The sequence below is a fragment of the Culex quinquefasciatus genome, chromosome 2 (assembly GCF_015732765.1).
Source record: "Culex quinquefasciatus strain JHB chromosome 2, VPISU_Cqui_1.0_pri_paternal, whole genome shotgun sequence".
Classification (NCBI taxonomy): Eukaryota; Metazoa; Arthropoda; class Insecta; order Diptera; family Culicidae; genus Culex; species Culex quinquefasciatus.
The window spans coordinates 3,538,749-3,823,856 of record NC_051862.1 but is presented as its reverse complement, the minus strand read 5'-3'; the positions used below and the strand labels follow the sequence as shown (position 1 = coordinate 3,823,856).

General features: G+C 34.5%; 6 protein-coding genes and 1 pseudogene across 11 annotated transcripts in view; 3 read left to right on the top strand and 4 right to left on the bottom strand.

Annotated features, from left to right (window-relative positions):
• The window catches only part of LOC6043293 (ras association domain-containing protein 10), a 39,930-nt gene extending 36,688 nt beyond the window's left edge, over positions 1-3,242 (top strand). For all 6 annotated transcript variants that reach the window (XM_038256737.1, XM_038256736.1, XM_038256734.1 and 3 more), the window contains 3 exons: positions 192-797; positions 860-1,182; positions 1,836-3,242. In XM_038256737.1, coding sequence (XP_038112665.1) covers positions 270-797; positions 860-1,182; positions 1,836-2,766 — 1,782 coding nt within the window. In that variant the 5' untranslated portion in view covers positions 192-269 and the 3' untranslated portion in view covers positions 2,767-3,242. The remainder of the gene's footprint in view (positions 1-191; positions 798-859; positions 1,183-1,835) is intronic.
• A 41,033-nt stretch (positions 3,243-44,275) lies between these two features.
• LOC119766558 (epidermal growth factor receptor substrate 15 homolog) lies at positions 44,276-208,475 on the top strand. The gene is made up of 4 exons (XM_038251314.1): positions 44,276-45,764; positions 86,111-86,389; positions 166,910-167,257; positions 208,357-208,475. The coding sequence occupies exons 2-4, from the start codon at positions 86,374-86,376 to the stop codon at positions 208,458-208,460; spliced, it is 468 nt and encodes a 155-aa protein (XP_038107242.1). The 5' UTR covers positions 44,276-45,764; positions 86,111-86,373; the 3' UTR covers positions 208,461-208,475.
• Positions 80,626-81,455, bottom strand: LOC6053782. The gene is made up of 2 exons (XM_001869775.2): positions 81,386-81,455; positions 80,626-81,332 (listed from the first exon to the last, which is right to left on the bottom strand). The coding sequence occupies exons 1-2, from the start codon at positions 81,453-81,455 to the stop codon at positions 80,626-80,628; spliced, it is 777 nt and encodes a 258-aa protein (XP_001869810.2).
• LOC119766557 lies at positions 135,414-136,630 on the bottom strand (annotated as a pseudogene).
• A 34,605-nt stretch (positions 208,476-243,080) lies between the features above and the next one.
• Positions 243,081-243,851, bottom strand: LOC6051225 (ras suppressor protein 1). Its single transcript, XM_001867665.2, has one exon. It carries the CDS (start codon positions 243,849-243,851, stop codon positions 243,081-243,083), a length of 771 nt encoding a protein of 256 aa, XP_001867700.2.
• Positions 243,852-254,574: 10,723 nt separating this feature from the next.
• Positions 254,575-258,114, bottom strand: LOC6053577 (probable chitinase 10). The gene is made up of 6 exons (XM_038256056.1): positions 257,942-258,114; positions 257,583-257,756; positions 257,034-257,524; positions 256,268-256,971; positions 256,116-256,210; positions 254,575-255,959 (listed from the first exon to the last, which is right to left on the bottom strand). The coding sequence occupies exons 1-6, from the start codon at positions 258,003-258,005 to the stop codon at positions 254,575-254,577; spliced, it is 2,913 nt and encodes a 970-aa protein (XP_038111984.1). The 5' UTR covers positions 258,006-258,114.
• A 24,115-nt stretch (positions 258,115-282,229) lies between these two features.
• The window catches only part of LOC119766553, a 4,166-nt gene continuing 1,287 nt past the window's right edge, over positions 282,230-285,108 (top strand). Inside the window, exons 1-3 of the mRNA XM_038251309.1 lie at positions 282,230-283,972; positions 284,037-284,197; positions 284,255-285,108. The exon at positions 284,255-285,108 is cut by the window's right edge and continues 1,287 nt beyond it. Coding sequence (XP_038107237.1) covers positions 282,750-283,972; positions 284,037-284,197; positions 284,255-284,655 — 1,785 coding nt within the window. The 5' untranslated portion in view covers positions 282,230-282,749 and the 3' untranslated portion in view covers positions 284,656-285,108. The remainder of the gene's footprint in view (positions 283,973-284,036; positions 284,198-284,254) is intronic.

The following is a 285,108-nucleotide window of genomic DNA, read 5'->3' as shown; positions in this document are numbered from 1 at the left end:
TTTGCTCCGTTGAACCCTGCACCTGTTGCATAATCATCGGTGGCCGGTTTCCGTGGCAATTATCGTCACGTTATGCGTTTAGTTTTGCTGTGTTTCCCCATCCATTCTTCCCATGTTTATGCCTTAATCTGCGCCCGTAATCTTCCTTACAAACGGATCTTCAAATTATGTTTTTTCTTTCCTTCTTTCAGATCGCCACCACGCTCACTCGCTCGGCTCCTTGCAATGTCCGGCGGGAAGCACCGCCGTGAGGAGCAGCCGCAATTACGATGAATAACGCCGCAACCGCCACCATCGGTCGACTGGCCCAACCGTCGTTGGCGCAGTTGGCCACGAGCACGCCAAATGTCGGCACGTCGGAACTCCCGGTAGGCGCCGCCGTCTTTTCCGGTCCCAAAGAGTGCTGGGTGTTGCCTAGCAACCACCCGTTGATGACGCCTAGGTTGGGAACTCGGGAGATTCCTAGCGAGGACGATGAGGATGAGGAGGACGAGGGGGAAGAGGAGATCAGCGATGGGGAGTCCTGTGGGACGGTCAGCGATTACTCCACGGACGAGATTCCGGTGTGGATCAAGGGCGAGCAAAGGTTCATTTCGGGGGTGACGGAGGAGACCACGTGCGCGGATCTGATCGAGGCGTTGATACAGCAGGAGAATTTGGCCGTAGAGGTGGCGGGTACGAGCGTGGAACCTAAGGAGTACTGCATCACGGAACGATGGCGACAGGTCGAGCAGATTCTGGACGGCAAAACGAAAATCTGGCAGATTTGGTCGGCGTGGGGCAAGGCACAGCCGGAGGTAACACATTGATATCTCTAACCTTGATGCATTTTTTTCAACGCCTACTCTGTTGCACGCAGGTCAAGTTCATCCTTCGCCGGTTGGACGGTTCTCACGGGTTGGCGCTGGCGTCGACGTCCGGGTCGGCCCCGAGCGGGTTGAAGGCAACTGCGGCGGCGGCGGGAACCGAGCGTGACAAAGACAGTGGTCGTGGGAGCCCCACGGGAAGCATCAATAGTGCAATAGTGCGCCGGAAGCGACACCGCGCGCACAAATCTTCCTTCGCGTGGATGACTCACGGAACGACGATCCACCCCAAGTCGAGCAAGAACTCGATCGAACGGCTAATGAAGCTGATTCTCGAGCAGGGCGACATCATCCAGCAGCAGCTGACCAAACTGAGGTGAGTTGTGTGTCATTTGGAGAGGAACAATGGGGGTTGATAATGAATGACCCGCGGAGGTGACATTGCGTCGCGGCATGAGATTCTTCTTCTGTTTTTTATTGTTCGGAAGAAGACAGATGAATACAATCGTTGGCACCTTGGTTGATGAATATCTTGTTTAATTGGGTCCATCCAAGACGGCGCGTGGCGTTGAGGGGTGGTGATGACGAGGCGCGCTCAGTAGGCGGTCTGCGTGCGATGACACGACGACGGCGTGCGACGCACCTCAAGGCAAACTAGATCACCACGCTGACACGCGGGGCTGGATTGAAAGATAATAGAATGACCGCTATAAAAATGTGGACTGTTGATTTATTTTAACTGATTAATGCAGTTGGAGGATAAATCGAACTTCGGTGTGGGGGGTTTTCGTGCGCTGCGGGATCGATTTCGATTTGAGGTAAATAGCTTCATCAACGAGGTTAATACCGGAGAAGATTGACAGTTTATAGCTTCGTCACGCTGCGCGTGGGGTTACAAATTGGGTTATTTGAATGCTAAAGGGATTGGATTGCAGGTGACAATAGACCAGTAAAAAATACTGACTTAATCCCACTTTTGACCATTTTAAAGCCATGTCAAGAAAACACTAATTCGATTTTTACTTTTAGGGACCGCGAGTTGCAAATCAGCAAAATCGAAGACGATCGTCACCGGCTTCGAGAGCGCGAGCACGGCAAGAACTACCTCCTGGAAACGTACCTCAAAGGGTTGTCGGAAGCGACCCAAGAGGATGATCCGACCGCGGGTGGCGACAGCGGGATCATTTCGGAAGCCACCACCGCTGCTTCACCGGAGGTTGAATCCTGCCGGGACGCGGAATCTCCGGGGACTTCATCGACCGAGAAGGATGGTGGGTTGAAGGAGCAGATCAGGATGCTCGAGAAAATTGTTCAAATCAACAAGCAGATCGTCAAGGAGGAGGAGAGTGCGGTTAAGCTGTACGATCGGATTAGGCGCTATCAGTTGGACATTCCGAACCAATCGCCGGAGCAGGTTAAGGAGAACCTCACCAAGGTGAACGCTAGCTTGGAAAAGAGTCAAAGTGAGCTGATGGAGGTAGATGAATCTCTGAAGCACTCGGAAATCACTTTAAGAGAGAAGAACCTCCTGCTGAAGCGTTTGGAGGAGGAGCTGGAAGAAGAAGAACATCAAGCTAACGTGATCATGGACTTTTCCCAACCAAACCCGGTCCTCAGCATCAGTCGGATGGGTCCTCCAGCGGAAGCAGCCGGTCCCCTGCACGACCCCCTCCCAACTCACCATCCGAGTTACCCTCTGTACACGATCAACGAACAGCAGCACAGCACCCTCCCCCGGAATCAACGATTCCCAATAACTCCCCAAAGTGCTCCGGCACCGATCACGGTCCACCAGATCAACAAGTTCATCCAGAGCAACAGCAAGCTGGGCAACAACTGCAGCGCCATGCTCGACGACAAAATCTGCCCCAAGAAGCTGTTCAACTCGGCACTGTTCGAGGGACGGGACGGTCCTCCTCCTCTGGGCGATGATCTGGCCTGCATGGGGACGTTAGTTTAAAAGGGGGTTGCTGGTGATTTAGATTTAGGCTAGTTCGAAACGAAACACAAATCAAAGAAATCATTTTGTTTGCTTACCGAAATAAAGGGCTTATCATCATGTTTAGGGTTTAAGGTAAGGACATCACACGCACACACAACACACACACATTCTTATAACCAAACATATCACCTAAGAGTAGACGTTAGGAACGTTGCTAGTTTAACTTGTAAGCTCAATAATTTTGTTTCGTACTCGTAGTTGGTTTGAAGACAAGTTAGAGTAAATATAAAGTGAGTGTTTTTTTTTGTTTTCTTTTTTGTTTGTTTGCTAAGCTAGTCACCGTAAGATTTCAGTGCATTTGTGAAAGATTGTGTTAAATAAATTACGAAAAATTGGTGCTTGAATTAGAGTTCTGCGAAATGGGCTTGTTTCAAAAGAGTTTAATATCATTTTATTATAAATTCTGATGTCGTAAAATTTCTTTTTGTTTCAGCCACTTGTAAATCTGCACTCTGACATGGTGGGCACCACTTATGACCAGGTTTATCTATCGTCTTTCGACTATCGTAGTTTTTTTGATGGAATAATATTTTGCCAAACAAACAATATATAAAAAATATAATCCATAATTATTTCAAACGGCTAGTTAATTTCTCTATTTATTAAATAAATGATTTTTTTTATTTGATTAATTTGTAGAGAGTGCAGAATGATACTTTGATCTCCTCTTTTAATGTTTTGAATATCAGATACACAGTAAAAAATGTGTAAATTTGGAAGGTTGAATATTCTCTCGTTTTAGATGTAATTTTACCTAAATTTTGACTGAAAAAGTGATATTACACCAAAATAGTGGTAAAATTACACATTTTCAGTGGTAAAATTACATATTTTTGTGACATAAAAGATGTACCCCTTCCCAGATGTAATATTATCCTGATTTGTTTTTACTGTGTAGCTAGAAAAGAGTGATTTTAACCTATAATATATTTTCAACGCATGTTTATTATTTTCTATAATGTTGGAATAAATTTCGAAATCTATTCAGATAAGTCAGAAGAGTTCAGTTGCCAGAAAAGTTAAAATTATGATTAGGGCTAGTGATTTTTTGCGATTTCGCGAAAACCGCGTAATCCGTGAAGTTTGCCCTTGGCCGTTTAATTTGTTAAATCCTTGAAATGCCACAAAATTCGAAATAATCAATTTTTAAATTGCTTCCTAGTGTATTTAAACTTTGATTTTTAAATTCAAACAACTCACAAGGTTTTTACCTGGCATTTTGGAAACAGCTTTATACAAAATAGCTTCATGGCAAATTTAGAATTAAATTTATTAATTTATACACAATTTTGAAAAAAAGTGTTAAAAAACGTTAATCAAAACGTCAAAGAATGTACGCAAAGCAAATCGTGTTATTTTATTATAAAATGTCTGCAAAATCTATGAACAAATTGCATTTAACATGGTAAAACATTAAAAAATATAGATTTAAGAAGTTTTTTATTCAATTTAGTTTCATGTTGAATGAATTTGTAGGAATTCGTTTAGAAGCTTAAAAATAAATGTATTTTTTCTCAATTTTTTTGAAGACATTTTCGATAATTGATTTTATTAAATCGTTAATTCCGCTGATGAAAATTGTACACAATTTCATTCATTTAATTTGCCAAAACTGAATCCGTGATTTTTTTGCAATGTTTATGATGTGTCAAATGGTTATATTTTGTACTTGAGTTAGCAGTAGCTTTTCAGTGACTTTTCTGAACACAATTATTCTAAAATACAATTTTTGGCGGTCAATTCAAGCCGATTTAAGGGTACCGCGAAATTGCCGTGAAATGTCAAGGTTTTGTAATTGGCATGCCGCGAAATTTCCAATTTTTTGTCTTGAAAAATCACTAGCCCTATTTTTTTCTTTAAAACATAGAATTTCTGAAAACTAATGATTGCAAACTGACTTTACTGCTGTATAGTGCATTTTCTATGCTTTTTGGCATTGGAATGTTGAAATTCTGGTCTGTTTTTTGAATTTTATATTTGTTTTATTTATACATCATTTGACTAAAATTAATTCAAAAAATATTCAACAGCGATAACATTCCTCTTTGTCTAATTTAGGTTTATTTGGAATAAATATTATCAAACAAATGATGTTCAGTACAGCATAAAGTTTTTATTTGCAAAGTAAATCGTTTAAACCTGGATTTTTTAAGTACCACTAGCCAACCTTTTGTAAAAGGTATGCAATCCCATTTGAAACCGAGGTTTGTTTTTAATTGAAATTTTTGTCGAGGGACACAAATTTCAGAATTGATTGGTAACCTCCAAAATCTTAAAAACTAAAAAAAAAAAACAATTTTAAATACTAGCTACAAATTATTTCTTTTTCCATCTTTTAAAAACTGTCCATTTTGCTTTACTCAAAAAACGAATACAATTTTGTTAAAAAAATAAGCACGTAAACTTAATTGGTTCAAATGACGAAAAAATAATCTTAAAATAAATAAATGACAAACAAGAACATCAAATCAACGATAAATATATATAAACTGCTTCAATGAAATACTTTGTATGACATTGTTTGTTTCCGTCTCTTGAGTGTACGTATTTTTGCTTATTTATATTTTGATCATTGTAAGAACAAAATCTGGCAATAAAACCGAAGCTACCAAAACACCAAATAAACAATTGCGTTTTTTTTCTGCGTATTTAATTTATTTAATGAATCGACTAATTGTCACAATTTTCCAACCGGGTTAACCTACCACCCCCTCTCCACCGGCTTTGTCAATTTCTCCCAGCTTTAACATCGTAATTAATTTCATAATTTGTGTTTTTCTTTCAAAATTCATGTTTCAATCAAAGCATGCCTGTCGGGAAAGCCAAACATGGAAAATTTGCACATTCACACCTCACCACCACAATTACCCATAGGTGAGTAGGTGGCTTTACCACGGCCTGCTTTGACCGCGGGATTTGGTTTGTGCGAGCTCTAGGATTTCCCCCCGCCAGCGCAAAGCAAAAATGAAAATCACAAAATGATATTATTTCAAAATCCACCCCCAGCTCACGCGCTTGTGGTGAGGGGCGAGTGAATTCATTATTTAAAACAAATTTTCAAACGCGCCCGCTCGGTGCAAATTAATGTTAATCTCATACATAAACCCACCGTCGTCGTCGTCGTCATCGTTGTTCCCGCCAACACCGCTGGACCAATGAACCCGGAACGTCACCGGTGAAAACCCGTTTCACCTTAGGTGGCCAGCAGCACTGCCAGCACTAGTCGTGGGGGGGACAATAATTGTATTCATGCTCCGCGAGAATTCACCAGAGTGCACGTAATTTATTCAGGACCCATGTTCACACCGAGGCACACACATACAAATACACGAACGGGTGCACACAATCACACGTGGGCAACATCAGCATCCAAGCATGCCACGTGGTTGCTCAGAGAGAGGCACAAAACGTTTAATAGATGGGAAATGCGAACGAGATAAATGTTATTAATTTAGATTTGCATTTATAATCGCGCGGCTAGTTTAACACCGAAGCAGGCCATGCCATCGTTGGTGTTGTAGGGTAATTGTACTAAAAAAATTTTTAAAAATAGAAAAAATAACTCAGAACATAACAAATCAGCTACAAGTGTTTTTTCAATCCTAAAGAATATAAAATAACTATTATTTAAATTTTTGAATTCTACCTTGAATTCCAACACAATTTATGATTCATATTACCCCAATGTGGATGGGTGAACTTTTTTCACACATGCAAATGCTGTTGCTTTCAGCGCGTCATCGTCGTGGAGCATCGTGTCGTTGACTTTTTCCGGTTCCGGGAAGGACAGTGGGAATGGGTGCCGTTGGTTCGAAGGATTCATTTGCCATTGGAAAAAGGGTTGAATTTCAGAAAGGTTCCTTTTTTGGTGGATGCAAAGTAAAAACAATGCATTTTTTATTCGAAAAAAAAAACAGAAAATTGTGGATTTCTAAATAATAAAGTTATTGAAATTGTAAATTGTGTCAAAACTAATCGAGGAATTCTTCATGGAATAAGCAATGTTTTTTTTGAATAAAATATATTTCTATATTAGAACAATTCTCTACAAAACTAGTATTTTTAACATTTCAATTTTTTGATTTTTTTTGGGTTCCTTTCATATGGCCAGAGAAGCCATTTTGCTTCTTCAGGTTATCCTTATAATTTTCTACAAATATGTGATATCTGACAACTGTACTCCAAAAGAACTTATTATATCTTAATTATCAACCAATATAACCGAAATGAATTGAAAAAAAAATCAATAGAGGGCAATAAATCTATTACCATACATGCTTTTTTATGAAGTTAAGTTTTTTGAATATTTTTTATAACTTAATTTTTAATGTAAATTATAATTTCCAATCAAAAATACTTTAGTCAAATGTCGATAAGCACCGTTTCAAGTTACAGCCCATTTTTTTTTAATACCCAATATTGTTGGTACGGCCTGTGGTTGCTTATATTTGGCCATGGAAGAAAAACAGAAAAAAAAAAAATTCTTTGTGATTGGACAAAGCCATTTAATCACCGTTATCTCGAGAACCAATGGTTCATTTTCCAATATTTAAATTTTATTTTTTTTTTTGAAATTTTCTGCTCATTACAATTTTTTTTGAAATTTAATAATCCAGCCCATCAATTTGAAATGTGTTGAAAAAGTCTTTTAGCCCTTTTAAAAAAATCTTGCCTTTAAATTTCAATATTTTTAATATTGAAGAGTATCAAATTTCACAAAAGTTTTTTTTACAATCATAGAATTTGTAAATATTGATTTCATCAATTTTGAATAAAACAAAATATTAAATTCCTTAAAAACCCTTATTTTGAATAGGATTGAATAATTAGAATTTAATTATTGATTTTTGCACTGTAACTTGGATTTCACGCGCACTTTTCTCTCGCACTCGCACAAATTAGTGCGAAGTCCAGGTTAGTGGGAATTGCGCAACACAGCAATAAGTTTTATTAGTGAATATCTTACAATATTTTTGGAAGTTATCGACATTGCATCCAATATTTGTAGAATTAAATCTATTCAATGTTTTTCTTGTTTTCAGACGGATTTATGTCTAGAAATTTGTTGAAAATCAATTTGCAAACAATTTTCAATTTTAATAAAGTATTGGAAACGAGAACTCTAAAATTTAAAGAATATCTATGATTTGATAATTTAGCTTGTTTCATGTGAATTTGCCAATGTTTTTTTTAGGAAAAGTAGGGGAACAGCATCTAATTCCAGCGTGCCTCTAATGTTGCTATATCAGCACTTTGACATTCAATTACAGCTAATTAAAAGCTTTTACAACAGAAAGCGAATGATAAATAGCTCAATAAGAAGTGAGCAAGCAAGTTTCTATCAAAAGTTTTGCAAAAATAGTTGTTTAAATAATAAAAAATCAGCAAATTTGGAAGATTAGGAGCGCGTGATCAACCTGTCAAAAAATACGAGAATTTCCCCTAGTATCACTAATCAGAAAAATTGATATTTATCATTTCCCTACATTCTATTGCACCTGTGTTCAAAGATAAATCAAGAAACTGTTGTTAGTTTTTCGTATCTTATAAAATTTTAATCAATCTTTTTTTTCATTTTGTAGAAATTTTATTGTTAAACTAAATTTCATCTATAAAAAAGTAGTTATGAAGCTGTGTGTTAAATAAATTAAGCAATATTTTTAAATTATTGCGTAAAATCTAAATTTTAATTCAACCCTTTTCCATTCTCAATGATGAATATTTCCACCGTCTATTTCACAGCAGTAATTTCCGCCCAAAACAAACAGACATCCAACGAAAGCGAAAGGACCTCTTTCGCTGTCCTTCGGATCCGTTTTCCTTCTCCGCAGCAGATTCCCACATTGTGTGTCCACTGTCCGGCGCCGTCTGGGATGGCCAGGAAAACCAGCAACGACCTGCGGCAAGAAACAAGAAAGCCAATCAGATCAAAATTTTTAATCCGATTTAACCCAATCGTCGTCGCGCCACCGTCGGGACAAATATAAATTATTCTGCTCCTTTTTTTGGGTTGAGCATTATTTTAAGCAGAATTTCGAGCAGCAATTTAATTTTCAAAATTAAGACAAGGTTAGCGGCGGTGAAAATCATGCAATAACTGCAAAGTCAAACAGAAGTGCATTGTTAGTTTTTTCTTCTGGAGAAGCAAAACTAGACAAACAATTTGCAAGCAAGCTGACTTACTCCACTTCTCGCCGGATTTCCTTCGCTCCGACAGCAGACGAATTCTTCCGGTTGGGTGAAGGCACATTTTCGAAAATCGCTTTTACGCTCTCCCCGCCCAAAACCGACCAAATATTGACATTTGTCGAGTGCTGCTGCTCGATTTTGCCCGCAAATGCCAATATTTGCCCGGCCAACAATCCAACAGCTCGGATAAAAAAACGAGCTTTCCATCACACTAAAACCCACACACAATCGAAATTTTGATTCATTTGCTCGTTTTCTGGGGGGGGTTTTCCCAGGGAAAATCGGCTAGTCACACACTCGTCGGGATCATTGCCGATGCTAATCACGTACTTTTGCGGCATTTTGCAACTTTTTCGTCGTTTTTTTCCGTTTTTCCTCCTCGTCAGTTAGTGCTGACTGAAGTTTTTATTTGGCATCAACAGAATGAGAGCGCCAGAAAAAAAAGTACAATTTCAAGCACATCAGACAAGAATCCGTTGAAAAACTTGAAGCTTTTTGGGTGGGAAGTTGGGAAATCAAGCCCGTACAATCAAAGCAAGCCTTTCCAGAGGAAATTTAAGTCAAAACACAGTTTACGTCAGGATTCTTGTTTTGGTCTGCTCCACGATTTGGGGAAAATAAATCCAAGGAGGCTGTGTTTACCACGTTTACGATTCGTTTATTTCGAGCCCGGCCCAAACTGTGAACGCGGAAGGGGTAATTTCTCTCGAAATTCGTTAAGATTCAGTGGGAGCGATGGAGTTGGAAAGTTTTTCGCCAACAGTGACGAAAGACAAGCCTTTGTGGAGGGAAAGAGTGAATTACTTTTGAAGGTTTTTGGGACTTGGCTCGAAAGCGTACTTGTTTATTGCCTTTTTGATTGAAGTTGAAGATGTTTATGAGAGAGTTTGAGGTTGTTTAAAGCAACAATGACGAAATGTCGAATTAAAATGATATTTGATAATTTTGAAGCATATCTTCGATATATTTTTTTTACAACTTTTACTACTTACTACTTTTTTCAATAATTTGAAAACGAAAAATTTAAATTAGGATTTTTTGTATAAAAGGTCAAATAAACAATTTTTTTATTACTTTGCTTAATAGGCTAATGTACTAAATGGACGTAATATTAAACGATTTATACTTTGGAAATGTTAGTCTTGATTCTAAAATGTTCCAAATATTGTTTTCGAAAAAATCATAAAATTTAACAAGTGTTTCATTTTGCAACATTTCTGGTTTCTTTTTTTCTGGTTCAATGCCTTTTAGGCATTTTTATTGGAAATTTACTGACTTTTACGAAAAATAACTTCTTCTGGAATGGATATCACTATTTTAAAAAAACTTCAAAAACGGGTTTTTTCAGTAACAAGTAAGCTCCAAGTCGCTATATTTTTAAATTGGTGCGCAGAAAAATAATAATTGCTGAAAATTAAATTTTCATAGAATAAAACTTTTACAGTTGATTGGAAACTATTTCAAATATATTTTATAACATTTATTTGTGTATTTGTAATGGGACCATCCATGGGGGAATCTGTTGCCCCCCCCCCCCTCGTGGACAATTGTCCATACAAAAAAAACTTTTTTGTATGGATCGTGGACAATCGCCATACCCCCCCCCCCCCTGAAGTGTCCACGTGGTTTATGGATGGTCCCAATCAAATTGGGCACATTCAGACTTTTGGAAAAATATGAATTTTGGGACCACAGATTGGAAAACATACATGCAAGTTCAGGAGAAAAAATATTTCCGTAAATTCTTTGATTGTTTGTTAATAACCGGTAGTTGCATAGCTGCAATAATGAATGAAGCATTTTGAAAGTTGGGCTTGGAATTTGTAATTTAGTTTTTTTCTAAATTTGTTTGCTCCTCCTCACTTGACCTTGACCAGAGCTGAGGGACAAAAACTTTAAATAAAAAATTTACCAGCCATACTAAAAGTTGCGGTTTTCCCCCTAAAACATTGAAAAATAATAAAGAATTTAAAAATACAATTTATGGGGAATATATTTTCTGCGAAAAATAGTAATAAAAAACAGAATTTGTTCTATTTAATTGTTTATAAATACCCCAGATATGAGGTGGTTTCAAAAACACCCAAAAAGCTAAAAATCTTATTTTTTTTATTGAACTATTTTACAGTTTGGGAAATGGTGCACTTTTTTGTTGGTTTGTGTTTGCTCTACTCAAAAAAATCAAATGTACTCAAACATTGTGCAGCAATAAACAACTGTTGCAATTCGACTCTGATGACGCTAATAAAAATCAACTTTTTCAGGAATAATAGCGAAAAATATCACTGAGTGCGGTGCCTGTGTGGACGCGCAGTCCTGTTTTTTCGTGTTATTTTCCGTCTCTTTTGTGTCGCTGTTCGAGTGCATGGGGTGATTGGCTATTATAATTAAATAATGGCATCAGTAGTGCGGTGCCTGTGTGGACGCGCAGTTCTGTTTTTTTTTCGTGTTATTTTCCGTCTCTTTTGTGTCGCTGTTCGAGTGCATGGGGTGATTGGCTATTATAATTAAATAATGGCATCAGTAGTGTGGTGCTTTTCGGGACGCGCAATTCTGTTTTTTTACCTTCTTTTTTTTCATTGTTTTTTTCCACTCGCGTTCGTTGGCCGATGAGTTTTTTTTTGTGTTATAGTTTTCTATAAAAACGTACCTATTTTTTTTTGAGACTGCAAGTCGTATTGCTGGATTAAGCCCTTTCTATATCATTTCAATAATCATTTCAATAAATGAAGCCCTTCCTACATCACCGTTGATCGGAAGGCACGCCGACGGAGAATTTCTGGAGAATCGCGGTCGAATTAATACTATATTTAAATCCCTAGATAGCTATCTTTCCGCAGCCGGCTGCCTAAGATTTTTAAAATTTCAACCGATAAACAAAGAGCTTATGGTCGCATCACCTACCACAGTGAATCCTGACCTCATACCCATCTTACTAACCCCTCAAAACTCATGTGATACTTTGTCGGAGACGCAGTCGATTTGGCGGTCCCATCACTCAAGTATCGGACTAACATTCCCATCCACTTCCCCGTGTCTTACCTCTGGTCGTGGCCGGCGTCGGTATTGATCAGCATGATAGGCGCTATTTGTTGTTTTTCGAACATCTTTGGGGGACTGGATTGTCGAAAAAAAAATGGACTTTCTTTCACATGAATTGATAACATGGAGGTAAAAACTAGTTTTGTAATTACAGAATTTAAAGTAAACAACAGTCCAGGATAGGAATAAATAATAGAAAGCTGTATAAAGTTAAAATTTTTCACAAATGCATCAAGACAATACCATTTTGATTTTAGATTTTTTTCCCAACACTATTTAAAAATTTCCAAAAAAATAAGGAGGCAAAAACATATTGCTAACAATTAATTTTTTATAAAGATAATTTTTTTTTTTTTTACAAACTTTGACTTTTTGACTTTTTGTAAGATAAAAAATATAATTTTACTAAGAAAATGTGTAATATAATATCTTGAATTGAGTAATTTTACATTTTCAACATAAACAAAGGATAAATGCCAACGGGGAAGAAGTTATAATCATTTATCCAATTTTTAAACATCCAAATTAAAACTTTTTTAATCATGTAGATATTTTTTCCTATACTGTGTGCATTATCAGCCTACTGCAATCGCTGAGATTCAGTTAAAATCCAAGTCAATAACTTTGCCATAATCACAGCCCAGTAATAGCAATAAACATATTATAATAAAAAAAATCAACCAACTCATGCAGTTCAAACTACGCTAAACCCCTTTCCCTATCAAAAAATTAAACTCGCCCGCTGAAATTGCCTTTGTGCAGCGCCATTGACAGTGCATGCAATGCAACACACTCTCCCGGCCGCCAAAGTACATTTTATTGGACAGATTTTCCAATTTTACGGACCAACGATTTTTACGCCTGTGCACTTCGCGTGTCCTTTCGCCTAGAACCACGCGCCGCGCCAATCCCGGACCCGACGCGAGGTGGGACACTTTATCCTGGCTCATTTCTCTTCCCGATCCCGACAGCACCCCGTTTTGGGGATCGATTCTGACCCCCGTCAGGTTTCCCGCCACCACCGCCAAAAATCCGTTGTTAAAGCTGTTGTTGTTTTTATGCACGTGGACCGTCCTTAATTCACCGGTTCTTTATCATCGTGGCCTACGTGGGGGTAGGGGGGGTGGGATCACGTGGTGGGACGATAGTTGCCCAACTCTGGATGAAGTTTTGCCGTTTTTTTTGCTACCTCACCATCGGAATTTGCGCCAGGACTAAGCGGAGAGGAAGGTAACAGTTTTGCAAGATTTATGTTCGGGGACAAATCTGCTACGCTATCATTTTCCGTTCAAGTTTTGTCATAACCCCGGTTGGGCCCTTAGGATTTGGAGGGGATGCCACGTTCTGCAACTTTTTAGCTTGTTTGGTGGAAGCAGTTGTGTTGGTCTGATGTGCCTAGAACAATGTTGTATTATTTGAATAAGTTCAACATGGAAAACTTGTTAGTTTTATTACCTGTTCATTTTCTTTTATTATTGAGTTTTTTAACACAATCATTCAACATTGTTTTTTTTTCTCATTTGTTTAAAGGCTAAAATTCATAAGCGATGATTTGTTAACATATGCATAAATATTCAAATCAAAAAGCGGATACACCATAAAGTATAAAACCAAACGGAAGGATTAATCTGGAGTTGTAAAGTCAAACAGTCCAGCTGAGCAAAAGTGCTCATGCTCCAAAAAGCACGAGGAAAAAATGTATCAAACAAGTAGTTTTCAACAGGAGAAAGAGGCAAAAAATACACGTTCCAAATGTGTGTAAATTTGTGAAAAATTCCACCACTTCCCTTTTGTGAGCCATCCCCTACTTTGCATACCCAAAAGGCAGAAATGTTTTAATTTTAAATTCATACGAGAAGAACCGAATTTGTTCCTATAAAAACTGAGTAAGCGATTTTCCCCTCCCATTTTCCCTCGGTGTCCACCCAACGCTCCAAGCACTTCTCGTGGCCAACTGTGACGACGACGACGACGATTTTTATGTTTTATGTGCCACCTTCGCCGGCGACTTTCCTTTCGTTTTGCAAAATCCTCATTATCATAACAGCCTCACACACGAACTCAAACAATGGCCTGCTTGATGTGTTTTTCCGCCCAGCCCACTTTGACCGCAAATCGTTTCCACCCTCACTCCTAAACAAGTAGCCTAAAATTATGCAACCCATTTCTCTGAACGCCATCGCGCGGTTTGCTCTTTGCGAATGTTTGTTTGTTTGTTTGGGTTATGGGCCATATATGTGTGTGTACGTACGTGTGTGTGTGAGTGTGTGAGAGTGTTAAGGGTTAGCAGGAAAAGCGCCTCCTGTGAGTGATTCGAACCGCCCCAGCTTTAGCTGAAATAAAAACATAAAATTATGCCAGATAACTTTAAAATGATGTTTTTATTATTTTTTTTCTGACGGGAAATTTTGAGGTGGTAGTGGTGGTGGTGAGGAGGAGAAAGTTTTTCCGTGAGGATTGCATAATGTGGATTCCATCAGGCCGCACCGTTGTGGTGGGGATAAGAGAAAAGGAGGGGGAAAAAAGGGAAAGAAGTTTTCACTCATATTCAACTTTTATATTTCATCAGCAAGTGCACCCAAAGGCATCATCGTTGAGGACGAAAAAGAAGGAGAAGACTCGACATGTGATGTATGTGTGTGTACGTGTGACTATGGTGGTGGGAAAGTTCATGTTCAAGTTAAAAAGTTTACCTTTTGATCATTCCGGCCGGTTTGTTTGGTGTGGCACAGCACCAGTGGCTGCAATTAGGGAAATTGTGGGATGGATCAAGGGAGGGAGGGTGGAGGAGAGGTTGGAAAGTGACGGAAGTTTGCTTCGTAGTTTAAATTTTATTCAAATTTTTACACAAACAGCTGCGAGGATCAACTAATGATGGTAATTTCTTCGGGTGAGCCTCGGTGACCTGTCTGTGGGTTGACAGGAAGAAGAAACTGCTGACGATGTTAGTTCTTTGGAGAAAGTTTCTACTTGAAATGGGACTCAAGTTGTGGTAGCAAGAAAATTAAATTCACAATTTGATCTTTAAAAGACTCATTGAGAACTTGCATTTGGAATTATCCAAGTAATTTTGGATTAACATGCACCAAGAATTATTTTCTAGACATTCACAGTTTTTTTTGGTATAAAACGTTATTCATGCATTTAGAAAAAAAGCTGTATTGTATCATTAAAGTTATCAACTCTTATGTTTATTTATTATTTGTTGTATCAAATTTTCAATTTTTTCACTTTTCGCTTCATTTTCACTTTATTAGAGTTTTTCAAAAAACTCAAATTTTCACGATTTGCAATATAATTTTTGTAAGCATTTTCACTTTTACTAGAGTTTTTAATAAAAATTCTACTCAAATTTCCATCATGTACATGCGATATGGATATCAGTATTAGCGAGATTCAATAAGGGAGAGTGGGGAGACTTGATCCCCGGGGACACTTGATCCCAAGCCTGTATCTCGTCAGCTTGTGGGTAAAACAATTAACTTTTTTCCAGAAAGTTGTGCGAAATTAACTAAAACTCATTGTGAAAACAAAGAAAAAAATTAAAAAATGTTTAGATTTAGTTACACACATTTTTCTAAAACGAGCTGCAAAAAACTTCCAAGGGTCCTTTTTTTTGTTTTGATATGTATATAAAACACTCAAAAATTATTCACAAAAATATTTTTTATACATGAATTGTTTGATAAACTTATCAACTCCAAAACTCCGCATTTGATGTTAAATTTATCGTCATACTATTTTTACAATCAATTGTTTAAAAAAATGCGTTTAGGTGGACTTGATCCCTGCATTTTTACAGTCACTGGAATCAGCTTCAAGATTAATTAATTGGGCTGGGTTTTCGTACATAGTTTCCATTAGTATACTGCCCATGATCGCATAAATGTCCCATATGCATTTTCGTCACTTTTGAGTTTTTGATGCAGTTTGGTTCAAAATCGTGTGCTCTTTCAAAAGAGCCTATAACATCCAGTACTTTGTTCTAGAAATCAGGAAGAAATCCAGTTTTTTTTGTGAAAACTTAACACGTAGCCTTATGTATGGGACAAACTTGTTTAGCGTTTTTCTCAGCTTGCTGTTTATGCATATGGGACATTTATGCGAACATGGGCAGTATAGTTGTACATAACTTACTGCAGTTAGAACCTTTTTTCAAAAGTTTTGTAAACAAAAATTTCCAGCTTTTGTAAACATGCTTAATTTTGGTCTAAAAAATAATATTTTAAGTTTTTAAATATTTTACATACAAAATTGTTATATTTTGAACACAAACGTACAGGTTTTATGTGAAATTGCTGTAACTTATAGAAAATTTAAAGTTTGGATGAATAAGAAACATTTTGCTTAAGATTTCTTCCAAAAAAAAGAACAAAAATTTTCGTAATCTAAGTATCAAATGAAGTGAATTTTAGTATGCATTTTCACTTTATAATGATTTTCTGAAAATCTCTAATTTTCACAAATTAGGCCGTTGCAAATATTTTTCAAAGTTTATGTCGCCCCCCCTTCAAAATCGGCCCGAAAAATCAGCGGGAAATTACGGGAGCGAATGACCCGCAGGGTTAAAGTTCCCCTAATAAAATCAACAACAACAACAACAATCAGCGGGAAAAGAATATTTTTTTCAAAATACTTTAAAATTTTAACGAAAATATAGACGTAATCGACTGAAAACAATTTGAAATGCATTTTCCTGGGTTTGAAATCATATTAAGCATGTTTGGGATCAAATGAAAATATTTAGAATTTTTGTGAAATTCCGATGTACAGTACAGTACAGTTTTTTTTCGGACTAAAAAAAATCTCGTTAATACTTAAATATTTTGGGAACTAATAATTGCAAAACATTTGGGCAGGTGTATTTTGCATTTTGAAAAACTTTTTCCATTGAAATGTTGAAATTAAGGCTTGTTATTCCAAATTTTACATTTTTCGAAAAAAAATTAAGTTCATAATTTGCCATATTTGTATCAATTTTTGATTGATGAAATATTTTTTTGTAAAAAAAATAAATTTTCGCGGAATACGGAATGCATTTTCAATAAATTCAACTGTTTTTGTAAAATACTCAAATTTCACAAATTACCGTATATTTTAAAAATCACCAAAACTTCTATAATTTGCAATATATGGGTATCACACGAAGCGAAATTTTGCATGTATTTTCACTTTTTTTTGTAAAATACTTAAATTTACTGATAATATCGTATTTTTTTATTGAAATTTTAGTACTTTTTATAAATAAGGCCGTTGCAAATATTTGTAAAAGTTTATGTCGCCCCCCCCCCTCCTTCAAAGTTGGCCTGAATAATCAGGGGGCAAAAAAATATTTTTTCGAAAAACTTCAAAATTTTAATGAAACTTAAAGTTTAATTTACTAAAAATCAGAGATCGTTTTTGAAGTTTGAAAATTCATATTTAGCATGTTATAATCATATTTAGCATGTTTGAACTCCTTTGAAAACATTTTAAATTTTCATGAAAGTCAGTCCCACGAAAAAGTGTTTTTTTTGCGAAAAAAGAAAATTCCGTCAATACCTCGATATTTTTAAAACTAATGATTGGAAGGCAACCTGACGCCTGTAAAATGCATTTTAAAACACTGTTTTCATCCAAATGTTGAAACCTAGGCTTGTAATTTCAATTTTTATATTTTTACATTTTTTTTGCCTCCCCTCCACCCTCGACTTTGGTCAGAGCCGAGGGACATAAACTTCAAAAAATATTTGCAACGGCCTAACAAAACAAAAAAAAAATTCTGGGAAGGGAAAATTCATGAAAATTTCACTTAATTTTTAATTATATTGTAAATCATGGAAATTCGAGTATTTTTAAAGAAAAAGGTAAATTTTAGAAATATGTTGGAAATGAGTTTTCGTACGTTATCGTCGATAAGGTTATTGCCGATTGAATTGAAAATAACCCAGTTTTACTTAAATACTATTTGTTGTGCATAATTTGGCTCTCAAATTATTATCAAGGTTACAATATCAAGACATCATCTCATAATAGCAAAGAGATCGTTTTGAAGTCTATTCAAAACCAATTTCAGACTTATTGAAAAAAGTGAAAATAATGATTAATTTTTCTTGACATTTAATTTATGGGTGATTTGGGTTACAATTACGCACATTATTTCATTCCGTGATAGTGAATTCTGCCTTTTAAATTAAAAAAATCTTCAAAAAATTAAATTAAAAAATTTCAGAAATACTTTTCTTTTGGGATGGAAATTGTGTTGTGAAATTTACTCTTAAATCAGAAAAGAAATTTAATATAAAAAGTGCATAAATTTTTCATGAAACTGATGTGCAATCAAATTAAGGTTGTTTTAAACTCAAATAAACCAAAAATAATTCGCATTCTAAGCAAATCGATTCAATCCCAGTGAAAACATTATTACGAGGAATCGAACCTTTCATTGGAGGAAAAACTCATCCCTCCATCAGTTCCGTTATTACTCCCCAGCCAAAATCCAATCAACTGAATGTGGGTATTATAAAGCGGCTCAATCGACTCAAAGAGAGCTCCGATCCATTTCGCAGATATGATCCATTCAGGTCCTCTTTTTGTGTGTGTTTGTTGCTTTTTCTTTTGGAGGGACAATCAAATCATGATACCTGTATCATTTTCCTCAACTTTTCCCTTTTTCAAAGAGACAGGTCAAATATTTATTTCTTGTTTGCGCTCGCGTCGGGGAAAAACTGAAAAGTTTCCTGTTTTTTTTCTCGTCCTCAAACGCCCCTTCATAACGCGCGCCGTCGGTCGAAGAAGGAGAAACTTTTTAATAATATTTGTTAAAGTTTTTCCTGCTTACTTGGCAGCTCTTCGAGCTGGGCTGTCCCTTGATTGCTGCCGCGCGGTGATTTTTCGGGAAAACTACTCTCCTGATGGCGGAGATGGAGGTCTAATTTAAAGTAACTTCAAATTGGTTGGATTCCAAAATCTGGTTTTGAAAACTAACGAGAAAAGCATTGCAATTGATTTTTTCCCTTCTCTCTTCAGAGAAACTTCCTCTCACGAAAATCAAATCAAATATAAATGGTAATAACAATAATTTGAGATTATAACTTTTTTTTTGCACTCGCGAGTTGTAAAGAGAAGTTTATTTCCTCCATCACCACACCACCGCGTCCACGGCGGCGGGGCAAGTAACCTTATTATTTCCTTCCCACAGCATTTTCCAACCGAAAAGTAATGGCGAAAAGATTTTCAACTCCTGAGGCGAATAAATTGTGGTTTACGTGGATGGGTGGCACAGCATCTTTCCCGCCGACATCATCATCGTCATCAACTCGACAAACTGGCGCGAAATGAGAGACGGAGAGAAGGAGAGAGGGAGAGAGGAAGAAGTGCTCCCAAATCAGCACGTTTAATTTGTCTGATAAATTTCGCTTAGTAAGCTCAACTTTATGATACCCACCTTTTTTTCTCACCCACCCACTTATTCACTTGATTTGGTGGTGGATTGGAGAGGGGTGAGGGAAATGAGTGTGGTGTGGGTGGTTTTTAAAGTTTTCTTTTCCTTGGCCCGCGGTACGCGGCCTCGAAGAATTGTTCAATTGAACGGAAAAGTGGTGGAAGAAGGAAGTTTTTAATAGTAAATTTGTGAAGTAGTTACACAGATTGAGATCTTGAGAAGTTATTATTTGATGCACATTTTTCATCATGGGAACTCCCTAAATAAACGAATAGTCATCAATATTTAAAAAATGTTTTCTACAAAAACTAAAAAAAATACTATGTTTTGTAGATCAGTTCTGGTTGAAGCCAAAAAAGTCAATTTGGCTAAATACAGTAAATATCTCATTTAAGGCTAACATTTTTTTTTAATATATTTTATATAACGTTTTTTAAATCTGACTTTGAATGTAAACTTTGAGAAATTCAATTGGAAGAAGAATACCGACAGCCGCTCGTAGCTTGCCTAAATAAATAAATTCAAAACAGAAATCTTCTATTTTCAACCAATACAGTTTAACATTCTCTCTAAATTATTAAAATTAAACTAAAGTTCGTGTGTTTTGACTTTTACTGCTAATGATTTTGATATATGTTTTTTAGCTCTCAAGATTTTTTGAGGAACTTCTGTTCTTCGAAGTACTGTACCTACATTTCGTAAATCAATTGATTTCTTTTCTATTTTCCTAGTATTTTTATATGAAATAATCTCAATTCTTCAATCGTTATCTTTAACATAGTCAAGGACATAGCAAAACATTAGCAATGTCATATTAATCAAAACAAACTGCTGCTGTATAATTTGAAAAACTCTGGTCGATCATAATTATGTTGAAAAAACGGAGGTTCTATTAGGTCAGGTTGCAGATTATCCAATTTATCTTAATTCAAATGTGGTTTAAAAAATATTGTAATATCACATCTGGGAAAAGTGATTGAATTTGTGTAAAAAATAATAATTTTGCATCAGGAATTGGGGAAATTTTCATCAGTTTCTGTTTAATTTCACCTTTTTACATAAAATTCAGCCAATCAAATTTTCAATCATCCAAAATGCTAATTTTTTACTGTGTACATATTTAAAAAGTTTTATTTGACGGTTGAATATTCTTTAATTTAGATGTAATTTTACAACAATTTGTGTAGAATAAGTACACAGTAAAAAATGTGTAAACTTGGAGAGTGTCAAAATGGACCGTTTAAATTACCACATTTATGATGTTATATTTCCACAATTTAGGTGTAACATTGAAAAATAAGTCAAGTTAAACATTTGTATTTGTTTATTAGCATGATTTTTTAAACTGTGTAGTATCACACATGAACAGATTTTCAGAATTCTCTACAAAGTCAGGTTTTTGTTGTTGTATTTTTTCAATTGGCTCAAACTTTGTGGGGGCCTTCTCTGTGACCAAAGAAGAGCGTTCTCTCAGATTTCGGTCATTCGATTTTTTTTGTATTTTTTAATCCGACTGAAACTTTTTTGGTGCCTTCGGGATGCCTAAAGAAGCCATTTTGCATCATTAGTTTGTCCATTTAATTTTCCATACAAATTTGGCAGCTGTCCCTACAAAAATGATGTATGAAAATTCAAAAATCTGTATCTTTTGAAGGAATTTTTTGATCGATTTCATGTCTTCGACAAAGTTGTAGGTATGGATAAGGACTAAACTGAAAAAAATGATACACGGTAAAAAAATTTGGTGATTTTTTATTTCATTTTTTGTCACTAAGACTTGATTAGCAAAAAAATACTATTTTCATTTTTGGATATGTTTTAGGGGACATAAAATGCCAACTTTTCAGAAATTTTCAGGTTGTGCAAAAAATCTATGGACGAGTTATACATTTTTTAATCAATACTGATTTAAAAAAAATCGAAATATTGGTCGCAAAAATTTTTCAACTTCATTTTTCGATGTAAAATCAAATTTGCAATCATAAAGTATTTTAGTTATATTTTTATAAAGTGCACCGTTTTCAAGTTAAAGACATTTCAATATTACGCCCTTATAAAATGTTAGTCTTGGTTTAAAAATTTTGAAATTTTTTGTTTAATTGGTTCACCCATACTAGTCTTCATACAATGTTGGCAACTGTTCATACAAAAATGAACAAATAATTTGCCGCCTTGATACGATCTTTTGAAAAAAAATAAGAAAAAAAAAATTCATGTTGATTTTAGTTTTAAATGTTAACTCGAATTTGCAATCGAAAACTACTTAACAATTTTTTTATAAAGTGTACCATTTTCAAGATATAGCCACTAAAGTTTAACTTGACTGTTATTTCAAATGCGCAAACATTCAATATTTCGTTCTTTTCAAAATGTTAGTCTTGAAAATGATTCCAATACTTCAGAAATGTTTAATTTCACTATTTGGTAAATAGATTTTTTGTGAACAAAGTTAAATTAAAAATCAGAAAAAAAAACAAATTTTCAGTCTGCCTTTTTTCTGAATGGTCATCAATATCTACAACTTTGCCAAAGACATCTAATCGATCCAAAAATTCCCTCAAAAGCTACAGATTTTCATATATTTTTGTACATTTTGTGTTGCCAAAATTGTATGGAGACTTGTATGTGTGAACCAATGGCACAAAATGCAGGAAGAACCCCGCAAAATTTTAACCAAATCAATAAATATAAATAAAATTTCTGGTTTTGGTGGAGAATTGCTGAGATTTAAATCTACACATTTTTTCTGTCACAAAATCTGTCAACATTCCAAAATGTAAAATTTACATTTTTTTTTACTTTATGGTTATTTTTTCAATTATTATTTAAGTTAGATTAGCTAGGGTAACTTTACAATATATTACCCTTTTTCTGACAAAAAAAACTGTCAATGTTCATACCATATAACCATATTTTTTATGTTTTACTTAAGAAACGTCAGCTCAATTCTGATTAGCAATGAATATAAATGCTGAAGTAAACGATACAGATTTTTTTAAACAAATTTTTCAAAAACTTGTTTTTATTTTTAGATTGCTTAGTTATGCCGTCGTAAGTTTAGTTCATCGGATTTTTCAGGATCATTTTTAACAATTGAATCATTGTCGAAATCGATGAAAGTTTAAATAAATGATAAATAACTGAAATTAGAAATTTGTTACATAATCGGCCGACTTCATAAGATTCTTATTTTGCCTTTTAAATGTTGTTTGATCTTTTTTGGGACCTTTATTTTGACCAAAGAAGACATTTTGCATCATTAGAGTCAAATTGTAGGTTTTAAAGGAGCGTATTTAAAAAGAAAAAATACAGATTTACAATTTGAATCTGCCATCTTTCAAAAGTTGTTTTTTTATCAACACACAAAAGTGAATTCTCAAAATAAGTACATAGTTTTGTGTTTTAATTTTGGTGAAATTTTTAGGTACAAAAAGGTAATTTTTGAACCTTAAGAAACAAAAGCCATAAATTTAGTCACCAAATTATCTTGAACTATTTTTTGGTTGACATGAATAGTTTCAAATTCCAGTGATTTATAATTATTGTATACAAAAAATAAACATATAGATTTGGTAAGATCTGCTTTTTTCACATCAGTCTGCCACATTCTTCGTACATCTCCTTGCTTGTTTAAAGAAACTTCAAACGGTTTGAAATCAGCACCAACCCAAAAGCGTGCAGGTTACATCTCCAATCGAACGGATAAATTTGTAATTCCAAATGCAAACCTGGTTCGCAACAATCAGCCCAACCTCCTTGCACACAAACCGTTTGATGATGCAATTCAGGAGGCTACAACACTCTCTCCCCCAAATCAGTCACAAAGCAGTCAACTATGTGTGGTGTCCCTATATGTGTGATTGTATGTGTGTGTGTTTATACTGCCTGCAATCAAGGGCTTTCGAATGTGGTTTCCGTTTCTTCTTGCTCCTCGTCGTCGTCGCATTCATCTCAAATCCCACTGCATCGGCATCTGCAAACAGCATCCAGCATCATCATTTGGTCCTTTTCGTCCTTGCCGTCGTCGTCGTCTCGTATGTCAACTGCTCTAATGCGCTTCCTGCAACCTACTCTTAATTCAGCAGCAATGCCTCCACCGCTCTCCTGCTTAACCCCAGTGACCCCCCCACTAAAGAAGGGGTCCTGTTTAGTTTGGAGCAATATAGTTTGAAGAGTGCAACAAAATCTCAAAAGAACGAGCGTTTGAAAAAAATGGCCGCTTGTTAGCTTCTGCCACGTCGTCGGGTAAATAACGGACGGGAAGGAAGATAAAAAATAAAACGTTGTTTACAGCCTCGGAATTCGGAATCAGGTTGGGCCATTTTTTTTAGGTCCTCTTTTTTAAGAGAAGGAAAAAACGTACAAAATTGAACTCATGCACTAGCGGATAAGAAGAGAGCGAAAAAAAAAAACTGGGATATAAATCAGACCGAAAATCTTTATCTGGTCCAGCGACGGCGAATTGGATTTGGTTCAGGAAAAAGGACAATTTTCTCGCTGCCCTCTGCCTTATTCAGTACACACCGGGTCAAGTGTCTCCCCCTGTGGGTGAGTGAGTGTGTAAAATTAAATTTATTGACATGTTTCTGAAGCAGCAAAAGAACCCCCCTCGAGAAAGGTTCAATCTCCAAGGCAAGCCTCTTCAGGTGATAGCGATCTGATCTTGTGCTAGAGAAAGAGAGGGCAGAAAGCCATTAAAGGATGTCCTGTCCCATGGCCTACTCTGCTGCTGCTGTTGCTACTCTGTAGTAAGGAGAGATAACAAGAGTCAGCGGATCGACACGCACGATGGCCTTTCGATTTATACTGAGCTTCCACCACTTGAGAGTTCAATCCAAGTGGGCTGCGACCATCGCTACCGGCGGCGCGGGGCTTAGTGATGAAGAAGGTTGACCATTTTCTTGGTTTTCTTTTGAAAAGGGGCTGTGAGAATGGAATATTTGCATGTTTTCAAAATTCATTGTTTGACAAAAAAATATCATATGCTTTTTGAACGATTAAAAATTGGGAGAGCAATAACTAATGATTCTGATTTTGAAATTTTTTTTTTCTGTTATCCAACCAAGTTTCAAAACTTCAACTTCATTTCAAAACTATTGTTTTGTGAGTAAGCATAATTTTCTATTGCTGTAAACCATTTTTGTACTACCCATTTATTTTTTGATTTTATTTTTTTGCCATGTCAAGGAAGACATTTTGAGCAACTTTTGTTCTGTCAACAACGTAACTTTGCATGTTTTATGTTTTTCTTCTATTCTTTGTTTTTTTTATATCTGCATTTATCTTGTTTAGTTTTTGTATATTTTTGTTAGCTTATTCCTATAATCATAATTAGAGGGTGACGATTCTCGAGATTTTCAATTTCCCGGGAATCGAGAGTTGATTTTTGCCATTTCCCGGGAATTCCCGGGACCCGGGTTTTTTTTTTTAACTAGCCAAATAACTTAAAAAGAAAAAGAAAAAAAACTTTCTTTTTATTGAATTCAGATACAATTAATTCATACTAATCCAATGAACGTAAGTTTAAGAAACCTCATTATTTTGAGGAACTATTTCTACATTTTGTTTTTTCCCTCAATCTACAAATACAAAATCGTTTCTTGAGCCTTTTTGGGATTCGAATTGCAGTTTAAAGTGTTTACGAATCATCATTCGCACTGATTGATTTTTCAAAAGTTGAACAAAAAACAAAAAATTTAAGTTGATTTTTTCCTTCTTAACGGTGCACATCAACCAGAGCTTTTGCACCCAGATTTTTGTTACAGACATTTTAGTATCTTCAAAACTACGGGTACCTTCGAAATATTTTTTTATTCATCCCCTAAAGTATTGTCCACAAAGCAATTTACAACAAAGTTAGATTAATTTTACAATCCCGTTATTGCAGGATTGGGTTCGTAAGTTTGACAATTTTGGAATAAGAAGACAACAACTTCCTTCGTTGCTGTGCACCCTTAAGGTCAACTGTAAATGTTCAAAATTAGCGGACTTAGTGTCCGCTTACAAAGAATGCCTGATTTTTATTCCCAAAATATAATTTAATATGCAAAACACAAAATGACTTATTGGCATCAAAAAAGATAATTACCTCGATAAAGCGAAATTGACTTACTTAAAATTTAAAAAAATAGAATATGAGTGTGCTATAATAGAATATGAAATATGCTCGAGAGAGAATATGGAAATAAAACTTATCTTGAAAAGGCTTTTCCCTCTTAGAAATAATAAATATTTTATTTATGGTGTGAAACTGCTAATTATGCTTCAAGGTTAATTTTTGGTTCCACATTTTTTGGTTACACTCAATTACAGTTATTGGAATTTTTGAAAAGTTAAGAAGCATTGATCAATTCAAACTTGAAAATAGAACATTGAACATCCAATATTCTAAACAATTTCGAATTTTGCAAAAGTTTTTCTGATTAGTTTATTAATTTTGGTACGATATTTATGAGTATAAAATTTCCCGGGAGTCTCGACTAAATTTCCCGGGAATCGAGAGGACAAAAAATGGCCGATTTCCCGGGAATTTTTTCCCGGGAATTCCCGCTCGTCACCCTCTAATCATAATCTTTTGGTCATCTGATGATTTCCATATTTTTCAGTCACTTTTTGTTAATTTTTACAGTTTTACACATGTTTTGAAGTAAAATTCAATCATTTTAGTCGCAGCAAATTACATCACAACATAATCTGGTATGTAACAGAAACTATTGCATACTACTTTGTTGTAAATCAAATGTTGAAAATTTTAGTCAAAGTTGACCCCAAAAAAATGAACATTGGCAAATTCACACAGAACATGTCAAATAAACCAAATCCTTATTTTTCTAAACAAATAAGAACTCTTCTGTCCAAGATTGTCTGAAAATCTAAAATTGGTTGATACAGTCTAGACCTGATTATCCAAAGCCTCGATTATTCGAAGTTCGATTATCTGAAAGTTTGTATGAGACATCAATTTGTGGAATCACGAAAACAATTGTTTTGTATTGTCGTATTTTCTTTTTTTTTCTTCAAAATTGATTTCTGCGATCTCATTTTTTTATATTTTATTTTGGTCATTTTGGTCATTTTGGTTATTTTGGTTATTTTGGTTATTTTGGTTATTTTGGTCATTTTGGTCATTTTGGTTATTTTGGTCATTTTGGTCATTTTGGTCATTTTGGTCATTTTGGTCATTTTGTTCATTTTGGTCATTTTGGTCAATTTGGTCATTTTGGTCATTTTGGTCATTTTGGTCATTTTGTTCATTTTGGTCATTTTGGTCAATTTGGTCATTTTGGTCATTTTGGTCATTTTGGTCATTTTGTTCATTTTGGTTATTTTGGTTATTTTGGTTATTTTGGTCATTTTGGTCATTTTGGTCATTTTGGTCATTTTGGTCATTTTGGTCATTTTGGTCATTTTGGTCATTGTGGTCATTTTGGTCATTTTGGTCATTTTGGTCATTTTGGTCATTTTGGTCATTTTGTTCATTTTGGTCATTTTGGTCATTTTGGTCATTTTGGTCATTTTGGTCATTTTGGTCATTTTGTTCATTTTGGTTATTTTGGTTATTTTGGTTATTTTGGTCATTTTGGTCATTTTGGTCATTTTGGTCATTTTGTTCATTTTGGTTATTTTGGTTATTTTGGTCATTTTGTTCATTTTGGTTATTTTGGTTATTTTGGTCATTTTGGTCATTTTGGTTATTTTGGTCATTTTGGTCATTTTGGTCATTTTGGTCATTTTGGTCATTTTGTTCATTTTGGTCATTTTGGTCAATTTGGTCATTTTGGTCATTTTGGTCATTTTGGTCATTTTGTTCATTTTGGTCATTTTGGTCATTTTGGTCATTTTGGTCATTTTGGTCATTGTGGTCATTTTGGTCATTTTGGTCATTTTGGTCATTTTGTTCATTTTGGTCATTTTGGTCAATTTGGTCATTTTGGTAATTTTGGTAATTTTGATAATTTTGATAATTTTGGTAATTTTGGTAATTTTGGTAATTTTGGTCATTTTGGTCATTTTGGTCATTTTGGTCATTTTGCTCATTTTGGTCATTTTGGTCATTTTGATCATTTTGATCATTTTGATCATTTTGATCATTTTGATCATTTTGATCATTTTGATCATTTTGATCATTTTGATCATTTTGATCATTTTGATCATTTTGATCATTTTGATCATTTTGATCATTTTGATCATTTTGATCATTTTGATCATTTTGATCATTTTGATCATTTTGATCATATTGATCAAATGTCAAATAAATTATGTCAAATAAACTTTGAACATTGAAAAATATTTGCAACGGCCTTATACATAAAACATAAATAAAATTATGGTTTCTTCCTTTAATTAAGAATTTTATATTATTTTTAAATTTTAATTAATTTATTTTCGAAAAGAACCTGTCTAAAATGGAAAATGTAATGACAATGATAACAACATTCAAAATTACTATTTTTTATTCAATGATAGTCCCTTTTGCCTTTTCTAACTCTACAATCCACCCAGAGGGTCACTTGCACGCGCCTCCCCGCCTACTTTGATTGGAAATCAAATCCACTGCCGGTCATAAATCGAACCTAGGTTAAATCGATGTCAAAGAATAGAACACTCTCAAGTGAACAACGGTCAAATGGTCATCTTTGGAGTGCAACTTCTGTCACACGCACTCCGGAACCGTAAATAATCATTCGGTTGGAAAATTAAGATTACACTTCAAGATTTATGTACCTCCTCGCGCGGGATGACCACTTATTTATGTTTTCTCCGCAAACTTTTTTGCGAGAATGGCTTTTCAAAAATTTATCCCTACTTTCCCACAGGAAAACGACTGTCAACCGAAGCCAACCAGCCAATAAAATGTGCATTAAATTCTTTGGCCAAATCCCGTTCCACCACCCCTTTTTCCTATCTAAGTGTCTCTCTCTCCCTATTGCTGGTCCAAAAGTATGATTATTTCCGTAACTTCCTCACGGAGCCGGTTCGTGAGCCGGATCAACTCGAAGCCACTTTGCTTTAGTTTCTCTGCTCGTGTCTTCAAAAAAGAGGATGCGACTTGAAGTAAAAGCTAGGTCCCTTTCATCCTCGAAAATCCCTTCCAACTATTTATCGGATCAGGTTTTATTGTTTTTATCTTCCCGTCCCTAGTCGTGCTGGGTAAGGAACAGGTTCGTTTCCGATTCGCTGCTTGGCAAACGGCGGAAGGAAGTCGTATTGCACGTGCACGTTCCGATCCAAGCAGGCTCCACAACTTGTTCGTCTTCCGTGTAGCCTTGCTGAGATGAGTGAAAAACGCATCTGAAGTTTCGCTTTTTTTTTGTTTTGTAAGAATCTAGAGAAGAAGCAGTTTTACGTACATTTTTATTCGTTCGGAAAAGCGAAATCCTCGCACAGATAAATAAATGTATCCCGTTGGTTTCCGGGTTTGCCGCACGTGAATGTCCCCCCACCCACAAAAATCCGTCCTTTGGCTGTCTATAAAAATCCTATCAGAGAAGATTTAAAAATCTTTCTACCGGAAACGGAAAACTTTTTCATTTTCCACCCGCTTTCTTCCTTCAACCTTGCCGCAGCGCCATCTTGGATGAAGAGACAAAGTCGCCTACTGCTTCTGGTGAGCGGATCAAGACAGTGGAGTTTGCTTTGAATTTTATTTGAGGTGAAACAAACTATAGAGAGCTCGCGGTGTTTAAACTTCGGTCTGGGTCTATTGGTTTGAGGGGAGGTGGGTGGTTTTCTCCGCGGTGAAAGGATTTATTCACAGACTACATGGAATGGCAATTTTCGCGATATTGGTTTTTGCGGTGTGGAATTGATGAAAAGCTTTTTGAAGAAACGTTCAATACTCGCATCATGGCCATCTTTGTTGATCCGAAAATAGTAAATCTTCACACTTTTTAGTGCCAAATCATCATCCCACAAATCCAGTAACGCTGTTCGACAGCCGTAAAATGACATGCAACGCAATTGCACCGAGGACCGTATCGGTCGACCGCAAAACCAATCGGGGACGTGTGACAAATTACACCGAAACGTCCACCCTTCCGAATGGGGCTATCATTTCCAGAATTACAGCCGCCACTACTCATCGCATCATGCGGAATCAGCAAGGTGTGTGTGTGTGCGAGAGTGTATCGAAACAGAAACCACTGCAAAATTCAATATGACGAGATTAAGAGCTTATCATTAGAACATGCATCCGATCTAATCGTTTTAAACGCCGGCATTGAGTTGGAAAATTCATCTCATCCACTCTCTCTTAGGTAGTGATTCATTCTAGGTAACACGGAAAATTTTGTTCCAAATTTTGATATTCGAAAAGGAATTCTCAAAATCGTTACAAAATACAACATTAAATTTGTTCAATCAAAACAACCTAAAAGTAACCAACTATTTTCAACTGTGCACTAACGTTGCAAACGACTTCATTGAGCAATTGTCCTAGGAAGAAAACCGCACACACACACCGAGCAAGGTACTCCGGCCACAGAGTGCCACAGACAAGGAACAGATTAGTGCTGTATGTAGTCCGGAAAATTTGGTTAATTGCCAGCTATTGGTCTCTGCTCTGCTGCTGCTGCTGCTGGCCTGCTGTTGTTGTCCATTAGTCCAGTACAGAAGGCTGCATTGAACTCTTTGTCTCTACCAAAATAGCATCCGATAGCGTTGTCGTTTCCGTTGGCAGGGAAAATCGGTACAAAGAGCGCCAAGGCTTAAATCTCCAGGCATTATAGATGGCTAAAAAGGGTTCTAGGGATAAAACGCAACACTCTCCGGTTGACCGCAATATCTATAAACAGTCTCGAAATAATGCTGACCAGAATCGTTTGTTACGGGAGGTTTTCTGGTGAGGAGAACGTTCAAATGAGACGTATTTTAATTAAAGATGAAAAGATTCTATCAACTCATTGTTTAACATTATCTCATGCTTGATGAACAAATCAACAAATCGACAAATCAACAAATCAACAAATCAACAAATCAACAAATCAACAAATCAACAAATCAACAAATCAACAAATCAACAAATCAACAAATCAACAAATCAACAAATCAACAAATCAACAAATCAACAAATCAACAAATCAACAAATCAACAAATCAACAAATCAACAAATCAACAAATCAACAAATCAACAAATCAACAAATCAACAAATCAACAAATCAACAAATCAACAAATCAACAAATCAACAAATCAACAAATCAACAAATCAACAAATCAACAAATCAACAAATCAACAAATCAACAAATCAACAAATCAACAAATCAACAAATCAACAAATCAACAAATCAACAAATCAACAAATCAACAAATCAACAAATCAACAAATCAACAAATCAACAAATCAACAAATCAACAAATCAACAAATCAACAAATCAACAAATCAACAAATCAACAAATCAACAAATCAACAAATCAACAAATCAACAAATCAACAAATCAACAAATCAACAAATCAACAAATCAACAAATCAACAAATCAACAAATCAACAAATCAACAAATCAACAAATCAACAAATCAACAAATCAACAAATCAACAAATCAACAAATCAACAAATCAACAAATCAACAAATCAACAAATCAACAAATCAACAAATCAACGAATCCACGAATCAACAAATCAATCATTTTTCAACATGAAAACAAGTGGATTTTTTCCTAATTTTTTTTCTGGTTTTCAATCAACATTTTTATTTTTTTGGGAAGCTTTCTGATTAATTTTTATTAAACATTTTGTTGTTTTTATTTTAGTTTGTTGATGATTGGATGCTTGTTTATGTTCGTACAGTCACACAAGAATCAACAAAAGAATCAACAAAAGAATCAACAAAAGAATCAACAAAAGAATCAACAAAAGAATCAACAAAAGAATCAACAAAAGAATCAACAAAAGAATCAACAAAAGAATCAACAAAAGAATCACTTAAAGAATCATCAAAAGAATCAACAAAAGAATCAACGAAAGAATCAACAAAAGAATCAACAAAAGAATCAACAAATGAATCAATAAAAGAATCAACAAAAGAAACAATCAAAGTATCAATCAAAAATCAACAAAAGAATCAACAAATGGATCAACAAAAGAAGCAACAAAAGAAGCAAGTAAAGAATCAATCAAAGAATCAATAAAATAATTAACAAAAGATTCAACAAAAGAATCAACAAGAATCAACAAAAGAATCAACAAAAAAATCAACAAAAGAATCAACAAAAGAATCAACAAAAGAATCAACAAAAGAATCAACAAAAGAATCAACAAAAGAATTAACAAATGAATCAACAAAAGAATCAACAAAATAATCAACAAAAGAATCACCAAAAGAATCACCAAAAGCAACAACAAAAGAATCAACTAAAGAATCAACAAAAGAATCAACAAAAGAAGCAAGTAAAGAATCAATAAAATAATTAACAAAAGAAATAACAAACGAATCAATCAACAAATGAAACAACCCAATAACCATAATAAGGATAAACCAAATGAAATAAGAAAAAATAACTAAAGGTAGTTCAAATGAAACGAGAAAAAAGTCAAATCAAATCAAATCATCGCAAAACCTGGAAACAGTGACCAGTACACCAAATTCCACAGAATTTCTCCAGGATTGCTCCAGATTATTCCACAGAAGAAAGAATGAACCGCTAATTGATTAAATGGTAATTCCGTATTCCACTCACATCTTCATTCAACCCCCCTTCTCTCACGTCATTCACGTTATCAGATTATCACATCTCGTTCACCTTCTCTCCCTGTCTCTTGCTAGGAACAATTGTAATCGTTTTGTCGCCGGCATTCAACAGAAGAAAAGTAATGAATATGAAGTTGATTATAATTGCCACCAGGCACATGGGTTCCGGTGGATGGTTTTTATCCGGTGGCCGTTCCGGGATGACCTTTGCCCTCTGCTGTCGAAGTCAAGGAGGACGAAGCGAAAAAAAAAGTGTGAAAATGTGAGCCGCAAAAAAAAAAAGAAATGGTTCAACATATCCTTTTCTGTGCCAGGGCAGGGGGAACACCGGGCACAAACCGGAAGGAGATAAAAACAATTCACTGCAAATTTGCCGCCCTGGGTGTAATTTGATTTTCATACTGATTGCTTTTTATTGTAATGTGCTTTCGGGAGGTCCGTTTTTCCTTTCCTTTTTTTCAGCTGGAATATTTGGTAGAACACCATGGGATGTGACCGCGTCACCGGCCAGAGAAAGGATGAACGTTCCCCTGAGGGTGAAGATTCTGCCTTTTTTTGGTTGGTTTTCGGTTGTGGGTGTCCTACGCCTAGCCACGATTTTCAACTTGTGGTTTCACGGAACGCTTGTCTGCGATTACATTTGCTCCTCTGCTGGCGCTCAGGGATTTACTCTGAGTGTACTAAAATACAAAATTTTAAAATTATTGAGTATCTTGAGAAAAGAGACAAACTTTTAAAATTATGTAAAATTCCAAAATAATGAAAATATCAAATTTTGCAATAAATTCAGCACATTCTTCAACTCGGGACCCACTGTCCTTCTTTCGCCATTCGAATGGTCCAGCTGGCCACAGGCAGATCGCCCCATCCAGTGAGAAAGAGATCCCAAGTAGGAGGTGCCTCTATGATTCTGCTCTGCTATGATTCAAGCAAAACCGCATAATTACACTCTGGTTCGCTCATTACTTCTCATTTGTTATTGTTTGCTGCTGCTGCTGCTAGGGAGGGTGCGTTCCGAGACTCGTTTTGGGCAGTCTCATTTTCAGCTTGGCTGGACCCCTGGCAGACTATACTAGCTGGAGCTGGAGGCCGGGATAAAGATGAGGGCGATTTGCGGTTGATACGTCACTGATTAGCGGTTTGAACAGTTGCTTTTCAAATGGAAATGATAGGAAATTTGCTTAAGAATTGAATTGAACTCTCATTTACTGATTTTAAGAGTTAATGTTTATTTGATGATTTCTGTTGAAAACTTATGTTTGTACGCCCGATTTGATGGCGTACTAAGAATTCCGAAAAAAACGTATTTATAATCGAAAAAACATTAAAAAAGATTTAAAAACTCTGCCATTTTCCGTTACTCGACTATAAATTTTTGTTTGGAACATGTCATTATAAGGGAAGTTTAAAGATTTTACTAAATAAAAGTTTTGAAAAAGTTACGTTTTGCGTTTCTATTTGTTTCGTCGTCCGTGTCTGTGGCGGGTGATCATGAACGGCCGTTCAACGAAGACCAACTTTTTCAAAACTTTATTTTTCATAAAATCGCGACAACTCGTGATGTTTGTACACAAACCCCTTATGTTTATATATCTTTTATTTGTAATTGTCTGCTCTGCAACTTTTTAAAACATTATTACACTATAAAAAAACCCTGCAAAGTTAGAAAAACACGAAAATTTAAAATGAAAAATTTTGTTCTAAATGAAAAAATGACCCTTCTGGGTCAATGTAGATTCGAAAAGTACATTAAATTTCCCATAAAATGACATGTTCCAAAAATTTATACAGTCGAGTAACGGAAAATGGGAGAATTTTTAAAACTCTTTTAGTGTTTTTTTCGATGAAAAATACGTTTTTTTGGAATTCTTCGTACGCCATCAAATTGGGCGTCCAATTTTACATAAAAGTCTTTTTGACACCCCTCCGTCACGAGATATCAAAAAACGGACCCCGGATTCGTGATCAGGGACAAAAGTTACCCTTTACGACGAAGTTTCACGCTAATCGAAGCGAAGTCGGGCAACTGCTGCCCATTATTTGTTTCTTGTTTCTTGTTTCTTGTTTCTTGTTTCTTGTTTCTTGTTTCTTGTTTCTTGTTTCTTGTTTCTTGTTTCTTGTTTCTTGTTTCTTGTTTCTTGTTTCTTGTTTCTTGTTTCTTGTTTCTTGTTTCTTGTTTCTTGTTTCTTGTTTCTTGTTTCTTGTTTCTTGTTTCTTGTTTCTTGTTTCTTGTTTCTTGTTTCTTGTTTCTTGTTTCTTGTTTCTTGTTTCTTGTTTCTTGTTTCTTGTTTCTTGTTTCTTGTTTCTTGTTTCTTGTTTCTTGTTTCTTGTTTCTTGTTTCTTGTTTCTTGTTTCTTGTTTCTTGTTTCTTGTTTCTTGTTTCTTGTTGAATTGAATTGGCTACATTTTTAAACAATTGATTTTCCGTATTTTATAAATCAGGGGTGCTCAAAGTTTTTGGAGCTTGCGGGCCAAATTTTCAAAAAAGGTAGCTCAATAATAAGTGAGCAAGCAAGTTTCTATCAAAAGTTTTGCAAAATTAAGTGTTTAAATAGTGGAAATCAACCAACCGGATGCAGTTTCGAGCGAGTGCTTAACCTGCCAAACATACGAGAATTTCCCCTACTTATGTTTTCATGGATGATTTTTTGACTGGAATGTTTTGTTTCGATTGGTCGGCTTTCTCAGTCGGTTAAAAATAATCAAGCGATGTTTATATTAAAACTGCCCGACGTTTCGACCGGTTTTGTCGGTCTTCTTCAGGGGAAACTGTAAATTTATTCACAAAATTGACAAGGGGAACACAACGAAACATCATATGGGACTCACTTTTGTCTAGTCGCTATCGTACTGTTCGTTATTCTCCAACGGTGGGGTGTCCGGTTTGTAATAGATAGATGGTGGTTTTCCCTAAGTAAGTGTAAAAACTATGTGTGGTTGTCCAAAAATATCGAAAAAATCGACTTACTGCATAACCGAGAACAAATTCAAAATCTCGGTAACGACACTGTTCACTATCCCAACTTTGCAAGGGTTTAGCTTTCATACAATATGGTGTGGCGGTGGGTATCACTTGGATGATCCCAACGGTGGGTTATTGTGTGTTGGTAGTTTGTGTGTGGTTGGAGATATCCGAGAGAGGATTGTTTCTTCGTGTTACAGATGGTTTGATAGTGTGTAGAATCCCCGAGTATGTGTTACTTAGGCCATATACGTCAGTACGGCGGTTGACCGTCTTGTCCGTATTGGCGATGTGACACATTTCCAACACTGATAAAGCAGAGGGTTTAAATGTTTTATCAATGATCTTGACCTCGGTGAGATCAAAATCATGTTTGTAGTTGATTGTATGTTCAAGTAAAGCAGTAATTTCTCCCAGTCTGGCCAACTGCTCATCAGTGTTGGTGATCCCCCCTTCAACAAGTTTTTGGTATTTGTTGATATTTGCTCGATGTCCAGAAAGTCTGGTTTTGAGCTGGTTTGTTGTCAAACCGATGTACGACATGTCACAGTTTCCACACGGTATACTGTAGATGACATTGTACTGTTGGAGTGGATTCACGGGATCTTTGACGTTTTTTAGGATTTGCGAGGTGGTTTGGATGGATTTTTGGGCTATTTTAACGTTTGGGAAATCTTTTTTCAGGACACTGGTGAGGGCGGGAGTGAGTGTTGGAATGTATGGTAGGGATCGGAAAACTGCGGCTTCTGGCGGATTGGTGGTGTTCGAGTTTGGTGTTGTTGCAGATTGTGTACCTTGCTGTACCTGGGTGTTGTTGGAGACGGCTGCTGTCCTGTTGTTTGGTGGCTCAGCTGAGTTATGTACCTGGTTGACCAACCTGTTGATCAGTGCGGCCGGGTAGTCGTTCAGCCGTAGGTTTTTAAAGATGATCTGCTTCAGCTCTTGCGGTGTTTGGTTTGTGGTCAAAGTTTTGACTCGCTTGATGTAGTTGTACGCTAGGTTTACCTTCATGCTGAGTGGGTGGAACGAATGGAAGTTCAACAATCTTCCAGACGCGATGGGTTTCGCGTACCACTGGGTGGACAGTGTCTGGTCCGGATTGCGTATCACCAGGGTGTCCAAATATGGGATTTTGTTGTCCACCTCCTCTTCCATGGTGAACTGCAGATGGGGGTTGTAGGCGTTGAATGTCGCAAGAGTTTGTTGGATTTTGTCTTTGGGTAGACTTAGAAGTAAATCGTCTACATATTTACAAATAAACGGTATTTCGAAGTCCAGTTTGTTGATGACGTTCAGTAGTAGGATCTCCATGACGTAGTCGGCCAGAATGGGTGAAACGGGGCTGCCCATAGCCGTTCCAAACGTCTGTATGTAGATCTTGTCCCTGAAGCAGAAATAGCTGTTGTCCAGACAGAACTCAACCATCTCTAGCAGTGTGGAGAGATCCATGTTGGTTACCTTGCGGATGTCTTGCCAGCACATAATCAGGTCGTGGGCAACAAGTAGTTTTGGCACGTTGGTAAAGAGGGACACCACGTCGAGGGATACAAGAACATAGTCCGGAGGTAAAGTTGTGTTGTTGATCACCTCTGCGAACCTGAAACTGTTCCTGAATCAAAGTTTTTTTATGTTTCGAAAATGGTAATATGTCATCTGAACAGTGATGTAACGGCTTAATTTTATCTTTAAGGGTGCACAGCAACGAAGGAAGTTGTTGTCTTCTTTTACCAAAATTGTCAATTTTACGTACCCAATCCTGCAATAACGGGATTGTAAAATTAATCAAACTTTGTTGTAAATTACTTGGTGGACAGTACTTTAGGGGATGAATAAAAAAATATTTCGATAGTACCCGTAGTTTTGAAGATACTAAAATATCTGTAACAAAAATCTGGGTGCAAAAGCTCTGGTTGATGTGCACCGTTAAATTAAATGTAACTAATGAAAAATCACTAAGAGCCAAAATTTCTTTGAAAAAAATTAAAGAAAATTTTGTAAGCTCTCGTATAGTTAAAATGCTATTATTATTCTCAAAAACAAAATAAAATTCAACGAAAAAACCTCAATCCTTTCAGGCCTGAATTTTCAAAAAAATATGTTTTTGGCTAATGATGGGAAAATGATTCTGAGGACCGTGCAAAAATTATAGGCCAGTTTTCAAAATTTTGATTTTTGGGTCATATATGACCCATCAGGCTCAAAAGGGTTAAGTCATCAAAATTATAAGAACACGAAAATTATTTTTGAATAAACCCGAACATGAATTTCCATAAATATTTAAAGTTTTTTGAAAAAATAAAAAGGTTTGTAAAATAATTGCAACAGTCTTATTCATCCGATTTCAACATTTTGTCTGCCTGAATCAGAAGGTAGTTAATCAGATTCAGTGCATAAAAAAGGTTATTAAATATGACTTTCAAATTAATATACAATATTTATATTTTTACAACTATAACAAAAAAAATTGTATAACATCAGTAAATCTTGTTCAACTCATTCATAATCTCTAATATTGACTCTCATTTTTCCTATTCACCCTTAACCCTCTACTGCCCAAGTTTTCTTTTCGATTTTTTTTATTTTTCCCGTGTTCAGGAGGTCTTTTAAGCAACTTTTGTTCTACTAAAAACTTTACTTCTATTGCTTTATGTTTTTCTTATTTCTTTTTTTGTATTTTAATTTGCATTTATCTTGTTTAGTTTATGTTTGTTTTTTTGTAGTATTTGGCAAATTCTACCACCTCCTATCATTACATTTTGCCTATCTAATTTTTTCATGTTTTTACATTTTTTAAATTTTTTGTTTGTTTTCACATTTTCTGCTATAAAATGGTACCATTTTAATTTAAATTGTAAAAAAATACGTAAAGGCATAGTCTGGGACACTACAAAAAATGCTGCATACTTCTTTTTATTTAAAATATAAAAAATGTTAGTGAAAAACACAGCCAAAGTTGACCCCTAAAAAAATATTTTTTTAAAAACATTGCCAAAGTCACATACAACAAGTAAAACTTCCAACTCATGAATATTCTAAAATTTTAAGAGTTCTTCATTTCAATGTTTGGTCAAAAATTGGTTGAAAAATGGATTTTTGGCGATTTTTTAAATCGAAGCCCGTCTAAAGGCAGGGTTGGGTTGTAGAGGGTTGAAAAGGCAATCGAAATCAAAATTGTTTTCGAACTTTTTGACTTCCTCAACTTTCAAAGGGCACGTCCACCCTCCCTCGTTTCTCTTCCACCATCATAATATTATGATTTGAATATTTGATACAAATTTGATAAGTTGGGCATGACATTCGATGAATATTGAATGATGATGAATTATGCTTTATGCTGGTTCTGCTTGCCTTCTCCGCTGCTAGACGGTTGTGATGCTGAGGGCCCGATAAGTGGACAAGGTTGATTCGATCATCCGCCAGCTGGGTTCACGACCAGAATCCCAACTATGCACACCACACATGTATGTACTCATGGTTACACTCTCAGCATGTTCCGTCGAAAACCGTCGAAAGGTGGGCTTGTTTGTGGAGCACCACCATCACATGGCCACCGAGACGACCGGCGTGGGGACGAGCCCAGTTGGGTTAATTTGATTTATTTGCTGTGAAACGAACGCTTTGGCCGTTCTGCTTCCGTTGGACTTTGGTCCGCTCCTCTGCCCCAGGGGAAGGACATCTGCTGTTGGTGCAGTTTGGCGCTGCAGAATGTGGGTCATCAATCAAACTGGTTTGCTGGCGAGTTTTCGGGCGAGAAGTGGAGAAAACATTTACAACCCAAATTAGGTTACGGAAATCGATGGCAGTTTGAACTATTGACTGGCAGTTTGCAAATTGAATTATCGACGAATGACGGAGAGCATCAGCATTGCTGGTTGGAACTGAATGGTTTTTTCGGGTCTCTAATTTGAAATAACATTATGTATTATGTTTATGAGTTAACTTTGCATAATTATGTTACACTCACACTACTCGAAATTTTTGAAGACGATGTTAGTAAACGCTTCAGTTTTGTTAAGGTATGATTGATTTTGGCTCCCTGAATACGCTCCAATTGACAGAATTTAATTTTAGTGAATTTCCTGCGAAAGAATATTGTTGTTAATTTTGAGTGTAAATTAAACCATGGAGACGCCTGGCTTATTAAAACGTAATCTTATCATTTGTAAACCTAATTTACAACTTTAATCTTTCGCAAGAAATTCACTAAAAATTAATTCTGTTCATTGGAGCTGGTTCAGGGTGCCCAAATCTATCATACCTTGACAAAACTGAAGAATTTACTGAAATCAACTTAAAAAATTTTTAGTTGTGTTATTACTATAAAAAAAAAATTACAAACAAATTTTGCATCTATCAAAAAGCTCCATTCTGTCATTACGCTGCACTTTACATCCCTCGCTGAAAAGTCACCTTCAACAACATCCGTGTAGGCCAGAAAATGGAAACATGTCCCGCCTAGAGTTAGGCAGCCGATCTGCTATATAGATAAGCGCATAGCACAACATAACCTCACCAGTTGACAAAAAAAAAACCAGCCTGAAAAATCGATGTGCTGCGACACACCGGCCTAAACGTGACAAAAAGGTGCATGAATAGATTATTTCGATTTTTATAAATAAATTCCTGTGTTACTCTCGGCAATATCCGTGAAAAGTAACAACAAAAACAAAACCTCTCCCGCCTCGAATCGGTTCAAAATCGGGGGAAGCTGCCCCACGAGAGCGAGCCTCGGCGATCGTGCTTCGGCTGTCAGCTGACGGTCGCTCGTGTTCAACTCAGCAAGCCATGCGAGCACCACTCTGTTGCTGCTCTCGTCGTGTTCGAGGAGGACGCCCTCCCGAATGCAATTCAGCGCTGAGACCACTCGGCAACTTCCGGCAATCCAACGACGACGACGATGACAGCAAAAAGAAAAACAAACCGGAACCATTCAGCTGGCTCGTGCCGGCACCAACTGTCAAACTGACACACCGCACGCGAGAAGGGGAGGTTTTGGGGGTCGCCGCAGCCAGTGCGCAGGTCCCGCCGACCATGGAGTTTGTCAGCTGCCAGTGCCAGTGAAAGCGGGGGGCCTGGTCAAGAGCATGGCGGGGTTAAGGGTCACGTGGGAGAGAGAGAGGGTGGGACCTGCTGGAATCGAAGAAGATAACCAACCATGTCTCGTGTCTCTGAATGTTGTTGTTGGAGGTTTTGTTGCCGGATCCAAGAGGGCCTTGTGATTGCGCGTGGGAACGAACCGAGGAATATTTTTGGTGGTAAAGTGGACTGCTGAGAGGATGTGAAAATTGAGCGTTTGGGGTCCTAAATGGATGTTGGAAAAGATAACTCTATAAAATGTTCCTTTAACTTGGATTGATTTGTATTTTCAATGCAAAATTATAATTTTAAACTTCATAATTTTTAACTCTTATACGTTTGCTCCTGTTCATCCTGTAGTCCAGCTGAACATTTTGTTTAATGAAGTTGTATTCAAAATAATGCGGTATAAATATAATGACAAAAACGGGCTAAATAATAATTAAGATTAAGAATTAAGTGTTGTACATAGCTTAAATGGTATTATCTTCATTTGAGCTTTATTTTTAATTTGAAACAGAAAATTATGTTTATTAAGTTTTATGACTACAAAGTTTCTCTTAATGATTTGAAAAGTGTTACATTTGATTGAAACATAGTTTTATTCTTTCCCAAAAGCATTTTTTTTCTTTTAACATAATACTAACTTGAAATCTTTAAAGTTTTACATACGACCCATACGAAAACAGTATATTTCATATTTCACAACTAAATTACCAAAAACTGCTTTCTGAAGAAATTACCTTAAAAGTAATTTAAATTAGTACCCAATTGTTTAAAAAAAATGGTTAAAAATCATTTTTCTAAACAATTGGGTACTAGAGCCCTATGTCAATTTTTTTGTACAACGGTAAAAAACACGATTAAAAACCATTTCTGATCACTATTTTTATTTTAATGCAAAAAATTTTTTTTGGCAAGACAACATTTTTTGGATGGATCAACTATAGTCCCCTTGGAACGAGCTGTCAAGTAGGAGCTTTTCTGTCAAGAAGGACCGCGAGGATAATTTTTCAAAATTCATTTAAAAATTCATTCTAAGTCTAACTCTTTGTGGTCGTACAAAGGGTCATTGTACTCAGACAAATAAGCTTTATCGGTGTAAACAATAATATCAGCAATCTAAGCTTCATTTCGGACCCAATTGCTTGCAAGATGCATCCTGAGGAAGGTTTAGTGCTAGAGAGCAATTCTTCATTATATTTAAATAAAAATCTATCATTTTTACAGCGCGTTTTAATCGAAAACCCGCTTGGTAATTAACTGTATTATAAATAGAAGAAAAAAAATATGTTTTTCGCTAGCTTTTCAAGTTTTTAAAAACAATATTAATGTTTGCTTTTTATGTGAATGAACTTTTTTGAACCGATTTTATGTCAAAAAATAGGTCTAAATAAGCTGTTTTGCATCGTTGATTTTTTCAAACATTTTTTTAATAAAACAATATGGACTTTAAAATCTGTTTATGATAAAAAAATCTAATCGATTTATTTTCTTTAGCAAACTTGTAGGTTATAATTGTGATTTATTTTTGGAAAAATCGGTACACGATCTGCTTCTTTTTTATGTATAATGACATGACGGACAGATTACATGATTTTTTGTAAATGATGATTTTGAAATCTAAGAATTACTCGAATGCAAAATTGAAATAAGTTAGTAAGCTCAATTTTGAATTTTGATAGATTGCACTTATTTTGACTAATGACCACATTCAAGCACTTTGTCTATCTCTGACAATTTCTTATAAAAATTTTGAACAATGCTCAGACGTCTCAGCTTACGATAATATTTTGTATTGTTGATTTGGTTGTAGTTTTGTGTGTACCTTGCTGTTACTATGTACTATGTATCTTGAGAACGAGTTTCCTGATCAATTTGGTGTCTTCGTCAAAGTTGTAGATATAACATAACTTCCCAGAAAAAAGTACACTCTTCCAAAAATTTACCATTTTTTCGACTTTTCACACAAAATGTTGAAATGCGCAAAATGACCATTTTTGAATGACAGCAAATTACATATTTTGAGCTATGGCAAAACTTGATCAAAGTTCATTTGAAAGTATTGCCAATTGAAAACATATTTTTGAACAGCGTGAAATAAAAACAAACAACTTTTTTAAATTGATTCTGAGATCAATCAAATTTGCAAGTATTTTAGTTAGTTATAGCTACTTTTTTTGTTGCAAAAATCATTTCTTTTTTCACGTGTAGAAGTCATGGCCAAGGTTGACTTAATCTGAAAACATTTTTTTCAAAATGATCAGAAAATCAAAATATTAACTTTGTTAAAAAATCCTCATTTTTTAGATAATTGCTCAACTGAGCAAAATCTCCATAGTTTTTATATGATTGTTGATCAAACCTTCTCGTGGTCTCGTGGCGCAGGGGTAGCGGCTTCGGCTGCCGATCCCGATGATGCTATGAGACGCGGGTTCGATTCCCGCCTTATCCACTGAGCTTCTATCGGATGGTGAAGTAAAACGTCGGTCCCGGTTTCTCCTGTCTCGTCAGAGGCGCTGGAGCAGAAATCCCACGTTAGAGGAAGGCCATGCCCCGGGGGGCGTAGTGCCAATAGTTTCGTTCGTTTTGATCAAACCTTCGGTTGCTGAGATATCAAACGTTTATCCCTTTTGAAAAGATGGTAAGGATTTTGGAATTTCATTCTTCAAATGTTTGTTGGATTTCTTGAAGATCTTAAAATATGTTTAAAGGTGATGACAAAATTTTTCGAAGTTGAGAATCGTACCAATATTTTCTAAAATATCGTCAATTGAAAAATAAGGGCAAATTGGGATTTTTTTTAAATATGATTATTTGGAATCCTTATTTTCATACTACTGGCCATTTCTCAGTGAAAAAACAGCTTCAGCTTCTGCAATCAACTTTATTGTTTCAAAAGCGTTTGAAAATTCAATAGAAACATCAATTGAAAAAAATGATAAAAAAAACCCCGTTGCTTATTTTTTTAAGCGTGAATGAGCAAGCATAATAATACTTTCAATTTAATTAAAATTTCAGTGTACAGTCCAGACTCGATTATTCGAACACTTTGGAATAATTTCACTACGGATAATCGAGTAACGAAGTTTTTTCGTTGCCTTTTTCTAAATTGTCGAGTTTAAGTATGACCTCTTAACAATTCTAAAGTGATTACAAGATGGCGGCCAAAATGGCGGTGATAAACATTGAGAAAATGCTTCTGTTAATTAAAAAAAAACAATCCACCATTATAATTCGCAGAACTTGAATTTGACGATAAGAGCAAGAAAATAAAAAAAAACGATTTTTTTTGTTTATGATTCGATTATCCCAAGTCCTATTTAAAACCTTCGGATAATCAAAACTTCGGATAATCGAGTCTGGACTGTACAGTATTGCCAAAAGCCAAGGGTTTGTAAAAAACGTTTGAATTTACTTTTAACTAAATGATAAGTGAACATTGTATAAATATAAAAATATTCAACATTTTTTTCATAGAAATGTAGAAACTGAGGTTTGTAGTTAAGATTTTGCTCCCTTTTTTAAACGTTGCTCCAGAAAAGTAACAAAAACATTGTTGTTAACATTTCCAAAATCAACATCATTCCGTTGCAACAACTTTTGGCGCGAAACAACCACAAGTGAGAACCGTCCACTCAGCTCAGCTAAGCTCGGCAGCGCCGCTCAAAACCGAAAACATTCCGATGCTCCCCTGATGTTTTTACCCCCGAATCGGGGAGCAGCACTCAATAACTCAGGTTGCATCGTCGCGCGATGCTGTGAGTGTTCCATCGTTTATGTTTCAACCGTGGGAAAATTTATTGTTTTGGAGTTGTTTTGAGCTGATTTTGTTGGAAATTTTGTAAATTTCTAAAGCAATTTCAAAAGTTTCATGATTTTGGAAGAATATCGTCAAGTTCAAAACTGACAGCCTTTTAGGCCAACTAGATGAGTGGCGAAACACCGCTTCCGCATGCTTCGATTTTGGGGAACTCGGACACGGGGTGACTCAGTGGGGTAGGCTCCCCCACAGGCAGGTGCACGCGTGGGTGGTAGGTCCTGGCGGTGGTCTGAAGAGGACACACATCGGGCCCAGACTGCCTGTCTGTGCGGACGACCGTTTCGGAGCTCCGTGCCGTTTGGGAAGATGTGCAAGCAGTTTATCGCGACCGACCAACGTGGCAAGACCCGTTTTCTGTGCGTGGCGTGGCGTGTTTGTCCTCTCTATGCTGTGGGTGAAGTGGTTATACATGGCCCCTGTTGTGCACGAGGTGGACTAATCTGGCCGGAGGTGCATCCAATTAACTGCAGTTTGATCCGAACGGTCCTGGCATCCTGAAGGGCCATTTCGTACGCCGCGCGGTCAAGTGTTGTGTTGAGGTGAAGCTTTGTGTTTGTGTTTCTGTGAAGTGAACAGTTGGAGTAGATTAAGTGATTAGTTCGACATATCAGTTTCTGAGTACATTAGAAGCGGAGATTATCCGACCTACCCCCTTAGTATAGTCAATCCGTCCCTCCTAGTCGTGTAGATACCGATGAGTTAGACTTAGTGTTTTAGCTCGAATTTCTGTACATTACTTCATCCCGAGAGGATAATCCTTTGTAGATTAATCAGGCTTAGAGCAAGAGCTAAGCTAAGCTCACTTCATTTCAAAAACGGTTGTGATTGTTGGTCCGAGATATCTAAAGTCCTCTTTGGTAGAGAACCATTTGTCGTCCTTCGACCCCAAAACGAGGACGGTTAGTTCAAGTGTCCCCCTCCCCCCCCCACGTCATCCCTGCCTGTCTAGAAGGTTCGTTAAAAGAAAAACCTCGCTCAAAGTTAGTGTAAGAAGTGAGAGTGTGCTTGAAAATAATTTAAACGCCGCGGCGACGACGTCGAAAGGCGCAACGCAAAAAAGGTCCTCGTGAAAGTGAACCATAAATTCAAAACAGTGGAAAGAAATCAAGTGACAGTGCTGCTGGCTTTTGCCCCGTCGTTTCGAGTTTTTCCTTTTGAAGCCGTTAAACGTCGCGACTCGTGGACAAAGTTCGTTTCATGTTTTGCCACCCACCCCCAACCACTTCGTGCAGTAGACTGTCTAATCTGGTAAAATATTGTTACTTGCATCGAAACCTTCGCCATCGAAGCAACCTGGTCGAAAAGTCAAATAAAGCAATAATACTGTAGCAAAAAAAGAAAGTCGTGTGAAAACTGAACCTTTTAGCTATTTAGCTGCCACTTCCAGTCGAGTGAAGCTCTCTCCAAAACACTGTAAACACGTAATAGTCCTCGAAATAAAATAAAAACACGAAAAACAACCCCCCACGCTCTCTCTCTCTCTTCCAAAACAAACCGTGAAAAAATCCGAAATCGTGAACAGAAGAAAAACTATCATCACGCGGCGCGCCAAACCCAAGAAGAGCGCTCGAAGCAACCCAAGACGACGACAAGTGTGAACAAGCACGTGCCGGCAAGCAGTCTCAGGCGGTGTGTGTGTGTGTTTGTGTGCAACGGTTGCTGCGATTTTTCGACCGAGAAGAAAAAGCACACACAGAAGGGATTCGCGCCAAGCTGAAGAAGGGAAATCTCACGAAGAGCAAAAGAGGAGGTAAGTGTGATGATGACGAGCGAACCGTGAAAGAAGGTGGTCGAGATTTCCGACAGACGACCCGAAAGGGGTTTGGTTTTTCTCGAGCGATTTGGCCACTTTTGGGTTGTGGGTTGCACTAGTGGGGAGGGGGGAGGAGCTTTTTCTCCCCTTCTCTTTTCTGTTTGTAAATTTTCACACCGAAGCGAACCCAAGTCGTAAAACACGAGAGGGTTTGATTTATTCGGGTGATTGGGTTGGGGTATGAGCATCGGAACCGTTTTCGAACGGGATTTGTTTTGCTTTTGAAATGAAGGTGATGATTGGTGTTTGAATTGTATTGTTTCATCTGAATTTGTAACTCAGTCAAGGAATATAAACATCACATAACTATTAATAATGATTTCAGTTTGAAAGAAGATTGAAAGCTTTCCATCACTAGAACGTATTTTACTTTATACAGTTTAGACAGGATTATCCGAAGACCTCGAAATTAAAACATTTCAGATAATCAAACCAAAAAAAAAAAAAATCAGTCCAGACTCAATTATCCGAAGCCGCGGTTTCGATTATCCTAAGGTTTGTTAAAACTTTGGATTACACTGCCCTACAAAAAATGACAAAAATGACTGCGCAGGCTCAACTCGATATTGTTTGGGGTCTACAGAAATACGTGCACTTAATTTTTTTCAAAAATATTTAGACATGGCCGAATGGTTTTTCTCCAAAGTTTGTATGAAGAAATAGGGCGGTTAATCGCTGTTGCATACAAGCAAAATTGCATGCAATATGTGGAAGTAGTGAACAGCAATAATTCCACATACAAACTTTTGAAAAAAAATCGGTCCTGTTTAAATATTTTTGAAAAGTTCAAAGTGCACGTGATTCTGAGGACCTTAAACTTCATGCTTCCCCTCGAGTTGATCCTACGCGGAAATTGTGTTCGTCAGTGTAATCAAATCATGATAAAAAAATACGTTTTTAATTTTTCTATTTTACACATAAATCTTAAGTTCAGCGACTCAATATTTGTCAAATTTAATTGGCTGGCTATTAAATTACCAAATGAACCTTCTCAACATTTCAAAACCGCCATTTTGGCCGCCATCTTGAATTTTAAAATTCTAAATTACGTTTAAGTAGTTTAGGGTTCTTAGTTTAACTTGAGAATCGTAAAGCAGACAAATTTTTTTCATGATTTGATTATCCGAAGTACAAATTTTCCAAGGCCTTTGGATAATCGAGTTTGGATTATATATGGTTTTAGCTAATGTGGCAATGGTGAAATATTAATAATATTCATTTGTTGATTTATCAACATCTTGAATCTGACTTATTTGGGGTTGTGAGCATATTTTCTATGATTTGATAATCCTATGTTTCCTTCGAATAATCGAACATCGGATAATTTAGGCGTCAAAAATTGGCGTCTGAACTGCGATAAAATCTGTATCGATAATTTTCTACTATTCTGTAATGTTTTATTTTTTATAAAGACAATTTTTTTCATATCTCATGTCGGATCAAGTCAAGTTATGTTTATGTGGGATATATTGCACAACATTTTTTTGAATTAATAATTACTGATTTTCATGTTTATCTTTAGGCGATGCAAATATTTTTTGAAGTTTATGTCCCTCGACTCTGATCAAAGTCGAAGGGAGGGGGGCAAAAAAATGAAAAAAGTTAAAAATTGAAATTACAGGCCACGATGTCAACATTTGAATGAAAAAAGTGTTTTAAAATGCATCATACACCTGTCCAGTATTTTTGCAATCATTGATTTCCAAAATTTCTAAGTACTGACGAAAATTTTATTTTTGCGAGAAAAAAAAGTTTTTTCGGTGCTGTGCACTGTAATTTCATAAAAGTTCAAAATATTTTTAAATGAGTCCAAACATGTTTAATATGATTATCAATGCAGAAAAAGGCATTTTGGATTGTTCCCATTTGATTAAACTTGTATTTCCATTGAAATTTTGATATTTGTTTGAAAAAATATTTTTTTGCCCCCTGATTTTTTGGACCAATTTTGAAGGGGGGGGGGGCGACATAAACTTTGAAAAATATTTGCAACGGCCTTAATGAGCATTTAATTAAATTCTAAAATGATTACTTCAAAAACATGTTTTTTTTTGTCTTTTCGTTATCCTATTCACAAACCAATTATAAATCACCATGTTTTTTTCAATTCGTATTCAATTTCTTTTTTTCATACTTAGTATCAAGCGTATATTTATATCTTGAAATAAAACTTATATGATATGATTAATTTATAGCAGATTTAGACACCCATTTCTTATATTTCTTACAATCATATGACAAAATGAAAATACTAAAACATATATATTTATTTGAAAAAATGATGAAAAATTCCAAAATTTTTGCAGCATTGGACCAAATATCATACAAATTGTGTGTAAAAATATGTGAAAATACCAAAATGTTTTCAAGAAATCTAACTGATCCTTTTTTTTGCTCCTTCTTCTGGTTGATTTTAAAATAAAGCATTACAAAATGTATGGTTTATCAATTATAATTTAATAATTATATAAACTAATGTGCTTAGAAAAATCAAGTACTGATTCAAAATTTAACACATTTCATCTTTCTGCTGCTTGGAAATATTGAGATATTTTTTTGCTATTGATTTCAGTTTTGAGTTGATAAAAACAACAAATTTTAGCAGACACGCTGTAAAAAAATTATCAATAATTTTGTTGCTTAAAAATTTAAAATGTTTGCAAAAAAAATTGTGAACAACAATTTACTTCAACGAGAAAAAAAAGTTATGCTGAATTGTAAAAAATAATTCATCACTAAGTAAGAAATCCATTTTAACATTTTAAATTGAATTTTTTAAAAATATTTGCTCTTAAATTTAGTTTTTTAGTGATTGACTTTGGTATTGATTTGAAAAAAGTATTTCTGAAAATAAGGAGGAAGAGGCTTATTTTAAAAATGCATTAAATACCATTTAATATATTTAAAAATATAGATTCAATCTTGTTTACATAACACGAAAGAATCTATTCCTCATGTAATCTGCTTTTAAGCTAATGAATTAGTTCTACTCTAATATAATACAAAATTATAATCCTGAAGCAACTACTAAAAAAATATGAATATTTCATGGCCAAAATATTTGCGACAATCTTGGATAACAAACAAACTCAACACTTTTAACTGTCATATTTGAGCTGCGATACGAATAAAAAAAAAATGATGGTATGGTGGAACCAAAATATGAGATGACCCATGGAAGATTTATAAGTAAAAAGTTGTGTTTCGCCTACCTATTTGAGAATATGTTCGATTAAAAATGTATTCTATCGATAAAAAATTCTTACTTACTTGAACCACCATGCGCTTCTAATCATGGTACTTTATATGGGAAAACACGTTTTTTTTTCTAAAAAACACAATTCCCACCGATGCAATATTTAGAATCGATTGTATTATTTTTCAGGAAGGTGAAACATATTTTTCTACGTATAAATCTACATACCGTCATTTTTTTTATTGGGTTGCATCTCAAACATGACTAATAAACTGTTAAATGTGATGCAAATTTTGATGAGGACCTTCACTAATAGAGTATGTTTTTCGTTTCTTGATGATGTATTTGGGATTCCTTTTACTTTTCTATTATTTTCTCGGGTAGGAAAACAACTGTTCGTATCGATTATGGGGTTTTTTGTTTCGGGTGATCAGTCAAATAATAAGCGTTTGGTCCGTTTTATACCAATGCCAAAAAAACTTTATCTATAATTTGTCTTTTTGGGAAGAATATTATAATGGAAAGAATTATTAATTAAAAACAGAAACAGAAGGATAGTTAACAAACACTTTTAACCATTTCAAATGTTTGACTGAAAAGATCATCCGGTATTAAGAACTCAAATAACTTGATTTAGTATTTTTGCATATAACAAGCTTTAACATCTTTATCCAAAGTTTTACCTTAGGACAAAAGATAATTGGCGCAATAGTCTTGCATATAGTTTATGATGAATATAATAAGTTGGTCTAGAAATTCATATTAAGCCTTTTTTCTCCAATTAAGTTCCTCAGCAGGAAGAAACCAGTTCAACGGAAAAGAGCAAAGAAGGAAGGAAGTCCCCCTAGTTAGTTAGTTCTCAGTCATTTTACTCAGTCTGACCTACTCGTTTTGTCAGCCACCAGCTGACTCATCCGTCACCGTGCATGTCGTGTATTGTCTGCCAGCTGAGCTCATTTTCAGTTTTTGCTGCAAATTTCACTTTTGTCCCAAGTGAAGTGCAGCAAGTGATGATGACAGGAAATGTTAATGAACATTGCTTCGCTTAACTTTAAAAATATTTTTTCATTTATAAAATTGAAAAGCAAATTGAACTTTACGAAGAAATTGATGAATATTTCCAAAATTGCCATTCAACTTTTAACAAGCTAACACCTTTTCCAACCCGATCTCATCAAAAACTTAATTTCGAGCAATTTGCAATTGGATGTGCAAATTTTTCACGCTCTTCACTCACGTCCTGAAGCATTTCCCGCTTTTTTTTCCACAGAGCAAAAAAAAGAAAGAAAACTGCTGCCACCGGCCAATCTTCGTTCCTTTCGTTAGCATATTTCAACTTTTCTTGGCCATCCCAAATTGTGCACATTGACGAATTCCGCAGCAGCCAACAACTGGTCCTCGGTCGTCAGCTCGCTGTGTGAGATACTTTTTCAACACACTATTCTCTAGCACTCGCTCGCTGACGTTCCTCCTTTCATTTTCTGATTTCTGTTGAGCCAACTGAGCCACATTCGTTGCATAAATGAATGAATGAATGAATGAGTGAGTGAAGAATAGCTGAATGGGGAGCGAAATGCAGCTCAACCAGCAAGCACTGCTCAGCCGTTCTTTCTCCTCGTCATCCTCTTCACTTGGATGAAAAAAAAAAAAAAAAAAACGTCGAAAGAATCCACGGAAGTGCAAAGATGAGCCGCGGGTGGAAAAATGCTTTTCCTGTTCCCGGCGTGGCACTCCGTTTTCCCACGACGACGACGACGACGACAGCAACAGCATTCGTGGAGTGTGGACCCTTTTTTCATTATTATTTTTTCCAGCGACGTCGTCGTCGAGAGGCTAGGAAGTGCCTTTCTTCCGTCTTCATTTGAATTTCGTCTGTCGTGACTTTGCGCGAGCTGAAGAGGTTAGGGTATTAGGAGGAATATTAGGAAAATCAGCTATGTTGGATTTTTAAGGATTATTTTTAATGACATAATTTTAAATGCTTGTTTTGGTAAGTTTTTTTTATATCCAATTATTTTGTCTTTGGGGCAATAATGAAATGGTTCTTTCTTTTTTAGGTGCTAATTATTTTCATTAGAACAATTAACAATAAAAATGGGTAGTTTGATGAAAGTTTGTTATTTTTTTCAATACAAGTTTCCCAACAATTTCGGGGGCTGGTCTTACAAAATGGGTGTGTAAATGTATGAAATTGTGTATAATGTGAAGGGATTTACTGTTTTATTAAGTGTCGTAGGACTTTTCGGAAAAAAATAGGAACACGGAAAAAAGTCCAATCTATTATTTTAATTTTTATCACAAAAAATTCCCAAAATACGTTTTTCTTGAAATTTTTAGATATGTTTTAGAGGAATGAAAAAGTCATCTTCTGAGCTACAGTGCATGATTTTTATTGGAAAAAACGAAAACCTGGACAAAAGGCTTTTAAAAATCTATTATTAAAGCAATATCGAATCGACAATAAAAGTTCTTTATTGTTTTAATTTGCCGTTTTGACGTTATAGCTACTTTAAGGTATACATTTTTGTCTTTTTTATCTTAAAACTTCTTCTTGGAAGAAAAGCACCCCTGAAAAAAATATTTTCCTGAAATTTTCTCTCTGGAACTTTCTGAGATACAGCCTCATAAAGAATTCGAATAGTTGAAAAAAAATTTATGATTTGGTCTAACCAATGAAAATAGGAAAATTATCTATTTGTAGACCTTTTCAAATGTAAAGGTTGGTTTTAATTTTTTAAATTAATTTAAATTATCATAACGATCAGAAAATATCAGTAACCCGACAATTATCGTAAGTTGAAAATTAGAACTAGAAAAGATTATCTCATTCCGAGGTACAGATTCCTACATATTTTTATACTTATTTTGTATAACAAGTCTGCAAAATTTGTTGGAGATTTTAATGGCTATTCATTTTCCCCTAAAGTTATACGTTTTTAACCAATGTTTGTCTTAAAATTAAAAAAAAGATTGAAAAGTATTTATTTGATTTACAGTGCATTTATATGCCGTGTAGAATGTATTCATAATAATTTACAATCAATTTCTGAAGTTTTTTTTATTGAATATTAAAATTGAAGTAAGTATTTTTTTCCCCCTCATTTACTTTATTTTTAGAAATTTTGAATCCATTGCTATACTTCAGAAGTCTGTAATAAACATTAAAAAACATATCATAAATAAAAGAATGTTGTAATTGGATAGGTAATTTTGATCGAATAATAATTTCAAATCGGCCAATAACAAAAATCCCACGAACTCCAGACCGAATCTAGTTGATGTATGAATGGATTTTTTTTATTTGAGTTCTTAAATTGTACTTTTTATTCATTCAAATGTATGTAAAGTCCTTAAGATTGAGGTGTTTTACCTTACATTTTGTTGTATTGTTGAGCATTGAAAATATGAAATTTGATTGAATTTAGTCTACAGACATTTTAAAAATCTTGACCTTTCAGACCTTCAAACTACTCGTCCCGCTTTGCCCTTAATTTTTTGATTTTTTTTGCTAAAGTTTGTAGCAATTGACAATATGGTGAAAAGAAGGGTCTTGGGTAACTGAAATCTTTGATGACGTTTTTACAATCGTTTTTATTTTATTATTGAACTGAATCGTTTTTTAAAATCATTTTTTATGATTCCCAATTAATGTAATCTGTATGTTAACAATAATCTTTGTCTAAAAACTCTTGCTGCAGTGTAGAAAAAGTAAATTGACCGAGAACAACTCGAGAATAAATCCTTTCTAACATATTTCCGTTGTACTGAAAAATCAGTTTTGTCATACGTTATATTTTGAAATCTTCTGTTAAGATTAACTGGTGAGATAAGAACAACTCATCGCTTAGAATTTTATCGAAAGTAATCAGTTAATGTGGCTGAGGAAAGGAAAGTATGGAACTTTTTTTTTTTGTGTTACAGAAATTAAATTTATAAAAATGTTTCAAACTTTTATTCAAATTAAATTGATTTAACTCTAATCAATATAAACAAATCTGAACGAAAAACTTGAATCAATCTAAAGTTTGATTTCAATCATAAACCGAATATTTGTCCCTCTACCCCTTTTCGAGCAGCAGAAAACTGCACACCAAAAGAAATGAAAACCCTTTTTCCTCGCATTTTCCCGGCTTCGTTGCGGCAACGTTCGAGGTGGCAAATGGTGCCCGGCACGAAAGCGCTCCTGCAGCAGCACAGAACTGGCCGAATCGTGAAGAAATTAATTATGCAATTTTTTATTCGAATTAATAAAAGTGGAATTGTCATGGATTTGTGAGAATCTGGGATTAAATTCCGTCGCTTCCGTCCGTCCACCGAGGCTTCGGCCAGCGTAAGCAAATTCGTGAGTCTGGAAGGCAAAAATCTCGTAATCGGATTTCAGACTGTTAAATATATGAAGGGGAATGCGGTTGGCAATTTCGAAATTGAAAAGGTGTTTAAGACGGGCTGATAATTAGAAAAGGGACCGCAAGAATTATGATTAGTGCTCTCGTTGACAGCGGAGGTCACGAAAGGGGATGTTTTCAAGCAAGGAATAATTTAACCCCCCCGAAGAAACTTGACGCGTAAAAATGAGAACAAACTTTTCGCTTTCGAAACTCAAAATCGATATCATCCCAAGAAGGCTTAAAAAGAATACATAAAACCACAATTCTTGAGTGCAAATCATCCGTGGCGAAAGAAACTCGGCTAAATTTGTTTCCAACACGGTTTTCGCATTTTGGGATTGTGCGTAAATTTGGACCTTTTTCTGTTTTTTTCCCTTTCCGAAAGCTTTTTTCTTCATCAAGATTGAATCAGGCCGCGACCCGCAAGGAAAAGCTAAGGGAAATACATAAATCAGTGGTTTTTATTGTTTATTTGCCTTTTAAAATTGGCCTTGAGCAAACACCGAAGACCGGGGCAAAGTGTGGAAGGAAAACTGATAATGCTTTTGCGAAACTGTTCTATTGCCAAATCTGGGGCGATTTGGTGGGGGTGGTGTGAGGGTGCGAAACTCAATTTGGGATTCATCAAAGTAGTCGATGGGACTGTAAACTGATTTTCGGGTTCCCGCTGAATAATGAGATCATTTTATGCGTGTGATCAAAGTTGGCGCCTAAATCAATTTGAGGGAATCGATTTTGAATTGGAATTTTAAATTACATACAATCAGGGTTTCTACACGGAAAATGATCATGTCCCTTAATCTTAAAAAAATGTTCATAAAATTTGGAACAACAAACAAAGTGTTCAAATTTCATGGTACAGTTTTGAAAAACTGGAAACTCTCAAATCTTCAAATTTTCCAATCTTCAAATTTTCCAATCTTCAAATCTTGAAATCTTGAAATCTTCAAATCTTCAAATCTTCAAATCTTCAAATCTTCAAATCTTCAAATCTTCAAATCTTCAAATCTTAAAATCTTCAAATCTTCAAATCTTCAGTCTTCAAATCTTCAAATCTTCAAATCTTCAAATCTTCAAATCTTCAAATCTTCAAATCTTCAAATCTTCAAATCTTCAAATCTTCAAATCTTCAAATCTTCAAATCTTCAAATCTTCAAATCTTCAAATCTTCAAATCTTCAAATCTTCAAATCTTCAAATCTTCAAATCTTCAAATCTTCAAATCTTTAAATCTTCATATCTTCAAATCTTCAAATCTTCAAATCTTCAAATCTTCAAATCTTCAAATCTTCAAATCTTCAAATCTTCAAATCTTCAAATCTTCAAATCTTCAAATCTTCAAATCTTCAAATGTCTTTCAAGAGTTCTTTAAAGTTTATTCTAGGACTGTCTTATGTTCTGTAAAATCGACTTTTCATGTCATGTGTTCAAACATCATGTTTGAACATTTGTTTTTCCACTTAATAATCGTTTTCATTACGTTATTAGAAATGTCAAATAAATTACAATTTTTTTTTCAAATATCGTCGTATTTATCCAACTAGGTTAACAAATTTGGTAGTTATCGTGCTGAAAAAAAAATCAAAGAAAATAAGCTAAAAATAAGTTTTAAAATGACAAAGTGTGAATTTTAAAGTTTATTCTAGGACTGTCTTATGTTCTGTAAAATCGACTTTTCATGTCATGTGTTCAAACATCATGTTTGAACATTTGTTTTTCCACTTAATAATCGTTTTCATTGCGTTATTAGAAATGTCAAATAAATTACAATTTTTTTTTCAAATATCGTCGTATTTATCCAACTAGGTTAACAAATTTGGTAGTTATCGTGCTGAAAAAAAAATCAAAGAAAATAAGCTAAAAATAAGTTTTAAAATGACAAAGTGTGAATGTCTCAAAAGTTCAAATACAGCTTACCAGACACATTGTTTCCAGCGTAAACTTTCCGCACTCAAATTTAAATCCATAAAAAAAGTTTTCTAAACTGCCTAAATTGCGCCCAGCCTCGCCAGATAAGCCTCATTCCACCATTAATCATCTAATGCTTGCTCATTTCGCTCGCCACCTCGGCCCTAAAATCACAGATTATATAACAATGAATGTCCCACAAAAGGGTGCTCTTTACCGCAGGTGCAAAAGTTCGAGTGGGGCCGGCCACAACCTCCGTCCTCGGGCGTCTCCTTCCCGAGGCAAAAGACACTCAAAATTGGGCCTTTTTCTCACCCCTTTTTCAGGGTGTCCTTTCGGGGGAAACAATAGAGGCGTTCTCCACTCTTTTGGGTGGTCCAAAGTGTGTGTGCACTATTTTTGGGGTTTTTCGGCATGAAAAAGTCGCCCCCGGAGGGTGAGAAAAACTGTCGAAAAAGTTTTTTTTTCTCTCTCTTCCAGCAAGTCCTTTGGTCATGTTCGTCGTGTCTGCCCCCATATTTTGAAGGGAAGGTGGTGGAAAGCTGACAAAAGTGCATCTGCAGCATGGCATGGCAGTCAGACCACCGGAAACCGCCGAGTTCCGAATTTTTATTCAAATGCTCGTGACCGAAAATTTTAATTATCTTCGAGTGTTGAAGCGAGGTTGAACTTTTGCGGCAAACTCTAGTTATTTTTCAACCATTTTTGCGTTTGAGGACATCCTAGTCCTGCTGGTTTGGTTTGGGGCGGGAAAACCGAGAGCTTTTCACGCTGAAATTTGAAGGGAGTTCGTATTTTGCTAGCACACTTGTTTGATACTAGTTTTGAGGTGGGGGGTGAAATTGGACAGTTGGGAAAGTTTTTTTTTCTCTCAACTTTTTTTTTTTTTAATTTGGACAGTTTTCATTCAGCGGACAGCATTTTGTCAGTTGGAACGTTTTTCGGGTGGCTTGGATGTCCTCGGGGGTTGTTCATTTTGATTACGAACGAAGTGACACATGTGGATGTGGACTCTGGATGTTTGATTGCACTTTAATTATGCCGATGTGACAAAGTTGGCAGGAAGCATGGGAGGAGAGAGCGAGAGCAGGGAGGTCATCATCTCGTCCGTTTTGTTGGAGCTTTTTGTGAGCCAGGGGGGTTGCAAACGAGGTTTAATTGTTTTGAATGGCCAGTGTCACACAGTTTTGCTAACTACCTAGCGCCAAGCTGAATGGGACACAGGATAAAACGGAGCAAACGAACGGAAAATTGCTGCATAAATTTAGGAGGTGGTAATGACTTTGTTGGACACGATGTGTGAGCTAAATTAGTTGTTCTATTTTGGCGTGATTTAATGGTACAAGTTCTCAATTAGTTGTGATTCGCTTGATAGATTTATTTTTGTATTTTCAACGAAAAAAAGTGCTTTTTGTTTTCAGAAACATAAATCGAGAAAAGTTTAGGGTTTACGACTTATATCATAACATGCCTGATATTTCGCTCGTACAATTTTAATTTTAACTTGCCTCTTCATCAAGAGAGTTTTTTTAATTTTACTGATTTTTTTCCATGCCAAACTCCCTATGCCAAAAAAGCAAAAAAGGGCATAATCATAAGTTTAAGAAAAATGCTGATGAAAAATAAAATTTTCAATCGAGGACAACTGTACATTTTTGTTTGTTAAAGTACCCCGTTTTCAACTTATAGGCATTTTAATGTGAATGTTTTTTGAAAATGTTCAGATTTTTGCAATTTAAAAACACTTAATGAAAAAGACTTTGTTGACTACGGATTGCTGCGATACAGTCTAAATTATGAGAAAAATGATTATTTTTTCTCAATGTCAACTAAATGCCCCAATTTTTTAGCTCGCAATCTTTGATTTTCAATGTTTTAAAGAAATATGTTGGGAAAATAACATCGATTTTTTAGAATCAAGAAGAATGTGCCAAAAACACTTAATTTGGACATTTTCAAATATTAGGCTTTATTTTGTTTATTCGAAATTATATTTATGTGAAAATTGCAGAAATTTCACATCTAAGATTTTTTTTCCATAAAATAATTTATATTAGGTCCTTCTCGGTGCTGGGACCTGGTAGGTATCAGCACCGAAAAGGACCTGATAAAAAAATTATAAAGAAATTGCAGTTTCTGAAATTTGATTTAAACTTTCATTAAGAAAAGTTTTAATTATTTTTCAATTTGCCAAAAACTAATTATGTTTGGAAAAAAAATCATCTTGTAATGCCTGTAAATCTCTAAGGTTTTTTGTCCATTTTTTTCTTTTTCTTGCCATTCATTTTTAGAATATCAAAATACATCAAACTGAACTTAAGTCCAAATCATAGTTGAAAAGAACTTCAAAACTCTACTAGGTTATAAAAAATACGTAATTCAATTCACAGAATATTTACTAATAAATATAACTGAATTGAAGTTCCTATAACTAGAATACAAAAAATGTGCAGTAAATTTGGATCGTAAATTTGATTTTGCATTTATGTAAAAAAAAATTGAAATTTTCATTGACAATATTTAAGATTTTTACAAAAGACAAAATTTTTACTAAAAGTCATATCACATTATCAGATTTTGCACCAGCCTTAAATCTAGCGCTAAAAATACCGCTATAGTCCTCTGAAATATTAAAAAAAAAACATAAATTTTAAATGGCTTATTTTGGCAATTTAATTTTTAGTGTCGAAAAGAAAAAAAAAATCAACAGATTTTTTTGTTTCTTTTAAGCCGCTGCAAATATTTTTTTTAAGTTCAGTTCCCTTAAAAATTGGTCCGAAAAATCAGGGGGTAAAAAAACATTTCTTCAAAAAACTTCAAAATTTTGATGGAAATGGAACAATCAAAAATGCGTTTTATCTGCATAAATAATCATATTAAGCATGTTTAGGTTTGTTTAAAAATATTTTGGATTTTTATGAAATTTCGCAAAAACTTTTTTCTTCCACGTGGAGTCGTTTATCTAAGTTGTTTTGGTAAATAAAAGCCAAATTTTTTTTTCTAAGATAGCAAAATCATAGAAATTTAGATAGTAATTGTTTTTACTTTCTTCACTGAGGAGAGACTGTAAAATCTCTCGAAAATTGAAATTTTAAAATTGACCCCTTGAGCTCCATTTATACTTATTGACATTTATTCTCATCGACTAAGAATACAATTCTGAGCAAATGTCTGTGCGTGTCAGGGGATGTTTATCAAAAATATGCACTTGACTTTTCAGCTAAAGCTGACAGGATTTTGTCCGTATTCTTCTCGGTCGAGTTTGAGTTAAACAGCTTGACATTGAAAATTTGAATATTCATATAGTTGGTAAAAAGTTATGATAGAAAAAAATATTTAAACGACTGCAAAAATGAGTTGTTTTCAACATAACCTAAAATGGCCAGGTCTGATTCAGATCTGATGTTCATTTCAGACAAAATTACTATATAAATGAGAGGAACGCATCAACCACCACTACATGAGAATTAGGTAAAGTTTTTTTTTGTTCTTATCGCTCTGCTGCTCCCGCATTGGCAAATAATTAAACAAAACATGTAAATGTAATCTCGAGATAATAAGTTGAAAAAACCTCAATTGATTTCAAAGCGCTATTCATGAAAAAAACAATTTATCGTCAACCTCTTTCAAAATAGCTTAAAAAATAAATAATTCAATGAAAAAGTCTGTTTGAAAACATCTACTTTACTGCTCCACAACATCAATTTGGTTTGTGGCCTCGCTATTCGCTCTCCCAAATCATGTAGTTCGCACCCAATTCCACCAGAGGCGCTCCACAAAAATTCAAAACCGACAGTCACTCACTCACCCAACTGCCAGCATAACCAGCTGGTTCGTCTTTCCTCTTTGCATTCAATCCAAGCCACCCTCGTCTGGTTGCAGCACTCGTCGCTGAATCGTTCTCGTTCGTGCCCGTCCGCACGAAGCCGGTCGAAAGCTCGGCTCTGCTCGTCGGCCTACTGTGTGATGGGAAAGGAGGAAAATTTCGCTTGAGGTCGCTTCGTTCGGGGCGCGCGCTTCTGCCTAGGCCAAACGAGCGGGAAAAACGATTTTCAAAATGAAATTAAAACTCGAGTGGCTGGCTCGCTCTAAATTGCTGCGAAGAATGTTTTAATAAAAAGGTTCCAGCTAGCCATGGGTCATGTATAGGATGGTTAAATGTTGTCTTGCGAAGTCATGTGTGATATAGTTAAGTTCAAGGAGATTTTTTCAAAGTTAAGGGGATTTTACATAATTATCACATGCAGAACAGGTCTGTTTTGAAGTTGATTTCGATGGTGTAAGGCTTTCTAGGTTTAAAGTTTTGTATTTTTTTTTTTACAAATTAATTTAAATAATTAGAAATAATTTAAAATGCATTCCCACATGTTTAGAATCATTTAAGCTTGTTTGGGTCAGCTAAAAAAAAAAATTGAATTTTTTTGAATATTCGATGTACAAAATGGAAAAAAAGTGAATTTCGAAAGCTATTTGAAACACTTTTTGCTCATTATTTGAATTTTCTTAGGCCCATATTTCAAGTTTAAGAAATTCTCCAGAAAATCAGGAAGGAAAAAAATAATTAATTATTTTTGTAATTTTGATCAAATGGGTATTCCAGGACTTTTTGCTGATTTTTCAAAACCACAGATCAAAGCAATTAAAAAAAATCATAAATTGTGTTTAAATAATAATGCATTTTGAGATACTCATTAAATTTTTAATCAAATTTTTTAGTCAATAAGGTTTAAATTTTTTTTTTCTTATTTTGAATTTAGTACTTGTAAATTAATGAGAATAGCGCTGGCGAACTCAGTTGAAAAATGTTACCCTAACTCTTTGGCAATTTTTGTGAGAAAAATTGTTTCAATCGGAAATTTTGATCTCTGCTTACGATTTTTTTTAAATAAAATCTCATGATAAAAGGGTTAATCAAATCTTCCCTTTAACATAAAAACGATGTTTAAAGTTTTGATTTAGCAAATTGCTGGAAACAATCTTAATTATTTAATTGAATTAATACTGAAATATTCGTTTTGAAAATTTGAAAAATATTGAATTTATAGAACAAAACTGTAATCCTATCCTAAAATTAAAAAAAATCATCTGGTAATAAAGATAAAATTTGATTAAATAAGTAAAACATTGAAATTTAATCTCAACTGACACCCAACAAAAGCAGTACATTCTCCAATTCCACCAATCCCTACAATTTCCAAAAATAATTCCCCTAATAACCGTCTGCTAATACCCAAACGTCCAACCGAAACGACCACAAAGCTTCTCACCTGGCCGCAGCATCAGCACAAAACCCTTTAAAACAGATTTGCCCGTCCGTCCGTTCCGTTCAATTCCATTGGTCAACCCGAGCCGTGCAGTGCCGGGTCAATGTGATGCAATTTCAAAACATCATCCAAAACAACAACAACAACAACAGCTCAATTGCACACCGTCCAAGGGCGGTTTGGTGAAAAAGGGCGCATCAACCAAAAGGAGGGGATTAAAGGGCGGATCAATTGGGTGCCCCACGCAGTAGGCTGCGTGCAGAACAAAAAGCAGCATTTTCCCGTTGGTAACATTGATGATGACGGTGATGATGGTGACGATGATGATGTTGATGACAGATGACAGTCACCGTTGACAGTGATAATGCCGATTCGATTGTAGTTTGTTTGGTAATTTTGGACGTATTTTTGGTTAGGGATTTCGCTGATGAAAGCGAGTTTTTTTTTTGCCAATTGGTGTTTTGATTTTCCTCGACAGTTGCGAAAAACTCGAATGAAAACGAATTCATAGACAAATGAAGTGAAGATTATTGAAATCGTTAAGAAATCGCATTCACAATTCGCTCCTACGAACACCATCCACTTGTCTGTGACCGAACATTAGCGCGGAAGCTCGACTGAAGGATTGCCGCAACTCCCGGTGTTCGAAGAGTTCAATAAAATTTAAATTTCGACGATCCGTGCGCTTTTTGAAATTCGGCTCTCAATGTCTGTTGATTTGGTAAGCGGGAGCTGAGTTTTTTCTGCCCGACTTTTTTTCCTAGCAAATGCTGATTGCGGTGAAAGCTTTTTGGACGATACTCGACGAGCAGAGAGAAAAAAAAACAAAAATCAGCAGGAAACAGGAACCAGACATATCCCCACTCGAAAGAGTCCCGGTCGGTCGGTAGTAGATGAGAAAAAGTTTTAAATTGAGTTCATTGTGCATTTTTCGGGAGTAAAGCGTTTGTGCATTGTGAGGGCGAAATTTTTCCGGGCCAAACTTTTGTTTTCGATTTTCAATTTCGTCAAGAGTGAGTCTGCTGGGGGAGTGGGGGAAATGCGCTGAAAAGCGATGATCGAACGAATTCACAATTGATTTTGGTTTGGCGGTAAAAACGGAAAAACAGCAAAGTTGAGCGATTGATTGAGATACGCTGATTAAGTGCTTGTTTCGGAATGTTGTAAAATCAATTGTGTTTGTTTCGTTTTATTGTTTTGTCTGTGACGTTAATCAGAAGCAAATCTAGAATGTATCCTTGATATTGGTTTTATTTCTTTTTAAGCATTGCAAAAAAAAAGAAAAAAGCCTGTATTTTTTATACCGTCATCAGGGGTGACATTGGGTCTGGGGGTGAGATTGGGTCATACAAAAATGCTGAAATTTGTATGACCCAATGTCACCCCTGGTGACGGTAATTGAAATATTGAACAATGGATTATAAACTTAAAATATTGTACAGATTTTTTTCAAGTTGAGAATTTTGAGAAACAATCGGAAGTAAATGAAGATAAAAAATAAGTATTACTTATTTGGCATAAGGAAGAGCAAAATATTTATTTCTAGTTGTTGTTTAGTTGAATGCACATTTCACCAAAGGTTGTATTAGTGATAGGTACAACATTGCAAAGTAATTTTTACGTACGAGTTTCTTTTAAAAGGTAATTGTAAATTTAAAGAAAATATTTAGTCAGTAAGTAATTAATCTTTTTTTTATCTTTTAATATCTTTAAGGGACAAACAATATTGACTTAATTTTCTAATTTTAAAAATTTACACAGACGTAAAATCATCATGAGCAAATTTTTTTTCGTATTTTTTATTTTCTTACTTTTAAGAGAGCGTTCTTTTATTACGTAACTCAAAAAAACAGATTTTTGACCCCCTCCTCCCCCCTCGTAAAAAAATTTCCAAATAAATTTTAATTTTTTTTGTATGGAGCGTAACACGGCCTCGGACCCTCAATATCTGCATAACGTAATGAAAGAACGCTCCCATTTACAATAAATTCGAGCTCGCAATTCCATTTTAGTAAAATTTTAATGGTTGATAAAAAAATATAAAAAATGCATTTTTTCAATTAATCATCACCGCAATTTTGGTCACCATCTTGGATTTAAAAATTCAAATCGCTTTAGAGTAGTTAAGGAGTCATACAATCTAAAATAAGACAATTTTTTTTGTGATTCGATTATCCCAAGTTAAATTAAGCCAAGGCCTTCGGATAATCGAGTCTGGACTGTAAACGATTGTTAACTGTTCAGAATACATTTTATAATGAATGCTTTTTGTACTTTATACAATTAAAGGTTTTTGATCTATTAATAAATTATAAAATATGGACTGCAAAATTTAACAAAAAAAAAACGTTTATAAATTTGAAACTGTGTTTTTTCTGAAATTATGTTAATAAACTTTTTTTTAAGATTTAAAGGTGTTTGAATGAATGTTATAATCTTGATTAGGCCATTTTGAATTTTACTTCAAGTTTATCCCTCGAAAGTCCTTGGAAAAATCAGGAGGCAAAAAAGTTTTGCAGAAAGAATATAATATATGTACATTGAAAAATTTGTGCAATTGGTCTCCAGCTATTTAAGATTCATTGTATAACGTTTATTTCTGCATTTTTTTTAACAAATGGAGAATTTGAAAGCTCTTTTACAATTCTTAAATTATTGGGACCAAAGATTAAACTTCATCTTCCCGGTACGACAGTCGAACTCACGACCTCTGGATTGGAAACCCAGCACGCCGCTAGTCGAAACCCATCCCCTACCGGTCAGTATTCCCAGTGAGCATATCTACTCTTTTAAGGGATCTGACTCCGAGCTCCGAGCCAGATATGAATTGAACCCATCACCTTCCGCTTACAAGGCGAAACCCGTAACCTCACGGCCACGGATTTGAAGTAGACGTGAAACTTAGAAAAAAAAATCTCATAAATTCTTTAAGATTTTTCAATTTTGAGACAGATTCATAACTGTAATGATGTATGAAGCATTTTGTGATGTTGTTCAATTTTTTTTGAAAATTAGGCTTGAAAGTTAGTTTTTTTTCATATTGAGTTGATTGAAAAATAATAAAATAACATAATAATATCTAAAAAATAAATCATTTTTCAAATGATATTCTTGTTTTTTTTTTAATCATACTCAACCTAAATCTTGAGTTTTAAAAAAAAAAAGTTTCTTAAACATGAGCAGTTCTCTAGGATTTCGGTCATTCGATTTTTTTTGTATTTTTTATTTCGACTGAAACTTTTTTGGTGCCTTCGGTATGCCCAAAGAAGCCATTTTGCATCATTAGTTTATCCATATAATTTTCCATACAAATTTGGCAGCTGTCCATACAAAAATGATGTATGAAAATTCAAAAATCTGTATCTTTTGAAGGAATTTTTTGATCGATTTGGTGTCTTCGGCAAAGTTGTAGGTATGAATACGGACTACACTGGAAAAAAATGATACACGGTAAAAAAAAATGGTGATTTTTTTATTTAACTTTTTATCACTAAAATTTGATTTACAAAAAAAAAACACTATTTTTATTTTTTTTTATTTTTTGATATGTTTTAGAGGACATAAAATGCCAACTTTTCAGAAATTTCCAGGTTGTGCAAAAAATCATTGACCGAGTTATGATTTTTTTAATCAACTGATTTTTTCAAAAAATCGAAATTTTGGTCACAAAAATTTTTCAACTTCATTTTTTAATGTAAAATCAAATTTGCAATCAAAAAGTACTTTAGTGAAATTTTGATAAAGTGCACCGTTTTCAAGTTATAGCCATTTTTATGTAACTTTTTTGAAAATAGTCGCAGTTTTTCATTTTTAAAAATTAGTGCACATGTTTTCACACTTTTGAAAAAAATATTTTTGAAAAGCTGAGAAAATTCTCTATATTTTGTTTCTTCGGACTTTGTTGATACGACCTTTAGTTGCTGAGATATTGCCATGCAAAGGTTTAAAAACAGGGAAATTGATGTTTTCTAAGTCTCATCCAAACATCCCACCATTTTTCCATGTCGATATCTCAGCAACTGATGGTCCGATTTTCAATGATAATATATGAAACTGTTGTGAAATTTTCCGATCTTTTCGAAAACAATATTTTCAAAATTTTCAAATCAAGACTAACATTTCAAAAAGGCCAAACATTCAATATTACGCCCTTTTAAAATGTTAGTCTTGATTTGAAAATTTTGAAAATATTGTTTTCGAAAAGATCGGAAAATTTCACAAATGTTTCATATTTTAACATTGAAAATCGAACCATTAGTTGCTGAGATATCGACATTGAAAAATGGTGGGCTGTTTTGGTGAGACTTAGAAAACATCAATTTTCCTGTTTTTAAACCTTTGCATTGCAATATCTCAGCAATTAAAGGTCGTATCTACAAAGTCCAAAGAAGCAAAATATAGAGAATTTTCTCAGCTTTTCAAAAATATTTTTTCCAAAAGTGTGCAAACATGTGCACTAATTTTTAAAAATGAAAAACTGCGACTATTTTCAAAAAAGTCACCTAAAAATGACTATAACTTGAAAACGGTGCACTTTATCAAAATTTCACTAAAAAACTTTTTGATTGCAAATTTGATTTTACATAAAAAAATGAAATTGAAAAAATTTTGCGACCATAATTTCGATTTTTTGAAAAAATCAGTATTGATTAAAAAAATCATAACTCGGTCAATGATTTTTTGCACAACCTGGAAATTTCTGAAAAGTTGGCATTTTATGTCCTCTAAAACATATCAAAAAATAAAAAAAATTAAAAATAGTGTTTTTTTGTAAATCAAGTTTTAGTGATAAAAAGTTAAATAAAAAAATCACCATTTTTTTTTTACCGTGTACCATTTTTTTTCCAGTGTAGTCCGTATCCATACCTACAACTTTGCCGAAGACACCAAATCGATCAAAAAAATTCATTCAAAAGATACAGATTTTTGAATTTTCATACATCATTTTTGTATGGACAGCTGCCAAATTTGTATGGAAAATTATATGGACAAACTAATGATGCAAAATGGCTTCTTTGGACATACCGAAGGCACCAAAAAAGTTTCAGTCGGATAAAAAAATACAAAATTTAAAATTGAAGAAAAAAGACCGATTTCGTAGAGAATTGCTCACATATGAAAGACAATAGCTTATTGGACCTTTTTTAAAAAAAACTCAAGATATGTTCTTTGTATAACAATCAATCACCCATCAAGCCCATTTGGACACGTCAATTTGTGACGCAATCGCCGATCAATTAGCCCATCCAGGAAAAAGCTTTCACCCCCCGCGGGTTGAACAATGTCCATTGAGCAAATTATTGGCCATTAGCGGTGACACACTCACTCGCTCGCCTTCCTCAATCTCGAAAATTTGCACTTTTGTTCCTCGCCCGAAGAAGAACAACACCAAGGCTAAAAGCGGCAACTTCCGGCGTTGATCCGAAATCGCTTCGAGCTGAAACAATAGCAGCTCAAATGTGGGAGCGCGAAAGTGCCCTTTTCCGTCCCCTCCATCGGTGGGAGATGGCACCCAAAGTCCGGTAATTATTTAAAACGGGCCCAATCAAATATTCATGAGCCTTATTGCGAGCGGGATGGATGAGTGGGGTGGCTTTTCCGCCACTCTTACCGTAACCGCAACCTGAGAGCGCCCATCGTACCAGGCTGATTCATGCGCGCGCTTTTCCCTGTTTCGGTGGGTGGTGTTTTCACATTACATTAGCCTGCTGCGAGTGCTATTGTTGTTTTTGTTGTTGGAAGGCGAAAATCCTCTCCTCTTGGGCAAAAGCAGTAAACTCGCCTCGAGATTGAATGTGATGGAATGTTGATGTGCTTGCAGTGTTGGTGTGTGTGTGCTTAGCAATGTCCTGAGCTAACACAGTTAGCTGAACACTGGATGTTGATTGGACCTCCTGAAAGGATGACGTTGTTTTCGTTTTTGCGGTGTGGCTGCTACGACGACGATGTCGTCATTTTAGGACCTCGTTGATGGAGCTTATTGGGAAAGTTTCACTCAGACTAAAAGGGTAAATGGTGTGAATTTGGACTGTAAATATTAGGGTGGTTCAAATTTGACTTTTCTTCTTCAATTGAAGGGCTGAATAATACAGCAATTCCATTTGAAAAAAGCAAGAACCGTAAACGTTTTGCATCATTAGTTTGTCCATATAATTTTCCATACAAATTTGGCAGCTGTTCTTACAAAAATGATAAATATATCGCATCAGAAAAAAATAAATAGTGCTTTTTGAAAATCAAGTTTAAGTTACAAATAGTAAAAATCTGTATCTTTTGAAGGAATTTTTTGATCGATTTGGTGTCTTCGGCAAGGTTGTAGGTATGGATATGAACTACACTGAAATAAAAAGATACACAGTAAAAAAATTGGTGATTTTTAATTTTACTATTTGTAACTAAAACTTGATTTTCAAAAAGCACTATTATTTTTTTTCTGATACGTTTTGAAAGGCATCAAATGCCAACTTTTAGGAAATTTCCAGAATGGGCTAATTTAAACTAATTTAAAAAAAATTACAAAATGACAATATTTTCAAAAAAGTTACCTTAAAATTGCTTGAAAACTTGAAAACGTTATCGAATTTTCCCTAAAGTACTTTTTGATTTCAAATTCGAAAAAATCAGTATTGATTCAAAAATTCATAACTCGGTCAAAGATATTTTGCCCATTCTGGAAACTTTTGAAAAATTGGCATTTGATGTCATCTAAAACATATCAGAAAATAAAAAAAATGTTTTATTGCAAATCAAGGTTTAGCGACAAAAAGTGAAATCATTTTTTTCAGTGCAGTCCTTATCTATACCTACAACTTTGCCGAAGACACCGAATCGATAAAAAAATTCCTTCAAAAGATATATCGTTTTTGTACGGACAGCTGCCAAATTTGTATGGAAAATTATATGGATAATCTAATGATGCAAAACGGCATCTTTGGGCTTACCGAAGGCACCAAAAAAGTTTCAGCCTGATTAAAAAATACAAAAATTAAAATTAATGAAAAAGACCGATTTCGTAGAGAGTTGCTCTTATAAAAAATAATAAAAAAAAACTGAAGTGTAAAAGTATTATGATCTCCTACTTATAAAAAAAATATATTGAAAGAGGCAGGAAATTCCACAAAAGTTCTGTTTATTTCAGTTAAAAGCGAGTTTTCGAAATATCGTGAATAAAAAATGAGCAATAATTTGACATAACTGAGAAAAATTATCTAACCATTTTTTTTTACTTTTAGAAGCTGTTTTTTAGCAACTAGCAGTCTGATCGCCATGGAAAAAAATGATTATTTTTTTCATAAAATAGCTTTTTCAGCATTAAGCAGTTGGATTAACAAAAACGAAAATTAGTTTTTTTTTTATTATTTTATACGTAAATTACATTTTGATTGACAATATTTCCGATGTTTTCTCACAATCTAAACTTTTCAAAAAATCAAATCTCTCGTACCAGATTATGCTTCATTTAAAACTCTTGCGCAAAAGGTGTATTTTTATTTCTCTAAAACATTTAAAAAAAATCGAAAATGTAGAAATATTTTGGGAATTGAACTTCTACAGATTAAAACGTATATTGAATTATATGGGAAGTTTAATTTCCATGTGCCTGTTTTTTAACACCCGAACAGACGATAATATCTAAATTCATGCCATTTCAATAACAAATATTGTTAAAAATATAAAAAGTGTTATGGAATATTCTTGCAAAATCCATTTTTCCATAAGAGTTTAATAACAGTTTATGTTATCACAACAAAATTTGTCATTGGTCTAATATTGGTTGGAAGCCAAAACAACTTGGGAATAACATTTTTTGTTATGGAGGAATATCTCCGATTGTTATTGGGGTGATCGGATTAGTTGTTAAAATAACAAAATATAATAACAAAGATTTGTTCGAAAAATAACTGGAAATGTTATTAGTCTGTGCAATCCAATAACAAAAAAATCATAACGACGAATAACAAATCTTGTTATAAATAACTTTTAACGTTATTGGCCTAGTATTTTCAAATATCAAAAATTGTTATTCCCACGTTATTTCCGTCTGCTCGGGCAGTCCTACAACCACAACTACAACTTTGCTAATGACACCGAATTGATCAGAAAATCTACAGATTTTCTTACATTCACATGCTAATTTGGTATGACCTGCTCGAAAAATCGTAAGGAGACTAGTATGGAAAAACTTATGATGCAAAATAAATTGGACAAAATTTCATCCAACTCAAAAGAAACGAAATTAAAAATTTGTAAAAAAATGTGGAATTCTGGTAAATTATTCAGTAACACCAATGCTACGATCGAGACGGAGAAAAATAGAGAGGTTTTTAATGAGTGTTCATTTGTCCGTTCCCTGTGCTACCTACAACTCCCCCTCCCCCCCCATGGGACCGCCCTCAAACATGATGTCCTCCAGCCACGAGTGTGCTTCCTGTGCACTGAATGGAAAATTAACGTAATTTAGTGTGGAATCAAGACATTATTTTAATTTAATCGCCTCAAATGTGTATAATATATTCATTCCCGTGGACTTGCCCTGGATGGCTGGTGTCTGGGTGCAGCAGCAATTTTACATTCTATTCCATTTGTACTATACCCACTTCTAGCTGGTGGCATTCATTTGGAGACATATTGGTCCGATTCGCCTATTGCTCGGACCGGCGTTCCGGCCACCTTCAGTTCAACTTCCCTGGCGGAGCAGCTGTGGGTGGTGGATCGGAAAATGGGTTTTGTCTGGTCGATTCCTTCCTCGGTCTCGCCCACACACTCACTCACTACGGAGAACGACCGACCTGAAAAGGACGACTGTTTAATTTCGATAAAGCTCGCTTTTTCGCTGGCTGCACAAGTACAACAAGTCTGCTTCCGACGACGACGACCGACCTGCCAGGAGACTTGCCTATAATAGGTGAATGCCGTTGACGTCGTCGTCTTCAGCCAGACTAGAAATGCGCCGCCACATTTGGCCACGTGTCCTCGAAAGCAAGGACATGAATGTAGGCGCGCGAGCAGAGTCTTTTGTGTGTGATGACGGCCGAGGACGAACTTGGTGACGAATATGACGACGAGCAACACTATTCATTCATTCATGGTCCGCCGGCGTGGATGTGAAGGCTCTTCTGGCTTTAAAAGTTAAATATTTAGACTTGAATAATAATAAATATATGCAGATCACTCGGCGGCGTTCGCTCTTCGGACGGGTTTCGAGAAGGGTAGAACGTTTTGTATGTGTTTGATTTGAACTGACGGTGATGTGAGGACTTCCTGAGGGAAATTGTGACTATGTTAGTGACCTTAACATATTTTGGGGTAAATCGCTTAATTTCAAGACTCATGTTTTTCATCAGCAAATACAAAATCATAGAATACTGCGATTTAAAATTAGAAAAGATCGTTACTCTCTTTCTTCTTTCCCGATTTTCATTTTTTTTTACGATGTCGTAGAATACATCGCAATAAGGTCGCGATAGCAGTCCGTGACTTTAATTAGAGCGGTTTTCCCTTCAAATCGACCCGCTAATTCGCTGCGACCGCTTATGCAATGAGTTCCCTCGAGGCTGTAGGTCACCGTCACCACCGCCGATATAACTATCTAAAGCTCTCTCATGAGGTGATCCTGCAGAATAGCTGGAAAACCCTTCCAGAATCTGCTGATTCCACACCACATTGTTCGCGCTGCTGCATCGTGGCAGGCCATGAGGTGGCTGGTTGGTGAGTGGCAGGAACTCATTCGCTCGGAAATAAACGCCCCGGAGGCGATTCAAGGCCTGCTCGGTGAGACTCGACGCGGGATGGTTGCAAATTGGACCCCCTCGAGGTGCTACAAAATGGCGGCGGCCTCTTCGTCGTTGCGGCATTTCGCTGCTCTTAAACGTTGATTAATGGAACCAGGTTAGTGAGATTAATTGTTCCAAAGTTGTCACACAGCATGGCATGCACCACGTGGGTGGGCACCACGTGCGAAAGGGAGTTGTAAATCACCGACACTAATCGACAGACGGGTCAAACCACACCACCGCATGTTGGGTGGAGTTCCAGCCCAGCGACACGCGGAAGACAAATTAATATTTTTTTTGCGCGAATTAATTGATAAAAAATCAACAACCGGGCACCGAACCGGAAACGCGTCGGTTAACCTCGGCATCCGCGTTGGCATGTTTGAGCGGCGTAACGAGGAGAGCGAAAAAAATACGCACGCCAACCGGCATGATTTGGTCAAATAATTTGCATAATTGATGTTTGTGGTTAGAACGGGTAATCATTGGAGCTTGACGATAGACAAATGTTTAAAAAAAAAATTAAGTCTCATTGGAACAAAAGTCCTCTAAACAAGTTTCAAAATGCGTTACAAAATTTTATTACGGAATAAATTCTTAACAAACAGACGAGGATCGTGAGTAAAAAGACTTCGAATGTTTCTGAGAGGAAAACGGAATTCGTGAGATAATGAATCAGCATATGACTACTTTGATTTTTTAACATGATATCATGGCAGCAGATACTGTAAAGATTGACATTTCAAAGTCAAATGTCTAGGAATTATTCCTCACTGTGGACAGTTTCTGTTTTTATTTTTCATGGAAAAACATTTTTTGAGCAACCTGACAGTAAAACGGCAATCTTTTCACTGTATGTTTTTACTCTCAGTTTGAGGTATGAGTTTAGATCGGGGACTTTTCTTTCTTTTCTTCAGTATTGAAAACACAAATATATTACGCTGCTTTGCAAACTGTTTTATTTCCAACATTTACGAGACGAGACTATTTCGAAAACAAATAATCATTATCAAATACATGTAAATATAAACATGAATCTCGAATGTATACTTTTAAAAGAAAAAAAGAGGCTTTTTGTTGATCAAATCGATATCAATAGGAAAACAATATTTTTTTAGCTAGAACCGAATAGCACACTTCACAGCTTATAGCTGGAAAATTAACCTACTCCATGATTGACGTGAAGTTAGGCTCGGTTGCAGAATCTTTGTTTTTTTATTCAATGCAAATAATTTCAATTGATTTTCAATCACTACTTTTCAAAATCCTTTAGCAAGACGGACAAGACGAGTCGGACGATCGTGGTCGATCTCAAGAGTCATTTAGACGTTGTATTTTGAAATGGAAAGACTATTTTTTGTAATCTCTTGTTTTAGAATTCATCTAGAGACAAGCTCTTTTGGACTGACAATCGGGATGAAACACAGTTCATTTATGTCAGTGCGAAAAAGTATAAAAATCAGTGCGAAAAAGTACAAAAAAAAACATACATACGCACTAACTAAGTATCGCAATAAGTAAATATTTCGATGTGGTTGTGAGATGAAAGACATGTTAGTACTCCCGCCGACGTTTAGGGTAAGAAGTCGGTTCTCGGAATGGTATCAGGTAGAGAACCGACTCTAGACTTGTAAGATTGAACAAAATAAAGTTAGTCTCTACTGAACGCTTGAAGTGTACACTTCATTAATATCATTATTATCTTTTTTTTTATTACAAAGTGTGAGAGTCATCGGATTTAATTAAATTTGAAGACATGGCACTTTTCAACAGGAATTATGCATTTAGAATAATCCCTGAATTGAAGGGAAAACAAAATTTCGATATTTTTCTTGGGCAATGCGAATCTATACACCAAGAGTTCGGAACTTCATGTGAATCGGGGTTGATGGCCTTTATAAGGTCAAAAATAGCTATGCAACGCCCATCACCGTCAGCAGTCCCAACAAGTGGCCGAACGAGCCATTCGACTCGCAAACGTGTAACTCTTGGAATACTTCGTTGGATCGCGAAAGAAAATCACAAATTATACCATCAAGTACAGTAAATATGGAAACCATTAAAATAACAGTGAACAGATTGAACACTACATCAGTGCCAATCATCGTAAGAACGAATTTAAAATGTGTAAAAGGCCTAATTCAGTGCCTCATAAAATGTGAACTTTTAACAATGCTGAGAAACTATGAACAATCGATGTTAGTGAAAAAAAAAACAGGATAATACAATAAAATAACTCTGGTGAAACCAACCAATCCGGAAGTGAAAAATCTATTGAATCCACGAAAAGTTATAAACTTTCCACCACTAGTGACGGAATCCGCACGCAGCAAGAATGTGCAAGATTAAAAATTGGAGGAAAAATATTCGCAGAACATCAGTAAGCAGTTAAAATGAAATTTAAAACTTACGAATCGCGAGTGAAACTCTGTGACTACGAAATCTTACATAAACTAGAAGAAAAGAGATGTAGAACGATTTTAAAATTACAATGGGCGAGATGCAAACTGCAGCAACAGCAGCAGCATTAGCAGCGGCGAAACCAGGTGCATCCGCGCCAACCACTTCGGCAAAAGGGCCGTCCATGGACTCCTAGTTTTCTGATCGTGGTAAAGACAATTTAGTATTAAGTAAAGACACATTTAGTATTTTAGCATAATTTAGCTTAATCCCTGAATTGAAGGGAAAACAAATTTTTGACATTTTTCTTGGGCAATGCGAATTCATACACCAAGAGTTCGGAACTTCATGTGAATCGGGGTTGATGGCCATTATAAGGTCAAAAATACCACCAAATATCTGGTCTAATGTTAGGAACTGTAAAAATTTTGCAGAAGTAAAGAAAAAAAAAACTTATTTGTAAGTTTGGTGACGACACTTCGTTAAGCGAAATGATGACTAATTAAAGCTTTGAATGAATTAAAGGAACTAGTCATTCAAACTTACTACCAGTGAAGAGTCAATTAGATATCAAGAAAAAATGACAATTGAGCAAATGAGCTACTATTTGTCTAGAGATCACAGGATAATTTTTGGCTATCCTACAACTCTTTTAGAAGCAAAGCATATTTTGAATAACAAAAAGATGGGTAATACCAAGATTTCGAAAGATTTCAAACCACTTGAGGAATTAGGACAAACTACTAATCAAAATGAGTGCGCCACAATTCTTTTGTATAGAAATTTCAGTGGAATGTTTAAAAAAGAAGATCACATTTGGCAATCTATCGGCAGCAGCAATCATCTCACGTGTTTTGTGTATGTCACTGACGGGACCGACAGGATGACGCCATACTTCCTCTCTTAATTTATGACGGACATCTGGTTTCAAGAACAAAAAAAAATACATCCACCCAAACAGAAATAGAGTCAGAAGAATCAGAATCTGAATCAAATATTTCTGATAAAAGTTTTTCTTTTAATACGCGTAAAATTACGTCACTCAAACTGGAGAATGTTCCCATTTTGATGGGGTTTTATCAAAACTAAAACAATTTACGGCATTAGTAGATATCGTGTATAAAATAGACGAAGATAAAGACAATGAAAAAATCTTTGCCAACTCAGTTTATTATTTACGGCTATCAGAGTCGGTTAGAAGTAAATTAAATATTGAAGTTCAATCTTGGAAGCAACTGAAAGAGTTTTTGGAAAAAAGAATATAAACATGATCCAACCATATCTTTTAAATTAGTTTCGAAATTTAATCAAATGTTTAGTTGAGAAATTCACTGAATTTGCTAAACTTGCTACCAGCGGACAGACAATTAGATGTCAAGAAAAAATGACAATTGAGCAAATAAGCTACTTTTTGTCTGGAGATCACAGGATATTTTTGGCTATCCTACAACTCTATTAGAAGCAAAGCATATTTTGAATAACAAAAAGATGGGTATGTTGTGACCTGAAAGACGATCATAAACAGATTGTCTGAGAGACGATCATAAACAGATTGTCTGAGAGACGATCATAAAAAGATCGTCCTACTAGATGTACGCATACGTCATTATGCAGGTAAAAGGATATTAACCGTCGCCGACATAATAGATTTACCTGTTATCGACAGCGTTAGTTCATTAGTGATAGGTAGTTAATTTTAGTTAACTACTGGCAGTTGCTGTGAATCCAAACAAGAGTCGGTTTAGTTTTCTAAGAAATATATCACATCCGTTTATTACACAGGTAATACGCAGATTCTGAAAGATTTTAAACCACCTTTCTGCCCCACAATTATTTTGTATAGAAATTACAGTGGAATATTCAAAAAAGAAGATCAGATTTAGCAATTCATCGACAGCAGCAATCATCTTTCGTGTTTGGTGTAAGTTCAATAATTTTCAAAGAGGACAAAAAAATATGTTCATTACACATTCAAACACAAAAAACTGAAGATGTAAAACCACTTGATGCAACACTACATTTTAAAAGTAAACGAACAAAACACCTTAATTTATTTCACTAAACACTACTCCATCCGCACAGAGCACAATCTCACTTCAGACTACTTTGCTCTGCTTCTACGCTGGCTCGTTTTATATTCATGCTTAATGGACAGGTAGTGTTTGTTTTGATCAAGTTGATAGGTATCCCGAAAAAAAAGACGTTAGTAACTTAAACTGGGAATTTTCACCTTGTTTCACCTACCTATTGTTCCTACCGCTCTTTGGAAAGTCGTTAAACATTGGCTAGACTGAAAATTTTAATACTTTTTGGCTTCTTTTTTATTTTAGTTATTCTACGCGAAATCTTTTATTTGCGTTTGTCCTAAGGTGTGATTTTGGTCACTGATCATGAATTTTAAATTCATTTTATAATTTTTCGTGACGGTGATGCTGTTCAGCGCCAACATGTTTTTTTTTCAGCAAATTGCAGCTTAAAATGGTGATTAGACAGTATTTGTATGTCACTCCTAAAAAAAAAGTACAAAAATCATTGGAATTGTATTTTTAGATAGAAGTCTGAGCCTGAAATAGATTCTCCAGACAATTTACATAACATCTTGACTGAGGAATAACAGTGGCTTTAAAATAACAAAATAATTGTAGAAAAAATGGGTTATTGTTGATGCTCTACCTTTTCAAATGGGTAAATGAGTTTCGCTTGAAGCTTCGGTTTAGAAAGCAGGCGTTGGCAGTATATTTTCAAATTTTAAGATTTTATTCTCAAGGCAAACAATTGGATGTTGCTGTTGAGACTGTTTTTATTTAGTTGATATATTTTTAACATAATCAAATTATTATTTTTAGACAGCTGGCTGTCGAAAGATTGAATCATTAGGGTGACAAGAAAAATTTAAAATTTTGGAAAATCTCAAGAGGTACCCCTGGTTTGATTATTTAGGCAATAATAAGTAACTGTGCCAAATTTGAGCCAAATCGGTTAAGGTTTAAGGGTCGCTTTTTATCCTTGAAGTTTATATGGGAAAATTATGGAGTATGGAAAAAAACGATTTTGGCAGCAGGTGGCGCAGGTCTTTAGGAAATTCGATTTCTTAGATCCGAGTTAATCCTGAAAGGCAACGAATGATTATTTGGCAAGTAATTTTTTTATTCGTTTAATATTATCTATATATATAAAAAATTTCGACGGTTTTGTTTAAACGCGAATCAATTCAACACGGAACGTCGGATCGAGGTGCTCTTTGTTGCGTTGGGTTCGTATTAGTCCAAGGAAGGTTCTTACGCTATTTAATTGACAATTTGGCCACTCTGGAATCGATTCCGGAGCATCGGCAAATTGTATGGAGAAAGTTACGTAAAATCATATTTTGATCACAGGAGGTTGAATAAGCAAAAAATCAAAAAACGTCAACAAACGAAAAAAAGGCAGAACGAAGTTTGTCGGGTAAGGCTTGTTTTAAATAGAATTAAAAAAAAACACATCACACTTTTAGGGAACAATCCATAAAACGTGTTTGAACTCACAACCGCACCAGGAAATCATTAGAACAACTTTAATTTTCATCCCTACTGGCTTCCTCCAAGCAACAACCAGGGAGTGTGGAGTTGAGGTCCTCCGAGCATCCATCCCATCCTGAACTGCGGCTGCATCCGACCCGATCTTCTGTAAGAAACGGATGCTGCTGCTGATAGTGGCACAATACAACAGCAAAAGGAAGCCAAGTCGTCGTCGTCGTCGTCCTCGAAGAATGGATTTTCTATTGTACTCGCAGGGATTTCGTAATATCCAATCCATTTCGATTATCGTGTACTGTGGAAGAGGACGAGAATGTGTGTGTGTGTTTGGTCCTTGTCCAAAGAAATGGGAAAACGATTTTCTCAATGGGTGCTAACTTTGGTTTGGAGAAAAAGTGAAAGAAGAAGAAAAGTCGGAAGCAGATCGAACAATTTCACTTGTATTATTGGGAAATTTATTTATATGATTGAGTGGGCACGAATGCCTTCCTCTAATACGTGTGAGCTTTGTAATGGAAGTTGCTATTGTCATCGAGGTAAAAACACTTGTATAAATCAACCCCATTCGTGGCTTTATTTATCGCGATAATCTGCTAAATCGCAAACTAATGCCGGCCGCGATTTAAAGTGCATTAAATGCTTCATTGTTAGCACTAATTAAGTTTGATCGCTTTATATTATATTGCGCCAAATGATAGTTTGAATGACACCGCTCAATTAATAGTTTTCCACACGAATGAGTTCTAACAGGTACAAATTGCAGCCTCGCCCTCTCTCTCTAGAACTAAGCACGGGGTAAACCGCAAACAAAACGCACATTGATCGCATTAATTAGATGTTTGCCACTGTAAAACTCCAATTAAAAATGCCACCTCTGCGCAAGGGCAAATAGACATAATCAGACAAAATAATTATCGACGTTGCACTGCCATCAATATTGGGTTAGCGAATGTGTGGTTTGGTGGGAGGGCGAAAACGAAACAAACAAAACAATGTTGATTCTATGACCCATCAGATGCAAATTAAACATCACAATAGAGGCTGTTGTTGTTGTTGTCGATGTTGAGAGGTGGTAAAAAAGTAAACATTAGTAAAAAAGGATACCCGCACGACAGATTGTTGAACAAGTGGGAATTTTTAAGTTTTTGTCAATAGGCATGTTATTTATTGGATTTTGGTTTGACAATCATCGATTATTTATTAGAATAAAATTAATGTTTTATGCTACAAAATTTGGATCATTTTTATTTTATATTTTAAATTGACATGGTTGTTTTCAGCAAAAAACAGAGTATATTTCGGTTATGATCTCACTGCTTTGGTCAAATCGGCTCAACATTTTGGTGAACACTCGAAAAACCTGTTCCGTGTACATGACAAGGCCGATTTCTTGAATTTTTTTTATTCGAATTCAAAATTATTTTAATTTTTTTCATATGAAACATCGTCAGATTTTGATTTTCGTAGAAAAAAACACACTTCTTAAATCGGGCTTCGTCTTGCCACGGGATTCTTTACTCCAAATTTTAGCCAATTTGGACCACCAAATGTTGAAATTTCTTGGCATCCGTAAATCAACTCGGTGTTTCGAGAAAAACGCTCAGAAAATTTGACAATTTGAGTTCACTATGCACAGGGCAAATTTTTAGGATGAATCGTCTGTTGATCATCTTTTTAGTGGATTAAAAAAATCAATGATTTGGAGTTTTGAGTTTTCTTTCATGCATGTAACCCCTTGACTTATTTTTGTAATTATTTAGTTATATTAAATTAATATAATTGAAAAAAAAAATCTTTTTTTTTAATCTATGTATTTTGATTTATTTGGCATACAATATTTTTTATGAACAAGCTTAATTTCTTGTCTAAATTCACAAAATGAAATATAAGCTCACTTAAGTTTGTATAACGATTAAATTATTTTTTTAAAGAATCTTAACTTATTTAAGGGTGCACAGCAACCAAGGAAGTTGTTATCTTCTTATTCCAAAATGGACAAACTTACGAACCCAATCCTGCAACAATCTGATTGTAAAAATAGGCAAATTTTGTTGTAAATCGCTTAGTAGACTGTACTTTAGGGGATGAATAAAAAATTATATCGATAGTTTACGTAGTTTCGAAAATACTAAAATATCTGTATCAAAAATCTTGGAGCAAAAGCTCTGGTTGATGTGCACCGTTAAGATTGATTTTTTTTTTATGTTTTTAAATGACAATTTGTTTTTTCGATATTTTTAAAAGAGCGAGGTGAGTATAGCTTCGAAAACTTTTTTTAAAGTCCAATTTATTTGTAATTAAAAGTTTGTATTTTACCTTCAAATGTTTTAACATATCTGAAATGTAGATTTTAACTGCCTCAACCCCTTCTAAAACAATACACTCAATATTATTTTTATTTACACCATTTGAAATCTTTACTGCGCAAAACTACTCCTTCAAAAAGTAGCAATTATTGACAATGAAAAAGAAATATTATAATAACATCAACTACATAATTTTTCAATAAAATTGCAAAGATATTCAATGCAAGAAAATAAATGAAAAATTAAAAATTGCATACATGCTCCGGGTGGACTTATTGTAAAAAATTAAATAGATCTTTAAAGAATTAGCCTTTATTTAGGCTGCCTAATACTTTTTAAATTTTAAACGTAACAGTTATTTTGAAATATTTTCAATTATATTAATTTATATCAATAAACAATGTTTGAGAAAGTTTTTTTTGTTAAAAATGTTTTCTTCAAAATTAAGATCGGATTGGCTGGCCTCTTGAACTCAATCAGAGTAGTAAGACATAAATTAATAGTTTAATAATTGGACTCAAATTAAAATATTATTTATAATGAACAACTATATTTTTTGGTTGTTATTAGACAAGGTGCCATTAAAAAGCTTTGACAAGACCTGAATTTTGACTTATATAATACATTTTCAAAGAATCCTGAAATATTTTTTCCGCAAAATTGAAAAAAAAATAATACAAATCAACGTGATTGTTTTATCTTATCGCCTATTTGGAAAACTGGAACCTTTGTGAAATTAGTTTTAAGTCAAGGAACACTTAGAAATTTTTCCACAATTTCCAAGCTCTATCCCACAACACCACAGAATTTCCATACGATGCATGGAATGCTGAATACATTTCACTTACAATCTGCATAATTTTCCGATACCATTCGTTTGATCTACCCTCCCATATAGTTTCCCTCTCGCATCGAAGCTTGCTCGTTCGGCAACAAAAACGAGGTACTTCAAATCAAAAAGCTTTTTTCCCCATACTTCCAAGTTTCAAACTGCTGTATCGTTCATTACGTAATGGATTGCTCTTTGCTCAATGCTTTTCAACCAGAATTTCTAATAAGCAATTTTGAAACGGATCATGTGAGCTTCCATCAAAGTTGGCTCTTCTTGGGCGTGTTTTTTTAAATATGAAATCATCATCGTAATTCCACCACAATTGCCGGTTAAATAAGGTGGGATGGATTGATAAGCAAACACGGGTTTAATTTTTGCAAATATTGATTAATTTGCACAGCTTGAGCTTCGGGGCCACATGTTATTGATTCGATTTTCATACAGCCTGCGGGTAAATATGTGAAAAATATTTGCATTGTTTGCGATTAACGCCACCAGTTAATCCTTTATTAAAATGATAAATTTTCATTGCGTCGCAACGTTGCTTTAAATTTCTAACGCCAACTTTGATCGAAACGAAGAATCAGCAGAAATTTTTCTCATAAATGAGCGAGTAAATCTCATCACTCGAAGTCCATCAAAGTTGGCGCTGCACGATCGGCAGTAAAGAAAAGCGAAGATAACTTTCTAATAAATAGTGATTATTATTGAGAAACTTTTCCCCTCTCGCCTTAAATGGCCGTCATCGAGCAGATGTCACGAACAATGGATCTTCAGGCGAGGGGGAGTCGTTAGAGTGAGAAGGAAAAAATTAACAAAGTTTTTCCCTCATTCCGGAAGAGGAGGACAAGGAGCAACTTTTGTTATTTTTAAAAGTGTGCGACGACACTTTTCTCTCTCGCATCATGGCATGCTCGGACCTTCAATCACTAGCAGTCGCTCGACAGGATGTCAAAGTGGGACGGAAAAATCCCATTTTCTTAGATAATTTGAGTCACATTATCCGTTTTTCAATTTTCAATCGAGCTTCCACTTCGCCAAGAAAGGACTTATTCTGCTCACGAACTACAATAAGCGATTATATCTCTTTCAGTGGCGATTTCAACTTATCTTTCAGAACTCTTTGTTTGGTCATGATGAAAGGACAGGTTTCTTTATGTTGCTACTTTCTAAACATTTTATTTTATAAACATTTTCCAATTATGACAAAATGAAACTTAACCATACCACTTGAGCTCCAATGAAGCTATATCATCCTTGCCAGTTCGGAACGTTAATTTTTTGGTTCCATTCGAATAAACGTCAAGCTGAAGTGACGATTCCGTGTACAATGTTACGGAAATTTCCACCGTAAGACCACTAACTTTAGCATCATGATTGAATGCATACGAATCGCCCTCCAAGTGATCCACCTCTTCTTCCTTCAAAACCCGTTTCCTGTTGACTTTCCCAAAAACGTAGAATCGACTGTTTGCACTAACTGGATCAAGCTTCTTCCCATCGGCATCGTAGAAGGTTCCTTTGGAACGCTTCGCGTCGGTCGGAAAAACGCCCTGATCCGTCACTCGGGGTGCAGCGATTTTGACGTTTTCTGTCTTGACGATTTTCACCTTGCATCGACGTGGCTTACTGGGATCGCATGCTTTGTCGGGTTTACGACCACTTCCGGTTGGTTTTGGTCTTCTTGAGGGCTTCCTTGACGGCTTAGTAGGCTTTGCCGAAGGTGTTGGCGATGATGATGGTGGGGGTTGGCGTGGCCTACTTTGGGAAAGCAATCCACCGGGAGCTTGCGGGTCGTACAGATCTAGTTCTCCCGGTAGCATTGGGAATTCGTTATCCACGTAGTACTTTGACTCTTCTGTTTCATCGTCATTTGATTGGGCATCGCTGAACTGTGGAGCTTTATATCTTTTGTAGGTTTTGACTGAAATTGTTTGTAGAATCAGATAACAGATTTTTTACCAAATTTTATCTTACTCTTGGCATCAACTGAGATTTTCACTGAATAAAAAAGTATAACAGAAACTAGAAGCGTAGATTTTTTCATTTTTTAAAGTATTTCCATTTTGTAAAATGTAGAACAGCATTTATATGAATTTTCACACGATTAGCGCTAAGCAATGATTGATTGTATAAAATAAATTACCATCGATGTCAACCACTTGACAGAAGTGATTTATTGTAGCATGTGTTTCTAGGTTGAAATACACTCTACTGAAGTCTAACAACCATACCAAACGAGCTGCAAATAGGTTTTTGCACTGCTGTTTGTCTGATAAGTTACACTTTTAGGCACATCACCAACAGTTTCATACCCAAACCCTCCATCAACGTATACCGGCTCCATAATTTCAATCGTGACTCCAGTAGCTTTCGAAAACCTATTCTTAATCGAAGATTCCCTCCCAGAGTGGTCCAACCTGTCCTGTCCAAGCCTCTTACAACCCTCAACCTTCCCAAACATTTGAAACTGGTGCGTTGAATCCGTAGGCTCGATCAACTTACGACCAGCGTCGTAGATTTTCGGTTTCTCCGTTGTGGTCGTAATTGGGCGGAAGTCCCTCGCTCTAAATGCGGGACGTTTGACGGGTTTCCGCAGCAATCCCCCGGGAGGCTTCGCGTTGTACAGGTTCAGCTCGTTTGGAAGTGCTGGATATTCTGCGTCGCTGTAGTAATCGCCCAGATAGGGGTCGTCATAGTTGGTGGCTTTGTCGCTGAACAGTGGTTTCGCTGGACTGTTGTATCTTGCTGGAAGTTGGTTGAAAATTGTTGAAAAAAGGTTGCGTTAGAAATTTTAAACTACCTTGAGCTGCAATTGTAACGGAGACCAGTGGAATCATAATAATTATAATAATTCCTGCCATTCTCAAGAAGCTGTACTCGATCTTTGATGTTTGACTGGATATTTATAGAATTACTTGTTTGCATTTAAAAGGAGATGATGTGGAAAACACAGACAACTTGAAGAAATAAATTAAATCGCATACACCTAGGGTTAATAAAACAGCCAAAGGAAAATATTTCAATTCCAAACTTGCTGATTGTATATTTTTATCAAATTCTAAAAAAAAAACTATTTGTCAAATATAGAATATAATTGAAGACCATAGTTCCCTTATAAGATAAATGTTTGTTGAGAAATAATGCAAAACAAGAGAACATTGTTTGAACAGGTGACAGTAGCTGCAACTTTGTCACTGTGATTCGAAATTTATAGACATCTAAAGATTAGAATGAATTTCAAACGTCTTTGTTAAAAAAAGTTTATTCAAACTAAAAAGATTTTAAATCCATAAACAATAACATCATTTTCAATTAATTTCTCAGGTATATTCAATAAAGTAAGTAATTCTCTTCCAAAACCGAAAATGGATTTTATTTGTATTTTTTTATTTAGCTCAAACTTTGTGGGACATTCCCTATGACCAAAGAAGCTTTTTTGTGTCATTCATTTACCCATTTAAGTCTCCATACAATTTGGGCAGCTGTCTTTACAAAAATGGTACGTACATATTTGATAATGAAACGTTGTTCTCGACTGTATTACACAATTAGGTTGTTTTTCGGCTCAGCAGTCAGAGACAAATTTTTGAATTTGCAATCAAAAAGTACTTTACAGATTTTTTGATTTAGGGTCCCGTTTTGCCTTCCTCACCTTAATGAGGAAAGGCTATAGAATCACTCGAAAAATAAACCTATTAATTTGACCTCGTAGACCCACCTTCACGTATACATATTGACTCATAATCATGTTCTGAGCAAATGTCTGTGTGGATGTGTGTAGGTCGGAGGACAAAAAATGTCACTCGATTATCTCCGGACCAGATTAAAGGATTTTGACCGTATTAGTCTCATTCGATCCGTCTTGGGTTCCCATAGGTCTCAGCAAGTTTAATTAAGTACTTCAAAAGTTATGCAAAAAAAACGATTTTGGCGTATGTCCGGAAGATTGTAAAAATGGTGTTTTTTGCAGGAAAACCTATCATGTTATACATTTTCAGAAAGGTATTAAACCTTTCCAATGAGCCTAGAAACATCGAGGATCTGACAACGCTATCAAAAATTATTAGCAATTAAGTGTTATTTATTCAGTTTTTGGAGGCCGGATCTCAGATATTTCAATAAAAATGATTTCCGGGTCCATCATGCAATCCATCGTTAATAAGATAATCGAAGCACCTTTCATATGAGCCTAAAACATCGAAGATCTGACAACCCTATCAAAAGTTATTAGCACTTAAGTGTTATTTATACACTTTTTGGAGGCCGGATTTCAGATATTGTGATAGAAATGTTGTCTGAATCTTCCATGCGAACTATCGTTGAATAGGTTTTTTATCAGACCTTGCCGATGAGCCAGAAATATTGAAGGTCTGCAAACCCTATTATACCCTAAAGGTGGATTAAATAACGTTTTTGAAATATAGCCACCAAAAGTTGAATTTCAGCGTAATATTTGCAGTTTTTTGATTTTTTAAGATCGTTACCATGGTCGGAGGACAAAAAATGTCACTCGATTATCTCCGGACTACACAGAAAAAAAAATCATGGTAATATTACATCTGGAAAGGGGTACATCTTTTATGTCAGAAAAAATGTGTAATTTTACCTCTGAATATGTGTAATTTTACCACTATTCTGGTGTAGTGTCGCATTTTCAGTCTAAATTGAGGTAAAATTACATCATAAAAGAGGTAATACTCAACCTTCTAAAAGTACACCTTTCAAATTTACACTTTTTTTTGCTGTGTAGATTAAACATTTCTGAAAATATTTTTTTAATAGTTTAAATTTTTTTTTAAATTTTTTTAATTAAGCCTATTTTTGCGTGTGGCAAAAACATATTTTCGATTGCAAATTTAATATTTCGTCTTGTAAATTAATTTGATTTTATATAACTGGTCATTTTCAAAGTTCGCCACTTATTAATTTGACGAGGTACATTTAAATAGGAAACTCGTCCTTAACTCAAGCGCAACAGATACCTCTTTGAGTATCGTTAATCATAACAATGTCAAATAATATAAATACGTTTTTGGGAATGCAACTTTGTATAATAAAAAATAAAGTAATATTAAATCATAGGGATTTTTTTCTCTGTGCTTTTTTTTATTGATCAAATATTGCATTCAAAAATCAAATTTGGATTGTTTTTCAGCAAAGAGCATTTCAAAAACGTCTCACAATTAAAGCATTTTTGAAGCTGATAATCCGAAAATTCTGGATTGAATGCACCCTAGGATTGAAATTCCCTTATTAAATTCAGTAAATTTAACGAACACATCGATCATTTTAGTATTCAATTCATTTCCATAAATTTTAAAGTTTTTGGAGTAGTTCTCTAAGAATTCGCGTATTTTTAATTTTTTTGAATAATTAAGAAAATGTAAAGTATTTTTCGATTTAAAATACAATTTTGCAAAAAATGGTTTTTAATTATTTTTTGTCCAGATTTTCGATATTTTCCAAAAAACAAGTTTTATTTTCCAAAAACATATATCTCTTGAACCAGATTTGGTATTAACGCACTATGGTTTAAAAGAATTTTTTTTCAGATCCCTAAAACACAAAAAATAATAATAAATAATAACGTATTTTTGTAATTTAACTTTATCACGTAGGGGGAAAACGGGATTGTTTACATATGGGTTTTAAACTCAGTTAGAGATCAAACTCAACCTTTTCCTATATTCTCTTTGACACAGTTGCATTTGATCTTGCTTTGATTTTGATGTTTTGACCAATATTGAACATCCTTACAATACTTCTAAAGAAGAAGTCCTTCTAACAAATCTATACGTCTTTCTGTTTAAATGACAAGACTTTCAATCATCACCCTCCAAAAAAGGTCATCCAAAATATACCAAAGAGACTCCCCAATCGACCAACAAGAAGCTCGAAATTGTTTGCTTAGGATCCAGCAGCAAAGGTCATGTAATTGAGCCATTGGGAACCCCCCTTGGTAAGTCGTGGTAGCGCCCCTTTTGCCTTCGATAGAAGGGCATTAAATTAATAATGACCCAACAACGGGCACGATGCACGTCGTCGTCATCGTCTATCAGTTGATCGATAAATATTGGTCAAAAGGCCTGCCTGTGTCGAGCAAAGTGGACTTTGTGGTAAGGTGGACAATGCATTTTCCAGGTCGTGTGTGTCCTTATTGTCAACGATGGAATGTTGTTCCAGGGTAAACATTCGACGAACATCATAAGATTTTCGATGGTTGCTGGGATGACATGGTAAGGTCAGGGTTGAATTTGATCAAATTTGAGAATGAGTTGCTTGTAGATTCCTTATAGTTTAATCTATAATTTTTCACGATTCTTATATTAAAATAGAAAAATAATGCTTCAATCGTTTTTAGAAAGTGAATTTCCATTTCAACTCAATACGGAAACTCTATTAAAACTCTACTTAAATTTTTTTCAACCAGTTCCATTCACCTGCTCTGTGAAATTGAATTTAATTGAATTTTCTAGTCTGGCACCATCGCCAGTGTCTTTCTCCGTTGGAAAAGTTTCCCAAATCCCCCCGAAAATCACACTCAGAAACATCGGTCCCTCGGCATCTGTATCATGTTTTTAATATGCTCGACTTAACGATTATGGTTTTTCGCTCAGCCAGACATGTTTCACTTTCGAGAGCAGAACAGAACAGATTTTCATCACTCACCTCCTCAACCCTTTTCTCTCCTTTTTCCAGGTGTGCCCCAGTTCGATCGATCCTGCAAAAAGGGGAATCATTCGCAAAACACTAGTGTGATGACGACAACGCCGGTGATGAGTAATCGAAACGACCAACTACTTCTGCAAAGCCGGCAGCAGCAGCCAAAGTCGACGGAATCGACGGCGATGAGTTGAGCGTCGAGTTTTGAGAATTTTGCAACGTAACGAACGAAAACAAGCCAGAACGAAACTAACCTGAAAACACCGTACGAACGCGCCAGGGGACGGATTAAACATACGATGAGCTATCAACAAGGTGAGTGAGCGTCGGTTGATTTTTTGGGGTTTGGGGGGGAGGAGAACTGATGTATCACATTGATTGAGCTGGATTTGAGCTCGGGTGAGGGATGGGAAGTGAGATGTTTCAAAAGGTATACAAGGAAATGATTGAGTTTTACACTTTGTGAGACAAGTCGTTAGTGTCGATGACTTCAATTTGGTTTTAAGGTTTTGATCGCTTTGAACTAAATGTGAAAAAAAGGATCGTTTTTGATATTTGTATAACTTGAAGCAATATTATTATTATTATTTAAATTTATAAAATCTGCCTCTGTACATTGACATCTTGTGAGACTCATTTTGAAATATTTTTTTATTTATATATAAGTTGACAAAAAATGTTTTTACGATATTTGATATAGATGTTTTTGTTAAATATTCTAAATGTTCTCTACAATTGAGCAATACAAAATCCTGACTTTAGTTTATTTTTCGATTGGAATGAAATTTTGCCTCCAAATAAGCAATTTTATAAATTGTGTTAAAAAATGCAATCCGTAGAAGAATTCTTACAATTCATTTGCAAAGAACTTATGAAAAAATATATCTGCAAATTTTGTGAAATTAATAGAAAATAACACTGTTGTTCATAACGGTATTGGCGTATTTTTATCGAAAAAAAAACACTAAAAAAGTTTTATATACTCCACCACTTTCCATTACTCAACTGTAAAATTTGGAAACATGTAATTTTGAGTAAGCCTTGATGGTGTCAAGCATCAAATATTACATAAAAGTCCCTTTTACAACAAATTTCCATTTCATTACCTTTTTAGGATGCAAATTATTAAAAAAGACATGTCTTTTTCCGCATTTTCAAAAATTTAAGGGGTCGTACCGCCCCTCCGTCACGAGATATCAAAAATTGGACCTTCGTGATCAGTGACAAAAGTTACCTCTCAGGACAAAGTTTCATGCAAATCAAAGAGAGGTCGGGGCAACTGCTGTGTGAGTTGGCGGAGAATGATTTGGTTTAGAAAAAAATAGCAGATACAGAAATTGTTTTAAAAGTATCATTTTTAACATTGAATGAAAAACATACAAAATCGATAACTTAGCAAAATTTTGTGAAATTTTAAAGAATTACTAAGAGTGATGTTGTTTTGTAAACAAAATATTTTTGAATGTTTTTTTTTTCTTTTAACATATTTGAAAGGTTTATTAATAAATTGAAATGAACTGCATTTGAGAAACTGATTAGAAAATCTTTTCGAAAGAATTTTACCTACGTCACTTGAATTAAACATCCTTTTTGTTCTTTAAAAAGAAACAACATTGTGAGAGTAAGTCATTAGGGTGGAATTAAAAATTGTTTTTTTCACCAGCACATTTTGTTGGTCCTCTTCGGGGTCCCAAACAACCTCCCGAAATTCCAAACCTGAAAGTGCTGCCAAAAGATTAAAATACATTTATTTCACATAAGCCACATACGTCAAACGACCACCACACCAACGATATGTGTAATTATGGTGTCAAAAGCTAGTCAGAGTCTCTCTCCCCCTCCCCCCACTTGAACATGGCGTCAATGAGGAAGTTCACGAGTCTGAAGCGACGGTAATCCGGTCCCGCTGATTAGACCCGGTAAACGATGCTAAATTTTGTCATTACGAATTCCACCACGGCCGGCTGCATCCGTGGGGTGCGTGGGGGTGGCACTTGAGCGCGCCATTTGGCAAACGGGAATCTGCTTAATTATGTTTGAATACACGCGCACGCGACTCGTCGGAATGCACTCGCGACCAATCGAGGACCGACCGCGGAAGACAAATTGAGTCCGTATTTAAACAGCAGGCTGTGAGTGTTTTGAAATTCGCGCAGCTGGCAACCGAGTTGAGTTCTAGATTCGCGGTAAGGAAACATTATTCCAGCATTTTCGTCGGTGCAACGCCTGCTGGGGGCGATTTGCATGGGAAATTTGAATTTCAAACATGGCGGAAACTTTGTTTTGTGGAGTTGTTTCGGAAGTTCCGTGGCAGGGCTGCCAGTGCAATTAAATTTGCGTCAGTTTAAAAAAAAAAGTACAAAAATAGTCCCTCTTGGAATTATCAGCTCAATAACTTGTGTCCCGCCAAAGTGCAGTTCGCTTTATGCGCCACGGTTCACGAAGTTTTATTTTCCCGGAACAGACTCTTAATAGCCACCCGGTCGTCCCGGTCAAAGATCAGAACATTGAGGGCAGAAAAAAAAAATAAAACGACAGAATCATCGACAGTCCCGGCCGGCAGCAGCGGCCGTGGCAGGTTCGTTATTTGCTTTGGTTCATAAAACAGATAAACTGCTTTCTGGGACGTGTGGTGTTCCCGGGCCTAGAAGGACAGTTTTCCGAGGGGTTTGAGGATGCTGCAGGAATTGCAATTTTCTCGCTTCATGTGTAGGGAAAAACCGGGACCGACGACGTTGGCCGTGCCGGGCCTGCCAAAGATATTCTGTTAGTCCACACTGCAGAACCAAAACCGGGGAGACTCTTCTTTCTTTGCTCGAGTGGGTCGAGGGGCAGTGTTGCCAGCTTAGCACCATCTTTTAATGTGAAGAACAGCTCCAAAACCCTCACCTCTAGCAACACTGCCCAATCAACAAAGTGTGTGGGAGCCAGCAATCATTTCCGCTCAATCCACCTAGAAGAGTCCGTTTCCCCTTTCTTTCCATGTGTGTTTTCCCAGTAGATTAACTACACTGCAGTAGAATAGCACCTTTTTCCAACCCCCCAAACCACTTCACTCCACCGGACCGAGGGACACATGCTGGAGTGGTAACAGGAAGTCAGCTGAGAGCAATTTAATAATCATCGTAATAATGCAATCTCGGGATAAAAAGCCAATCTTCTTTTATAATTGTGTTCTGGTCTCTGGACGGCAATCAAGTTTTTTTTTTCGCTTCTTCTGTCCGTAGTAGGCTTGCTGGCGTGATGGTAGTAGGCGGGGTGATTTTTCTTGACTTTTTTCTGTTGGTGTGAGTTTGTGTTTTTGAGAACGTGAAGGGCCTACTGAGTTCGTAACGACAAGAGGTTGAGATAGTGAAATTAAAGGAAATTTAGTGATTTGCTGAAGCTTTTGAATATCTCATACTATAAATAGATCCAAACATCCAAAAACCTAAACTGAAATTGGTTAAACCTATTAAAATATTCCTGATTTACTGATTTCTAATTGTTTACTAATTATGTAATGAAAACTTAAAAATTCCATGTAGAGTTACCTGATTTAATCATTCGTTTTTAATAAGAAAAATTGAATGGTCCATTTGTTATCCATTCAGCCTACATTTTTAGACACATTTTCAGTGTCAAAAAATGAGATCTTTGTGAAATTTTCCAGCCCCTAAAATACAAATATTTTCAGAATTTTAAACTAAGCTTATTATTTCAAAAGGTTCAAATGTGTTTTAGCGCGTTTAAAGAGTATTTTTTTCTTTTTTCACATTATTTCCTACAACTTTTCAGAAGACACCATATCTGTCTTATTCTTTGATCAGAAAATATCTTTTTAAGATACAGATTATCAAAAATGTATTTTTAACGAGTTTTGCCTTTTTCTGAATAGCCCTGACGAATTCGTGAAAATTTAGCGAAGACCCGATCGAGCAGAAAATGTGTACACATCGACGTCGTCGTGCTATCTTGTCGCACCCGCCATTTTGACGTTCCGAGAAAAACGCGTTTTAATGTTTGACCTTGAATATACAAAAACGAAAGCACGCAACGTAAACAATAACAAACACGTTTTGTTTGGCTGACCATTCTGTGCATTGTCCCGAAGTTTGGTTGTATTTGGTTGCCGGAGTCCCGAGTTATAATTACAAATATTTACGGTAGTCTAGCTTGTACATGCGACAAACGCATCCTGACTTTCCTGGCCTGAAATCCCTTTGGCCTTTTGTCGCACTTACATCAATTTTCATGGAGTGACAAGATAGCACGACAAGATTGAAACTACTTTCATATGTAAAGGGACAAAAATGCACGGAGTTTTTTCGGTTTTTGTTGAATATCTCAGGATTGAAATCGAATTTTAGGGATCTGTGAAGGTCAAAAAGTGAGGCATTGTGAGCTGCACAAAATGGCGTTCTTAACTCAATTTGGCCCAAAATGCACGTACGACAAGTTAGCACGATGGCGACGACATGATATTTTTTTTAAAATATTTCGATATCGTTTTTATTTCACTTCACAAACCTCATTGCAATGTAACTTCCTTTGTCGTCACATAAATATTCAAACAAAAAAAAACATCTGGAAGTATGAGAAATATTGACATAAATAATCCATAAATCATAAACTTTAAAAAAATTATAAAGGTTTTAAAAACATACTTAGCATTTAATGAAATTCAATAAAAAAAAGGAATTGACATATTTATTTTGAGCCGCATTTTTACTTTACAATTTTTTTAAAATAATTTATTTCTGAATAATAAAATCAATAGCCCGGTGAATATTTCAAAAAAATTGTTACTAAGGAAATCGAAAATTAATTTCATAGATTGCTTAAACTCGTGAATCATTCCAAATAAAATTTACAGAATTTTAAAATTCGTTCTCATTTTTTTGTAAGGCACAAACACAATAAGTAAAATGTTAAAACATCAAGCAACCAAAAAAAAAAAAAAACAAAACAAAATTTACACTCGAATAAACGCGTCTCACAATTTCCCTTTTTCCGACACCATTAGCACCAAGCAACAACCTAATTTGGAACTTCACCACCAGCCAAAAACTTTTCAATTGCGCCAAAAACTCAACTTTTATTTCCTCCAGCCAGCCGGCAAACTTTGCTCTGCGCCCGAGCCAATTCAACTCACCAGAGTCAGAGCCCGAAAATTCAAACGCAAAAGTTTCCTTTTGTTTCACCTCACGTTACAATCAATTTCGGAATTATTACCGGTGGTTATCCTACCCCCCCTTTTTCCTTCCACACAAAAATTACACAATTTTACCTACCTAGACCTATGTGTGACGCAAACTGGGTAAGGTGGAAGCTGTGGAAGGGGGGTAATTTCACCCAAAATTGAAAATTTATTGTCACTCATATTTGCCGAACACGCTGACGTCGTTGTCGCTGGAGACTTTGTTACCTTTTGGGGACGGTATTGTACGATGGGGTGAATTTGAACACCATAAAATGTCTTTTTGAAACGAAAAACTCATATTTCAAATTTTAAATATGTTTCACTAAAAAGTTATCTTGGCAAGTTTCAGATGAAGTCGCAAAGTCACCCCACCCAACTATTATCCTTTCGTTTACTTCTTGTCTGCAACTGCTTCCCGAAAATGGCAACCATAAGCCTTGGAAAATTGGTGAAAAGCTTGGCACCCAAGGGGGGAAGCGAGAAAATGCCAAATTTCTATGGTTTAATTAAATCCATTCGCGAGCGGCGCACCGCGACGCCCAAAGACGTCGTCCTCAAAAAAAAAAAAAAACGGAAAACGAGTGTTCACTTTCTTTTATTGCCTCGTGGTACTCGACTTTTCCCCACACCAAAATTTGTCTGACTTCTTCTGGAATCGGGCCCAAAAGTTTGCACGTGGTGAACACCGAAAATTTTTCGCGCCGCGCTCCAAGTTTAACGATTTAATTTTCTTGTTCAATTTGCTGCTTGCTTTATGTAAATTTTGCCAATTTCCAAACTGCCTGCGAGAATGGACGGGGGGAGGGGCGGCTGTAAATAATAAAAGGCACCTTTCGAGTGAATGAAGAAAACGAACCAATTTGGCAATTTTGCTATTGATTGCTCAAGGGGGTTTGGTCTGGTCGAGAGTTGATAAAGTTCGTTCGCTAAATCTTTTTTTCTTCTCTCGCGAATATGAGCAACGCAACTTGCTGATCAAAGTGACCTGGTTTTGGCTTTTCAAAAGAGTTTTCTTTCTCTCTCTGTTTGAGATAAGGAACGAGTGTTGAAAAGAAGGGAAAATGATTGAATTTCCGAGCATCTTACTGAGGGCTGGAAGTGCAGGTGATACAATTTAACGTTTTGTCATGGGGAAAGGATCAGCCGGTGTGTTTGGCAGACGGATATGACGGTTATTAAATTTTATGAGTCTTATCGACCGGTATTTGGAACTCCTTTGTTCGATAATGACCGCTACTTTTGGAGGCTATTCCGAGAAGGACATTGTGCTGAGGAAGGAAAAAATAGGTTGACTGTTGTCCTACAAAAAAAAAATATATAGAAAAGAGCAGAAAACTTCGCAAAACTTTAATTTTAAAGTTAAACCATAATTTTTGAGATATCGTCAGATGAAAAATGAGGACTTCTATAATTACACTGAAAAAAAACTTAAGAAGCTACATTTCAGCAACCAGTAGTCCGATGATCAAAATCCGAATGGGATTTTTTTGGTTTACGAAAATATCTTTGGCAGAGTTTTAAATTGCAAAAAAAAGATGATCATTTTCGGAAACTTTCACAATAAAGTGCCTTTAATTGAGAATAAAACACATCTGTAAATTGTATTTAACACTCATACAACGTAGAAACAATAAAAAATGACAAGACAAAGTTTGTCAAGTTTAGTTTGTATACATACAAATTCTCTTTTCTAGCTACACGGAAAAAAGTCGTTTCCCGAAATCGTGATTTGTGTTCATGATAGTGCAAATGCACCATACTCATGAATAAATTCCTTCGTGGTTTTTCAATTCATTAGCACAATTCACGATTTCAGGAATTGATTTTTTTCTGTGCATGATGTTTTCTTTTAAAAAAATGCAGACAGTTAAACTGAAATTCATACATAGATTAAAACTTTTTCGAAACCATCAAATTATGAACGTTTTAGAAGAGCAAGCCAGAAACATCCCCTGACAGTTCAACACTTGACAATCGGTTAACCTAACTTTTCAAAAGAGGGCCAAATTTCATCAAACTTTCCAGCGTCAACCCTTTAAACTGCTTCCAAAGTCACGAGAAAACGTCGATCAAAGTGTGCGTGTTTCGATTGGTTAGTGAATCCCTGAACAAGCGACCGTATAAAGTCATCGCCTACTTGCACTAACCATGTGCGATGGGGGGCACCGACGAATGACGTGAAAATTGAATTTGAATATATCATTAAATGGCGTCGCAAACGAGTTCGTTTAAGCTGCTCGTGTGTATGTTTGTGTGTGCGAGAGTGGTGAACGAGTAAACGAGCCAGCAACACGAGACACCATCACACACAGGATTTCGTCTTGATTGTCCTTTTGTAATCAAATTCCGTCGCTTAATTACGGTGTGTGTGTGTGGGCTGGAAGGGTGTGAAGAAGTGTCAATTGATGAGCGCACATGCAGACATTACACAGCTTAACACACACACACAGCGTTTATTTATGCTGCAGACGGGGGGTGGTTTCTGCGAGACACCCGCAGGAATTGTAAACCAGGCACCGGGTAAGCTGGCCCAAGGTGATAATAGGATCTGTCGACAGGTTCGGTGATTGTCCTCTGTTGTCTTGAACAGGAGAGGAAGATGAAATTGAACATTCTGGAATGGAACGAGATTCAATGTGGACGGAAATGTGTTTTAAAAATATTCTTTAAAATAAAAAATAAAAAGTTTAAAAATGTAAGCAACAATTTCGTGTTTATCTTCATAAACAGTTTATTTCATGTAGAAAATTCACATGAAAAAATAAAAAAAAAAACACTTTATCGGTATTTCAAATCAAAATTAATAAAAGTAGCAAGTGACGAACCTGTTCTAGGACCCTTCCAACTAATAAACTAAACGAATAAATCTCACTCCTCCATCACAACTCAAACTTATTCACTTCGGTGGACACGGAACAGTCATTATCAACCTTCGTCTCCACGCAAAAGTACCGAACAGTTTTAGATTTAGTTTTCCCTGAAAAGAAAAAGTTGCAGTTTTCCACTCACTTACTCAAACTCACTCACAGCAATTCTAGATTCGCTTCCCGACACTCTGTACGTGACAAAAATCTAATTGTGTTTTATAATTGTTGCGGAAAATTTACCGGAGCTCCCCCCCGGAAAAAGTCACATCTGCTGCTGCTGCTTCTATTCGAGTTCCGGGGCGGAGATTTTTCCTACTTTGTCCAACTTACCGGCGAATGTCTTGTCGCTGGCAGCAGTTGTGTGTGCGCCAAGTGACAACTTCCTGATGCACATCATGGCAGTTCTCTAATTTTGCTTGCTTTCCGGACCAGATTCCCAGGTCTTGGGTTCCCGCAAATGAGTGATGAAATTTGTTGGGAGCAACTTTTTAGCCGGTTGAGTCGAGTTGCGTTGAGCAAGTTTAGTTTTAGGTGGTTGGACTAAACACCTTGGGGCGATCTAAGTAGGCTGGTTTGGGAAGTTTTCTAGATGTTGGAAGGGGTTTAGAACTTCGACGTAGTAGGCTAAACTTGATTTCGAGCCTGAGATCCTTAAAAATGCTGTTTAATATGGTTAATAAAATCGTAGTAGGCAGTTTTGTTGCAATCAAATCCTAAATCGATGTATTTTAATAACCTCCTGAAAACGCCTACTTCGGTTCCCCCCAGTAAAACCAATCGTTGAAATTTAATTTCAGTTTTACTTCAATTCGCAGATTTAATCAACCCTTTCCCCGTTCAACCTCAAAAGGCCAGAGAGCAGTAAAAAGCCAAAATTAACCCAATCAGCCCGGCCTGGTCCGGGGTTGCTTCCGCGGCTGGGACCCTTCTATTATGCTAATTAAACTTGATCCACCAGCAACGCATAAACAAACGCCTCGAGGCTTGTCTCTTTTACCCTACAACAGTCCTCCGGGGGGCAAATCTAAATCTCCCACCCAAGCAAGCCCAATGTTTACGTAATCAGCAACCTCCCCACCACCACCCCCACAATTGAGCTCAAACCAAAACCAAAACTGCTGCCACCAGCAAGAGATCATATATTATCAATTACGGCACACAGTTACTAAGACTGGCTGCTGGTAGATTTACTTCCTCCCCCACTCAGAGTCTCCTCGAGGGCATGGGGGTTCGGACCAGAATCAATCGAACCCAGGGCACGACCGGCCCGGTTGAACAATAAATATTGCTTTATGTAAATTAAGCAATCGATTGCGAATCTTCATGTTTGTGTGCGTGTGTGTGTTCACTACATCGACGTTTTCGTTCGCATATTTAATGCTTAAATTAAAGTGAATAAATTTTGCTCGCACAGCAGCCTCCTTTGACTTGGTTTCTAACCTCCTTTGACTAAGAGAGAGAGGGAGCAAGTCATGTGATTGTTAAATAAGGGGGGAGGGAGGAAGCCTGGCAGACGTGCATCGGCACTCAATAGCACTTGACAGTTTTTTTAAGGTCATGGCTTGGCAAAGGCATCAAATCGATTTGTTTCATACAATAAGTATGTTTTTTTCATTGCTCTATAAGTTACTGAACGACCGAAACCTTTATCTTCACTTATTCGCCAGTTTTAGCGATGAAGTGCTATTTGAGTGCTAAATAGCACATTAAGCACTTGAAATATTTGTGTTATTCAAATCACTATTAATTTGTTGGTAATGCACATTGTACAGTGAAAAACGATAATTATAGACATCGAACTGAAGTTTGATGTGTTGCACAGTGAGCAAAGATTCACTCTGCCGGTTTGCTTAGGCCATCATCTCAAAATGTGGTGAAGTGCTATTGAGTGCCGATGCACGTCTGAAGCCTGGTTCTAACCCTGCAGTTTCTTCATCAAGACTTAGTCTTCATTGGTTTGGCCAGAGATGGTTGGGGTGCTTTGATAAGGCTGGTGTTTTGTGGGAATTTAATATTCATTGAGTGAAATTAATTCACCTGGTTTTGGCTTATAGGAATGTGACGCCAGGAAATTTGACTTTTTTTCTCTTTTTTTCCATAAACGTACCTTAAAAAATAGTAATTTTAGAAAAGTTAAAAAACGGGTATAATTTTTAACTTGTTTTTATGTAAAATTTAAACCATTTTACTTTTACTTTACCTATTTTTTTTGTTGAGCCTTGATACCACTGCGAACAAAAGGGGGAATATTGTGGTGTGACCTTAGTAAAATTTTGATAAAATGAACCCGTTTTTTATAGTTTATTAAAAAATGGGCAAACATAAGAACTATTTTTGAAATATCAAAAGCTGCGACTTTAAAAAAAAGGAAAACTGGTTTTAACTAGAAAACGGAGCACTTATCAAAATTTTAGCATTTTTTTAATTCAATTTTATATTTTTAAATGATGACTAATTTTTTTCTATTTATTTCAAGGTTTAATAATCATGTTAAAAAATATTACTTGGGCAAAAAAAATTCCCTTTCTGAAAGTTTTTGAAAAGATGTCAAAGTGTGTTTTTTTTGTAAATTAAATTTAAGTAACAAAAAAGATTTTAAAAATAAGCCAAATAAATCCTTTCGTCATCTTATTTTTTCCTACAACATGACGACATTAAATTGATCATAAAAATCCTTCTAAATATTTTTTTTTATTTTCACAAACAATTTTTGTATGAAAATCTGCCCAATTTGTATGGAAAATAATATGGACTGACTTATGATTAAAAAAGGCTTCTTTGGAAATACAAATGGCACCCAAAAAGTTAAAGCCAGATTTATAATTTAAAAAAAATGCGGAGGAAAAAAATCTCAGAAAATTGCTTGTTAATATTAGTAAAATCCATGATAAATAATAAATTACAAAATCATTCAAATGAAAATAATTTTTCCATTTTAAAATGATAACTATGTAAATTGCTTGTAAACACGGTTTGAAAATAATTCAATGAAGGCGTAAAATCAATTATTATAACTTCGAAAACGCTGTTGATAATAAAACAATGTTTATAGATTTGCAAGCATAAATTTTAAGAATCCGCTTCAAAATGAATATTTGTGTACAAGCAAGAATACCGTCTGATACTTAAAATTCAATAATTTTCTGTTTGATACTTTTTTTTTTTCCTCTTATTTGCTTTATGCTTTGCCAGGTTTGGTTTTAATTTGTTGTTTCTTTTGATTTTGATTAAATATTTTTCTGTATTTTCATGTTTGTTTTGCTTTTGATTTAGAAAAAAATCTCTAGAATTTCCTTTATGTCTTTTTTATTGACTTATTGTTTTTACATATTTAAACTTGTTTTTTTTTTCAATTATTTTCTGGGATTATGATTTTTGCCTTCCTCACCTCACTGAGGCAAGGCTATAAAATCACTCAAAAATTGAACTTTTTAAGAAGCCTTCTAGATATACCTTTACGTATACATATCTCACTTTTCTCGGAACTGGCCGGACCGATTTTGTCCGGATCTATATTTTTGGACTCGCCTTCAGGTCCTTTAAGTCTTTTTTTAATTTCATCCGGTTTGGTGCAGTACTTCAAAAGTTATGTTAGAAAAACTGTTTTGGTTGATCCTTAAAAGGGTCATTATTTACATAATTTGAGAGCTCCGGCGGATAGCTGTCGGAACTTTCCGCTCAGTGCACGCCGTGCACGCACACAAACACTGCAGTGCTTTCAAATGAATAATTAAATTTATCATAGATGGCAGCACTCAGATGTATAGTGTCTTTATTAAGGAAGGGTTAGCCAAAGCTTTCAGGAGGAAGGCAGCAACCACCTTCTGGTGGATTAAGTAACGTTTTTTGGCTGATTTAGCTGATTGATCATATTTTTACTTTGGCTTCATCCATCCATCCATCCATGATCATATTTTTACTTTGGCTTCATCCATAAAGTACGTCACGTTAAAATCAGCCAAAATTTACCCCCCTCCCCCCCTTTGTCACGCTTTTCCTATACTTATAACATGCAATGTCACACTTGCTCAGACCCTCCCTCCCCCCCTACAGCGTGACATACTTTATGGATGACGCCTTTTATAAATTTTATTTCGAGTTTCCTAAAGTTGCATTTTTATTCTAATAACAATTCTATTCACTTTTAACAATTTTGTTCCCATTTGTTTTAAAGTGTTTTTGTCTTGATTTTCTTTAAATATTTTTTTTTTTTTCATCTGCACAAACGATTATCTTGTCAATTAAGAAATGTTGGAATAATTTGTTCCTAATTGTTCTTTTGTTATATTCACAAAAAAACTGAATGAGATTATTTATCTCCAACATGTTAATACGAATGCCTCTTATCATCCTTTCCCCAATCGATATTCCCAACCTCAGACCGACAGGATCATCATCACGTAAAAGCACATGAAAGCTCACACATTAACATAACCTTCAAGTACAAAACCGGAACATGAACGGAACCGGCCCCACCAACCAATGAACCAGCCAGCAACACTGCTGCACATATGCTAATCCGGATCCGGAGTCCTGCCCTTCTGCGGTCGATTCTACTCTTGGACCTCGACTCAAAGTCCTTCATGTCTTGCCTTTTTCTGCTACCCTTTTTCCAAGCGGTCTGGTTACATCCTCAACGACCGACATCACGCCAAGGACTCGACCACACTCCTCGCCCGCTGCAGGGAAAACTTTTAATAGCATAATTTTTATATTAAACTTTATGATTATTAGCTATTTTATGTACTTTGCAGCAATAAATAACATCGACTTGCAGGCGGTTCGTCCGTCGACGGGGACTGCGGATGCTCTTGACACAATGTTAAGTCCTCTTCCGTCCTCGACGTCGTCGTCGTCGTTTCCCATCATACGTGAAAGTCATTCCGTGCACGCGGAAAGTAAGTGAGTGTGGGAGTATGGGGGCAAAAAAATGTGAACAAATTTTCTAATATAAACACACTTCACGTTCGCGCAGCGTGTGGTGAAAGCATGAAGGCAGGTTTATTACCCAACCAGAAAGAGGAGAGAGTTGAGAGGAGACTTTTTTTTTTATTTGCAATCTTTGCTGAAAGATTCGCTTTTCTTGTTGTAAGAGGAATTCTTAAGTTTTACATTAAAAAAATTAAAAAATCGTTTCTGGAAATTGCCATCAAAAAGCTCATAGCGAGAGTGAACAAACATCACCAAAACTTGAAGTGACTTTCTACTTCACTAATACAACTTATTTTTTTACGTGGCGTGTTACCCCTTAAGTTGGCGGATAAATGTAGCTATATTATTGCATCAGTATCACAAAAACGCAAAGAGTTACTGTCTTCTCTTTCATAACAAACACATGTAAGACCGATATTTATTTGCTACAATTTGTCACAGTCCGAAAAATAAAGTGTAATGAAGCGTAGAAAAAACGTTTGTCGAATTTCAAAGTTCCTTCACATACCAGCAATTTACTGTAAAAACTTCCTCTTAACTTCAAGGAAAAGGTAAACAAATGGCCACCGAACTAGGGTTAATGCTCGAGCTCATAAAATAAAACTCCCGTCCCCGGGTGTCATCTTGCTGATCGTGCATAAATCAAGTCGCAAGTCGAGTATGTTGCAACACGTCGCGCGGCACAAAAAAAAACGGGATCCAAGCAGGCCATCATGTGTGTCACGTTGCTACGTGAAGCGAGTTGATAATGGCAGACGGAGTGGCGCATCAATCGCAGCAGTCCACGAGTCGACACGACTCGACGGGTTTATCAATATCATAAACATCGGCTTACTGGGATCAGCGAAAGTCGAGAGACGCGTTCAAGTGGCTCTCTGGGGAGAGATTTTTTTCCGCTGATGTTGTGCCTGGTTTGATGACTGACGGGGATGATTGGAGGGAATTATGTTTGACACGGTGACGGATGGGTTCGGGAGCAGGACGATTTGTATGGTTTGTAGAAATGATGGCCAGTTTAAAGGGTTTGGTTTTAAGACGTGGAGAAAGTGAAGTTTTAATGCAGTATTAGAAGTATTGGAGTAAATTTGATTGAAAAAAAATGCCATTTAGAATGAATTAAAATATTTTTTAACAATTTTTTGGATTAAAGGTATAACAGGTTTGCGCCTACTTGATACAGCATTTGACGTATTGATCACAGGGTAATTTTTTTTTTATTCTTTATTATAGAGTTTTTCAGCCGGAGGCTGGTTCAACTCTTTCACAGGGTAAATAAGATCTATATCTTTTTTCAAAAATGTTTTTTTTAATTATTTTTTAAATGAAATTTACAACTCCAATACTTCTAACTTACGTGAAATTTTCCAAGGATTCCAAATATGTCAGAATTGAGACCAAAAAAAGTGCCGCTATGAAAGCCTACAGGGCAAAAACTAACGTTGTAAAATGTTTGTTATAGAAAAATTGAAAAACTATGAGAAAAACTGCGATTGGCCAAAAAGTTAACACCGTAGGCTTATAGTCCATGAAATTTCCAAACGTTTGACCTATAGGAGTACGGGTGTTGGAGGCTGTTGCGAAAAGATATTAACGTTTTAACAAAATCCATTTTTAACAGTAATTTTCAAAAGCTATGAGAAAAAGTTAAACCAATCCTGGATGTCTATGGCTCATTTTGAAGTGCTTCAAAAGACCTTTCGAATGCATCTAAGAGAGTTGGAATTGATGAAGTTTTATTGAAATGAGAGCAATTGTAAATTTTTTTTATGTTTTTAGGACCTCAAACTTCAATGCCCGTTTTACCCCACTTCCCTTTGTCGTAGAAGGCCCATATTTGGCAGGAGTTCATCTCATGTATAGACAAACAAACGCTGAAAGTTTCATCTAAATTGGCGCACCTCGATACGACCTGTTACACATTGGTGAAAAACTTGCTCTTAAGTATAAATCAAAAATTTTTAAGGCTTTTAAGATTACAAAAAATATTTTTAAATGCAAAGGACTTGTAAACGGAGCACTTTATCAAAATGGTTTTAATTTTTAGTTCTCAAAAACATATCAAATTTTATCAAAAATTAGACAAAAGTACGTGTTTTGGAATTCAAAATCTAGTGTAAAAAGTATAAAAAAAATCCTCAAACAGTCCTGATTACAACCAACAACTTTGCCGGAACATTTATTCGAAAATTCACAGGCACGTTTTGTATAACCAGCCCTCAAAATTCTATGGAAAAATTAATGATGCAAAATGGTTTTTTTTTCTTTATAGAAAATACATTGACGAAGTTTCATACAAATTTAAAAATATAAATATAAGTCGATTTGCGAAAATGTAGAGGATCATTCAAATAAAATATAAACAAACTAATTCAATCCACCTATGTGGTTATTGCCTTCCTCATTATTTACCAAAAATGGGTAATATGATGAGTTTTGACACAAATTTTATCTATTTTTATTAAATCATGAATGGAAAAGTACACAAATATCACTTAAGTGGTCATAACTTCAGACAGTGTTACCAAGTCTTCAATGTTTTGGATTCGTAGGAAAGGTCTTTCAATTACCTAACCAACGATGGGTCGGATTAAGGATCCGAACATAGGTTAGATTCATGTAAGTGAGATCCGGCTTCAAAAATGTGCATAAAAGTTACTTAAGTGGTCATAACTTGAGACAGGGTTGATAGGTATACATGAAGGTGGGTCTCCGAGCTTTTTATTAAAAAAAATATATTTTATATACCTCAGCGAGGAAGGCAAAACGGCAATGCTAATTCAAATCTCTCAAAAAATAGGGTTTAAAAATATTTGCTGGAAGGTTACAAAATGTTGAAATGAGGGCAAGGATACTTCTTCTTTTCCTTGCCTTCTTGAAAATAAAAAATGTAGAAAATGATTTTTTAGACATTTTCAGATTAAAGCCCACCAAAAATATGCAGAGGGATTGAAAAAGGTTAAGCTACTCTCACATATCTCCATCACTAATCCATTTCGACACCATTGTCTAATTTTCGGCCAATTCCAGTCAATCGATACCAACTACCATCCAAGTTGGCCGTTCCTATGAAGGCTCAATAGCCTAGCCAAAAAAAACCTACCAGAAGTCTCCGTTAAATGCCGCATCCTACGGACTTTTTTTTTTTGTTTCGCCCTGCAGCCCTATTTTGCAGCTCCGGTAACCAGATCACGTACTTTCGTCACTATAGTTTTTCCGACCCACCCCTCGAAGGCAATGCCAACACAATGGTGGCACACACACGAACCGGCCTAAATTCGCAGGTGAGCTGGACCACCCCCCCCCCCCCTAAAATACACACGAAAAACACGTTTTCGACCACCGGATCGGCGTTGTGTATGGGCTGGTCAATTGGCCTTTAGGGTAGGGTTGACGTAATTTGACCTGAATTCACTTCCACTTTTGCTGATATTTTGTTTGAGATCAAAAATTGGTCACTCTCCCCTATCGAACACAAGCCAAACCAGGCTCGAGTGTTTCTCTTAATTTGGATTCCAGCGGAAACAGCTCGGGGTCAATCGGACCAGCACACTGGTATTGTTTTTTGTTTGGTGGCTGACCAAATTCACCTCCCACCAAGGAAAAACGCAAAAGTTCTGTAGGGCGCCGACCGCCGACTGCTGGCCACTGGAGAATAATCAACGAGATAGTCTGGTTCACTCGGCTAGATTAGAGAAATAGACGCTCCGCAACGAGAATCCTCCGGAGGGTTGTGAAGATGAAATAGAGAGCTGGAGCTTCGAGGGAGAGTAGTTGCCAATCATCATCATTATCAAGATTCGATTTGATTGCACTCAAGCTGCTGGTGGCTCTTGTCGAGTTGGTTCTGCAGAAGTTTCAACAGATTCCGACAAGAAACAAGCTTACTTTTTGCCACCATTAGGTCCGGTCATTGATTAACCCACTTCATCAGAGCTGCAACCGTCCAGAATGATGGATTAAAAAAGAGCATCCTTTTTTGAGATCATAAATTCTGATGACTTCATCGAGCTTCGCTCGTTCGTTTTTCTTTCCTCAAACTATCCCCCAAGCTCAACATCGTCTTTTGTTTGCACTTTTCACAGCGAGTTAAGAGGCACTTTTCCAACTCCCAGAACATCCTACAGGAAGAGACGCTTCAATGGGCAAGCCTGGTTGGTCGGGCTGGTTGTAATAACATTTGCCTTCTCGATAACGGCCAGCTCTCTCTGGCTTTTGGTTGGTCGGACGTTCAAGTCGATTTGAATGCGGTGTTTTCACAGGCTGGTCTCTAAAAGTTGGATGTGTTTCCTTATTAAATAGGATAAGCTCTTTATGGTCTGGGTGCGTCGTTGTGTTAGGCTGTAACAACCAACGCCAAATGGTGATGGGAATGAGCCGGGATTAAGCTGATTGCTCTGTTCAAGTATCGATAGCTTACGATTCGGCTTGGGACATGGACACTTGATGAAATAAAAACACAAGGATTTTGAGCTTTGAATGGCAGCAGGACTTTCTTGAACAAGTCCAACAAGTGTTTTGTCTTCCTCGTCGTGGAAAATCGAAAGGCTCGAAAAATGGACTTCCTAATCAGATGTTTTAGACCCATCTTCACGCATACATATCGACCCACCAACATTTATAACAAAAACCTCACAAATTCACACCCGGAGGTCAACCCTCCAAACCCCGGAGAGCTCAACCCGAGGCTCAACCAAACAAAACCCCTCCTAAAAAACCCTCAATCCATCCATCGAGTCAATCCAGTCGACATTCCAAACCAACTGACCGAACTAGCAGCAGCAGCACCACTCGAGAGGGATTGTCGGTCTCCAATATTTGCCCAACGCTTTTGTGTTTTATTGGTTTGGTCTCCGCCCCAACGTGGTTGGTTGGCAGGTCCCTCTAAACGGACGAATTGGTTCATGCAGTCCAGCTTTGCTTGGAGTGATGGAATGGCTAAGGTATTTTCGGAATTTGGCACATGCATTTTATCAATAGCTGTACGGTGGAGTAGCTTCAACATTTTGTGAATTATTTTGTTAGTTTCTTGGACTTTTAAATTGTAAAGATTAGCATTGAAACTTGGATTATTTTTTTGGAATATCTTACTTCAATATCAATATCATCGTTCTGTGAAAAAAAATGTAGACTTTCTTTCCCTTTCAAACGAGTTCAATTACATCTGCTTCTTGGAGGGGTTACCCCCCTCTAGGGAATCCAAAGCATCATCTGCAACTGATGAAAGAAGGAAGCCACCAGTGAATTGCTCCCCAGAGAAGAGGGGTCGAACGCAATCCAAGTCACTTCTTGATTAGAAGAAGATGGACGAAGGTGATGGACCCCGGACGAAAAACCACACTTGAATACCAAAACAATTGCGAACCCCAAAACAAGTGTCGTTAACGCCACCGGGAGTGTGATTACGGGCCGGAATTTATCTGCATTCTTAACACTGTGACAAACCCATTAAGCGGTCATAAATTTAATGTACTTGCCTTGGATTATAAAGTGTGCCTCTTCTCCCCACTGGAATAGGATCAAAACTACATTTCTTTAATCTTGGGCCACAGCAAAACTCACCTCGGTAAACTATTTTGGGGGAAGAAGGTTTTTCTCGTGGAGGCTTTTTCCCGGCCAAACTTGTAAACTGCCGCCAAGAGGTTGTAATAAAGTTTAAATAATTTCTTCTCCTGTTGCGAGGAAGTGAGGTGAGTTTACGGGAGGGTGATGTACATTCCAAAAGTGGTTTAATGAGGGAGAGATGCTGAAATTAAATTCTTTCAACACTTTTTTTTTTTTTAAACTTCATCATCCCGGTACGAGAATCGAACTCACGACCTCTGGATTGGAAACCCAGCACGTCGCAAGTCGAAACCCATCCCCTACCGGTCAGTATTCCCAGTGAGCATATTTACTCTTTTAAGGGATCTGACTTTGCCGAGCCAGACAGGAATCGAACCCATCACCTTCCGCTTACAAGGCGAAACCCGTAACCTCACGGCCACGGAAGCTCGGCAAAACTAACATAAGATTGTGGAGGATCTGATTATATATTTTTTACTTATTTTTTTAAAGGATGGCTCCAAATATTGACCATTTAAATTGAACAATCTATCAAAACTTCTTGAAGTTTAATTAAAACTAAACCATTAATAAATAACAAAAATGAATATTTAATTTATAAAGTGAAACATACTTTTAATATAATTTTCGGATGATTAAAAATATTTTTTCTAAAAATATGTAAGTATTTTGTTTATAAATGTTTGCGTTTCCCCTCCCTAAAGAAGAACTGTGGAAATATCTGCCATATTCTACATTTGAAAACAAAATTTTCAAGTCAAAAGAATAATTATTCGTTTTTAGATGATGATTCATGCATATATCATACAAATTATTTATCCCATTTTATATTTGTTATTTGATGCTTTGTCCATATCCATGTATTTTGAGAAAAAAAAATGATCGATTTGGTGTCTTCGGCAAAATTGAAGATTTCTATTAGGACTGAAGGTACACGAAAAAAAAACACGATTTTAAATACACATTTTTGGGATATCGATTTTTTTATTTAAAAAGACAACTTTTGAGGCATAGTGCATGATGGTGCAAGATCTGGTTCCAGAGATTAGCATCTAATAAAATGTTTTTGAAAAATATCGAAAATGCGATCAAAAAATTTCAAAAAATATTGTTAAAGGCTTTATAAAAGTTGCAATCGAAAAGTACTTCACCAATTTTGTTGATAACGTCCACCATTTTGAAATTATATTCTCAAATAGGTTAAACTTTTTGAAATGCTTTCTGATGCCACACTGATTTTTTTAATGAAAAGCTGAGAAAATTTTTTGCAGCTTCAAAGTAACATAAAATAAGTTGAAATAAATTCATAGTTAAAAAAATTTAACTTTTACGAAATGTTGTGATCTATTCAATAAAAATAATTTCAAAATAAAGTCTAAAGTATGATTTGAAGAAAATTACCAATTTGTAGACCTATTCAAATATAACGCTTGATTTTAAATAGAAAATTACAAGTTAATAAGGTGATACTTAAGAAAACTCATTTTCGTCGATTCGTTAGGCTGTGTCTCAGAAAAAAATATTTTTTACAGCTTTCGTTCATGAAGAATTTTCAATATATGAAACATGTTAAAATTTCCGAAAATTGGAACTCTAAAGCGGTGCACATAACTTAAAAAAATTGTAAGACTGTTGCAAATATTTTTTGAAGTTAATGTTTTTTTACTCTGGCTAAAGTCGAGGGGGAGGGAAAAAATAAAAAAATATAAAAATTTAAATAACAAGCCATGCTAAAAAAGACCATGGTAATTACATTTGAATAAAAAAGTGCTTCAAAATAGATTTTGTTTGAATACATATTTTTGCTCCCTTATTTTTTGGGCCGATTTTGAAGGGGGAAGGGCAATGTAAGATTTAAAAATATTGGCAACGTACGCCTTACGTACGTTTCGATTGCAAATTTAATAATTTTCAAAAATCACAATTTATTTTTTCCAAAACCGGGAATTTCGAATCTCAGGATTTTTTTAATTTATTTTTACCGGTGAAAACCGGTAAAGAAATTCAGATTTGATTGTGAAAAAAATATGAACGCTTCAATACTTTGAAATTGACAACAATTTTATAAAATTTTTTTTTTGTTCGGCATTTATCAACATCAATTTACCTTGTAAGGGAAAATTATTTTATATTTTAGTTATATTATTTTTCCAATGTAATATTTTTAAAGAGACTGTTATTATATATACGTGTATTATTGATTTTGATTAGATTTTTAAAATATATTATTATTTGAATTTAATAAACAATGCAAATTTCATAATTTTTCCTCAAAAACCGTCATTAAAAAATCCAGATAACGTGTCAAATAGTTCTAAATTCACATTCTAAAATTATCAAAAAAAAAAAATCAACATTGACTGGATAACATTTTTTGTTACCTTTCCTTTCATCTACATTTTCAAATTCACATTTAAAGCTTTTTTTTATAGAATAAATAAAAGAAATTTATTGATAAGACACTTAGGCTGGTACAAATTTTATTTGAAGTTTTTGTCTCCCTTCAGAGTTTGCCCATAAAATCAGGGGGCAAAAAAAAATTGTCAGGAAATTTCAAAATTTCAATGGAAATTGAACTGCATCAGCTGAAATCAATTTAAAATGCATTCCCCTGCGTTTAGAATCATTTTTAACATGTTTAGGTTGAATTAAAAATCTCTTGAATTTTTGAAAATTTGCGATATTTATTATCACAAAATGTTTTTTTTCGCAAAATTATTTGTTTTTGTTAAATCTTCCATTCTTTGAAAACTAATGATTGCAAAACAACTGAAATAGTGCAAAATGCATTTTAAAACACTTTTTCCAAGCAAATGTTGAAACTTTGGCTTGTTATTTCAATATTTATATTTTTTATTTTTTTCATTTTAAAATATATTTGCAACAGCCTAAAAATTACTCTAAAAAAATCCTTTTTCATGATTCAGAATTTCATACCTTTAAAACCCATTTTTTATGACCAGCCCCCCAAAATTGTATGGAGACTTCATTGGTTAAAACTAATGATACAAATTGGCTTCTTCTGGCATAGAACGTATTGACAAAGTTTCATCCAAATCAAATAAATACAAAGAGTAGTTGATTTGCGAAATAGTTGAGAACTACTTGATAATTGCAAAACAAATTATTTGGATCAAACAAATTTAACAAATGAGAACATTTTTGATTAATATCAATAAAAGTAAAATTACCATAACATTTTTTCTTCCCTTCACCATCAGTTTCAAATTATTATCATAATCCTGCTATTGCTTCAATCATGTGGCAATTTCCCCAAAATACTCAAATTTTCCGTTTCCACTCCAAAGAAAATCTAACGCTGAACGCGTGTGCTTGTGCAAGCTTGCAATAATATGGAGATAATGATAGGCTGCAGCCCAAGATTCAAACCGGGACGTTTTTCCTTTTCAAGAAAGAGAGCAGGAAAAAACAATTTTCTTCTCGGCAAACGCGATTAGGGAAGATCGAAGTCGTCCTCGTCCTCCTCGTCGTCACTGAATTCAACTCCGACGCAAGGTGATGAATATGATGATTATTGCTTTTGTTATTGCTATTACTGATTAGCTTCCCCCCAACTCAACTTCCCCTCAACCATGTGTATGAAGGTGTCACCTTCTCTGCTGGTTGATGGAAAGGACGATTAGGAAAATTGTGGGGTTATACGATTCAATTAGGTGGAACAAATCTGCTCTGCTGGTTGGTGCCAACAGTCAGTAGCGAGAGAGATCACGCGACAGTTATGGAAATGGGTGAAAATTGGTTTCGGTGTGGGCGGAATTAGAATCGCAAATTGGACTCGTTTCCTGAGCTTGAGAGGGATGTGCTCGGATGTCTGAAATTCGTATGTTATTATATTGATTTTTTAAAGCAAATTTCAAAAAATAGTATAAGAATATTATCAGAATCAAATCCAATGCAGCTGATAACAGGTTAAATTGGTACCTCCTTGTCACTTCCTTCCTGCAACATCCTCTAAAAAGTCGCACCTGAAGCACAATAACGAGATCTTCTCCCGCACCGGAAATACCCTCAATTTTCGGGTCGTCACCCCGTGGGTTTAAAGAGGCCACCCAAAATTGGTAAAAATTAATTCGTTTCGCCAGCTCAGAGCTTTGGACGCTCCACGTGGATGGTTCCGGGCGAAGTTTGGGCCCTTTTTGAGCTCGGAACGGGATGCGGGTGCAAAATTATTATAATCATCATCCCAGTGGTGGCGTCGCGCCGCAGCCGCCGAAATTCACGCGTGACTGCACGAGAAGAAAGCGAATCCAATTTGGGCCTGGAAAATGTTCCTCTTCCTCCCGAAGCCACCCCCTCCTCCCGTTGCCGTTGGTCGACAACGAGGGTGATTATGGTGATGGTGATGATGCTGCTGATGATTATTATTATTTTTTTCCACTCCGGCGTGGAAAATGTTGTTTCGAGAGGGAGGAGAAGGAAGACTTTTTTTTGTTCCGAGTCGATCAAGCGTTGATTTAGCCTAGATTGATTCGTGGGTTTTTTCGGAGGGGCTCTTTTTTATGGGAGAGAAAGAGTGGGGGCAAATCCACTAATCCGGGATTTATTGCCTAGGCAAATCTAATTATGAGGACTGCTGGAGGAACCGGTTGCGGTGGCGAGATTTTGTGCTTGGCCAAAATTGATGGTCCAGCGGGCAGCGCAGACTTTGATCTCGATTCGATTGGATGGCGGTGGAGAAATTCTTCTTTCGATATGATGGCGATTGGAAGGAAATTGAGGCGTAGCAGCAATTTGAATTATTTTTATTACATTTGTTTCGAAACGAGATATTGTACAGGGAAAATTCAATAATCCATATTTTTTATTGTTGATTATTAGAGCTATAATTTGATTTATTAAAATCTATGTTTTGCAGATATTTTATTTGTAAAAGATTTTTTTTCGTTTCAGACGGACTAACAATATCATTTTTAATTTTTTTCGACTCTTAGAATATTAAGAACTTTGAGAGAACATTTTATTTTGAATACAACTAAATTTGATCTGTTTTTCAATCAGCTTAACAATCTCTATCATAGGATTCTTAAAAATTATTTTAAGTAACAACAAAAATATATGCAATGAATTCTGGAAATTATTTGTGTCCAACGGATTCGTTGAGTTCAGTATTGAATCGAATCGAATTTAATTCGACTGATTTTATTAATATAAAACCGTTTACAATAATAAATATTTAATGTAAAATTGATAAACTAAAAACAGTTTCATGAGCAATTTTATTAACTTATAATTTGAAAGTATCTTCTCATTATAATTTTGCAATTAAATTTTGAATATACTCACTTTTCCTGTTATTTTATGGTGACGGAATGGCATACTGATGGTCATCAAAAATTATTTGAGTGCTAAAAGTGCTAATTTTAGTACTTGTATTGAATAATAAAACTTTTGGACACTGTTTTGAATGTTGAGTTGAGAAATTACACGGAACCCAAACTTAAGTGAGGAAACAGTCGATTCACTGAACAATTTTATTCAAGAGTGTTTTTCAGATCTGATTAGAGCAATTCTTTTAGGAATTAGCAAATCTCGTGAATTTTTTTTCTTGTATTTTTTATGTATCTCAAACTTTGTGGTGGCATTTCCTATGACCAAAGAAACCATTTTGTGTCATTGATTCACCCATAAATGCCTCCATATAGTCTTGGCATAAGTTCATACAACATTGAAAGTTTGAAATCTGTATCTTTTGAATGAAATTTCTGATCGATTTTGTATCTTCGGCAAAGTTGTTGGTATTGATGAGACTATGCAGAAAAAAAGAACACGGACAAAATGTTTTCTGATTTTAAAATTATCGTTTTATAATACAAAACCATTTTTCCAAATCCAAAATTATGATTTTTTTTCTACTATAAGAAAATTTAAACAAAAAAAAAGATTAAAATTCTAATTTAGAATTGAATTGACAACCAAAAAGTACTTTACAATTGATTTATTTTTTGAAAGAATGCATAATTTTTAAGTTCCAACCACTTTTAGCTTAATTTAAGAAAAAATATTTTTGTTTATTAAATAATCGTGTCCATTTGCAAAAATGTGTTTTTCCAGCTGAGAAAAATTTGCGTTTTTGGACTTTAAAATCGAACAATCTGTTGTTCAGCTCTGCAAAGAATTAGAATTGGTGCAATCTAGATCAAATTTTCAAAAAGTCCTATCTGCATTGGAAACCCATGACTCATAGGTTGTTTTGAAAATTTACTCTAGTAATATGTTTTTTTCAAGTGAGGTTTGTTTTTCCAATCATTCGCGAAATTGTTCGATTTTTCCAGAAAAAAATGTTTTACCTACTTTTAAATATATGGTAGATTTTAAAATATTGAAAATATTTTTTTAAGTTATTTTATTTTATTTTAAAAAAATCAAGTGATTTGTGGCTGAGCTATCTTCTTTTGTTAAATAATAAATATACTAATATCTTTATCAGTTTTTATTCTTGTAAGACTGCATTTTAGCGAGTAATTGGCCAGTTTTGAATTACAAAAAAGATAATTAAAAGAAGTTGTCTCGCCTACCTGGATTTTTTTTATTGAAATGAACAAAAAAGGATACATTTCTTAAATCAAAAATTTTCTATTTTTACAGTAAACTAGGCTAAAATTGATAAAAAATGCATTTAAAAAAAACCTTAATTACTTTTCGTTACAAAACTTGAATCTACCTCACCTTTTTAAGATAAAAAATCATATTTTTTTGTAAAATCATAATTAGGATGCGAAATTTTTGATCGTACTTGTATATGGGATTTGCCCCCTAAAACATACTGAACAATTAAAAAAAAAACTTTATATTGAAAAAGTCATGATAGTCACACTTGCCGAACCAGCAAATTCTTAAATAACTAACTAAATGCAATATTATTTTAAATGGCATGTTTTCAGGTAGTGAAAAAAACGATTTGCGGAAAATCAAATAAAAAGCTAATGGAAAATGATTTTGAAAATGCTATAAAATTAAGTAAATTTGAAATAAAATAAATTTCAAAATATTGAAAATCTTAAATATACTTTTTTTTGTTTAATAAATTGTCAGATAATAATGATTTTTTTATGTAGAAAATGATTATAATGTATCTAAAAAAATAGATTCATATTATTGCAAGTGTTTGATTCTGTTCATCATCTAAACAACACATGTTCAAATTCTCTACATAAATTAATAGAAAAACAAATTGAGCAGTTCTCTAGGATTTCGGTCATTCGATTTTTTTTGTATTTTTTAATCCGACTGAAACTTTTTTGGTGCTTTCGGTATGCCCAAAGAAGCCATTTTGCATCATTAGTTTGTCCATATAATTTTCCATACAAATTTGGCAGCTGTCCATACAAAAATGATGTATGAAAATTCAAAAATCTGTATCTTTTGAAGGAATTTTTGATCGATTTGGTGTCTTCGGCAAAGTTGTAGGTATGGATACGGACTACACTGGAAAAAATAATACACGGTAAAAAAATTTGGTGATTTTTTATTTAATTTTGTCACTAAAACTTGATTTACAAAAAAACACTATTTTTAATTTTTTTTATTTTTTGATATGTTTTAGAGGACATAAAATGCCAACTTTTCAGAAATTTCCAGGTTGTGCAAAAAATCATTGACCGAGTTATGATTTTTTTAATCAACACTGATTTTTTCAAAAAATCGAAATATTGGTCGTAAAAATTTTTCAACTCCATTTTTCGATGTAAAATCAAATTTGCAATCAAAAAGTACTTTAGTGATTTTTTGATTAAGTGCACCGTTTTCAAGTTAAATCCATTTTTAAGTGACTTTTTTGAAAATAGTCGCAGTTTTTCATTTTTTAAAATTAGTGCACATGTTTGCCCAGTTTTGAAAAAAATATTTTTGAAATGCTGAGAAAATTCTCTACATTTTGCTTATTCGGACTTTGTTGATACGACCTTTAGTTGCTGAGATATTGCAATGCAAAGGTTTAAAAACAGGAAAATTGATGTTTTCTAAGTCTCACCCAAACAACCCACCATTTTCTAGCGTCAATATCTCAGCAACTAATGGTTCGATTTTCAATGTTAATATATGAAACATTTGTGAAATTTTTAGATCTTTTCGATAAAAATATTTTCGGAATTTTCAAATCAAGACTAACATTTCAAAAAGGCCAAACATTCAATATTACGCTTTTCAAAAATATTTTTTTCAAAACTGGACAAACATGTGCACTAATTTTAAAAAATGAAAAACTGCGACTATTTTCAAAAAAGTCACTTAAAAATGGATTTAACTTGAAAACGGTGCACTTAATCAAAAAATCACTAAAGTACTTTTTGATTGCAAATTTGATTTTACATCGAAAAATGAAGTTGAAAAATTTTTACGACCAATATTTCGATTTTTTGAAAAAATCAGTGTTGATTAAAAAAATCATAACTCGGTCAATGATTTTTTGCACAACCTGGAAATTTCTGAAAAGTTGGCATTTTATGTCCTCTAAAACATATCAAAAAATAAAAAAATAAAAATAGTGTTTTTGTAAATCAAGTTTTAGTGACAAAGTTAAATAAAAAATCACCAAATTTTTTTACCGTGTATTATTTTTTCCAGTGTAGTCCGTATCCATACCTACAACTTTGCCGAAGACACCAAATCGATCAAAAATTCCTTCAAAAGATACAGATTTTTGAATTTTCATACATCATTTTTGTATGGACAGCTGCCAAATTTGTATGGAAAATTATATGGACAAACTAATGATGCAAAATGGCTTCTTTGGGCATACCGAAGGCACCAAAAAAGTTTCAGTCGGATTAAAAAATACAAAAATTAAAATTGAAGAAAAAAGACCGATTTCGTAGAGAATTGCTCAATTGTCATGAACTGCATTGCATATAGACCTGTCTTCAATAAATCACAGTGTAAATGATTTATTCAACTAAGCAAATAAGTAATGAAGCACTTGTGTGAGATATTATTCCCACAGTCTATAGTTGAGTTTATCGTTAGATGGTAGTTGGTTGGAAGTATTTTTTTTCCAAAGCAATTCTTACTTCAAATTTGGTGTAAAATGCTACAAAAAATCATAATTTGTGTAATTTTCCTAATTGCCGCTCAAATTAATAACACATCTGCTGATCAACAAAAACCGTCAACCAACTCGTTTAAACTGAAGATAATCCACTTCAACGACCTCCACGCAATGTACGACGAAATCACGCCCAAATCAAAACCATGCGAAGGAAGCGACTGCGTTGGAGGAATCGCCAGGCTCTCCACAACAATCAACAAATTAAAAGCCCAAAATTCGAATCACCTGATCCTAAACGCCGGCGACGTCTTCCAGGGCACGGTCTGGTACAACCTGCTCAAGTGGAACGTTAGCCAGCACTTTATGAACATGCTGGGAGCTCATGCGATGGTTTTGGGAAATCACGAGTTTGATGACACCATTGCCGGGTTGGTGCCCTTTTTGGAAGCTACTAAGGGGGTGACTCCTGTGCTGGGGTCAAATTTGATAATTCCAGAGGGTGACCAATCTGAAGTTGTTGGTAAAATTAAGAAATTAGTCAAGCGTGAACCATTTGTGATTGACGTTGGAGGTAAAAAAGTTGGTATAATTGGAGTGATCTTCGATGGAACGGATAAACTGAGTTCAACAGCACCGATCACCTTCCGGAATAGTGTTGAAACTGTTCGTGAGCAGTCAAAAAAGTTGAAAGAAGCAGGCGTTGAGATCGTAGTAGTCCTGTCTCACTGTGGAATTGTGGACGATCGGTTGATTGCGGAACAAGCAGGTGACGATATCGATGTGATCGTTGGAGGACATTCGCATACTTTGTTGTGGAATGAGGGGAAGGCACCAAGTGGTCACAACGTTTATGGACAGTACCCGCTGGTTGTCGACAGCAGTGGGGGTCATCGGGTGCTGATCGTTCAAGCGCTGTGCCATGGGTTGTACGTTGGAAATGTTGACTTGGAATTTGATGAGAAAGGGGACGTTGTTAAATTTGATGGAAGTCCTGTCTATCAAGATTCTACAGTTGAGAAAGATGCCAAAATTGACGCAGAACTACAAAAGTGGAAGAAGGTTGTTGCTGAGAAGTCTTCAATCGTAGCTGGCGAAACGAAAGTTGAACTAGACAACGAATGTCGTGAAAAGGAGTGTAAAATTGGATCCACTCTAGCTGACGCTTATCTCTGGTACTTTAAAAATCGAACCAATCCACCAAAGATTGCATTTATTCACGCGGGAACCTTCAGAAACTCATTGCAAATTGGAAGTAAATTTTCAACCTGTTTATCGTAGTTAGATGATTTCAATAATATAATTTCAGATATAACTACTGGACAGATAATGAACGCCTTACCCTTCAGCACTTACGCCAGTGTGATACAAATATCTGGTAAAACGCTCGAAAAAGCGATCGAGTTCGGATCCTGGATGAATAGAAGATGCAAACGTAACTTACTGCAGGTTGCCGGAATCAAAGTAGGCGTTGATTACAGCAAACCTGAAGGCAGTAAAACTATGATTTTTATCAAAGTTGGCGACGGATATCAATTTTTGGATGTCAATCAAGAGTATGTTGTGGTTACCAATTCCTACATCGTCAAAGGAGGCGATGCTTTCGACATGTTCGAGGGAACTACGGTTGAAGAGTTGAGTCATAACCTGCTAATGCTTTGGAAAGAAGCTCACACTTGTAAATTTTTAAATTTCAGACGAGGCCCAATTGATTCAGAACTTCTGCACATGTATATTGGTGCTGACAATGGGTTTAATGAACAATCACTTTCTGAGAATAGAATTCAAGTCAGAAATGCAAAGTTGTCAGCTGAAGAAATTCAAAAATGTCTTAAAACATAAACTTAGAGCAACAAAAAATAATAATCTGGAATAAAACGATTCAAAATAACCCTATTGACCTCCAACCTGCGCCACAATCCCGCGTGATCTTGTAGCCTTTCCCACGTTCAACTTTCCCGCAGCGTGTGTGACATTACCAGCGACGTTCCACCGCCTACTGGCGTGTTTTCAGCCAGCCCAGAGAATCGTAAAGTGAGGTTAGGTTCACCAGGCAAAAGCACGAATTGATGTGTGAACGGAATTCAAAATGGTGCAAATGTTGGGTCGCTGCAAAACGGGTTGCGGAAAACGCGGAAAATTTGCACCCAACTTCACCACAAAAGGTGGAAGCAAAGGGGGCAGAGGAAATGTTCGTAATATGTTAATATGAATTGTAAAACGTATGTTTTGCTCCCAGTCAGTGGCAACCGGCAGCGACTGGCAATGGTCTATGAATAACACGATTCAACTTTTTGCGAAAGCTCTCGGGTTGTGGAGCGAGCTATTTTAGGGTGGGGAAATTCGAGTTATTCTGAACCAGTTGGCATTGGATGTGGAGTTGACTTTTCCTGGCCTACTTGGAACGTTGAACACGGTGGAAAAGTTGGTTTCCGAGAACAAATACGAACAGTTTTCCGACTAACAACCGGAACAAGCTCAAGAGGCGAAACCAGAGAAGGCAATAACACTGTTATTGAATTTATTTGAAAATTAAGGGTGTTTTAATTAAAGCAGGGCCTACTTTACGATCAAAAGGGGGTAGTTTTTTTTCTACAGCAAATTTTGCTGGCTTATCCCCCTTTCAACGACTTGAAATCTTGCTTTTTTGAGGGAGAAACTAGGAAACTAAAAGTGTTGCACAACAACTAATAAGCACACACTAATCCTCTTCATGGTTTGGGAAAACCCAGAGATTTCAGTGTCTCTTTTGTTTATGTCCTCACCCCAGTCCATAACATCTAAGGTAGGGGAGGGTAGACGAAACAAGTTTCAAAAATCTGCTTATCCACCCCTTCCTTAATCCACTCACCACTAACAACCCTTCCCTTTCCTCAATGTTCGCCATGGTTACGAAACGAAGATCGGTAAACCGAGTGTTTAAATGTTTTAAATTCTACATTTAATTTTATAGTTTGGAAAGCGCTGCCTCCACCCCTTCTTTCTCCACAGGAAAAACCCACCTCAGAAGCCTAGAATCCCCCGGCAGCGGCAACGAGTGAGGCGCCACAACCTCATCTTTATTGTATAACACGGATACAGTTTAATTTAATAAAATTTAATTTAATAAAGTTTTCGCCTGGGTGAAAATTGCACGACAGACACACGGGAGAATCCGGCAACGGAACCCACTTGCCGAAAGGGGGCGCGCAAACGGAGGCAGAGGGTGAAAACACTGTTTAATTTTACCCCTCACTCCCCCTCCTCAGTCCCTTTCTCAGCAGAGAAAGCTTACCTTTCACCACTCAACGAACCACTTTCACTCTTTTTTTTCCTGCTCTCATTTCCATGCCGAAATTTCAAGAAGAGGGCTTTTATCTCGCTCGTTCTAGTAGGCGAGATGTGGCGAAAGTGGGGCCGCAATCCAGGCAGGCTCTGCCGTCCGGATATAGACTTGTCTATGGGTTTTATGGCGTGGGAGCATGGCTTTGGGGGGAAAGGGGGCGCAATTGCACATTTGAGGAGCTTCTGACTTTCTTCGTGCGAGCTGGGAAATGAACATTGCAAGAAGAGGGGGACCTTCGATGGAGAGTGATTCAAATTTAAGTACGTTGTGAAAAGGCAATTGGTTTTGAGAGGTTTATTTGAAGTTTTAAGGGTAAAATTTGATTCCTTGTTTTTAAAATTTGAAAATAGCATCAGGTAAGCTCTTGTAAACAATTGTTTAGATAAATGAGAACTGCAAAAAAAATCCGAAATGATCAAACCAACAAAAATTACTTTGTTGACCAAAAGGATCAACATGACCAAAACGATTGAAATTACAAAAATGATCGAAATGAAACAAATTACCGAAGTGACCCAAATCACCACTGTCGCCAAAATCTCCAAAATTCAAAAAAAAAACTTAAATGACCAAAATGACCAGAGTTACCAAAATGACCAAAATGACCAAAATAAGCAAAATGACAAAAAAGACCAAAATGAGCAAAATGACCAAAATGACCAAAATGACAAAAAAGACCAAAATGACCAAAATGACCAAAATGATCAAAATGACCAAAATGACCAAAATGACCAACATGACCAAAATGACCAAAATGACCAAAATGACCAAAATGACCAGAGTTACCAAAATGACCAAAATGACCAAAATAAGCAAAATGACAAAAAAGACCAAAATGAGCAAAATGACCAAAATGACCAAAATGACAAAAAAGACCAAAATGACCAAAATGACCAAAATGATCAAAATGACCAAAATGACCAAAATGACCAACATGACCAAAATGACCAAAATGACCAAAATGACCAGAGTTACCAAAATGACCAAAATGACCAAAATAAGCAAAATGACAAAAAAGACCAAAATGAGCAAAATGACCAAAATGACCAAAATGACCAGAGTTACCAAAATGACCAAAATGACCAAAATAAGCAAAATGACAAAAAAGACCAAAATGACCAACATGACCAAAATGACCAAAATGACCAAAATGACCAAAATTGACAAAATTGACAAAATTGACAAAATTGACAAAATTGACAAAATTGACAAAATTGACAAAATTGACAAAATTGACAAAATTGACAAAATTGACAAAATTGACAAAATTGACAAAATTGACAAAATTGACAAAATTGACAAAATTGACAAAATTGACAAAATTGACAAAATTGACAAAATTGACAAAATTGACAAAATTGACAAAATTGACAAAATTGACAAAATTGACAAAATTGACAAAATTGACAAAATTGACAAAATTGACAAAATTGACAAAATTGACAAAATTGACAAAATTGACAAAATTGACAAAATTGACAAAATTGACAAAATTGACAAAATTGACAAAATTGACAAAATTGACAAAATTGACAAAATTGACAAAATTGACAAAATTGACAAAATTGACAAAATTGACAAAATTGACAAAATTGACAAAATTGACAAAATTGACAAAATTGACAAAATTGACAAAATTGACAAAATTGACAAAATTGACAAAATTGACAAAATTGACAAAATTGACAAAATTGACAAAATTGACAAAATTGACAAAATTGACAAAATTGACAAAATTGACAAAATTGACAAAATTGACAAAATTGACAAAATTGACAAAATTGACAAAATTGACAAAATTGACAAAATTGACAAAATTGACAAAATTGACAAAATTGACAAAATTGACAAAATTGACAAAATTGACAAAATTGACAAAATTGACAAAATTGACAAAATTGACAAAATTGACAAAATTGACAAAATTGACAAAATTGACAAAATTGACAAAATTGACAAAATTGACAAAATTGACAAAATTGACAAAATTGACAAAATTGACAAAATTGACAAAATTGACAAAATTGACAAAATTGACAAAATTGACAAAATTGACAAAATTGACAAAATTGACAAAATTGACAAAATTGACAAAATTGACAAAATTGACAAAATTGACAAAATTGACAAAATTGACAAAATTGACAAAATTGACAAAATTGACAAAATTGACAAAATTGACAAAATTGACAAAATTGACAAAATTGACAAAATTGACAAAATTGACAAAATTGACAAAATTGACAAAATTGACAAAATTGACAAAATTGACAAAATTGACAAAATTGACAAAATTGACAAAATTGACAAAATTGACAAAATTGACAAAATTGACAAAATTGACAAAATTGACAAAATTGACAAAATTGACAAAATTGACAAAATTGACAAAATTGACAAAATTGACAAAATTGACAAAATTGACAAAATTGACAAAATTGACAAAATTGACAAAATTAACAAAATTGTAAAAAATTTCCCCTGTATGTAATTTAACGGTACACATCAACCATCGCTTTTGCACCCAGATTTCTGTTACAGACATTTTAGTATCTTCAAAAATACGGGAACTATCGATATGATTTTTTATTCATCCTCTAAATTACAGTCTTCAAAGTTATTTACAATAAAGTTTGACCATTTTGATAATCAGATTCTCTCAGGATTGGGTCCGTAAGTTTGACAAATTTGGAATAAGAAGACAACAACTTCTTCGGTTGCTGTGCACCCTTCTGAATTTAAAGAACATAACTTAGCCATTATTTAACACTAAACATATTATTGTGAAAGAAAAAAAATCTAAGAGAACCCTTTCGAACACATCATTACCTCAAATCAGAGTCCAAAGCCTAACAAGCCAAAACCAACCAGTAATTTGACTCCCTCAACGTCACAAGGGATAACCCTGATCGCAAAACTGCTACCACTGCTGCTGTCTCCCATGGAAAATCGCCCATAAATTGAATCATTATCAGCCCTTATTAGAATCGATGCTGCTGCGAGCGTATGTCACCCCGGTTGATCTCTCCAACCGGCCTACTATTGAGTCCTTCGAGGGGTGGATTTTGAAGCAAGAAAAAAAAACACAAATCCAAGTATGTGTCACTCGGCCTACTGCGCGCTGTGTGTTTGCGGCACCCACCAAGATTTATCTGTGCGGATTTACGAGCTGAACCCGAACCTGCTCCTTTGTTAGTCAATCACAAAGTCACACTCTTAAAATCTCTCGTTCTAGCGGTGGCGCCCCCTTGATTTATGCTAACGAGATGTCGGTGTCAAACCAACGCAACGCGCCGCCACGCCAGGGGTCTTCGATTCAGTTTTGGGTTGATTTGCCCGTACGAGGTGACGCCGAACTCCTTAATTGGCTGTCCCGGAAGTGGATCCTGCTGAGTTCTGTTGGCGTTGGCGTGACTCTTTATTAAAGGCTTTAAATTACACTCGACTGATATATGAGAGCACAAGATGGTTTTGAACCTGTTCGGGGGGGGGGTTTAACCCTATGATTAACCCCCCGACCTCGTAGACATCTGTTTTTCTGTGTGTGCTCTAAATTGCCAGACCAAAATTAATGCTCTCCATAAAGTGTTCCGATAGCGGGGCTAAAAGTGACACGCCGCCAACTCTTATCAAAAACCGGAAATTGTCAAATTAACGGTGTCGTCATAAATTCTGCCACAATTAGAAGCGCCCCCTGCTTCGTTTCTTTTCAACGCGCCCTCCCTTGGGGTCTTCAGAGGATTAATAAATTTTGGCACAGATAACGGATGGTGGAGGGCACCATAACTTCTTGTGCTGAGGTTAACCCTTCGCTTTTTATATTGTGTGGTGTTGAGTCTGTTTTATCGCTGCAAAAGGGGCTCTTGCTATTGTTTGGGTGTTGAAACGGGGGTGGCATGAATCACAATCTCTCATGCATCAATTTGATGGAAGGTGCTTCAGGAGCAATTAGGAATACCTTTTATTTCGAAATTAAACCAGATAAATTTGGAGTGAAATATTGAATTTTCTAACGATTAAATCATTTTGGGCAACATTTTGGCGCTTTAACCTCAGTTGGCTGCGCCAACCCCAAACATAACCTATAAATCCGTAGCTTCCGTTAATCTCTCCTTCATTTGTTCTTGCAATCATTGGTCCGCTGATGAAAGAAAACTCATTCCATTCCCTGAGCATGTTGAAAAGGTTCGTTATCTCTGGCCGGGCACACATCGAGTCGGGAGTCTGTTATTGTTGCTTCCAAAAGAACGTAAGAAGTAACGACGACTACTGTCTCGGAAGAGGTTTTGCTGGCTCGCCCAAAATAGTGGCAAGTCGTGTGCAATAAATAAACAACCACCTTCTAAGAAGGTTTGTGTGACCGCAGCTTCCACCTCCTGCTGGTGGAATCTGTTTTGGGGAGAAGATCTTAGCAAAAACACACTTCCTTGGAGCACACAAAACAAAGGAAAATGATTTTTCCCCATTAAAAACGATTCCAGTGTGTACTTTCTCCTTGAACTTTGGACAACTCTTAAGGGGTTACATGGACTTCAGTAACTCTCAACGAGAGCTAACGCACACTACCCGCAAATCCAAACCTGCCACCAACACACCTTTACCGTCGACGCATCGCAGCAGGCCGCTTGCGTTCAAGCTTGCACGCAACTCCTTAACGATTCTACCACGCAGCAGCGCTTGCCAAGATGCACGCCAAACCAAAACCAACCAACATTTCTCGACTCATTCCACACACGGAAAAATCCCACAAAACCATGAGGAGGAGGAAAATTGTGGGTTGTGGGACGGGGAGAAAAGTCTTAAAATTTCAGCACAATGCGGTGTGGTGGCTCTCTCGTTTGCCGCACCATATTACACATTGTTTTGGTTTGCCGTTAGTTTATGGGATTTGAGCCCCAGCACCAGCGTTGAAAACTGCAAGCGTAGGAGGGGGAGTACATATTTTCCTTGAAGACGAAATTTTCATTCATTACGAATTGTGTGTGTGAGTTTAGAAGCAACTTTTGCCGGAGAAAGTACATGAAATCGTCTCCTTTTATTTCGTTGGCACCTCGTTTCAAGAGAGAGAGTGTGTGTGCAACCCTTTTTTATGAAGGCATCAAATTACACGACTTTGGGAAAGGTTGAAAGTCGTTTCTGGTGTGTACATATTGGGAATTTCTTACGGATGTATTTGAGGATTTTTTGGGGGTTGGAGGGAAGGAAACGAGCAATTAATCATTTCGATAAAGTTAACCCACACTTTGGGTTTAATTTTTGGTATAAAGCACTTCTTGTGAGCGGTGTGTTGTACACGGTTCTTAAATTGGGGTTTCTTATTTATTCATTACTTTGTCGAAGGGAGATCGTGCAGCTAGATTTCTGTTTGGTTTATGGCGTAATTATGTGTAGAATTTATTATAAGCACTGTGTCAAGATGAATTTTATGCATCCCTGTTTCATTTAGTGCAGTCAAACTGTTGAAAAAAATATAATAAAAGTAGCTCGACTATCACAAATTTCGAAAGTCCGAAACGTGAAGAAGAATGTTGTTTTCGTGTTTTTTTTTTTCATTTTATTGTTGTTTACATTACAAATAGCATTTTCATAAAATTATTTTTGCAATTCCGATGTCAACTTTTTCTGTCTTTCAGAAGAGACGAAACGGCCTACTTTTCCATGCCTAACAAACAGTGCTCAAAAGTTGTACTTTTCCAAGTACAACTTTTGAATCGACTAAATTTTCAAACCTCATCAAAAAGTGTGAATTTTCAGAATTTAATTCCATTTCACTTCCCGCCCTGAAACCAGCTGTCACTTTTTCACCGATCGTGTCAACTTTCCATTTTTCTAGGTCACATTAAATTGCAAATGAGCTGCCGCAGGCAAAACACATTTTTAATGCGTTTTTTATTCTCTTTTCTTTTTTCTAGGTAAACCACTATTCTAAAAAGTTGGAATGCTCACCCCGATTTTGGATGAAAAAAAAACTTTGTATCAAATTTACAAACAACCTCACAAAGCGACCAAGAGTACAAAAAAACACATCTCCCTAATTATTTTTTCGTAAAATTGGCACTCTCCTTTCGAACAAAAAGGGCGTATTCTTCCTTCTTCAATCCGATTTGGAAGCCAGCTTCACTTACAACAACAACAACACGGAGGCACCAACAACGACAACTGGTAACATATTTAACATTATTTTCCTTCCATTCGGATTAAAAACGCAAAACGGCTCAAAACATGCTGCCACTCTGTTGCACTAGTTTCAAAAACCCAACCGAGGGGTGCCCTCACCAGGAAACATGCAAAAGAAGGGGTTCTCAATTCCCCCTCCCTTGATTTCATCTTTCCTCGAAAGGGATTTATTTTATTGCGTCTGACACCGCGTTCGAAACTATTTAGAATCACCCCACCCTTTTGACGACCCTTCTGGTTCGGTCGTCGTATTTAGATTTTTGCTGAAAAATGGAAAATGATTGGAATTGAGTTGGCTACTTGCGGAACCACCACCTAAAATGTTGCTGCCAGAAAATGCACCAGAGTTGTCTTTTTTTTAATCTATTTAGACGGGATTTGGGACATTGAGAGGATCGGGATTAAAGGGATTAATTTAATTGCGTTTTCACAATTGCTTTGATTGAAGGTGATTGGAGTTTGTGGTGCTGAGGGATGCAAAAAAGGGTGAAGTTGGTATGGAGTCATGGTTTGAATTTTTGGCGAATCAGCTTTTATTTGTAAACTATACTCCTCGTTTTTTAAACATTCTACTACATTTATTTATGTTTTTCAATATCAAATTTTAGAAATAAAGAGCTGAAAATCAGCCAAGCTAAAATGAATTTTAGTGAGCATGCATTATCTAACAATATCTTCATCAAAATATGCTGCAAACTGAGTAAAAACTGTAAAGTAATCCCTCAAAATTATTAACTCATTACTGCCCAAAATATTTCTAAAGACAGTTTTTTTACATTATTTTCTTTTCTAGTTTTTATTATTTTTACTTGCTAATCTCATATTGATATCAATTGACTGTTTATTGTTTTAATGTACTTCTGTAATGTAATTCTGCAACTTTTTCGCTTGTTTTTCACATACTTAAAATAAAACAGAGCAATTTTTGAAATATTGAAAAAGGTGATCCTTGATAATGGATTTTCGGAGCGTTTTTTTTTGTTAAAGGATTTTTCAGAAGAAAGAAATTGTTAAACTCTAAAAAAATAACTAATTGTAGATCGGACTTTTCACAGAAAAAAAAACTAACCGAAATTATTTAGTTATTTTGGATATGTTTTAGATTGCAAAAGGTGCCATCTTTTGATATTGATTTGGCAGTGCTGCCAAATTTTCAAAAAACAATAATTTTTGAAAAACGTCGAAAATTATTTTTGACTTAATTTTAGATTTAAAATTAGAATTTGAGTTTTGAGAAGTATTTTATATAAATTTCAATATCATGCATCAAGTTATAACCACCTTAAATATGTTTTTTCCTGTAGAAGCTATGACGAAAATGAAAATCTCTGAAAATATTTGTTTCGAAAAGATCAGCAAATTAGATTTAACGACATTGAAGATTGAGCCAATGGTTTCTGAGATACAGATACAGAGATAACAGCAAAATAAGGTTTTCTCTACATCAACATCTTGTCATTTTTAATGAAACAATAACCCTGCAATATATATATATATATGTGGTTATGTAGAAAAAACTTCGTTTTTCTTGTGTAATTTCTTTTTGGTGATTGTAGTTTAGTATTGGTGTGATCTTCAATATCTTTGAAGCAAACTTATAGGAAATTTTCTGATCTTTTCGATAGTTTTTAGAGAGGGTCAAGCTTGGTCATGACTTTTACAGGTAAGAAAAGTTATGTTATCAACAAAATATATAGTATCACGTGACTATAATTGTGACACGTTATCGATTTAAATAAAATTCTTTACGAATGCAACTTCAACTAAACATCTAAAAAAAGCAAAAATCTCTTTTTTTTGCGTTTTTCGAAAATAATGAAATTGGCAACACTGCCAAATAAGTCTTAGCCAACTTGTGTCATAGCTTAAAAGAATGCATTATTTGCGATCTAAAATATGCACAGCAATTTAAATGTTGAATTTTGGAAGGTAAAAAATTTGGTTGGTTAAATATTACTCTTTTTTGAGTAATTTTACCTAACAAATGTGTAAAAATGTGTACCTGATGAACATTTGCCAAAAAACCATGAAAATTCAACAGATCCTGATATAATATTACACATTACACAATCTGTCAAAATTCTCTGATTATTATTACCATAATTTTTTTTCTGTGTATTATGTGAATTGAAAAAAAATATTTCGCTTTTTTTGTGAGGAAAGTCCTTTGGAAAAAGGTGTTTGTTTTTAATTTTAAAAGTTATTTTTTTTAAGAATTTTATATGTGGCAATTCTCAAGACTTTCAATTTCCCGAGAATCGAGAGTTCAATTTTGTAATTTCTTGGGAATTCCCGGAACTCGGGAGTTTTCGTTTTCAGGCAAAATTCTTGATACGTTGACAAAAAATTGTGAGAAAAATTGCAGAATTATACCATTTGTATCAATTTAACATCATTAAGTCATAGCTATTCAACATAATTTTAAAATCGAGAATAATCGAGAATTCAATATTTTTTGGGAATCATTTCTACTTGTTGAATTTTTTTCTGAATCTGCGAGTACAACTTTAATTCAATGGCTTGTTGGGATTCAAAACAGTTATAATTTTTTTTCCATGCTAAATTTTATCTTAATATTTTTCCATAGTTTAATGAATCTGTCTTTGTCGTTTTTGGTAGAAATCCTTTTATGGATATAACGACGCTGATTGGCTTTATATTATTATGCCTCAATATTTATTATTTATCACCCTCTAGTTATGAAGCTACAACTTTGTCGAAGACACCAAATCGATCAGAAAATTCGTTCTCTAGGTGCAATTTTTTGAATGTTAGATTAGCATTTTTATAAGGACGGTTTCCAAAATTATATGGGGAATTGTATGGACGAACTAATGATGCAAAATGACATTGGTTTTGAAAAAAGTACACACAATGTTCCATTCAAATAAAAATAAAGTCGTTGTCCGTTTTATCAAGTAATTGCTCAACTTAACTTTTAGCATCCAAAAGCGTCTTCTGCCAAATATATTTTTTTTGAGTTTCGCAATTATTTTTGGCGGGGTTAAGCTCCAGAAACGCCTCTCAAAATTTATAATATTCCCAATTATTAGTCTAATTTTGCTTTGTTTTCAAAGATTTATATTAATTTTAAATTTACCAAAAATTATGTTTTTTTACTCATCTGTTTTCTGTTTATTCAAAATTATTTCAAAAAGATATTTAATTTTGAAATAAGTTTTGACGAAATCCTATTAATAAACGTTTTTCACTCAGAGTTAAACGATTCAATTTAACCATTATCCAAGTCAAGTCAATCGGCCCCACGAGACCATCGTATTTTCAATTTCCATCCCGGCCGTTCATGCAATCTTCCCCAAAACCTTAAGGCCATATTTCGATCTTTTCCCTTTCCCCGGGATGACGTTTCATCCCCAAAAGAAATTACGTATTTATTTTGCAAATCATATTCCAAATTTCCACCTTTCTCCGACTCAATCGTCACAGGAAACTTGGGTGAAATGAAACCTGGCTAATATTTGCACGCGAAAAAGACCAGGTTTTTTTTTCTTCTTTCAAGCGGTAGTCGTATTTCGCTCAATAATTCCAGCATAAATTCCGTTGTTTTATGCGTGCCACCACCACCGCGACGCGACGTCAAAGTTGAGATGAGCTTATTTGCTATTCATACTTTCTAATGGTTTGGTTGGTGGTGGGGAGGGGAGGGAGTTGGATGATAAGATCTTACTTCTTTTCGCGACTTTCGCGGCATTGCAATCTTCCTTTTTATTTTGTGAAATAAGGGGAGGCAGCTCACATGAATCAAAAAAGAAGTATGAGTTTTCTATTCGTTATCTTTTTTTTTTCTCGTGGGGTTGCATTGCAATAGGGGGTGCATTTGTTTGCCCTGGTTCAAAGAAGACGTTTCCCTCTCGTTATCTTTTTTTATTGCTTTTATTTGCATCATTGAAGTAATTATGGGTTTATGTATGAATTTTTCAGAAATTGGATTCCCGTTCGCAGCAAGTGGGGACTAGAAAATAATCTTATTCATTGACTGTAATCTTTTTTGCTCGCCTTTTTCTTTCCAAAATTGAGTGTGACGACAGTGAGGGGAGTTTGTGAATTACGTTCTCACCTTATCATTCCATCCTCAGGGTTTCAAATTGCTTCAGATTGTATCAATCCCAGGACGCTCAGCATATTGTTCCCATAATATATTTTCAATTTAAGTCTTTGATTTCCCCTCACAACCCTCTCAAAATCCATAACCCAGAAACAATCCAAAAGTCAGCAACAGCAATCATTACTACACTCTCTAGTGTTTCCTTTCCTCAGCAGGCCCTGATCCCGAGCGTCCTCTAGGGTGGCACGTGCTTCTTTTTCGGGAACAGCCTGCTCGGATGCAACCAACCTTAGGGCATAACAGATTCAAAGGGCTTATTCCCGGGGCCAATCGGCTTACCGGCCGATAGTCGGCGTCATCACGGCCCGGGCACGCATATTGATTTTCACCCTCTCAAGATATGGATCTTGGAACCGATTTCGTCGTCAAAACGTCAGGACGAACACAACAAAAAAAAATGAATTCACTTTCCCCAGAAATCGACTCCGACGACGTTCAATTAGTGCGATTGTATCGCAACTTGGCCGGATTATGCCATCGGGAGAGCATTATGCTTTTTTTCGTTACGACAAAAGCTAACAATGCGCTTGCAGCATAAAAATACACTGCTTCGCTTCCTATGCCAAATTGAGTCGCAGCAGGCTGGTCGACCACGTGGCGCTAGTTAGCGAGCTGATTTCGATCGGGAAGAATCGATTGTAATCATAATTTATGACGGCTGCCGGGGAAAAAACTTTTATTTCCTTGTTGAAAGGACTTTTCAATCGAAGGAGGCAGCGTGGGATTGAACTTTTTAACAAGATTTGTCAAATGATGCAATAAAAATGGGATGATGATTATGAGAATTTCAGAACTTCACTTATGCCAAATCTAGTAAATAATTTTTTGTTTTTTGTTTTTTGTTTTTTGTTTTTTGTTTTTTGTTTTTTGTTTTTTGTTTTTTGTTTTTTGTTTTTTGTTTTTTGTTTTTTGTTTTTTGTTTTTTGTTTTTTGTTTTTTGTTTTTTGTTTTTTGTTTTTTGTTTTTGTTTTTTGTTTTTGTTTTTTGTTTTTGTTGTTTGTTTTTGTTTTTTGTTTTTTGTTTTTTGTTTTTGTTTTTTGTTTTTGTTTTTTTGTTTTTGTTTTTGTTTTTGTTTTTGTTTTTTGTTTTTGTTTTTGTTTTTGTTTTTGTTTTTGTTTTTTGTTTTTGTTTTTGTTTTGTTTTTGTTTTTGTTTTTGTTTTTGTTTTTGTTTTTGTTTTTGTTTTTGTTTTTTGTTTTTTGTTTTTGTTTTTTGTTTTTGTTTTTGTTTTTGTTTTTTGTTTTTGTTTTTTTGTTTTTTGTTTTTTGTTTTTGTTTTTTGTTTTTGTTTTTGTTTTGTTTTTTGTTTTTTGTTTTGTTTTTGTTTTTGTTTTTTGTTTTTTGTTTTTGTTTTTTGTTTTTTGTTTTTTGTTTTTGTTTTTGTTTTTGTTTTTGTTTTTTGTTTTTTTGTTTTTGTTTTTTGTTTTTGTTTTTGTTTTTGTTTTTTGTTTTTGTTTTTTGTTTTTGTTTTTGTTTTTGTTTTTGTTTTTGTTTTTGTTTTTGTTTTTGTTTTTGTTTTTTGTTTTTGTTTTTGTTTTTGTTTTTGTTTTTTGTTTTTGTTTTTGTTTTTTGTTTTTGTTTTTTGTTTTTGTTTTTTGTTTTTGTTTTTTGTTTTTGTTTTTGTTTTTGTTTTTGTTTTTTGTTTTTTGTTTTTTGTTTTTTGTTTTTTGTTTTTTGTTTTTTGTTTTTTGTTTTTTGTTTTTTGTTTTTTGTTTTTTGTTTTTTGTTTTTTGTTTTTTGTTTAAAAAAAATGAAATAGAGGATTCAAAAAAGGTTCTTGATGATTTGAAAATGTTATAAGACATTTTCTTAAAAACCCTGCAATTTCACACTACATCAAAAAGGTGCTAAAAAGATGCTAAAACATTTCATCCATCCCCATTAGCTAGTCCATAAATTCCAAAATGAATTCTCTCCCTCCAAGCGACTTTCTTTCAAATCGTGAGACAAAAACCAGCTAGATTTCCGCTTTCTTTCCGCGTTACACGCGAAACTCTGGGAAAATTTATGAGTGACAATATTAAAACCCTTGGTTCTACATAAACCCCTTTTTCTCTTCACACACACTAAACACACCACCCCTCTCGTTCCACCTTAATTTGCTTCCGCGACACTTCTTCTTGACTCAGTTTTGCTGTTACTTTCCCAAAAGTATCTTTTCGCTACTTCTAGTTGTTCTGCCAGAAATACCATCCGGGATGAGCAAGACACGTGTAATGTACCTTAGCGAATGACGACGACGACGACGGAGTCGTCTTCCAAAATATTTCAGGAATTTTTATTCGCGCGTCTCACGGAGAGAGAGATCTAAGCAGGCTGTGCTTCCTTGGAATGCTAATAGCCATCTAAAGCACCCCCAGCCCTGATACCGGAGGCCTACTAGGAACCTTATCAGCAGCCGACAGGGCGCAAAGCAATAAATAATTGTAATTTAAATTTCACCTCGTACGTTACGTCGTTTGGTCGCGTTACAGGGAGTGTGCTCATACGTCGTTTTTGCACCATTTGGCGCTCATAATGGATGGTCGTTTTATTTAAATTCCGCCTGCTTTGACCTCACACCCCAACCTCTTTCCGAGGTGGGAAGGTAAGAACAAGAGGACGATTGATGGATGACAGGTCTGAGAATTATGTTTCCTGCCTAACGGGCTGCCAACAATTCCAGAAAAAAGGTGATTTTCCGCGTGATTCATGGCTTTATTTGCTGTAATGAAATTACGCAACGTTAAATTTCCACTCTTTCTCACAAAACGCTTAAATTATTGAAACAAATATGGCGACAGCTGTCGCTTGGCGTGAAAATTGTAGGAAAAATCCCGGCTATGCCAAAATCCGGAAACCGGAAATCAATCCCTTTTCGCCCGAATGTCCCGAAAAATGCGCACGTGTGCCATGGAAAAGTTGGCCGGCGGCAATTTTCCCACCATAAGCCCATTATCACCACTTTCGGGTGGTGAGGGAAAATGTTCCGAGAGAGAGAAAGAGAGATCACCAATTACCGGTCAGAGAGCAGTTCGGGGGGGAAATATAGATAAAGAGCAAACATCAGCACGGCACACAATCAACTGGGTTGAAAAGAAAGATGTCAATTTTCGGATTTCATTGTTATCAAGAGGTTGAAGGCAGAGGCGGTGTTGAGGGCGCTTCATGTTTGCAGAAAAGTAGTTCTCTACGATTTCGCAAATTTACTTTTCTTAGTGTGTTTGATGAAACTTTCTCAAAACCTTGCTCCACAAGCTGAATATTGTTCCTTGAGATATTTTAGGATTCTTTGCCAAATACGAGCAAAATCGGTCAACCCATTGATACTCGAAAGTGAAGTTTGTATGGGAAAAATCGAAAAAGTGAAATTATCATTGGAAATTTAATGTTCTACAACTTTGTAGAATATACCAAAGCTGTGAAACTCGATCCTGAAATGTTATTAGCGAGTTCAAAAAGTCATTTTTGTACGAAAAACATTTTTTTACCAACTTCAGGCTCGGGTATCAATGGGTTAATCTCAACCAATTTCGTTCAAAATTTCCACAAAAATCCTTTTTTCGCTTGTGGAGCAGAGGGTCAATTTTTCTGGGCATCCTAGTCTCCTGCCAATTTTGGAGAATGATCATACAAAATGGATATGCAAATGTATAAAAAAAATTCTGGTCGATTTGGTGTCTTCGGTAAAAATATAGGTAAGGATTTTTTTTTATTTTTGAAGAAATAGGTACAAGGAAAAAATGAATTCCAAAAATACGTATTTTTCAATTTTCAATTTTTTATATGTTTAAAGGGACTAACATGACATCTTTTGAATAATAGTGCAGTATGGTGCAAAATCTGGTTTAGAATATTAATAATTTTAAAGATGGTGTTTTTTTGGAAAATATGAAACATCATTTTTAAAGCAAAACCAAATTTCCAATCGATATATGCTTTAACTATTTTTTTTGGTAAAATTTACCATTTTCAAATAATACTTACAGTTTAGATTTTTTTTATTTAGGTTTTTTGATGAACTGGAACTTTGGAAATCGAGCAATTTGTTTCTGAGATACTGCCTCACAAAGAATTCGATTCGATAAATATGAATGTCTCCAAGAGTCACCAAATAAGCCTTCAATTTTCAACCAACGATATCTGGTAGCTATTAATCCGATTTTCAATGTTGAAAAATTGAAACTTTTACGAAGATTTCAATAAAAATGTTTCAAAAGTGTAATAATTTGGTCCAAAAAATGAAAAAGGAAATTTATCTAATTTATGACCTTTTCAAAAGTTTACCTTGATTATTTTAATTGGAAAGATTAGAAAATTTCGCAAAAATTCGTAAGTTTCACAGAGAACTAGAAAGCTTTTATGTCAAATAATTGTAATTACAGACAAGAAATAGTTTGGATGATGTTGCATGAAATTTCTTCAAAAAGTTGGAAGGGGATCTTGTTACCCCTAATATTTTGAAAATGGCAATTTAAAATATTATTTTGATTTATGGCAAAAAATTGTTTTTGCTGAAAATTAAAAATTTTATTTAACATACTTGTACAAAAGATTGTAAACTTTTTAACATAAAACGTTTATTATTGTATTTCATTAAAAAAGGGGACTTTTAGACTTTTCACAAATTTTGATTTTTGGGACCACAGATCGGGAAAAGAAATAAAAGTTTAGGAAAAAAATATTTTCATAATTTCTTTGATTTTTGCAAATTTTTGGAAGTAGCATGACTGTATTAATATATCAAGGATTGCATGTTGGATATGAAATTTGAAATATATTTTTTTGCAAATGATTTTTTTTTCAATTAAATCATGAACAATATTTTTTTTATTTTCTATTTTTTAACATCAAATTCGAGTTCTGCGACCCCATTTTAGACAAAATTGAACAGTCGATTGTCTTTCAAATAACATCATGTATTTTTCAATACTTCATCACCGCCATTTTGGCCGCCATCTTGGGTTTAAAAATTCGAAATTACTTCAAATTCAAAAATTAAGACAACGAAAAAAATATTTTTGCAAAAGGCAGAACTATGGCAGAGCGTGGCTGAGGAATGATAATGATTGTCAAGACGAGCAATATTTTGTATGTGAGAAGATCTAATATTGTAAACAAAACAAAATCGAATTTCATTACTCTAAAAACCCATAGAACGCCTCTGACACCATCTATTGAATAAAAAGAGCTGAAAAGACAGATCTCGTTCCCATTGTGGGTGCGGCCTGTTGTGGCAACAACTGATAATGAAAGATAAAAGCGTCCACTTATTGAAAGTGGTTCAAACGGCTGCTGTTCGGCTCTTCTGGTCCGGGTGGTCCCCTTGAATTGAGTTGAACTTTGTGTGGAACTTCCGGAACTTCCGGAAGTCATCCCATCCGCTTTCCACTTTCCCTTCCCTTTTTTCGAGTTTAAAAGCCAGAGTGAGTTGAACTGTCACCATTTTTGCGATATTTATGATTTTAATCATTGGCATATGCCGCTTTTTTTCGCCATGTCCTGTCAACGGCTGCCAGTGACAAAAGGGGGAAGTGGAAGCTTGAATGGCGCAAAGTGACATTTGGTGACACGTGAGAGTGGCAAGGTGCTGCAGGATTTCAACAATAAAAAAAAAATGATAAAAGTAGGTCCCCACCCCGCCCTCACCCCCTCTCTAAGCTTGTGCGGCGGTCTATTTTTCGCACTTTTTGCACACGCCGAATTTCGAATGAGATTAATCTTCATGAAATATTTATATTTGTTTTCACTGAGCGGGTAAAAGCGCCCTCGCAGGAGTTGCTCCCACCCCCTTAAGGGGGAAGGGGGAATTGTTCTATTCTACTCTTTTTTATATTCCAAGCAATACATTCTTTATGTTCGTTCGCCCGCGGGAAAATCCTTTGCAGCTGTCAAATTGAAGAATGTGAAGTTGAACAAATTGTGTGCGTGCGCTGTAAATTAAGAGGATAATGCCAAAGACATGCTCTCACTCAGGCTCAGGATCTGCTCGTTTTTTTTTATTCAGCTTTATTTGGGGAAATTGGACTGACTGACAGGTGGAATTGACGCCTGGAAGCGGATTTTCGCAGTTTATTGCTTCGGTGGAGTTGAAGCTGGTGCTGCGCTGCAATCCATCAGGTTCCTCTAACATCAGGTTTTGTGACGAACGACAGGAAGGGGGATTCCTTGAGAGTTGAGCCGAAAGGATTTCCATACCAATTGGATGATGTACTTTTGAAGGGCTTTTTAAAAGCCGGTTTAACGGTGTACTGTTCTAGCTGAGGTGTAAAATTTATTTGCATTACTTCGGAGTTTGGGTTTAATGACCAGCTTTGGGGGCATTAAAACTGTTTAATTACTGGATTTTCTTTATTATCTGATTTAGTTACTTTTAATTATCTCAGATTTGAGAAGTTTGAGATTTGTTTGAACTTTGCCAAATCTCAGAATCCAAAAAATATAGTTTCATTTTTTAAGGAAAAATAAAATATGTCTATTATTATAGGTCTTTGCCAGAAAATAATCGCAGATCAATTCGTGAACTTGACTTTGAAATCTTTTGCATGCAACTTATGTTTAACTATTTGTTTAACTTTTACATACATATTGTCCTTATTATTTTTATAATTTCTTTTACTGACTACTGCGAACTAGCCAATTGAAATGGATTTTTTTTATCTTAAATTACCCAAAAATAATTGATGAATTCATGATGAGTTTGTTAAACATAATGCCCCCTTTAAAGTTTCCTCAAAAATCAGGAAAAAAATTTGTTGTGGGAAAAATCTGTAAGGTCAAATGTAAATTATTCAGAATAAATTGTATAACAAAAGACGTAAAACATTTCGAAAATATATTGTTTGAGAAATTCACTGATATTTCGCATTTTATATGGTCCCAGTCGATTTTTTTTTATTATTTAAAATTAACAAGAAAAATTACACAATTGCCCCAAAAATGTATGTAAAACTTTGAGGTCTCTTCAAAATTTGTCAAAAATACAAAACATTTTAAAATTTAAAATATTGCAAGGAATTGAAGTGACTTAAGCTGAATGGATTAGAATTTAGATTAAAATTCTGAAGTTTTTTGAAAAAAAAAAATGTTTTTTGCCCCCTGATTTTTCGGGTTGATTTGGAAAAGGAGGATGACAAAAACTTTTAAAAATGTTTGTACCAGCTCAATTTGAAATGAAATTTAAGTCTTGTGAAGAGTAGTCAGTATATCTTATTACTTTATCCATAAATTTTAATATATAATAATAAAAGAAAATTTAGAATTAAAAAAATACCGTACGTGCTCAAAATTCTAATTTATTTTCACAAATAGTTTTAATACTGTTTTTGTTTTCAGAGCAGTAATTTTTAAATTAAGGCATAAACTTAGTAGAATACACAAATAATTTGTTTTAATTTTCAATATTTTTTTAAATATGTTTTGGGGAACAAGTTTGTAGTTAATTCATGAAAAATATTACAAATCTAGCGATCAAAATACTAAGGCAAAATATTTTATTTTAATGTTTTTTTTTTTTATTTGCTCAGAACAAATATCTGGTAGAAACATAATTGTGTGTGATTCAATATGGTCTTTCTTTTTAAATATTTTTACATGAAATCATATACGGAAAAATGAGTGTTTTTTCCGAGAGTCGTTTATTCCTGGCAGGGTAGATATGATAACTCAAAGCATTTAAAATAGATTTTTGTTTTGCTTAAAAATTATTTTGATTTAAGAAGTATTCATAAATGCACTCAAATAAATCATGGATTTTTTTATGTTATTCATTTATGATTTTATAAGCATTGGGCAAATTATTAATTTTCCCGCATTTGAATCATGATGCATTTTTTCCATTTTTTGCAATCTAAGGCATCAAGAAGCTGATTATATTAGTTAAATTTGACATAAAAGCTCAACATTACCCATGAACAGTTATCCAGTTTTGCTGCATGCTGTATGCATATTTCTTACGAAGCACTATATTTGACGGTATTTTTTTATTAATTTTTATTAATTTGAATGCTTCTAAGACTGTTGAGTGGAAATAAGCTTCAAAATCATCAAAAAAAGGGTTAGACTAGGATGGAATTTTGCATATTTGCATCATAACTATTTAAACTTTTTAAGTTTGGTATGTTGCCGTTTGAAAATGTAAAAAGAAACAAAAACATTTAGCATTTTGTGCAACACAAAATATTAATTAATTTATTCTCGGAATACGAATCCAGTGCCAGCTAGTTGTTTCTTTATGTGAGAATCCATCTTGGTGACAAATTCATTTGGTAATTCTTCTTTGTGCCCTCCAATCTGTCCCTTCCGAAAAAATCTGAATAAAAGGACAAGTGTTGACGAATTTATTTTAAAATAATAAAAATTCAAACTTACTTGAATTCCGATGGTTTGTAGCCCATTTTCTGAACCCATTCCGAAACATTTTGGCGATTTACGATGGAATCATTTTCTGGAATAATACTCAAATATCATCTAATATTAAGTCCAACATAAGTACCACTAACCTTTCATGCTCTCAAACGAGAGATGCCGCTTCAGCTTTTCAACCTGCTCCTCACTAAGCACCTTCCCAAAGAACTAACAAACTTTCCGAATAACCCCCACCAAGTCCCGCTTCATCTCTTCAAAGTGCAAAAACAGCACGTGGTCACCGTGCTGCTCCAAAGCGCGCCAAAATTCCGTCACGTGCCGCACCATCGGACAGCAGTCCAGCCTGTCGGCCAGAACTCCGTCGAAAAAGTCCTGCCGCGATCCCCGGAACCCTTGCAGATACTTGTAGTGATGCATCAGCGAGGTGGCGACGTCTTGGGGGTTGCGAGCTGTGTAGATTATTTTGGGCCGCACTGTCCAGAGCTGTTTCGGGAGCAGTGCCAACGGGAGGTGGGACTTGAGGTGACGCGGCCGGGGCATCTGCTCGACTTGGGTGACCGTGTCACGGACTTCGAAGTTGGTGAAGATCGTAAAGAGTCTGTGGGAAGATTTTTTTTTTAAATTTTTCAAATAATTTGTACTTGACTTACTCCAGGTAGATGGAACGTTCTTTTAGGATAACTTTGGAGGCCGTCTCGTAATCAAGATCGTGATCGATTAGCCACACCATTTCCTGGGTCCAGGTCGTTCCAGCTTTCGGGAAGGTCACAACCCAGACGTCATCCTCGTAAATGGTTAAATCCCTAATGCGATCGGCAAATTCACGGTACCTTAAATTCAAAATTTGTTAAAATTTCAACAACAAAAATGTCCAGCAGAGTAAGATACCTTCCGGGCATAACACAGTGGACCGGTGACCAGGTGGGATCCCCAGTAGGATTTACCGATAGGTCATCGAGACAAACTTCCACCAAATTTTCAGTGTATGGTGTTTCAAATCGGGCCACTTCAGCTCTAGGAAGGCTGTTGTAGTGGAACATTTTAGTACTCAGCTGAATTGAAGCTTGTTGATTTGAGGTGTTCTCGGCACGAGATTCTCAATTCAAGTGAGGCAGCTTCTGAATAAAAATGCAACCGCTGCACTGTGATAAGACTCGTTTCTTTGTGCCAGATGTGGGGCAAATAAATGTAAATAAACTCACTGCTCTTTTAATCTGCAACCTTGTTTGATGGTGGTAATTGCGAAATCCTAAGAGAACTGTAGGAACTGGAACGTATAAAAAATAGATACAAGTTGCAACCATCATTGAGCCAATTTTCACACTTAAACTATATCATCATTGCCAATTTCCTCAAAAAGAAAAAAAAATCCCGGTCAATTCGACACCATTATCGCACTCACGTGCTCGCACGCACGCTGCTGATTAACAGTGTCCTCATGCTCGCTCAGTTACGCACTTAATTTACCCATTGTCGGAACGTATTGAAAAATTGTAACATTAACCCTTTAAGTACCACGTGGAAATTTAATATTCAAAAAATCATATCTTGGTTCAAACACAACCAATTTTCGATGTTTTGGGCTTGTTCGCTCAGGATTTTAATACGGAACACGATGCAATTGGAAAAATCCGGATTCCGGTTCCCTGGCCGGAGATATTCCGGATTTCCCAGGGCCAGATTGGGGTTACGCTAGCCTGGTCATTTTTCGGATTACAAAAACCATCCAAAAAAGATGAATACGAGTAAAATACTATGGAATTTTATCATCTGCAATCAAAAGAAGGCCATTTTATTGAACTAGAACCATGTTGGACACGGGAAACCCGGTCAGTAACCTGGGACCGGTTCCAGGGTCCCGGTCATAATCCGAAGATATGACCAGTACACTTTTCTTGTCCAAAGTGGGCATGCGACATGTCTATGTTCATGAAATTGTGTAACAAGTTCAAAAAGACTAACCCATTGTCAATTGTACCGACTGTGGCCACCCGGAACCGGTTCCAGGGTTCCGTCCAAAATCCGAATATATGGCCAATACACTTTTCTTGTCCAAAGTGGGCATGTGACATGTCTATGTTCATGAAATTGTGTAACAAGTTCAAAAAGACTAACCCATTGCCAATCGGACCGACTGTGGCCATCCGGAACCGGTTCCAGGGTTCCGTCCAAAATCCGAATATATGGCCAATACACTTTTTTTGTCCAAAGTGGGCATGTGACATGTCTATGTTCATGAAATTGTGTAACAAGTTCAAAAAGACTAACCCATTGCCAATCGGACCGACTGTGGCCATCCGGAACCGGTTCCAGGGTTCCGTCCAAAATCCGAATATATGGCCAATACACTTTTCTTGTCCAAAGTGGGCATATGACATGTCTATGTTCATGAAATTGCGTAACAAGTTCAAAAAGACTAACCCATTGCCAATCGGACCGACTGTGGCCACCCGGAATCGTTTTTTTCTGGAAATGTTCATGACATTGCATCACAAGATAAAATATGCGACATGTTTATGTTCATGAAATTTTGAAACAAATTCAAATTAGCTATAACTGTCAACAATAAATAAAATTATAAAATTATAAAATTATAAAATTATAAAATTATAAAATTATAAAATTATAAAATTATAAAATTATAAAATTATAAAATTATAAAATTATAAAATTATAAAATTATAAAATTATAAAATTATAAAATTATAAAATTATAAAATTATAAAATTATAAAATTATTATAAAATTATAAAATTATAAAATTATAAAATTATAAAATTATAAAATTATAAAATTATAAAATTATAAAATTATAAAATTATAAAATTATAAAATTATAAAATTATAAAATTATAAAATTATAAAATTATAAAATTATAAAATTATAAAATTATAAAATTATAAAATTATAAAATTATAAAATTATAAAATTATAAAATTATAAAATTATAAAATTATAAAATTATAAAATTATAAAATTATAAAATTATAAAATTATAAAATTATAAAATTATAAAATTATAAAATTATAAAATTATAAAATTATAAAATTATAAAATTATAAAATTATAAAATTATAAAATTATAAAATTATAAAATTATAAAATTATAAAATTATAAAATTATAAAATTATAAAATTATAAAATTATAAAATTATAAAATTATAAAATTATAAAATTATAAAATTATAAAATTATAAAATTATAAAATTATAAAATTATAAAATTATAAAATTATAAAATTATAAAATTATAAAATTATAAAATTATAAAATTATAAAATTATAAAATTATAAAATTATAAAATTATAAAATTATAAAATTATAAAATTATAAAATTATAAAATTATAAAATTATAAAATTATAAAATTATAAAATTATAAAATTATAAAATTATAAAATTATAAAATTATAAAATTATAAAATTATAAAATTATAAAATTATAAAATTATAAAATTATAAAATTATAAAATTATAAAATTATAAAATTATAAAATTATAAAATTATAAAATTATAAAATTATAAAATTATAAAATTATAAAATTATAAAATTATAAAATTATAAAATTATAAAATTATAAAATTATAAAATTATAAAATTATAAAATTATAAAATTATAAAATTATAAAATTATAAAATTATAAAATTATAAAATTATAAAATTATAAAATTATAAAATTATAAAATTATAAAATTATAAAATTATAAAATTATAAAATTATAAAATTATAAAATTATAAAATTATAAAATTATAAAATTATAAAATTATAAAATTATAAAATTATAAAATTATAAAATTATAAAATTATAAAATTATAAAATTATAAAATTATAAAATTATAAAATTATAAAATTATAAAATTATAAAATTATAAAATTATAAAATTATAAAATTATAAAATTATAAAATTATAAAATTATAAAATTATAAAATTATAAAATTATAAAATTATAAAATTATAAAATTATAAAATTATAAAATTATAAAATTATAAAATTATAAAATTATAAAATTATAAAATTATAAAATTATAAAATTATAAAATTATAAAATTATAAAATTATAAAATTATAAAATTATAAAATTATAAAATTATAAAATTATAAAATTATAAAATTATAAAATTATAAAATTATAAAATTATAAAATTATAAAATTATAAAATTATAAAATTATAAAATTATAAAATTATAAAATTATAAAATTATAAAATTATAAAATTATAAAATTATAAAATTATAAAATTATAAAATTATAAAATTATAAAATTATAAAATTATAAAATTATAAAATTATAAAATTATAAAATTATAAAATTATAAAATTATAAAATTATAAAATTATAAAATTATAAAATTATAAAATTATAAAATTATAAAATTATAAAATTATAAAATTATAAAATTATAAAATTATAAAATTATAAAATTATAAAATTATTATATAAAATTATAAAATTATAAAATTATAAAATTATAAAATTATAAAATTATAAAATTATAAAATTATAAAATTATAAAATTATAAAATTATAAAATTATAAAATTATAAAATTATAAAATTATAAAATTATAAAATTATAAAATTATAAAATTATAAAATTATAAAATTATAAAATTATAAAATTATAAAATTATAAAATTATAAAATTATAAAATTATAAAATTATAAAATTATAAAATTATAAAATTATAAAATTATAAAATTATAAAATTATAAAATTATAAAATTATAAAATTATAAAATTATAAAATTATAAAATTATAAAATTATAAAATTATAAAATTATAAAATTATAAAATTATAAAATTATAAAATTATAAAATTATAAAATTATAAAATTATAAAATTATAAAATTATAAAATTATAAAATTATAAAATTATAAAATTATAAAATTATAAAATTATAAAATTATAAAATTATAAAATTATAAAATTATAAAATTATAAAATTATAAAATTATAAAATTATAAAATTATAAAATTATAAAATTATAAAATTATAAAATTATAAAATTATAAAATTATAAAATTATAAAATTATAAAATTATAAAATTATAAAATTATAAAATTATAAAATTATAAAATTATAAAATTATAAAATTATAAAATTATAAAATTATAAAATTATAAAATTATAAAATTATAAAATTATAAAATTATAAAATTATAAAATTATAAAATTATAAAATTATAAAATTATAAAATTATAAAATTATAAAATTATAAAATTATAAAATTATAAAATTATAAAATTATAAAATTATAAAATTATAAAATTATAAAATTATAAAATTATAAAATTATAAAATTATAAAATTATAAAATTATAAAATTATAAAATTATAAAATTATAAAATTATAAAATTATAAAATTATAAAATTATAAAATTATAAAATTATAAAATTATAAAATTATAAAATTATAAAATTATAAAATTATAAAATTATAAAATTATAAAATTATAAAATTATAAAATTATAAAATTATAAAATTATAAAATTATAAAATTATAAAATTATAAAATTATAAAATTATAAAATTATAAAATTATAAAATTATAAAATTATAAAATTATAAAATTATAAAATTATAAAATTATAAAATTATAAAATTATAAAATTATAAAATTATAAAATTATAAAATTATAAAATTATAAAATTATAAAATTATAAAATTATAAAATTATAAAATTATAAAATTATAAAATTATAAAATTATAAAATTATAAAATTATAAAATTATAAAATTATAAAATTATAAAATTATAAAATTATAAAATTATAAAATTATAAAATTATAAAATTATAAAATTATAAAATTATAAAATTATAAAATTATAAAATTATAAAATTATAAAATTATAAAATTATAAAATTATAAAATTATAAAATTATAAAATTATAAAATTATAAAATTATAAAATTATAAAATTATAAAATTATAAAATTATAAAATTATAAAATTATAAAATTATAAAATTATAAAATTATAAAATTATAAAATTATAAAATTATAAAATTATAAAATTATAAAATTATAAAATTATAAAATTATAAAATTATAAAATTATAAAATTATAAAATTATAAAATTATAAAATTATAAAATTATAAAATTATAAAATTATAAAATTATAAAATTATAAAATTATAAAATTATAAAATTATAAAATTATAAAATTATAAAATTATAAAATTATAAAATTATAAAATTATAAAATTATAAAATTATAAAATTATAAAATTATAAAATTATAAAATTATAAAATTATAAAATTATAAAATTATAAAATTATAAAATTATAAAATTATAAAATTATAAAATTATAAAATTATAAAATTATAAAATTATAAAATTATAAAATTATAAAATTATAAAATTATAAAATTATAAAATTATAAAATTATAAAATTATAAAATTATAAAATTATAAAATTATAAAATTATAAAATTATAAAATTATAAAATTATAAAATTATAAAATTATAAAATTATAAAATTATAAAATTATAAAATTATAAAATTATAAAATTATAAAATTATAAAATTATAAAATTATAAAATTATAAAATTATAAAATATAAAATTATAAAATTATAAAATTATAAAATTATAAAATTATAAAATTATAAAATTATAAAATTATAAAATTATAAAATTATAAAATTATAAAATTATAAAATTATAAAATTATAAAATTATAAAATTATAAAATTATAAAATTATAAAATTATAAAATTATAAAATTATAAAATTATAAAATTATAAAATTATAAAATTATAAAATTATAAAATTATAAAATTATAAAATTATAAAATTATAAAATTATAAAATTATAAAATTATAAAATTATAAAATTATAAAATTATAAAATTATAAAATTATAAAATTATAAAATTATAAAATTATAAAATTATAAAATTATAAAATTATAAAATTATAAAATTATAAAATTATAAAATTATAAAATTATAAAATTATAAAATTATAAAATTATAAAATTATAAAATTATAAAATTATAAAATTATAAAATTATAAAATTATAAAATTATAAAATTATAAAATTATAAAATTATAAAATTATAAAATTATAAAATTATAAAATTATAAAATTATAAAATTATAAAATTATAAAATTATAAAATTATAAAATTATAAAATTATAAAATTATAAAATTATAAAATTATAAAATTATAAAATTATAAAATTATAAAATTATAAAATTATAAAATTATAAAATTATAAAATTATAAAATTATAAAATTATAAAATTATAAAATTATAAAATTATAAAATTATAAAATTATAAAATTATAAAATTATAAAATTATAAAATTATAAAATTATAAAATTATAAAATTATAAAATTATAAAATTATAAAATTATAAAATTATAAAATTATAAAATTATAAAATTATAAAATTATAAAATTATAAAATTATAAAATTATAAAATTATAAAATTATAAAATTATAAAATTATAAAATTATAAAATTATAAAATTATAAAATTATAAAATTATAAAATTATAAAATTATAAAATTATAAAATTATAAAATTATAAAATTATAAAATTATAAAATTATAAAATTATAAAATTATAAAATTATAAAATTATAAAATTATAAAATTATAAAATTATAAAATTATAAAATTATAAAATTATAAAATTATAAAATTATAAAATTATAAAATTATAAAATTATAAAATTATAAAATTATAAAATTATAAAATTATAAAATTATAAAATTATAAAATTATAAAATTATAAAATTATAAAATTATAAAATTATAAAATTATAAAATTATAAAATTATAAAATTATAAAATTATAAAATTATAAAATTATAAAATTATAAAATTATAAAATTATAAAATTATAAAATTATAAAATTATAAAATTATAAAATTATAAAATTATAAAATTATAAAATTATAAAATTATAAAATTATAAAATTATAAAATTATAAAATTATAAAATTATAAAATTATAAAATTATAAAATTATAAAATTATAAAATTATAAAATTATAAAATTATAAAATTATAAAATTATAAAATTATAAAATTATAAAATTATAAAATTATAAAATTATAAAATTATAAAATTATAAAATTATAAAATTATAAAATTATAAAATTATAAAATTATAAAATTATAAAATTATAAAATTATAAAATTATAAAATTATAAAATTATAAAATTATAAAATTATAAAATTATAAAATTATAAAATTATAAAATTATAAAATTATAAAATTATAAAATTATAAAATTATAAAATTATAAAATTATAAAATTATAAAATTATAAAATTATAAAATTATAAAATTATAAAATTATAAAATTATAAAATTATAAAATTATAAAATTATAAAATTATAAAATTATAAAATTATAAAATTATAAAATTATAAAATTATAAAATTATAAAATTATAAAATTATAAAATTATAAAATTATAAAATTATAAAATTATAAAATTATAAAATTATAAAATTATAAAATTATAAAATTATAAAATTATAAAATTATAAAATTATAAAATTATAAAATTATAAAATTATAAAATTATAAAATTATAAAATTATAAAATTATAAAATTATAAAATTATAAAATTATAAAATTATAAAATTATAAAATTAAAATTATAAAATTATAAAATTATAAAATTATAAAATTATAAAATTATAAAATTATAAAATTATAAAATTATAAAATTATAAAATTATAAAATTATAAAATTATAAAATTATAAAATTATAAAATTATAAAATTATAAAATTATAAAATTATAAAATTATAAAATTATAAAATTATAAAATTATAAAATTATAAAATTATAAAATTATAAAATTATAAAATTATAAAATTATAAAATTATAAAATTATAAAATTATAAAATTATAAAATTATAAAATTATAAAATTATAAAATTATAAAATTATAAAATTATAAAATTATAAAATTATAAAATTATAAAATTATAAAATTATAAAATTATAAAATTATAAAATTATAAAATTATAAAATTATAAAATTATAAAATTATAAAATTATAAAATTATAAAATTATAAAATTATAAAATTATAAAATTATAAAATTATAAAATTATAAAATTATAAAATTATAAAATTATAAAATTATAAAATTATAAAATTATAAAATTATAAAATTATAAAATTATAAAATTATAAAATTATAAAATTATAAAATTATAAAATTATAAAATTATAAAATTATAAAATTATAAAATTATAAAATTATAAAATTATAAAATTATAAAATTATAAAATTATAAAATTATAAAATTATAAAATTATAAAATTATAAAATTATAAAATTATAAAATTATAAAATTATAAAATTATAAAATTATAAAATTATAAAATTATAAAATTATAAAATTATAAAATTATAAAATTATAAAATTATAAAATTATAAAATTATAAAATTATAAAATTATAAAATTATAAAATTATAAAATTATAAAATTATAAAATTATAAAATTATAAAATTATAAAATTATAAAATTATAAAATTATAAAATTATAAAATTATAAAATTATAAAATTATAAAATTATAAAATTATAAAATTATAAAATTATAAAATTATAAAATTATAAAATTATAAAATTATAAAATTATAAAATTATAAAATTATAAAATTATAAAATTATAAAATTATAAAATTATAAAATTATAAAATTATAAAATTATAAAATTATAAAATTATAAAATTATAAAATTATAAAATTATAAAATTATAAAATTATAAAATTATAAAATTATAAAATTATAAAATTATAAAATTATAAAATTATAAAATTATAAAATTATAAAATTATAAAATTATAAAATTATAAAATTATAAAATTATAAAATTATAAAATTATAAAATTATAAAATTATAAAATTATAAAATTATAAAATTATAAAATTATAAAATTATAAAATTATAAAATTATTTTTTTCAATTTGGTTTTATTAGTGAATAATCATGTAACAATTAGTTCATTCGTAGTACATAACAGAGTTTTGGAGTTCCTTTCAGCTGTGTGTTAAGTCTCAATCCATTTTGGAACGATTATTGCTTATGACTAAGAGATTACCAAAAGTAAGAAAAAATTTAGAAAAAACTTACTGAAATTGCAAAGGAAAGGGGATAGAAATAGAAAAAGCTTAAACTAGATCACAGTTTTTTTATCTATTGTAGATGTGCTTAATCATCAGCTCCCCGAAGGCCAGAAATTGCTCCGCCTTGTTACGGCAGGTCCGGAACCGCGTCATCATCTCACCCGCTAGAGCAAAAAACTCCGGCAAGGTGAAGAGATCTTCTCCGGTTACTTCTTGCTGGGCCGCATCGCCGCTACCGGCAGCGACCACGCTGGCGAACGATCGCCCCCATCCAGGAGGGAACGCTGAGTTGTCCGCTGGAACCGTACGCTGTCCAGCTGCAGGAACGGTTGCGCTCGTATTCCGCTGAGAAGGGTGGGATGCTGCTGCTTTCTTCTTCCTCTTTTCCTGCTCCTCGAGGTACGCCTTGCGCGCGACGCATCCGCGGTAATTACCGGTATGGTTGCCGTCACAGTTGGCGCACTTAATGCGCGCCTTGGTGTGCTCTGCGTTGTCCCCCAAGTCCGCCTTGCACGGCAGTGCACACTTCTCCGAGAGGTGTGTTTCACCGCACTTCACGCAGCGGGGCGGGAGGTTGCAGTTCCGCGAGCCGTGGCCGAACTTCTGGCAACGGTGGCATTGCGCTACGTCCATTGGGTTTTTGGAGTAAAACCGCCAGTTTACCCAAAACCGTCCAACGCCTTAGTCCGTCGCAGGTCTTGGATTTTGACGGTGCCGCGGTCGAAGTACAACAGGTACAGAGTGTGCGTACCTGTGACTGTTGTCTTGCGCGAGCACTTTTATCTCCGTGGCGTTATTCCGGCACCCGAGAGGTGTTCCTTCAGGTCGGCGATTGGGCGGTCTTGGTAGCCCTGCAGGACTACCTTAACCGCGGTCTTCTCAACTGGATCGAATGTGTAGAACTTGAAGTTGCTACACTTCAGTTCTTTCACCACCAGGTCGAAATTCTTTTTGTTGAAAGTAATCACTTGTACTTTCGATTTTCCAATTTTCAGACTATATTGGAGGCCTTCCAGCAACTCGTCAACATCGTCTGCCAACGTATCCAAAACAAAAATTGGAGGTGGTCGCCGTTCCTTCGGAGAATTAACTTTTTTTGACGTACTACCTTTTTTGCGTGCACGTCCATCGTCGTCGTCGTCGTCGGTGGTGCTGCTACCGTCGGTGTTGTTGTTGTTGGTTTCCTCGTCACTCAGTCTCGCGAACTTGTTACTGGTGGGAATGTTGGCGGATGCGCCACCGGTCGACAAATTGCCGGAAGTACCTGAGCGGAGTCTGCTTCTTATAGGGCTGCGATCCTGGACACGGTAATTAGCGTGCAATAACTCCGGATTGAAACCATCAGCGCACACGCTCCCCTGCGCGATGGCGGACGACGTGGCGGCGTTGTTTTGTTTACCTTTTTGCACTCGGCCGGTAGACGAACTTCGCAGGTTTTTCGAGACCGCACTCGAACTGCCACGGCCACGGCCGGCCTTCGGCATGCTGGTGGAGCAAACTCGCGGGTAATCACGGTCGATTGCGGCGGAAAATTCGAAAAAACTCTTAGAGCTCTGAGCACTTAACTGCTGCTTGCTCTGGAGGATACACGCAGAATGATTATAAAATTATAAAATTATAAAATTATAAAATTATAAAATTATAAAATTATAAAATTATAAAATTATAAAATTTTAAAATTATAAAATTATAAAATTATAAAATTATAAAATTATAAAATTATAAAATTATAAAATTATAAAATTATAAAATTATAAAATTATAAAATTATAAAATTATAAAATTATAAAATTATAAAATTATAAAATTATAAAATTATAAAATTATAAAATTATAAAATTATAAAATTATAAAATTATAAAATTATAAAATTATAAAATTATAAAATTATAAAATTATAAAATTATAAAATTATAAAATTATAAAATTATAAAATTATAAAATTATAAAATTATAAAATTATAAAATTATAAAATTATAAAATTATAAAATTATAAAATTATAAAATTATAAAATTATAAAATTATAAAATTATAAAATTATAAAATTATAAAATTATAAAATTATAAAATTATAAAATTATAAAATTATAAAATTATAAAATTATAAAATTATAAAATTATAAAATTATAAAATTATAAAATTATAAAATTATAAAATTATAAAATTATAAAATTATAAAATTATAAAATTATAAAATTATAAAATTATAAAATTATAAAATTATAAAATTATAAAATTATAAAATTATAAAATTATAAAATTATAAAATTATAAATTATAAAATTATAAAATTATAAAATTATAAAATTATAAAATTATAAAATTATAAAATTATAAAATTATAAAATTATAAAATTATAAAATTATAAAATTATAAAATTATAAAATTATAAAATTATAAAATTATAAAATTATAAAATTATAAAATTATAAAATTATAAAATTATAAAATTATAAAATTATAAAATTATAAAATTATAAAATTATAAAATTATAAAATTATAAAATTATAAAATTATAAAATTATAAAATTATAAAATTATAAAATTATAAAATTATAAAATTATAAAATTATAAAATTATAAAATTATAAAATTATAAAATTATAAAATTATAAAATTATAAAATTATAAAATTATAAAATTATAAAATTATAAAATTATAAAATTATAAAATTATAAAATTATAAAATTATAAAATTATAAAATTATAAAATTATAAAATTATAAAATTATAAAATTATAAAATTATAAAATTATAAAATTATAAAATTATAAAATTATAAAATTATAAAATTATAAAATTATAAAATTATAAAATTATAAAATTATAAAATTATAAAATTATAAAATTATAAAATTATAAAATTATAAAATTATAAAATTATAAAATTATAAAATTATAAAATTATAAAATTATAAAATTATAAAATTATAAAATTATAAAATTATAAAATTATAAAATTATAAAATTATAAAATTATAAAATTATAAAATTATAAAATTATAAAATTATAAAATTATAAAATTATAAAATTATAAAATTATAAAATTATAAAATTATAAAATTATAAAATTATAAAATTATAAAATTATAAAATTATAAAATTATAAAATTATAAAATTATAAAATTATAAAATTATAAAATTATAAAATTATAAAATTATAAAATTATAAAATTATAAAATTATAAAATTATAAAATTATAAAATTATAAAATTATAAAATTATAAAATTATAAAATTATAAAATTATAAAATTATAAAATTATAAAATTATAAAATTATAAAATTATAAAATTATAAAATTATAAAATTATAAAATTATAAAATTATAAAATTATAAAATTATAAAATTATAAAATTATAAAATTATAAAATTATAAAATTATAAAATTATAAAATTATAAAATTATAAAATTATAAAATTATAAAATTATAAAATTATAAAATTATAAAATTATAAAATTATAAAATTATAAAATTATAAAATTATAAAATTTTAAAATAATATGATTATAAATTGAGTGATTATGAATTTCTTTGTAAAATTGACACGATTTAGTAAACTAAGAAATGGCAAATGCCTAGTTTCGACATAAATACTAATGACCACACCTTCAGTTTAGGACAAAAAAAAGATACCGGTTGCAGATTGTCGGTCCGATTGGCAATGGGTTAGTCTTTTTGAACTTGTTACACAATTTCATGAACATAGACATGTCACATGCCCACTTTGGACAAGAAAAGTGTATTGGCCATATATTCGGATTATGGCCGGGACCCTGGAACCGGTTCCGGGTACCCACAGTCGGTCCGATTGGCAATGGGTTAGTCTTTTTGAACTTGTTACACAATTTCATGAGCATAGATATGTCACATGCCCACTTTGGACAAGAAAAGTGTATTGGCCATATATTCGGATTTTGGACGGAACCCTGGAACCGGTTCCGGGTGGCCACAGTCGGTCCAATTGACAATGGGTTAGTCTTTTTGAACTTGTTACACAATTCCATGAACATAGATATGTCACATGCCCACTTTGGACAAGAAAAGTGTATTGGCCATATATTCGGATTTTGGCCGGAACCCTGGAACCGGTTCCGGGTGGCCACAGTCGGTCCGATTGGCAATGGGTTAGTCTTTTTGAACTTGTTACACAATTTCATGAACATAGACATGTCACATGCCCACTTTGGACAAGAAAAGTGTATTGGCCATATATTCGGATTTTGGACGGAACCCTGGAACCGGTTCCGGGTGGCCACAGTCGGTCCAATTGACAATGGGTTAGTCTTTTTGAACTTGTTACACAATTCCATGAACATAGACATGTCGCATGCCCACTTTGGACAAGAAAAGTGTACTGGCCATATATTCGGATTTTGGACGGAACCCTGGAACCGGTACCGGGTGGCCACAGTCGGTCCAATTGACAATGGGTTAGTCTTTTTGAACTTGTTACACAATTCCATGAACATAGATATGTCACATGCCCACTTTGGACAAGAAAAGTGTATTGGCCATATATTCGGATTTTGGCCGGAACCCTGGAACCGGTTCCGGGTGGCCACAGTCGGTACAATTGACAATGGGTTAGTCTTTTTGAACTTGTTACACAATTTCATGAACATAGACATGTCACATGCCCACTTTGGACAAGAAAAGTGTATTGGCCATAAATTGGGATTATGGCCGGGACCCTGGAACCGGTTCCGGGTGGCCACAGTCGGTCCGATTGGCAATGGGTTAGTCTTTTTGAACTTGTGATACAATTTCATGAACATAGACATGTCGCATGCCCACTTTGGACAAGAAAAGTGTATTGGCCATATATTCGGATTATGGCCGGGAACCTGGAACCGGTACCGGGTGGCCACAGTCGGTCCGATTGGCAATGGGCTAGTCTTTTTGAACTTGTGATACAATTTCATGAACATAGACATGTCGCATGCCCACTTTGGACAAGAAAAGTGTATTGGCCATATATTCGGATTATGGCCGGGAACCTGGAACCGGTTCCGGGTGGCCACAGTCGGTACAATTGACAATGGGTTAGTCTTTTTGAACTTGTTACACAATTTCATGAACATAGACATGTCGCATGCCCACTTTGGACAAGAAAAGTGTACTGGTCATATCTTCGGATTATGACCGGGACCCTGGAACCGGTCCCAGGTTACTGACCGGGTTTCCCGTGTCCAACATGGTTCTAGTTCAATAAAATGGCCTTCTTTTGATTGCAGATGATAAAATTCCATAGTATTTTACTCGTATTCATCTTTTTTGGATGGTTTTTGTAATCCGAAAAATGACCAGGCTAGCGTAGCCCCAATCTGGCCCTGGGAAATCCGGAATATCTCCGGCCAGGGAACCGGAATCCGGATTTTTCCAATTGCATCGTGTTCCGTATTAAAATCCTGAGCGAACAAGCCCAAAACATCGAAAATTGGTTGTGTTTGAACCAAGATATGATTTTTTGAATATTAAATTTCCACGTGGTACTTAAAGGGTTAATAACGGTCAATAAAACTACTCTCCCCCTCTCCGCTAGCCACACTCTGGGACGCGACTCTGAAAGAGAAAAATCGGGAAGGGAAGTGAAGTTTCCCTCATTTTCGACACACACAGCATAGCAAAGCAGAAAATGCAGCATGTTGAATCGTAATGAAGGTTGCCATAAATCCTGTCAAGGCTAGTGCAATAACAACCGGGCCGAAATTGACGCTCCGAGGGGACCTTATTTCGCAACAACAAAAATAAATGCACGACAATTTTTTGGGCATACGATTCATAAATCAAAAATACAGCAAATTAAATAACACAATGTATGTTATTTTTGACGTGGTGGTGGGATGGAGGAAAACAAGGTGACATCGAGGGGCCTGTTTGTGTGCTATGGGGGCTTCAAACTCAAACTGGTGGCAGATTGTGACGAGGAAAAAAGTGCGCGAAAAATATCGCGCGGAAATCGCAGGAGACACGGTTTGACCGAGTGGTAGGACTTGATAAGCAAATGACTTTTTCGTAGGAAATGTAAAAATTATTATTTTCATTTTTAAAATCTTGCAAAATCACCTACATTAATTGTAAAAAAAATCTTGTTGGTTTGATTTTTTTGATCGATGCCTTTATGCTTTCTTGTATTTACATGATAGGAATCCAAAGCTTAGTGCAAGAAACACAGAGGCATCATTATATTGTATTAAATTGTGTTCCAAAAAACATCTTTGCAAAAAACTTGTAATTCACTGATATTGAATAGTATTTTAGGATTTATACCACCTCTCGCCAAAAAAGTCCAGCTTTTGGGTCTATGTTAAGACCAATGCAAATTTAATTTATTTTTAGGATGTGCGACAAAAGATCTGAAGACATAAGATCAAATGGACAAAAGATTGAAAGGACAAAAGGTTGAATGTGGATAAAGTTAAACATAATTCTGTACTATTTTTGTGAATTTTCTAACAGAGAATACATGTTTTTAAGCATGTGCGAAAATGATCAGACTTTAAAAATATATTTTTTTGTGCGCATTGCTTTTCTTCCGATAATAAGCAGTAAATAAACAGATATATAGCTTCCAAACCATTTTTTAAGAGTATTTCTGTCACTTTAATTTTGTCTGATAATATTGGAAGTTATCCCATTCTTTCAAACATGAGCAGATCTCTTAAAAAGTAAAAGTTGAGAGATTTTCCATTCGTTTAACCCTTTCGGGCCTGAATTTTCAAAAAAGCTTTGATATTTGGGTCATATATGACCCATCAGGCCTGAAAGGCTTAAACCAAACTATTATTGATAGCTGTCATATTTTTCATAGTATTTCCATTCTCTCAAACATGATAGGTTCGTTAAAAAAAATACGGCTTCTAAATTATTTTGTGAGGTTTTTCATTGTTTAAAAAGAAACACTTGTGTTGTAATACAGTAATTCCCCACGAAAACAGCATGGAAAAAACAAAAGTGCTCGGATCGGGCTCAAAATTTTTCTGGGGGTTCCCTGGCCGAAATAATTAGACCCGTATTTTTTTGTTTGGCCATTAGGGTGACCTACGGCGTATTAGGGTGGTCTGAAAAATGGCAATTTTCGTCGATTTTCGCAAAAACCACTTTTTTCGAAAAATCATAACTCCTCGCCATTTTAACCGATTTCAATTGTCTTATACGCAAATGAAAGGTGATAAGTTGGCCTTTCAAAGAAAAATAGTAAGAAGTTTCAAAAATGTAGCCTAACATATGAAAAGGTCGAATGAAACTTTAAAATGCCGTTTTGACGGTGTCTGGACCAAAGAGCCTATGTCTGGAAGTATTTTTATCGGATTCCCCGGACATTTTTACATAACATATCAAAAAATGGGAGGAGTTCATTAACAGGATTCCGAGATATGAGTTTTTGAAAATAAAATCCGTGTTTTTCGACGCGCCGCGCGGAAAAACCGGAGAATGACGAAATTGGCAAAAAAACAACTTTTTTCACTAAAACGGCGATAACTTTAAAATTTCAGCGATGACCTATAGATGTTATGGTACCAAAATTTTTGTATTTAAAAGACGCAACTTGGTACCCAGACATGTATAGGTCATCGCTGAAATTTTAAAGTTATCGCAGTTTTAGTGAAAAAAGTTGATTTTTTGCATTTTCCGGTTTTTGCGCGCGGCGCGTCGAAAAACACGGATTTTATTTTCAAAAAATCATATCTCGGAATCCTGTTAATGAACTCCTCCCATTTTTTAGTATGTTATGTAAAAATGTCCGGGAAATCCGATAAAAATATTTTCAGACATAGGCTCTTTGGTCCAGACACCGTCAAAACGGCATTTTAATGTTTCATACGCCTTTTTCATATGTTAGGCAAGATTTTTGTCACTTCTTACTATTTTTCTTTGAAAGGCCAACTTATCACCTTTCATTTGCGTATAAGACAATTGAAATCGGTTGAAATGACGAGGAGTAATGATTTTTCGAAAAAAGTGGTTTTTGCGAAAATCGACGAAAATGGCCATTTTTCAGACCACCCTAACACGGCGTAGGTCACCCTAATGGCCAAACAAAAAAATACGGGTCTAATTATTTCGGCCAGGGAACTTTTGTTGTTTTCCATGCTGTTTTCGTGGGGAATTGCTGAATATGTTTTTATTCTCATTTGATAATGAGTTATTTTACAGAATTTAAAACACCTCTCACCAAAAAAGTTCAATTTATGGTTCTATGTTGTCTAGACCAATTCAAATTTTATTTTATGTTCAAAACCCATGCAAATTTAAATTAAAGTGTGTTTTTCTCTCCTTTTCAAAATTTCCCTAATCCCCAATCAGGGGGTAAAAATTCAATCACTAATATTTGAAATTTTGAACTTATTTAAGATTTTGAACTATTATTAATTTCAAAAGAAATTTCCAAAAGGTCAACCATATTGAATATTTATAACGATTTACACTCCCAAACAGTAAAATCGATCGTCCATGAATCTATGGAGATTTTTCCAATGATATTCCAATGATTACGAATATTAATCTTACGTCAGATCCATTAGCAAAACTTATACCTTTCTTTAGTAAGAAATGCAAAAAGTTTTATTTAGAATTAAAAAAATGACGGTTGAATTAATTAAATATCTCGATTTATATAGAATAAGTAAAAACACAATAGGCCAATGTAAATTTACACGTGTTCAATGGTGTTATAACAATGATTTTTCTAGCGTACAATAAACCCTGAGATCTTCAAAAAAAATTTTTTTTTGATTTTAAGAAGGATTTGAAAGAGAGATAAGAAATTCTATTGCACATCCTTCAACACTCTATAAAGAAAAAAAACTTTTTAAAGAGATAATAAAACATGTTATGGAAAATTGTTAACATCCTTTGACTTAACTTATTTATTGTGCTTCAAATATTGTGTTCATTTGTTGTTACTTTTATAAATATTTGTTTTAATATTGATTGTTTCAATCACAAACCATCTGCAAAAATTTGTAGATAAAGAAGTTTTAGTTCAACAGCGTTTGTTTTTTTTATGAAATTCAACCTTTTCACGTTCACTATATTTGAAAATGTCTAAAAACAGTCATAAAACTTAATTCCAAAAATAGTTGTTTTTGTAATTCCGTCGTGAAACTATTAACATTTCCTGTCAATTACAAACGACGAAACGGCCTACTTTTCCCAACAAAAATTAACAGAATCGAATAGTAACACGTTCAAAACAAATGCTGAAAAGTTCTACTTCTCAGCACTGAAATGAATGCTGAAAAGTTGAATTTTTCAGCACTTGTAACAAAAAGTAATACTTTCTAATATTGTTTTGATTCTTATGATTCATTGAATTAATACAAGGATATTTGGTTTATAATTCCATCCAAAGGGTGTTTATCGCAATTGCAAAAAAATGCTGTATGGAACTCGTTACAAAACTTGATTTATTCAGTACTCGTCGTATTTATCCAACTCGGTGAACTTCGTTGGATAAATGTACGACTCGTGCTAAAAAAAATGTTGCATAAACAACTATTATGTTCTCAGATAAGTTGCATACTTTTGGCATTATATTTTTAACCTCCTCTTATTCACATTGACTTGGAAAGGAACCGATGGCAAATATTTAAGAAAAAAAAAAAAAGACTTGCGGCAACAATATAAGTATTTTAAGAATAAACTGACTTTAAATAACTTCATAAAAGAAGTAAGTTCCAAATTTACACAATTTTGACTGTGCATACAAAAATGTTATCTTAATATTATCGAATCTGCATCGGAACGGAAGAAGAACAGACTATCTTATTAATTTAATGTCTTCGACAAAGATGGGGGGGGGGGGGTAAGGGCATTTATGAAAAAAATGGTTCAATCTTAAATTAATCCCTCTTTTTTAATTTTTAATTTTGATACAAAAAAAATATATATGCGAAAAAACATTATTTTTAAAATATATTTTTATTCCTGGTTTAAAAAAAACTCAACTTTTGAGCTGTAACTAAGTAATGCAAAACATAATTGGCAGTGTTGCAAATTATTTGAAAAGTCATATTTTTTGATAATTTTAATGGACTAAAATGGCGAAATGGAAATATAATTTTATTTTAGGGCTTACACACATGTAGAAAATCACAAAATTTCAAATTACAGAAAATTTATTAAATTAACTTAAAAGATGATTTTCATTGAAACCTGAAAGTTTTATGAAGATATTTTATGATTAAAGTAAGTTACAGACGATCTCTGAACACCGAGTTGATTTACGGGTGCCAAGATATCTCGAGATGGAATAGACCAAATTAGCTGAAAAAGCTGAAATACAAAAAAAATATTTACGAAAAACATTATTTTTCAAATATTCTTGTTCTTGTTTTCAAAAAAACTCAACTTCTGAGCTGTAACTAAGTAATGCAAAACATAATTGGCAGTGTTGCAAATTATTTGAAAAGTCATATTTTTTGATAATTTTTATGGACTAAAATGGCGAAATGGAAATATAATTTTATTTTAGGGCTTACACACATGAAGAAATTCACAAAAATTCATATTACAGAAAATTTATTAAATTAACTTAAATGTTGATTTTCAATCAAACCTGAAAGTTTCATGAAGATATTTTACGATTAAAGTAAGTTACAGGCGATTTAAGCTGAAAATTTTGCCATGCGCAAAGCGAACAAAAAAGTTTAAGTTTGTACTCAAACCAACCTCTGACATTTTTGCCGAATTACATACATGTAACCCCTTAATTAAATTGAATGTTGCGTCTTTCAATTACGGAAATTTTGGTACCCAAACAAGTATAGGTAATTGATGAAATTTCAAAATTATCGCGGATTTCGTGAAAAAAATGTTTTTATTTCGATTTTCTCGATCTTGCGAACTGTTAGACTTTTCGATATACCGTCAACTGGGGCGAATTGGGACACATGGGGCGAATTGGGACAGCAGTTTTAACCATGTAAGAGCACGATATTTTGATTTTTCTGGTAGGTTTCGGATAGAGCAGACTCAGACCAACAAAACGAGCACATCCATTTCGAATTTTAAAACCATTAAGTGCTCTAAACACTGCTGTCCCTATTCAGACTGTAGTCCCGATTCGCCCCAGAAGACGGTACAAACAAAAAACTATTTTTAAGTTCGACAACAAAACTCATAGCTTTTTCAAGCACAGGTTGAACAATTCCGGAAACTCGGGCCACAATCCTGCACAAAAAATTCCACTTGGCGCGAAATATGTGTAACAATCGTCAACAATCGCATAAATAACCGACATGCCATTTCAAAATCCCTCAAACCCAGCACCCACCACCTTCATTCATTGAGCCGTTCATACAAAATACACGAATGATGATGACGGGCCCTGGCGCTGGCGCTGCGTTGTAATACGAAGGTGACACGGTTGTTGCAGAGAACTTCGGGCGCCCAACCGGTAGGCAATCCATTATGTTGTTCGCAATGGGCTTAAATTGTGTGAAACGGTATGTCAGACACGTCGCGCGTTTTTTCGGACTCATTCGTCAACAGATTCCAACCATTAGGGTGAGGACGGTTTTTTTTTTCGCCTCTATTTTTGGTTTTGGTTCAAATTTGCGGAAGCTGCTGACGGAGGATACATTGTTTGTCTGCCTCTCTCTTCACCGTGCGGGAAATGTAACAATTCAATCGCTATTTGTCACCACGACTCATTTTTTTTGCCTTTTTGCTTTATTTATGTCCTACCTTTGCTTGTCAAACTGTGGGGTTCATTATGGTGACATTCGAGGCTAAGGCGAAAACTAGTTTCAACTGCTGCAAGGCCAATCTTTTATGAGCCGCTTGTTTGTAAATAATGTTTTTAATTCCCTTTTGACCGTTACCTTGTGATTGTTGTTGTTGTTGTTTTTCTGGGTGGCAATGAAATCTGGCCGGGCTTTTGCCTGAGGGTTCAAATTTTGGCGAATAGAAAACAGAGAGCAAAAAGGAAAGGTATCGAATGTCAGACGAGGCTGACGACAGGGTGCAAACAATTGAAACTGTAATCCAAGGGGAAATGTTTGGATAAAGAGAAAGAGCTCGTGGTGAGGTGGATTGTACTGGAGGCAGATGCTTGATGACCACTGAGGTGGTGGTGATAGGGAAGAATCATAAACAAAGTATACTTTTAATGATTTTGAGGCATACTTAAATTTATCAATCATTTTAATTCAAAGAAATGCTTGAAAAAGAAAAGGTTATTTTGACATACTAAAGCAAAACGACATTTCAAATGACAACACAACACAATAATCATGTCGATAGAAAAATCAAATCTGCTGTTATTTTAGGGCCAATAAAACATTAAAGGAACAATATCATCAGCATACATTAACAAAGCAAATTGTTTCTTAGTTGGATTAACAAAAACAAAAATTTGTTTAGTTACATAATTAAACGTAACACAATTTGATCAAATTAATTAATTTAAAAAAATAAGTACAGTCATGCCTTGGTTTAGCACCGCATAAGGGGGATGCAAAACCGAACCGTGCATAACTGAAACACAGAGCTTATGGGATTTTGGCTATATGGAAGACATTGACTATAATCGTATGAAAAAAACATGCAATCATCAAAAAATTATAGTGTTTTGATATCAGGATGATGGCAGCTATCAATTGCAATTATTATTACATGAAAGTTTTCATGAGAATATGTATTTTTCCTGTATTTTAAAAATGCAACTTTTTATCTCTGAAAAATACTTGTTATGATAGGGTTTTTTTCCATAGAATTCGAGTGTAAAAACAACATTTTTTGAATATACTCAAAATTTTGCCAAAACTACGCATTTTCGTGAAAATACTCAAAATATCAAATGATCGGAATTTTTTCATACATTTCGAATGCATTATTTTTTTTTAGAAACCTGATTTTTTTTCACAAAACTACGTATTTTTGAAAATATACTCCAAATATACTCGAATTTAATAACAACATTTTTGGAAAATACTAAAAAATTTCACAAAAGTACGTATTTTCGAAAAAATACAAAAAACAGTTTTTCACGATATGTGCATCAATTGATCGGATTTTTTTCATACATTTCAATTTTAATCACAACATTTTTTGAAAGTACTCAAAATTTCAGTTTTTCACGAAATATATATATTTTTTTTATAATAATTTTCAATAACTGAAAATTTAAGTATTTTTTCAAAAATGCGTAGTTTTAGGAAAATTTTGAGTATTTTTCAAAAATGTTGTTATTAAATTCTAAATGTATGAACAAATTTCGATCGATTAATACCCACGTTATAAAAAAAACTGAAATTTTGAGTATTTTTTCGAAAATGCGTAGTTTTGTGAAAATTTTGAGTATTTTCAAAAAATGTTGTCCTTCAGATAAGCACTGGACCGTGATTAACCGAGGCAGCTGAACGAATCAAAGCCAGGCCAGTGCAAAACCGAGGCGTGCATAACCGGGGCATGACTGTATTATACTCAAACTTTGCAGAACTATTTATTGTTTATGATAAAGAGGCCAATTCGTGAAGAAAACTGACAAGTAAAGTATGTTTCTAAAACGGTTTTTAAAAATGAAAAATTAAATTAAATAAAATTAAATTTAAAATATAATTAAATAAAAAATTGACATGATAATGATGTTTTCAAACAAAACAAGGTTTATAAATACGAGTTATCTTATAAAATAATACTCAATTCTGAATATTAAACCAACAGAGAATTTTGATGATGTAATAAAAATAATTGTACAGTTTTTTTTATATTTTTTTCCTTCAGAGGGAAATGGAAACTAATGTGGCCACAACTGCTGATCACAAATTCAAAAGAATTAGCCAAAATAAGTGAAAAATGTCGAATACTCAAGACTTTACATAACTTTTTTTTAAATAAAAAACTAGTGCTTTGAAGCCACTTTAATTTTACGATGTGATTATGATTTCATATGAGAGCAATTCGCCACCAAAACCGTGAAAATTGAACCAATAAAAAAATATAAATAAAATCCATTTACAGTTTTTTAAAGAATTACTCAGCTGTAAAAAAAAATAGGGAAACGTATATTTTTGTTAAATTCCCATTCCAACAACCCAGAAATGACAGAAATTGATATTTTTAAATTTAGTTTGCTTTATATTTTTGCAAATTTATGATAGCTCAATTCAATAATTTCACAAATTAAATTTTCAGTATATTTTTTATGTATTCCCAATTTTTACTTGCACTAGTTATTAAAGAAATAGACTTGCATTGTTTTTTTTTATCTTTTATTTGCTTTTCTATAAAAAGTTAATGATATCTCTTAAACAAAAAATTCAAACATCAGCATAAAACGTCTGCAGCTTCGTCAACCTACGACACACCGTTTGAGCTAACCTTTCCTGCAGCGGCTCCACAACGCCCTTCAAATTCAAAAATTTCAACTCTGGACACATTCCCAGCAGCGTGCTCAACTCATCGAACGTCAAATTTCCATAGTCCATAATTTTCATCGTCCTCAGCCGTTCAATGCCCAGTTTGGCCTCGCAAGCAAACTGATCATGGTTGGTGACAAACTCTCCGGTGAAAATAATCATCAAACATTTGAGGGCTTTCAGCTGGACGAGCAGTGACATGAAGTTTGACCAATTGTCAAAGTGGCAGCCGACTAGCGATAGTTGGTTTAGGCTCGTTGAATGTTTAAGAAATCTTTGAAGACTATCGCCCTTCACCTTGGTTACACTCAGGATGAACTCTTTCAGTTTTGGAAGTTGGCAGTCGTTGACGTAATCTAGTTGGGGTTCCCCCGCAAGGTACAGGATCTGCAGGTTGTTCATGGTTCGGAAAAATAAGTTCATGTTGAATCCCTCGGAGTTGGTGGTATGCACAGATAACTGCTTCAAATTTGGAAGCGATTGACTGATCTCGTTGGCGACCTGTGAAAATTAAATTAGAATTAGTTTTTGAATAATTATTTTGTAAAAAATAAACATACCTTTACGCTAATCGGTTCGTTCATAACAAGCTTCTCCAGGGTTGGTTGTGCTCGAACAAAATCAAGCAGGTTTCGTTCGTAAATGGCTTTCGACTCAAAGTTGTGCCGTTCAATGATCAACTTTTTTAGCTTGCACTGTCTCAGCTGAAGCAATTGCTCACTGGTGTACTTCACAGGGTGAATATTTATTTCCTCCAGCATCTCCTGTCTCGTCGAGATGAAGTTTATGATTTTCTGCTGAGCTTCCACGTCACTTTCAATGTTTGTGTTTGCATTGTAACGATTGAAGCAGAATCCTTCCGATAAAAACGTAAATTTCTTAAGCGGCTTCGTAACGATTTTCTCCAATGAATCTAAAATTCCAGCGTGCGTTTCAGACACTTTCAACTTTTCCAAATTTTCCAGCTTGAACTTGTTGTTGTTACGATCGACCAACTTAACGTCTTTCAACTCCAAATGTTTCAAATTTGGCGTGAAACGCAGCATTCCCAGCGGAAATTTGCAACTTCTCAAAGTGAGGTGCGTGATTCGATGTCCAACCTGTGGCCACCAGGTGGTGACATTTGAAATGACCAACTTTTCAAAAATTATCCTTGTAGCTGGCAGCATCGGACCAGGTTCGAACGAGCGGTTCAAAGTGATGTCGATTGGAAATTTCACGCAAAATTGACTTCTGAGAGCAGGACAATCGTCCACGATGACACGGTATCGATGGCAAGTGAGACGAATTTGAAGAAGTTCACGAATCGGAAGGTGAAGGAAAATCACCTCCAGAACTTCCGTTGGCAGTTGAGGGAAATTGTCCATGCTTGCTTGATATATGATTGACGAACTTTTGTTACTATACATGATTTGAGTTTAATCCAAATTTAAATACAGTGTTATGATGTACCTGCTAGGTAGGTTGATTTACGGTAAAAGAATTAAATAAAAAAGCAAAAAAAAATAAAAATAAATCGTAGCTTAAATATAGTACCTATTTTTGAAAAAAAAAGTAATCTATTATAATTTAATTCAAATTGATTAAAACGCAAATACTTTCACCGTCAAAACGTTTCCCAACCAATTTCCCAACCACTCAGTTTACGTAACACAAGAGGGCACTTTACGTCCTTCACGTTTCCCCTTCCAAACAACAAAAAACCCATCGCACATTTTGTTGGAAAGGGCGAATAGTGAGTGCAATCCCGGCTTAGCCGGGGCCACGAAATCTAGCGAATCCAGCAACCATTTCCGGAATTTCCTCCCCAGAAAAATCTGCACCGAAGCATTTTCGCCACTTGAATGTGCAACGGACCGAGCGCGCCAAAGTGGTTGCCTTTTAAAATTTCGAAAAATTGCTTTTTCCCCACTCTCCCGCTCCTGGGAGCAGTTTCGGCGATTTTGAGAAGAGAGAGAGCAGGACATTTCATCCCCTAAATGTGACGGGCGAAAACATAGTCATATGTTGGGTGAGCCTGGGAGAGTGAGAGAAAGTTGAGAGCATAAATTGTGGGCATGCGCAGCATAAAGAGGGGCGAAAATCTCTCTTTTCTCTCCTATCTCAAACACGGGAATGTGAAGTGACTGGAGGTGCACTCTGTGATTTTTATGCAGTTTGTGCAGCATCCCGGGCGAAAACTGGAATGACGAGGTTGTTGCAACAATTTCACGTACAGATGGTGCTAGTTGTGCTGAAGTTGATTGTTTCTGGTTTAAGTTTCGATTTGAAAAAAAAAAATAAAAAGCGGACTTGAAATTGTAAGAATTGGGTTTTTTTTGCCATGCTTACTCAAATTGAAACTATTTTTAAATTGCTAAATAAATCGGTGCATGAAAGTTCTAACACAACGATAGATTGAACAGTGCATAGAAAATCATTTAAAATTGATTTTGTGCCAGAATGTTGATGTTGATATGGTTCCCGTAAGCAAAAAATGTAACTCTACAATTTTAAAATATAATCATGTAATAAAATCAATAGCCATATAAATTATTTTATTTAATCTTAATTCTTGAATTCAGAATTCAGAGAATCTAACTACTTTCCTGAAAACAGTAAGTTTGACAAGCAATTTTGGAAGCAATTTTTAATACCTAAAACATTTCAGCTATAATAAAGCAAATTAATTATTTTTACAGATAAAACATTCATTTTAGAACAAACATCGCTTCATTATGATCAGAGCACGGAAACAATGCAAAATACTGAAATTTGCGTGTTGAATATTTGGTTACTTTCCAAGAATTACAAAGCACAATTTTTTTTTAACTTCTATGCATTATGATTTTTGTAAATAACTTATAATTTTTATTTCTTTGACTTTTTGTTTGCTTTGAAATTTAGTTTCTTTTTTTCTGGTGAGAAGTTGGAATAGGTTTGCATTTGAATATATTGTGATAATTTAGATTAATTTAGAAAGAATATCAATAATTTATTAAAAGTTTTTTTTTTTAATTTTCCTTACAGTTATATTTGTTAGCTGAAATAAATATTTCGATTTTCTGATTTTAATAATGTTTAACGAAAAATTTATACCACCTCCGTGTACGCACGAGAGCAAGCAGCAGTCAAGTGCTCAGTGCTCTATAGTTTTTTCGAAATTTTCCGCCGTAGTCTACCGTGATTACCCGCGAGTTTGCTCCTGCAGCATGCCAAAGGCCGGCCGTGGCCGTGGCAGTTCGAGTGCGGCCTCGAAAACTCGCGAAGTTCGTCTACCGGCCGTGTGCAAAAGGTAAACAAGCCAACGCCGTGTCGACCGCCATCGCGCAGGGGAGCGTGAGCGCAGAAGGCATCGACAAAAAGTTGCTACATCCCGGATATGTTCCAAGATCACCAGTGCGAACCCGTTCCGGTACTTCCGGTGCCACGACCAACACTTCAACATCCGCCAACATACCCATCAGGAACGAGTTCCAGATGCTGAGCGATGACGAAGAAAACAACAACAACACCGACGGTAGCAGCACTACCGACGACGACGAATACGATGGACGTGCACGGAAGAAAGTGTCGACGTCAAAAACGAACAATTCTCCAAAGGAACGTAGACCACCTCCAATCTATGTTTTGGACACGTTGACGGACGATATTGACGAGTTGCTGGAAGGCCTCGGATATTGTCTGAAAATCGGTAAGTCGTCAGTGCAAGTCTACACATTTGACAGCAAGAACTTCGACCTGGTTGTGGAGAAATTGAAGAATAAAAACTTCAAGTTCTACACATTCGACCCCGTGCAGAAGACTGCCGTGAAGGTCGTCTTGCAGGGGTACCAAGACCGCCCGATCTCCGACCTAAAGAAGGATCTCTCGGGTGCTGGAATTACGCCGCGTGACATAAAAGTCCTCTCGCGGAAGACAACGGTCACAGGTACACACATACTGTACCTGTTGTACTTTGACCGCGGCACCGTCAAAATTCAAGACCTGCGGAAAACTAAGGCGTTGGACGGTTTTTGGGTAAACTGGCGGTTTTACTCAAAGAACCCGACGGACGCAGCGCAATGCCACCGTTGCCAGAAATTTGGCCACGGCTCGCGGAACTGCAACCTCCCGCCCCGCTGCGTGAAGTGCGGTGAAACATACCTCTCGGAGGCGTGCGCACTGCCGTGCAAGGCGGACTTGGGGGACAAGGCAGAGCAAACCAAGGCGCGCATCAAGTGCGCCAACTGTGGAGGTAACCATACCAGCAACTACCGTGGATGCAGCGCACGGAAAACCTACCTCGAGGAGCAGGAAAAGAGGAAAAAGAAAGCAGCAGCGCCCCACCCTCCTCAGCGAAGTACGAGCGTAACCGTTCCGGCTGCTGGTCATCGTACGGTTCCAGCGGACAACCCTGCGTTCCCTCCTGGATGGGGTAGATCGTTCGCCAGCGTGGTCGCTGCCGGTAGTGGCAATGCGGCCCAGCAAGAAGTCACCGGGGAAGATCTCTTTACCCTGCCGGAGTTCTTTGCTCTCGCGGGGGAGATGATGACGCGGTTCCGGACCTGCCGTAACAAAGCGGAGCAATTCCTGGCCATTGGGGAGCTGATGATCAAGCACATCTATAATTGATTAAATTTTGCTGTGATCTAGTTGTAAGCTTTTTCTATTCCTATCCCCTATCATTAGCAATTGCGTAAGTTTTTTGAAAACTTTTTCTTACTCTTGTTTGTGCATTTAATTAACAGTAATAATTGCTCTAAACCGAATTAAGACGTAACACACAGCTGAAATGAACACAAAAACTCTGTTAGGTTCATATTATGTACAAATTGTAATTTGATTATTCACAAATAAAACCGAATTGAAATTGAAAAATAATGTTTAACCAATAGCGTGGCTCACGGATATATGAAAAAGTAAAAAGTGTTCAATTTTGAACGCCTCGACCGGAATTTTGTAGCAATATGGCCCCAGCACATAGCCTGAAATTTTGAGCGCATTTGGTTAAGGTGTAGTACTTCCACCATTGCCCTGAAGTAAGTATGGAACTTCTAAAAATTCACTATGGGAATTTTTCACTTTTAACCTTTTCTTAGAGAAAGTTTCCCAAAACTGAATCAAATTTTCCTATTCTCAAGTTTCTTATAAGTTCTGATCCGGGGAACGACTTTGTAGAATATCGCAAAGCGCTTGGAATTGATCCCGAAAATATACAGGATATTTTTTGGGGTACGGAAAAAAAATAACGTGCTCTAAAAAATTGCCTGTATCTTTCCGGGATTAATTTCTAGCGTTGATGTTCTACAAAGTTGTTCCCCGGATCAAAACCTTTAAGCAACCTCTATTTTGAGAAAAAATATAGGGCATAGGAAAACTTTGTCGAAGAAGAGTTAAAAAGTTGAAAATAAATAAATTAAATTTATTGAAATTTCTTTATAACTTCAAGAGTCAAGAGTGGAACATATAAACATTAATCAAATGCGCCCAAAATTTCAGGCTAGCATCTGGGGTTATTAAGCTACAAAATTCCGGTCGCGGCGTTTGAAATTGAACACATTTGTCTTTTCCATATATCCGTGAGCCAATTGATTGGAAGCTTTTTGCACAAAACTACTACAAAAATGTTCTAAAAATAACTGAAATTTCAAAAAACTTCATCCGATAGATATTTTTTTCAGTTTCATAGATTTTTTTTAATTTGTCTTATTTGGCCCGCAAGCTCATGTGAGCTTCAAATTTGGCCCACCATTCAAAAACTTTGAGCACCCCTGCGTTAATTGCTAATTTTCCAAAAAATATTTTTCACGGCTGCATTCAAAATTTAAACCATTAATCTTCTTTTTCATTCTAATATTTAGAAATATTCTCAAATTTAACAAAAACTATTAAAAATATCCAAAATTGTTGCTCTCAAATATTGAATTCATTTGAATATATTTCCTAGTTTTGAATAATCGAAAACAAGTATTTTTTTTCTATTTATGTGGCACTTTTTTCAATAAATCTTCAACTTCAGCTTTTTTTAAATGTAATTATGCAATGTGCGATCGTTGTGCATTGTTCAACAAGCCCTCTAATTCTCAAATTTCACAGTAACAGCAAACATAAAATACATAAATAAAAACATTAATTCACAACCCTCAACCCTTTTATGCTGGAACTCATCTAGCCACCTTCTCGTGCCACGAATTAGGAACAATCCACCCCTCCCTCCACCCCGCAAACGGCCTCGAACACAATAAATATTTAATTAAAAACGAAGATTATCCTATTAAAGGGAAGCCCAAAGTGAACGTACAAACGACGAGATTGACACCGACTAAACCGACACAAACACCCAGAAGGAGAGGAGGAACGAGGCTGAAAGTGTGATAAAATCTCTCTCGATTCACAAATGTGCGTTTGGCAAAAGCCTTTTCCGTTTGGCCATTTCCAGAATGGCACTACACTCTCTGGAGGCTCACCCCTGTCATGTTCGCTCGCACTTTTTTTTTGGGGAAATTTACCAATAGGATTTGGAAGCATTTTTGTTCGAGATTTGGTTCTGCCGATTGCAAGACTTCCGGACCAACAAACGAACACTTTTTGGTTGGGTAATAAAAATAAATTAAATACAAATTGCGTTTCGGGTAGGCTCACAATTGACTAGACTAGCCTAGTGTCGGGAAGGACGGAGGGTGGTCGAGGGTGGATTAATCGAAAACAAATTTGATCTGTTATCTGGGAGAAAGCCATTAAAATTGAGCTACTTTTCTCCATCTGTCGAACAGCTCAGTGAAGTGACCCTCTGTTTTTCGGTGTTCTACTTCCACAGGAAAAAATCGTCTCTACCCAAGATACTCGCTCAACTCGTCGGACAACGAGGACACTCCGATCCACCGGTCGATCTATGCGCAACCGTACAATGCACAACAGCAGCAGCAGCAGCAGCAACAACAACAATCAATCCAACAACAGCAGCAAGTGAACACCAACACTATTGGCTATACGAACTATCGAACCGGGAAGAATGTTGTCGGGCTAGGAAGTGGTTCGACGGTGGTCGCTACGGGGCATCATCAGCAGACGACGACGACACCAGTTTCGGACAACGGTTCCAGTGCGACGCTGACCGACGCCGAGGCGGCCCTCGCGAGGGATAACACGTTGCTGGTTAATAACGGTGAGTTGGGTTTTTCAATATGAAATCAACCGAATGTAATTATTCCCGATAGCTAAAATCGTTTGAAAATGTTTGAATATGGATGTTTGAACAAAAAATCATGAACATTAGGGTGATCCAAATTTGAAGCTACTTCCCGTAAACCATCGTTTACTCATAACTAGACTAAATTCCTAAATTGAGCTTAAACTAATCACGGGAACTCTCCACCTAAGCCCCTGAAGTTTGTATGGAAAAAATCTTTGAAGGCATCGTGTTGCCACCAAATTGGGGGAGAACGGGTGGGATTGGGCAAATTCCCGGATTTTTTTGGGTTTCTCTCGAGACCAGAATGAATTTTCCCGGAAAGTTATTAAATAAAATAACAATACTTTTTAGTCTGAGCATCATTACTTATGACAGCTTTAAACATTTTGTACTAGCTATAAACTATGTTTGTTTAGGTCAATTTTCTTTAACAACCTCTGATTTCTGTAAATCTCTGGAGTCTATTTTTTGTAAACTGAATATAAAAAAAACATTTTTTTAGAGGATTATGTAATGTTTACTAGAGCTAGAAAGTAGTAAAAGCCTACAAGGATGTTTTGAAAATTATTATCATTCATAGCTCAAAATTCAAAATATGGGAATAGAGGGTGACGAGTTTGATTTTCCGGATCGAATTCCCTGGAAAATCGACCATCTTTGAATTGATACATATAAATATTGAAGAAAAATAATACTAAATCAATCACAAAAAAAAATTAGGCAGTTCCAAATATTGACAAAAAATGCCATATTAGGTTTTTGATCTATTAATGTTTCTCTTATTTATTTTATCAGAAAGTGTTAAAATAAACATGGTAAAAAAGTGTCCAATAATTAAAAATAAGGGCACGGCAACAAATTTAGGAAAATAAAAAATTACCTTAAAACATACTTGACAGTTATTTCCCAGAAATTACAAACTTAAATAATCAAATTAAGTTTACGGCAATGAGTCATTTGTAGTTTCGCAGAAGAACACTGTCATTCTCAATAAAGTTAAGGTTAATCAATTGTAAAAAAATCCTTCTTTACCTCAAGAAGAAAAAAATATATTTGGTCAAACAAAAATGCTGAAATTTGTATGACGGTATGTTGAAAAATACCGATATTTTAATGTAATATAAATGATTTTTTTTCTTTAAATAAAATTTAAATGCAGCTAGCAACAAGAAACCAGGGCAATTGAAAAGATAAATTTAACGTTACAAAAATGACTTCGTGCGAATTTAAGCTTGTGAAAAATTTGTCACTGAAAAATTATGTTGTATTCGTATCATTTTCGGATATATTTCAAAAAGTAGAAATAGTTCCTCAAAATAATGAAAATCTCAGTAAGGTTAATAAAATTAATGTTTTATTAAATACCTTAAGTTAATTGAAACTGAATTCATTTAAATGTTCAAATTCCTGGGAAATCGAAAATCTCGAAAATCAGTAATTATTGTAGGAATAGAAAAGACAAAAAACACAGTTTTCAACATTTATATGATTTTTTTCAATGGCTGAAATTGTGTGAATACTTTAATTTTAACTAATAAAAAAATCATATCGCATCGGAGCAATTCTCTACAAAATCGGTCTTTTTTCTTCAATTTTAATTATTGTATTTTTTAATCCGGCTGAAACTTTTTTGGTGCCTTCGGTATGCCCAAAGAAGCCAATTTGCATCATTAGTTAGTCCATATAATTTTCCATACAAACTTGGCAGCTGTCCATACAAAAATGATGTATGAAAATTCAAAAATCTGTATCTTTCGAAGGAATTTTTTGATCGATTTGGTGTCTTGGGCAAAGTTGTAGGTATGGATACGGACTACACTGGAAAAAAATGTTACACGGTAAAAAAAATTTTGGTGATTTTTTATTTAACTTTTTACCAATAAAACATGATTGGCAAAAAAAACTATTTTTTTTTTAATTTTTGATATGTTTTAGAGGACATCAAATGCCAACTTTTCAGAAATTTCCAGGTTGTGCAAAAAATCTTTGACCGAGTTATGAATTTTTGAACTGATTTGATACTGATTTAAAAAAAAAACCGAGATATTGGTCGCAAAAATTTCTCAACTTTATTTATCGATGTAAAATCAAATTTGCAATCAAAATGTACTTTAGTGAAATTTTGATGAAGTGCACCGTTTTCAAGTTAAATCCATTTTTGGGTGACTTTTTTGAAAATAGTCACAGTTTTTCATTCTTCAAAATTAGTGCACATGTTTGCCCGCTTTTCAAAAAAATATTTTTGAAAAGCTGAGAAAATTCTCTATATTTTGCTTTTTTGAACTTTGTTGATACGACCCTTAGTTGCTGAGATATTGCAATGTAAAGGTTTAAAAACAGGCAAATTGATGTTTTCTAAGTCTCACCCAAAAAATCCATCATTTACTAATGTCGATATCTCAGCAACTTATGGTCCGATTTTCAATGTTAAAATATGAAATATTTGTGATTTTCCGAATCGAAAACATTTTTTTCAAAATTTTCATGTCAAGACTAACATTTCAAAAAGGCCAAACATTCAATATTACACCCATTTAAAATGTTAGTCTTGGTTTAAAAATTCAAAAAAAAAATTTCAAAAAGATCGGAAAATTTCACGAATTTTTCATATTTTAGCATTGAAAATCGGACCATTAGTTGCTGAGATATCGGCATTAAAAATTGTGGGTTGTTTGGGTGAGACTTAGAAAACATAAATTTTCCTGTTTTTAAACCTTTGCATTGCAATATCTCAGCAACTAAGGGTCGTATCAACAAAGTTCAAAAAAGCACAATATAGAGAATTTTCTCAGCTTTTCAAAAATATTTGAAAACGTTTGAAATAAAATCAAATATATTTATATGTAACTCAATTTTCAGATTACTCATCTAATTTGAATACATCAAGAACTCAATTTTTGTTATTGTGTTGTACTCAGCCGAGTGTGATTATTTGTTCAGAATGATTACTAGAAATAAAAAAAATATATTTCGAAAATGCATTTATCTCGAAAGATCAATTGACTAACTGACTAACTTATTTTAAATGAAAATTTACTGATATTTTATTTCTTTTTACTTTGAAATCAGAACGCTGAAACGTTTTGATAACTATTTTACTGCTGAATGTTTCATAAACTACCTTTTAAAAATATCTGAAGCCCTAAATATCTGGAAAAAAAAATAAGGTAAAGAAATATATTAAAATCTTTTTAATTAAAAAAATGCACTTAGGCTTCATCCATAAAATACGCCAAAATTTACCCCCCCCCCTCCCTCCCTTTGTCACGCTTTTCCTATACTTATAACATACAATGTCACACTTGCTCAGACCCCCCACTTCCCCCTAGAGCGTGACATACTTTATGGATGACGCCTTATATGCTTAAGGATTTATTGTGATAAAATAAATATGTTTTAAATAGCTAAATTTTCATAGCAATTTGTTACACAAACAAAAGAAACAATATTACGTCCAGACCACGTCCAGATCAAAAGTGTTCCGATTTGGCTCAAATTTGGTATCTGGTAATCTGGAGTTCTTTGGCCAAAATATTTAGGTTAGTATTTTTTGTTTAGGGTGGTCCTTTCCGAGATATAGTGGTCAAAAATTGTGGTTTTTCAAGATTTAACACATTTAAAAATAATCCGGGACCGTGGTGTAGGGGTAAGCGTGATTGCCTCTCACCCAGTCGGCCTGGGTTCGATCCCAGACGGTCCCGGTGGCATTTTTCGAGACGAGATTTGTCTGATCGCGCCTTCCGTCGGAAGGGAAGTAAATGTTGGCCCCGGACTAACCTAAAGGTTAGGTCGTTAGCTCAGTCCAGGTGTAGGAGTCGTCTCCCTGGGTCCTGCCTCGGTGGAGTCGCTGGTAGGCAGTTGGACTAACAATCCAAAGGTCGTCAGTTCGAATCCCGGGGTGGATGGAAGCTTAGGTGTAAAAAGAGGTTTGCAATTGCCTCAACAATCAAGCCTTCGGACACCTAGTTTCGAGTAGGAATCTCGCAATCGAGAACGCCAAGGCAATGCTGTAGAGCGAATAATTTGATTTTTTTTTGAAAAATAATCATAGCTCCAGAACAGCCGAGCTAATTTTAGCTTGCCACGCGTTTAAAAAAATATATTAAGAGATTCTAAAAGCTGGATACAATTAACGATAATTTGAAGGTCTCTCTGTAACATACCCAATTAAAAAGATTCTGAGATATGATTTTCTGAAAAAAATCGCATTGCAATTCAATATTTGAAAATACTTTCTATGCCTAAGAATCTTGTTAGAATGGATGAAATTTGTGAAAATTTTCTATGTTATTTTTTGTTTCTCTAAACATAGGAATCGTTATTCTAAAGCATTCTTTGCTTATTTTGCTGCCCTCAAAACATTTCAATCACCTTCGCCAGACACCTTGCCCCCATTTTCCGAACCTATCGACTCTATAGCACTATATATAGCACTTGCACCAACCTTCCATTAGGCAGCTTAGCATGCTTAAAGATGCTACCCTTTTGAAGGCACAGAATCCTTGCAGCCGAGATCCCAGTCACGTTCCGGCCATAACAACTACTTTAAGACTCGATCAGGTCGGCGTGGCGTGGCTTGGCGGCAATGACGGCACCCGGGGTCTTCCTTCGTTTATGTATGCATTTTACACGTTTTCCGTGTCCCACGCCAGAGATAGATGTATGTTGGATGTATGCGAAAAGCTCAATTGCGCGCTCCTTCCGTTCTTTTATGGTTCTTCCCCCCTAGGGGGGAGTTGAGGAGACCGACGACACACCTTCCTTCAAGCACTAGACTATTCAGATGAGATTCTAAATCCAATAATTTCACTGAATGGATTTTAAATTAAGGTGCTTATTTGAATGTTGAAGCCAGCCAGCCAGCCGGGGGAGAAGAGGTCCTTTGTCCCCGGACAAGAACCGGAAGCTGGGACCACTCCGGCAGCAGCAGAAGGAGGAATAAAAATCTTATTTTCACTTTGTGAGGCACGAGATGGCGGGGGAAAACATCTAAGTAGAAGCAGTTCAACTTTTCCCATTCGAATTTGCGGAATTTCCCCGGGACTTGGCCGGGACGTGGGGGGAGGGGAAAAGAAGCTTTGCATTTTTGTTGCCTCCTGGCAGCGTGTGAACTGTTTGCACCTGGCCAGGTCCACGCGGAGAAGGCTCCGGCATCGATTCCGTCTTCAAGAAGCCCCGGCAGACTGTCCTTTTAAAGGTGAGAGATGCTGGCTAGTAGCTCCAGAACCAGTCGTGTTATGACGTTATAACACCTTCTAAATACAAAGTTTACATAGCACTTACCAGGCTTTGGGGACGCGGAGGACAGTCGTACTTGCGTTGGGCGCAAGGAGTTCTAACACCAGAGAGGTGGTTCAATGTCAAGTCGGAGAGGGATTGAGAGGGGAGGGTGGGGCTTCTTAGCACATTCCCACGCAAACATTGCATTTCACTCTGTTCAGTAAGAGTAGAAAAGAAGAAAAAATAACACAGCACAATCCTTGGTGGCGAAGAAGCAAGCAAACACAACGAGGGAGGCAAGAAGCGGAGATGGTTGAGCTTTTTGGTATCGAAGTAAACGAGCTTAAGCCAAAAGCTGGAAAAGGAAGGAAAGCAAAGGAAGCTGCCGGGTTTTATTTACATCATCAATCATTGTGTCAGTTGCATTTGGCTTTTGTGTGAAACCGACATCACACACAAACATTTGGCCACAAAACTGGATGGATCGATGGCCGGGTGGGAAGGAAGGTTAAGGGGAAGCTCTGAGGAAGTACCATGCTGCATGGATGTAAACATGACGGAATTAGAAATGGGACGGGAATGTTCTTAAATCGGAGCAGAAGTGAATTGATGGCTCTGAAATTAGTGCAGTAAATTATGTAGAAGATTAACTGATTTTTAAGGTATTTTGAATTAATTACTTTATCACCTTATCATTTTATTACTTATAATTACTATAAGTCACTATATGAGTAACAAAAAACTTTGTCTTCCTTAAATTCTTGAATTTCCTTTAAAAAAAATCATGAATTTCTTGAATTTCTTGAATTTCATGAATTTCTTGAATTTCTTGAATTTCTTGAATTTCTTGAATTTCTTGAATTTCTTGAATTTCTTGAATTTCTTGAATTTCTTGAATTTCTTGAATTTCTTGAATTTCTTGAATTTCTTGAATTTCTTGAATTTCTTGAATTTCTTGAATTTCTTGAATTTCTTGAATTTCTTGAATTTCTTGAATTTCTTGAATTTCTTGAATTTCTTGAATTTCTTGAATTTCTTGAATTTCTTAAATTTCTTGAATTTCTTGAATTTCTTGAATTTCTTGAATTTCTTGAATTTCTTGAATTTCTTGAATTTCTTGAATTTCTTGAATTTCTTGAATTTCTTGAATTTCTTGAATTTCTTGAATTTCTTGAATTTCTTGAATTTCTTGAATTTCTTGAATTTCTTGAATTTCTTGAATTTCTTGAATTTCTTGAATTTCTTGAATTTCTTGAATTTCTTGAATTTCTTGAATTTCTTGAATTTCTTGAATTTCTTGAATTTCTTGAATTTCTTGAATTTCTTGAATTTCTTGAATTTCTTGAATTTCTTGAATTTCTTGAATTTCTTGAATTTTTTGAATTTCTTGAATTTCTTGAATTTCTTGAATTTCTTGAATTTCTTGAATTTCTTGAATTTCTTGAATTTCTTGAATTTCTTGAATTTCTTGAATTTCTTGAATTTTTATGATTTTTTTTTTAATTTCTTTAATTAATAGAATTTTATTAAAATTTCAATAATCTTTTTTTAAATTTCATTGAAATTTCACTATCATTTCATTAAAATTTCATGAAAATGTCATTAAAATTTCAATAAAATTAAATTAAAATTTCATTGAATTTTTTTTAAATTTAACATGGTATTAACATTTCATTAAAATATGATGTAAATGTTATTTAAATTGCTTCGTTATTTTTTTTTAATTTCTTTAAAAATTCTTTAAAAATTCTTTAAAAATTCTTTAAAAACTCTTTAAAAATTCTTTAAAAATTCTTTAAAAATTTCTTGAATTTCTTGAATTTTTTGAATTTCTTAAATTTCTTGAATTTTTTGAATTTTTATGATTTTTTTTGAATTTCTTTAATTAATAGAATTTTAATAAAATTTTAATAATCTTTTTTTTAATTTCATTGAAATTTCATTATCATTTCATTAAAATTTTATGAAAATGTCATTAAAATTTTATGAAAATGTCATTAAAATTTCAATAAAATTAAATTAAAATTTCAATAAAATTTCATTGACTTTTTTTAAAATTTCATTAAAATGGTATTAACATTTCATTAAAATATCATTCAAATTTTATTTAAATTGCTTCGTTATTTTTTTTGAATTTCTTTAAAAAATCCTTAAAAATTCTTTAAAAATTCTTTAAAAATTCTTTAAAAATTCTTTAAAATTCTTTAAAAAATCTTTAAAAATTCTTTAAAAATTCTTTAAAAATTCTTTAAAAACTCTTTAAAAATTCTTTAAAAAATCTTTAAAAATTCTTTAAAAAATCTTTAAAAATTCTTTAAAAATTCTTTAAAAATTCTTCAAAAATTCTTTAAAAATTCTTTAAAAATTCTTTAAAAATTCTTTAAAAATTCTTTAAAAAATCTTTAAAAATTCTTTAAAAATTCTTTCAAAATTCTTTAAAAATTTAATTTTATTTAAATTGCTTCGTTATTTTTTTTGAATTTCTTTAAAAATTCCTTAAAAATTCTTTAAAAATTCTTTAAAAATTCTTTAAAAATTCTTTAAAAATTCTTTAAAATTCTTTAAAAAATCTTTAAAAATTCTTTAAAAATTCTTAAAAAATTCTTTAAAAATTCTTTAAAAATTCTTTAAAAAATCTTTAAAAATTATTTAAAAATTCTTTAAAAAATCTTTAAAAATTCTTTAAAAATTCTTTAAAAATTCTTTAAAAATTCTTTAAAAATTCTTTCAAAATTCTTTAAAAATTCTTTAAAAGTTCTTTAAAAATTCTTTAAATTTTTTTTAAAAATTCTTTAAAAATTCTTTAAAAATTCTTTAAAATTTGTTTAAAAATTCTTTAAAAATTCTTTAAAAATTCTTTAAAAATTCTTTCAAAATTCTTTAAAAATTCTTTAAAAGTTCTTTAAAAATTCTTTAAATTTTTTTTAAAAATTCTTTAAAAATTCTTTGGAAATTCTTTGAAAATTCTTTAAAAATTCTTTAAAAATTCTTTAAAAATTCTTTAAAAAATCTTTAAAAAATCTTTAAAAATTCTTTTAAAACTCTTTAAATAATCTTTAAAAATTCTTTAAAAATTCATTAAAAATTCTTTAAAAATTCTTTAAAAAAATTCTTTTAAAATTCTTTAAAATTTCTTTAAAATTTTATATTTAATATTTTTTTTCTTTAAATTTTTTTAATATTTTTATTTGCTAAATTTAAATTTCTTTAAAATTTCTTATTTTTTTTTTAATTTCTTTAGAATTTCTTTGAAAATTCTATGAAATTTTCTTTTAAATTTCTTAAAAATTTCTTTAATTTATCTGTAAAATTTCTTTAATTTTTTTTTGAAATTTCTTTAAATTAGATTTGCTTCAAAACTTCTTATTTTTTTTTGAAATTCTTTAATAATTCTTTGAAATTTCGGAAACATATTCTTTAATATTTCTGTATAATTTTTCAAATACTGTATAATTTCCTAATTTCTTAACTTTTTTTTTATTTTTATTCTTTTTTTCTTTTAAATTACTTTTATTAGTTGAAAATCACAAAATTTCATATTACAGAAAATTTATTTGATCCATTGAAAAGACGATTTTTAATAATTCCTGAAAGTTTCTTGGAGATATTTCATGATTTAACCGAGTAAAAGAAGATTAAAAATAACAAAAATATAAAATTTACAGATTTTTATATGAAAACCAAAAGAGATATTTCTATTTTTTTAAAATAAACTCTTTGAAAATCGGGCTTTAAAATTACATTAAAATTTCGTACACTTTTTTAAGCTTCTTCAAATTACAAAAATATTTTTAGAATTTCTTAAAATTTCTTAAATTTTTTGAAAATATCTTAATTTTTTAAAAATTTCTTAGAACGTCATTCATTTTTTGTTAATCTTGAAATTTCTTAAAGATTTTATGTTTTTTTCAGTTAACTTTTTTTTTATTTTTAAAATTAATTTAATGTTTGCAAAATTTCCTAAATTTCACGAGTTTCTAGAATGCTTTATTTTTTTTAATTCTTAAATTTTCAGATGATTTAAGAATTCCATGATTTTTTGATGACGGTGATGGCGGAGAAAAATTGAATCAGTGAATTCAAATTATTTTAGTTTTTTGAACAAAAGCTCTAATCTTGTAATCCCTTGGTACTATCTCATTTGATTAAAATGTTACGAACCAAGATTACATTCTGACTCTTTCTCTTCAACTTCATCAACCAACCCTTAATATCGCCGGTCACTCAACCAGAATTCTTCGTAATACTCTAACTTCCTTTGACCCACGTCCAACACCTGAAACCAAATGCGATCCAATTTGGTCTCTTACTTTGGGTCTCATTTGTTTCGGGATATGAATACTTCCCATGACGGCAGGTCATGTTTGCGACCTCAATCATCTTGCGGGAACATCTTGCCCAGATTCCATCGACTGCGTTGAGACAAACAAAGCCAGCCAGCATTTCCCGCCTCCTGGAGCGACGAGCAAATCTATCTGCTCTAATCTTGAGCTTTAGTGGCGGCAAGACTTACCCGTAACCAACAACCATGCGGTCTTATTTAATTTCGTGGAAGAAAATAGAGCTTTATCCCACTGTTCCTCACCTTCTTCCGGGTTGTCCCCTGCGTCGGACGTCGAGTGCACTTGAGGCAACTTATTTCGCTCTAAACGACCAAATACCGAAACCCGGGGTCCTCACTCTTTCGCCACAGAATCAAGATTTCTTATACTGTTCCTTCCACTCGTACGAGAGCAGGTTCTGGGGACGACGATCAGAAAATCAGATGACGCGTGGGGGAGCAGGGACAATACCTCTTCTCGGAACCGGAAGCAGAGTACCCTCCTCCTCTGGACGGACTAACAACGAGTCGGATCTCGGACTTGGCGAGGGAGCAAAAGAGAGGGAGGAGGAAAAGGTAAATTGCGAGCATACGTGAGATCCGGCTCGTAATTGAATATTATTGTGCTGACATTTCTCAAGTGGATTTTCAATTCATTTTATGACGTTCTACGAGACGCTGGGTGGCGTGGGTGCTGCTGATGTCCACGGTCACCGGTCTGGATTTGCTGAGTTTTGAGGTGGACTTTATTGTTGAAGCAGAACATGTCTTCTTTCGGCGACACTTGGGATTTGATAAATCTTCGTGACTTTAAGCAAACTAAATTCATTCCAGTAATCCTTGAAAAGGTGCCTTTCTGTCTACTTCAAAAAACTCCCACGAATAATTACAACAGAACTTCATTTGACTCGCAGTCGCCGTCACCTTTGTCTTGCACTCTTATTCACCGACAGCAGCCTACTTTGATGCTTCTTCATCATCCTAGACTCCGTCGCCGTTGCACGTCGGCGTGATTTTCCACCCGATGCACACATCACCTGGCGCGGCCTGCTGCGATGCACACCGCAAGGAGGTCAAGAGCATCCTTATCATCACCGTACTCAACGGTCGCGTCATTCATGCTTATCGACGGGATTTTTTTTTTGCTGCCAACTTCCGTGAACGCGATCCACTGCATAATGCACATCATCAGAGCAGCAGCACAGGTGCACTTAACGTAATGATTATGCTGGGTATTTATGCTGCTGCTCCCACGTAGATGCCAGGGGGTGGCTTGAAAATAGCGGCAAAAAAAAAACCTCCCCGTTGAATTTCTGAACTGCAGCACCACGTCTAGGTCACGTCTGGCGAAGGCTACTTGGATGGCACGTGTGTGAGTGAGTGTGTGGGAGAAGATGTCCCGACGGCCACCGGAAGCCGGCCTGGCGTGAAAGAGCTAATCATTCCTGATGGGTCTCGTCTCGTCTGGCCGTATCCATCTTTTGTCTGAACGAGCTTGATGAGAACGACGACGACGACGACGACGAACGGGGAAGCATTCAGCCGTGATACACTAGCAATTTTTTCCTTGTTGATGATGCCCCTGGACCTGGTTCACAGCCCGGCAGAACACACTCTATGAACACTGACCTAGGACGAGCGGATTTCAAGGATTGCGAGGCGGAGTTTGGGGAAGTGATTTTTTCCCTCCGAACACACGCTTAGCTGAGCATTAATTGGAATTTTAATTATTGATGCACTTTATTACTGCGAGGAAAGGCTCGATGAAGAGCATCGAAGGTTTGAAAAACCGACAAAAAATGAGGATGTACTTTCGCGAAATGAGGATAATTACGGGGAGCACTTCAGTGATTGGAAAATAGTGTCTACTTAACACAACGGAGCACATGTGCCTGGTTTCCCGTGGATTTGATGTGGTTTGAAAAAAAACCTTTGAATATTTTCACAGCAAAGCACCAGAATGTTCCCGACTTGTTAAGAACGCAAAAATCACGCGTAAATCACAAGTTTAAAGCCCCGCGAGACAGTATTAAATTCACGCCAAGATTAATTATTACCAAAGACGCAATAACAACACAAGCCAACGTAATCACCACTCGAGTCATCAGCTTAAACCGAGCGGAAACGACTTGATGTCTGGCCACAAATTGACGATCACTCAAATAAACGACACAATTTAGTATACCCCTTCCTCTTGCAATAAAGTAGGTACCCCACTTACAAGCCAACAAGAAGAGTGAGTGGGTTGCCTGAAAACGGTTAGTTTATAGGTTATGTTTTGTGCGCGCGCGGGCAAAAGGCGCGAGTCTTAAAAGAAGCACCTTCAAAATTAAACCGTTTCCCATGCTGTGAGGAAGAGGTGGAAATTTGGTGGTGGAGCGTGCAGAAATTAATTTGAATAATTTATCAGCCGAAAACGAGTAAGAGACAATTATTTAGTAACTTTTCGGTGCTTGGACGGAGTGGGAGACAGAGGAAATCAACCCCCTCTTTTACACGGTGCTTATTGGTTATCGAGGAAATTTATGGTTCCATGCTTAGGAGGATAATTAGTTTAGAATTTGCTACATTTATTTTTAAGATTTCATTCCGCATTTTTAATTTCAATTTCGATTTCGTTCGTTTTGGAAATTATGCTGAAATACTCTTCGACTTTTGTTTAAAAAAAATATATATTTCGATGCATGGAAAAAAATCCTTTCAAAATATTTATTCAACCAATTTTATATCAAATCATGCGTCACTCTTAGCAAGCTTACCAGCCAAACATTGAGTCTATTTTCTAAAGATTTTGAAAATTTAAAATTATTTTTTTTGAAAATTCGAGCTGAAATTTAATTTTTTTAAAGTCATTTTATTGAAAAATAAATGTTTTCAGATTTCGTTACAACTTTGAACATTACTTTTTTAATGTTGATATTGGCAATATAATGTAATTACTCTAAAAATCATTTTACCTACTTTGATGCATTTTTTGTAATTCTCAGTGTGTTTTGTGTTGGAGTTGGTTCTTTTTTAAATATTTAGTTAGTTATTCGATATGTTTGAAATATAATTTGATATATCGTCAGCTGTGTGCTATCTTGTGACATAGACCATTTTGGTCGAAAATGAGTTAATGATGACGTTTTGCTATACTTAACAAACACTACAAGATGCTTTAACCCGATTTTGGAAACTCGCTTCCGTTTGCCGGATATCGCAATACACTTGTGACATTGACCAATTTATCATCAAAATGATCGTGCACACTTGTGACACGTCATAAATGTTGTTGGAAAATGTGGAATTTTTTTTTTCTTGTTTTTCACAAATTTATGTTGATACACATTTTCTGAAGGCAATGCAATCTTTTGTTTTTGAAAATATACTGATTGAGTCGGTTAAACTGTTGATTTAAGTCTATTTTAGTTTGTATGGGAATTCTGTGCACACTTGTGACACGTAGTACAATTTTACTTTCGAAACACACTTGTGACACGTGCTTTTCAGATTTTTGATTACATAATTTATTGTATCTTTTAACTGGTGTAACCAAAATAGTTGAAACTTGGAGCGTTTGTTAAGCGATAGTATACGAACCGATTGCTTCAAAAAGTTTGGCTCTACCATTCATAGTTTTGAAAATATTTATCATCAAACTTTAGAAATCGATTTTCTCGAATAGTACTAAATGGTCGTTGCCACAAGATAGCACATAGCTGACGATATATTCATTACTCGCCATAGTGGTATTCCACGTTTTAAATTTGTAATTTTCTCGAGGACCAAATCTTATCTTACAGTAAGTATACTAAAAAAATATATATATATTTGTTGAAAATCAAGTTCGTTTCCAAGGATACTAGATGACACCAGAAAAAAGCAGCTTCTTAATTCTTTTTATCTTTCATTTTTAAAGGGTTAAAATGGATGAAAATAAACATTTTTATACATGTTTCTATTGTGAAATTGTCTCAGGAAGACGAATATGATAAAATTATCACCAGAAAATTGAATCTAAGGGGTCTCCCAAGCAAAAACTTACAACCAAAAAAATCACTAAAAGTAAATGTGTCTATTTAATATGTTAAACTGCCTTACCAAAGCGTTCTCAGTCTCAAATGGTCGTCCCAGATGTTCCCTACAAGCTGCAGGTCAAACCGAGTTGATATCTGGATGGAACATTTTTTTATTTGAGTTTGAAAATTATGCTATTTTTCCACTAAAATGGCAATAACTCCCTCTGGATTTAACCAATTGAGATGTTTCTCCCTGCATTTTGTTGCATTTTTTAAGCTCTTTCAGATGCATTTTGAATTTTGAAATTAAATTGAATTTTGCCAAAGTTATAGCCTTTTTAAGATTTTTGACGTTTTTGAACCTTCAAACTTTGTGTCCCGATTTGCCCCACTTCCCGTTGACCTAGAGTGCTCATATTTTGGACAAATGCTAGTTTTATATGTACAAACAACTCCTGAAAATTTCAGGCAGATTGGTGAGGTCCAAACGACGTCCCATACAAAGGGGTATGCCCTGTTCGTGGACTCGCTCTTAAGTTATCCATATTTGAAGTTTTTGAACTTATTTTCCTATGGGACGAAATTTTGCCTATTTCAATTTAGTATTGTTATTAGTCTACATGGACATGATTTATGATTCAGATCATATAATTTCTTATGGGAAATAATGCAGAGAACATTTTTCCTGAAGCACGCAAAGTGATTGGAAATAAGGGAAAAAAGTTAGAAAGTTTTATTGGAAATTTGGGAGATTTTTTGATAAAATTGCACACCCTCGTTCCCAAAAACTGCATTTTTTATATTCAGATCATTATTTTGTTGAATTCTTTTTTGAGAAATGTTTCTGAGCCCATTGAGTATATAAATCACTAAAGAAAAGTCTAATTGGTTGGGTTTATGCTCAACTGTAAGATACTTATATTAATTTTGGATTTCAACCGAATCAACATATTTTTGTGTGATTTGGTTATAAAATGTACCGTTTTTATCATATTTTCACTTTTTTTGTGAGTACATGGTCCACATGATTTTTTTTATCTAATTAAGATCAGCAGTTTAAATACAATCACAGTGTTTCTTTATATATACCTTTTGTTAATTTGTAAATCTATTTGGGCTATATTATTTGTATTGAAACTGCAGAGTTGAAGTTGCAATTATTAGTAATACATTTTTTTTTTTCAAATTTAAGATATTTTATCTGCCAACATTACATTTAAATATTATGTTTTTAGCCGCTTTTGAGTGATGAATTTCTTAAATATTCAAAAAATAATTTCAACCCATTGAGTTTTCATTTGTCTAAAAGTTTAAGAGCTAACAAATTTTATTTCAGGTTGGACAATACGAGGGTGATATCGTCAATATTTTACCTAGATTGATAACAGTTGATAAATGTTTTACTATAAACAACTTATTGGAAAACATAATTTCAAAGATATTGATTGTTTGGAATAAATAAATATAAAATTAAAATGAATTAAAAATGTTTTGAAATTTTATTTAACTTTCTTGCCTCTAAACATTAAAGTTTTTTTCTGTGCAGTCCAATCCCAATTATTTGAAGTTTCGATTATCTTAAATATAGTTATCCAGTTAGTTAGTTATTCTTGGAAGGAATTGCTGAAAATTATCCAAATTTAATAAAAAAAATACATCAAACTATGGAAAGGTATATTTGTACTACCGTCGTCAGGGGTAACATTGGGTCTGAGGGTGAGATTGGTTATATTTTCAATTCTTCCCATATGAATAATGCCAATTTTAACACTGGCGACTTTTTTTGTTATTTATCATCTTCAATTCAGTGCTATTACTTATCCAAACGACTTTCTGGATTGTTTTTGAAATGTGTTGTTTCATTTTAAATGTAATAAAAAATATACAAATTATAGTGTTCCTTGTAGAAAACCGCTTACACTTTACTCTCTTTTCAAGATACGTTTTACTTTTCCAATAATTTATTCACGACTTTCGTTAAAAGTTTCCACCTCCCTCTCGCAATCGCGCTATGTATTTTATCGCAGGCATTAATTTAAAGTCAGTCTACGGAAATCGAGTTTTATGCAATGATCGAAACTTTTCCACCCACCCCGTTCCCCCCTTCACGTTGTCACCATCCTTGTCACTATCGCCCGAAAACTTTGTCACACTCACACACACACAAACAGTGTGTGCACGGCAAATTCGTTCCGGTAAACATGCTTATTAAACACGGTTTTAATTATGTCGTAATTAATGGCGACAATTTATTATCTCGTGGCGGCTTCTCCGGCGGGTGGCCTGCACATTTTATCCTCTTCCGTTAAAATCGGAGAAATTTGGCAATGGGGTAGAACGGGGGATTTCCCGAGGTTTGTCGCGTTATTGAGCGGTTATTGCCGCCTCAATTTATTGAGTTAACAATTTGGCAACCATTTACCGGCGTTGGTTTGCGAGCACATTCACACACACACACAAGCATGTGGACAAAAACGCGTTGATGGCGATCGTAAATTTAAATTTTCGGTGAAAATGTGCGCAAGATAATGTATTTCGATGAGGTTCTTCCTCTTCAGTGTGTCGGTTGAGTGTATGTGCGAACTGAATAAATTCCACTCTAAATTAGAGTGATAGCAAACAGTGGAGGAAAACATACACACACGCAAACTCACAAAATTTCCAGATAAAAACTCGCACAACTCTGCACTCAATTTGAAAAATTTGCATTCCGTTCAAGCGGAAAACACTAGAAAAGATGTATTTTCCCATCACACACACATGTGTGTGTGTGCAAGAGCTTGGAATAAAAAAGTTGAAATTTCCTGAAAAAGTTCGCGTAGGGAAAACTTATTCTCAAGCACACACACACATCAACCTCCTAAAGAGGAATTTCCCAGACGAGCCCCGCCGCGTCGTGTCGTGATGCTCGTTTGAGACGCTTCGGGGGCGCTTTCATCATTCATGCACAACAAGAACCGCGGATGCACTAGCTATATAACGGCTCTACTAGACTGTATAGTGCTTGCACGTGAGGCGTAGCGAAAAAAATAGACTCGAAAAAAAAAGAAATGAAAGCATCATAACAAACACAAACTCATCCCGGCAGATGCACACAAACTCACACACACATATGTTGCACTTGCACAATTTCGAGAGGTTTCGCAGCAAGCCATGCGAATAAAGGAAAGAAAAAAAAATCCATGAAAAGCGAGAAAAACAAAGCAGGCTGTGAAGCTTTTCCTCCTTCCCCCTCCCTTTCTCCACCCTCGTTGGTTTGAAAAGATCTTTGACAAGTGCACAATCCCAGTAGGCATAGACGAAAACTGGGGGTGGGTTTCGCAAGAAGTAAGAGCTTTGGGAGAAGGAAGATGCAAAAAAAAATCGTGTGACGTGGCCCCGTCTGAGGATGTCATCAAATTTGTCTCAAGTGTTGCAAAGCTTGGTGGCCTCTCCACGCCGACCGGTGAAGGCTTTGTCGATGAATGGAAACAAACTGACTGAGACGGAGAATGGAACGGGGGTTTCAGTGAGCACTTGATGTGTGTCACAGCTGGGAGAGTTTTTTAGTTTTGAAAACATTCTGTATTCTAGTTTGTTTGCTACGACATTTGGGCCGTCCTTTTATTTTAAGACAGTTAAAAATGTCAGTTATTTCTAACCGCATTGCTGGATGTTTTACCACCAACATGAATCAGCATATTTCAGTAATTCCACAAAAAAAGCAGAGGGACAAAACAAATTGCTGAGAATTTATATTACCGCATGTAGATTCTAAACTATCTGAAAAGCATTTGACTACTATGATTGTCTTTGTTCTAATAAAAAAGAACACTTCATTTTTATGCAAATTTTGGATTTTGAAGCCACAGAACGGATAAGAACAAAAAACTTCTGGAAATTAATTATATTCATAAATTCATTGATATTATATTTATTATTTTATGTATTTTTAGATAATTTTCATCGGAAATTTCTAATATATGGGTGTTAAATTTTAAAAATACTTTATTTTTTTAATTAATTGAATCAAATTGAATTCATTTTATGTATTTTATTAAGTGACTGTTTGTATTATGAGCACATTTATGCAAAATAATTTAATCAAGTGAATAATGAATAGTTTAGAACATTTCAATTTTTTCAAAGATTCTTTGCATTCATGTTTAACATGAGATATTTTTGGAAAAATAATATAATAATGCAAAAATATTTAGATTGTTTTCAGTTGATTGGACTTTCCAGTTGATTCCATTAAAATTTTGATTTTTTTGAAAATGTATTTTTCTTGCCCCTTGATTTTTTGGCCCAATTTTGAAGGGGGCTACACAAGCTTTGAAAAATATTTGCATTGGCTTTATGAATTATTTTAAATGTTAACAGAGCAATTTACTCAAGCATGAGCATTCTTTTTCGTAACATTTATTTTTGTTTTTTTTTTATTTGGATTAATCATCTTTGGATTTATCATCTCAATTCAAGCGATATTTGTCAACGTTTTTCAAAAATCATACTTTTTTCACAAATTGCCAAACAGCCAAATATATTTTGTCTAATTTAAATGATGGAATTTTTTTGTCAGTTTCAAAAATGAGAATTATCAAAAAAGCTATTTGCGCAACTCAATTTGTTGTTAACAAGTCCAATTTGGAATTGGGATATTTTTCAAAGTGTGACTCTTTGTTTCTAAAAACTTCTAAGCAATACCGAATGCTTTGCCGAAGATTCTGGTTCAATCCGAAAATCCGTTCTCAAGATTACAGATTACGGGTTTTTGAATATTTAAGTAGCATTTTGATTTTATGAACTTGTATGGACCAACTAATGATGCTTAATTACGTGTTGATCATAGAAAATATAAACATACAAAGTTTCATCAAATTAAAAATTAAAATGCAAAAAATAATCTTTGGCTGAAGTCTCACTCACGAGATTTGCTGAGCATAAGTTAAGTTTTCTGAACTTTCTATCATTAGTTTAAATTAATTTGACGTTTTCAAGCATTACGCGTTCTAAATTTTTAATAAGGTTTTTTTTTTAAATTTTGCATGCTTTGAAAAATGAGTATTTTATAACGAAATTTTTTTTTATCCCGTGGTGTGAATTCTGTTAAGTTTTTTTTTCAATTACTGTTTATCTCTACAATTTTTACAAGTTTTTTTCAGGGCAAAAAATTATACATTTCAAATGATTTTATTATTTAGCAATCCCATTTGAAAAGAAAAATAAATTTTCTAGGGGTTCCATGGCCAAAATAATTAGACCCTTTTTTTTTTGATAGGCCATTAGGGTGACCTAGGGTGGTCCCAAAAGTGGCATTTTTTGTAAATTTTGTAAAAAAATCATTTTTTCCAAAAAAAATCATAACCCTGCGCCACCCTATTAAAAATAGGGTGGTCGAAAAAACATGTTGGCGATTTTGAAAACATTTGCAGCGAAATCTAAATCAATATTGACGATTATAGAAACATTGCGATGATTACAAATTAAAGTGTAAAGATATTTTTTGAATGAGTTGAAAAATTGCAAGTTATCCGAGTTAAAGGTAAACCATGTTACCAATAATTAAAATATAAAAGTTAGTTTGTTTTAAAGCATTGTAGAGGAAACTACCACGCGTCTCCACCAGTCCATCACGCTTTGCTTCATCCCGAGAAAATTCCCATGATCCACTCTCGCACACTGTCACCTTTGGCCACCACAGCTGATGGCACTTCTTTCCTGCTTTCCACTTCCCCTCTCTCTCCTTTTAATCCCTACTTCCTCCATTTCATCTCCTCCCCTCCGACCATCACCGTCTGGCAATTTGAAAAATCTCTGAAATTCGCAGCTTATCTCACATCAAAATCCTCCGAGTCTGGGCCGGCTCGTTCTCATTCCGAGAGGAACCCGAAGAGATGTTCCGCCGACCGCAAACCGGTCCCGTTCGTTCGTCCACGATCCTGTTATCAGCACCAGACCACACATTCAAGCAGTTTTCCTCTCTCGCAAAGGGAGACGATGACGATGACGATCGCCGCAGCAGCAGGCGATGCATTTTCCCCACACATTCAAGAGGTGCTTTGATTGTGTTGCAAATCTGAGCGGGGAGAGAAAAGTGAGCTTTTGCAGCAAAGCTTTTCGGAGTGGCAAAAGCTTCACGCGGATGGTGTTTCGTTTGGGAAATTGTGGATTTCTGATTCTCACACGTTCACACGGGGCGCTCTCGGGCGGACGGTGCAGCAGATTCACACGTACGCGGAACGTGCCGGAGTGGGTGCTAAAAACGGATCGTCTGGTGACAGCCGAGTCAAGTTGGGGCTGGTGGGATGACTCGAGTCTGGGAAGGTGTCAGAATTGTAGACTTTTTTTCTGAAGTTTGTGCACGTATTATGTGAAAATCAAGTTTTATCATATTTGCTGGTAATTATTTAAAAAAGAAATTAAGCATGACTGTCACCACGCAATTTTGTTGGCGCGTTTTCAATTGAAACCACGTTAGAAAAAGCTTAAAATGACTACTAAACGTTTTGCAAGATAACGATTTTAATAGAGAAACAATATGCATTATTATCAAGCTCTTTTAAAATCAAGGGGCAAATAAGGATAAATACGTAACATAAAAAGTTCAATAGAACATGATTTCAAAATTGATTATAAACTTTTTAGAAAAGCGTTTATTTATGCTTTTATTATTTCTTTATTAAAACAATGCTTTCAAGAATTTATTAATATGTTTCACATTTTTGAAAACGGCATAAATCATTTAGTGAAACACTTTATTTGTTATATTTGTTTGACAATTATTCTTGATATCTTATGTTTAGATTTTGTTTATCCCCAATGATATATTTAAACCAATTTCTCAAAAACTTTTGAATGCCATCAAACATGAAACGTTTATCATAACAATATTTACGATAGATAGAAAAATAATTTGATCGGCGATTAGTTATTGGCCATGACCAAAGATAGCTCATTTCTCGATTAAATTTTCAAAAGGCCCTATCTGCATAGGAAACCCATGAGGGATAGGTTGTTTTGAAAATTTAATCTAGATTTAAAGTATTTTCTTAAAATAAACTTATGCAAAACAAATCTTCCTAGTATTTGTAAGCTGCCACTAAACTTGTTTTTTTTTTTTTTAAATAATGTGGCATATTCAAAAGAATAATATCTCTAAAAATCACAAACATCAATATTGTTTAAAAATTAATACTTTTTAAAACAGCATTATACTGCCCCTGATCGCATAAATGTCCCATAAGCATTTTTATTTCTTTTGAGTTATGGATACAGATTGGTTCAAAATCGTGTGCCGTTTGAATACCAAATGACGTCATCAAACATAAAAAATTTCGCATTACAACAGTTTTTACGTAAATACTGTCATCGGAGGAGAATTCAGACACATAGGATGAATTAACAATATTTGGATATTTTGTATTTTGTTTTGGATTGAACATACAAATCTCAAAAATAGGGCAACGTTTTCAAAATTTCAAGCATTCCAGTGCTTTAAAAACTGCTAACCATATTCAGTTTATAGTCCCGATACGCAGTTGACGGCAATCAAATTTGATTATTTTCCAAAAAAAATGCAAAATTGCATTTTATGAAATTTTACGTCATTTGATACTCATTTCGCAAATTATTAAGATTTAAATATTTTCAAAAACAAATGCGGTATTTTGTAAAAATAAGTATTTTTGCAAGTTGTGATAAAGTGAAAATCAATCCATAATATTACATCATTCAAAATATTTTAAAGGTAAATCTTAAAAATAATTATAATATTTCAACAAAAAATACGGGTATCTTTGAAAATTTAAGTAAAAACAAAAGAAATTGGCGAACAGCAAAAATCTACCCAAAATATCGATTAGTTTGATATTTACCCTTTATGGGCATACAAAAATATAAAAAAAATCGGGAATTTGAGAACATGTCATTACTTATCAATAAAAAAAAGTGTCAAGGTTGGAATTCATCCAAAATTATATGCGGCCATTAACCGTATTGCAAATTATTATTTATGAGAATCAAAAAAAAGTATGAGAATCCATATAAATTTACGAGTCTTTTGATACTTTTGATTTTTAATAATAGATTTATTTTAAAATGCTTTAAATTATTATTGCAAGTTATAAGGCTAGTATTTTTTTTTCAATTTTTGTCCTTGGCTCCGGTTTAGGTCAAGGGGAGGCAACAAAAAAATAAAATGTTAAGCCTTATTTTCCAGATTTTTTAACAAAAAAATCGTAATATGTTTGTAGATTTTTACAGTTATGATAATATTATTTTTTAATTCTTAATAGTTAGCAATCGATTGTGCAAATTTCAAGTTAAAAAAATTGAGCGTTTAAAACAAAAAAAAAAATATTTACAAGAAATATGCAAATTGAATTATTTATTTCCATTGAAATTTCGACTTTTTTTAAAATGTATTTTTACATAAACATTGAAAAATATTTGCAACAGCCTCCAAAAATATGTGTTCAGTTAAAGCTTACATCGTCTTATTTTTATTTTTTGCTGAAATATGTTCATTTTGAGGAAGTTACTTAAACGGTTTTCCCGATAAAATTACCGTCTATTCCAAAAGAAGAAAAAAACAAAAATCCTTGAAAATCCATTAAAAAAAACAAAAATTTTAACCGATTGGGTAATAGAAAAATGCTGAAATTTGTATGACTCAATATCACCTCAGACCCAATGTCATGATTTTATTTAGAAAACAACTTTTTTGGACCTCAATCCTACTCGGATCATCACGGCAAGCTCCATGAAATTCACGCTCACATCCTCACAGACACAGGCAAACACTTCTCGCCGAACCACACACTCATCCTGCAGGAATCAGCTGCCGTTTCTCCCCTGCACATCCTACTACCACCCACCAACCCAGTGCAAAATCACAACGCAACTAGACCATGGAGTCGCCTGGTGTCTCAACACTCTCAAACGATTACGCGAGAGAGATCACTTCGTCGCTTGCTGCGATTTATCTGTCTGGCCCCAACATGTTTTGCACTGTTGTTGCACTTGTGTTGGTGCTCCCCGAACGGGAGAGTCCTTGCGCGCGCTCTCTCTCTCTCTTTACCGGCAAACGACAAGGATGCTCCCCGATGCTCCACCACGTGGCGGTGGGACGCCACGTTGGGGGTCAGGCGGAGGTCGTCGTCGTCGTCGTTGGTGATGTGCAGAATGCTTCTTCCGTACGCAATGAGGAAACATTAGTCGATCGACGATTCTAAAGCGTAGCGGATGTGCTCCAGCAGCACTAGCAGAGAAGAGATTCTGCTTTGGTCGTGTTGCTTTTGAATGCTGGAATCTTCGTCGTCGTCGTGTTCGGTTCCGTCGTCGGGATTCGTTCGGGTTTTTCTTTTCTTTTGTGGGGCCGCTTCTTTTTTGCTCGGGTCGTCACCATCGTGTGAATTCTTCTTGTTCTGTTTTTGGTCGTCGGGTTTTTGGCGTGAAAGTTGCTCCCACTACTCTCCCCTTCCAATGCTCCCCCTTCCGGTGAGAGCGCGACTTCGGGCAGCATCCAAACGGGGGTTGATGACGATTTGAGAGTGTGTTTTGGTGTATTGATCTGAGATTTGACAGATTTTGCGTGTGATTTGACACGGGTCGCGGAAGTGTTTACCACCTTTTTTTTCGAACGGGAAATTCCCACGGTCGAAACGTTGAACTTGCGGTGGATCCAGGCAGTCCTTGGGGAAGAAAACAGACCTTTTGGACCAGCAGCAGGGCAGTGTTTTGAGTGTCGTAGTCGTCGCCTACTTTGGGAGAGTGAAAGTGATGGCAAGTGGACGGAAGAGTTTTAATCACCCATGGCCGGTTGTTGAACCCGAGCTGGTCCTTCCCGGAAGCGCGAAGTAAACAATTCTTTACTGTCAAAATATAAGCTCTTTAAAAAAATAAATTATAAAATAACACAATCTTCAAGACTTTTACAAAAAACCAAATCAAAACATTCCACGAAATCGCTGTACACCGTGAACCTTCCCAGAACCAAGCCGGACCATTTCCCAGCATCCAATTAAGAGGGGGTCAAGTGTTCGGTTCAAATTGTGAGAATTCAATCCGGCAGCATCCGGCACCACGGCGGCAGCAGCAATTCATCTCGGGGCCTCACACGGATTAAATGTACTATGCAATTGACAGCTCGGAAGGTACGTGCATGAGTGTGTGCAATGCGGGTGGTATACCTTGCAGGCGCTGCAACCATAACAGATTCTCTTCCCGTGTGTGATGGTGCACGGTGAGATCGGGAGAGAGGGTGCGAGTGAGCGAGATGGAGTGTGAGAGTGAGCGAGACCGAAGAGTTTTGCGGGGTGCCAAATGTCAAACGGGGATTTCAGCTGGGGAGCTGCTGCTTCTGAGAATTGATTCCGGCGTCAGACACTCTCACAGATGCCAGCAGAGAGTGAGAGAAAGAGAGAGGGCATCAGCTGGGTGTTGAGGGTGTTGGAGAGGGATAGGGAATATCTGTGCAAGAGCGTGGCGTTTGACGTTTTTCGACACGCGGCTTCTGGGGGATTTGGGGCGCTTTGCCTGTTGGGATTTATTGGGGGTGAGTGAGAGTGAGAGAGAGGAAGCTCACGTGCTCTCTCGGAATTTCGGATCTGTTTGGGTTGTTGATTTTGTTGTTGTTTTGCGAGGGATGCTGTGTTTGGGTTTTGCCTTCCTCACCTTACTGAGGAAAGGCTATAAAATCACTCGAAAAATGAACTTCTTAAATCGACCTCGTAGACCCACCTTCACGTATACCTATCGACTCAGAATCATGTTCTGAGCAAATGTCTGTGTGGATGTGTGTAGGTGGGTGGACAAAAAAATTGTCACTCGATTATCTCCGGACTGGATCAACGGATTTTGACCGTATTAGTCTCATTCGATCCGTCTTGGGGTCCCATAGGTCTCTATTTAAAATTAGCAAGTTTAGTTAAGTACTTCAAAAGTTATGCTAAAAAAACGATTTTGGCGTATGTCCGGAAGATTGTAAAAAGGGTGGTTTTTGCAAGAAACCCTATCATGTTATACATTTTCAGAAAGGTAATAAAAAGACCTTTCCAATGAGCCCAATACATTGAAGATCTGACAACCCTATCAAAAGTTATAAGCACTTAAGTGTTATTTGTACACTTTTTGGAGGCCGGATCTCAGATATTTCAATGAAAATGATGTCCAGGTCCATCAAGCAACCCATCGTTAGTTAGATAATCGAAAGACCTTTCAAATGAGCCTAAACATCGAGGATCTGACAACCCTTTCAAAAGTTATTAGCACTTAAGTGTTATTTATGCACTTTTTGGAGGTCGGATCTCAGATATTTCAGTAAAAATGATGTCCGGGTCCATCATGCGACCTGTCGTTAGTTAGACAATCAAAAGACCTTTCAAATGAGGCTAATACATAAAGGATCTGATAACCCTATCAAAAGTTATTGGCACTTAAGTGCTATTTATACACTTTTTGGAGGCCGGATCTCAGATATTTCAGTAAAAATGATGTCTGGGTCCATCATGCGACCTGTCGTTAGTTAGATAATCAAAAGACCTTTCCAATGAGCCTAATACATCGAGGATCGGACAACCCTTTCAAAAGTTATTAGCACTTAAGTGTTATAAATACTTTTTAGAGGTCGGATTTCAGAAATTGTGATAAAAATATTGTCTGAATCTTCCATGCGAACTATCGTTGGATAGGTTTTTTTTATCAGACCTTGCCGATGAGCCAGAAAAATTGAAGATCTGCGAACCCATCAAAAGAAATGAAATTTCGGAACTGCTCCAGAATCACACCAATTCTCTCCTTCCGCGAACTACCTTCCGTCCTCTCTGTCTGCTACACGCTGATTCCCGTTTCCTCACCACTTTCGTAAGCTCAACCCTCTCGGTTCAAGGTGATGATTAACAAAGGTGTCGAGCACTCCTCTACATCCCCCCCAAAGTTTATTTAGTTAATAAGACACGTAATATCGAAACTGCGAAGGTTACGATCTTCACGCCCAATTCGCGTCGAACATATGATCCGTCAACGACGTCCTCATTTTAATTATGATTCTTAAGAGGTGGAGTTCCACAAATAGAATTTTAGTCTACTGTATCTTATTGAACGGGGAACTGCTTAACTATGCAATGAGCAACAAATTAGTTATCTATCTTATCGATCATGTACATGTACCTACAGGCTACTGCCTTTTTAAGTTGCAAGTGCAATATCATTCACGGCAGCATCCATTCTGGCGTCTACCAGCAACCAGCAATCCAACCGTGCAGCTTGTGGTATTTATCCCATTCTCATACCGAAATCACATTACACCTTTTAGGTTATGTCGGACCTCCTCCCACGTTTTTTTTTTTCTGCCCATTCATATTTCACTGTGCTCTCCTACCTCTTTCACGACAAAAACTCGCTTATATGACTCGCACACCTGACTTTAGCTTTTCTAAAACCGCCGCTATTTTCTGCTATTTGATCACCAAGACAAAAACAGTCACTATTTCATTTCAATCGAACTCGCTCAAATGCAGAATCTGTGCTGCAAAGTTAATAGGGAAAAATTGTGAATCCATCTGCAGCTGTTTGCTACCGAAATGCAAGAATTTTGCTTTCCTTCGTTGATAGTCTCGTTGGGTGTCACAAATCCAATGAATTCATATTCATTTTTTTTTTTTTTTTGATTTCCTCGCAAATGCTGTTCGCTCCAGAACAGCGTGGAGAAATGAGAATAGTCAACCTAAAATAAACACTTAAGTATCTTCAATCAAAAATATCGATTAGTAAACTCCTCAGATTATGTGCTAAATACTCAGAATTTCGTAGAAGAAAACCTCAGTTTGTTTTGAACGTTAAACTTCTCCTCAGAGTATTCAGCAATTTGCTCAGAAAATTATCTCCTCAGAGTTTCATAACAAATCTCGATTTGTCTTTAATGTACACATACTCCTCGGAGTATTAATAAAAATCCTTAGAAAATGCGTAAACTCCTCAGAATTCCGTAACAACTAATCTCCATTTGTCTTGAACGTACAAATACTCCTCAAAGTATAGATCAAATCCTTAGAAAATGAGTAAACTCCTCAGAGTTCCGTAGCAACAAATCTCAATTTGTCTTGAACGTACAAATACTCCTCAGAGTATTAATCAAATCCTTAGAAAATACGCAAACTCCTCAGAGTTCCGTAACAACAAATCTCAATTTGTCTTGAACGAAAAATCACTCCTCAGAGTATTTATCAAAGTGCATAGAACATGCGAAAACTCCTCAGAGTTCCGTAACAACAAACCTCAATTTGTTTTGAACATACAACCACTCCTCAGAGTATTGAGCAAATTCCTCAGAAAATGTGCTAATTTCTCAAAGTTGCAAAAATTCTGTAGTCCTCAGAAATTCCTTAATTGAACATACAACTTTTCAGAAAAAAAATGTAATGTAATGCCACGCCAAATTCCTCAGAATTCGTTAAGTAATCCTACGTCAAATTCCAAGCATGTATAACAGTTTTCTACTCATGCTAATCGTAGAACACAATGGAAAACATGGCAGCGCTACGCCCCGTTGGGCACCGAAATCTACCAAACAGCAAAACTAGAATCCGTCGGTTCCATTCACTGCAAATCCGTCCACTAATACCGCTAGATTTGGTCACTTTCACTCCATCCTGTCATCCTCGTCGCCAGATGTAGAAGGTTCCATTTCGGAACTGCTCCAGAATCACACCAATTCTCTCCTTCCGCGAACTACCTTCCGTCCTCTCTGTCTGCTACACGCTGATTCCCGTTTCCTCACCACTTTCGTAAGCTCAACCCTCTCGGTTCAAGGTGATGATTAACAAAGGTGTCGAGCACTCCTCTACAATGAGTAATAAAGTTGATTTGTTAAACATGTTAAGGGAATGCTGCTATTTTTACTGAATGTATTGACTTTATAAATGTGAGGAAGGCACCAACCACCTAAAGGTGGATTAAGTAACGTTTCTGTATATCAGGGTTGAATTTGATGTAAGCGTAGCTTAGTTCATCGTTTATCTTAATATTATAAACATTGACTTTACTCTGAAATAAATATTTGAAATTTTGAATAACATTATCTATCATTTCGTGGAGATCATTTCATATGAAACATAATTGCTTTGAGGACCTATTCAAAACAAACTATCAAGTTGTTTATTTTGATGAAAATGATTCTTGAAAAATCTCCGAAAAAGATATCTTTTATTTACATTTAATGATTGTTTTTTTTCTCTCTGTGGAACACTTTTATTGATTATTTTGAAGAATCTTTTGTAGCCAAGTTGGTAGATTATTTGGTTGTAAATTGATAAGATAATAAATTAATAATTTAATAAATTAACTAATTAATAAATTATATATTAATAAATAAATAAATAAATAAATTAATAGATTAATAAATTTATAAATTAATCAAATTACAAATTAATAAATTAATAAATTAATAAATTAATAAATTAATAAATTAATAAATTAATAAATTAATAAATTAATAAATTAATAAATTAATAAATTTTTTTTTTTTATAAAATATTTATTCAGTCATTTGTAAAAGCTAATTACATGATGAATTCTAGATTTCATTTTCCAAGTGAAAATTAAGGGAATCTACATCAATCTGATTATTACATTGATTAATAAAGTTGATGTAATTGATGAAAAGTTTCATCACTTTGTGTTTCACATCTCGTCGTAATCTTCGTAGTTCTGGTTGAGCAAGGCTGTTGAAGCTGGTGGTGCCATTCATCCCCGCCGCTGCAAGGTGGCGTTGGAGCGTTCTCCACGCACCGGCCACTCTGGAACAGGTGCTGAATTTGTGTTGTAGATCTTCTCGTTGCGCACCACAGTGTGCGCAGTTCGGTGTGTTGACGATGTTCATCCGATGGAGCAGCTCCCCGTGAGTGGTTTTCTTGTTCACCAGTAGGAAGTACCAGCTTCTCTCAGCTGATTTTAATTTCTTGGAGTTGATGTTGCGCCATATCAACTTCCAGTCCAGGGTGGGATCGCTCGACATGACTTTTGGTGTTGCCACTTGCTGAAGGAGGTTCGTGTGAACACCCGTCGCAGTGGCGTTGTTGATCAGCTGTTCCGGCAGGTAGGCAATCTCCTGGCAGACTACCTTGAGACATGGGCAGTCAGTTGGTATCCTGTGCAGGTCCGGAGGGTTCTGGATGCGCTGCATGAAGGTCTTGTAGAACGGTGTGCTGTTGCTCTCCTGTAGATGTCTGTTGGTCAGCAGTGCTCGACATTTGAAGTAAGGCAAGTGGAGCTTGAGACCGCCTCCCTCGATGGGGAGCGCCAGTTGATGCATTGGCACCCTTGCCTGGTGGCCGTGCCACAGGTAGCTGCCCATAATGGAGGTAATCTTGGCGATGTGAACTTTGTAGGGTGCAAGTACCGAGGAGAGATACCACATCTTCGATGTGATGAAAACGTTCAGTAGCGTGACTTTTTGATGCAGTGTTAAACTGCGCATCCTGTGAAGCCAGATCAGCTGTCCCATTTTTGTGATCAAGGTGTCCCAGTTCTTGTTGATCATCTGGCGTAGAGAGTTCAGGTAGATCACTCCGAGGACCTTAACCGATTCGCTCGATTGTATCCACGGCAGCGCAAGTCTGTTTCGATCGTTTATGTGACCCACATCGATGGCCGTCGTCTTCCGTAGGTTGAGCATCGCACCGGAGCATCCTTCGAAGTCACGAAAGAGACCCCTAACCTGCTCAGCTTTGTTAGCGTTGGTGGTGATCATGCTGATGTCGTCGGCGTAGGCGACGACAAGATCGTGGGGTCCGTCACAGATACGCTCCATTCTCGCTAGCAGTGGATGCAGGTAGATAGCAAACAAGTGCATTGCGAGAGGGTCACCCTGTCTAACCGATCTCTGGATAGGAAAGGCAGCAGAGAGGTGTCCGTTGATGAGAATCCGAGAGGTGGAGCGCTCTCCGATCCTCTCTAGCAGATTCACCAAATCGGGGTTGAGACCAAGCGAGTTCATTGTGTGATAGAGCAAACCTCTATCAACACGGTCGAAGGCGCTGGAGAGGTCGAACGATACCAACTTCCCAGAGAGTCGTTGGCTGCGTAGTTGTGCGATGCGGTCTTTGAGCGAGAGAGTTGCTTGGTAGATGTTTCGGTCTCCGTTCGAGCATTTCTGGACAGGGCTGATTATGTCGTGTTCGCGCAAAACACGATCGACTCTCGCTTTCAGGATTCTGGCCAGCAACTTGTAGTCGTAGTTGAGCAGCGATATAGGGCGGTATGCAGTGATGGAGTTTCCAGCTTGTTTTTTCTTCACCAGGACGATCACACCGTTCACGAACTCTTCGGGGATGTCACCTCGAAGCGCCTCGTTCAGCAGCAGATTCAGCTCTCGGTGAATGATGTCGAATGTGCGTACGTAGAACTCTTTGGGAAGACCGTCGGACCCTGGGGACTTCTTCGACGAGCTGGATTTGATCGCCTCGTAAATTTCCGCTGTTGTGATTTCCTCCATGCATGCATGATTAGAGATACTGTCTGGTGGAACCACCCTAGCGCAGTCGAATTCGGGATTTGCTCGCGTCTCTCCTTCTGCGTACAGGTTTCGGTAGTAGTTGACCACGTGCTCTTGGATCTCATCTGAACTCTCCAGAGAGGCGCCAGCGTCGTTCGCCATGCTCTCGATGATCGTGCGTTTCCTCGTTCTCTCTCCAAGCTGGAAGGTTGACAACGGCTCGCCAGCTACGTGAGTATCGTTGATACGCACAAACAGCTGAGTGAACTGCTTCTGTAGAAGAAGCAATTGGGATTTGATGCGGTTGATGGAGGTCAGCATGTCTGGATTGTGCAGGTACGCGCGATACGCCTGGTGAAGCTGCGCGTAGAGATGCTGCTGTTTTCGAGTGAAGTCATCAAACGCCTCCTTAGACTTCCATCTGAAGAAGGACTTCATTTTTGGTTTCGCGAGGCGCAGCCACCACTGCATCCAGGAGTTGTAGCTACGGCGTTGTCGCGTCCAATAGTTCCATTTTTGTTGAAACTCTTCGATCGTTTCGTCTGTCAAGACGTACGGCCGGAGTGACCAGAAACCCATACCATGCGCTCGACCTTGGTTCGGTAAGCACAGGCGGGTTGTCAGCGACATGTGGTTTGTGAATGAGCAGGCACTCACGTAGGCTGTACGCAGCTGATCCCGCAGGTTCGAGCTCACGTACACACGATCAATGCGAGAGGCCGAGTTGTGTGTTATGTAAGTGTGTTCGACCCGAGTCCCATGTAGTGCTTCCCATACATCCTTCAGTCGAGTCTGTTGGACAGTGTTTTTGAGAGCAAGGCTGTGGTTTCCCTCTCCCGTAGCGTCTCTTGCGTTGATCACCGAGTTAAAGTCCCCGGCTAAGATAGTGTAGTTGGTTTGGTGTCGCAAGAAGTGAGCTAGTGTGGTGTTAAAGAAGGTTTCCCTGTGTGTACGTTGTTGGCTTCCAGAGGGCGCGTACACATTCACCAGTGTAACCGACCCTTGCAGGCGTAGGGCGATTACTCTGGAGTCCACGCTCTTTTCGACGTTCGTGTACTTGATGTGGTGTTTGAGAGCCACTGCTGTGCCCCTCCGATTGTGGTCAACATTGCTTATGACTGTGTACCCAGGGATAATAAGCTCGTCGCTGTACACTTCTTGCAAGAAGAGTATGTCGAGATCGTGTGTGCGTGTGAAGTTGTGTAGGGCGTTAATTTTGTTTTGATTGGAGATAGTGTTGATGTTAAGTGTACCAATATTAAAGCTTTGATAATCCATTGTGTTAAGGGAAATTAGGGGTGTGTTGGTGTTTACGTGCTGGTCTTTGGTTTCTTCGGGGGACGGCCTCTCGGACGCTTACCCGATGCAGATGACGTAGAAGATCCATCGGATTCCTCTGCGCCGTCACCGTCTTGTGGAAGTGTGAGTGGTGTCTTGAACACGCATAGTTGGTCGCCGTCGCGGATTATGGTCTCCTGCAGGATCGGTGTCGTCTTCTGGAGCACATCAGCGAGGCCGCTGCCGCCGCCGCTGCTCCCGCCGTCTTGAATGATGATCCCGGGCTTCGCAGCAGAACCGCTGCCTCCGCCACTGCTATCATCCGCTTCGGTGTTCATCTCGAAGTTCTCTGCATCGGTGTGTGTGTTGTCGCCATCACAGTCCATGCCGGTGTTGTCCTCAACGAGAACTGCCGGCACGAAACGGGGTGAAGGTTTGGTCATGAGGGCATCAGCGTAGGACGACTTGCCGGTTGGTTTCTTGGCATCTTTGAGGCGCTCGTTGACGCTCACTTTCTGCAACAACAGCTTCTTGTTCTGCGTACAGGGGATGCCACTGTGACTGTATTCGCCGCAGTGACGACAGGTGGTCTGTTGCCCGATGTATGTGACGTATGTGTGTTGGCCCTCGATCGAGATGAATGACTTGATTTGGTGCTTCAAGATCATCTTCACCTCGCGAACGCCCGTCTTGAGTCCTGCGAGCTCATATTTCTCCTCCCACACCAGCTCGCGCACGGACAGGATCTCGCCATACGCAGACATGAATTTCTTGACCTGATCGTTGGTGATCTCTTCGGGTAGGTCGTGTAGGCGGACGTCAACGGCCCCATCTTCCATCTGGATTTTGATGGTGTACTTCTTCCCATCAATCTCGAACGCGTGCTTGTTGTTGTGCTGCAGGACAGTTTGCTGGGCTGTGGCTAGGTCCACACACTTCACAAACACACACCAAAAGTAGTGGTTGACTTGGAGACGTTCGATCTTTTCTTTGGGAATGCCCAAGGTCGTCTTGACGAAGTGATGGATTTCTTCAAAACGCGGTTTTTTCGGAAGACTAGCGAAGTCGATTTTGAACGTGTTTACGCGGCGTATTGTCGAGCTCATCTTGCTAGATGTAGCAGGTCGATGCTTTTGCAATAAACTTAGCCCGTAGGTACGGGACAGCAAAAACTAAGCCGATTACAGTCTTTTGGAACGCACTTTCTTCTGAAGACTGTACAAAGCGTCTGCTCTCTCTGAGAGGTGAACGCTGACTAATAAATTAATAAATTAATAAATTAATAAATTAATAAATTAATAAATTAATAAATTAATAAATTAATAAATTAATAAATTAATAAATTAATAAATTAATAAATTAATAAATTAATAAATTAATAAATTAATAAATTAATAAATTAATAAATTAATAAATTAATAAATTAATAAATTAATAAATTAATAAATTAATAAATTAATAAATTAATAAATTAATAAATTAATAAATTAATAATTAATAAATTAATAAATTAATAAATTAATAAATTAATAATTTAATAAATTAATAAATTAATAAATTAATAAATTAATAAATTAATAAATTAATAAATTAATAAATTAATAAATTAATAAATTAATAAATTAATAAATTAATAAATTAATAAATTAATAAATTAATAAATTAATAAATTAATAAATTAATAAATTAATAAATTAATAAATTAATAAATTAATAAATTAATAAATTAATAAATTAATAAATTAATAAATTAATAAATAAATAAATTAATAAATTAATAAATTAATAAATTAATAAATTAATAAATTAATAAATAAATAAATTAATAAATTAATAAATTAATAAATTAATAAGTTAATAAATTAATAAATTAATAAATTAATAAATTAATAAATTAATAAATTAATAAATTAATAAATTAATAAATTAATAAATTAATAAATTAATAAATTAATAAATTAATAAATCAATAAATTAATAAATTAATAAATTAATAAATTAATAAATTAATAAATTAATAAATTAATAAATTAATAAATTAATAAATTAATAAATTAATAAATTAATAAATTAATAAATTAATAAATTAATAAATTAATAAATTAATAAATTAATAAATTAATAAATTAATAAATTAATAAATTAATAAATTAATAAATTAATAAATTAATAAATTAATAAATTAATAAATTAATAAATTAATAAATTAATAAATTAATAAATTAATAAATTAATAAATTAATAAATTAATAAATTAATAAATTAATAAATTAATAAATTAATAAATTAATAAATTAATAAATTAATAAATTAATAAATTAATAAATTAATAAATTAATAAATTAATAAATTAATAAATTAATAAATTAATAAATTAATAAATTAATAAATTAATAAATTAATAAATAAATAAATTAATAAATTAATAAATTAATGAATTAATAAATTAATAAATTAATAAATTAATAAATTAATAAATTAATAAATTAATAAATTAATAAATTAATAAATTAATAAATTATTAAATTAATAAATTAATAAATTAATAAATTAATAAATTAATAAATTAATAAATTAATAAATTAATAAATTAATAAATTAATAAATTAATAAATTAATAAATTAATAAATTAATAAATTAATAAATTAATAAATTAATAAATTAATAAATTAATAAATTAATAAATTAATAAATTAATAAATTAATAAATTAATAAATTAATAAATTAATAAATTAATAAATTAATAAATTAATAAATTAATAAATTAATAAATTAATAAATTAATAAATTAATAAATTAATAAATTAATAAATTAATAAATTAATAAATTAATAAATTAATAAATTAATAAATTAATAAATTAATAAATTAATAAATTAATAAATTAATAAATTAATAAATTAATAAATTAATAAATTAATAAATTAATAAATTAATAAATTAATAAGTTAATAAATTAATAAATTAATAAATTAATAAATTAATAAATTAATAAATTAATAAATTAATAAATTAATAAATTAATAAATTAATAAATTAATAAATAAATAAATTAATAAATTAATAAATTAATAAATTAATAAATTAATAAATTAATAAATTAATAAATTAATAAATTAATAAATTTATAAATTTATAAATTAATAAATTTATAAATTGATAAATTTATTAATAAATAAATAAATAAATAAATAAATAAATAAATTAATTAATTAATTAATTAATTAATTAATTAATTAATTAATAAATTAATAAATTAATAAATTAATAAATTAATAAATTAATAAATAAATGAATTAATAAATTAATAAATTAATAAATTAATAAATTAATAAATTTATAAATTTATAAATTTATAAATTTATAAATTTATAAATTAATAAATTAATAAATTAATAAATTAATAAATTATTAAATTAATAAATTAATAAATTAATAAATTTATAAATTAATAAATTTATAAATTGATAAATTTATTAATAAATAAATAAATAAATAAATAAATAAATAAATAAATAAATAAATTAATTAATTAATTAATTAATTAATTAATTAATTAATTAATTAATTAATTAATTAATTAATTAATTAATTAATTAATTAATTAATTAATTAATTAATTAATTAATTAATTAATTAATTAATTAATTAATTAATTAATTAATTAATTAATTATTTAATTAATAGTTTATAAAATACTTATATAAAAACTTTTATGTAAAATTGTCTGGGAAATCGATTCCCACTATCGGTTTAAAGAAAATAATTAAGAAACCCCGTTCAATTTATTACAAGTTTGACCATTTTTTGATTTTGATACGATGCAACTGCCTCGAGATGCAGTAATTTTTAAATTGCAAAATACAAAAATATTTAAATAACTTACGCCCTTCTCAAATGTTATTTTCGAGTACAATTGGCTCCATATACACAAAAATGGCTTATATAGGCCCAGGATAACATGTCTATAAAGTTTTTTTTTTTCAAATCGAAGAGGGTCAGGTACAATAGTACCAGAAAAAAATCCTGATTTGAGCTGGAATTGCTCTAATAGTAAAATAATAACAATTAAAATTGAACATAAAAAAAAACAGTTCAGAATCAAACATTTAATCTAAATACTAAACAATACATAGTTAAAAATTATCAATAACAAATGATCAGATATGAAATATCTTGTTAATAGAGGGTAAACACGAGAATTTTAAATTGGTATTAACTTAGTTATTAACCGTTCATATTTGAACATTACAAAATTGTTATTGTCTCATCAACATTTTCACATGAAGTTTAACTATGAACATATTGGAAATAGATTTTATTTTTTCAGCCAAATATTTAGAATTAAAAATAAACAATTTTAATTAACTTTTGAAATTGAACAACTTTAAATTTAAATTCAGCAAAATATATCAACAGAAAAATTTAGAGCGAGTTTTTCACCGATGTGAAACAGGTCGTATCGAGGTGCTCCGATTTGGATGAAACTTTCAGGGGTTGTTTGTCTATACATGAGATGAACTCATGCCAAATATGAGCCCTCTACGACAAAGGGAAGTGGGTTAGAACGGGCATTGAAGTTTGAGGTCCAAAACACATGAAAAATCTTAAAATTGCTCGCATTTCCGTAAAACGAGGCGAAAACTTGTTTTACCCCTAATCCGACAAAATGCTAAATAATATTTTAATTAATTCTAAATGGCATTTTTTACAATCAAATTCAAAATTACAACACCTCAATCTAATGTAAAATTTTCTGAGGATTCCGAATATGTCAAAATTGAGACCAAAAAGTGCCGCTATGGAAGCCTACAGGGCAAAAACTAACGTTGTAAAATGTTTGTTCTAGAAAAATCGTAAAACTATGAGAAAAACTGCGATTGGCCAAAAAGTTAATACCGTAGGCTTATAGTCCATGAAATTCCCTAACTTTTGATCTATAGGTATAGGTGTTGGAGGCTGTTGGCAAAAGTTATAAGGGTTTTTAAAAAATCCATTTTTAACAGTAATTTGCAAAAGCTATGAGAAAAAGTCAAACCAATTCTGGATGTTTATAGCACATTTTGAAGTGCTTCAAAAGACCATTCGAATGCATCTACGAGAGTTGGAATTGATGAAGTTTTACGGAAATGCGAGCAATTTTAAGATTTTTCGTGTGTTTTGGACCTCAAACTTCAATGCCCGTTTTAACCCACTTCCCTTTGTCGTTGAGGGCTCTTATTTGACATGAGTTCATCTCATGTATAGACAAACAAACCCTGAAAGTTTCATCCGAATCGGAGCACCTCGATACAACCTCTAGAACAAACCGAGCAGAATCTACAAATACTGGCTCTTAACTAATTTTCGCTCAAAACTGTTCAATTTTTACCGTCCCAAATCGAACATGACTAAACCCAAAAAATACACCAAAAAATTCGTCACCGTTTTGCCTCAACTGTTTTCATTTCATAAATTCATACACAGAGCTCCGACAAGCAATACCAATAGCCGTTGGTGGTAATTCCCCGTCCAAATCTGTTTGTTTTGACGCATTGGATGTTAAAACATATAATAGAACAACAGTGACGTGCGACCAACCAAACCAAACCAAACCAACCCGAGCTGACACAAACCGGACGCCGGACGACCTTGTGTCCACTCCACACACACACTCGACACTCAACGGTCAGTCACACATTCCAGCGGACACCGGGAGATCAACCCGACACGGATGCAGTTCTTCCCGTGGCCTCGGGCGGCCAAAAGGCTTGTTTTTACGCGACGCGCGCTCGGCGCAATAATATTTCCCTCCGTGTTTTTGTTTGTGTCACCAGTCACACAAATATTCACCCAACGGATATTCTGCACACCATTTTTTTTTCCCACCGTGCTGCTGCTTTTTTCTCTGGCTCTATTCATAAATGCATGGCAAAACTGCATCCTGTCTCTCGGAGTGGATGTGTGCTGCACATGAGTGACACAAAACGGATGACACGGGACAAAAAGTGTGTTTGTGTTTGTGTGGGTGTGACAGAGAGGGAGAGGGAAAACTGAGTGAGAGCAGGAGCAAAAAACGCAGCAATTGTGGTACGTGTGTGGATTTAGTATGCGGATTAATCCGCTTTGCTGAACCTTTGGAAAAACTAATCGCAATTGTGTAATTAGAATTTTGGGACCGGAAATCTCTCAAACTATGAGTATTTTTGTTTGAGAGTGTATGCATTTGTGTTTTGAGTGGGGAGAGGGGGAACAATGGAATAAAAAATAGAGCGAATTCCACTCACAGAATGGTCCGGTTTCGGTCGGATTTAGAGGGCATCACTTCCGGTTGGAAAAATATTTTCTGCAGAGCTGTGCAGCGATAGTTGAATTAAATTTAAATTGAAAGGATTATGTGGGTAACTGGGGCTATTCGGGATCAATGACCGTTGTTGTTTTTGCCGGGGGAAGGGTTTTAAGCTGAGTTCTGCATTTTAAGCTGGTGACCGACATTCATGCTTCCATTTGAAATTAGATATTTTATAACATGCTCAAACCATACATTTTATTAATTGCTCATTATTTTCCATTAGGACTAAAACACTGAAAGAGTTTTACATCTATTTGTCAATATCACAGTCAGCGATGGAAGAATCTTCATCAACACAGTTTCTTTAGACACTCACATAGAGAGAAATTAAAAAAAAAACTTAGTAGAAAGAAACTTAAAATATAAGAAAGAGAAAAATCGAAAGGACAAAATTAATGTTAAATTATGTTTAATAAAACAAAAGCTTGATCGGACAATAGATCAACAAAGTTAAAAAAATATCAAAAATATGTTCAGTCCTGGCTTGATTATACGATTATCCGAACTTCGACTGTCCAAATAAAAATTCGATTGAAATGAAATTTTCATGAAATGAAATTTTCTTATGAAATGAATTTTTCTTGCGATTTTTTAATTTTCATTTTTTTATATAAAATTCGAGCTCTGCGCCCCATTTTAGTAGAATTTGAGTGGTCGATTGCCTGTTACATTACAAAAGACATTTTTGCCAATTTTAATTCACAACCATTTTGACATCCATCTGGGTTTAAATCACTTTAGAACAACTCAAAACTTGATTATCCAAAGAGATTGTTTCTGAGGACTTCGGGTATATATATTAAATAACGAGCCATCCCTTTTACACTAGTTCTTTAAAAAAAAAATTCAAGATAATGCTCAGAATGCAAACATTTTTATAGCTATTTTATATTCTTCCAGAACAATTTATTTTTGTTTTCTTGTAACATTTGTTGAACTTTTCAATTCCTTGAAATATTTTTTTAATGTTATTTCAAGAGTTTTTAATGTTTTTGTTTATTTTTCATATTCTTCAACATTTATTTATTGCTGTTTGTAAATGTTTATGAAATTTTTCATTTTTTATCCAGGGCAGCTCTTTAAATTATTTAATGATAAATAATTTGAATTGGAACTTATTTCAAAGAATTTTTATTTTTTCAAAAATAATGAATTCTTGTATCTGCTTAATTACTCTAAGTTTTTCCATTCTTTCCAACAAGATTTTATACAATTTTAACATATTTTATTACTATTCTTGTTTCAGTGTCATTTTTGATGATTTTTCAAGTATGAGCACTATGAGCAGTTCATAATTTTTTTGTAAGAATACGCATAAAATCAATCATATTTTGAAGATTTTAGACTCTTTCTAAACAACGTATTCTTGTTTGTTAAAAAAAATACTAGATGCATATCTGGCATAAGGTTTTGATTCGTTGCAAGTAAATAAATAAGTTGTTGTTTTAAGGGGTTACATACATGTAGAAAATCACAAAATTTTATATTACAGATTATTTGATAAATCCACTCAAAAGATGATTATTAATCACTCCTGAAAGTTTCAAGAAGATATTTCATGATTAAACTGAGTAAGAGATGATTTAAGTTCAAAATTTTGCCATGCGCAAAGTGGGCTGTCAAACTTTGTTGGTGGTTTTCACTAAACCCCGAGTTGATTTGATTTTTTTTTGGGTGCCACGATATCTCGAGATGGCATGGCCCAAATTGGCTGAAGGTGAAGACTCTCAAGATGTATCCCGTGTGCATGGCAAAGCCCAATTTTTAAAATAAGCTTTTTTAAAGAAAATACAAAAATCAAAAACTAACGATTTTTTATATGAAAAACACAAAAAAGAATTTCATCTTTTTCCAAAATAAACTTTTTGAAAATCGGGCTTCGTCATGCACACGAAATCGGTTTAACAAATCTTCACCAACATTTTGAGCCGATTTGGTCAAGACAGTGTTGAGATATCGTGGCACCCGTTTTTTGAAACTGCTTACTTGAAATTGCTATATCTCGGCAACGATGCAACCAAATATCTTCAAATTTGTTTTGAAAGTAGGTGAAAATGTATATTTTACTGACATGAAAAAATAATTTAAAAAAAGTTGAAGTGTGTGCTCATACTAACCTCTGACTTTTTTGCCGATATATATGTATGTAACTTCTTAATTAGACACGTACTCATTATACTTAAAGCAAAAAAAATCTCTTTGGATTTTTTTTTGCGATTTGGTCATTACAGGAAAACAAAGTTTTAGATGTTTTTTTAAAATATGTTTTTATAGGATACAAATATGCAGATACATTTTTGGTGTCATCTCTTAAATTTTGGATTTTTTAATTTAAAAATATATTTAAAGATATACCGATAAAACCAGCTTAAAAAATATATTATAATTATTTATATTCTAACATAAATTTGTTTACTAAAATGGCATACAAAATTATTTATTTTTTATCACGTCATCATTTTTGAATATTTAATTTTTTGTTTAAAAACCCGTTTTACCTGTTAGGTATTGCTGACAAATTGTTAATAAATCTGAATATGCTAAAATTTAAGATGACAAATATAAATATTTTTATTGTTGTTTTCCACCGCCCCTCTTAAACTTTGAAAAGAAATCTCTTGACAAAAAATGCTTATTATAAAAACAAAATATTTATTGACCATTGGTGAAATTTACTTGATTTTAAATTGCAAATATTTTAAAGTTCGGCCAATTCAAGTATACAAAGAATTCCAGAAGACTGCCTACGTACAAATTTACAACGATAATTAGGTAGAAATAGATTTTGGGATATTGTTACTTTTGAAGATTTGCTGGATGTTGAAATTTTCAGGAGTTGTTTGGACATATATCTTTAGCATCTGGGCCAAATAAAAGCATTCTAGCTCAATGGGATGTGGGGTAAATCTGGATACATCTGGCGGTAAAGTTTTGCTCGAGAGACCACTTAGATTTAATTTTCTGGTAGTAATGTTATGAAATTCGTGTTCCTGAGTTTATTTTACAATAAAAACATGCAACAGAATGTTTATTATCATCCATTCTGGATCTGGATTGTTTGAGTAATATCTATTTTTTTACTAAAATTATTTTAATTGCGAAGTTTCATACTTAATTTTTTGCATTTTTTGAGTCTTAGTTATAGAGTTTACAAGATTTTTGAAGTTTATAGACCTACAAACTTTGTGTCCCGATTTGCTCAACTTCTCATTGACCTAGAGTGCTCCTATTTGGCTAAAATGCCTGTTATATATGTCCAAACAACTCCTGAAAATTTCAGGCTGATTGGTGAGGTCCAAAAAACGTCAAGAAAATGTTAAATCAAAACCAAATAAATCATCCAGAAAATCTTCAAAAGTAACAATATCCCAAAATCTAAAACTGCTCCATCCATAAGCAAACTGTCTAATCGAATCATGTCCGTTTCGTTTTTTTCTATTTACAGGTAGGTGCCAAAGGATAACTCCCCTGATTCTGCTGAATCCGGACGACTCTCAAGCAAACAAGGGGGTAAGGTATGGGGTACAACGTCTGTCTGGACACATCTAACGAGCACCGGAGGAGGAGGAGTAGGGATAGTTGGCAAAAGCAAACATGACAGCCGGGAAAACCATGGATTATGATGCTTTTCCACTTCCACCACCGGCAACATTTTCTCAAAATTGAAGGTGTGAACGGAAAGGGTCGTTCGTCTTTGGAATTGGAACAGGGTACGGGGTTAGTTAATATTCTGGTTCCAGTATTTGTTTAGGACATTGGGACAGACACTTCGAGCCGGGGTCCAGGGGGAGGTCACACTTGATGTTAGCTCTCCTTCACTCTTTTTCCCAAGTGTCGCTTCGAAGCGAAATTTGGAGATGCTGAGGGAACTGATTGCGGAATGACAAACACGGTGTGTTCAATGTTGCTTGAATAAATTACAAAATATAAAGAATCTCAGAATCTAAGAATCCATAAATCTAAAAATTCAAGAATATCTGAAAAGTTTTGCTAAAAAGTACATTATAGTTTTAATCGCTTTATTTTATTTTTTTAATGAACTCGTCAAATTCACCTTTCAGTATCCCTCCCAATCAAGCACCAGTCAGTCGGTGTGTAACGAAGCACGTGTGCGTGTGTCCGTTACGATGTGTACGTCATGTCAGGTTTACGGTCGCTTCATTTTCCCATTCACTTTTTCGGGCTCCAAAATCCGTCAAATTTGCGACACATTCGTTATTAAAAATTATAACCAAACAGATGGTGTACGAGCGAATGTTTTGCATATGTGGGGGGAAATTTGTTTGGAAATCACGGGAAACTGAAGTGCGGAAAAACGATGAAGAATGGAATGGCAGCAAGTTTTCCCTCCCTCCCTCACACCCATCACAACCTCTTTTGCCCCGAGGGTATGTTTGTGGAGTAGTACAAGTAGATTCACCGATGCGAAATGGGTCGTGAAAATGAATAATTTTCCTTCCGACACTCTCGCCAAACGGAGCCAGTCAGTGCAGTGAGCTGGGACAGCTGGGACCTGGGAAGTTGGTTCGAAGTTGGTTGAGGAGGGCACAGCTGGACGAACTTCCCTCCCACTTAAATTTGAGTAGTTGTTACGCGCTAGGGGTGTTAATTATAAGTCCGTGAAATTGGATTAAAATGCTTGTATATTTGAGAGATTTTTAAAGGGGAAACCTTGTAAATTTGAAGGTTATGTTTAATATTATAGTTTTTTACATTAAAAAAAAACATTGAAAATTTAGACAATTTTAACAATAGAGTACCCCAAAAATGTTCCATTCATAAAGCAAAGTACGAGCACAATAAGTGAATCTTGCCAAAATTTGCAAACGTTGCACCATATGTGATGGCCCCTCACAGTGTTCAAAAACTCTCAGAAACTGTCAGCAACTGGAGAACGTGTCCAGGGGCACGTAAATTTGGCCGGCATCCCCTCACCCCCCACCAGGGACAAGTTATGTCCGGTTCCCCCGGTGGCACCTCAAACAGAGGGGGGTAAAACACAAAACGGAAGAGGTGTCCAAAGTTCATTGTCCCTTTGTCTGTGTGAGAGAGAGTGTGTGGAAGGAAATAAAATGCACCCAGTTATGAAATTCGCATGTCAAAAACTATTCTTCCACTGTTGGCTGCTCTATTCTTGGCCTGGAACTGGACCGATAAGAGGGTATTGTGTGCAGGATTGAGGGATTTTTGCCCCCTGCGGAGGAAGGGGAGAAGGAGGGGGCAACTTCTTTCAACTCAAGTGCAGAATTGCAGAAAGTCAAGTTGTGTAATGCTTCTTTTCCGGGTGTGCTTTTGCAGGATTTACTGGTAATCAGTCAGTTTGTCACGAGAAAGAAAGGGTGTTCGGTTTGTGAGTGCTTTCGGGATGTTTTTAAATTTTCGGTTTTTGCTCTAGTTTAATATGTAAATTGTAACATTTTTCATGTATTATGAATTCAATCATAAAGATTCATGAGCGATCCTAATAATTTGTATGTTATCGCAATTACGATTTTTTGATTAAACAAATTTTTATCATTCAAAAATGTAATACATTATTGCACTATCACTTTAAAGGTTTATATACCGACTATAAGTTACAAACATATGGATACTAGGAAGATAACTAATTAAAAGTATAGTAGTTTTCTTCAAATAGATTTACTAATTTTCTGTTTTTTGTAAACTCTTAAACGAAAGGGGCAAAAAAAATGGTTTTCGGTTATAAAAATAAATCAATCTCAATTACTTTTAACTGATGTTTAAAGAGAGAAGCATCACATTTGTGTAGTTTTATTATATTGAAGAATTAATTTTGCTGATCATAATATCAAAATTCCTATTTCCAGCAGAATCTTATTTTCAGAAAAAGTTTTCATAAAATACCGTATATGTGTTCCTTTGTGTTGAATTTACATCTAAAGAAAAGTTGTTTTCATTGCACTTAATCGTTTATTTAATTTAAAAAAATAAAACACGAAAAATATAAAATCAAAAATAGTAAAAACACTATAAACATTCAAAAATTCAAAAATGTACAAAATTTTAAACACAAAATTCAAACATTTTAGTGTTGCGAAACAAATTCAAATGAGAAAAAATTGTCTTGATAATTACATACACATTAAAAAAAAAAACAAACAAATTGAACAAACGTGACCAACAATTGGAAATTCAGAAATATCAAATCCACCTAGAATATTTTTTTTATTAGGAATTAACGAGACTTTACAATTTATTGTTTTTTTTTTCTCGGGTTAGCCCAACTGGGCCCCACCCACTGGGTCCGGGCAAAAAAGATTGGGATTCAGTGACATAAATGATCAAATCAGTACCAAATTATCATACCAAACAAAATACGTTTCCTCCTTTTGTTCACAATTATCATCAAGGCAGGAGATTCCAAGATATCCCAATCTTTCCATTTCAAGAAAAAAAAAATCAACAAGCAATTTCAAGCCTTTCCAAAAGCTGGCCATGCCAACTGCAGAAGTCCCAGAAATCCTGTCCGTTCCAGACGCATCGCATAAACAGCGATAATCTCGATAAGATCCCACCCGAGTGACAGACTCATTATCGTTGGTCACCTGGGCGGAGACATCTTCCTAAATAATTTACACGACCACCACCCCCTTCTAATTCCGGCTTCTAGTTGCCTTTTACCAGGACGCACTGCAACTGCTTCCTGGTGTGGAGCGTGAACGCCACAGTGAGGGCAGTGTCCCACAACTAGCAACTAATTTGTTCACATAATTCACAGCAATTATCAGTGGCACATGATTACTACCCCCACCCCTCCTTCAACCTGGCACTGCACTGCGGACACACTCTCTCCCTCTGTGGCAGATCTCAACCCGGCAGATAACAGCACCTGACATGACATGAATAACAATTACTTTTTATTACAACTGACACGAAGCGAATCCCCCGTCCTCGCACGACCTAAGTAGGCTGTGTGCGAGCAAATGTGACGTTCACATAGACACACACACGGTTTTCGTTTTCGTGACAGTACGCACTGACGACGAAGTCGTCGTCGTTTGTTGGTAAACAAACCTCGGTTCAAGTGCAAAGGCCCCAATGTGATAATAAATAGTGTAATAAAGCAATTAAAAAAGGTGTGTCTGAGTGGGGCACAATTACGTCTGCAGACACAATTGTCGAGGTGTTTGCGGGAGTGAGTGAGAGTGTGGGGCAAAAGTCAAACGGAGAGCTAGCAGCACAAATCAAAAGGTTTTATTGCGAGATAATTGCTTTATTGTGATTACCTTCTCTGGTTGAATCACGCTCACACAGGGGTGCCATAAAGTGTGGAGCAATTTCCGGTCGGGCTTCGAGCCGAGGAGACACAGGTCGTTGTCGGTGTCGTCCCGGAGGAGCCATGTGTCCAGGAAGGAAGAGCAACTTGAGAAGTGTTCAAAGAGCAGATCTGCAATCGGAAGTGGACTGTTTGTGCATCGGAATTCAGTGTATTAAAACTGTCAATCTGTAAAACTCAATTTGTCAATCTGTCAATCTGTCAATATGTCAATCTGTCAATATGTCAATCTGTCAATTTGTCAGCCTGTCAATCTGTCATTCTTGAATTTTATACAGTGAGTCAAATAATTGTCCGTACCCCCCCGTACGGAAAATGTTTGTGATATAAAAGTACATTAAATTCGACTAAAGTGCCATGTTTTGTACATCAATCGACGCGGCAGAATGTCCTCTTTAAGACACTGTTATTGGATTTGCAAAAAACTTTTTCTTAAAAAATACAAAAATAGTTTACTGAAAAAAGTCAAAAAAAGAGGTCAAATAATTGTCCGTACCCCTTGTAAAAGTACAAAATCTGATCGATTTAAGTGAATTTATTTATGAAATGTTGTTTCTGTCCAAATACTAGTACCTCTAGCCAGTTTGTGACAACTTTGAACTTCTGATAACTTTGTTTAGTTAGTTTATATTAAGAATTGGTTTAAATTTAGTTTTTTAAAGTAAAACTTATCAAAACATAAGTTTATAAACAACTATTTTTATAAAATTGCTATTTTATGTTGTAAGAGTCTCTATTTAACAAGTTTTAACAATATTTGTTCGAAATATACATTGTTTTCATCTTTTTTATTGACATTTTTCGACCAAAAATACTGTTTCGGAACAATACCGTTAAACAATCCGGATTGTCCCGGAACCGGTTTAACCCCTCGGAGGGAAATTTTGTGGTGGTCAGATAGAGGACAAAAAAACCCACCTCTTGCAATTTAAAGCATCCAATTTCGTCCACTACAGCCCGATTACGAGTCCCTACACGGAGAAAAAAGAGTTCCCAAAATCATGAACAAGCGTTCATGAAAATGGGAACCTCGAACAAAGTGTTCAAATCCCATGGTACGATTTTGATAAACGTACCATGAAATTTGAACACTTTGTTCGTGGTTCCCATTTTTTATGAACGCTTGTTCACGATTTTGGGAACTCATTTTTCTCCGTGTAGTCTGAAATTTGAAATTTTCAAATTCCCCAAGCAAAACATTCTGTCCCAGGACGGTACAAAAATTCTCAGTACGGATAGTGAAAATTTCAAATTTCAGACTAGGGACTCGTAATCGGGCTGTAGTGGACGAAATTGGATGCTTTAAATTGCAAGAGGTGGGTTTTTTTGTCCTCTATCTGACCACCACAAAATTTCCCTCCGAGGGGTTAAACCGGTTCCGGGACAATCCGGATTGTTTAACGGTATTGTTCCGAAACAGTATTTTTGGTCGAAAAATGTCAATAAAAAAGATGAAAACAATGTATATTTCGAACAAATATTGTTAAAACTTGTTAAATAGAGACTCTTACAACATAAAATAGCAATTTTATAAAAATAGTTGTTTATAAACTTATGTTTTGATAAGTTTTACTTTAAAAAAACTAAATTTAAACCAATTCTTAATATAAACTAACTAAACAAAGTTATCAGAAGTTCAAAGTTGCCACAAACTGGCTAGAGGTACTAGTATTTGACACAGAAACAACATTTCATAAATAAATTCACTTAAATCGATCAGATTTTGTACTTTTACAAGGGGTACGGACAATTATTTGACCTCTTTTTGACTTTTTTCAGTAAACTATTTTTGTATTTTTTAAGAAAAAGTTTTTTGCAAATCCAATGACAGTGTCTTAAAGAGGACATTCTGCCGCGTCGATTGATGTATAAAACATGGCACTTTAGTCGAATTTTATGTACTTTTATATCACAAACATTTTCCGTACGGGGGGGTACGGACAAATATTTGACTCACTGTAGTTTTGTAAATGTAACGTGACAAATAGGTGTTTAATTCACAACTTAACCAAATTAACAGCCTGCTCCGATAAAATCTAAATTTATGTACATCGTGTTATCGCCATCAGTTAACAGCAAGTAGCCGTTCATTACTTCTGACAGACGGACGTCATGTTTATCCTGTCACACCACACGCAGCCAGACAGTCACGCCGGTCTTCACCCTTAACCCACTTATCAAACCGAACACACACACACACAAGCACAAACATGCTCCTGAATGTATGTTTGTCAGAATTTATAATATTTACTCTGCACTTTGCACGCGTCTGTGTATCTTTGTTTATTTTTCAAATAAACACATTCGCAGACGACGATGGGTGACAAGCAGTGTTGCCAACCGGAGAGCCCCTGACCGCAACCGGCTGGGCTGTCACCACACTCCCGACTGTCACCAAGTGGTTCCGTCCGGCGTCCGTCCTGTCCTCAAGAAACCGGTCGTCGCAAATCAATAAATCCTGGCCGCTTCCTGATACTGCATTAATTACTAGCATCTGCTCATAAATTAATTTAGCAAAATACACTGCCGCCGTCACACACACACACCGACACAAACTGACAGCTCGAAAGTCCTTTGATGAAATTCAATCAGCAATCGCGTGGTGCATCCCAGTTGGCGGCGCGGTGTTTGTGCGCCTACTACGCCGGAGTTGTGTACGCCAGGACCTGCAATGCAGAGACATCGGGCGCGGGCGCGCTAATTGTGCCGATAAATCTTTGCACCATGGCGAGGACCAGGTTTCCAGGCTCTTCCGAGGCCGGATATCGGATTGCAATTTTGCTTCCATCCGGTTTCCGAGGAGAGGGAGAAATGGAGAGGAGGAAGAGGGGATAATTGGGTTGAGAAGCAGAAGTGAGCCGGTCGGAGATGATGCAGTTGACTTTGTCAAGTGGGAGTGCGACTGTTTCTCTGTTTGAAGTTTGTGATTGATAATTGATGAAATTTGGGGTACTTTGATTTGAAATTTATGGAAAGTGGAATGTTTGTTTGGTGAAACGATAAAATTGTTGCATTGAACGAAGGATTGAATACTGGATTTCGTCATGTTTATGCGATGATTACCCAAACCCAAGTTGCCAAGAATTTGATAATAAGGTGTAGAACCAATTCCATTGTCGGACAAGGACAGGGGATTTGAAAGATAAGAATTGTTGGTGTTCCACTTTTTTAAGAGGATCTCAAAGATATATTCGAGTAGATTCGCGTTGAGATGCTTTCATATTCCGATTCTTAGATTCTAGTATATAACTCTAAGTCTTTCTTGAGCTCCAATAGAAGTCAATTGGTGTTGACAAAGATCAACCAAGCTTTACTTAAGTAATCGATGTCATCAATTGAATCCATTAGCTTTCAAATAGCATCGTTGCTCTTTTCTTCAGCCATTTTTCACACTTCCAGTGAAGCTTCCCTTTTCTTAGAAAGCACATTCTCCTCGTTGAAAGCTTCTTTGACTTATTGAAAAGAACTCAGAAACACTGAGAGAGTGATGGTCCAACAAAATTAAATTAAGCCCTTTTTGCATTTCCCCAACCCCTTCCCCCCAAAACAGCATCTTATTCTACCTCTCATTTTCGATTGATTTGACATCTGCACGAGCAGCACTGGGATGAATTTGCTACAAAAGTGATTATTTTCTCGATTGATGTCACTGCCTGGGCTGCTGCTGACTGACTATAGTGTGCCCTGTGTCCAACATGCCTTCGATCGGTCTTCATCAGGCTCACTCCGGAGAAACCCGAAGGACGTCCCAGGGTTGGGGCAATTATTGCATGCTGTTGCGATTGACTTTGATTTCGATTTTAATTGAAGCTTTCCCAGCCCCAGCCTTCTCCGGATGTTGTGACGAGTATTGGCCAGCAGGCTCTCTTGAACGATCTAGTTTTTCGAGTGGACTGCCTTGACGACGAATGACGACGAGACTGACTGACGTCAACTCTCAAGTGGACCATCTCCGGTTTCTCCGGTGCTGGGGCAAGATGCAAGTGTCCCCCGTCGTTGAGTGGTGCTTGGCCGAGGACGAGGACGAGTTGTATATTGGAATTTGATAAGTCGTTATGATTATTGAATAACAGCTTTCATTAGCAATTGATGCAGTGCAGTGTGGTGTAGTGTTTCTAGTTTTGAGTGGGAAATTGATTTGCAACATGGAGAGTGTGCAGCATTTGAGCATGAGAAGGCATTTGAGATTGTTTGTTTAGTGCTTCACGGTTGTTTAATTATTAATTTTGCATGTATTATTTAGAAAAAGGTTAAAAACGTGACTAAATTTTAAAATAACAACATCATACAGGTTGTTCTTTTGATTTCATTTAAGAGATCAAAACTAATGATTGGACAACCAATTAATCAAATTTTAAAGCTTATCGTGTAAGTCTTCCAATTTGGTTCCACTTTTGTTTGCATTATGGACCCGGACATCGCTTGCATCGAAATGTCTTGGAACAGACAATAAATAAGTAAAGACATTACACTCATAACGTAAAACAGGGTCATCAAATATATATTTATTATAATTTATTATTTTTATAATATATTTAAAACAGCTGGTGTTATGATTTGGTCAAGCGATAAATATTTTGAAATATTTATTTTTCCTTTATCAAAATCAAATCAAATTGGAATGGGTCAAAATTGATTTTTTAAACTTAAATCGTTAAAATATAATATTAGGGGGCATTAAAGGTTTAGAATTTTATTTTTATAGAATTCCTTGGACAATCTATATATATAAAAAATTTCGACGGTTTTGTTCGAACGCGAATCAATTCAGAACGGAACGTCGGATCGAGGCGCTCTTTGTTGCGTTCGGTTCGTATAAGCCCAAGGAAGGTTCTTACGCCAAAAAGTTATAGCTTTGGCCACTCCGGAACCGATTCCGGAAGATCTGCAGATTGTATGGGAAAAGTTGCGTAAAATCAAATTTTGATCACAGGAGGCTAAAAACGTCAAGAAGTGAAAAAATGACAAGACGAAGTTTGTCGGGGTTAGCTTGTTTTCTATAAAATGCAACCTGTAGGAAGTTTTTTGCTCAAATAGTTGCAAAGTTATGATTAAAAGAGAAAAAAAAAGTTTTTTGAAAAATCGTCAAAAAAGAGGCCGGTGCAAAAAATAGAGAATGGTCTAATCAGCTCCAAATTTGGGATTTCTGATAACTATCGATAGATGAACGTTCACTCCGAGTTTGGTCCAAATCGGTGAACGTCGAGTCCAAAAGTGTACTCAGTTGACCTGGAATGACCCACCTATTCAGTTGTTTTGCAATCATTAGTTTCTAAAATATCTAAGGGTAATTCTCTACCAACTCACACAAAATCGGGAAAAGTTGCCCCGACCTCTCTTAGATTTGCGTGAAACTTTGTCCGTAGGGGAACTTTTTTCCATGATCACGAATCCGAGGTCCGTTTTTTGATACCTCGTGACGGAGGGGCGGTACGACCCCTTTCATTTTTGAACATACTCAAAAAGAGGTGTTTTTCAATAATTTGCAGCCTAAAACGGTGATGTATTGAAACAAATAGAAGGAAACAAAAATGAATTTTAGAGTTTTTTTTTTATTAGGTCCTATAAACATATGAAAGACAATAGTTTATTGGTCCTTTTCAAAAAAACTCTGGAATTTAAGTGTTACATGTATTGTTTTGCTGGTTGCTTCTTCTACATTCAATATAGCGTCAACAAACTTCAGAAATAAGCTTGAACTAACGTGAATTTGGAAATTAAAATGAGATAAAACAGAGATTACTGTAGTTTTCAAACAACTTGCAAATTTTAACGGAGTGAGAGTGTGTGGTGTGTAAGAGTTTGTATGAATGAGTTTTTTTCAATATACACAGAAAAAAATCAATTCTCGTAATCGTGAATTAAATTCACGAATGTGAGAACCACGAAAGAATTAATTCATGAGTATGGTGCATTTGCACCATAAACGTGAATTTATTCCTTCGTGGTTCTCGCATTCGTGAATTTAATTCACGATTTCGAGAATTGGTTTTTTTCAGTGTAAATCAAATTTTTTTTCAGGGATTGATTCGGTGCTGTTAAACGTTCGCGTCGTGGTCGGTTCTCCCCGCTAAGTAATTTCGTCGTTATCGTTTCGTACCGCCGGTTTGTCGTTGTCTTCAAATTGATTAGGCCTGATCGAAAAGTTGTTTATTTTTGTTCGGCTTCGATTCGGACGCATTTGTTTCTGTTGATTATCCAGTCATCCTTATTGTAATCATCGGTTTTATCTATTTGCCGCGCGTGGTTGATTCGACTTTACATTGCTTTTTGAATATTTTCTCATTCTTCTTAATGGCTTAATACTATTCTTTTGCCGCGAAATAAATAAAAATCGGTCGATAATTAAAAATGATTCTCTTGTGATCAATGGGATCATCACGATTAAGTGCGTGATGACCGACTCACGCAGGATTTTCGTTGCCGTTGTCGTCTTTATTGTTACGAGTCGCGAATGATTGTCGGGCCGAAAAGTTATTCGGGTTCGTTTTCGTCCAAAGTTTGGTTTGCCACGTTTACCGTCAAGTTTGCCACGCAATTTGCATATTTTTATTTTAATATTTTTTCATTTATTATTAAATTTGTTTTCGCAAATCAAAAGTCCTTCCCACAGCACCAATGCTCGGAAGGCACGCGTTCGATTAAAAAGTTTCTAAATAATAAACATTGTATCTTTCCGCAGCCGGCTGCCTAAGATTTTAAAAATTCAACCGATAAACAAATTTCTTATGGTCGCATCACCTACCACAGTGAATCCTGACCTCATACCCATCTTACTAACCCCTCAAAACTCATGTGATACTTTGTCGGAGACGCAGTCGATTTGGCGGTCCCATCACTCAAGTATCGGACTAACATTCCCATCCACTTCCCCGTGTCTTACCACTGGTCGTGGCCGGCGTCGGTATTGATCAGCACGATAGGGACCTTTGAAAATTGCGAAGGGGTGATGATTGGTTCCTACTTTTCATCTGTGGTCCACGGAGCAATGATTGGGGGTCCTGGTCAATAACGAAGTAGCAGCTACGGGTAGACACCAATGCTATGCTATGCTAATTTGCAGCCTAAAACGGTGATGAGATAGAAATTTGGTGTCAAAGAGACTTTTATGTAAAATTGGACGCCCAATTTGATGGCGAACTCCAAAAAAACAAAATTAAAATCTCTGCCATTTTCCATTACTTATCTGTAATTTTTTTTGGAACATGTAATTTTAAGGGAAATTTAATGTTCTTTTCAAATCTACGTTAACCCGGATGGGTCATTTTTTCATTAAGAACAAAATTATCCAATTTTTTTCGTAAAATCGCGTTAACTCGTGATGTTAATAAGCAAACCCCTATATATCAAAATGTTTGTAATTGTGCTTTATAGAACATTCTTACACTCATAAAAATAACCCTGCAAAGTTACAAAAAACACGATATTATAAAAAAAATGTTTTAAATGAAAAAATTACCCTTCTGGGTTAACGTAGATTCGAAAAGTACATTAAATTTCCCTTAAAATTACATGTTCCAAAAGTTTTTAACATTTTTTGACCCCTAAGCATTGAGGAAAACAAATGGTTTTGTCTCGCCCTTCAAATTATGTAAACAACCGATAGCGTCTGTTCCAGTCAAAACATGCGTTCAGTCCTCACAAAAACCACCAACCGTCATCGTTTCGCAGTTTCAAGCGTTTAAAAAAGCGCAACTCTTTTGCACACTGCATCCACCAGACAGTATTCATAAATTTCACTTACCGGCTCGGCTTCGGTCGAACCCTTCCACAACTCCACATTGAGTTGCATTGCGAGGTTGGGGCCAAAAATTATGATGATAATCCGTCGAATCCCCGGTACCGAAACCTCCAAAACCGAAAGAACACCCGGAACGCACAAGCAGGCCTCTGCTGGAATTCCGGGCCGACTGCAAAAAGATCATTGTTGGCGATGTTTACGTTGCGAAAAAACTGAACGAGTTTTAATCGGGTGGAGCCAAGCCTGAACAATTACAAAACAAGTCGCGTCGGAAGTCGGAAAATGGGTGAAGGTGGAAGGAGCGAGCGAGAGTTATGTGCGTGATTTTACGACAATAATGCTGATACACCACCTCTCTCGCAACGTTAGGAAAATTTCGACGGAAAATGGCTCTGTTTCCTGGGCAGGAAAAACCAGACAGGGAAGGGGGGGGAGCAGCAATTGGCGCGTACAATATGGATTTTTCGGGCGAAATGGATGATGATGAAAACTCTCGACAAACGACAACGTTTACATGCGTTCCGCAATTTATTTCAATTAAACGACCGAATGGGATTGTTTTGGAGTTTTTGCATTGCGACGTGACGACATTGGACGGAGGGGGTTTGAGGGCATTTCAAATATTTTCAGCGAAGTTGAACGACTGGTGGAATGACGGTTGTGCCGTTTTGTATGTTGGAATATTTGAATGAAATGGAACATATGATTTAGCTGGTGAAAATTTCACTTACACGGAGAAAAAACCGTTCCGAAATTCGTGAACAATGCACCACGAAATCGGGAACAGTGTGATACTTCATGGTACGAAAACGTACCATGAACACTTTCCATGAACTAATTGCAAATCGTGAACGTTTGTTCACGATTCTAAACTTTCCAAATATTCTTATCGACGAGCTTTGAGCTTTCAAGCTTTACGATATGGTTACAGCGCCATCTGAACGTCGCGCTCGTGCGCAAATGAAAGCTTTTGTCCTGACATCTGGTGGTGGGTATTGAAAACAAGGATTTGGTGTTTTGTTTTGATTCTAAAAGAAAAGCCAAAAATAACTGTTCATTTATTTTCAATAGCTAATTGACAAGTCATTTTCACTACTACTACAACAGCATAACCAGTTTCTTCTTTAACTATAAATATGTCACAAGCTCTCGTCCAATCCCACCAGGTTGGCTCTTGAATGTTCCGGAACGCTCCCGTTCCTCTCCCGTATGCATCACCGGAGACAGGACAGGGCTCCGCTCATTGCCGGATGCTTCAATTCGTTCGATTTCAGGTTGTCCATCCAAACTACTCGTGTCACGGATGAAATGAGGGAACTGCAGCTCGCACAAGCAAAAATTTGGGATCGATTTTCAACTGCAACAAACAAAAAACTTATTAGTATAAAAATGCCAAAATATTGATAAAAAACACTTACCAAACATCGGAATCCGTAATTTAAACCGGAGTTCCGGAGACCGGCATTGAATTATTCTTCTAAAACGGTTCATTTTAGCCGAAAAATCAGAAAGAAAAATCGCGAGTGGCTGCTTGTCTAAACTTGTTTGGCTGGTTTAAGATGGCGACGGCTACTGAGTTTTTTAGGGGACGCGCAGTGAAAACGTAACGCAAAAACAGAAGATCATTCAAAAATTACGCAACGTACCGTAATCTGGGGTGAATCGGGACTACAGTCTGAATAGGGACAGCAGTTTTTAGAGCACTTAAAGCATTTAAATTTGGAAATGGATGTACACATTTTGTTGGCCTGAGTCTGTTCTAACCGAAACCAACCAGAAAAATCAAAATATTGTGCTCCAACATGGTAAAAACTGCTGTCCCAATTCGCCCCATGTGTCCCGATTGACCCCAGGTTACGGTACTTTTTATTTAAAAGTTAATTATTTTTAAAATTGTCATTTCGAAATTTTTGAAAGTTCTTTTTTTTATAAATGAATAAACCTTTTATAAGTAAAGAATGGGGTCCTTACAGTTGAGATTAGATTGCTGATATAATAAAATAATATTCAAGCTAAACAATGTTAAAGGGCCAATGTTTATTCGGAGAATATGTCCTAATTGGGTCCTAAAATAAACCTTAAATTTGTGATATTATTGTTTACAACGAAAAAGCTTATTTTTTGAGTAAAATTACCCCTTGTAAGACCGCAAAGTGTTTAAAATGGATTTTTAAATCGATTTTCAAAAATTAACTTCGCGACCCTTCTTGACAGAAAAGGTTCTACTTGACAGCTCATTCCAAGGGGACTAAAGATGATCATATAAATACGTAATTACAGTTATGCTACCAAATATCAATGAATTTATGAAAATAAGTTTTTTTTCCTAAACTTTACACTTTTTTGTTTGTACCCCGTTGGTTGGTCAAAGTCAAACTAAATAGTGACGAACTGACACTTTTTACACGGCGCTAACGCAAACTTAAAACAAACGTTTGATAGTGTGTGTAAACTTCGTGTAAAAGGGATGTCAAACTGAAAAGTGACCCCGTTCGTTTGACAACAGTTGGTGTCAAACCATCGGGGTTTGAGTGTACAATGAATTTTGAATAGTTTACAGTCAATTTTACAATGTTTTTCATTGAAAATATCAGTTTAAGTTTTTTTGAAGGAGGGAATAAAATTTGTAATGTTCGTTTGCACAGTAATTTTGAAATGTAGTTTTTGTATTCTGCTTACTTTATTAACTTTATTTTTGAAATTCAAAATCTAAAGTGGAATTATGGAAGACAAATGTTACACAATTCACTTCAAAATCAACAAACGAGATGAGATTTTTGTCATGCTAAAACTTAGTTAAATTAATGTTCTGCGAGACTTCTTTGGGAGCGTTCTTTTATTGCGTAACGCAAAAAAAAAAAGATTTTTAGACAGCCTCCCCCCCCCCCTCCCCTCGTAACAACATTTCCATACAAATTTTCCATATAATTTAAAAAAAAATTGATTGGAGCTTAACACGGATTCCAACCCAGCCCCCCTTCCCCCCAAATAGGTAACGTAATAAAAGAATGCTCTCTTTCTTTAATACTGTTTGTCAGTGAACCTTTTTTCGATTTTTTTTATGATTTTCAGGTAAAAAATTAATAGTCGTCATTTTGCGATGAATTAACTTCAGGCAATTTGGATATAGCTTAAAAAACAAAAACAAAATTATTCTAATTAAACAAAAAAATCAGAAAGTTTTCAGTTTTGGCTTTTATGTGGTTTGATCTTCGGAAACTTGTTTGAACACGTCAATTCTCGTTACACTCCACACACGAACAAAAGACTGTGTTGAATTTGTGTAAGTACATGAGATGTTAGAAAGCTCCCTAGGCGAAAAACAGTTCACAGGTAGGTGGCGTCACCAAACCATGATTTGACCATGAAGCAGGAAAGCTTTTTCAGTCATAAGATTGAGTTCGCGATTTCACGAACAATAAGCACGGTATCGTGTTTTTTTCTCCATGATATCATGAACTAGTTCACGATTTCATGAACAGCGAAAGTACGCGATAACATGCACATTTGTGCACGAATTCCAGAACGGTTTTTTCTCCGTGTATTAGAACAAAATTTAAAGTATCGAAAAGAAATTAATTTATTATTTTTTAAAAGTTACATTTATTTCATATATCTATCTACCACATCACTCAAAGAGTCGCTTCCGAACAAACATGAATTACATTACGTAAACACTCGTTTACCCACAAACACAAAAAAAACGCCACCGGACAGGACTGGACAGGAATGTGTCACCCGTTCCCTCGAGGGCACTCTTCCCTGTGTGTGAAGTGACGTGGCGGTTGGTTGTGGTGGGACAATTTTTATTTTCGTTTGGTATTCGGTATTCAGTGTGGAGTGTGTTGGTTCACCCTTAATCAATTAGGAGAAATCGGTAAACGTTCGTTAGCGCAAAACCGCAACTTTACGTAACTAATTAACGTGTAATTAACTGTAACAGCGACTAATTTAGTGACGCCAGATGGATGATTGGTCAATCATGTTTGGAATGGGGGAAGCAAATTGATGAAATAATTTACACAGTTTAATGCTGAAATTCTGAGAACGAATTGAATGTGTTTTTGGACGTGGGAGAACGATCACGATTTAAATTCATTTGGAATTCCTTTGGCCTTGATATTTTTTAAGCTCATTTCTTTTATCAAGTTCTAAAAAAAACTTGATTGTGCCGTTGTGGATGAAATCTCTAGATCGATTCAATTTTTTTTATAAATTTAATGTTTTTCGTTAACGGTGCACATCAACCAGAGCTTTTGCACCCAGATTTTTGTTACAGACATTTTAGTATTTTCAAAACTACGGGTAGTATCGAAATATTTTTTTATTCATTCCCTAAAGTACTGTCCACAAAGTAATTTACAAACAAATTTGACTATTTTTACAATCACGTTGTTGCAGGATTGGGTTCGTAAGTTTAACAATTTTGGAATAAGAAGACAACAACTTCCTTCGTTGCTGTGCACCCTTAAATAATATTTTTTTAGCAACAATTTAGAACAATCTATGAAAACATGAAATAAAACGTGCTGGTTTAATATTGTAAAAAATCATATAATCCTTAACAGTTCTCAGTTTTATGAACGTAAAATTTCATGATAATTTAAAAATATTGCTAAATAAATATATTCATACTTGTTGAAGCTTTCATAAACATTCATTACAAACAGCTCTATAGAACATTTTTTAACGCAAAGTTTTTTTTAACGTTTCCTTAAAGATTTTATTTTGTATTTTCAAAAAATCGCTTAAGTTTATGGATTTGAATATTCGTAATGTTTTTTAAGTCTTCTTTAGTTTGAAAATTTCTTACGAAAATTACATTATTAATTATGATTTCAATTGTTTTATAAGTTGTTTTGTTTATCAAATATTAACCTTAAACAATTATTTTTGAACTATTAATTCCTCTAAACTAATGTTATTATGAACATATTCTACTTAAATTCCTTGAAATACAATTATTTACAAAAAAAATAAATCTCTATTTTATAGATATGAACAGTTCCATTAAAAATATGTTCTAAATGATTTTGATTTTATAGAAATTATATCTTGTTATCCACCCCCCCCCCCCCCTCCCCATTCAAATTTGTCCCGAAAAATCAGGAGGCAAAATTTATTTTTTTCAAAATGCTTCTAAATTTCAATGGAATTTGAAGTGAATGAGCTGAAATCAATTTAAAATGCATTCCCCTGCGTTTAAAATCATTTTTAGCATGTTTAAGTTGATTTAAAAATCGTTTTGAATTTTTGAAAATTGTCGATGTTTATTATCGCAAAATGTTTTTTTCGCTAATTTTTTTTTTAAATACGATATTTAAAAAAATATTAAAATTTTCTATTTTTGAGATTTCATTAGTGGAAAAATAATAAATTTTAAAAAAATTCCTATAAAATCAAATAGATCAATACTTTTTGCGAATGACTCACTTTTTGACATTGAAAATCAAACCATTAATAAAAAAATATGAAAAATACAGATCTCGTAATTTATTTTTTTGGTGATTTAGATTGTAACTATCCTGTTGCTATCTTTTATCTACTACTTTGCCGAAGACACCAAATTAATCAGAAAATGCTCTTCATACAGATTTTCGAATGTTTACATACTATTTTTTTAAACTGTAAAATTTTACAGTGAATTTAAAAACTTGCACGATATTAAATACTTTCAGTTTGAATTATAAATTAAAAAAATAATTGAAAATCAATAAAATGATCCTGAGACATTATCAAATTTGTTCCAGGGAAATGTAAATCATAGTCTTTTTTGAATTATTTTAACATATTCTTTTCAATTATGGATTTCATCCCGAAATAATTGATAATAATGAAGCTAAAACACCACCCCCAAAAGATATCATTTAGCGAAAATTAATCGTAAATTGAAAATATAGTTACCGTTCTTAATTTAAAAATTTTAAATCTTCATTAAGTTCAAAAATTTACATTTTTAAACTATTCTTCTGTCATTCCAAAACTCGTCCAACCTCCAAGTCCTTCAAGGAGAGAGCAACCAAAACCGGCATCACTCCCACGGGCAGAGGCTGCTGCTGCCTGCCATAATAATAACGATGTAATGAAGCGACTAATCTGAAACTTTTTTTTCTTCTTCTTCTCTTCATTGCTACTCTCCAGTTGTGTCGTTGTTGTACTTTTCGCAAGTTCCACAAACTCTGGGGGGAGGCTCTGGCTGCCAAAAAGGCGTCGTCCAACGACCTGGTCGGTGGAAACTTTTGGTGCTTTTCGTCGCTTTAAAGCTCCTGGGGGATTGGGGAGAATCATGTTTGGTGGGGGGAGGGGGGGGGGGGGTGAAATAAGCTCAATTGTGTCAAGTTCCTCCTCCCCTCGCTTCAAAATTGCAACAGGGCTTATTATGTAAGAAAACTAAACTTTTTGACGAAATGTACAAAAAGACGACCGACGAGGTGATGATGGTAATTAGGAGGGCAAAGTTTGTTGTGCGCTCGCTTTTTTGTGCTAAGAGGACGTCTATTTGCATTTTTGGACGTTCGGGGAATTACAGCTGGTAAATTGGGCACTTCTTTTTAAGTAAATTAGCTTCATTGTGCTGCAAAGTCGTTGTGGAAAGCTTGAAATTCGCCTTTAATTTCAATTCTTACAATTTCTACTTCAAATCAATTCAGCAACCATAAATTTTCCAATAATAGCAGTTGTAATTTCATCCAAGTACACTGGCTTCATTTCCGGCCAATGTGCATACCCGTAGCAGGCCTTGACTGCTTTCCGTCCCATTTCGAAGCTGACTCCTTGCATGGCTTGCTACGGTGATGGCGTGATTTCACCACATTTGGCCAACTTTGTTGCATGGCATGCTTTGCCTTTGTGAGCATTTCCCCTCAAACATATATTCATTGAATCTCTTGTTTGTAAAAAGTGCACTTTTAATGGCTATTTGCAAATTTCTTACGCTCGTTCCATTCTAATGGCTTTATTTAAAGTGTGATTTATTCGAAAGGTTGTCACACGGGAAATCGATTTTCCTCGCCACTTCAAAGATGTCCTGCCCACCCCGGAAAATCGGATGAGTCTTTCCCGCCTGACTTCGAGCGTGGCAAATTGAAGTGTCAGACTTGTGTCTATTACCCTTGAAAAAGCCAATTATGAAGACGTCTACTTCGCCCCCAGACTGCCTGCCTGTGTGTGCGAGTGTGTATCACCCCCAGCCAGGATCCACTTTCGTTCATAAACACAAGGAGACACCCTCAACTCCTTCATCGGGGACTCACTCGCTTCAGCGTCTTTGCCAGAAGTCGATTTCTTTCAAGTATATTAATCGATTTTCCAACTTTGGCGTGTCTTTCCCTTCATCGTCATACGCGATGATGAAAAGTCAACCTCCTGCAAACTACCGATCTCATCCCAGAAGGCAATATGGAAGAAAAATTGTACGGGGTGACGAGCAGAATGCGAGAAAATGAAGCAATTTATGATCGGTGGAGAATTGCACCACAAAAAAAAAGGTTCAGAAAATTTCTCAAGCGAGATTCGATCCCGCATCCCTTCACGTGACACGTCACGCCCCTACCCCCAAAGCTGTGCTCGCTTACTTATTTTTTTACCGTGCATCGCAGCAGCCAATCGGCTCGAGTCGGAAGCGCTCGTAAAAGAAAAACAAAAGCGTTCGACGAGTTGGCGCGCAAAGTTGACAACAAGATGGCGGCGCTTCTCGCGTGCGCCTATGTGTGTATAAATATTTTATGTAAACATAATTTTATGAGCGAAAAATAAATTTGCGAGTTAATCAAAATCGAATTTATGTACAACGGGAGGCTGCGGTGGGTACTTGCTTTTTCTTTCTTCTCACATGAGAAGATTGCGGGAAAAGTGTTCAATTGCATCACGTGGTTGTTTTCGTGAAGGTTTTGTGTGTGCGTGTTTGACGAGAATGATTTTTATGAAGTCTGTAGCTCGCGCAGCTTTAAAATTTTAATGTGATTTATGTTTTGACCATAGTTTAATTTTTTATCATCGCGAAATATAAATTTTAACGAAATTCGAAGTAAAAACAACAATGAGAAAGTACAAGCACAGACAAGCAGACGTAAATCTCTTTCAAATTAATCGATCGACAAATTGACCGTTAAAAAACTTGAATAATTTGAAACTTACCACGGCAATACTGTATTCACCACTGCGCCCATTTACACAAGTTTGACCGATTTTGAGCGATTTTCTCGTCCCCAACCAGATTGCACTAGTGAGAAGTGATTGTTGAAATTTTGATTAAGTTGATCAATGATTTACATCTATTTATTTATGTTACAAGCCTTAAAACTTATTTGAAACACATTTCTACACTCAAAAAAATTAGTTCGCGTAAACGTGAACAGAGTTCATGCAAACGGGAACCAGGAAGAAAACTGTTCAACTTTTCTAGTGCATTGCACCATGAAAGTGAACAGTTTTCTTCCTGGTTCCCGTTTGCATGAACTCTGTTCACGTTTACGCGAACTCATTTTTTTGAGTGTATTAATTCAACTATTTTTATTCTTAACGCCATTTTTGGATCATTTCGGATTTTTTTTTATTTGAGGAAAATTTTAGTATATTTTAGTCTGGAAATTGAGATTTGGTTGTTAAAATAGGGCAACAGTTGAATACATAGAATTAATTTTCTATGCATTAATTTTTTTTTCGGGAATATATTAGGTAATTGGACTTTATGAAGAATTTTTTTTTGAAAAACAGTGTACAGCATCGCAAAATGCCTTTCGCTGTAAATATTTTCTTTCTAATTATATATTATCAGACTTTTATCTTGATTTTACCCAGTTGGCGATAGTGTTTAAAATAGAGATGAATGATAATTTAAAAAACTTGTGTGTGCCAAAAACCACGTGGACACTTTTTTTTGGAAATCACATAGAGATTCATTAGTCTTCTTGGTTTCCGTTTCTATTCTTTTAAAGTTTTTTTTTTTATTTGCATGCCTTCCTAGACATATGAAAAATAAATAAACAAAAGAAATTTATTTATTAAAAACTGATTTTATGTGAATCACAATGGATAAAGAACTGTACAGAGCACAGCAAAGTACACAAAAAAATCAGTTTTTAAATGATTTTAAGCTGTCTAAACTTCCAAAATCATAAAAAATCTTCTGTCCCTGTTCAAATTATAATCTAGATTATCGCCAGTTAATGGTTAATTAGTTGATTATATGATTTCAAGATTTAAAACTTAACAAATGTAGTGAAAATGGATTTTTGAATATTTGAAAAATATCCCGGAATCCCAGGAATTCCGGGGAATTAACAAATATTTTTCCCGTTTACCGTGAATTTCAAAACTCGGGAAAATTGGACACCTTACTTTCATCTAGTGAAGTTGAAGTGAGAAAAGAATAGTCACACTTTATGAAAACAATTCCAATTATCACTAAAAGTTTAGTTCCCAAAATTCGTATTTTCAGATTTAGAAATATTGTAGGGGATGATAAAAGGCATCTTTTTAGCCACAGAGAGGTATGCCCATAAATTTTGCCGCGGAGTTATGATTTTTGAAGAAATATGATTTTTTGAAACAATAAAATTTTTTTTTTATAGATTTAAACATGATTAAGTTTTGTGTTCCTGAGATAAAGCCTCTAAAATATAAAGAAACAATAAATATCAATTTCCAATTTTCGATTTTTAATGTCCATAATCAATAATTTGTGGCCTGATTTTGATTTCAGAGCCCTATGAAATGTAATTTTGAATTTTTTTTTTAATAAAATTGAACAAAATCAATAATTATTTCGAAATTTATATCAAGGAGACAACATTTTCTGGAATATATTTCTGTGAGGCAAAAGAATCGTTTATTTAAAAAATACGGATTTGAAGAATTGCTCAATATTCTAATGTTCTTGATTTACACAAAAAAAAGCCTAATCAAAAAAAAATTAGCATAAAAAGAAAATAATATAAATATTAAAATAACATGCCATAGTTTCAGCATTTGCATGGAAAAAGAGTTTTAAAATGCATTTTACACTACGTAGTTCAGTTATTTTGCAATCATTAATTTTCAAAAAATGAAAGATTTGAGCAGATTGTACTAATATTTCCATTGAAATTTTGAAGTTTTATGGAAAAAATATTTTGTTGCCCCCTGATTTTTCGAGCCAACTTTGAAAGGGGAGACAAAAACTTTAAATAAAATTTGTACCAGCCTTATACTCTTTTTAAAACGACGACACCAAAAACGAAACTCCCTAAATAACCTTTGCCTGACCATGATTCTCCCAAATTTACGATGATTTCCCGATCCGGAATCGATCCCTTTGAGGATTGAACAAGAACAAAAAATCTCGCAAAAAACAGACCACGACGTTCAACACACACACAATTAGCATAATGATGTCCGAGTCCAAGACTTCCGGATGATCGAATCGCAGAAAAGGGCTACCCCGGTCAGTGGTTGCTTTGTTTCACCGCTGTCAGCCACAATTTCCCTAAACGTCAATTTGAATCGGGTTAAGGTTGCTTTCAGCCCTCCTGTGGGGGCTCTAATCCGGCTCTGGCAACATTAAATTTAAGCAACCGTAGCAGAAATTGAAAAGCAGAAAAATATATTGTACAACTTAATCTTCTACAAGCAATGCAGCACCAGAAGCAGGATTCTGCACTTCTCGTGCACCTTTTCATATGGTACAGTGTCGGTATGGAGTTGGACACACCCCCCTCAATCCAGAACAGTTTATGTGCAGTGTTGCATTCTGGATGCTCTGCACAGACAACTAGACTGCTGTGTTGCATGCTACATGTGCCGCAGATCCCCCCTAGCTTACTGCGATGTGGCATTTAATTCCTCAAGTGTGAGCGTCAGCGTTGCCAGTTTTGCTAAACTGAAACGTTTGAAAGTGAAATGGCGATTCTGGCAACACTGCCAGCGCCAGAGTTATGGCCTTCCCGGAAAGGGATTCGTGCCAACGCAAGCAGCTTGACTGTTGAAAAACTTATCTCCACAACAGGCAAACAGCGGCAAACAACAACAATGTGGGCAAGCCGGTATTATCTCACTTGGCCAGTAGCAGGTATCCGTACGGGGGAAATAACAAAAAAAAAGCGAACATGACATTCACCGACCGTCCAACGGATACACACAACAATCCGTTCTTCCCGGCTGGACAAATGGTTTAGACACGCAAACCATGGTGCAGAAGATGCTGGACTGGACAGACGACTCTGCTGGTTCGGCTTGCAGCATCAGGAATTGTAACAGTCGTCTGTCGCCTGGAAGAGGGAGTGAAGGAGTTATGGGCGGGTTGCCAGCAAATCCAGTAAACAAAACATTGTTATCCCACAAATACACACGCTGCACGCTCTTCCCAAACACACACACACACATGTATGAATTATTCATTGTTTCCAACTGATTTCTGATGCGAGCACTTTTCTTGGTGATATTTGTTTTGTAAGGGTAAAGTTCCCCAAAAAAATGACAAATAAAACTACCATTAAAAATGCAAGTCTAATAATACTAAATTAAAAACTTAAAAAAGCGCCAACAGTTGACAAATTACCCCACCTTTGTACAGCAACATTGTCAGGCGACATTTCGAGGTACTTCCGTAAGATAAAGTCATTTTCTTGGTAACGCGATGCTGCGGCTGATAGAGTGTTGATTCTTTAAAAATGTGGATGATTGCTTGAAAAAAAAGATCTCAAATAAGCAAAGTAGGCTTTAATGATAATTTTGTGATTTGGTAAATAAAATTTGCTATTAATAAAACGTTATTGAGTTTGTATCACTTGATTTTTAAATTTTATTTTTAAAACTTAATGTTAAATTCTCAATTACGTATTGTATTTTTTTCTTTTTATTTGTTTTCAAGGACTTGAAGCCATCTTACTGCTAGAGTTTAAGATGGTGCAAAATCTAATATCAGAAATTTAAATTTTAGAAAAAATAGTTTCTAGAAAAAAAATATATCGAAACTTTGCAATCGAAGATAAATAAAAAAAAATGATAAGTTGTATCTCTGAAAACATATTTTGGACAAACTGAAAAAAAAATCATTTTTTTTATTTCGCTGGTTGTTTTTTAAAAAAACGTTTTGAAGAAAATATTTTTCTCAAGTGTCACCAAATCAGTATTCATTTTTAGCTCGCAATTTCTCGAAAACTCGGAATTGGCTCTATTTTCAACACTAAAAAATGAAACTTTTTAAAGATTTTGCTCTTTTCAATTAAAAAAAATAATTTAGAAAATTTTAGAATCAAGCGTGATTTTTGTAAGCAATTTTATAAAATTTGAGATGTTTAGGTTTTGGAATAAGTTTGGAAAAATTTAAACATAAAGAAGCTTATTCTCTGCCATCTGCAGTCGAATAAACAAAGCAAAAAAAAATGTCAGCTTTTAAAAAATATTTTTTTGTGGAATGTTTCCTTCATGAAGTTATTTTTAAATTGCAAATTTTTACACTTAAAAAGTTAATTCAATTTTTTAATTTTACTTAATTTTTTTATTCATAAATCCAAACTTATAATAAAAATTGAAAATTAAAAATAAAATTGAAATTCAGCTTTTTCTTATAAATAATTAATTTTTTTTTTGTTTGAAGCAATCTTACTGCTAGAGTTTAGGATGGTGCTCAAGCTTGTATCAGAAATTTTTATTTTGGAAAAAAATTGTTTTTAGAAAAAAAAATATCGTAATCATGGTAAAACAATTCAAAATATCATTTCAAGATGCAAAATCAAATTTTCAATCGAAGATAAATAAAAATTATTTTTGATCAAATGCATCTCTGAAAACATATTTCGGAAAAGCTGAAAAAAAATAATTTTGCTTTTTGTTTTTCAAAAATACCCTTTGAAATTTTTTTTCGTGAGTGTAACCTAATCATTTACTCATTTTTAACTTGCAATTTCTCAAAAACTCGGAATTGGTTCTATTTTCAATGTAAAAAAAATGTAACTTTTTTTTTTAAATTTTTGCTCTTTTTAGTAAAAATTATCTAGAAAATTTAGAATAAAGTGTCATTTTTGTAAGCAATTTTGAAATTTTGAGCATGATTTTAAGGTTTTGGAATTCTTGATTTAAAAAAAACAGACAAATTTAAACATAAAGAAGCTTGTTCTCAGCCATCAGCAGTCCAATAAACAAAGCTAAAAAAAAGTCTCAGCTTTTCAAGAATATTTGTTGTGGAATGTTTCTCCTTAACGGTGCACATCAACCAGAGCTTTTGCACCCAGATTTTTGTTACAGACATTTTAGTATCTTCAAAATTACGGGTACTATTGAAATATTTTTTTATTTATCCCCTAAAGTACTCTCCACAAAGTAATTTACAACAAAGTATGACTAATTTTACAATCCCGTTGTTGCAGAATTGGGTCCGTAAGTTTGACAATTTTGGAAAAAGAAGACAACAACTTCCTTCGTTGCTGTGCACCCTTAATGGACTTATTTTTGAATTACGATTTTTACACTTAAAAAAAGTTAATATAATTTTTAATTTAACTTAATTTTTTTAATAATAAATCCAACCTAACCTTAGACTTATAAAAAAATCGAAAATCAAAAATAAAATGGAGATTAAGCTATTTAATATCAACAGTTAAATCCAAAACAGAATAGTTTTATTCCATGTACTGATTTATTTCTTAAAAATCATAACCCTTCTGAGATTTTCTCAAAAAATCTGGTGTCAATAAACCGAAACAAAGATATTTTAAACCTTTTTATGCATAAGAAATACTACTGAACAGAAAATAATTAATTAAAGGCAAACAATATCTAACTCCTTAAGAATGTTTTTTTTTCTTTAAAGTATTTTTTATAACGAAAGAGCTGGATATTGTCGCTTAAATACATTGAATTTGATAATAGCTTCATAGTTCGTTTATTTGTAAATGAGTGTTAAATATAGCTTTGGAAAACATTTTTCTATATTTTTATACTTTGAAATATCATCATTTAGCAAGCAACGGATTTATAAATATCGTCAAAAACTGAAAATCGAATTATTTTTTTTAAATAAAAAAAAAGAATTTCCTAATGTATGCAAAAAAATAGAAAAAAATAACCTCTGTTAAAAAACAAAAAAAAACGGATCATTCTATCATAATTTCATAATAATATTAGTTCATAGAAATTGTTCGCCCAAAATAGTAATTCTGAAAAATGCAATATTAAACTCATTTGAGTACTAAAAAACTCAACAAAGCGCGAATATTGATTTATTTAGAACAAGTCAGACATTTATCTAACGATTGCTAAAAAAGTTTTATCTTTAGAATAATTTTTGAACGAACGGTAACCAAATGTATACAAAGATTTAGCTTGTGGATCTTACAGTGTAAATGTCTTTTTATGTACTAAAAAAATGGGAAAATTTAATGTCTGAAACCAAAGAACACATTCTTGAGTCGAAAACAAAACCAACAAAAGTCAATCACTCTCCCCAGCTGTGTGTAGGTAATTTCAAACTTAAGTTCAATTTCGTTTTCAATCACGATTTTTCCTTCACTTTGCAAGTTCCCCCTAGAGACCAGCACACAAAAAGGGGTGGCAAAATCAGAGCAAAGACAAATTAAAAGCATGCAATACTTCTTTAGTTCTTCTCGTAGTCTTGACTCTTGAGGAACTTGGCGAAGGTGGAATGAGCGGTGAATTATGCTAATGCAGAGGATTTTTTTTGCTCTGGACTGCAGACAAAAAAATGTGAGGAATGCAAAAAATGCATCCAATCAAAGTTCACCGTGACTTGTTTTCTAGAGTGTGAAGGTGTTTGGCCAAAATTGCTAAAAAGTCAAAGCATCCTTCGATGCTTAACCTTAACGCTCCACTTTCGCTACGTTTAAAATTAAACAACTCCAGCAAACGCCTACTGCACACAAATTTCAACCCCAAAGCAGCACTTTGGCGCGGGAGAGGTGTCACGTCGAAAGCATTTCAGCAATTTGGCTAAAACTATCGCTAAACGAGCGCGCGAACGGAGATAAATTAATTAGCCCAAACATTACGCTTAATGAGCAAAGATGGTTGCAGCAAGTTTCCTCCCCGAACCCAGTTTAAAACTTGTGAAGTTCAGCACACTGCAGCCAGCTAACCTATAAAGGAGGAGACGCTGCCGTCGTCGCTGCTAGTTTCCTTCAAGAACCAAGCTCATTAGCCGTATGTTTGTTCGACTAACGCGCGGTTCTCCAGCTCCTCGCGTATCGTTGATGAACTTGTTTAGTCCTTTGCCTCATCGCAGACGAACACACACACAAGCACACGTTTGCTCGTTTTGGCCTAATAAAAGTCAGCATAATTAACTGGTTGTTTATCATTTCGTCATTTTTACGCCTGACTTTCCCCGAAGAGATGTGAGATGGGATGAGCCAAATCATCTATCTTCATTATGGAGGAGGATGAAGTGGCAAAGGTGTCTTCTAAGAATCTGGAATCAAGCTCGTATGCGAAAGACACGACCTCATACCTTTCGTGCCGGGATGTGGATAACTTTGGTTTTTGGCGAGCAGTACTTGTGATGTGATGAGTTTATGAGCTGTTTATGACAGAGTATGTGAACGTGTGCTACGATTAACTTAATAATTCAGTGATGTTAAGAAATATTGTTAAACTTGTTTTTAGGCAATTTTTAAATTTTGATTTTTAAAATTATTTATTTTATTTGATTTTTTTTGTTTTAGATAAAACTCTTTGTGAACCATCATCAGGGTCATACAAATTTCTGCATTATTGTATGACTCAATCTCACCACCAGACCCAATGTCACCCCTGATGACGGTACTTTGTCTATGACCAAAGAAGTAATTTTGCATCGTTAGACTGGCCATACAATTTTGGTAACCGTGCCTGTAATAGGCCATGAAAAAGGTTATTAAAATATTCTAAAACTTACGAACGGATATTGAGATCGATTTGGTGTCAAGGGCGAAATTGTAGGCATTGCTTAGAACTTTTCAGGAAAAAATGTCACACTCTCAATAAAAACACACACACAATCATTTAAAAAATATCCATTTTTGTAATTCTTATTTTTGGATGAAAAAAATGCCATCTTTTGAGCTACACAGAAAAAAAAAATGTAAATTTACCTGACACTGAAACCATGATTTCAACGTAAACATGCTTAATGTAATTTTGAGATTCCACTTAAACAGTTGAATGGCATTTAAAGACCCTTCTCGTAAAACCAGATTCAATGTAATGCATACATCTCATGTAAATGGAACTTTTGTTTCTGGAGAATCGTAAATTTGAAATTTGAAATAGCATGTTATTGTGTTTTTAATGTAATATTTGTCAATGTAAACTTAAAAGCATTTTAATTTCGATCACAAGTCTGTTTTTTTTTTTTTCAAATGACAGCATCAGCAGCTGACAAAAACAAACCGGTTGAGTGTTATTGTTTGGAGCGCTGCGCAGTGAAGTGGAAGTGTTTTCCAAGAATGCTGTTTTGCGTCGATGGAAAAACAATAAAGAATGTTTAAGGTAAGTTAGTTGTGATAGCAACAGTGATATGTGACAGGTGCAGACAAATCTTTTTGAGAAATTCGTTCGCTTTGAATTTTTGAACAAACGGTTCTAGCAAAACAATGCAAAAGAGCCGTTATGGGTTTGTAAACAAAGAGTGTGTCCTGCTCACGCTAGAAGATGTTTACATCTGTCATGAAAGGGATGCACTCTTTGTTTATAAACCAAAACGGCCCTTTTGCATTGTTTTGCTAAGTTTTTTTTTTACTTTAAGGTTAGAAAAGAACATTTTCAAGAAACTTTCTGCATCCTGCTCATTCGTAGAGCAAGTACAGAGGGGATTCGCTAATTAACTGTTTGTACTTTGTTTGCTTGGTCTGCCCTCGTCAATCGGAATTTCGATATGCAATTTCACAAACTTACAACGACTTACGCAACTTCCGGATGCTTTTGCAGAAATGGTTCAACCGGGTAGTGCCGGAAGCTGCAAATGTGTGGGCTCGTAAAACTTCTGGGACACTGGAGCAAGTTGGGTCTGCGAGCCGCGTGTCGTACTCATTGCGTTCCGTCCATGATGACAATCGTCTACAAGATCCTGTCGTTCTGTGGCAAAAAGATCGATGCAGCTCGACGTCGCCGGAAGACTGAGCTTCTTCGTCATAGTTTTGTCCAACGCGAATTTTCATTCCGCAACAGCAGCATTCTGGATTACTTACGGATGTTGAGAGTGATCTCGATCCGTTCTGCAGTTTGTACTTATTGCTGCTGCTCGTTCCAACATAATATTTTGCACATTTTCACTGTATTATATTCTCATCCGAATTTTTGAAGAGATCTAAAGATGGCAAGTAACGTCTAATTCGATGGAGAACTGTTATTTTCCTGACCTGAGAATTATTTTTCTTCGTCATGGCCTTCTTCGTGTTTACATTTATTTGACAAACAATCCCTGTGTTTATATTTACCCAAAATAAAGTCCAAATGTTCATATTATGTTGCCATTCCCGCTAAACGTGCACCAGAATGATAACATTCATCTTAGCACGGACACCCACCATTTACACACAAGAGAGAAACTAGTCATTGAATTAGATTTTTGTTCTTAATTTTCATGCTGTAGTATTCTAAATTGTTAGGAACGTGTAAAGGTAAGATGAGTTTAGTTCAATATTGTTGATTTAATTTTAATCCTGCAATATTTGTTTTGGTTCGCATTTTCCGGTATGTAGTTTTTTACACCATTTGGAGATGTGCGGATTTCCACCCGGCAGTAGTCACCAGTGTGTTTAAAGTTGACGTCCGCTTCCTGAACCGGTCAACGACGGTGTGCAACGTGCTACCGATTCAAGCAACATTCGAGGAAACGCTTCAAGGTTTTACAATTAAATTATGCAAACAAATTTTGCTCCTGTATCTGGAAGAAGAATATTCGGTTCTGCAAACACGTCCTGCTCAAGACTTTCACCAACCGGTTCGACAAGAATACCAAGGTGAGTAAGAAGAGGCTTATTACAAAAATATGTGGGATTGATTGGTCTTTTTTTGTTATTGATAGCAGGTTGTTGTCAATGGTTCGATTCATGCTGACCAATCCATTATTGCAACTTTCATTGATACGACCTGTGTATGCTTATCCAACAGATTCTACCGAACGTGGTCATTTTCCTGCAGAATGATAAGAACCAAAACGTAGCAATCCTCAGCGGCAAATTCCGATCCAGAGTTCCAGTACAAAGAAGCGGTAACCAATCTGTTTACGAATGCCAAGGGTGTCGTTCTGGCAAAACCGAGGAACTCTGACATCATCTTGGCTGAGGTATTTCAATTTGCAATTTCAAGGACGGGTACCCGTCCAAGAACCCTGCTCGGTGTACTACAATCTGTTTAACAACACATTGTGCTAGTTGATGAAGCCTGATTTTGCGATTAACCTGCACTTTCCGGTCATCATGGTGAAAGATCGCAACAAGAAGCGTACTAGCTTGGTTGATGTCAACTTGCCGGCCATGTTCGACCTACAGATCATCGAAAACATCTACTAGCAGCACCATCTGAATGACATCACCACTCAACCGAATAGAAAGTTTGCTAAGTACGAGAGGTAAGCTGGACCGTTCTATTTTGGCACTTTGATTTACTCGTTATTTTCAGATTTTCGAAACGTAACCCACGTCAGGCGTTCTGTCGTTCATCGCGGTAAGGCCATCCGATTGAGAAGTTTCGGCCGCCAATACCGGCTAAAGCAGGGCACGGTGACGGCATGATCATCACGTTCAACCAGACAGGTTCAACTATGGTCAACTGATGACGTTAAGGCTAAACCGTAAGTAGAAAATTTGTTTAACGAGTTTTTCCAATCACACTTGCATTTTAGTAAATTCGTCGACAATACGCTATTCTATCAGATAGCTGTAAAGTGCAAAAAATATGTAATTTATTTTTCAAGCCCCGTTGGATTTAGATTTTGATGTATACATCAAAAGCTTTTACTTGTATTGCGATTTAGCACTTTCAATTGCACGCTTTTGTTTTGTATTGAGCTTCAATACAAACCCTTAAGCATGCGTTTCAAAGATGCATTTGTGCCAATACAAATTCCAATGCTTTTGAAAATTACATCTGATTCTAGATTCAACGGGGTAAAAAATTTTACATTTTGGGTAAATTTACGTTGATTACATCGGAAATTTACATGTTTTCAAGTCCTTTTTTGTTCGGCTTGTTTACGTTGGATGGCATGTAAATTTAAAATGAAACTAATTTAAATTCGCATCATTAATGACGTGCACTTTTGGTACATCATAAATGATGTAAATTTACCGGATTTTTTTTTTCTGTGTATGTCACAAGTTAGTCAATATGCATTTGACAGTGTTGCCAATTTTTTGAAAAAAGTATAAGTTTGAATTTGCGTCGGTTTTTTTCTCAAAATTTTATAATCCATTTTAACATTTAATATGATTGAAAATAAGTAGTTTTTGGCCTGTTGATGAGTTGAGAAGATTTTGACTTTTTTGAACGTTTTTCAAAATTAATTTTATTTTGAAAATTGGCAACACTGCAAAATGAATTTTGATTAACTTGTGTCATTGCTAAAACGATGTCATTTTTTGACACCTGAACCATGTCTATAATAAGATTTTTCAAAAAAGTTTATTTTGCGCAATTCATTTTTTTGTGTTATTATACAATATTTTTCTAAAAGGTTCTGAAAAATACCCATAACTTTGCCGAAGACACAAATTCGATCTGAGAATCCGTTCTTTAGATAGAGTTTTTTTTTTTAATATTTGGATAGCCTTTTTGTATGGACGGGTAACAAAAAAAAGAATGGAGAATCTGTCAAAATCTGGCACAGATAATGATATATATGTATACTGGCTGACACTTAAAAAAACTGACATTCCCAGATTTACCTGGCTACCTGGCAACCCTAGTCTGAGGTCTCAGAAAATTGCTCTCATGGTAAAGCAGTTAAATCCAAAAGATTATAAAACTATATTTGAACAATTCTACTTTTCGAAGATGTCAAATAAATAAATAACTACTAAATTTAAAAAAATATCAGTTTGTTACTCAAGAGCTAAACATTTTTTTTTAAATTTCAGAACAGGGTGCCACTGTTGAAATTGCGCTGAAACCTTCGTTTTTCATAAATTAAAAAGCTGAGATAACTAACATATACTGGTTTACGGATTGATTTATGTTTTATTCACGATCCTAAATGAATTAAAAATCAACCCATGAATGACTGCAAAATATTGTCACTTCTACTTGTATAAACAATCAGAGCGAAATAATATTACTGAACATAAAAAAACATCAACATTTAATTTAAAAGTTTTTGGTAACAATTAAAGATGTTTATTTATCCAAATTTTAACAAATAGTGTACACTCAAACCCCGATGGTTTGACACCAACTGTTGTCAAACGAACGGGGTCACGTTTTAGTTTGACACCCCTTTTACACGGAGTTCACACACACTACCAATCGTTTGTTTTGATAGTGTGCGTGAGCGCCGTGTAAAAAGTGACAGTTCGTCACTTTTTAGTTTGACTTTGACCAACCAACGGGGTACAAACTAAAAAAGTGTCAAACGAAAAAGTGACCAACCACCGGGGGTTGAGTGTACTTAGATTTTTTAGAATTCTTAGGAGTTATAATTTTTGCACTTAGAATCCTCGTCTTAATTTTTGTATTGAATTACGAATGCAAACTTAATAAATTTTCTGTTAATTTAGGTTGAAATTAATTTGTTTAGCTTTATTTTTAAAAGTTTCGTGCAATTTGTTTCAAACTAACAAACTTAATTTGAGCTAAATTAATGTATTTAAAACAACAACAACAAAATTAATGAATTAAAATAAAATTTCCAGACAAGAAATATTAACTTTATAATAATGTTTTCTTTTTCGGCTATGAATTGTTCAAACACTAGGCCTTTCCTAACATCTATTGGTTCAAATTCTAGCCAAAAAGTCATTGATTTGTCAAAAAGAAGGATTTTCTCAAATCAAGCCATGAAGCATTTTTTCCACATTACAATTACCAATCAGAAATCTATATAAACAGTTTTAGACATTAGAACTTATCCCAAAGTCAATGATTAAAAGTTTAAATCTAGATAATTTCCCGGTTATCGTGGAAAGCCATCTAGTACCTTCATCAGCACAACCCAAAACTTTCACCAACTCACCTTGAAAAGGTGAGATATTCTTAGAGCCGCCCTCCCCCGTCAAAGTAAGCCTTGTTTTCCGCGAACAAAACAACAACAAAAAAGTCGAGACAAAATTGTTTCCCAAAACTTGCGCGCTTATCGCTGGCGAAAAGTCACCACCCTCTCGAAAACCCCCGCAAAAATTGTGTTAACCAAACAAAAGGTAATTAAAATTTTTAATGAATTTTTCGTCCTGCCCAAATTGGGTGCCTCTCACTCTGCCACTGACAGTTTCTTGGGGGCACAATATCTTGGGTCCACTTTTCGGCGGCACAAGTGTCAATATTGAGTGGGGGAGAGGTCTGTTTGACTTCCGCGAGGACAATTAAATAATAAGAAAAGGCCATTTTTTGTAAGGGGAGGGGGAGGTTTCGGGGGGAAGTCAACCAAGTTTCAAGCAAAGTAATTAGGCCCGGTTATGAGCAAATGAGCGAACTTGTTTCCAGTTCATTGCGCGCAATGATGGGGATCCAAGAAGGCGGGCCACTTTTGCCGCTTCGCGGGATTAGGGTTATGGAGTAGTAGGCGGCGATATGGCTCCGAGCTAAATGGCAAATGAAGCAATTAGGAGGGCATTGTCTTTTTTTAAGGGGGGTCGGTGCTTGTTGCTTTTTGGAATAATTCTAAAATTAAGTTAATGAAAAGTACCAACTTTAATGTTTCGAGAGATATTGTAAAGTAACTCGCTTACTCTGCAATTCAAGCGGAATCTCCACCCCGAACAGCTTTATTTGGGCAAATTTCTTCCCACATACTCAGCGAGCTCAACATTTCAATTGACACTGCCACGTCGCCATCTTGGATTGGTATTCAAATCTGCTTCTGCTCTGAAGCAGATCCGGTGTCCACCAACCCCCATGAATTGCTGCAAATTCCTTGCAAATCCCTGTGTTCACATTCGTCGAGGCTGCTTCTTTGCATAAATTCCGGAGCAGAAAAAAAAATCGTCTGTTGACTGGGCAGCACAGAAAAAAAACAAACAAACAACCGGTTCCCGAAACCCGCCCGGATACATTCCGAGAACCAAGTACGCTGGCCAGCTGGCAAAGACAACACTTCGTCGTCTTAAACCCTTTTGAATTTTTCAATGTCTGCCGGTTTTGGTGTTTGCGTTCCGTTTCGGCTTTTCTTTTGGCAGCCCTTTCTTGAAGAGTGAACCTTTTGGGACCTCCCCCCCTTCATGAAAAGCTGGCAACACTGGCAGCAGCAGCCTTTCAATTATGGATGGAAAGACACAGTTTGAATATTTAAAATCCGCTTTTCCGAGAGTGATTTTACGCGACATCGAGGTTAAGCCCGAACTTGTCACCGTACTTGGAAGGAGGTTTTTTTTATAGGGAAAGGATTTGGCACCGGGCGCCGCGGCTTAGGCTAAACGGAACTGATGAATTTCTTAGGAAGCACGCGGGCGCGGACGCATTTATCATTTACATTGATTTTGGGGCCGTCGAGGCGCGCTGAAAAATGGTTTGGGCAAAGTAGGCCGTTTTTTGTTTTGACAGGTGCGATGGTCGGGCGGGAGGGTACCTCATCAACGATTCAGCGCCTACTGCGGATTTGGGCGGATTATGGACCGTGGGAAAATCGGGTGGAAATCGAGCACCTGAGAGATAAAGTTGAGGATATTTGTTGTGGAGTTTTGTTATAGATTGAGTTTGAAATTATTATTTTTCATTTATTTATTGCATGATTATTTTTACACAGAAAAAAAAAATCATGGTAATATTACATCTGGGAAGGGGTACATCTTTTATGTCAGAAAAAATGTGTAATTTTACCTCTGAAAATGTGTATTTTTACCACTTTTCTGGTGTAATGTCACTTTTTCAGTCTTAATTGAGGTAAAATTACATCATAAAAGAGGTAATATTCAACCTTCCAAAATTAAAGCTTCCAAATTTACACAATTTTTTTCTGTGTACGATACAATTCAATCCAATTCCGTTATAGAACAAACTCTGCCAGATTCTAACACCGTGGACGACCCTGCTGATCGATCACCACAACTTTCGCGGCCTCGTTCAACCACGTGCAGTTCCACTCATTTCCAGCGGCATACACGACCATCCCCTTCGGGAATTGTCCCTGCAAATTAGTCACCTGCGTAAGGTTATTCCAGTTGAGGTTCATCGATGCTAGTTTTGGCATGTGCCACAGTGCCACGTCCAGCCGCTCCAGATGGCTGTGCTGCAGGTGCAGGTGCTGCAATGCTGGGAGATTGACGGGTGAATTGATGATCAGCAGGGGGTTGTGGCTTATTTTGAGATCTTGGAGGAAGTCCAGTCCGTTGAAGACGCTCATATCCAGGTGGGTGATTTTGTTGAAGCAAAAGTTTAGCATTTCGAGGGATTTGAGGGTTGAGATGTCTCGGGGAACCTTTTGGATTTGGTTGGAGTGGAAGTTTAGGGAGATCAGTGCTGGTAGGTCGACTGCGCCGATCGCGATCGAGGTTAAGTTGTTGCTGATGGTGATGCGTTGAAGCTTGTTGAGTCCATTGAACTGGCTTAAGTTGAACTTTTGAAGTGGAATTTCCTTAGCCACGAATGACACCAAGTTCTGCATTGCGTTCAAGTTCCTCGGAATCGCATCCAACGGAACGTTCTTCAGGTAGATTCTCTGCGTTTGGTAATTGACAGTCTTGTCGAAGATCAACTTGATAAAATTGGTGTCAGAGATTCGCAACACTGCCACCTTTGGATTAGGAGCCAATCGACCAAAGTTGGAATTCCTAATCCACATGTGTTGAACTGGTGGTTCTAGGATTGGTAATTGCTTTTCACAGTACGCCAAAGGATCGGTAATCTTGAAGGTGGTTACATTTTCAAATAGAACCGCAGGATCTTCATCACAACTGCCGGTGATTGAATCCCCGATTGTTACACGATTCCAGTTGGTTACGATGTTGTCACCCCAAGGCCAAGAATTAGTTTCGATAACTGAGTGGCAACTACACGTTGGATCGGCTGCCACGAGTGCTAACAGGCACATCAAACAGCTAAAAATATTCAAAATGTAATGGATTGAGACTAAACAAGATGATTAAAATAAGATACTTACGCAATCAGTTCTTTCATTGCGAATTAAATGATTAAAACGACTCACAAAGCCAACAATCAGAATTAAACTGAGCATTTATGCTCAAATCGTTCGTTTTATATGCAGCGCTAAAGAAAGAACAAAGTTGATAACCTTTCGCAAGATGCTGCGTTCTGTCGAGCTTGAGTCATTCAAGTGGATTAAGGAGAATCCCCAAAATAATCAGTGCGTGATTCACAACGAGTATGATGTTCTTTCTCAGAATTGAAAGGCACGTTTGTATAATTTTGTTTGATTATGATTGAAATTCTAATATTTTTTACTAAATTTTATGATTTAACTTGTAATGTTCACCAGCGTCAAACTACCTTTTCAAAATCCAATTCATCTCCCCATATCAAACCACGCTCGCACACACATCAGTGCTGCCAGTCAACTCTCACCCCCTGAAACTGTCACCGACGACGACGACGAAATGAAACCGTAATAAATTACTTCCCGACTGTCAAATTTGCATAGGTGATTAAGTGTTTGCAACAAGCCGTGTAAATTAAAATATCGCTCCACACACACAAACACACAAAGTGAGTGTCGCCGAGTCTGGCTTGGCACATTTCCCAAAAATCTCTCCCTCATTGGAGACAGGGAGTAGAGGGAGCACTCCTGGAAGTGATGACATATCAAGATCTCTCCTGGATGGCATCACTTCGTCGTTGGATCTCCACTAGCTCTGAGAGAAGGGTGGGGAGGGGGGAAAAACTTTGTCTTGCTCCAAAAGCTTCGGAACCAACCAACCAACCAGGCAAGAAAGCGATGATCCGTTTTGGCACTAATTAAAATTCCAACTTCCTTATCTGCAATTACATTCGCCCGTAAATATACATCTATTCGAAAAGAAGCTCGAAGGTGCGGCACCGGCGCTCTGTTTTTCAATAATGTAATTAAAAACCTCAACATAATCGGCTTATGATGCTGGAAAAAGGCGCACACGTCGTTACGTCGCTCAGGAGCACCACGTGAGCGGAATTCCACTTGACAGTAATGAAGTCCGACTTGCGGTTAGAGATTGACAGATTGACAGAGTTGACAGAATTGACAGAATTGATAGCACTTCTTATACTTACCTTTGCTGGAAACTCGTGCACTTGGACTTACCTTGGATCTGGAACTAACGCTATAACTTTAAATGGTACCTTGACGCCTACGTCCGTAATCGAGAAGTGCTTTAAAGGAACTAGATCAGAAATTGTTGACGGATTGACAGAGTTGACAAAATAGACTGATTGCACTTACTTAAACTAACTTAACAAAGACTTCAGCCTGCTTCGATGTCTGCGTCCGCAATCGAGAAGCACCCCAAAGAAACGAACTTTTAACACACAAAACCACTCTGAATAAAGCTCCTTCCAGGATGAATAATTACACTTTTCAAAACGTTTTTACAACTAACGAAAGGTTGATTTATGTACGGGTGTATGTATGTGTGTAAGCCGAACTTGTTGATGCACAAATACAAGCCCGGCAATGAATGAATGTGCAACGAAGGGAAAAGTCAAATAAATTACAACCTTGTGACTTCTTTCAACGAAAGAACCCGGTGTTCCGCATTCCGAAGCAGCATTCAGGATTTCTTGTCCCACAGTGTGGTGCTCCATTGTTCCTCTCTTCCAGGGGTTAGTGGAATTCCGTTTCATTGCACCGGAGTTGTGTTTGCTGCTGGTTAAGGTAGTGAAACTAGCTTCTTTTCTCAATGTTTGTGCTTCTTTTTGAGAAGGAAAAAACAAATCCTTTCATGTGTCAAACTATTCCAGAGAGAGCTTTTTGTGTGTTTTAATATGTTTGGCAGTGTTGCCAAATTTACTCAAAATTATATTAATTCGCCTTTAAATATGCAAACCCGCAGTGCAATTTGTAATGCGATTTTGGATACCCTAACTTAAGGCTATTTAAAGTTGAAAATGCGAAAATCTTCCAACACTGCCATCTGTCAAAGAAATCTTCCAGAGTGGGACGAAATGCGGTCGTTCACACATGACTTTTTGAAGTCTGACTTTTGAGACAGAGTGCTTACACAAAGCAAAGAACCTCGTCGTCGTCATCGTCTGCGATGGTGATTAGCCAGACTTAAGAAGAGGTGCAGAGACCTCTTGCAGAGTAGGTGAAACGACCAGGACCCAACTACAAATGAGGATATCCTGTGAACTCAAGTAACTAACAACAAACCGGCACGGTGACGAGGACGACGAAAAACAATGAAAAGAGCAGGAAAAACCTTTTTCCAACCCGCAAATGAACCCTCCTAAAAAGAAGAGGGGGGAAGGGGGGTCTGTAACAATGTTATCGCAACAGTCACAGTGTGCCTTTTGTGGACGTCGAAATTTTGAGGGCAACTTTTGCCGGGAGTTACTGTAGAATCCTGATGTACAACCTTGTGGCTCACACAAAAGGACCAAAACGAAGAAAAAGGCCTCCGGTCAGGGCCAATCAACACTTGAGCTGGGGAGAGGAACTTGATTGCGATTTTTTGTCACAGTGGAAAGGGTGTTTGAAGGGATGCTTTGCCAGCAGGGTTGTTTCGTGTGGGTATTTTTTAGAGATCAAATCTCTCACTATTTCATGTTATGTTAAAAAATGTGCTCAAATAACGAATCACAAAAAAAAGTTTTCCAAGATGTCAATTTAATTCCAATGTAATTTTTCTTAATTAACCCTTGAAAAACCACCTATACTAAAACGTGAGAATTCAAATAATTGACAAAATTTCGGCAAAAACTAACAAATTTCTCTAAATTGACAAAATTGACAAAATTGACAAAATTAACAAAATTAACAAAATTGACAAAATTGACAAAATTGACAAAATTGACAAAATAACTGAGATAAGCAGTAGGCCTTGCTTCAATGGAATTGTTCCAACTCAATAAATACTTTCCCTTATCGTAGTTTGGCATACTGCGATGCTTTGATTACCTTACCAGCCGATATTCGTACAGCTGCTTCTAAGTTAGTCAAGGTTAGTGGTTGATATACTTTTCTCGACCATTTCCGCCTTGAGCAGTTCTCTACGGAATCGGTCTTTTTTCTTTAATTTTAATTTTTGTATTTTTTAATCCGGCTGAAACTTTTTTGGTGCCTTCGGTATGCCCAAAGAAGCCATTTTGCATCATTAGTTTGTCCATATAATTTTCCATGCAAATTTGGCAGCTGTCCATACAAAAATGATATGTAAAAATTCAAAAATCTGTATCTTTTGAAGGAATTTTTTGATCGATTTGGTGTCTTCGGCAAAGTTGTAGGTATGGATATGGACTACACTGAAAAAAAATGATACACGGTAAAAAAAATTTTGGTGATTTTTTATTTATCTTTTTGTCACAAAAACTTGATTTGCAAAAAAACACTATTTTTAATTTTTTTTTATTTTTTGATATGTTTTAGAGGACATAAAATGCCTACTTTTCAGAAATTTTCAGAATGGGCAAAAAATCATTGACCGAGTTATGAATTTTTTAATCAATACAGATTTTTTCAAAAAATCGAAATATTGGTCGCAAAAATTTTTCAACTTCATTTTTCGATGTAAAATCGAATTTGCAATCAAAAAGTACTTTAGTGAAATTTTGATAAAGTGCACCGTTTTCAAGTTAAATTCATATTTAAGTGACTTTTTTGAAAATAGTCGCAGTTTTTCATTTTTTTAAATTAGTGCCCATGTTTGCCCACTTTTGAAAAAAATATTTTTGAAAAGCTGAGAAAAAATTCTCTATATTTTGCTCTATTGAACTTTGTTGATACGACCCATAGTTGCTGAGATATTGCCATGCAAAGGTTAAAAAACAGGAAAATTGATGTTTCCTAAGTCTTACCCAAACAACCCACCATTTTCTAATGTCGATATCTCAGCAACTACAAATCCGATTCACAATGTTAAAATATGAAACATTCGTGAAATTTTCCGATCTTTTCGAAAAAAAATGTTTTCAGAAATTTAAAATCAAGACTAACATTTCAAACGGGCCAAACATTCAATAATACGCCCATTTGAAATGTTAGTCTTGATTTTAAATTTTTGAAAATATTTTTTTCGAATAGATCGGAAAATTTTACGAATGTTTCATATTTTAACATTGTGAATCGGATTTATAGTTGCTGAGATATCGACATTAGAAAATGGTGGGTTGTTTGGGTAAGACTTAGAAAACATCAATTTTCCTGTTTTTTAACCTTTGCATGGCAATATCTCAGCAACTATGGGTCGTATCAACAAAGTTCAATAGAGCAAAATATAGAGAATTTTCTCAGCTTTTCAAAAATATTTTTTTCAAAAGTGGGCAAACATGGGCACTAATTTAAAAAAATGAAAAAACTGCGACTATTTTCAAAAAAGTTACCTAAAAATGGCTATAACTTGAAAACGATGCACTTTATCAAAATTCACTAAAGTACTTTTTAATTGCAAATTCGATTTTACATCGAAAAATGAAGTTGAAAAATTTTTGCGACCAATATTTCGATTTTTTGAAAAAATCTGTATTGATTCAAAATTCATAACTCGGTCAAAGATTTTGCCCATTCTGGAAATTTCTGAAAAGTTGGCATTTTATGTCCTCTAAAACATATAAAAAAAAAATTAAAAATAGTGTTTTTTTGCAAATCAAGTTTTTGTGACAAAAAGTTAAATAAAAAAATCACCAAAATTTTTTTACCGTGTATCATTTTTTTCAGTGTAGTCCATATCCATACCTACAACTTTTCCGAAGACACCAAATCGATCAAAAAATTCCTTCAAAAGATACAGATTTTTGAATTTTTACATATCATTTTTGTATGGACAGCTGCCAAATTTGTATGGAAAATTATATGGACAAACTAATGATGCAAAATGGCTTCTTTGGGCATACCGAAGGCACAAAAAAAGTTTCACCCGGATTAAAAAATGCAAAAAAAATCGAATGACCGAAATCTCAGAGAATTGCTCCCTTATTGCCTGTCAAAAAGGGTGACATTTGAAAAGAGTTTAATTTTAACTTATTTTTTTTGAATTTTAAAAAATTGCGTTTGTTTTAAAAAAAAAAATCCAAGTTTTACGCCCTGACGAAAAGTTACTCCATCTTTCGCGAACTTTTGCAATTTCTCAATCGGGAGAAGAAAAAAAAAACTTTCCCTCACAACCGCACCCAGAATCACCCAGAGTTCTGTTTTCCTGTTTCTTCATTCTCCATCATCTTGCCGCTGATGCTGCTGTTGTGCACTCTGTTTGCGTTTAATCAAAAAACTTTCCTGATAACAATAAATTTATATTAACTTATCCTATTTTTATGGGACTTCATTAGAAACGGAGCAGAATGACGGGAGGAGGGCAGACGAGGAAAGTTTTTCCCTCGTTCCTTCGTGCATTTCCAGCTGCCCTTTGGTGTGTCAATTTCAGTACAGAGTCGGGATTTTATTTTCTTCTCCGCAAAAGTTCTTTGGCCTACTTGGATTTGGGTTTACGATTGGCATTTCCCGAAGATGATGTAATTGATGTGGTTACATCGGCCACTAAAAATTTATTGCTGCAATCTGTGCCAAAGCGAAGGTAATTTTCTCATTTCCCAATATGGGTCATTCCACCTGAAGTGTGCAAGAAAAAATGCAAATTTGAAAATTACCATCTCCGATTCTGCTCAAATTTGGCAGAGCTGTTAAGATTATCAAAACATGCAAAAATTCCGAATTTCATCCAAATCGGACCACCCCCTCCATTTTTGTACCCTCCCAAAAAATCGACTTTTTGGCGATTTTTGAGCGAAACCCCTGTCTTCAAACGACGATAACTCAGGAACCACAAATCTTAGAGGGTCGGTCTTAAACTCAATTTTGAAGGAAATTGGACGTAGAATCCATTTCCGCGATCAAAGTTTAGATTAAAATATGTTTTCTACCTGTATTGCGCAATTGAAAACTTTAAATGGCCGTATCTCAAAACAGCCCTATTTATTTTTTAAATTTGACCTCACCATCGTATTCCCCGTCCGATTTTACATAAGAATCACTTATCGACAGAAAGGAATATTTTTCGTTCCAGAGATATCGATTTTTAATGTTTTTAGTTTTTGAGATTACCTACATTAGCTTCATTCGCCGCATATGCTAGAAGCACTCAGAAGCGCTGTTCAATAACTGCTACCTGGTTATTTATTGAATTAAGATTTCATCCCAAATAATCATTAGCAAATAAGGCAAAAATGTAATGTACACCACTGTAGGAAACTGCTGTATACGGTGAATTTGTGTGCTAGCCCACAGTACAAAGCAAGAACGACACGCAATACAGGGCAGAATGGAATTCCCGCAGAGCTAGCAGGAAATTGTAATTGATCTTGTAACTTAAGAAAAAGTGTACGATACATTGTCGTGTTAAAAATTATGAATTAATATGAATAAAACTCTCGTGAAGCATGATTAAGGAGGAGGATTTCTGGAAAGTATAAAACTGGAAAAAGGTAAGAAAATCACAACGATTAATCTGATTTATTATCTAGTTGTGTTATTATTCAGTTGTGTTCATTTCGACACCGTCCGAACAATAATCTTTTTTTTGTTTGTCAATCATTTCGAAATCTTGGAAGACGATACAGCTGCTATCCACATGTATCAGAAGTATATGGTATTGCTTTTGAAATTAAATGTACCAGAATTGAAAAAATCATCAATTATTCTGATGAAACACATTATAAAAATCGGTTTAATATGATCAATCTTTCAAACCCTAAGGCAGAATTTGGGGTTTTTGCTGAATGGCACTATTTCGCTACCGCACATGGCAAAAGCTCTAGAACCCATGAGAATTATATCATCTACTACAGCTGTTCTCGTTTCAAATAAAAGAAGAAATAAAAGAAATAATTTGAGAAAGTGGGAAGAAATGAGGAATTAGAAAAAATATGAAAATAATAGAATAATGATAAATTTTCGAAAATTGTATTGTAAAAACTCTGTAGCATTTGCAAATAAATATTAAAAGTTCAAATTTTACTTATTATGGTTCAATGACACTGAGATCAGTAAAAATAGTGCATTAAAAATTACCCAATAAATATTCCTTAAACAAAAAATAGATTGTTCAAGGTATTGATTATCTCAAAATCGTATAAAATTGAAAAAATAATTCATCTTACAGAACACCAGGTAGTTATTATTGATCAGCACGACTGAGTGCTTCTAGCAGATGCGGTGAGTGTAGATATTATAGGTAATTTCAAATACTTAAAACTTTAAAATTCGATATCTCTGGAACGAAAAATATTCCTTTCTGTCGATAAGTGATTCTTATGTAAAATCGGACGGGGAATACGATGGTGAGGTCAAATTTAAAAAATAAATAGGGCTGTTTTGAGATACGGCCATTTAAAGTTTTCAATTGCGCAATACAGGTAGAAAACATATTTTAATCTAAATTTTGATCACGGAAATGGGTTCTACGTCCAATTTCCTTCAAAATTGAGTCTAAGACCGACCCTCTAAGATTTGTGGTTCCTGAGTTATCGTCGTTTGAAGACAGGGGTTTCGCTCAAAAATCGCCAAAAAGTCGATTTTTTGGGAGGGTACAAAAATGGAGGGGGTGGTCCGATTTGGATGAAATTCGGAATTTTTGCATGTTTTGATAATCTTAACAGCTCTGCCAAATTTGAGCAGAATCGGAGATGGTAATTTTCAAATGGTGTTCCGCTTCAGGTGGAATGACCCATATTTGATCTGCGAAATGCAAAAAAGAATCCGCATAATGATGTTTGTTTTTGCTGGGGAAGCAAACAAAAATGTCAATATCAATTTCAGCGCGACCGAAGCCAGATTGACGGAAATGGGCAAATTTGCATAAATAAATCCAGCCAGCGAGGTTTTATTTGCTCAATCAAAAAAGAAATCGTCTTACCTTAAACGAAACTTAAGTTTCGGTCACAAAATTACAACATGTAAATATTCCACCCCAAGTAGGCGGTTCGTCGTCGCAGACTGCAGTCAACCATCAAAGACCATCAAAGTAGGCGACTTTTAACACGCTGAGGCCAAGCTGACTCTTTCACACATCACACACACACACGACCCACAAGTTTTCCTTGAATTGAATGCTTTGAAGTCGAAGCCACTCCCAATTAACCCTTTCCCTAAGGGTGTGTGGGTGTAAGGGAACCAAGTTTTTCCGCAGCACTTCGTTTTCCTGACATCGCAGGAAATTACAAGTCAAAGGATATACCATTTTTTTCACTAGGGCAGTCACTTTTCACGATCGGACGACGACGACGTGTCGAACGCAGAAGTGTGGGAATAGAGGGAGGGGAGGGGGGGAAAACTAGAAGAAGTTTTCCACGTCAGCTGCCAGGTGAATGAGGTGTGGAAAATGGTTTTCGAGGAGCGAAAAAAAGTGAATGGTTACGGTAGTTGGTAAAAGTTAATTTGGCAGAGAAGCACTTTACTTTTTTTACTTTTTTTTTTTCTTTTTTTAAAGGTGAAATAATTATTGCCTGGGGAACAATGACGTGTTGCGGAGCCTTTAGTTTGAAGAACATTTGGAGTTTTCATGACACTTTTAATTTTTTTTTTCAAGAAAAAGGCTGTAAATAAGACCAGCGTAATTCTAGGGACCTTCGTCTTAAATCTCAACCTCCAAAATGGAAAACAATTTCCACAAATAGCGAAATAATAATCATCATCATCATCCCCAATGCGTCCTCCAGGCTACTACCCATCTCTGCCCGACTCTGATCCAACATCACAACATCTTGGAACCCTGCAGCGTCGGCAACCGCGCCCGAGTCGCAGCATCCGGTCCCATGTTCCGTCCGTCCTTCCGCTGAAATCCGGCTCCGAGGCCTGCCGTTCCCGGGGATTGGTCTCATTGTCTCAAGATGTCGTCGTTCTTTTTTCTTCCTTTCAGGGATGAGGAGCTCGCACACAGCAAAATCATCATCTCTGTTTAATTTTCAGATTATTTATTTTGCTGATTGATGTTCCATTTCTTGATGAAAAGACGAAAAACTTTCGGCTTCGGTCCTGAACGCTCTGGAAACAAGTTCTGGGTCTCGTTTACCTCCTGCTGATATCAATCAAATTAACTATCATACGAAAACGAGATTTAATCTGCTTCGTCAATATTTGCGCTGTCTTGTGCCACAAAGACGAAGACGACAGTGAGAACCATGCTGGTGAAAACTGCAACATCTTCCCCGGGATGTGTCTTGCGTGAGGCTGTGTTTGAGGACTGGACTGTCAAGAACAAGAAGATCCCGCACGAGAGATAAAGCGATTGTTGTTTACCCAACTCCGATACGTCTCTTCCCTCCCAAGTACGTGGGTGGTGAAACCCAAAACACTTTACCGACATTCAGGGTTGCCAGATTTTTTCATTTTCGTTCAACATTAAATTTTCATTTTTTTACGCTTAAAATTCACATGAGAAAATCAAATTAAAAAAATCATGAAACTTGGCAACACTTATTTTATTGAAGATGCCAAACTGGCAACCCTGTCATTATCCATCATCCAAGACCCGGGTCAGATAACGAGTCCATGTGTCAAATGTTTATTGCTTGTGTTGTTGTCGCCGTCGTTGTAGTTGTTGTTGGAGAATTCTTCGTTTCTGTGGTCTATTGTTTGCTGAAATGTCGCTGACCTTTCTGAAAGTTGGTGTTTTCGTAGAAATTTCTAAACGACCTTTATCAATCGGTAGAACATATTGTCAATTTTGTCAATTCTGTCAATTTTGTCAATTTTGTCAATTTTGTCAATTTTGTCAATTTTGTCAATTTTGTCAATTTTGTCAATTTTGTCAATTTTGTCAATTTTGTCAATTTTGTCAATTTTGTCAATTTTGTCAATTTTGTCAATTTTGTCAATTTTGTCAATTTTGTCAATTTTGTCAATTTTGTCAATTTTGTCAATTTTGTCAATTTTGTCAATTTTGTCAATTTTGTCAATTTTGTTAATTTTGTCAATTTTGTCAATTTTGTCAATTTTGTCAATTTTGTCAATTTTGTCAATTTTGTCAATTTTGTCAATTTTGTCAATTTTGTCAATTTTGTCAATTTTGTCAATTTTGTCAATTTTGTCAATTTTGTCAATTTTGTCAATTTGGTCAATTTTGATATAAAAGAAAAATACAAAGTTTGAAATTATCAGGTTATTATATTAAATACTTTGTTTGATAAGATTAGCTTACACATGTAACAAAAATAAATCATGCATCTCAGAAAAAAAATATTTGGTATCGTTAGGTAGGTATTTTGTTAGGCAGTTACGTTCTACAGATAATCTGTTGTTCTTTGAACATTTATTCTTAGTGTTAGTATGGTTTGAATATATTGTAATCAATTGGAATTGTAATAAATATGTTTATATAATTTTATACCAAGTTACAAAACATAAGATTTCGTTTAACCAATTTCCCTCAACACTGCACAAACGACGCCCAGTTGCAGGTCAGAATCTTCGGATCAAAGTACGTCCCAGCGCCGCAGGTACTCTTGGACAGTATCAAGAAACTCGCGCCCGGAATGCACCGATAGAACGTGGCACAATCCACCGGATCGCGCACGAATCCACTCGTCGGACAGTATTTCGGTAGCTCCCCCGGCGGATTTGGGCTGCTCGTGGTCGTCGTTGGTTTCGCGGTGGTCGTTGTGGTTGTGGTCGTTGGTTTCGTGGTGGTGCTGGTAGTTGTTGGGATTTCCGAGTTGGGGAACTTCCAACCGTCCGGATATACGCTACTGTAGAGTGGCATCATCAGCGGCCAGTGGCCTCCACCGCAGACGTTTCTGATGTCGTCCCCTTCCATGCTCCACATTCCGACCCCTCCGACTTGGTACGATTTGGCCAGGTCGATCTTCAGCGTGAGCGATTCAACGGTTTCGTACGAGATCCACTGGTCCGTTTTGTACGCGTAATAGGCTTGTTGACGATCGTCCCAAACTTTGGTCCAACCTCCAGCTTTCAGCTTTTCACAGGATTCCAGGTAGCTCAGATCTCCCTGCTTGCCCAGGTACGGTCCTTCCGTTCCCGGTCCGATCGAGCGATCCCTCAGTTTGTTGTTGATCGGGTCCGCCAGACGGTAGCTGTGCCCGTTGGCCGAAACGCACAGGATGATCTTGTCGGTCGCGATACCGGCGGTGGTCCACCCGGTCAGGATGAAATCAACGTTGAGTTCACGTTCCGCTCGGGTGGTTTCCTCCAAGGCGCGGTAGACGGGTGAGTTGAGTCCGGTACGGCCGTCCCAGGACGCGTGCAGATCGAACGCCATCACGTTGACGTAGTCTACGTACTTGTCGATCTCGGGCACGTTGTAAGCGGACGGGAAAAAGTCCTTCGTTGGAGCGACGGAGATGGTGAGGAGTTTACCCGCCGGTCGGAGTTGGACGTTGAGTTCCAGGAGTAGCTGGACGAACAGGTCGCGATCACCCGGTTCGCCACCCAGCAGTACGGGGTAGAACCAGGCAATGTCCAGTCCGTCCAGGGCGTTGTTAACGATCAGCGCTATGAGGTTCTTGACCACGAGTCGACGCTGGGTAATGTTCTTCACCAGGCCGGACATTGTCTTGGAGCTGAGGGTTGGTCCTCCCACGGAAACGAGCACCTTCATCCAAGGGTTCGAGGCTTTGAGAGCCAGCAGCTGCTTTAACTCGTTGGTGTCCACGTCCTGGACGGCTCCGGCCAACGACAGCGTGTAGTGCTGGTATACCAGATGTGTGCAGAGGGTTGGGTTGAGGTCACCGATCGTGACTCTGCCATTGCCGACGCGGTATTTGGCAGAGCCCAGGTAGAAGCAGAACACCTTATCTGGAAGAAGGAGTTGGTCGTTAGCTGGTTGGTTCTAAGTTTTAAGCGACTGATCAAGTGAAACGCTGCTGAGTCGTTGGTAATCATGGAGTCTTTATTCTAAAACTTATAGGTAGTACAGTGAGCTGTTTCGTTACAAACTAAGGAGGGGGGATTAACAGCTGACCAGGAAGCTCCAGTTGCAGGTGCTGCTTGCCTCGTCAAAGTACAATCCCGATTGGCAGAGCAAGCGCCAAGCGTAGTTGACCGGCCTAAAAGGAAGATCAGTTGATTAGGTTGAGGATCTGCTGAATCAAAGGTCAACTTACTGTCCAGGATAGCACTGGTAGAAGGCTCCACAATTGGTGGGATCCCGCTTGAAGCCGGACGAGGGACAGATCAGCGTTCCGGATGGGGTTGTTGTGGTAGCAGGTTGCTGCGTTGTTGTCGTGACCGCGGGTTTCTGCGTTGAAGTTGTGGCAGCTGGTTTCGCTGTTGTTGTAGTCACGGGTTTCGTTGTGGTGGTTGTCACCGGTTTGGTCGTAGTGGTCGTCGCTGGTGTCACGGTCGTTGGTGATGTAGGTGGGGGCGATGATCCAAATACCGCGTTGTAGACGGTGGTGCCGATCGTGTGTGGTCCTCCACCGCACAGGTTCCGATCGTCGTCCGATTCGAGCGACCAAACCATAACTCCACCGAGCTTCTTGTTCTTGGCGTAGGCCACCTTGAGTTCGATCGAAGTCACGTCGTCGTACGAGATCCACTGGTTACCGTTGACAGCGTAGGGCACCTTCTGAACGTCATCCCAGTACTTCGTGTAGCCGCCAGCCTTGAATCGCTCGCAGATCTCCAGGTATGAAAGAGTTCCACTTTCAAAGGTGTACGGACCAGCGTTACCTCCACCGATCGTACGCACGCCGACTCCCGTACTGGAGGTCGAAGCAAGTGTAAAAGTGTGTCCGAAGGCTGGGATACCCATGATCAGCTTATTGGGATCAAGTCCGGAATCTAACCAACCTCGAACGCAGGCGTCCTAGATAAATACGAGAAAGTTCAGATCAAGTGATCTACACCGATCAACCCCTCCGATCTTACCACATTGAGTTGATTCAGGTACGAGGACGACACCTCCCAACTGGCCGGGTAAAGTGGCGCGTTGTGCCCCGTTTGACCGTCCCAAGAGGCGTGCAAGTCGTACGACATCAGGTTCACAAAGTCCACGTACTTGTTGATCTCGGGCACGTTGTAAGCCGATCGATGGTAGTCGCTGGTCGCTGCCACCGCGATCGTCAACAACAAACCTTCCTTATCGAATCGCGTGCGCATGTCCTGCAACAGGCTGATAAAGTTGACACGGTCGTCAGGACTTCCACCGCGCAGCGTCGGATATTCCCAGTCAATGTCGAACCCATCGAAGCCGTACGTCTTCACGTGGTGCACCACGGAGTCGATGAACGCCTTACGGGTCACCGCCGTAGACGCCATCGAGGAGTACGTGGCAGATCCTTCGTTCCAGCCTCCGATCGCGATCAACAGCTTGACATTTGGGTTGCGTTGCTTCAGGTTTACGAAGCGTTTGTAACCCTCTGAGGAAAGATCCAAAATCATACACTGAACACAGATTCTACCTAAAGAACTACTCACGAAGTGATATATCCGCGTACGAGTCTAGAATTCTCAGTAAACTTGTAGATCCGTCCAATCCCACAAAGGTGTAGATTATGTGCGTGCACAAGCTAGGGTTGATGTCTTCGACATCGTACTTTCCACTCGAGGTTCTGTAAGTCGCCCAAGAACCGTAGTAGCACACCACCTTGTCTGAAAGGTGCGAAACAAAAATGTCCAATTAAAACCCAATTTCACCAACTTGAAACGCATTCAACTTTCCTGAAAAACGTCCACAAAATTGTAACACACCAAGAACCATCACTTCACTCACTCGCGCGCCATTGTTTGACAACCTTAACTAATCTAGACAGAACTTATTTAGGTATTCAGCGTACCGGTGGCGGCGTTCAACGCCGAAATTCCGCAGAACAGCAGCCCAACCAGCAGGTACAACCTCATCCTGGCTGCGTTCTTCTCCTAGGTCGCAGCAGGCTGCGGGGGTTTTCTCACTTTGCCGATCCACGTAGAAGAATGAAACTGGCTAAGAAGGTTGCGATTTTTTCACCGATTAAAGTAGGCGACCCGGGTGGGGATGGCCTTTTATACGGGTTGCCGAAATTTTTTGCGCGATATCAGGGTTTGTTTGCACTGGGAGATAAGTTTTTATTTCTCGTGGTTAATTACATGGGCTACGCAGTGCTTGGCGTTGGTGGTGAAAAGAATACCTTTTTGACACATTTTTTCTGGTCATAACCTTAAAAAAAATGCTAAGTCATCATGAATGTTTAAGTCAGACTTAATTTTGACTAGTAAAATTTGAACTTATGAATGAACGGATGTTTACACAAACGTTTGATGCCATTTTGTCTAGACTTTAAGAAAATTTCATTTTATGACTTTACTTTTGGTTATAACATCATAAATCTGATAAGAAGCCTACTTAGATTGTTATTTCTGCTATTATTCAAACCGTCTTTGCACATCACCAACAACAAGAAAATAAGTCAACCTCACTAAAGTTGACGTCCCCTAATAAGGACACGTGCCAGCTGGTGCTCTGTTGGGTGAAAGTGTGGCTGCATTCAATTTGGCGACATTACCGTGAAGTGGTTCAAAATCAGGGTGTGAAATTAAGAGCGGGTATTTCGATTTTGGGGGACGATTTTTTTGTCGTTTTGCTCTAGGGGAAGACTGTCCCCGGGGATCCAATTAGAGCAGGGATTTTTTTTTGAGACAGTGTGGATTATCAGTTCATTTCCCGGGGGATTTGCAGCTTCAAGAAAGATTGAATTCAAATTAACTTTGTAAATGAACGGTTTCATGGAATGTATTTAAAAAATGTAATTTCTTGAAAATTTCTCCAAGTTTCAACAGTTAAAAGTTTAAAATGTTTTTCTCAAGCTCATTATTCTATGAATATGATATTTCATATAATTCAACCGCAATATCTCACTTCTAAATCTCTCCATCTTTTCCTTTCACTTTTCCAGGTAAGCCACACCCTCGACAGTATCAATTTCGGCTCAGTTCACCGCCATCACCTTCCCAAAAACTAACATTATTATTGGTAAGAAATCACCTCCGACGCTCCATCGTAAAGTATCAGCTCTGCGGTTTTCCGCATAAATTTTCGAAGAACCCTTCCAAAAATGTGCAACGTGTTCAACCTCGCCACCCAAAAGCCGACCTGAAAATGGGGTTTTCCCCCTTTTCTCAGCCATCATGTGCATATTATCTCACCCGTGATTGGATTTTCGACGAGCAGACATGATTCTGCACTGACTGCATGCAGATTCTCCAAAAGAGGCCAGGATTTGTGGCGTTCAGTTGAGTGCGGTTTCCTGTAAAGTAGTTTTCAATGAGGATTTTGTGACTGGATCTCCCTTCCCCACAGAAATATTCAAACTGTAAGCCTCTTTGCCATTCGAAACCACCCGCCCTCCCTCCCTCCGAGGAAAATTCAAACCAACCAGAAAATCACGTTAGGCACGAGTCGCCGGACGGTCAGAGGAAATGTATTTGTCTCCTCGAAAAGTAGCTCGCAGCTTTTGGGAGCCGGGGCGAAGAAGTGGCCCCAGGGTGAAAGTTGATTAATTTTTGAGCGCTTGTTGTTGCGTTTTTTTTTATCGAGTGCGCGTCGTCTTCATGGAGCGTTAAATTAAAAAATTAGAAAATTAACTTTTTCTTCGTTGAAGACTCAATTTCTTGTTGGTGCCAATTTCCTGCGGGGTGATTTGATTGGTGTGACTTGAAGTAGGTTAGTTTAAAGATTAACAATTACGTATTTTTTTTTCTAATATGTAATTTCATTACCATACATGTTAAAGCATAATTGTTCCAGTTTCAGATCCTCAACTAACTTGTGGTATTTGTTTATCATGCAATATCTTGTGATAGTTTAATACAATATAACAATGCTATAAACCTTGGAGGAACCAGCCGATAATTTTTTTACGTAATTAGGCTGGTACAAATTTTATTTAAAGTTTTTGTCTCCCCTCCCTTCAAAGTTGGCCCGAAAAATCAGGGGGCAAAACAAATATTTTTTCAAAAAAATTAAAAAGTTCAATGGAAATTGAAGTGCAATCGGCTGAAATCAATTTCAAATGCATTCCCCTGCGTTTAGAATCATTTTTAGCATGTTTGGGTCGATTTATAAATCTTTTGAAGTTTTGGAAATCATCGATGCTAAATACCGCAAAAAGTTTTTTTTTTTGCAAACTTTTTTGTTTTCGTCAAATTTTCATTTTTTTTAAAACTAACGATTGCAAAACAACTGAATTAGTGTAAAATGCATTCTAAAACACTTTTTCCATGCAAATGTTGAAAATATGGCTTGTTACATCAAAATTAACATTTTTTAATTTTTTTGCCCCCCCTCGACCCCGACCAGAGCCGAGGGACAAAAACTTTGAAAAATATTTGCATCGGCCTTAGCCTTTTTTCAAAAATAAACTTTTATATTTTTTTTATCAGTCTGAAACTTTTTGGATACCTTTCATATGTACCAAGAAGCCATTTTGAATCATAATTTTGACCAGCTGTTCATGAAAAATGGCAAGTAGAATTTGAAAATATTGAAAGTTATGGGTTGTTGTCATACCGAAAAAAATTATGGACGGAAAAGCAAATTTTGCCAATTTTGAAAATCATGTTGTGTCAATTTTCTAGGGGTCGTTGAATGCCATCTTTTCTGAAAATTTGAATAGCTGAAAAATCTTCGATCCAGCTATGATTTTTTGGAAAAAAAGTTAATTAAAAAACTTGGAAATGTAAAAAAAATAAATATTTTTAAGGCCATTGCTTACTTTATTTAAAGTTTTTGCACCCTTTCCAAAATTGCTCCAAATAGTGAGGAGGCAACAAAAAAATATTGTTTAAAACAGAACTATTCATTGAAAAATCTTATAAAATTGATTGTTAATAATTCACACTGCATTTTAAAACGCTTATTTATGCATTCAAATCAAATAAATCCTTTTTAATCGTTTTACAAATTTAGGGACCATAAAACATCATAAATAAATTGATAATTTGCGAATTTTTAATAATAGCGAAACTGTAATGACGTTGAGAGCATTTAAAGATACTTTTTGTCTGGAAATTTCTTAAATCAGGCTTTAAATTTTAATTTAAAAAAAAATGCCCCCTTTAGACCATCACTAGAGCCGAGGGACAAAAATTTTCAAAATTAAAATTTGGAACATTTTTTGCTTTTTTCAATAAAAATAATTTTGAAATATTATCATCAAGAAATGCTTTTTGGTAACTTTTTTCTTAAAATTCAAAAACAGCGTTTTTTTTCACAAAAGGTACTTAATATTGGCTATAATATTTAAGTACAAAGCCACTACATAAAGGTTTAAAATGGTTTCTAACTTTTTTTTCAGGAGCTTTTTTAAGATTTCTGAAAAGATAAAAAACTGAACATATTTTTTATTTATAATTAACTCCTTGTGATAAAAAGTGATTTAAAACATCAGCACAAAAATCCGTGCACATTTTTTTCGGTGTAGTAGTCGTCCATACCTAAAACTGTGCTGAAGAAACCAAATCAATCAAAAACACACAAAGCTTCTGCTAGATTGAAAAAAAAAGCAAAAACATAATTCGGATGACCTCGGAGGATTACAAATTTCTTAACGGCACTAAATAAAATATATATAAAAAACGAAACATATTTTTAATCAAATTTAGCCTGCAATAGCATTGGATTTTTTTTAAATTATGAATTTGGTGATCTTACTTTATTAAAGAAACACTTCAATCTGACAGGAAAATGGAAATAAAAATACTCAAAACAAAGAAAGAAAATCACGAAACAAGAAAACTAAAGTCGTTGAACAAAAGTTAATTAATATGATCTTAAATTCGGATCAAATAAAAATATTCGAACAAAGTATACTGAAAATTGAAAGCTAAATATGACATTGCGCTACTTTCAATTTCATGAAATTTTATATTTATTTTCAGTTTTTTTTTATCAAAGAATAGTGAAATATTTCTTTGCAAACTATATTTCAATGACATCATAAAGTTAGCTTTACTATCCATACTTAACTATCCGGAACTCCGATTATCACAAGGTTCCGGATCTGGATTAACTATTGATATCAAATTTGAGTTCAACGACTCAAAACTAGTTGAATTCGATCTGCTGGTTACATAAGAATTTAAAATTTGACAGGATCCCAATGTCGCCATTTTGTCCGCCATCTTAGACTACACTCAATCAGATCATTTGAAACATTTTTGGAATCATATATCAGATCAGAAATGTCAGTTTTGATTAAAATAAATTATAAATACAAGGGTTTTAATTTTCGAAATGAAATTTTGACGAGGCTGTAATATGTTATGTTCTCAATCAAACTGAAAATGTCTTTCAACAAAAGTTTTTTTTTATTGCATTTGAATTTTGAATGTCGAAATTTAAATAAAGGGATTGGGTATTGCGTTGGAAAAATCTATGAACCTATTTGGAAACTCTTAAGAAAATGTTTCTAAACTTATCGTAATTGCTTCTGGATACCAAATTGCATCTATGTCTCAAAAATTTAAAATATTGGGTACCCCGACGGTTTCATTTGCAAATTTTCAGAAACATGCAGCAATTCATATTTGATATCGCAAAGAAACGTGAAATCCTCAATTTACTCTTTTGTTACAGAATGCATTCTTTAATAACACAGAAATATGTTGATATTTTATTCTTTAAAAAACGTTACAAATGAAACGACAGCGATTGCAAACAAAACTAAAACAGTTTTTTTCTCTAAAACTTAGTTTTTAATAATTATTTTAAAGCAAGCTAAATTATAGCGAAATTTTTTTCCAGAAAACAAATATTTTTTTTTCATTAAAAATAGTACACATTCAATTATCTGAAGCCTCAACTATCTTAATACTCGGATATTCGAAGTTCTTCAAAGAACTCAGGACATTTGAATCCCAACATATGACAAGGCTGTAATGTAAGTCTAAAGTTTTTTTTTTTTTGAATAGGTCCTATACACAATAGCTTATAGGACCTTTTTTTTAAAAAAAACTCTAGAAGTGTTATTTTCACTTCATCTCTCAAGATATTTCAAACATTTCTTAAGAAAGAACTATTGTCCAACTTCTTGGAAATCCAGCTTCCAAATTCTCATTCAACCGCAATCAAACTCTAGCGGGACCCCGCAAAATTCGCCAAAAAGAATCTCAATTGGAACAAAACAGAAGAAAAAAAGAAGATAATGTCGCCGCTTGTTTGCATACTGATAAGCCCGTAATCATAAGTACACAACACATGCTGGAGCTGAGATGCTGCTCCGAGAGCCGGAGATATTCTGAAAAATTTCTATCCATTCACACACACACGCACACCCTCGCTTGGTTCCGCAAAGTTCGCAACACTGCAAATACACAAAAGTCTTGGATTATTTATTTTATTTTATTTATTTATTTTTTGTTGGTGTATTTCGATTCCGGGAAGTGTGTGACACAGCCAAACAATGGAGCTTGTTGATTACAAAAGGAGGATGGGTTGGGGGAAGGGAGGTGTGTGAAAAATAAGTTTTCAAACTCGTTATACTTCTGGGAAAGATGATTCGTTGGAAAGTTGGCAAACTTTGCACAATTGCAGCGTGTTGGATGCAAAATGTGGAGATTAGTTTGAATAGATATTTATGTTAAGTTTTTTAAGTTTTCTTTAAATTTTGATCATTATTAGAAGCAGAGATAAACATTGTCTAGCCTACTGCGTCACCCGAAGATAAGCAAATCTCGTGAGTGAGAAAGATTGTTGACTTCCAACAAAAAAACTGAGATAAACGCAAAACAAAGATTCACCGGAAATGACACGTGTATTTCTTCTAGTAGAAAACAAAACTTGGCCGGTTCTTTCCGTCGGTTGATTGGCCCGATTTTCAGGAAACTCACCGGAAGGGACATCGCCTTCTTGGATCCAACACCACACACACACATATATCGTTGACGTCCAAAACGAGAGTCGTACAACGCAAGGAAATTTCCAATTTAAAAGTAATAAATTTGATCAAGAAACGAAAATGGGAAAATTTGAATAAATCGTAAAACGAAGCCGGCATCGTGTCCTTGGTTCGGTCTCGGGTTTGGTCCTTGGGAACAATAGGGAAAACTCGAGCAAATCACTCGGTAATTTAGTTATGAATGTAAATATGAGCAACGACGACGTCGCCAAGACGAGACTTTGTCGTCAATTTTTCCTCCGTGCCGGAGTTCGACGGCCATAAAAAGTGTATTTTCGACACTCACATTTCCGAGAACTGTCATCACATACGTGTGCGTGTGTGCGCGGGAGGAAGCCTGGACCGGAAACGACGATTTTCCCGACCAAGGCACGTTCGTCGAATTCGTCCTCGTTGGTTCGTCGCAATCAATCGACGCCGCCGTTCGTTGAATTTGTGGTTGTTTTTCTTTCCGGTTTTTCTCGCTCCGTGCAAACACACACGCGTACACGTTTCAGCGATCTCGCAAATCAAGCGTGGCCTACTGCGTGCGTTTGTGTACGTGCAAAAATTGACGGAAAACGCACGTGCGTGACTTGCTCCGGTTGCTGTCATCGCAGTAGGCGCCTGGTCGTAAAACAATCATAAGGTAATTTTTGTATTTTTGTTCGACGATTTTATCTTGCGAGATGGTTTGCTGGAAATTGACGTTGCACAAAAAAAGAGGCAGGCATTTCTTTTGCGAAACTAAGCGGTTCTCGATTGAGCAACGACAAGTTGCAGAGAAACTTGTGGGTGGAAGCTGCATGATGCACTGTGCAAACATGGCGGAGATGAACAGCCGTTTCTTGTTTGATTGACGACATGTGCGCAATCGAAGCTGTATTGATTCTGCCAGGGAGATCGATTTATAGAAATAAATAAAATGCACAAAGCATGGAAAACTTGGTAATATTTAAATGAGTGTGTTAGCACTAAGTAACAGTATCGTTTAGAAGTTCATTGACCAACGTTATCATGAAAATCATAGCAAAGAACATAATTTTCATTGCATTTGGAGTGGTTATATTGCTGATTGGTTTTACAACAGGTATGCTTCGTAACTTTTTACATCTTTTGGAAATTTTATAATACATGGATTTTTTTAGTTTTGTTATTAATATATGACAAAATAATGAAAATAATGTTGAATAAAATAAACAACAAAAACTAACACTAATCATTTTTTCAGCTTTACCTTTGAAACCAAATAAAAAAACTACCCATGATCCCAACAAGTTTTATTCTAGCGGAGGAAAAAAATAAGCACGCATTCCAAGAAATGCATTTGAACCATCGGAGATACAAATTTGGAACAATGTTTTCAATGCTGAATTTAAAATTGTGATTAACTATAAACACAATTGAGTAACTACTCAAACATTTTGAAAAAAATGACCTTTCCTTATTTTATAATTTAAGAAGGTCATCGTAAAAAAAATATACCGGTAAAAACCCAAGATGATGTTCCAATTATGTTTAAACAACCTATACCACAAACCATCATTATCAAACAAAAATGCATGTGCATTTTTTGAAAAATAATTCAATTTCATAAGGTTACAATTTGACAATGAGTTGTGAATGCGCCAAAAATGGGTTGTTTGTCACAAGAAATCAAATGTAACACATGCAAAAATAATAATTTTAATTCTTCTTCCAGCAAATTTATCAACCCATCCAACTAAAAAAAGAACCTACGATCCAAACAGATTTTATGGTGGTTATGGAGGAAAATAAGCGTGAATTACGTTAATGATGTCAATTTTAATAAATGGTTTGAACACTGGAAAAAAATGTGCATCTTTTTCAGTTCAAAGCTTTAGCTAATAATCTGTCTTGATGAACTTAAAAATATTACGAAAACCTTCTTTAAAAAAAAAAAAACATCTAAATGAGTCACTCTCCATCATCTCACATGGAATGGCATATCGTGAATCGGGGTAAGACTTTTCTCAAAACATGTATTAGACTGGTCTCAAACCACGTCCTTGTAGGTATTAAAACAAAAGCAAAATATGTAATGCACCAAAAAAAGTTTCGTTTAAATCTTAATTTAAAAATCTGGGGACTTTGAAAGTCCCTGTGTATTTTGCAAATCACAGCCTAAGGGTGAGCAAATTGAATTAATAAAGTCAAATTGATTTATGGTTAAGGAACCTAACGTAAATGTATTTTGCAGCATAATTCAATACTTTTTCCAAATTTACTAAAAAAAATTGTTCTTATAAACTGAAGATATTTTGGATTCTGTTTTAAAAAACTTAAGCCTCGTTATTTAAAAAAATAATTTTAGATAAATATTCTTTCTGTAAATTAACTTCACTTTTTGTGAGTATTCAAATACTCCTATTTATCAATGGTATCGTAATCACACACTTTCAAAACATTTATAAATTTGTTGAAAACTACTCTTTGAATACTTCTCTACCAAACTCAGTATGATTGCATTCCATTCTGATTGTATTTAACTCTCATTTGAAATTTTGCAAAAAAAATCATCCTATAAATTTTACCCCGGCTATCAATGGCACTCCGGCTTCCGCTATTAAAAGTTACGAAAAAATCTATTCTCTATAAAAAAAACAATCGCCGCCATTTACTAGAAAAAAAATCGAGAGAAATAGTTTTTGAAAAAGAGAAAAGTGTTTTTGACTTGTTTTTATAAGCATTTTGTAGCTCGTGCTCATGTATTTTTTTCAAAAAAAAAATGTAGGATAGTTAGTGGACCCCCTAGTTGAGCCGAAGCACATTTTTCACAAATTTTCAATATTTTAAGCACTTTTTCATAACCCTTTTTTTTTTTTTTTTTTTTTTTTTTTAAACCGTGTTTATTTACTCATGAATACGTTTTACATTTGGGTTAAGCTAAAACTTTTTTCACTGCAAACAATGACAACTGAAGTCTTTTGAACAATTTTGACTATTTGTTTCATTAGTTTATTTGTTTTTGAGCAGAAAAATAACCATTTGAAAAAAAAGTTTTTTTGCCTTGTTATGGACCCCCTTTTCCTATAGTGGACCCGGGTCCATAATCCGATTGTGGACCCGGGTCCACTATAGGCAAACTGTTATTTTTATACCAAATTTAACCGATATTTGATGTTTTGGCTCATGGTGTAGGTCTAATGATAGATATAATGAATAAAAGATGGATTTTGCTCACTTTTCATAAACAAATATGTTTTGTTAACAAATTTGGCTTTAAACAACAAAAAACCTAACAGACATTTAAACACATTTATTTCAGAAAAAGATCTGAGAAAACGTTTCAAAAACCACTGTACACATAAAAATAATCAAAAAAAGTAATCTTGATGCATTTTTTCCATATTAATTACATAAATGGTTGACCGAAACTTAATAATAGATTTGTTTACAGTTGCTGATAAAACCACGCATGTTTATTTAAAAAATGTTTTTTTTTATTGATTTATTATTCTAAAATATTATTTCAAATTACAATTAAGATGCTTCAGGTAAGAACAATTAACTATAGTTTTGATTAATTATAAATTCTTACGGCTTCAGCATTTTTGGTACTTTTAACATGAAAACAGCTATATTTATACTAATAATTGAAAAAATATATGTTTAGATTGATAACAATAAGCATTTATTGTATGTTTTAGAGAAACTTTTGCTTGAATACACAGTTTTTATCATTTTTGAAGGTTAAATTAACAGGGGTCCACTTTTGGAAAAGTTTGGATTTTCGTTGTCCTACACAGCTAAAAAAGTAGTAATCTAGCTGCGTGTAAAAGGCCTGGGTGTAAAATAAATATTGCATTATTTTATGCAATTTTATGTGATTTTACACCCTGCAATATGTAGCCCATCAGTATGGGAAACCTACTTGACCGAAATGTCAAGCTCATATATACGATTATCCTTACAGCTTTTCATCGGTCTGATGGCCGAGTGGGCTAAGACGCCAGTCCTTACTATTGGTGCTGGGTTTGAATCCCGACAGTTGCAACTTTTTTTTTTGTTTGCAAAAATTGTACATGCAGTGTGTAAAATTAAGTGTTTATTTGGACGAAGGTGATGTGCATGCTTTTGCATGCGATTTTATCATCGGATTTTTTGCTCGAAAATGGCAGTTCTTCGCTTTATTTTAGTAAAGATCCTTAAACTTACATTATTTCGACTTGCTGCAGTTAAATAATCAGTCAAAAAATGATTGGATGGTTAATTCAATCATAAAATATAAATGCAGTTTTGTTGTGAAAATGCTAGTAGCCATGGCTGATTTCAGATGTTGAACTCAAAACACTTATTTTGGTGAAGAGGACAATTCAATGTCAGTCAACATTGTTTTAAATGATGCTGGACATGCCAAATAAATGATTTGTAGACAACAACACGCTTGAAATTGTGATTTTATTGAATTTTTCATCAAAAACCCTTCAGAGGGTCCACTATAGGAAAGGAGTCCACTAATGGATAACGTACCCTATTATGAAAAACGACAGTTTTGATTTATTTCTTAATTTTAGATAAATCTCCCAATTCAAGCAATTCACGAGCCACAAATACGTTCAAACTGACATTCTTATTCAAACAATTGTTGAACCTTCGCAAAAACTTCAAATTTTTAACGCCCCTGCATAATCTTATTCTTCCAAGTCAAAATCACATCCGCCTAAGGAGAGAAAAAATCCATTCCACGACATGTCTTCTTCATCTGTTGCCATCATCGTCACCAGCCTACTACGAGGACATGCTCCAGATCTCGACACGGAGGAGGTCGACAAGTCAAACATTCTTCCTGTCCAGGACCAATGCACGCATGGCCTACTACGCAAGAATAAGCGCTGTGCCAACAATTTTTGCTCCCTGGAGGAGGAAAAACGGTTTGTTGGCTCTTGATTGACAGGTACCAGAGGGGGTGAAGAGAGGAGGCGGGACATCCCCTAAATTACAAAGGGAATTGCGAAATACACACAGGATGATAGCAATTTACTCTCCGCAAATGAAAAGTCTTACGTGAGGTGGGGAGGGTGGTTCTGGTTCAGGGGGTGGGCACTAAACTTCAGTGATTTATGTTTACAACCAAACACCTTGGAGTCGGACGACCGAGGAGTCGGCAAAGGGGATTTAAATTCCTTTAATCTAATTGAGCACTCAAATCCTGCGTCAATGATCTTTATGGCAAACATAAAATAGCCGGGCCGGGGTTTTTCTTTCGGGACGGAATCACGTAGGGATCTCCGGCTTGATTTTATGATGAACATATTTATGCTTGGTCGGTTTTTATTTGCCATTTGAGTACCGAGCTGACCTTTCGATTTAATTCTATTTGCGAAAATGGACTAAATTTAGCAGTCTAAATTTGCCAATGTGTGTTTCGCAAAACGGTTTATGACGTCACGTTGGTCGTTGACAAATCAAGAATTCCGCGTTGCCAGCCGTCAAATTATTCACTTCTGACGAGTTGTTCTGGAGGCTTGAAACCACTTTCACGTCGTGTGTGTACTTTCATCCGACGACATTCGAAAGCCCACTGGCCCAAGTCCGACAAGTTGCCGGCGCGAACAAAGTAGGCACTGCACAGTGAACTATTCACCTTGTACAGCCCAGGTGGTGTTGCAAGCGAGTACGTTACACGTCAAAAGGGAGCAACTCAACATGATGGTGCACCATGGCCTGCTACGCTCCGTAATCCTGGTCATGACGCTGATGGCGTTACATTGTCGCAGTGCACTCAAACACGGTTAACATCCACCGTTGCGCTCTCCGGCTCTGGCACCTGGCAGTGACTTTTGAGTCGACGACTACTACGACGACGTTGCTGGAATCCAAGAGCTGTACATGGCTTGCTTTGATGTCTGCACCAGCGTCGTCGTCCTCGCCGCCGGTAGTTCGTCGGTTAGTGCCCCCTAATGAATCGGTGTAACACGGCGTGTAACGAGGCTGAGGAAACTTTGAAGCAGCAAAAACCGGTGAACATTGCCGTGCACGGAAAATTCCCACCCCTTTCACTGGCAACACTGACGACGTCGTTCACTCACGTTTTCCGCGAATCACAACCGCTACGTGCGTGGAAACTTTAAAATTTTCGCAATTTAACGCCTATTACGGGAACCCCTCCGCGTTTTCAACCATCGAATGCCTTGAGACATATTCAACGAGACACACGTCACAAAAAAATTGGCAAAGCCCTTAAGGTGAATCGTCACACACTTCGCAGGTTTTCGTCAATGGCAATCAAACGCCAATTTGGCTGTCAAAATTCTGCGAAGCGAAAATAGCGCCAGACGCGGCTGCGACGTCTACTCCACTTTGACAGACACCTTAATTTGGCGAAACTTTTTCCCCGCCATTTTTCGCTCACTTTCCCAAACTATCAAAACGGATCAGCTAATTGAAATTTTATTGGGTTGTTTTGCGAGAGTGTGGATTCACCCCTTGAAAAATCGGTGAACGAAAAAAAAACATCGAAGTAGACTGCGCCTGACAGCGTTCGAAACCTTTCCCACCTTCTTGCGCGTGGGAGCCAATCAAACTGTCAAAATTCGATTTCCTGTTTAGTAGTTCTCTAGTTCAAGGGTAGCCTGATTGGTTGGTTGTGAAGCTACTTGGATCGATAATTCGTTGAAATTTGCGCTTCTTTTGCAGGTTTGCGATTTTTTTATATTTTGAATTGCATATTTCAATTGCTAATTCATACTTATTGCCAAATTATAGGTAGTAAATATTCAAGAGATCTGAACAAAAAGAAATAAAATACTGATTGAAAATGAAAAGTGAAAATTCAAAATTTTAGAAAAATCCTCCAAATATGCTTTAGCATAAGGCTAATGCAAATATTATTTAAAGTGCCCCCTCCTCCCTCCTTCAAAATTTTTCAATTAATCAGGAGGGAAATTAAAAAAAAAAGTGAAAAAAATCATCTTAAATGCCAATTATACAGAATCGATTGCTAACTGTTTTGAGTTTTTTTGGTTCATTAGTCTATATTTATTTATAAAATAACAGCTTCTTATTTTTGATTATTTGAAAAGGCACTTAAAAACTGGTTTTTGACCAAATCGAATGTCATGAGTTGATTTGAAAATTTTGAAACTATTTTTTTACGAAAGAACGGTTTTTTTTATGAAAGTTACAATTTTGCTGAGTTATCGTTACCTAAAAACAACCGACGCCATTGTAGCGTCGGTATTTTTTTTCCTATTTGCTTTTTTTCACAGCAACCATTGGACCAATGTTGAATGTCTTTGCAAATTTGTAGGAAATTTTCTTTAAACAAAATCTGGGATGGTCAAGCTTGGTCATGACTTCTACAGGAAAAAAGGCCACGTTTTTAACAAAATGATAATTTAAGTTTTTAGTTTGAAAATAAAGTAGAAATAGTCTTAATAAAATTTTTCTCGTTTTCCAAATATTATGATTTAAAAAAAAATTGCAACACTGCCAAATTAATTTTGATCAACTTGTGCCAATGCTGAAAAGATTCCATTTCATTATATTAAACTTTTTTTTAAGAGTGTAACTAATAATTTTATAATAGTTTTCGGACGATGGATGAATGAAAGAACCAATATTTCAAACTGCCTTCTTTGATCACAGAAAAGGAAAATACAATGAAATTTGTTATTTCGTTCTAAGTCAAATTGAAAATATTAACCTTCAATAAGTACGAAATTAAAAAAATATGTGATACATAGTAAAATTGTAACATTTCAAAAAAAACTAGCGAATATAGAAAAATCTTTGAGTTAGGTAAGGGAAGTTCAGAACTCATTTTCCATTCCCAAGTAACATTTTTTCCCAGGAGTGCTACAAGAGCTCTTCAAGATAGCTACAGCATAGCAGTTTGGACCGCGGTAGGATAAAATTCTCTTCAAAACTTCTTCAGGAGTTTGGAAGAGTACTTGAAGAGAGTTTTATCCTACCGAGGTCCAAACTGCTATGCTATAGCTATCTTGAAGAGCTCTTGTAGAACTCCTGGAAAAAATGTTACTTTGGGTTGTTTATTCATCAATTTCTAATGAAAATAAAATATACTTTTTGTATTGAAAATTTGGACCATAGACATGATCAACAGATTTTTTTTTTCTCAAAATGAAAATTTTACAGATAAGGCGAAAAAAAAACATCTAGAAATTGTTTTTTGATGACTCTTTAATTTTTTTTTTAATTTTAAATGTGTAAATTTGTAACAATTTTGTGGCAGCCATCAACATTATTTGATCGATTGATGCAAAATACGCAACATTTTGTTTAATTTGTTTAAAAAAAATCTGTTTTAAACATTAAAAGCCAACCACACAAAAAAGTTGATATTTTATCACATTTGGATGTACCATCAAAATTAAAATAATTAAACTTTTTGATCGTAATTTGATGCTGTACAGGATAGTACAAATTATAATATTAATTTAAAATTTCTGGCCTAAATTTTATGAAAAGAGGTTTTCATGGAAAAAGGCGTAACAGAATACTGTATTTATGATATCAGTCATGCTTAAGTAGTTTTTTTTTCAATATGTCAATGAATTATTGAAATTACAAATATGCTTAAAGTGTTGCGTCTATTTTTGATGTGTGGTCTCAACATTTAAAATAAGTAAAGACCCTAAAAATGCTTTATGTGATTAAAACATATTTTTTTATTTTCTCAATTTCATAATCAAATGCGAGTTCTGCGTCCTCATTTAAAAAAAAATATGAATGGATGATTTATGATATATGTGTTTCTTTACTTCAAATTTTCTTCCTAACTGAGTGTATTACATAATTGTATTTTTTTATTCATCTACTGTTCTTCTTGAAGCATTTCTTGAATTACAATGATTTTTTGCAAAAATACTTTCAATAATAATAAAAAATAATATTTTAGCAACTCAAAACAACTATACATACAGACAAAATATTACTGAACATCTATGGTCGATTTTTTAAAATATTTTTTTCTGATTCTCTCGATTAACACCTAAACTCCCAAGCTCGAGAAAAAAGGGGAATTTGTATGGGAATTCCCCCTTGGGAGTTTAAGTGTTATTATACTCATAGATGACTAAGATTACTACATATTTTTTATGTTTTACGAAAAATTGCATGTTATACAACCTTTTATTTTATTTAAAATGTAAAAAATAATCTAAAAGACATTATTAAGTTTCTATCTTCCTAAAATACAATTGCTCTAAACTTTCATACTTTTTCTGGAAAATTCTTGTGTGATAATTTTGATATCTTACAAAAAATCACTAATTCAAATCCTGCCAAACATTCCCAAAATCTGAACAAAAGCAGGTCACAGCTTTCTTTGATAACTGCACCCAACGATCCCCCTCCCCCTCGTAGACAGTTTTAACGCAGCTTCATTTTCTCTTTTATCTTCTGCCAAGTTACAGCCATTAATCATTCACATGTCACATTTTGCCCCAACTCCCCCCTCTAATGTCAATGTCAAACCAGAAGACTTTTCCTTAGAAGTGTGTGTGTGTGCGTGCGTGTGTGTGATTGCAACGCTTGCTGCGGTTCTTTGGGGGTGGCTTACTTGGATCCAGTTCTTCCAGGGCCGAGCGATGGAAGGAGAGGTTCAGAGATTAAGGGAGGGGGTGGTAAATTGAAATGTTCTCTCCCGGCTACAATTAAGGTGGGCGCTGGAGCGGAATAAATGGATGATGGTTATGATGACGATGATGGCTCGAAGGTTGATGAGTGTGTGTGTGAGTTTGAGTAGGTGTTGTGATGGAATGATGTGTTGTCTTCCTAAAGGGTTCGGGGAAGGATGTGCAATTTCTTTGGAATAACATGTGATCGTTAAATTTGTACTGTTTGTTTGGCATTTCTTGGGGGTGTTTGCCTTTGGTTGATTACAATTTTGGTAATCAAATTCTTATGTTTTCATTAAATTTTTAGCTTAAAGTTTATTTACGAGATTTGGTCTAGCGTCTGAATAATTTTATTCAAATTTCCATAATAAAAAAAAATCTAGTCGAAGACAAATCGTTCACACTTTCCCAAATCTGCTGCTTTTTAAGTTTGATAACAGAAAAAAAGTGCTGAATATTTCCCCTCCAACCAGTCATCATCACCAAACCGTGAAGAGAAGTTAATTCGCCTGCAACAAGCGAGGCAATCTTGTCACACCAGCCAGCAGCATCGTCATCATCTTCCTCTCCCTTGTCATCTATCACCCTCCCCCCCCAACTCCACCCTCAATCAAGAAGAAGAATAAGTGTACAAACGAAGCAATTCATTAAAATAAAAATTACTTCTCGCCTCAGTTAATATCGCGCCAAGCGGGCACAACCATTTGACGGAAAAATCTTGCTTTTCTCAGTTTTGTCTTCTTGAGCGTCGCGACGCCGTTTTGGGGAGGCGTCGAGGGAGTTGTTGAATTTTCCTGATTTTTTTTTTCTCCAGCGGTGATTATTCAGCATAAAAGCTCATTAGTTTCGCACGCTGTCGAAAACTTGTTGTTGTTGGCCACGAAGGGTGATGGGTGGGGGGGAAAATGGCCAAAGTTGGTTTGCTTATGCTTGGTTGGTCTGAGGGGAAGAAAATACCATTCATAAAGAGCGGTGCTTTTCTTAAGAAAGCAAAGAAAGGAAGTAACTTTACGCTAAATGGCACTCATTTACGGAAGCAGTGAGTGAAATGGTACTCAATTGAGAGAAAATAATTGGTGAATTTGTAGAGGGAGTCTCAGGGGCAAAAAAGGCCCTGAGTAACAAATTAAGATTAAAATAACATTTTATTGAATTAACATTAACTAGTATTTCATCATATGTTATTTTATAAACTTATAAGAAATATGAACTAATACTACCAAATTTAATATATACCAAAAATACAAAAAAAAAACAATACCATATTTTTTAAAACAAATAATAAAATAGGTATTAAAAGGGAGGCTGTTACTGCTGTTCAGCATTTCTTCGGCATTGAAACAACTAATGACAGTATTAATGTTGCCTTCCTACACAATTGAAGCCTGCTTAACTAATCCCAAATTTATGAGTTCTATTATCATACTTCTTGACCTTAAAACCGCTAGAATTTGCAGTTTTTCTATCCCCTCCCCCTGTTGAAACTCTCCTTCCAAAAAGCTTCCCCATTTTCTGCCAAGTTGGCGCTCCCTAGCGGAAATAAATCAGTCTTACTTTTCCGCCTCATCAGCTGGGGACGGTTCCGGATTATTTTTGGGAGATGTAATTCCCGGTCCCGGATTTTCCCCACCAACACCAAAATGATTACATTTCGGTGAAAAACTTGCAACTTTGATCGTGACATGCAACCATTTTTTTTTTTTGGTTGCATTACACGATAAAAGAAAACGCATCACCCACTATTGGCTAAAAAACGAAAAAAAAAAAACTAGACCAACTGTCAATTACGTTACGCGATCCCTAGAAAGTTACAGTCGATAAAATTTCGTCCCACGATTGGCCCAAAAGCGTGACAAGAAAGAAACTTTTGCAATAAATTGCTCGGAATTCGCAACTCATAAATAAAGATTTATGTCGTTCGGTTAGGTAATCAAATATACACATCTCTGCCCTACAGAGTATTAGTTTTTGAACCTTTCTACGTTCGTTCCCCTTTTACGGCAACAACGCAAATATGACAATTTGATTGCGTGGGGGAGCGAGCAAAGTGCCGGAAGTGAAGATTCAATTCCTGTGTCCTTCCCAAAACTAAGTCAGAAAACAATTGCTTGAGGGGAAGTGGAACGATCTCGGGCACTGGGTGACGGCAGTGAAAAGTTGAAATTTGTTTCAAATTTCTCTTGCAAGAAAGTTCAAGTTGATCTCAGTAGCCAATTGCGCAAAAAATCGTTTCCTACCCCTAATGACAGCAGGCTGTGCCAGCCGTGCATTCCAGAACCTACTGCGCTCTGAATGTTCAGCAGAAAAAAAAACTCCAAACCCTCCAGACAGCTTGTGTAACTTCGTCATTACACAATAGCTGACAAACTGAGCAGAAAAGTAAATGTTATAAAAATCTGACGTCACCACACACGTGTGAGTGTGTGCAAACGACGTGAATGCTGCCAAGTCAGAATCAAAAGTTTTTCCCAGTCACGGCGACGACGGTAAAATCCTTGCTTTGCGCTGGAGACAATTGCATCCCTCCCAGTTGTGTTGCTCAACTCCTTGAGCGCTAGGCAAAAAGCGATACAGGGCGACAAGCTGATGAGAGATTCTCTGGAAATCAAATTCAGTTAGATTTTATAATAGTGAGATATTGAACAAAGTTTTTTTTTCGACATTTTTGCCTTCCTCTAAAACAAAACGTGAAATTTCTTCATTATCTTACTCTGAATTTGGATGGAAACAACTTTCGCTAGTGGTGTAATGTTATCCTCCAAATACAACTACAGAATTAATGAATATTAGTCCCTCTCCAAAATACCCCTCCAACAAAAAAACAAAATGTTCAATTTGAGGATAGCATTCCGGAAGGACAAATTAAAGAATGTCGTCTAATTTTTTGATGCCTTTTTCATTCGTGTCCGTAATTTGATTTGAAAATTTCCTTACCCGAGCAGACGGAAATAACTTGGGAATACATTTTTTCAATATTTGAAAATACTAGGCCAATAACATATTATGTTATTTAAAACAAAATTTGTTATTCGTCGTTATGTTTTTTTTTGTTATTGGATTGTTGTTGTAATAACAGACTAATAACATTTTTAGTTATCCTTCGAACAAATCTTTGTTCTTATTTATTTGTTATTTTAACAACTAATCCGATCATCCCAATAACAGTTGGCGGTATTCTTCCATAACAAAAAATGTTATTCCCAAGTTGTATTGGCATTCAACCAATAACAAATGTTGTTATGATAACATAGATTGTTATTGAACCCTTATGCAAAAATAAAAAAGGATTTTCAAGAAGATTCCATAACACTTTCTGTTATTTCAACAGTATTTGTCATTGAAATGGCATGAATTTTGTTATTACCACCTTAAAATAACTGATTTTGTGGTAAAAAATCGTGACCTTCAACAGTGAAAAAAAAAAAACAATAACATTCTCAAAACTAAAACCTATTTTTTATATAAATTTGAAGATTTCAAAGTTGACTTTTTGAACTATTCTTAATGTCCATACCCAAGTTTGTTATTAGTTTTGGCTTAGTTAAATTTGGCTAGAGTTGTGGGAAAATTTGGATAACTTTTATCAAGGTTATTATTTTTTTCTTTAAAACAAAACTGAAATAAATGGTTTAAAATCTGAAAATTGTTTTTTTTTCTAATTATTGATGTACCCCCAATGAATTTAAAAATTTAGTTCAATAATTTTTCAACTGTCCAAAACCATAATTGTTAATTTTTAAACTTTATAAGGAATAAAATCATGAGAAAATTTGGATCAATTTTGAGTTTTTTATCTTTGAAAAAAAAAATTAAAATTGTATGATTTGATGTTGACATTTCAAATGATCGTCATCAGGGGTGACATTGGGTCTGGAGGGTGAGATTGGCACATATTAATTTCAGCATTTTTCGATCTTACCCCTCAGACTATATGTCACCCCTGATGACGGTATTAATATTCTCCCAAAGAAAATCAATAATTTGTTCGAAATTGTTTTAAGTGTTCATAACTGAAAATCTTTTTTTTTTATCAAAGTCGTTGCACATATTTTTTGAAGTTTATGTCCCTCTACTCTGGCCGAAGTCAAAATATATACAATTTTGAATTACAAGCATCAAATTAAACTTTTTGCGGTACTATACATCAGAATTTTATAAAAAATCATTTTCAAAACAACCTATCCCTCATGGGTTTCCTATGCAGATAGGACCTTTTGAAAATTTGATCGAGATTTTAGCCATCAAAACTGGTTTCCATGGAAATCTTCTATTTGTTTACAAAAAATCCAAGTGTTTTAACCAAACTTGTTATTATTTTTTAATTTTTTTTCTCTGATATTAAATTTTCTTATAAATAATAATTTTTCATTAAAGATTGGGTTATTTTTTTTAAATTGGCAATGACAAAGATTTCCCAAAGAATCTCCACCAAAGTAAAGGATGCACTTTCAACTGCTGCTGCTGCTGATGTTACTTGCTGGCACTTTTCCAAAGCAAAGCTTCAATCGACAGGCGGGTTTGCGCTGAGGAGACGCTGTGTGGCAGCATTACACAAATACGACGATTTGTCGTTACTGAAAAGCAACAAAAAAAATACCTCCAGTCCAGGAATTTCAATAAAATGACTGCGCCAAGACCGGGGAGACAACAGTGTAATAAAAAGTTAGTTTGAAATTTTACTTTAGTTTTTTTTTCTTGCAGTCTTGCTACCGGTTAACTTTTGATTGCGTTTCCGGGGTTGATTTGGGGACCGAAATAAACTTCCGGAATGCGATTTGGTCGTAGATTTTAAAAATTGATTTTTCTTTAAACATGAATTTACATCTTGCATGACACGCTACGATGCTCATAACGCTTAAATGGAGTGATTTTTCCACCCACCAGAGAGCAGCATGTGAAACACAACAATAACCACACGAGAACTTTTCAACCTTCACCGTGGGCCCCACGCGGGGTTGAGGTGAAATTTTCCTGGTAGAAATTTGGGAGTGTAAAATAGAAACACGGAAAAGAAGAAAACAGAAAAGTGGTGCGGGGGAAAACCGTGCTCGTACAAAGTGTTAGCCATGTAAATACAAGTGTAACTTTGACCCCTTCACCGTTAGTGAGTTTGTGGGGGTGTGTGTGTGTGGTGCAACCAAACAGTTTTTCGTCATCCCCCGCGGGGCTCGTTTTCATTCGAGTGTGTGAAAATGAAAAGGAAAATTTTACGTTCAAAAAGAGAAGGGGGGCCAAACAGATGTGAGCAACAGTGATTTTTTTTGTCTGGTTCGCTCGGTGTCGAATCCGGTGTAAAAATATATAACGAACGGATAAACGCCCCAGGGTAGGCAACCGGTGTGTGCAATGTTTAATTAGACGGTGCTTTTTTGATTTTTGCACTTCGAGTACGGACATCAAAGTTGAGTAGCCGTTGCGGAAGTGCCCGGTGGCGGTTGAAAGTGTTTTTTTTTACTTTTCAGAGAGTGCAGTGCAGTGTGAGTGAAAATTAGTGAAACCAGTGAAAAAGTGAACTCTGTCAATTCTGTCAACCCTGTCAATCTATGAATAACACATTTCGGTGGATAATTCACGAATGTTTTTTCCACTTTTCAACCATGTGTTGTTTGTCAAAACTTATTCAGCACCGAAAATTGCACTTTTTTCTCCCCCACAAACTGACTTAGCTCAACAATCAAAACAATCATCCCGCGCGGATCACGTACCCACATTTGCATATAAATCATTATCTGGCGAGCGAAAAAAAAATTATGATTTATTTCCACATTTATTCGTATTACGGTCCGGCTTCCGGGCTTCGTTGGGAATTGTTTGCTTTCACCAAATAAAAAAAGAAGTAAAAAATATGCCCAGCAGGCAATCAGTGGTGCCATCCTCGGCGTTACAGTTACACATTTTGCATTTTTTGTGACCGCCATTATGGTTGTCCTTCTGGTCTAGATTTGGAGTGTTTTTTTTGCGCCGTCCACGGTTTGAGGTGCGCAAATATTTGCGGATAATATCGTTAGTGAATTTGATAAATCTCGCTTCGGTTCCTGTTTGATTTTTGACAAATTTAAAGAAGAAGCGAAGGAAGGCAGTTGAGTGTAGATGTGGACAGGGAAATGTAATCAGCTGGTTTTCTTAACAATCAATGCAATATAAAATAACGTAATAGATATGATTTTTTTACTCACCGGAAAAAAAACTTTATGCTTTGAATGTTCATCCCGAACAATTAAGCTAGACTTATTTTTCTTCTGAATTTTCGCGAGATTTTAGCAATTAGTTTCTTCTAACGATGCCGTTGTAAATAGTTTTCAAAGTTTGTCTAAAAGTATGTAAAAATAGCAAAATGGAAGTTACTCTCAAATCAAAATGAGTTGTTTAAGTAGAGAAAATTGACGCTTCGGATAATCGAGAGTTTTCCCTTTTAGTTTGCATTTAAAGTCATAAATTTTTTTCATTTTTATTTAAAATTTGCTTCAAATTTATTTTTATGCATGTTTTTTTTTATTCTTAACAATGTTCAACTTGTCATATTCGACAGGCGAGCTATCTATCGAAGCGGCAATCTAATCAACAGAAATTTGATGACTTGATTGGGCTTTTTTTGTTTCGTTTCTGCAAGTAATTGTGCAAATTGGCTCAGGAGGGTGACCAAAAATAGTGGTGAATTGGCAAAATTTGCTTGGTAAAAATTACGGTATTTAGCTAAGTTCAGGGTAAAATGGTCAGTTTTACTAAGTTGAGATTAACATAACTTGACTAATTAATCGTCCAATATATTTCTTCGTGTCACCCTGATGACATGATTATCACAGATAAAAAACATGGAAGTGTTCAAACTTGAAATTGTACCGCAATCAGCCATACAAGCATGATTATTTCTTTATTTTTAATTTTATGGCCATTAATCAGATTATTGAAATCAAAGCTCTCATGTCTGATTATCTGTGCCATATCTCTGAAGAGTCGTGCCTTTAAGTCATATTAAAGCTGACGGTTAAATTTTGTAAGGGGGTACATCGGAGAATCAATCGTTTTATATCTGGTTGAAGGAATCGATTGTACATTTTATTTAAAAATTATACACAAATCCAACAACAACAAAACCAGGTATTTTTTAAATTAACATAAGGAATAAGTTGCTCTAACATTTTCCATATTCAGTCCAAGACAGGCCCGTGATACTGACGTAGCTTGCTGAAGCCGCCACCAAATGTTTAGTGGCGCTGTTTCGGGATTAACATTTCAGAGGGTCACAAATCAAAATATAAATCTTATTTAATTTTTTTGGAAAAAAAAATCCTGTAGCTGCTCAGAATGATTCTTTTATGTCTAGCATCAGGTCTCGGGCAAAGCTTTCGCAAATTCAAATTTGGCCAATGAAGTTACAGATCATCATAATGCTAATTTAAATCTACAATTTGAGGCGGTTAAACCAATATGTGAGCTAAACCATGTTGTTGGGAAACCTTAAGAGCGAGTCCACGAACAGGGCATTGCCCATTGTTAGGGACGTCGTGGAGCTCACCAATCTGCCTGAAATTCTGGGGTAGTTTGAACTTATATAACTAACATTTGGGCTAAATATGAGCACTCTAGCTCAATGGAAAGTGGAACAAATCTGGACACAATATTGGAACTTTGAAATACCTAAAAAAAATCAAAAAAATCTGCGACTAAGGCAAATTTCAATTGAGCCTCAAAATTCTTAAACAGGGCTTAAAAATGCTACAAAATGAAGGGTGGAGCCTCCCAATTGTTCAAATCTAACGGAAGTTATAAGCATTTTAGTGAAAAAATTGCATTTTTCGACATTTCGACCTGGAGCTTATTGGCGATATGTACGAATAGAAAAGTTGATTTTCATCCATTTATGCCTACTCTTTAAAAATTAAAGTCAAAAAAAAAATAAGAATCTGAATATATAAGAATAAGAACCTCATTTCCAATAAATGTGAATCGGCGATGTTTTTAAATTTTAGTTTAGTAAAGAGTATAAATGAATGAATATTCTGAAATTGGCTCAGGAATTCGAATTTGATAAATCCATCTCCAAAAAATGGGATATCCGAGCAAAAATTTCCTCCTGAGACAATTCATTGTAACATAAAGTTTAAAGCTAGATAATACTCCAATCAACATGCACTGAAAGCTCAACCATGGTTGTTGCTTCCATATTGTAGAGTTAAGTTGAGGCACGCGCCGATGTATTTTGCTAAAAACAAACTGTACAAACTTGATTTGAATAAATTGCGTTGTCAATTTTACAATGTCCAGTAGTGCATAGTAATTTTAACCCTCCAATACAGAAAAGATTATCATGATTTAGTATTCACTACCATGTAGTTACTAGGAAGCATGGTACATTTTACCACATTTGCGTTTTTTGTGTCAAACAAACCAACTTCTATAGTACCCGGTGGTTTGAATGTGTTAGTAAATTTTCGTCCAGAAAGCCTTCTATTAACAGCTGTTTTTAGACATAAAAGTTCAAATTTAGAAACTAATTTTGTTGTTTTGTCTTAAAAAAATATCCAAATATCTTGCAAAAACATTGCTAAATTCACTTCCCAATTCACCCCATGTGTCCCGATTTACCCCGGATAATGTTACACATTTAATTTCATTTTAACTAACAAAACAAAAATAAAGAAAAAACTGATTTTCGTCCTTTCGATTTTAAGCCCTTTTCGTTTTAATCCCCATAATTTTGACACTAGACACCAAAACTTTGGTACTTTTTAGGCTTCAGTAACATTGTATGCAGATGACAGCCGTAGCATCCCCGTGGTCCAAGACTATTCAAAACAAATCCTAGTGTGATACTAGAAATTGTTATTATTTTTTCGTGTTGAATGTTTAGAGCATACCGATTCCATAACAATTATGCTAATATAACCCTTCGTTTTGTTATTATCACCCGCCCGGGACTAGATGAAACAATTCAAACTGAAATCGACTAAATAAAATCGTGATGCATACCTTGTCAAACACGTTAAAGAAGTTTGGAATATCAGTAAATTTATCTTGGATGTAACCCCTAAAGTGAGTTTGACTCATTTTTGAGAAGAAGTGACGCCTTAGTTGAATTGAGCCACTTGAAGAGAGTGGTTCGGTTGAGCAATACAGGATAGGTCGCCATGTTTCAGGGTAGTTTTGTAAAGCTTATATTTGCTTGTGCATTCTTGCTAGCGTTTGGAAATGAAGATAAATATTTCAGGGTATACGAATCATACATGTTAACTATTAAAAAAGGAGGAGTTTACAAAGAACCCCAAAAAGAAAGTAACGATTCAGGTTATCGACGAGAATTATTTCCTGATGTTACTATGGCTCAATTAATGGCGAGAAGTAGAAAAAGCATCGAGCCAATTACGTGTGGAAAAAAGAAAATTGTGGCCCCAAACAACCAAACTGACTCGTATCATGGTCAATTCCCTTGGCATGCAGCAATATATCATTTTAGAAAGGGTCAACATCTGGAATTAACGTGTGGTGGCACGTTAATAGGCCAAAAATTTATTCTAACTGCCGCCCAGTGTACAGTGGATGAAGCTGGTGATGAAATACTGAAAGAAAACATTCTAATAAGATTAGGAGCAGGTTATTTTAATTTAATGAACTTGACAATAGAAAAATATCGAAGAGTACGACATATTCACAGGTCAGATACAGAAAAAAAAGAATTTGAGGCAAATATATTTATATTGGAGATGAATAAAGATGTAGAATTTAGTGATTTTATTCAACCAGCGTGTGTTTATCGAAATACTTATTTCACTACATTCAATTTTACGATACCAGTATGGCGGCCATCAAATGTGAACAACACACATGTAACAAAACTGAGAGGCATTCAACAAGATGTAACTTGTGCTTTAGCAGTGGATTTTAATAGAACTGATTGCGCTTGTAGTTGGATTGATGGTGATTTAAACGACATTGGAAGTGGATTGGGCTTCGAATCGAGTGGCTCGTGGTTTTTAACAGGAGTTGTAGCTATTGTGCCCTTGCACCGCTTCCTTTCTAAAAGAATAATGTGCTGGGGTTTAAACTATGCAAATAAACTTGTGCAGTGGATTTATAAAATAACCAAAATCGCTTACCTGAAAAGCACTGTTTTTAAACCTGCGCGTGAGGTAGACTCTACGAGACAGCATTTAGGTATTTTACCACGGCATTGTGGTAGTTTCATACCCAAGAATATCTTAACGGGAAATGTAACTAAACCCTTGCAAAGTCCGTGGATGGCTATAATAGGGGAGCGTGACATCGAGCTTGACGCAATACAATTTCGAGGAGTAGGAACACTTATAAGTAAACGCCACGTCTTAACAAGCTGTGCCTGCATTGTATCAGAATAGTGGGTAAACAAATACATTAACATTCGAATAACTACTATATGCTCTTGTGTACAATTTCAACAGCATTGTGGTAAGACTGGGGCTGATCTCTTTAGAAGGCACAGAAGAACTTGATATCCGTGATTATGAGGTAGATTACGTCACCTGTCAGCCAACGGTACAGAAAAATGAATCACTCTATTCGGTCGCTTTGATTCGACTCGCATATGATGTCACTTTTGAAGGTATTGTCATGTAAACATTTTTGATTTTAAATTAATTTTCCTTCGTAACTATTTCAGATCACATACAACCGATTTGTTTGGCTGGGGCACCAACAACCGTTCAGTCAAAGCCTTTAATCAATCAGTCAACATACCTCATCATCGGTTGGATTGCTAACACTACGTCTTTGGGCTTCGTTTCACCTACTCTAAAAAAAGAATTAGTTAAAATCAGGAACATATCCAATTGTGATGAAGAAATCGAGCGCTATAGTTTGGAACCCAATGGATTTATCTGTACAAAACTTAAAAAAAGTATGTTTCATGGCATAGGACAACCACTCGGTTATCCGGTAGAACAAGACAACGGAATAAGATTCGTACAGTATGGTATAAAACTACTGTCAACAACCAAACTTAACATAAACATTTCTTATCACATAAATTGGATATTGACCAACATGAAAGATGATGATTAATCTGTTAAAAAAGTTGTTTGTCAAGATATACAGCAACCAGGAAGGTTGATGTCATCGGATTGCAACATTTTTGAAATTACAGACCCAATCCTGAAATGGTAGTATTTTGACAATTGTCAAATTTTGTTGTAAATCCTTTAGGAGACTGTTGTTTAGGGAAACCACAAACAGCTTAGTGCTTTAAGCTCTGGTTAACGTAATAACCGATTATTTCAAAATCTGACAAATAATAAACATAATTACATTGTAGACTGAAAAAAGCTATTGAAACCAATGTTATGTTTCATAAAATTCAATTCTTTTTCGAAAGTCCCCAGTTAATTATGAGGCTGCTTAAATATTCCAACGACTCGCAAATAGTTATATTTCGTCTCCCGAGCAGACAATTTCCAACCTTTGAAAGAAAATCGTCCCACTGTCTAAATAAACCATTCCTCACCCGCAAGATTGTAA

Excerpts from the sequence above, each read along its gene's own strand:
- LOC119766558 (XM_038251314.1), top strand. Across the intron at positions 167,258-208,356 it reads CACGTTGCTGGTTAATAACG|GTAGGTGCCAAAGGATAACT; the intron begins GTGAGTTGGGTT and ends TTCTATTTACAG.
- LOC6053577 (XM_038256056.1), bottom strand. The coding sequence starts at position 258,005 with ATGAGGTTGTACCTGCTGGTTGGGCTGCTGTTCTGCGGAATTTCGGCG. Across the intron at positions 257,757-257,941 it reads GGCGTTGAACGCCGCCACCG|ACAAGGTGGTGTGCTACTAC; the intron begins GTACGCTGAATA and ends CGCACCTTTCAG. Across the intron at positions 255,960-256,115 it reads GAGCTTCCTGGTCAGCTGTT|ATAAGGTGTTCTGCTTCTAC; the intron begins AATCCCCCCTCC and ends TCCTTCTTCCAG.
- LOC6053782 (XM_001869775.2), bottom strand. The coding sequence starts at position 81,455 with ATGAAAAAATCTACGCTTCTAGTTTCTGTTATACTTTTTTATTCAGTG. Across the intron at positions 81,333-81,385 it reads AATCTCAGTTGATGCCAAGA|TCAAAACCTACAAAAGATAT; the intron begins GTAAGATAAAAT and ends AAACAATTTCAG.
- LOC6051225 (XM_001867665.2), bottom strand. The coding sequence starts at position 243,851 with ATGTGGATTAGGAATTCCAACTTTGGTCGATTGGCTCCTAATCCAAAG.